A 211982-nucleotide genomic window follows, 5' to 3' on the forward strand; every position below is an offset into this window, starting at 1 on the left:
GTCCCGGGTTCTCTGGATGCAGGGAGGACTACAATGACCATCATGTTGAGTCAGCAAGCCAAAAATCAGGAGAGAATGCTGCTGGAACTGGTCTGACAGCTCAGAAAACTGACCGCAACTCAGTAATTCTGGCCATGAAAGCCTTTGTCAATACATTTCTTTTTATTCAACCTCCGAAAGTAAGACCTAGGAGGAGGGATCTGCCGCTGCCGAGGAAAGCGTGTGCGGCACGAAGGAGAAGGAGAAAAAGGCAAAATAAGTCATTCCCTGAAAATAAGACCTAGCATGTCTTTGGGTGCAAAAATTAATATTAGACACTGTCTTATTTTCGGGAAAACAGGTAGCAAGTTTCATGCCAAGAGACCTAACAATGAGGGAGAAAGAGACCCCTAAAGTTTCCTAATTGGAACAATGAAAAAGTAACGAAAATTCACGATATCATTATCCGAGGGTTGAATGAAAAGTAATGCCTCCACCTTCGTAACTCCTCAGCAGATGGCAGTCGTGGTCTGCAGCAGGTCCTGGCTTGTTCAGTAGACTCTCCTCTCCAGTTAGTTCTATTTGGTGGGAAGCCTTGGCATTGAATGGTTGTGTTGTTAAAGTGCCAAGTATGGAACCCTGCGCAGACAGTCGGTCAATGCGACTAAAGCAATGTGCAGTCATTGAATTCTTGACAGCAGAAGGTGTCACCCCAAAGGAGATTCACCAGAGAATGCAAGCTGTTTATGGTGATTATGTTGATGTGAGTCCTGTGCGTCGTTGGGCGAGTAAATGTAAAGATGTCGAGGTGGGAACATCAGACAAAGAGTTGGACGTCCTGTGACAGCAACCACCGAGTTTCACAAGCAAAAGGTTGACAGATTGATTCAGGACCATCGTTGTATCACTCAGAAATTTCAAGCATAATTGGCATTTCACAAGAACGTGTGGGTCACATTATGGCTTTGCTTGGCTATCGGAAGATCTGTGCACAATGGGTCCTGTGAGACGCTGGTTGCGGAAAAAGAGTGACGACTTCAGAAAACTTGTTCATCGTTGGCAGAAATGTATCCAATTGTCTGGTGATGATGTTGAAAAGTGAATACTGGTAGTTAAAGAGCACATTCTAAGGATCATTTTTGCATTTGACTGATTAAAATCCTCCCATCCAAACCCAAGCAACGAAGGTGGAGGCATTACTTTTCATTCAACCCTCATAGTTATGATACAAACCGCTTATGATATTTTAGAAACACTTTAGACACTATTCGTCACCACCCTTAATTTAGTAATGAGTACTGAAACATTGTTTTCATTGCTCGCACAGGCCTCGTATTTATGCATTTGGCTGCTGAGAAGGGGCCATGAAGAAAGCCTCGCTACAAAAGCCACAATCATCATCATTATCATCATCATTGAATGACATTTCCAAATGACCCGGTCATGGAGACCCAAAGTGTTCCGGGTGCGAATCCTGTGCAACGAGCTCATGCTTTGCCAGCCTCCTCCCAACGACCTGGAACCAATTCATAGGCGCTAATAAAGATGCATTTATTCGGGCAGATTGTCAGCAAGGAAGAACACATTTTAATTTGCCAGAGAATAATTTATAGCCCCAGGGAAGATGAATGGCTTCTTTTCATTATAATATGTTTTGCTGGAATTGGAGAAAGAATGCAAAGCAGATGATGCATCTATTTCGACCACCAATTACAAAATGAAAAATGGGGACGTATAATGCGAAGGAGAGCCAACGAGCAAGCGAAAGAAAGAAGAAGTGCAGGGCCAGCTTTTCAAATGACAGAATAATAATAATAATGATGATGATGATGATGATGATGATGATGATGATGATAATAATAATAATAATACATTGTTTTATTTTCCAAGGATATCAGATCTATGCATCTCCCTTCGAGGGAGATGGAGGCGGAATATAAATAAACTTCTTCTTCTTCTTCTTCTTCTTCTTCTTCTTCTTCTTCTTCTTCTTCTTCTTCCCTCCCCGCTTTTAAAGCAGTTCCTATTTATCTACTCACATTTTGCTTTTGAACCGCTAGGTAGGCAGAAGCTGGGCTAGAGGTCAGGAGCTCACCCTGACCCGGGCTTCGAACTGTCAATCTCTCGACTGGCAAGATGTATTGCAGCTGGTGGTTTAACACATCTGTCTATCTTTCTATCTGTCTATCTATCTATCTATCTATCTATCTATCTATCTATCTATCTATCTATCTATCATTAATTAATTATTGATAATAATAAGTTTATTTATATCCCGCCTCCATCTCCCCTGAAGGGGACTCAGGGCGGCTCACAGAAATATCAAATAAAAACAATAACAGTATACAATACATCAATAGACTAAAACATGCACCAATTATAAAATCTAAACATAATGAAATAAAAACACGTTTAATAAAACATAGAATTAAAACCAGCGAGGTTACAGTAATAGATAAGCTAAAGTGCGCATTTTAAGTTGTAAACAGATAAAGTGCAGCAGGTGGTTTAACACATCTGTCTGTCTATCTATCTATCTATCCATCTATCCATCCATCCATCCATCCATTGATATAAGCAACTTTCCTGAAATCCATCCATCTATCTATCCATCCTTTTTCTTTCTTTCTTTCTTCCTTCCTTCCTTCCTTCCTTCCTTCCTTCCTTCCTTCCTTCCTTTCGACTTTTTTAAGTCTTGGAATGAGCCCTTTTCCAGCTGAATTGCATCTCCAAGCCTTGCATTCCAACCCAGGCCACTTTGCCCAAGGCCTGGTATTTTGATATGATCCACATCTTTGTCCTTTGATGAGAGGAAATGCCGATTGCAAGTGAATGCAATCAGACCCATTCTTTTGCCAGAAAAGAAAGGCTTCATTGGAATTGTTTAGTGTCCCTCTATGTCGTTCTTCCTTGAAAAGCCGAAATCCATCCAAATTCTGGGCACAAAGGAAGGAGGCGACACAGTATCGCCAGGAGAGGAAATTGTGTTTCTTCGAAGGCCTTGAACTGCTTTAGGTAATAGACAGCCATCCGCTGCCATGAAGGCAAGAAAGGAGGAAATGGGCGGAACTCCTTAAAGGGAGACAAAACTAAAAGGATCCAGAATTTTTGTTTAAAGAATGAGTAAATGTGTCTTGTTTCCTGCTGCTTAGTTTGGGGAGGTCTTCCTTGCCCCTTCCCTTCCCTTCGCAGGAAAAGATGAACAGAGTCTCCGCTTTCTGGAGATGCTTTTATGAATCGGTGATAATGAGGTCGGTGCCATCGCACAATTTGCCCTGATCAGAAACCAAGGAGGAAAATTGCTGCCATTACACTAATTGAGGCTGTTGCCTGCTTTTCAGAAACTGGTTTGATTATCTATTTCCATTCCTCCCCTTCCGCCAGGACACACCTAGATGGATGGATGGGTGGACGGGCAGAAAGATAGAAAGAAAGATGGACTGCTTCTCACATGGACAATAATATGTTGCGTGTGCCATTGTTGCCAAACCACACAATCTCCATATCTGCACAACCACAAATATTTATTTATTTATTTGTTTATTTTATTTACAGTATTTATATTCCGCCCTTCTCACCCCGAAGGGGACTCGGGGCGGATTACAATGAACACATATATGGCAAACATTCAATGCCAACAGACAGACAACATTCAGTTTTAGACAGACACAGAGGCATTTTTAACATCTTTCCAGCTTCACGATTCCGGCCACAGGGGGAGCTGTTGCTTCACCGTCCATAGATGGCTGTTCTTCCTCATTCTTTTCCTCGTGAGCAGTTTTATGGTGTTGTAGATTAGTTAAATTAGCCTCCCGCATAAAGCGTACCTACATTTTCCCTACTTGACAGATGCAACTGTCTTTCGGGGCTGCTAGGTCAACAGCAAGCCGGGGCTATTTTTTTTTTTAATGGTCGGAGGCTTAACCCGACCCGGGCTTCGAACTCATGACCTTTCAGTCAGTAGTGATTTATAGTAGCTGGTTACTAGCCAGCTGCGCCACAGCCTGGTCCCACACGCATTGTGAGATCTCGTATATCTGAAACCTGCTCTTTCTCTATCCTTTCTTCCCCATTGAACCAGACTACACCACAGCAACGCGTGGCTGGATACAGATAGTTATTATTGTATGTTCGGGCAATTGGCTGCATGCGCAGTATTTGCATTGCGAGTCCCAAGGAAGGGAAGTTAATTTATTTATCGACTTGCTCAGCCTCACAAGCCAGGCTGTGGCTAGAAGTCAGTGGACAGGCCTTTCCAGCTCTGGTGCCTAAAAGAGCGATGGAAGGAGAGGCCTCGCAATGTCTTCTATGGAAGGACCAAGCCTGGAGCGATGTGTCCCTCGTCTGGAATCCCTTCTGATGGTTGAAATGAAATGCAGCCTCCCACCGGGTCTGGAAAAGGGCAAGTGGAGACGGTGCCGTGCGATGCTGGACTTCGAATAAAGCGATGACCTTGCAAATGCAGGTGGGCTCGTGGCTCTGGCGCACACGCGTGGGCGGAGGAAGGCCAAGGCCTCTCAGCTCCTCTCTCTTGCCGATTCGAGCCGTTCCCTGCCAGGCGCAAAGTGAAGCATGGCCTTCATTTCCAGCCGTGCGCGGGCATTAATATTTTACTCTCTCCCCACAATGTGAAATGGCTCGGGAGCTTCGTCGTTTCTGAGGCCGTGAGCGGCAATATTAAAGGGCACCCCCCCTCCACCCTGCAGGCTTCCTTGGGGAGCCTCTGCCGTGGAGAATTAATGCAGGTTGGCTCCCCTTGAACTGCAATGCGATCCCGTCCTGGGAACTGCAGTTTGCCAAAGAGGGCCGGCATTCCATTGCAACGAGCCACGGGAGTTTAAGTGTTGTCAAACTGCATTAATTCTGTGGTGTAGATACACTCTATATATAGATGGTGAAGGAACGGGATAGGGGAAGATGCATCTATCCATAGGTGTAGAGTGTCCTTCTCCGCAGGTGTTTTAAGCAGAGGCTGGGTGGCCCTCTGTCGGGAGGGTTTAGATGGTGTCTTCCTGCCTGGCAGAATGAGGGTGGACCGGATGGCCTCTGGGGGCCCCTTCCAACTCTATGCTTCTATATCTGAATCTCAACCATATATCTCATATCTATGGCCACCTATCTATGTCTGGATGGCCATCTGTTGGGAGGGATCAAATGGTGCCTTTTAGTTTGGCAGAAGGGGATTGGACTAGATGGCCTCTGGGGTGCCTTTACAACTCTATGCTTTTATATCTGTATCTATGGCTGGATGGCCATCCGTGGGGAGGGATCGGATGGTGCCTCTCAACCTGGTTCCAGTGTAGTAGTAGTAGTAGTAGTAGTAGTAATAATAATAAAGCCAGCATATCTATCTTGTTTGCTGTGTCATACTATGTCATTGTGTCAATAATAATAATAATAATAATAATAATAATAATAATAATAATAATAGGTTCCATTTACTCGATGACTCCAGGGCAACACCAGTATCTAGCTCTCTTTATGCAAGGGTTCCAGAGCAACAACAACCACAATAATGATTGGCTTTAAAGGATGCCATGGTTCCAATGCAGAAGTAGTAGTAATAATATAAAAATACTAAGCTCTATCTGCGCAATGCTTCCTGAGCAATATCTAACCCAATTTATGCAATTGTTCCAGTGCAACAATGGACGGGGGGGGGGGGGGGGGGGGCAGCTATGGGTCTGCCTTTGTTTTTTATTATGTGTTTCCCCCAAAGAAAGAGGCCAGGAAAGAGGAACTGCGAGGTCCAATGGAAGAGGCAGTGCTGCCACCTGGCGCCTTTCCCTTTGGCAGAAGGCCGTCCTCGGATAAATGCATTTTTGGAGGCTTCCAGGTGAGCACATCCAACCAAGGTAATAACTTCGCATCAGTGCACTACTGTTGCTGCTCACCTTTTGGTGCCATGCAGCCTGCACCAGTCGTTTGTGGCATGACCGAGAGAGCGGACACTCAATGGGTTTCTATGGCTGAGTAAGGATTCGGACCCAGGTCTCTGGAGCCATAACCCAACGCTCAAATCACATCAGAGGATGGATCTGATGTCCGTTGGGGTCTCTTTCCATTCTAGGATTCTATGGCAGAAGGAAAGAGGTTGGACTGGATGGCCTCTGGGAGACCCTTCCAACTCTAGGCCTCTATGGGTTGCGGTGAGTTTTTTGGGGCTGTCTGGCCATGTTCCGGTAGCATTCTCTATGACATATCGCCTGCATTTGTGGCTAATGTTGAAAGTGAGGCCAGTGGAATGGATATATTATACCTGTGGAATAATGTCCAGTGGCTTCTGTTTTGAGAGAATTGGCCGTCTACAGAGACGTTACCCAGGGGATATCGCCTGGATGTATTAACTGGGAGGCTTCTCTCATGTCACAAGCTAGAGCTGACAGGCGGGAGCTCACCCCATCTCACAGCTTGGAACCGGCAACCTTCAGGTCGGCAACCCAACCTTTAGCTCAGCAGTTCAGCCGGCACGCAGCAACCCAGTGTTTCCAGCCATCGACAACACATTAAGCAGACTTTCCGCCACAATTCACAGGTTCGGAAATGGGAATTGTTTGCATTCGGGAATTTCTGGCAATAAATCGCAACCTGCAAAGCCGTCACACCAAAAATATATTTATTTATTATTGCTACTCTTTTCTTCTCCCTTTTTCAAATAAACCCTCGTGACAAAAATAAAAGATCTGCGGATTCACTAAATATAGTTCACAACGAGCAAAATTACAAACGCATTTCCAAATGAGGTACGATCCCGGCAACTGATCAGATTCAAGTTTTGTTAAACACATTTCCTCGTTCTTCCCATCACGCAGCAAATCAAAAGGCCTTTCCAGCAGACGAGCAAGCATCATCCCCAGTAAAAACCAGTACAGGAAATGGTTAGGTGCAAATAGCTTCTTTTACCCCCTTTTAGCAAAAGCATAGATCATCCATCCATCTATCTATCTACCTACCTATCAATCTATTTGTTTCCGCTGACGTTTTGATCAGCTTCCCATTGCAATGTGCAATTTTCAGTATTTTTGCCTTCATTGCAAGCTTTTGATGCATTAAATAAAATTAGAAAAGGAGGTGTGTGTGTGTGTGTGTGTGTATATATATATATATATATATATATATATATATATATATATATAATTGTTTCCATTTAAATCTCACTGCGAAATATAACAAATTTTTTTGGTTCTGCGGTCATTGCAAGCTATTATAAATATAGATCTAGAGAATAAAAAAATAGAGAACAAAAATATCTCGCTCCAAATGCATCTCCGACTCAAAAAGGTATTTTGTACATCGCCGGCAGTCAATGCCTTTTGCACTAAATAGATAGATACCTTAAAAATATTATTGCGTCTTTCTTTTTAATACAAACTATTTGGTTGGCAGTTTAGGAAACACAAACCAGTCCTCACTTTACCCATTTGTTTCCCTTTGGAAAAAAAATCCATTTATGTGGAAGACCAAATAAAAGGAATAGAAACCCAAAGAGGTGAGTTGCCCGTTGTGTTCGAAGATATTTCTTTTAGGAAGACTTGAAATGTATTACTGCAAGTCCCTTCTGGTGTGAGGGATTTGGCCGTCTACAGAGACGTTGCCCAGGAGACATTGCCTGGATGTGTTCGCTGGGAGGCTTCTCTTATCTCCCTGCAAGCTAGAGCTGACAGAGGGGAGCTCGCCCCATCTTGCGGATTCGAACCGGCAACCTTCAGGTCAGCAAACCAACCTTCAGGTCAGCAGTTCAGCCGGCACAAGGGTTTAACCCATTTGCGCCACCGGGGAAGCAATGAATGCAATGACGGAAATGGTTTTAACAGTCACGCATCAACTTTTGGAAGCTGTGCAACCGAGGCAGAGGTCGCTTTCCAGTTCCATTTGCTGCCCATAAAAAGAATGCCAAATTCTTCCCAACACACACACACACATATATATAGGTGTGTATGTATATATGTATGTATGTATGTATAGACAGATACACATGCACACACATACATGGTGGCACTGAGGGCCAAGTGGGGCCTCTCTTCAATTCAGTTTTCCAATTCTTCCAATGGCTCCCACACATCTATATAGAGGTGTGTGTGTGTGTGTGTGTGTGTGTATATACATATACACAAACACATATATACACACACACACACATATATACATACATACATGTGTGTGTATGTATATATATGTATGTGTATATATATATGTATGTGTGTATATCTGTGTGTGTATACATACATACATATGTATGTACATATACATGCATGCATGCATACATACATGGTGGCATTGCATTCTTAATCATGTTGAAGTTTTATTGCTCGGTTGTTAATGTTTTATTTGACTTGTGTTGTTGTGTCTGGGCATGGCCCCATGTGAGCCGCCCCGAGTCCCTTCAGGGAGATGGGGCGGGATATAAGAATAAAATTATTATTATTATTATTATTATTATTGCAGGCCAAGTGGGGCCTCTCTTCAATTCCGTTTTCCGATTCCTCTGACGGATCCCAAAACGGGCATCTCTATTTCTCTTTGGAGCCTCTTGCGCCCTTTTCCCATCCTTCATTTGTTTTCCTTCCTTCCTTATTTTGGTTTCTCAAAGAAATGTCCGTTCGCTCCCAAACAAATACAATATCATACACAACAGAATCCCTTTGCCTGTCTGTCTTTCTGGAACTATATACAGAAACAGAGACATACATATTTTTGTTCTTAAATACGCATTTTGCAACCGAGGTGTTCTAAGAGGCGCATGCCGGTGCAACAGCGGAAGGGCCCGCAATCCAGACAGTGCTTTTTTGCGGGGCTGTTTCGTATGGGAAGTCACATGGTGGGGATGACATTTTTGGGGTGACGTTTGTTCGGGTCTATTTACAGTAGCAGCAGGAAGCAGGGGCATCATCAAGAGCATGCCGGCTGCATCACGACAGGCGTCTACACACAATCCACACAAATGCAAGATATATTAAAAGGGAAGGAGGGGTGGGAAATGGTCCAGTTCCCCCATTCCCTTTCCAGGCACACGTCCATTCATCCGATTGTCATTCAGTCAATCCCACAATGGATGCATCCACACCACAGCGTTGATGTACATTTGCTATGGGATTTGTAGCATTCTCTCCCTGAGACCTTGAGGCCACAACAAGCTACAAACCCCAGGATTCCAGCTCAAGGGGTCTCAAACTGCAACGTGGATGGTGTTGGGGATACTCGGAATGCATGCGTCTTGGCCCGCACTCCCCAGAAGCCCCAATACGTGGGAATTGCAGTTTCCAAAGTCCCGGCGTTACTCCCCAAAGGGAAACTATGCGTCCCACCCTTCCTTGCAGGAAGCACAGAGAGTTACTCCATGCAGACATCCTGCTCTTGGCACTAGGCGTCTATAGCGCTACGACTGCCATTCTGCAGAGTTTGGGGATTTGCAGTTTGAGAAGAGGGGCTTGGCATTCTCCAAGGCAACATCACCTACACTGTTGCATTCATGCTGTTTGAATTGCCCTAGAGTTGTGGGAGTTGTAGTTTGACCAGGCATGGGCCAACATCGGCCTTCCCTCCAGGTGTTTTGGACATTAACTCCCACCATTCCCAACAGCCTCAGGCCCCTTCCTTTCCCCACTCAGCCGCTTAAGCACTTACACTTAACTGCAAGCAGTGGCTTCCACATCAGTAGAGCAATGGATCCATCTTGGGCTTAAAGAAAACTACTGGAGGAGCTCTCCAAGGTGCTGAAATCTACCAGCAAACCAGGTTCAGCACCTTGGAGAGCTCCTTGAAGGCTTGATCTAAAAGCCTATAGTGCTTAAGCAGCTGACGGGAGAAAGGAAAGGGCCCGGGGCTGTTAGGAATGGTGGGAGTTGGAGTCCAAAACCCCAGGAGGGAGGGCCGAAGTTGGCCCATGACTGGCTTGCCCTTCCTACACAACACATTCATTGCACTTTGGTGCCTGTCGCTTGGACGGCCAAGGAGCCCGGAATATGCCGTTTCGAGAAGAGCGGGTGAAAGCTGCCCCTCCCAAATTGCGAACAACTGATGGGGCCTCAAAGCGATCTAACTGTGTCATGTGGACGCATGCCTTTGCCAAACAGAGATTTCCGTGGCTTTTGTGGAAAACGCCACCCTGATCTTCCCGACTCCATTCTCCAAAGAGGAGACATCGCATGGGGACATCCTGCAGCGGGAGGTGCGCCCTTTGCGCGGCATGCGGAGGAGTGGAAGGGGGTCCGGGGGTCCTGCAAAGCGGAGGGAAAGGAGAGAGACCCCCGGGGAGGGGGGAGGGGGGAGGGGGGAGGGAGGGGCTAGTGCTGGCCGGCCTCGCGGATGCGGCAGGCCACGGCCGTGATGAGGGCCGCCCCTTTGCCGCTGCCGTCTTCGGACTGGAGGAAGCTCACCTCGCACTTCGGAGCCAGCTTGCGCACCGTTTCGTGCATGACGGCCGAGAAGCTGCGGAAGGGAGGAAAGAAGGAAGGACACGGCTTCAGCAAACCACGGACCCCAAGGCGTCCCTGACCCCAAGGACAGGGAAAGGCAGCCCAGTCCCAATGGCACCATGCCTTCAAGCGGCAGGAATAATAATAATCATAATAATCATAATAATCATAATAATCATAATAACAACAACAACAACTTTATTTTTATACCCTGCCTCTATCTCCCCAAAAGGGACTCAGGGCGGCTTACATGGGTCCAAGCCCAAATAAAAACAATAGCAATATAATAATAATAATAACAATAATAATAATAACAACTTTATTTTTATACCCTGCCTCTATCTCCCCAAAGGGGACTCAGGACGGCTTACATGGGGCCAAGCCCGAATAAAAACAATAGCAATATAATAATAATAATAATAATAATAATAATAATAATAATAATAATAATAATAATTTTATTTTTATTTTATTTTATTTTCATTGCAGAAGGGGGCTGGACTGGGTGGCCCTGGGGGCCCTTCCCGTTCTATCCGCCTGATTCTGGGGCATGACTTACTGCGGGTGCAGCTTGTAGAGGGTGCCGTCCACCCCGACGGTGACCCTGAAGAAGTCCAGGCCGCGGTTCTCCCGGATCTTCTCCACCACGGCCGCCATCCCCGCTCCGCACAGCTGGGCCGCCCTCCGGGCCACCACGGCGCACACCTCCTTCACGATGATGCTGTCGTCGCAGGTGCTCTCCAGGCCCAGGTGCTGCAGGATGGAGCGCACCTGCAGCAAGGCCAGCCGGTCACTGCAGGAGGGAGGGGAAAGGTGGACGGGCAGGTGGAGGAAAGAAGAGGAGTTGTGTTTGGAGATAATAGTTCCTTTTTGGAAGACTTGATACGGATATTTGGAGCACAGGCGGGACTGCAGCACAGCTGGTAAATCTCCAGCAGTAATAAGATCTACAAACCGAAAGGCGACCAGTTTGAAGCCCGGTCGGGGTGAGCACTTGTCCGTCAAGCCCAGCTCACTGTTTACCTTTTGAGTAACCGTTCCCACCAGATACTCAGCCTGCTTACAATTCATTGAAAGTTGCTTCTGGTGTGAGAGAATTGGCTGTCTACAGAGACATTCTCCAAAGGATGCCCGGATGTGTTACCTACCTTCCTTCCTTCCTTCCTTCCTTCCTTCCTTCCTTCCTTCCTTCCTTCCTTCCTTCCTTCCTTCCTTCCTTCCTTCCTTCCTTCCTTCCTTCCTTCCTCCCTCCCTCCCCCCTCCCTCCCTCCCTCCTTCCTTCCTTCCTTCCCTCCTTCCCTCCCTCCCTCCTTCCTTCCTTCCTTCCTTCCTTCCTTCCTTCCTTCCTCCCTCCCTCCCCCCTCCCTCCCTCCCTCCCTCCCTCCCTCCCTCCCTCCTTCCTTCCTTCCTTCCCTCCTTCCCTCCCTCCCTCCTTCCTTCCTTCCTCCCTCCCTCCCTCCCTCCCTCCCTCCCTCCCTCCCTCCCTCCCTTCCTCACCTCTCGATCTGAGACAGGAACTTGGTCTCGAAGATGTCCTGGGTCTTCAGGCGCTCGGAGATCCGCCCGCGGAAGAGCAGCCCGCGCTTGGTGAAATTGATCAGGATGTTGCGGACGATCTCGCCCAAGTACTTGCCGCTGATCATTTTCTCATACCTGGGAACAAGGATGGAAGGAAGGAAGGAAGGAAGGAAGAAAGAAAGAAAGAAAGAAAGAAAGAAAGAAAGAAAGAAAGAAAGAAAGAAAGAAAGAGAGAGAGAGAACAGGATGATTTGGCAACCGAATAACATCTTGGAAACATCTTGGATGGAGTCCGTCTCCCACTCCATCAGTCTAGAAACATTTGCACTTTATCCTTGGCCCCAAGCACTTTAGAACTATATTTTGCACTTTAGTTCAAGTGGCCGCTCTATGCTATCCCTTCCACCAACCTGGTTGATTCATTATTCTATTTGATTTTAATCTGATTTTAGTTGTTAACTGAGTTTTGATGGTCTTTTGCATTGCTTTGTTTAAGGTAACTGTTTGCATTATTGTTGATTTTACTGTATTTTTATTGTAACATGTTTTAACCGTTCTACCTGTTTGTATTTTTGGGCTTTTGTCCCGTGTTAGCTGCCCTGAGTCCCAGCCGGGAGATGGAGGCGGGATAGAAAAATAAAGTTACTTACTAAGTTACTTACTTGGACATGGTTGGACTTCCTTTTGGTTAAAAAATAGTTTTTATTTAGACAAATTAAAAGACTTGGCCACAGTGGTCCACGATCTCATTACATCTAGGATAGACTACTACAATACGCTCTATATGGGGTTGCCTTTGAAGGCTGTTCGGAAGCTACAAATGGTCTCACAAGAGGCAGCCAGGTTAATAACTGGGGCAGCGACTGGGAGCACACAACTCCCATGTTGCATCAGTTCCATTGGCTGCCTTCTGCTACCAGGCACAATCCAACGTGCTGGCTTTGGCCAACAATGCCCTGAACAGCCCCGGCCCAGTTTACCTGTCTGAAAGCATCTCCCTCTATACACCACAGGGATTAAGTTGGTTTAAACAGCTGATTTTAAAGTAGATATAACTGATTTTAATGTTTGTGTATATTTATAGATGGAGTGCTTGCTATATATATGTTGCGGCAGGCTGTGGTGTAGCTGGTTAGTCGCCAGCTGCAATAAATCACTACTGAGTTCGAAGCCAGCCCGTGTCGGATTGAGATCATGACCATTTAATAACCTAGCTCGTTGTTGACCTATGCAGCTCGAAAGACAGTTGCATCTTTTGAGTAGGAAATTTAGGTACCGCTTTAGGCAGGGAGGCTAATTTAACTAATTTATGACACCGTAAAAACTTCCAGCAGTGTGCGGAAAGGAATGAGGAAGTACTACCATCAAGGACTCGGTGTCACAAGTGGAGAGTGAAGCGGCAGCTCCCCCTGTGGCCGGAAGCTGGAAAATGTTAAATGGCCTCTGTGTCTGTCTAAATGTCGTATCACAGGGTGCCTACGCCCTACACCGCTGGAGAAATTATACCGCTTAGCCAGTCTTGCGCCACTGGACATCCACTGGGGCCCCTGGGCTCACCTCTGCTTCCCCGGGTACAAAGAGTTGTCGTCAACGGCCACGTCGAACTCCGTCCGGAAGTCGTCCAGGCAGCCGTTGTCCCCGAAGGCGCCCCACTCCATGTTGATGCACATGCGCCCCTCGTCGCCCTCCACCAGCTCCACGTTCTTCATCTCCTCCATGTAGCAAGCGTTGGAACCGGTGCCTGGAAGCAGAGCGAGAGGGGATGGGGAGGGGGCCAAAGCCGGTCCCAAAGCCCACAGCCGGGCTCGCCCGGGCTCCGCTTGGCCACCTTTGCACAACGGCCCTTCTGCAGGGATAGTTCTTTAGACAAGGAGGCCAACAGCATTTATGAGACCCAAACAATTAATATCTTAATATCCTTAACTCTGGGTCCTTCAGCCCAACTCTATGCCATGATGGGACCAGGCGTCGAGGAACTCAACGGCATTTGGTTAATTACCACCCAGTGGATGTGGGGGCCTTACTGTATTTGTTTCTTCCCCCCCCCCTTCCCACACACACACACCTTTTCAATTTTTCCAACCTTCAGACTTGAAAAAAGGGATGCTGGGCCTTACCGACAATCAGCCCCACTTCGCACAGAGGGTCTTCGTAGGCGCAGGCCATCATGGTGCCCACCGTGTCGTTGACCACCGCCACCACGTCGAGGTCAAACTCCTGCAAACGAAGGAAGGAAGGAAGGAAGGAGAAAAAAAGCAAGAGACTCAGAGGCTTAAGGACAGCAAGGAAACCATCAGGAAAACCTCAGGCAAGTGTCCTCCTGGAACATGGCCAGGCACAGCAACCCAGTGATTCCGGCCGTGAAGGCCTTTGACAGGTTGCATATTTCTTAGGACGGTGCCTTCAGCTTTGCCAAGCGGTAGCAGCCACTCGCCAGACCCCAGCCGTACAATGCCATCCACTCCTTCCTTCCTTCATTCGTTGCGCATGCCACAGGCAGCACAAAGGGTCTGGGCTGTGGCGCAGGCTGGTGAGTAGCCAGCCAGCTGCAGCCAGCTGCAACAAATTACTCTGACCAAGAGGTCTTGAGTTCGAGGCCCGCTCGGAGCCTATGTTTGTCTTGTCTTTGTTCTATGTTAAAGGCATTGAATGTTTGCCTTATATGTGTAATGTGATCTGCCCTTCGGTGTGAGAAAGAAGGGCGGAATATAAATACTGTGAATAAATACCTCTCTCCTGCGCATGGCTTCCCTGAGCATCTCGGCCACGTCGTTCCCTTCGCATCCCGTTGCGCTGAAGCCTTTGGTCCATTCCACCAGGATCCCCTTCGGAAGCCCAAGAGAGGGGGGTCAGGCGGGGAAGGGGACGCGGGGGCGCGGTGCAAGCGCACATCAAGGCGCACGGAGGGAGGGAGGGAGGGAGGGAGGGAGGGAGGGTTCTGTCTTTCGTCCTTTCCCCTTTCCTTTCCTTTCTCTTGCTTTCCTTCCCTACCCTCATGTTCTTTCCCTCTTTCCTATTCCTTCCTTTCCTCATCCCTTCCCTTCTTTTTTTTCCCTCCTTCCCTTTCTTCATCCCTTCTTTCTTCTCTTCCTCATTCCTTCTTTCGCTTCCTTTCCTTCCCCTCAGGCCCTTTCCCCCTTTCCTATTCCTTCCTTCCTTCCTTCCTTCATCCCTGTCTTTTTTCTTCTTCCCTCCCTCACATAAACTCTTCTTTTTTCCCTTCCTTTCTCTCCCCTTCTTTCTCTTCTTCCCTCCCTCACATAAACTCTTCTTTTTTCCCTTCCTTTCTCTCCCCTTCTTTCTCTTCTTCCCTCTCCTCATACCCTTTCCCCTTTCCTATTACTTTCTTTCCTTCCTTCCTTCCTTCCTTCCTTCCTTCCTCCTTCCATCCATCCATCCATTTTTTCTCTCCTTCCTTTCTCTCCCCTTCTTTCTCTTCTTCCCTCTCCTCATACTCCTTCCCCTTTCCTATTCCTTCCTTCCTCCCTTCCTCCTTCCATCCATCCATCCATTTTTTCTCTCCTTCCTTTCTCTTCCCTTCTTTTCCTTCCTTCCTTCCCTCCCTCCCTTTTTCCTTCCCTTCCTTTCTCTTCCCTTTGTTCTCTTTCTTTCCTTCCCTCCTCCCATTCCCATTCCCTTCCTTCCCTTCCCTTCACCCACATGGCACCAGCCCATCCGCTTCACTGCCTTTCTTTCCTTCCTAGTGACATGGGGGGGGGGGGCGCGCAGGGGGGGGCAGGGCCACTCCACCCACCTTGTCGAGACTGGTCTGGTCGCAGGGGAAGGAGAAGGTGAAGCCCAGCGGGAGGGAGACGCCCTTCATGCCCATGTACTCCAGGAAGTCCGCGATGCATTGCACAATGTGGTCAAAGAGCTGCAAGGGGCGGGGGGGGGGGGTGTGTGAGAAATATTCCAAATAAATAAATAAATAAATAAATAGTGGTCGCCCTGTGGGGTCCGTCCGCCCCGCCCTCTGCTCCGACCGCTCACCTCCTCCCCGGTCCCTTGCATGATCTCCTGCGGAATGGCATAGATCTTGTTGTGCATCTCCACGCTCCGACGGATCCCGGTCCGGATCCTCACCAGCAGCACCCGGAAGTTGGTGCCCCCGAGGTCCAGGGCCAGGAAGTCTCCCTTTTCTGAAACCCAAGACACAGGCGCTGCCGTTACAACAGGAAGGCCATCTGTCGGGAGGGCTTCGGTGGTGCCTTCCTGCATAATGGCGGAAGGGGGTCGGACGAGACGGCCCTTGAGATCCCATGAGCCTCCTGATGTCTGTTAGGTCGACTCATAGGGTGGTGCTGTCCCTGCCTGGCAGAATAGGGTTGGTCTAGGTTTTATTATAATACAATAATTTAATATTATAATATATTGTATATGCATATAATATTAATAATTATGTTATTATGTTGCTATGTATGTATGTGTTGTTTTTATGACTGGAAACCACCCTGAGTCCCATCCGGGAGATAGGGCGGTATATAAATAAAGTTTTATTATTATTATTACATATTATTAAAGGTATAAAGTGCTTCGGGGCAGAGGACAAGGTGCAACTATTTCTTGACCGTTGGGTAGGGATAGACGTCCAATTTATTATTAGAACCGAGAACGATGCAGAAAAATATGTAACTTAATTTTGGTCATGGGGAGTAATTACTCAAAAGCGCAATGAAAGAACCAAGTTTTCAATGGCTTTTTAAAAGAAGCAAGGGGCGGGAGCCTGTATCAGAAACGAGAGCTGATGTGGTCTCTCCAATGCCATGTTCTGAATCAGCATCTCAAAGAACCAATCTAAAGTTGACCAAAAAGCAATTCGTGACCCTTTTGGCACTAATGTTGGGGAGTGGTCCCTGGGCAAAAAAAGGTCGGGGACCCCTGTCCTAGAGAGGCAGCAGACAGGTGAAACCGTGGTCCCAGGGGTCTCGGGGCGACCCAGCCCTGGCCAGACGGCCGGAGGTGCCACTCACCGGTGCCGTCCGGGGTGGAGCAGACGAAGGAGGGCAGCATCTTGACGGTGGCCTCGGGGTGGCTGTCCAGGGCCAGGCCGCGCTCCATCTCCTGCCGCATGCGCCGCTTGACCTCCATCAGCTGCTCGTGGCTCAGGCGCAGCGGGTCCAGGATCTCCTGCCGGACCTTCTGCTGTGCCGCCAGCCGGTAGGCCACCGCCGTCACCATGGCCGCCCCCTTCCCGCTCCCGTCCTCCGAGCGGATGAAGCGCACCTCGCAGTCCGGGAGCAGCCGCCGCACCACCTTCTGCAGCCGCCGGGCGAAGCTGGAACGGGCAGGAGGCGTCAGGTTGGGGAGGGGCAGGGGAGGGTAGGGGGGCCCACCCCAAGGACGACCCACAGACCTTTGAGAGGGGACCCCAAAGGCTGACCCTGGGCAAACGGTTGGAAATAGCACCCTGCTACCACCCTCCTCCTGTATATACTCGAGTATAAGCCTAGTTTTTCAGTCCTTTTTTTAAGACTGAAAAAACCCCGCTCGGCTTATACTCAGGTAAGAATCCTGGTTGGCTTATATTTGGGTCAGCTTATATTTGAGGATATATAGTACATTTATTATTTTACTCTATTATTATTGGTATTATTACATTTACCTGGTTTTTGCTAGCAAGATCCTGCAGAGTGACATTAATACAGGTGGAGCAAGGGGAAGGAGAGACCCCCTCCAAATAGAGTAAAAAGATCGCTGACAGTTGGCCAGTCATCAAAAGTGCATTGGAAAAGTCCAGAGAGGATTACAAAAAGTTTGTGGATAGGAAGAGGGCCACAAAGTGGGATTTCAAAATTGGAGAAAAAGTCTATTTGTCAACCAAGTTCCTCAAGACTACACAACCATCTAAGAAATTGGCTCCAAAATTCTTGGGACCCTTTAAAGTGATAAAGAAAATCAGCCCTGTTACTTTTAAATTGTCCTTATCCCATAATCTAAAAAAAAAAAAAATACATCCCGTCTTCCACTGTAGCTCATTAAAACCTGTGTGTGGCCAGTCTAGGTGGCGCACACCGGTCAAGGTCCCAAATCCTATCATGATAGATGGGGAGTGTCATTTCGAGGTGGCAGACATTCTAGACTCCAGAAGGCGTCATGGAGGTCTACAATATTTAGTGAAGTGGTGGCATTTCAATGACTCTGAATGGGTGAGAGCAGCGGATGTACGGGCACCAAAGTTGATTAAGCGTTTTCACGTAAATTACCCCACAAAACCTTGTTGAGGTCAATGCCGCTGGTGTTTGTGTGTGTGTGTGTGTTTTTTTTAGGGAGAAATCATGTCAGGGTCCTCTGAAATCCAGAGAATCTCATAAACTCTCTCCCTGACATTGGCAGTTTGGGCCAGCAGATGGCGGTGGAGACTAAGTGGTGCAACTTTCATTGTCATTGACAGTTTGAGACTAAGTTGTGGAACTTTCAGGAACAAAGGTGGTTTGGAGTGAGAGAATTGGCCGTCTGCAAGGACGTTGTCCAGGGGACATTGCCTGGATGTTTTGATGTTTTTACCATCCTTGTGGGAGGCTTCTCTCATGTCCCCGCATTGAGCTGGAGCTGATAGAGGGAGCTCATCCGCACTCTCCCAGGGTTGGATTCAAACCTGACAGCCTTCAGGTCAGCAACCCAACCTTCAAGTCACAGGGCTTTTATCCTCTAGGCCACCGGAGGCTCCTAAGGGTGGGGTGATGCTCTTTAAAAGCACTGGGAGTGGTGAAAGCACAGCCAATTCCAACCAAACTTATTTGTGAGTTGCCTGGTTTTTGCTAGCAAGATCCTGCAGAGTGACACCCGCCTCCCCACGTGTCCCCTTCCCAGAGCCCCTCCGCCCCACTTACTGGGGGTGCTTCTTGTAGACAGTGCCGTCCACCCCCACGGTGGTCCGCAGCCGGTCGACCCCCTTGTTCTCCTTGATGCGGCGCAGGACGGCGCAGAGGGCGGCCCCGCAGAGGTTGGCGGAGCGCGTGGAGACCACCTGGCAGATGCGCTGCGTGGCCACGCAGTCCTCGGGGGTGGGGTCCAGGCCCAGCCGGGTCAGGATCTCCCGGGCCTTGTTCAGGCCCTCCTGCTCCCTGCGGGGTCAGCAAAGGCAGGGGTCAAGCAATAGATCTGCATTGTCATATATCTGACATGGGCCACCCACGGCGAGCCCAACCCCGTCAAGAGCCACCCGAACGGCTCAGACAGAAACCACGGTGAGACACACTTCTCCTTTCAGGGAGGTAGAGTGGAATATAAATAAAGATTATGATGAAGTAAAGTGAACAGAGACCAAGTCGCAAGAACAAAACCTTTCGGAACGTTCTGTGTTTTTATCTCTATCTCCCCTCTAAAAGAGCTGATGGCCAAAGCTCGCCTCTGGATTCATCAAAATAAACAAAGATATGCTGCCATAATAACCCCACGCTCACGTGGAATGAATGAATGTACTGGTAGTGCATTATATATATTGCAGAATAATAATACAGTAAAATATACTGTATATACTCAAGTATAATTTTTCAGCCCTTTTTTTAAGACCCCTCAGCTTATACTCAGGTGAGGGTCCTGGTTGGCTTATATTTGGGTCAGCTTATACTCGAGAATATATGGTACATTTATTATTTTTCTCTATTATTGTTGCTACTATTACATTTATTTTACTCTATTTTTATTATTATTAATAATACATTTATTATTTCACTCTGATCTTATTATTATTATTGCATTTGTTATTTTACTCTATTTATTATTACATGTATTATTTTACTCTATTATTATTGAAAGGATACATAAGTACATTTACATTGAAGAAGATGAGAATAAGGATTTAATCAGAGTTGGACAGTTCTCTTAAATTTGAGCTTCATGTAAATATTCAAAAACATTTAAACTACTGATGCCTCAATTAATGTAATTATATTGGTATCTCGGCTTATACTGGAGTCAAAGTTTTCCCAGTTTTTTTGTGGTAAAATTAGGTGCCTTGGCTTATATTCGGGTCGGCTTATACTCGAGTATATACGGTAATAATATATACATAACTCTCTCAAGCAATGGCAAATAAGATTGGAAGGTGTAGGCGCGCCTTAAGTTCTCCCCTGCCATGCAAGCCAAAATAACCCCAAATGATACATTCCTTCCGAAAGGCTTCTACGTGTTGCAAACTGCCCGTGTGGACACAGACTCCTCGGGTGCAGCCGACCAATCCGTGAGCCCGCCCCCTTCGGACCCTCACTCACTTCTCAATGGCGGAGACGAATCGGGTCTCAAAGTGGCCCCTGGTCAGCAGGTCCGGGGTGAGCCTCCCGTCGAAGACCAGCTCCTCTTTGGCCATCTTGACCAGGATGATCCGCACCAGCTCCCCCATGTACATCCCACTGATCATCTTCTCAAACCTGCCGGGAAAGAGGTCCAGGTGGGGGTCACGTGGCTGGAGCCCCTTCCTTCTCTGGAGGGCTTTAAGCACAGGCGGGATGGGCATCTGTTGGGAGGGGTTAGATGGTGCCTTCCTGCCTGGCAGAAAGAAGGGGGCTGGGCTGGAGGGCCCTTGGGGATCCCTGAAAAGTATGATTTAATGATATCTGTCAATCTCATTAACATCTACCTATATATGTATCATCTATGTCTCTCTCTGTCAATCATATCTATCAGTGACTGGATGACCATCTGTCAGGAGGGGTTGAATGGTGCATTCCTGCCAGGCAGAAAGACGGTGGTCAGACTGGATGGCCCTTAGGGATCCCTGAAAAGTATGATTTAATGATATCTGTCAATTTCATTAACATCGACCTATATATCTATCATCTCTCTCTCTCTGTCAATTATATCTATCAATGGCTGGATGGCCATCTGTCAGGAGGGGTTAGATCGTGCTTTTCCTGCCTGGACTGGATGGCTCTTGAGGATCCCTGATAAGTATGATTTAATGATATCTGTCAATGTCATGAACATCTATCTATATATGTATCATCTCTGTGTCTCTCTGTCAATCCTATCTATCAGTGGCTGGATGGCCATCTGTTGGGAGGGGTTGGATGGTGCCTTCCTGCCTGGCAGAAGGAAGGGCTCTGGGCTGGAGACCCCTAATGACAAGGATTTCTCTGTGCTGGTCATGGATTGTAATAAAGTCTTGTTCAATAACTAGGATTTTATGATATCTATCCATCTCAATCATATCTATCTATCATCGCTCTCTCTCTGTCAATCATATCTATCAATGGCTGGATGGCCATCTGTCGGGAGGGATTGTGTGGTGTCCTCCTACCTGGCAGAAAGAAGAGGGTCGGGCTGGATGTCCCGTGGGGTCTCTTCCAACTTTATGACTCTGTCTACCCATCCATCCCTTTATCTATGTGATGGGCTTGACTGGATGTCCCTCATGGTCCCCTCCAACGCTAGGCTTCCAGCCCTGGTCCCCTCAAGCCCCCCGAGCCTTCAAGGGTGGAGGCCCCCCACTCACAATTGTTTTCCTGGGTTCAGGGACCCCATGTCGATCTCCCGGTCGAACTCGGTCCGGATGTCGCTGAGCGACCCATCGTCCCCGAAGGCGCCCCACTCCATGTTGATGCACATGCGCCCCTCGTCCCCTTCCACCAAGTCGATGTGGCGCATGTCCTCCATGTAGCAAGCGTTGGAACCGGTGCCTGGAAGGAGGGAAGGAGGAAGAGAACGAACGGGAAGGGAGAGAAGGAAGCATCGGCTCCCATTCGCGGCCTCCCTCTGCACTGGCCCAAAGTATTGCTTGAGAGTTCTGGTTAACTGAGAGCCTAAGACTGGGCTTGGAGGGCCCTTGGGGTCTCTTCCATCTCTGTTATTCTAGGTCTCTGTATTGCTGTGGTCGCCGTCTTCCTCCTGATACAGGGACTCAAAGGGTCTCCTTACCAACAATGAGCCCCACTTCGCAGTTGTGGTCGTCGTACCCGCAGGTCATCATCGTCCCAACCGTATCATTCACCACGGCAACAATATCGATGTCAAAGTCCTGTGAAAAGGAGCAAGACCTCTTTACCAAGGAAGGCTTGGGGGTGACACTCTCTCAGCTTCAGTGGAAGGCAAAGCCTCTTTGCGTCTCCTTGCAGAGAGATAAAGCCGAGTATAAATAAACATAATAGTAAACATAATAATAAACATGATAAACATAATAATAGTAAGGAAAGCCTTCTCTGACCAGCTCTTGCCCAGAAAACCCCATGATAGGATTGCTATAAATCAGAGGCAACCTGAAGACACACAAGAGCCTGCGATGATAATAATAATAATAATAATAATAATAATAATAATAATAATAATAATAATGAAAACCTTCTCTGACCAGCTCTTGCCCAGAAAACCCCATGATAGGATTGCTATAAATAAGAGACAACCTGAAGACACACAAGAGCCTGCGATGATAATAATAATAATAATAATAATAATAATAATAATAATAATAATAATAATGAAAACCTTCTCTGACCAGCTCTTGCCCAGAAAACCCCATGATAGGATTGCTATAAATCAGAGGCAACCTGAAGACACACAACAAGAGCCTGGGATGATGATAATAATAATAATAATAATAATAATAATAATAATAATAATAATAATAATATGTTTATTTGCATCCCGCCACCATCTCCCCGGAGGGGACTCAGGGCAGCTCACAGAAATATCAGATACAAAAACAATAACAATGTACAATACATCAATAAACAATAATATGCACCAGTTATAATAGTTAAACATTGACCAGAAAAATGAAACATACTTACTAAAAACATCGAATTAAAAACAGTGAGGTTGCAACGATAGATTAGCAAAGTGCATATTATAAGATTGCAAACTCAAAAACATAGATAAAGTGCCACAAATTCAATGGAGAAGTCGTCGCCAATGTGCAATATAGTAAAAGTAAAGCCCTGTGTGCAAAGTACCAAAAGTGGGGCCCAGTGTGCAATTGTGCCAAAAGTGGGACACATATGTGCTATTTCCCAAAAGTAGAGCCCAGATTGCAATGTCGCAAAAACGGGGCCCAATGTGCAAAGTCTCAAAAGTAGGGCCCAATGTGCAACTATGCCAAAAGTGGGGCCCAATGTGAAATGTACCAAAAGTAGGGCCCAATGTACAACTGTGCCAAATAGTGGGACCCATATGTGCAATGTACCAAAATTGGGACCTAGTGTGGTATCTCCCAAAAGTGGGACCAGTTTGCAAGGTGTCGAAAGTGGGGCCCAAAGTGCAACTGTGCCAAGAGGGGCCCAAAGTGCAATGTCCCCAAAGCGGAGTCCAGTTTGCACATCCAAACTCCAGGTTCAAGGGTTGTGCAGATTCACAAATTCAAGCCCTTTTGGGGGAGAAAGAGGAAGCGAAAGGCCTCTCGACTTACCCCGCGCTTCCGGATGGCTTTCCGCAGGAGGGAGACCACATCCCGGCCTTCCACGCCACTGGACTTGAACCCTTTGGTCCAGTTCACAAGGATGCTCTGTGGAGGAGGAGGACAGCGCTGAAGCAAAGGCTCACCTCCCAACAAACAGGGGACTATGGAGGTGCAGAAGCTGTAGTTTCACAAGGGCTTGAGCCTACAGCTCTCAAAGGTCCCATCGCCTCAAGCCAAGACAGTTCACGCGGGTGCCAAACTGCATTCATTCTATTGTGCAGATGCAACCTTCAGAAGATTGGATCCAGCACCTTGGAGAGTTCTACTAAAACTCCCTAAAAACCTCAAATGGGGTAAAATGGTGGAACTTCTATAGTGTAGATGCACTCTGGGCCCATTCCAAAGGTTGGAGAACTCCATGAAGCTCTCCAAAACCTCAAATGGTATCACGTTGCATTAATTCTATAGTGTAGATGCACCCTGGGCCCATTGAGAAGGTTGGATTCAGCACCTTGGAGAGCTCCGTGAATACTTCCACTACCAGCCATTTCCAAGACATTATTAGGTTGCCCACCATGGCACGCATCAAGGCCATAAGGCAAGATGTCCTGGTGATGAATGCATCTGGTGATTTGCAAGAGAGACTTCGTAGCATGTCTAAGCATTTCCAGCACTTGATTTGGTTGCAAAGGGTGACATGCACCAAGGACACCAGGCCTGCTTGCTTCCTTGGAGATAAATGGATGGAGCGGAGGATTTACAGTACAGCCCTGCTTGCAAATCCAGGCATTTCCAGGACTTTTATTTGCTTGCAAAAATTGGTGCCAATCAAGGCCATATGGCAAGATCTATCTGTGGCCACTGCTTTGCAGGAAGGGATTTGGGGTGGACCTACATAGAACAAGTGCGGCCCTAAGGCAAGATATCTTGGCGATGAGCACCAGCCACCGATTTGCAATACAGGCTGTTAGTTGGTTTGTATGCTTGCGTTTATGTTTTGTATTAATTTGCTTTAATAAAAAATAATAAAATTTTAAAAAGAAGAAGGACATATTATCCAAAGTTTGGAGAGCTTTGTGTGCCCTTTCCAGCCCAAGCCCAAACCCCAAAGTGAAGGAAGAGCCCACTGACCTCGTCCAGTTTGGTCTGGTAGCAAGGGAAGGAGAAGGTGAAGCCCAGCGGGAGCTTCTTCTCCTTGATCTGCAGCTGCTCCATGAAGCTGGCCAGGCACTCCGCAATGTGGTCAAAGAGCTGGAGGGAAGGAAACAGAGCGGTGGGGAGGAACACGGGGGGAAAGCCACCGCAGAAGAACGTTCCCAGGGCCCTGGGCAGCCACATGCTCCAAAACGCAGTTTTAAAGATTTTTTTAAAAGATATTTTAAAGATGTTTTTAAATTGTTAGATTTTAGCCTTTCTTGTAAGCCGCCCCGAGCCCTAGGGGAGTGGCGGCATATAAGTTTAAATAATAAATAAATAAATAAAATGCACAGAAAAAAGACGAAACACAAGACGCAACTTGAACATGGGCCTCACCTGCGCTCCGCTTCCGCGCATGAGGTCCTCCGGAATGGCATAGATCTGGTTCTCCATCTCGACCTTCTTGCTCCCGTTGTCGGCCACCTTGACCCTCAAGACCCGGAAGTTGGTTCCTCCCAGATCCAGGGACAGGAATTCCCCTTCCTCTGCAAAGACAAGAAGGTGTTATGCCACCTTTCCAACAACAAGCACATGAATGCTGTGGCGCATGAATGCTGACCGGGCTGTGGCGCAGGCTGGAAAGCAAGCCAGCTGCAACAAATCAACAAATCACTCTGACCAAGAGGTCATGAGTTCGAGGCCAGCCCGGTGCCTGCGTCTTGTCTCTGTCTCTGTTCTATGTCATGGCATTGAATGTTTGCCTTTATGTGTGCAATGTGATCCGCCCTGAGTCCCCTTTGGGGTGAGAAAGGAGGGCGGAATATAAATGCTGTAAATAAATAATAAATAAATGCAAAAGGGGGAAAGAAAGGGGCCTGAGGCTCTTAGGAACGCTGGGAGTTGAGGTCCAAAGCACCTGGAGGGAGGTAGTACATAAAAGGTAAAAGTTCAGTTCCAAAAGGTAGTTCCAAAACAAGGCTATAGAATAAATCCATGGAAACATTAGGCATGAAACAAGGTCCTTAAAACGAAGCCAAAGTCCCAGGAACGAGAATACATCCAGGCTACAAGATAATACAGGAGAGCAGACTTGGTTCTTGATTCAAGCAAGGAAATTGCTTTGATGAAGATATCCCTCTCAGCAGACTGTTTTAATAGCATAAAATGAAGGCATTTCTTTGCCCTTTGCCCTCCCTCTTATTTGCTATTCTGAGACTTTTACGCAACCCCCAAAATTCCAGACGGCTAGCCCAATCAAGAGAAGCGGCCTCCTCGCTTTCGCTTTCAAGGCCACAGGGCTCGTTAGTGTTATCAAACTGAGGCTGGGAACCGCTCTCCCTTCCTGCTTCTTGCACCTGAAAACCATCATTATTAACAACATCATTTCTTCCCATGGGAAAGCCATCTCCTACAGCAGGAACACTCTGCACCAGAATCCCATAATTCCCATCAGAGTCATCCTGAAACTCATCCTGAACCTGAATCCCATCATCCTGAAACTGCATCCCAGAGTCCTCCTCAGAGTCACACAAAGGCTGAGTCACAACAATGTGGATGCACCGGCATCAGCAACCAGCTCTATTTCTGCCCGGTTGCTAGAGCGTAGCTTTCCGACCTCGGTTCTTCTTACCTGTCCCGTCGGGGGTGGACCTCACGAAGGTGGGCAGCATCTTCACGGAGGCGGTGGGGTTGGTGTCGGCCCCCAGGCCCTTCTCCATGTCCTTCCCAAACCGGTCCGAAATCTCCTGCAGCGTCTCGTCCGAAAGACGCATGTGATAGAGATACTTGTCCACCTGCAGAGGAAAGGAGCAGAAAGGAGCCTTTTGGAGGGGCGCAGGCACGCGTGCCGCCGCTCTGGTTTCCAGGTTCATCAGAGGGCAGCCCCACACAGGAGGGGCCCAAGGGTTATCGAGCCTACCCTCTTACGATGCGGGAATTCTGGGATGAATGGAACCACAAAGGCCACCTAGTCCATCCCCTTATGATGCGGGAATTCATGGATGAATGGAACCATAAAGAACATTCAGTCCATCCTCTTACACTCAGTGCACTTTGCCCAGATCATTTTATGTTTTTATTGCTGTGTTTTTCATGTGTTTTATAATGATCGTGATTTTTAATGCCTTTTAAATTTACTTGTGTGTTTTTGTAAAAACGTAGACTGTATGCTGGTTTTATATCTGTAAGCCACCCTGAGTCCCTCTGGGGAGATGGTGGCGGGGTACAAAAATAAAATTATTATTATTATTACAATGCAGGAATTCATGTATTAATGGGGTCACAAAGGCCATCTAAACAAGCTCCTTATAATGCCGGAACTACAGTGTTAATGGGCCTCAAAGGACACTCCATTGCAATGCAAGGATGAGTGTACTAATGGGCCCTCGATGGCCACCTAGTCCATCCTCTTACAATGCAGGAATTCATGGATTAATGGAACCCCAAAGGCCACCTAGTCCATCCCTTTATGATGCAGGAATTCATGGATTGATGGAACCCCAAAAGCCATCTGGACAACCTCCTTACGATGCGGGAACTACTCTATTAATGGGCCTCAATGAACATCTAGTCCATTCCATTATGATGCCATGATGAATGTATAAACGTGGCCATAAGAGCTATGTAGTCCACCCCATGATGATGCAGGAATTCATGCATTAATGGGGCCTCAAAGGCCATCTAGGCAACCTCCTTACTATGCAGGAACAACCGTAACAACAGGGCCTCAACTGACAGATAGTCCAGTCCATTATGATGCAAGGATGAAGGATGGCCACAAAGACCACCTAGTCCATCTAATGCAGGAATGCATGTATTAATGGGTCATAAGAGCTACATAGTCCACCCCATTATGATGCAGGAATTCATGTATTAATGGCTCACAAAAGCCATCTAGTCCATCCCATTATGATGCAAGAATTGCTGTATGAATGGGGCCACGAAGGCCATCCAGTCCATCCTCTTACGAGGCAGGAATTAACATATTTATGAATGTATGGATGCCGGAGAGCAATGCATCACCAGTGGAAAGGATGAATAAACATGCAATAAAGGAATAATTAGTCAATTTTCTACTCAGGGTTGGACTAGATGGCCTTTGGGGGTCCCTTCTAAGTACAGTAGAATTCCAATTAACCAGCATCCATGGGGATTGGTACATGCTAGGCAACGGTTGTTTCTGGTTGCTTGAAAGTTACTAATAAAACAGGCCTAATTCTCTACTCCATCCTGCGCCCTAAACTCAGTATTGATATTAATATCAAAATAGTCATTAAAATCAAGTAAAGACAAATAAAGGTCACAAATCTGCTAATAATAATAATAATACAATTTATTACCAGCTCATTTTTATTTTATTTTATTTAAAATATTATCCCTTCAATTTTTTGCTCGTTGCTTGAGAGTTCCAGTTAACTGGGAGTTTTTTTGTATACCCCAGCGGCTTGAAACAGCATTAGATGGTCAGCGTAGATGCACATAATACAATTGAACTCATATAATGTTGTATTACCTGAGTTTACACCAGGCCTGGGCCAACTTCATCCCTCCCTCCAGGTGTTTTGGACTGCAACTCCCACAATTGTGGGAGTTGCAGTCCAAAACACCTGGAGGGAGGGACGAAGTTGGCCCAGGCCTGGCCTACACTTTATCAGTCACCTCGTGTTTACAATATTTATATGGTGCACCTTACCCCGTCTACTTTTACAACCTCTCCATTTTAATCTATGTTTTTATTAGCTCTTGTCATTTGTTTTTACTGGCTAGTGTTTGAATTTTTATAATTGTGCATGTCTTTTGTCTATTGTTGTGTTTTATATTGCGATTGTTTTTATTCGGGCTTGGCCCCAAGTAAGCCACCCTGAGTCCCCTTTGGGGAGACAGAGGCGGGGTATAAAAATAAAGTTATTATCATTATTATTATTATTATTATTATTATTATTATTATTATTATTATTACACTGACTGTCTAATGCGGTTCCAAACTGCCTTGAACGGTGGGCCTTGGCTCTCTGGCTGCGTTAAGAAAGCACGCGAGGGAGGCTTGGTTGTGCAATGGGCCTCTCTCCATTCCTTTGGCATGAACGTTTCCGCTGCTTCCTGACTCACATTGCATTGGCTCCAGAAACCGGAGAGATTTCCGAGAAGGGAAGCAAACAAGGCTCCTTGTGATTTCTTAGGGCTGCGACGCCTTCAAAAGCATCTGTGTGCCTTCCTTCCAGTCTTGATTTGGAAGGCCTTACAAGGAGAGAGGCTGGGCTTGGTGGCCTTTTTCTCAAAGAGGGAGAGGAGAAGAGTCCGCTCACAGAGACAAGGCTGCCCTTTGAAATCAAGGCTCGGTTCCGTATTCTTGCAAAACCAGACAGAAAGGGAGGAGTGTTTCCAGGAAGCGGCCTCATTGACCACATCCTTTTTTAGATATCAACACAGTTACAAAAGACAGGCGCAGAGGGATTTATTTATCCCTTCAAGCTCCAGTCCCTTCTCTTTGAGTTCCTGCAAGGCATGCATATTATTATTTAGTTACAGTAGAGCCTTGCTTATCCAACATTCGCTTATCCAATGTTCTGGATTATCCAACGCAGTCTGCCTCCCGCCCGGATCCACAGCCGTTTCTCTAGGCAGCAAGGACCGAACTTTTTACGGCTTTAACTTCCCACAATATTGTTACTGTAAATTCATTTTATGCAATTCTATCTTTATTTGTAGCCAATTTTTAGTAGTCAATGCTTTTGTAATCAGTGTTTTCAATACATTGCAATGTTTTGCTGCTAAATTTGTAAATACAGTAGAGTCTCGCTTATCCAAGCCTCTGGATTATCCAAGCCATTTTTGTAGTCAATGTTTTCAATATATCGTGATATTTTGGTGCTAAATTTGTAAATACGGTAATTACAACATAACATTACTGCATATTGAACTACATTTTCTATCAAATTTGTTGTATAACATCAAGTTTTGGTGCTTAATTTGTAAAATCATAACATTTAATAGGCTTTTCCTTAATCCCTCCTTATTATCCAACATTTTTGCTTATCCAACGTTCTGCTGGCCCATTAATGTTGGATGAGTGAGACTCTACTGTATTTGCAAAAATGGTTCCAAACAGGACCTGGGAAGGTCCATGTCCTCCTACTTCCAACATTGTGGTTGCATGCAACCTTAACTCTTCTGGCTTAATACTATAGAATCCTGGGAGTTGGAAGGGCCCCCCAAGGGCCATCCAGTCCAACACCACCCAAGCCCTCCCGGCAGGTGGCCATCCAGCACTGAAGCAGCAGCTTCCTTTGGGAAAAGCCCAGGAAGGCAAACCAGGGATGACAAACTGAGTCAGCTTTGCCATTGACTTTCTGGCACTCCGTGCAATACGTGAACAAGGAAACAGGCCCTGATTCAAGTCCATGTCTTTGCTTTGGGGGAAAAAGGATCTCAGTTCCTTCTTCCTGATGGAAAGCCGTAGCAATTTGGGCCTGAAACACACCCACCCTTTGGCTGCAGGTTAATCCACTTTTATGGCTCAGCAGAAAGGTCATCTCGAGGGCAGAACAGACCAGTTAGACCCTAACTGGCACACCTTGGGCTGAGATGGGACCCAGAAGTTGTAGTTCAGCAGGACCTTTAGCCTCCTCTGCCAAAGGGCACGGGTACCTCGCCAAACTACAACTCCCATCACTTCACTGCGATTAAAGTATTGCATTCATTCCATAGGGTAGATAATAATAATAATAATAATTTTATTTTTATACCCTGCCCCATCTCCCCGAAGGGACTCGGGGCGGCTTACATGGGGCCTAGCCCGATAAAACAATCAAATATCAATAACACAGCAATAAAACAATTATACCAATAAAAACATCAATATCAATAAAACAATCGTTAAAATCGACATGAAGCATACAATATTAAAACAGGAGACTAATTCATAGATGCAACCAGTTTGTCAAGCCTCTGCCCATATCATTTGGATGCGTGGGTTCATGTCCTAGAACCCAAATGTATTGATCCATATCTTAGATTTGGAATTCTTTGAATGTATGGGTTCATGTCCTAGAACCACAATTCATGGTTTCATGTCCTAGAACCACAATTCATGGGTTCATGTCCTAGAACCTGAATGTATTGATCCATACATTCTAGAGTTTGAATGTATGGGTTTATCTCCTAGAACTTGAATGTATTGATCCATATCCTAGATTTGGAATGCATGGGTTCATGTCCTAGAACCTGAATGTATTGATCCATATCTTAGATTTGGAATTCTTTGAATGTATGGGTTCATGTCCTAGAACCACAATTCATGGGTTCATGTCCTAGAACCTGAATGTATTGATCCATACATTCTAGAGTTTGAATGTATGGGTTTATCTCCTAGAACTTGAATGTATTGATCCATATCCTAGATTTGGAATGCATGGGTTCATGTCCTAGAACCCGAATGTATTGATCCATATCTTAGATTTGGAATTCTTTGAATGTATGGGTTCATGTCCTAGAACCACAATTCATGGTTTCATATCCTAGAACCTGTATGTATTGATCCATATCCTAGAGTTTCAATTCATGGGTTCATGTCCTAGATTTGGGAGCGCCAGGACATAAGCTCACTCCACTTCCCATGTGAGATTTATGTCTATTTCTAGCATCCAATGACCCTAAAGCAGTGGTTCCCAACCTGTGGTCCGTGGCCCACCAGTGGTCCCCAAGAACTAAAATATGGTTTGCGGCCTCGCCATTACTACACCGTTGCAATGACAGCGACTGGTTTAGCGAAACCATCTTATAGTGCCAAGGAACTGGGGATGTTGGGAGGGGAGAGGCTGACTACCCATGAAAGGCGCGACAACAAGCCTCCTGACTGCTGCTTCTCCTCCTCCTCCCATTCCATAGAGTGCCTGGAAGCAGGGGCACCTTGGTGTCTCCGTTTCTAGGCCTGTTCCTGGGGTTTTTTGGGGTGCAGATTCAGAACATTGCATTGGATAAACCACATCAGATCTAGATTATTAAGACTTGCCAGGATTTCCTGGTCAATATTCATTCTGAAGCCGTTTGCCAAACAGAGGCTCAAGCCCATTTGTGGCCCAATGCTCAGCCCACATTGGCTTCCCTAACTCCAGCCACATGGAAGAACAAAGGCCAGAGGGTCATCTGTTGCTAGAACCCCACACCAGACCCCCCGGTCCCTATTGTCCCAAATCGGTGAACCTGAACGTTGAACTCTGCTTGTGATGCTCTCTTTCCGGTGCCCCGAGAATACTTGAAATCCCAGTAAATGCCATCGGTGAGCAAGGCAACATTTCAGTTCCATTTAATCCTGGGCACAAAAGGCACTCTGAGCATATTGAGCTCCTTTTGCCTTTCGGGACTTGACCGATCAAGCCTCAAATGACTCAGTTTCCAGTTAAACCGGTTTCTCCTCCCCTCCTTCAATGCATCACCTGCCTTTTGATTTCACCAGATTGGGAATATATTCGATTTCTGTGCAGCAGGAAGTCATCATTCCCTTGACTTGTGCTGCATTTGCTCCGATCCAGCTCCATTTGGAACGTTGCATTCCATTTCTAGATCGGAAAACTGAGAGGGTTCAAAGGGGGGCAAGAAGCAGTGCATCCTCATAGGAGAATTAAAGCCGTTTGGAACCACTTTGCCAAGGCTCAATGTGGAGGATCTTGGGAGATGCAGTTTTGCAAAGTCTTTTGCTTTTCCTGCAAAAAAAGAGTGCTGATGCCTCACTAAACTACAACTCTTGGGATCCCGTGGCATTTAAATCGGTATCAAACCGCATTACTTCTACAGTGTAGACGCACCGCAGAGAAGAAGAAAGGCAGGGAGGATGACTGGGCAGCAAAGACCAATAAATAACATTGAATTAAATAAGAGAGAATTTCCAAAGGCTGGCTTTAGACCACAAGCACCAAATGCAATAGTACAATATGATTTGGGGTTATCGCTGAGCAGGAGCCAGCAGCATGATGCTGCATCAACAAAGGCAAATGCTATTTTTCTTTGCACTAATAGAAGCATAGATCCCAGGTTGAAAGGAAAGTCCAAGGCCCGGCCGTTATATGACCACTGCACCACAGAAGAGTCCAAGAATATAAGCAAACAGTTTATTGTAACTCACATAAAAAGCAGGAACAAGAAAGGAAGATCTATAATCCAAAATGGTTTAGCAACAGGTGATAACCAATCAATAATCTAAATGTCTCATAATGTTCCAGAGGTGACAAGGCCCAGGAAAAGCCAGCAATTACAGGTACAGCATTAAGCCCATAAGCAAAACGGTATAACTAGTAGAACTTGAGCAGGAGTACATGAACAGGAACATGGAAAACTTCTAGAAATAAAATCCAAAGCCAAGGCTTGACTTGAACCAAGAACAAGAGAACGCAGGCTTAGCTTCTCACTCGAACACAGCGTTGCCTGAACTGAACTTTCCCCCCAACTTTCCCACGTAATCTCTCAGCCCGGCGTAATCTATTTTCGGATCTGATTTGTAAACGAAGGCTTTTGTTGATCTCTGTAGCTACAGGTGGTTTCTCCTGGGAACCTTTCTTATCACTGAGTTCTTCAGCTGATTCCTTGTCTGCTGTTACTACTTCAGGCTCCTTGGACTGGCCTTGAGGCCTTGCACTTTCTGAGTCAGTTTTCTCACAGAGAGAAACATCATTTCCCAGACCTGAATTTCCCAGGCTTGAGCCCTTGTCATTTTGTGCCACAGGGAAGCCCACAATCCTCTCTAAATCATCATTTAAACCATCTGCCTCTGGTTGATCCACAACAATTCCAAACAACCATAAATACAAGTAAAATCTCAGTTAACCAGCAACCAGGGGAATTGGTGGATGTAGAATTAATAATAATAACAGTACAATAAACTCTCAGTTAACCCATGGCACTCATAGGGATTGGTAGATGCCATAATAATAATAATAATAATAATAATAATAATAATAATAATAATAATCATAATAATAATGTAGACTCTCACGCAAAGGGATTGGTAGATATAATAATAATAATAATAATAATAATAATAATAATAATAATAATAATAATAAAGTTGACCCTGATCCATAGGGATTGGTAGATATAATAATAATAATAATAATAATAATAATAATAATAATAATAATAGTAGTAGTAGTAGTAGACTCTCACCCATAGCGTTTGGTAGATGCCAGAATATTATTAATAATATTTCAGTAAACTCTTAATTAACCCATGGCAGCCATGGGAATTGGTAGATGCCTACTTCATACTAGAGCAAGCCATAAACTCTGTATTGATTGATATTCGTATTGAAATACAGTCATTAAAAGCAAAATACTTAACGGAAAAGCTTTACTATATTATAAATCCTGCTTTGTGAATAAAATTTGAGTTAAGCGACAGTTTAAAATAATTTTATTGTTATTTAAAGCATAATCCCTTCCAGGTTTTCTTGCCTGTTGCTTGAGAGTTCTGGTTAACTGAGAGCCTGATGTAAATGCAACGCAATTCCGAAACAGGCAGGTCTTTTGGGGTTGGAATAAAGAGGAGAAATGGAGAAACGGAAAGCCCGTAAAAGCGATTGTCTCTCTGGGCAAGTTCCAATGCGCTTCCTCAGGACTCTCTGCAAAATGCGCCTTGTTTCATTTGTTTTGGCTACAGATATAAACACACCCGGTTGGTGTCAGGCCTCAATTGTTTCACTTTGTTGATGTTCGCAGTTTGAAATTGTGTTTCACGCTTGCAGTTTGTTTTCAATCCCATGCTGGGTTGTGTATGCAAACTGCTGCTTGACATTGTTTTGATTTACTTCTATTGACTTTAATTGTATCCTGCGTCCAGTTGTATCTCATGATACGAATCTGTCCCGATGAGGAGCCACTTCAGGACGACGCACACGTTTTAGCGGGATGCAAAGGATATTCATCAACCTGTAAGTTTTATCGTAAATTTTAAATCTCACTCTGTCTGTTTGATTTTGTCGTTTTGCAATGGTTATTATAGAATTGTAAATTTTATAGGCTATAATTTATTATTTATTTACTTTAGATATTTCTACCCGGCCTTTCTCTGTGGTCAGACCCAAAATGGTGTGTTTATTTACAGTATTTATTTGCTTACCCTATTTATATCTCGCCTTTCTCTACCCCGAGGGGGACGCAAGGCGGCTTATATATGGCAATTATTCAACACCTTAAAAACAGATACAAAACATAAGCTTAAAAAATTTAAATTAAAAATCAATACATATTAACATTTTCAGGCCGGTGAGTTGAAACTCAGAACTCAGCAATAGAGGCTCCTGAATTGACCAGCCGGCTTCCTGTTTCAGCACAAGACATTGCAGAGCTGATCGTTGGTGAAAAAAATGGAAAAGCAGCCGGATTGGATGGAATTATCCAAGATTTTGAAATCAGATCCTGAGTGGCGGAGCACCGGCATTAACCACACCGGCATCCTATCAAATAGTTGGCGATTTGCCATTGTAGTACCAACCCACAAAAAGCGTGACCCCAATTACCAGCCAATTGGCCTTCTATCAGTGATTGGAAATTCAGCACCCAAACAAGAGTCAAAGAACATGAAAGGCACTGCAGACTAACTCAACCAGAGAAATCAGCCATAGCAGAGCACTTGATGAACCAGCCTGGACACAGGATATTATTTGAGAACACAAAAATGCTGGACCATTCCAACAACTATCATGTCAGACTACACAGAGAAGCCATTGAAATCCACAAGCATGTGGACAACTTCAACAGAAAGGAAGAAACATGAAAATGAACAAAATCTGGCTACCAGTATTAAAAAAAACTCTAAAATCAAAACAGTAGATGGCAACCAACACTCTGAGGGCAGAGGGCAGCTAATGACTGAACAAAGGATGCCCCCAGGCAAGAAACAAAACCTTTCCAATGTTAATTAGGGTGATTAACTGAAACATTAATGCTGGCTTTCCAGTGACTAAGGACTCCTGCCGCACCCTGGACTTTACACAGATATATATTCTTTCCTTTCCTTATCCATACCTCACAACCTCTGAGGACGCCTGCCATAGATGTGGGCAAAACGTCAGGAGAGAATACTTCTGGAACATGGCCACACAGCCCGAAAGACATACAACAACCCTGTGATCCCAGCCGTGAAAGCCTTCGACAACACAGTGATTGGAAAGCTTTATGTAAAATTCCTGTTAATCAAGTTGCAAACCTGGCTGGACTACAATAAAATCATCTGCCCTGAGCAAGCTGGATTCCTGCCACGATCACTCATGCCGTGCAACTATCACCCCACCCCACCCCAGTACTGACCGAAAGCATATGGCCTCTGGCCCACACATGAACCGGCCATAAAAGCCCATGGCCCTGAGGTGGGAAAAGCCGTGCTCTGGTATGTGGGAAAGGGCAAATTGTAAAGTTTCTTTGCTCGAACTGTGTTGCTGTGGATTTAGTCTTCCCTGGAAAGGGCATGCTGAGACGCACAGGAGCTGAAGACACCATACATCTTTATTGTCTGTGCTGAGGACACCATATATCTTTATTGTTCGTAATACAAGAGCCTAGCACTCCTGCCCGTCTGTATCGGGCCCTGGCTACAATATCATAAATCACCCAGGAGCCCCGTGCTTGCCCTTTCCCACATTCCACAGCCCGGCTTCTCCCACCTGAGGGCAATTGACTTTTATGGCCGGTTCATGTGTTCTCGGAGCATCCTGTCCTCCCTTTGGGCCATATGCTTTATTTCAGTCCTGGGGGGGGGGGGGGGCTGATATTTGCATGGCATGAGGGATCATGACATAATTCCATAAGGAGAAATCAACCTCGGATCACTGCTGAGTACTTTTGCATCTGGCAAACAAACGCTCCACGCATAAAGCTTCCAAGCTATTGGCTACTTTCATTGATCTAAAAGGAGCCTTTGACTCCGCAACAAGAAACCTGTTATGGGACAAGTTGGATTCTTTGAATATCAATCCCATATTTTGTTTCTATTTAGACAGTTGAATATTAAGACTGTTTGCCAATTAGATGCTCTGAGGAAGGCCAACTAACTTCTAGAATGAGAATGCTACACGTGGGGTCAAGCAGGGCTGCATACTGGCTCCTACTCCGTTCAACATATTCCTATATGATTTACACCAGGCTTTAGCATTGGCAAATGGTCATAGTCCCAAACTCCAATTGTACACATGTTCTCTTACTCTTATATCATCATCATCATCATCATCATCATCATCATCATTTAATTACTTATTAATCGCCCTCCATCCAAGATGCTCTATGCAGACGATGCTGTGTTATGGTCCTTATCTAGTGTTGGCCTTAAATGCTTAATTCATTTATTTGCCAATTACTGCAAAATAAATGGACTGTTAAATCCAAAATTCTCATTTTTGCCAAAAAGTGGAAGCCCATGCATGTCTTGGCCGATCAGCGACCACAAAACTGAACAGGTCAAATACTTTCGATACTTTGGTATTTTCTATAGATCTAACCTGCCGTGGCTCTCACAGCGACAAGCAGCCATGACTTCTGCACATACCAACATTGCAGCAATATATTGTTTCTTCTACAGGAAGGGTAACCAATATTTCCCTGCTGCTCTCAGGGTTTTTGAGGCTAGCATTGGTTCTCTGTTACTGTATGGCTCTTCCCCTTTTAGGATTTCTGCAATCAATAAATCATTGAATACACTACATTCCAAGTTTCTCCGGAAACTAATGGGACTTCCTAGACGTGCACCTTACACTGAGCTTTGTATTGAGATGGGTCAAACCACTCTTGCAACCTTGCCATGGATGATAGCTACAACATTCTTGCTGCATATACACTTTCAAGCAGACTCCGGGAACCATATTCCCTCTGTGATCAGATCATTTCATTTCATTCTCAGAAAGATCAACGCCATTGTCCTGTCCTCGGAAGCCCTCTTAATGCTTTCAAATGTGGAAGCCTGCAGGTCAGTCAAGAGCAGACTTTTGGATCTTTCATAACAATCTGACTCTCGCAGCAAAGACAACTTGTTCCCCTACTACGTCATTCATTCCATGCGAGCGTGGAGTTATTACGCGGCATATCTTGGCTTACTTTGGTCCCTCCCACCCAGAAGAGAGCTTTGGCGACTGCAAGATGCAACATGTTGCCTAATCAGCTCTTTTGGAAATATACTAGTTGTGCCTGGCCACGCGTTGCTGTGGCGAAGTATGGTGGTATGGGAAATAAAGTTTTGAGGAATTGGTGGTAGTTAAGGTAAAGGGTAAAGGTTTTCCCCTGACATTACGTCCATTATAAATGGGTAATACAGCCTTGAGTCTACACTGCCATATAATCCAGTTCAAGTCAGATAATCTGTATTTTATAGGCAGTGTGGAAGAGGCCTAAGTGAGGCCTAACTCTGCCTGTCCCCTGGGCTGAGTGGGTTGCTAGGAGACCAAGTGGGCGGAGCTTAGCTTTCTAACTGGCAGCAATTGGATGAAAACAATTATTCCTCTCCCTCTAATTAGGACTTTATTTTTCTTTTCTTTTTGTTGTATGAACGTAGAGGCATGGATGAGGGGTTGTGCTGCCAAGTTTAGTGTTTCTGGGATGTGTAGTTTTGTTGTTTTGTCCTAGGCTGAAATTTCATTACCCTTTTATATACATAGATATAAAAATGTGGAACATTCCAAAAAGGTTTGTTCTTGCAACTTGGTCTCTTTTGAAACACTTCACCGTTCTTTGTTTGTTTGCTCCAGATATGATAATATACGGACGGAATACAGGGATTCCATTTTTTCACAGAGTTCTCATTGGCAAGTGTGTTGCAAAATTTCCCTGTCTTCTGAACAACTCAATTCTTTTGTGAGACTGTTGCATCCTTGAGATTAGTAACTTTTTAAAGTATGTTTCCTTTTGTATCTGTGGCTTCCTCCTGTTGTATATATCTGTGTTGTGATTTTGTTGCTATATGCCAATAAAGGCTTTGGTAGTAGAATAACAAACAGATAAAAAAGAAATGTTTTGCAAAGCACTGAAAAGTCCCGTTGGGAAGAAAAAAAAAATCTTGGACTGAGAAGGATTTCGTTTTTGCAAAGTTTTATTCATTCCTTGCAAAAATCACATGGGAGAGGGCTCTGTGCAGAAAAATAGCGTTTTCTTGGGCAGGAATCAAAACGTTTTTCCTATTGGAAATAATATCTCAATACTGGGAAATTAATTCCTCACAGAAAATGTGGTTTTCTGGACAGGAAAATACCCTTTTCCCCTTTACGGGAAATATTATTACAGTAGAACTGTTTTATCTCTTTGTTTTTAACATGTGACGTATGTATTGATTGTATGACTGCTTTTCATGTTTGATTTTACAATGTGTAATTTGTCACTGTTTTTATTATTGCTGTGAGCCGCCCCGAGTCCCCTCGGGGAGATGGGGCGGGATATAAGAATAAATTTATTATTATTATTATTATTAGAGTCTCACTTATCCAACATCTGCCGTTCTGATACGGCAGATGGGCTAATTAATAAAACGTACTGGAGATACTAAATATAATAATAATAATAATAATAATAATACCTGTTGATCTACTCACACTTGAAAGTTTTCAAACTGCTAGGTTGGGATAAGCTGGGGCTAACAGCAGGAGCTCACCCTACTCTCTGGATTTGAAGTGCTGACCTTTTGGTCAGCAAGTTCAACTCCTTGCAATAACTATTGATCTACTCACATTTACATGTTTTTTAACTGCTAGGTTGGCAGAAGCTGGGGCTAACAGCAGGAGCTCACTCCACTCCCCGGATTCAAACCGCCAACGTTTTGATCAGCAAGTTCAACAGCTCAGCCATTTAACCCGCTATTTAAATAATAAACATATAATACTGGCATATAAAACATTATATTCTGTGCAGAAAAAAGGTTGAAATTGGGGTGTGCATTTGCCTGCAATTGCTATACTGTACATTAAAAAATCCAGGATTTCCTGCACAGAGAGAACATTTCCTTTTTTGCCCTTTTAAGCTTTTTGGGGCCATAAAAGTTCATGCTTTTCCAGCCATTTTTTATCTGCTCCTTTTTCCAACCCCAGGACAAAGCATTACGAGTCCAGGCTCTATGCTATAAAACCCCTCGCAGGCACATTCAGACAGAACCCCAGACTCAGAAGGGACCCCCAAAGGCCACCCAGTCCAACCCTCCTTTCTGCAGGGCAGGAAAAGCACCATCGAAACCCTCCCGGGTGGGTGGACTTGCCTTGAAAAAGTCTGAATCTCCACTGCTGTATCGTGCATGTGTGTGGTCAGTGCAGAGCCATACCATGCGGTTCAATGCAGTTCGGACTGCATTCCGTGGCAGCCTGGCTCCAGCCCAGGGCCAGACGCAGACCCGCATTCCTCCAGACTTTGTGTATTGTCTTTTCTGGCCAGAAATGCAAATTGGGAATGTCTTGTGTTGCTGCAAATCCCCGAGGAAGCTCTGTTTTGGTGACTAAGGCCGAATCTACATGGCTGTGTGATGCAGTCGGAGCTGCATTATAGGGTCAGGACAGGCCCATGTAAACCGGGTCAAATTGTATTATGCAGCAATGTGGAGCCAGCCTTAGTCAGACCTGCATTCCTCCGGGTCCTCATGTTATCTCTCTCTCCCCCCCCCCCCCATTCTCTCTCTATATATAGATACAGTATCAAAGATTTGGAAGGGACCCCCAAAGGCCATCCAGTCCACCCCCGTTCTTAACTAGGAATCACTTGCAAGTCAGGTGTTTGTAACTCTCGGACCTTTCTGGCCAGAAAAGAAAATTGGGATGTCTATTTTGGGGGCACAAAGCCCCATTTTGGAGGGGAAATGGCCCAGTTTCGACAATCCCTTTTGCAGCCGTCCTTCTCGCCAGGCTTCGTTTTTTAAAAAATGCCCGCGATGTCAAAGCAAAGGGAGTTCTGTCTCTGACATGGACGTCACGCTCTCTCAGCCTCAGAGGAAGGTAAGGCAGACCCTTCCCAAACATATCTGGCCAAGGAAAATCCACCTTAGGGTCACCTGAATGCCTTCCATTCACAGCTGCAATAGCAACAAAGCGCCGCTAGAGGGCGCCAGGAACCTTTTCCCCACACATTTATCTTTAGAATTTTCACCATTTTTTCACAATGATTGTGGCAGCAACAACAACTTCATTAGACTCTCGGTGAACCTGAGGCACAAACAACAATTGCTCAATACCACAATAATAAAAATGATGATGATGATAATACCTCCACTTTTCTCCCAGGGGTGGGACCCAAAGCAGCTCACAAGCTTAAAACCCAAATTTGAATATCTTTTAATGTGCTGTCGAAGGCTTTCCTGGCCAGAATCACTGCACAATTGTCACAAGCATGTGGACAATTTCAATAGAAAGGAGGAAACCATGAAAATGAACACAATCTGGCTCCCAGTATTTTTTTTTAAAAAAAATCTAAAATCAGGACAGTAAATAAAGAACAACACTCAAAAACAGAGGAATTCCAGCAGGAAACAAACAGAGCCAGCTAACACCTCCCAACAAAGGATTCCTCCAGGCCGGAAGGAGCCAGGCTTTGAAGCTGCAAGGTCATTAAATGCTAATCAAGGTGGCCAACTGCAGCATTCACACAAGAGTTCTTTCTTTCTCCCTCCCTGGACTTTATCCCACAGATATATTTGGGATAAAGTCCAGTTTCCAACAGACCTCACAACCTCTGAGGATACCTGCCATAGATGTAGGCGAAACGTCATGAGTGACTGCTTCTGGAACATGGCCAGGTAGTCTGGAAAACTCACAGCAACCCATTCTAATGCTAATAATAGATACATAGCGGCTTTGAGTCTCCTTTGGGTGAGATAAAGGTACTGGGAGTTACAGTTCATCTGCAGTCAAAGAGAACTCTCAACCCCAAAAACAATGGACCTTGACCTAACTTGGCAGACATACCCAATATGTCCAATTTTGAATACTGGAAGGGTTGGGCAGAGATTGACCTTGATTTTGGGAATTGTAGTCTACCCACAACCAGAGAAACTGTGAACCCCACTGACAATGGACCTGATCAAACCTGGCACACAGAATCCGCATGACCAACCGAACCTACTGGAGGGGTTTAAGAGGAACTGACCACTTCTGGGAGTTGTAGCTCAACTACATCCGGAGACACCGTGACCACCACCGATAACAGACCAGGACCAAACTTGGCACACAGAACCCCCCTGACCAACTGAACTTACTGGCAGGAATTGAAGGGAACTGACCCACCACGGTGGGAGCTGTAGTTCACCTTGCAGCCAGCGATCACAAAGACCCAACCGATGATGCACCAAGAGAGCTAACTTGCCCAACACGACAAACTTTAAGTACTGGTGGAATTTCTCAGTGTTAATCTGCCATGATGTGAGTTGTAGTTCACCCACAACCTTATGCATTTTGTAAAATAAGGAATGACTTTGGCACCCAAGCTAGAAATAATAATAATAATAATAATAATAATAATAATAATAATAATAATAATAACGGAAAAGCTGATAAGGAGAAGACCTGGCTCTGGCTCACGAATGGGACCCTGAAGAAGGAGACAGAAGGCCTGATCCTTGCAGCCCAGGAGCAAGACATCAGGACAAAGGTAATTAATAATAATAATAATAATAATAATAATAATAATAATAATAGAAGACCTGGCTCTGGCTCATGAATGGGACCCTGAAGAAGGAGACAGAAGGCCCGATCCTTGCAGCCCAGGAGCCAGACATCAGGACAAAGGCAATTAATAATAATAATAATAATAATAATAATAGAAGACCTGGCTCTGGCTCACGAATGGGACCCTGAAGAAGGAGACAGAAGGCCTGATCCTTGCAGCCCAGGAGCAAGACATCAGGACAAAGGTAATTAATAATAATAATAATAATAATAATAATAATAGAAGACCTGGCTCTGGCTCATGAATGGGACCCTGAAGAAGGAGACAGAAGGCCCGATCCTTGCAGCCCAGGAGCCAGACATCAGGACAAAGGCAATTAATAATAATAATAATAATAATAATAATAGAAGACCTGGCTCTGGCTCACGAATGGGACCCTGAAGAAGGAGACAGAAGGCCTGATCCTTGCAGCCCAGGAGCAAGACATCAGGACAAAGGTAATTAATAATAATAATAATAATAATAATAATAATAGAAGACCTGGCTCTGGCTCATGAATGGGACCCTGAAGAAGGAGACAGAAGGCCCGATCCTTGCAGCCCAGGAGCCAGACATCAGGACAAAGGCAATTAATAATAATAATAATAATAATAATAATAATAGAAGACCTGGCTCTGGCTCACGAATGGGACCCTGAAGAAGGAGACAGAAGGCCTGATCCTTGCAGCCCAGGAGCAAGACATCAGGACAAAGGCAAATAATAATAATAATAATAATAATAATAATAATAATAATAATAATAGAAGACCTGGCTCTGGCTCACGAATGGGACCCTGAAGAAGGAGACAGAAGGCCTGATCCTTGCAGCCCAGGAGCAAGACATCAGGACAAAGGCCATTCAGGCCAAGATCGAAAAATCAGCTGATGACCCAAAATGCAGACTGTGCAAGGAAACCGATGAAACCATGGATCATATCCTCAGCTGCTGTAAGAAAATCGCACAGACAGACTACAAACAGAGGCACAACTATGTGGCCCAAATGATTCATTGGAACTTATGCCTCAAGTCCCACCTCCCAGCAGCAAAGAACTTTTGGGATCACAAACCTGCAAAAGTATTGGAAAATGAGCACGCAAAGATACTGTGGGACTTCCGAATCCAGACTGACAAAGTTCTGGAACACAACACACCAGGCATCACAGTTTTGGAAAAGAAAAAGGTTTGGATTATTGATGTCGCCATTCCAGGTGACAGTCGCATTGACGAAAAACAACAGGAAAAACTCAGCCGCTATCAGGACCTCAAGATTGAACTTCAAAGACTCTGGCAGAAACCAGTGCAGGTGGTCCCGGTGGTGATGGGCACACTGGGTGCCGTGCCAAAAGATCTCAGCCGGCATTTGGAAACAATAGGCATTGACAAGATCACGATCTGCCAACTGCAAAAGGCTACCCGACTGGGATCTGCGCGCATCATCTGAAAATACATCACACAGTCCTAGACACTTGGGAAGTGTTCAACTTGTGATTTTGTGATATGAAATCCAGCATATCTATCTTGTTTGCTGTGTCATAATAAAATAATAATAATAGATACACGTTAAAAACAGACAACATGTACGTGTTAGAAGGAGGAGGTCAGGCAGTGTTTGGAACCATTTTTGCAAATACCTAAATAATAATAATAATAATAATAATAATAATAATAATGCCTTGAAGGAACTCAAAGAGAAGGGATTGGGGCTTGAAGGCACCTCGGGACCCCCTCCCAAAACATCCGCCCGAATGGCTCCCAGTTCGGCCCCAGGCGACCCCCTCCCTTCGGAGGCCCCCCCTTTTCCTCGAGGGCGGGGGGATGAGCAGCAGGGATCAAAGCCGCCTCTCTCCCCCCTCCCCCTCCCCTCCGGGTCTCTGGAAAGAAGGAATTAAAAGACAGAAAGAAAAAGATGAGCGGGAGAAAGTAGGGACAGAAAAGTAAGAAAGAAGGGGAGGGGGGAGGAAAGAAAGAAAGAAAGAAAGAAAGAAAGAAAGAAAGAAAGAAAGGAGAGAGAAAGAAAAGGAGGGGGAGAAACATAAAGTAGGAAACCAAAAAGAAAGAGAGAAGAAAAAAAGCAGGGAGAGGGAAGATAGAAAGAAGAAAGAGGGGAAGAAATGAGAGAGAGAAGTCACGAAAGACAGAAAGAAAAAAGAAGGGGAGAAAAAAGTAGAGAGAGAAAAGTGGGAAAGAAAGAAGAGAGACAGAGAGAAAGGGAGGAAGGAAAGAAGGAAAGAAAGGAAGGAAAGAAAGAGAGGAAGTAAACAAGGGAGGGAGGGAGGAAAGAAGGAAGGAAAGAAAGGAGAGAGAAAGAAAAGGAGGGGGAGAAACATAAAGTAGGAAACCAAAAAGAAAGAGTGAAGAAAAAAGCAGAGAGAGGGAAGTCAGAAAGAAGAAAGAGGGGAAGAAATGAGAGAGAGAGAAAGAAGTCACGAAAGACAAAAAGAAAAAAGATGGGGAGAGAAAAGTAGAGAGAGAAAAGTGGGAAAGAAAGAAGAGAGAGACAGAGAGAAAGGGAAGAAGGAAAGAAGGAGAGAAAGAAGGAAGGAAAGAAAGAGAGGAGTAAAGAAAGGAGAAAAAGAAAAGTTGGAAAGAAAGAAGAGAAAGAGAGAGAGAGAAAGGGAAGAAGGAAGAAAGGAAAGGAGAGAAAGGAAGAAGGATAGAAAGAAAGAAAGTAAAGAAGGAATGGAGGAAAGAAAGAGTAAAGAGGGCGGAAGAGAAGGGGAAGGGAGGCTCCCGTGGCTGAGGAACCCCAAAGGCCATCCAGCCGGACCCCTTCCTTTGTGCCCGGCACGACCAAAGCATCCCCGACCTCGGCATCATCATCATCCATCATACAGAGATATTGCCGGAGGCTTTTCCAGCCCAGCTTTCCTTGCTTTCCGCCACCAGGGAGGAAAAGCGCCCCCGACAGATGGCCGCTCGGCTTCTGCTTCTCGCCCTCCCGCCAGGCATTTTGGACTCCAACTCCCACCATTCCCAACAGCCTCAGGCCCCTTCCTTTTCCCCCGCTTAAGCGGCTGAGGGGGAAAAGGAAAGGGCCTGAGGCTGTTGGGAATGGTGGGAGTTGGAGTCCAAAGCCCCACCGGCCACGTGGTCCCCCCCACTCTCTCTCTCTCTCTCTTTCTCACCCGCTGGGCTTGGTCATGGCGGAGCTCGGCGAAGAGGCAGGCCAGCAAGTGCGAGGCGATCATGTTGCGGGAAGGGAGGAAGGAAGAAAGAAAGAGAAAGGAAGGGAGGAAGGAAGGAAAGAAAGGAGGAAGGAAGCGCCCGTCCCCGGCTCCCTCCTCCTCCTCCTCCTCCTTCCTTCCCTCCTTCCCATTGGTCCCCAGAGGAGGGTGTGCCCAAGGGGGCGGGGCGGGCAGGGTGCACCTCCCTGTCCCACACACACACACACACACACACACACTCCCAGCCAACCCCGCCCTCCGCCTCCGCCTCCAAAAGTTTCCCAAAACTCTTCGAGGACCAATAATGTGAAAGTTGAATTTAAAAAAAAAAGAAAACTTCCGGGATCAGAAGCAAAAAAGGAAACACACACAAAACGGTGTGATGCGGATGTGGGGGGCGGGGGGGGGGAGTTGTGAATGAAGAGGGTCCCCCCTACACACAGAGAGAGAAAGTTTAGTCCAAGGGTCAGTTCCCTTTTGGGAAACAAAGGGGCTTCTTTGCGTTGGGGAGGGAAACGGGAAAGAAAGAAATAAGGAACGAAGGAAGGAAAGAAAGAAAAAGAAAGAAAGAAAAAGAAAGAAAGGAGGGAGGGTGGAAGGAGGTAGGGAGGAAAGAAAGAAAAAGAAAAAAGGAGGGAGGGTGTGAGAAAGGAAAGAAAGAATAAGAAATAAAGAAAAAGAAAGAAAGAAAGAAAGAAAGAAAGGGAGGGTGGAAGGAGGAAGGAAAGAAAGAAAGAAAGAAAAAGAAAGGAAGGAAGGCAGGAAGGAAAGAAAGAAAAAGAAAGAAAGAAAAAGAAAGAAAGAAAAAGAAAGAAAGAAAGGGAGGGTGGAAGGAGGAAGGAAAGAAAGAAAGGAGGGAAGGTGGAAGGAGGAAGGAAAGAAAGAAATAAGGAAGGAAGGAAAGAAGGAAAAAGAAAGAAAGGAGGAAAGGAGGAAGGAAAGAAATAAGGAACGAAGGAAGGAAAGAAAGGAGAGAGGAAAGAAGGAAATAAATAAGGAAAGAAAGAAGAAAAGAAGGGAGGAAAGAAAGACGGAGGGAAGGAAGGAAAGAAAAAGAAATGAAAGAAGGGAGGGAGGAAAGGAAGGAGAAGAAGAGGGAGAGAAAGATTTCGGAAAGAAGACAAAAAAAGGGAAGAAAGCAAAGGCAGGATGAAGGAAAAGAGAGGGACAAAGAAAGCAGGGAAGGAAGGGAGGGAAGAGAAAAGAAGAGGAATGAGGCAAGCGAAGGGAAGAAAGGAAGGAAGGAAGGAAAAGGCGGAAGAGGGAGAAAGGGGAAAAGAAAGGAAGGGAAGAGGGAGGGAAGGAGGGAGGAAGGAGAACAGAAGAGGGAGAGGGAATGAGGCAAGCCAGGGAGAGAGAGAGAGAGAGAGAGAGAGAGAGAGAGAGAGAGAGAGAGAGAAAGGGCAAGCAGGGAAGGAAGAGAAGAACGGAGGAAGGAAGGGATGGAGAGGATGCGGCCGGCGTCGCACGTGGCTGGGATGAGTCGGGGCCCGGGGGGGGGCTTCATCCTCCGGGTTGAAGCGAGGACCCGAAGCCCCGCCCAGGCCCCGCCCCCTCCGCGTCAAGGCCCCCCCCCCCGCTGGAAGCGTGCGGTTTTGCACGGCGCGCCTCTGCTGCGCCCCGGAGGGAGGAGGGCCGCGTGCCTCTGAGCGCGTGCAGAGCGCCTCCCGCCTCGAGCGGTGGAGTGTGTAAATGCATAGGCATCACCCTCGCCGTCACTTGAGCAAACCGGGATTTTTCTCCTTCGGAAGGGGGGTCACCTGGTCCCCCCTGCTGCCCACGCACCCACCAAGGCTTTGCGGAGGCAAGTCTCGCTTTTATTTATTTATTTGCAGTATTTATATTCCGCCCTTCTTTCTCACCCGGAAGGGGACTCAGGGCGGATCACAATCCACACATACATGGCAAACATTCAATGCCATAACATAGAACAGAGACAGAGACAAACGCAGGCATGGGCTGGCCTCGAACTCATGACTGCTTGGTCAGAGTGATTTGTTGCAGCTGGCTGCTCACCAGCCTGTGCCACCGCCCACCCCAGCACAGGCATCGGAAGAGCTGCAAGGCCAGGAACAAGGCACGAGAGTCAAGGGAAAGACCCACCCGGAGAAAAAGAGATCTTACCAGACATCAAGGGAACCACTGACCACAGAGGGAAGCTGCCCAACCAAACGTTCCCCCAGGCAGGAAGTAGCCAGGCCTTGAAGCCATTCAATTCTAATCAAGGTCATTAATGGCAACATTCGCACTTGCCTCCAACACAACAGACCAGAGTTCTTTCTTTCTCCCTCCCTGGACATCATTCCACAGATACATAAACCCCTCTTGCTTTGTTTCCAACAGACCCCACGACTTCTGAGGATGCCTGCCACAGATGTGGGCGAAATGTCAGGAGAGACAGCCTGGAAAACTCACAGCAACCCAGACCCTAAACTGCCATGATATTGCAACGCTGGCCCAGCTTGAACTGCCATGTCTGAAATGCTGTTGCCATGCTGCGAGTTGTAGTTTTAAAAGGTCTTTTGCCCCCCTGGGAGTGGAAGGAATGCAGTCTGGCCCTGCTTGAACTGCCATGACTCAGATGCCACTGGGATTATGGGATCTGTCATTTTGCAAGGTCTTTTGCCGTCTCTGAAAAAGAGGCTGCGAGGTGGTGGTGCTGCTGCCTTGGGGGACCATGGGGGGATTTGGGGGTCTCACTCTCTCAGCCTGAGAAGCCAAGCCCCGCTTTTGAGCAAACCGTGCCAGCAAAACCGCATGATGAGTTCGTCTGAGGTTGCCACGAGTTGGGAAAATAGCAACAATGACCGTGACAATGCTCCCCAAGGGCCCTCTATGTTTCCCGCCTCGCAGGGGGAGCGCGGCCCCAGACGTCGGATCCCGTTGAATCTCGGCTGCATGTGATGCTGGGTCATCTGCTTTCTTTCTGCACAAACCTCCGGCGAAAAGGGAAACAAACACACACACCGTCCAGGCCGAGCCGAGCAAGGACCGCTGACCTTCCTTTGCCTTGCAAAGGACTCTTGCAAAACCATCAGGAAACTCAGCAGACTCTCCGTTAACTGGCACACGTGGGATCCAAAACAACAGCCAGCAGAGTGTCTGCTGTGGACTCATTTTGTTGTGTTCCAAATAATAATAATAATATAAATAAACCCAAATGATTCATTGGAACTTATGCCTCAAGTCCCACCTCCCAGCAGCAAAGAACTGGTGGGATCACAAACCTGCAAAAGTCTTGGAAAATGAGCACGCAAAGATACTGTGGGACTTCCGGATCCTGACTGAGAAAGTTCTGTAACACAACACACCAGACATCACAGTTGTGGAAAAGAAAAAGGTTTGGATCATTGATGTCGCCATCCCAGGTGACAGTCGCATTGACAAAAAACAACAGGAAAAACTCAGCCGCTCTCAGGACCTCAAGATTGAACTTCAAAGACTCTGGCAGAAACCAGTGCAGGTGGTCCCGGTGGTGATGGGCACACTGGGTGCCGTGCCAAAAGATCTCAGCCGGCATTTGGAAACAATAGACAGCGACAAAATTACGATCTGCCAGCTGCAAAAGTCCACCCGACTGGGATCTGCACGCATCATCCGAAAATACATCACACAGTCCTAGACACTTGGGAAGTGTTTGACTTGTGATTTTGTGATACGAAATCCAGCATAACTATCTTGTTTGCTGTGTCATAATAAAATAATAATAATAATTACTATTATTATTATTTCTATACCACCCTACATTCCTGAGGGGACTCAGGGTGGTTTACAACAGAAAATTGGCAAACATTAAAGGCTGGCATAACATAACAAAACAGATCAAATCACAAACAATAAACATCCGGCGTACTTATGGAATTATCAAAGCAGGTAATCCAGATTATCTTCTTTGAACTGGATTTTATGAGTTTACACTGCCATATAATCCAGTTCAAAGCAGATAATCCAGAATGTATATGGCAGTGAGCAGGGGCCTGAGGAGGGCTGCCAATGCCATATAATCCAGTTCAAAGCAGATAATCCAGAATGTATATGGCAGTGAGCAGGGGCCTGAGGAGGGCTGCCAATGCCATATAATCCAGTTCAAAGCAGATAATCCAGAATGTATATGGCAGTGAGCAGGGGCCTGAGGAGGGCTGCCAATGCCATATAATCCAGTTCAAAGCAGATAATCCAGAATGTATATGGCAGTGAGCAGGGGCCTGAGGAGGGCTGCCAATGCCATATAATCCAGTTCAAAGCAGATAATCCAGAATGTATATGGCAGTGAGCAGGGGCCTGAGGAGGGCTGCCAATGCCATATAATCCAGTTCAAAGCAGATAATCCAGAATGTATATGGCAGTGAGCAGGGGCCTGAGGAGGGCTGCCAATGCCATATAATCCAGTTCAAAGCAGATAATCCAGAATGTATATGGCAGTGAGCAGGGGCCTGAGGAGGGCTGCCAATGCCATATAATCCAGTTCAAAGCAGATAATCCAGAATGTATATGGCAGTGAGCAGGGGCCTGAGGAGGGCTGCCAATGCCATATAATCCAGTTCAAAGCAGATAATCCAGAATGTATATGGCAGTGAGCAGGGGCCTGAGGAGGGCTGCCAATGCCATATAATCCAGTTCAAAGCAGATAATCCAGAATGTATATGGCAGTGAGCAGGGGCCTGAGGAGGGCTGCCAATGCCATATAATCCAGTTCAAAGCAGATAATCCAGAATGTATATGGCAGTGAGCAGGGGCCTGAGGAGGGCTGCCAATGCCATATAATCCAGTTCAAAGCAGATAATCCAGAATGTATATGGCAGTGAGCAGGGGCCTGAGGAGGGCTGCCAATGCCATATAATCCAGTTCAAAGCAGATAATCCAGAATGTATATGGCAGTGAGCAGGGGCCTGAGGAGGGCTGCCAATGCCATATAATCCAGTTCAAAGCAGATAATCCAGAATGTATATGGCAGTGAGCAGGGGCCTGAGGAGGGCTGCCAATGCCATATAATCCAGTTCAAAGCAGATAATCCAGAATGTATATGGCAGTGAGCAGGGGCCTGAGGAGGGCTGCCAATGCACTTTCCAACAGATTCCTCTGCAGAGGGAGGAACGGGCACCGCCACCTCTGTGCATTCTTTTGAGATACATGGGCTCCCCATCCGCCTGCAAGGGATTTGAAGTCACATGCCTGCCGACAGAGTCCCCCCAAGACCCCCAAAGGCATCAGATCCTATTTGGTTTTGGAAGCTAAGCAGGGTCGGCCTTGGTTCGGATGCAGGTGGGAGATGCTGCCAATGTCTCAGAAGCAGCAGCCAAGCCTCCTCTTGAGAATTCCTTTCTAAGAAAGCCTTATGGGTTGCACTGGAGGAGAGGCAACATGTGCGGCACGCATGCCCAAATACGTAGGCCGCTGGCCAAGGTTTCCGCTTGCGCACCTGGCACAAGCGCTCTCGAAAGCCTTCCAGCCCAGCTGTGTGTAACACAACCCCAAGGGCTATTTTCTCCCAGGGCAGAGCATCCTTGGGCAAGGGCCTCTTCTTGCCAAAAATCTTCCCCACTTTGCTGGACCCACCCCTGGGTTGTGGTTGTTGCAACTCCTGTGACCTCGTCCTGCTTTTGGACTTTTTTGCGAAGGCTTTTATTTTCCCAGGAATCGGACCCATAACCTCTTTGCCCGTTACCTCTTTGGGCTCGTCTACGCCGAGGCATGAATGCTGATTGAACTGCCATGGCTGAGTGGGGTGGGATGCTGGGAGTTGTAGTTTCCAAGGTCTTCCCTATAGGGCAAACTACAACTCCCTGGGTTCCTTAACATTGAGCCGTGGCAGTAAAACAGGCTAAATGGCATTTATTCTTCAGTGTGGATGCACCAGGAGATCTTGTGAAACTACAACTCCCGGGGTCCCATAGCACTGAGCCATGGCAGGTAAAGTAGGGTAAAAACAGTATTCATTCTTCACTGTAGAACAGGCATGGCATGGGCCAACTTCGGCCCTCCTTGAAAGTGTTTTGGACTCCCACAATTCCTAACAGCCGGTAGTTGCAAAACTACAGATCCCATAATTCCAATGGAATCTGAGACATGGCAGTTCAACCAGGCCAAACTGCATCCCTTCCACTCCCAGGGACAGGTAAAAGACCTTGTAAAACTACAAATCCCAGCATGCCAACAGCATTTCAGACATAGCAGTTCAAGCAGGGATAAACTGCATTCATTCTGTAGCGTTGATGCCTCAAGAGAAGGGCAAAGACCTTGTAAAACTACAACTCCCATCATCCTGATGGCATTTCCCGTGGGGCCAAACTGTATTCCATCTCTGAATTGTGGAAGTTGAAGTCCAAAACACCAGGAGGGAGGGCCAAAGTTGGCCCATGCCTGGTGTAGATGCAACACGAGTCCTTGCGAAACTACATCTCCCGGGATCCCACAGCACTAGGCCATGGCAGCCGAAGCCCAGAGCCACCCCTGCCAGTGGTGCCGCGCCCGGCGTCATGTGCCCTTCGGAAACTGGTCCGGCCGCCTTCCTTTCTATTCTGGGCCTCCGTAAGGTGATCAGGATAAGAGGGCTGCCGCCTCCGTGGCACCAGCGCTGCCAACAGAAGGGGCCGCTTGCACACGCCGTTGTTGTGGCAAAGTAGGGTCACCGATTCTGTGCATCGAAGGCTTCCACATTGTTTCTGGCCTGCGTGGCTTTCCCTAGACAGATGTGTCGGAAGCCATGCGCCTTTGCTGTCCTACGAGAATATCAATGCCCCACATTCCAACCACTGCCCCATGCTGCTCTCCTTAGGGATTTCCTCGCGGTGATATTATCTCACCGACATCTGCGGCCAAGAGAGTGTGACTCACTCAAAGCCCGCCCAGTGGGTTTCCATGCCTGAGCAGAGATTCAGGCCTTAGTTTCCTGAAGTTCTAGAATGAACTGTAGAATGAATGCAAGTAATAATATATTATAATAATAATAACCATAAACTGGACACAGGTGGAACTGGACAATTTGGACAGAATGAAACAAGGAAACTCATGACCATTCATCATTCCCTGCACCCTCGCAGTGATGTTGACCGGCTGTATCTGCCTTGAAGATCAGGGGGAAGAGGACTCTTACAAGTAAAACAAGCAGTCAAAGAAGAGGAACATGCCCTGACAGAATACGTAAAGCAAAGTGAAGAACCTGCTTTGGTTGAAGTCAAAAATCAGAAACTGCTCAAAGCACAGCAGACAAAAAACCAGTACAAGAAAGCCGCACTACAAACTAGAGCTGACAGCTGGCACAACAAAACATGGCATGGAAAGTTCTTTGACAAAATTGAAGGAAAAGCTGACAAGGAGAAGACCTGGCTCTGGCTCACGAATGGGACCCTGAAGAAGGAGACAGAAGGCCTGATCCTTGCAGCCCAGGAGCAAGACATCAGGACAAAGGCAATTAATAATAATAATAATAATAATAATAATAATAATAATAATAATAATAGAAGACCTGGCTCTGGCTCACGAATGGGACCCTGAAGAAGGAGACAGAAGGCCTGATCCTTGCAGCCCAGGAGCAAGACATCAGGACAAAGGCCATTAATAATAATAATAATAATAATAATAATAATAATAGAAGACCTGGCTCTGGCTCACGAATGGGACCCTGAAGAAGGAGACAGAAGGCCTGATCCTTGCAGCCCAGGAGCAAGACATCAGAACAAATGCAATTAAGGCCAAGATTGAAAAATCAGCTGATGACCCAAAATGCAGACTGTGCAAGGAAACCGACGAAACCATGGATCATATCCTCAGCTGCTGTAAGGAAATTGCACAGACAGACTACAAACAGAGTAGTCAAGATTATTATTGTTTTTATCACCCATAATTTTAAGAGTAAAACAGTTTTACAAAACAGTAATGGCACTTATTAGGGCCCCTGACATTTTACAACAGCAATGCACCAAATGGCACATGGACCTATGAATCTCTCTGGTTTAGATAGAAAAATCCTACTTATGCAGCAAGGCAAGTTGGCCAACCTGGTTTATGGAGGTGGCACAAAGGTGAAATGCCTGCTGGGTTATCCCAAGTGGTCTTTGCAAGTTGTGGGCATTGTGATCCGTGGGTGCGGGGTCTGTGGATACGGAGGGCCGACTGTGCAGAGTCCCGAGTCCGGCTCAAGGTACTTGATATACTGTGCTCAACTTTGGTTGGAAATTGACCACGGAATGGCATCGGAGGACCTAGATAGATTCCTAGCGAGGATGTTTTCAATCAAAATCTGCAAAAGCCAAACCTGCAAATGGGAAGAGACGGCTGGATTTGTAAAGGCCCGAACTGCACTTTTAATGTATTGCAAGGCTAGAATAATGGGGAAATATCTGGGGAGGGGCCATGCCGCTCCCCACGGCACCTATGCCTCTCTTAGCAGCTGCGGCCAGCCTTGCAGATGACCTTGTCATGAATGAGCCCTGAGTGCTCTTCATGTGTCTTGTGGGCCACGTGAGTGAGCCTCGCTCCCTTCTCATTCCCTTTTGGACTGTTCTGTGACAAACCCTGTTTGGCAGCCCTTAAGGGAATGCGGGAGCAGCAGCTGTGGATGATGGGACGGAGGATCGTTACTGCCTTGGAAGTAAATGGGAAGCAGCATTCGCACCCAGTTTGTTGTCAAAGGCTTTCATGGCCAGAATCACCGGGTTGCTGTCGATTTTCCGGGGTGCATGGCCCTGTTCCAGCCGCATTTCTTGTCAGACGTTTGGCCTGCATCTGTAGGTAATGGCATCTTCAGAGGTTCTGTTGGAATCGAGACAAGTACAGTGTACCTATCTCCCTGTGGAACAATGTCCAGGATGGGAAGAAGAACCCTTGTCTGTTTGAAGCAAGTGTGGATGTTGCAGTTAGCAAGCTTGAGTAGCATTGAGTAGCCATGTGTGTCTTGATTATGGTGTTTATAATACAGTAAATAAGGAAAACCACTCAGAAACAGGAGAACTGCATGCAGAGAGCAAACAATTAAGTGCCAGTTAACACCTCCCAAATGAAGGCTGCCAGGCAACAGAGGCCAGGCTACCTGTATGCAGATACCCTCAGTGATTGACTTTGCAAACTTGGCTACTCAATGCTATTCAAGCATGCTAATTGCAACATTAATTAAGAGAGAGAGAGAGAGAGAGAGAGAGAGAGACTGCCAACAGAACCTCTGAAGATGCCATTAGCCACAGATGAAGATGAAACGTCAGGAGAGAATGTAGCTGGGACATGGCCAGACAGCCTGAAAAACTCACAGTAATTCAATGCAAAAGGTTTCTTGGAAGTCTCCCATCCATGTCTGAGATCCAACAACCTCTGGTGCCTTTAAGGCCCCACATAAACACGAAATGCCTTTTGCAACCTGGGCCGCTTTCCAGAGAATGTTGTGAGCATCTGTCGAAACCCACATTCGGCAAGAAGGGAAGTCCTGTGGCGTCAGGCCCTTGCGTTGCGGAAGGGCAAAGGGAGGCAGCCCAAGGGCAGCCCGGCTGGACTGCACAGCCCATCATCCCCTGCACAGGGCAGCCCCTCCCATGCAGGATATGTCATTGCCATTGGCCCTTCAGGATGCATCCGCACTGCAGGACAAATGCAGTTTGGCACCCGTTTGGCTGCTGCTATTCAAGGCTATGGAATCCTGGGAGCTGTCCTTTTGGAATTTTTAAATATTGTTTCTATTTAACCCTGTTTTAATGTTTGCATATATTTTTATTTTAAATTGTATGCTGATACTTTTATGTTAAGCTGCTTTGAGTCTCCTTCAGGAGAGGTAAAGCAGGATATTATTATTAATAACAATAATAATACAGTAAAAGGTAAAGGTAAAGGTTTCCCCAGACGTTAAGTCCAGTCGTGATCAACTCTGGGGGTTGGTGCTCATCTCCATTTCTAAGCCGAAGAGCTGGCGTTATCCATAGACACCTCCAGGTCATGTGGCTGGCATGACTGCATGGAGCGCCGTTACCTTCCTGCCAATAGGAGCGGTACGTATTAATCTACTCACATTTGCATGTTTTCGAACTGCTAGTTTGGCAGAAGCTGGGGCTAACAGTGGGCGCTCACTCCGCTCCCAGGATTTGAACATGGGACCTTTCGGTCTGCAAGTTCAGCAGCTCAGTGCTTTAACACACTGTGCCACCAGGGGCCCCATACAGTAGAGTCTCACTTATCCAAGCTAAACGGGCAGTCTGAAGGATTGTAGACCAGCCCTTTGCTTTAAAAGTTTGGGGACCCCTGCTCTAGATGATCCTTCAAGGCTTTCGCTTTTGGCACAAGAGCAAAATAAGATTGGAAAGAAGACATTTCTCTGCACAATACAACTCTTGAAAAAGGCCAGTGTGGCAAGTGTCGGTTGGACCAAAGGTGACCTTAGGACAAGGCTGTTGATGCCTGTGTCTCAAAAAAGATCCCTCTTCCCAGAAACACTGATTTCGACATCTGTGGCCCATCGCTCCCTCTGAGCTGGGAGGATCCCTCCATCTGGATCTCAGTTTCAAGGCAGCATTCGTTCCCAGGAATCCAAGGCATTGCCCTGCATTTCCTCTTCCTTCCCTTCCCTTCCCTTCCTCCCTGCCTTTCTTCCATCTCCTCCCACTTCCTTTCCTTTCTATTCTTTGCCCTTCCCTTCCTTCTTTTCCTCCGCTCCTTCCTTCCTTTCTTTCTCCTTTCCCTTCCTTTGTCTTCCTTTCCTTTCCTATCCTACCCTTCCCTATCCTTCCTTTTTTTCTTTTACTTTCCTTTCTTTCTCTTCCTCCTGTCTTTCCTTTTCCTTTCCTTTCCATAATAATAATAATAATAATAATAATAATAATAATAATAATAATAATAATAATAAAACTTTATTTATACCCCACCACCATCTCCCAGTTGGGACTCAGGGCAGCTCACAATGTTACAAAAGTAACAGCACAAATACATTAACAATATACACAGTTTAACACACAAGAAGATGATAAAACAGATGTTAAAACAAAGGTTATACAACAGTAACAATATCAAACAACCACCAATGCAAATCCGTCAACTTCAAAGGTGGGGGGGGGGGGGGACTATAGCCGCAACATAAGATAAAATCATTAGATTAAAATACCCCGATGAAAGGAACCTAATAACATTCAGAATAGAATTATAATGAGGCTGGTCATCCAATAGCTGTCTCTCCAAAGGCCAGCCCAAACATCCAGGTTTTCAATTGTTTCAATGGTTCCTTTCATAGAATCATAGAATCATATAGTTGGAAGAGAGCTCATGGGCCATCCAGTCCAACCCCCTGCAAGAAGCAGGAAAATCTCATTCAAAGCACTCCCAACAGATGGCCATCCAGCCTCTGCTTAAAAGCCTCCAAAGAAGGAGCCTCCACCACAATCCAAGGCAGAGAGTTCCACTGCTGAACAGCCCTTCTCACAGTGAGGAAGTTCTTTCACATGTTCAGGTGGAATCTCCTTCCTTTCCTGTAGTTTGAAGCCCTTGTTCCCTTGTGTCCTAGTCTGCAGGGCAGCAGAAAGGAAGCTCCCTCCCTCCTCCCTATGACTTCCCTTCACGTATTTGTACATGGCTATCATGTCTCCTCTCAGCCTTCTCTTCTGCAGGCTGAACATGCCCAGCTCTTCTCTTCCTTCCCTTCTCTTCCCTTCCTCCCCTCTGTCTTCCTTTTCCTCCCCTTCCTCTTCCTCTCCTTTCCATTCTATGCCCCTCCCTTCCTTCTTTTCCTCCTTCCTTCCCTTCCCTTGTTCCTATCTCTCGTTCTTCCAGCGTTTTCCCTCCAAAGTGGTAAAGGCACCTGAGACCCCCAGGGTGATACACAGTTCACCCAAATTCATCACCAAAGCAGATCCACTTTCATAAAAAGTAATAATACAAATCACAATGAATACATCGGCGCCCACCGAGAAACCATCCTTTTTGTGAATTTCTAAGGATTACAATCCCCGGCTGCAGGTGTTTGGAGAAGACAGTTCATCAAAGGAGGGGACCAGGGGATGGAGGCTGGTTTTTCTTTAGCGAAATAGACAGACACAGATGGAGAGATGGAGAGATAAAGATAGGAACCCACCCGCAGCAAGTCTGCCTCAAGATAATAACTTAATAATAATAATAATAATAATAATAATAATAATAATAATAATAACTTTATTTTTATACCCCGCCTCTATCTCCCCAAAGGGGACTCAGGGCGGCTTACATGGGGCCAAGCCCGAATAAAAACAATAGCAATATAATAATAATAATAATAATAATAATAATAATAATAATAATAATAATAATAATAATAATTTTTATACCCCGCCTCTATCTCCCCAAAGGGGACTCAGGGCGGCTTACATGAGGCCAAGCCCGAATAAAAACAATAGCAATTTAAAACACAACAATAGACAAGAGAAATGCACAATTATAAAAATTTAAACATTAGCCAATAAAAACAAATGACAAGAACTAATAAAAACATGGATTAAAATGGAGAGGTTGTAAAAGTAGACTGGGTAAGGTGCACCATATAAATATTGTAAACACGAGGTGACTTATAAAGCGCTGCAAATTCTTGGAAGTGCAAATTGGGATGGGAATAGACCCTGCTGGGTCTATATTAAGTTGGCAAAGGTAAAAAGTGCCCAAAGCGGCTAACAATGCCCAAGCTCACTTGAGAGGTGCGATACCTGTTTGCAATAAGAAGCAGAACATCACCTGCCGACTCAGGCGCATCACTTCTACACATTCTTGACTTTGCAAATACTTGATTCTCCCAATTCTGGGTGTCTACATGGGTCGAGGCCAATGCCTTGGGGTCGTCCCCGAAGACCCTAACCCTTACCTGTCCCAGGATGTCCCCCTCCGTCCCATCCTCCTGGTGCCCCTCGGCCATGGCTTTGGGTCTTGTGTTGCTTCCCCACCGGAGACCCAAGGAAGAAGGATTTGGTGCTCGTCTCTCTGTGCTCGGTGCTGGAGTTCCCTCTTAAAGGACCTGCGGAGGAGGAGGAGGAGGAGGAGGAGGAGGAAGGAGTGAGTGTGGAAAGAGCATCGGCGGAGGAGGGAGGCTGAGGTCACCGGGGAGAGAGAGAGAGAGAGACGGAGTGACAGGCAGGCAGGCAGGCAGGCAGCCCTCCCTCTAATCCTGGTTCTGGCTGAGCCAGAAGAGAGGGATGATGCGTATAAATAATAACGACACACCCCTTATCTCCCCATGCCGGGCGCCTTGGGGCCAAAGGGAGTTTCCCTGAGGGCTATTCTGCTTCTGCATGTACGCATCTGCCTGCCACTTATATTCGGTTCCAACTGGGCAACCCTGCTCGCAGTTGCAGAGCCACGAATGACGAGAATCAAGGCACATCTGCTTGACGCATTTGGTTCAGAGCAGGCGCATCCACACTACACATCTACGCCGCTTTAGTGCCACTTTCGCAGCCGTGGGCCTCATCCTACGCAAGCCTGGAGTTTGCATTTTCTGGGCATGTTCTGCCACAGGATTCCTGCTGCGGAATGGACTAGAGCAGGCCTAGGCCAACGTGGGCCTTCTCTCCGGGTGTTTTGTAAATAAATATGATTCTATGATTCTAAAAAGGACTATTTTTGATTTTTATTAAAGGTGAAACAAGCATAAAACGCAAAACAAACAGAATCTACCAAGAAGCTCACAAAGCATTAATGCAACGTACAGTTTTCACTCTTACCCCAGAGCGAACTCCTAGTTCGACCAAATGCATCCGTAATAATAACTATAATAATAATCATATTCTCAGCTGCTGTAAGAAAATTGCACAGACAGACTACAAACAGAGGCACAACTATGTGGCCCAAATGATTAAGTGGAACTTATGCCTCAAGTCCCACCTCCCAGCAGCAAAGAACTGTTGGGATCACAAACCTGCAAAAGTCTTGGAAAATGAGCACGCAAAGAATCCAGACTGACAAAGTTCTGGAACACAACACACCAGACATCACAGTTGTGGAAAAGAACAAGGTTTGGATCATTGATGTTGCCATCCCAGGTGACAGTCGCATTGACGAAAAACAACAGGAAAAACTCAGCCGCAGGACCTCAAGATCTCCCTAGGGAGCAAGTTCCAGAGCCGGGGGGCCACTACAGAGAAGGCCCTCTCCGTACAAAGTGCAACTGTTACTTCGCCTTTGCCTGGTCAATTCCAGTGTGTTCTCACTGTAGAATTAATGCAGTTTCGCATCGCTTTAGCTGCCGTGGCTCAATTCTATGGAATGGTACCATCACAAGGCTTTTTGCTTCGTCGGCCAAGTAGTGCTGGGGCTTTTCCAAACTATAACTCCCATGGCATTGAACCCAAGTAATTAAAGTGATGCCAAACTGTATTAAATGGGCCGGGCTGTGGCGCAGCTGGTTAGCAGCCAGTTGTAATAAATCACTACTGACCAAGAGGTCATGAGATCGAAGCCCGGGTTGGATTGAGCTCCCGACCATTAATAGCCTAGCTCACTGTTGACCTAAGCAGCTCGAAAGACAGTTGCATCTGTCAAGTAGGAAATGTAGGTACCGCTTTAAGCGGGGAGGCTAATTTAACTAATTTACAACACCATAAAAATGCCAGCCACATGCGGAAAGGAATGAGGAAGTACTGCCATCAAGGACTCGGTATCACAAGTAGATGGTGAAGTGGCACCCCACCCCCAGTGACTGGAATTGAGCATACCCTCATGAAGCCGGAAGCTGGAACATGTTAAATTGCCTCTGTGTCTGTCTATGTTGTATGTCTAATGGCATTGAACGTTTGCCATGTATATGTGCATTGCGATCCGCCCTGAGTCCCCGTCAGGGTAAGAAGGGCAGAATATAAATACCGTAAATAAATAAATCCATAAATCTACAGTGTGGATGCGCCCAGGGAGGATCCCTTTTGCAGCTTTGGCGAACAGCCATCAGTCAACCCAGTTCTTAATTAATTGGTTTCCCAAACATCACGAGTAACTGGTTGCCTGGCCGTGTTTTGCAATAAGCAATGTGTCTTTCTCTGATTACGGAACAAGGAAACGAAAGCATCGCATTGCATTAATTTCCAGGCCGGGCTCCAGTGTGGCTCCCAGAGATGTAGCCGGAGGTGTTCCGTTCAGTTCCGGTTCAGGACAATACAGGTGAAGGGAAAGGCAAATATTAGCCGTGGTGTGCTGTTGATCTTTCTGCATGGGATCAGTTGGGTCACAATGTGGTTGCCGCGGGTGCGTCTGCACTGTGGAATTAATGCAGTTTGTCACCACTATGGAACCACTCGGGCTCTATCTATGCCCTCGAAGTTGTCGTTGACTAGTTTTGCAAGCCTTCTCTGGCAATGATCAGTAACTGAACATACTGGAGAGGTTTGGGGAGAATTCACCACGACTTATAGGGGTTTGTAGGGACTGAGATGTATAGTTCATCTGCAATCTAAGAGCAGTCTGAACCACACCAACAATGGACCTTGAACTAACTTGGCAGCCAGACCCAATAGGGCCAAATCTGCATATTGGCGGTGTTTGGGAGTGATTGACCTTGGCATCAGAGAGTTATAGTTCACCCATATTCAGAGAACACTGAACCCAGCAAGTGATGGATCTGGACCACACTTGGCACACAGACACAACATGGCCAACTGTGGATACTGGCGGAGTTTGGGAGGGTTGACCCAAGGTTTTGGGAATTGTAATTCACACACATACTTATGCATTTTCTAATGGGAGCATTCATAAACAGCAAAAGCAAAGACTGAGGTTTTTCCCCCTAAAACACAGCATAACATAAGACCAAACTGATATGACCTACCATCCAAAAACAAACAAGGCCCTTTTCAAATAACCCGGGCATCGCCGGGAACCCAAATTAGTTATTACACAAAAAGGAGGGATTCCTCTTACATGAGCTGGGAGCAGAGGCAAGTAAGAAATAACATTATTATTATTATTATTATTATTATTATTATTATTATTATTATTATTATGAAATTAAAATTAAAATTAATAAAAAGTATTTGTAAAACAAAGTTTTCACAGCCCAGCAGGAGAACAGATGAACGGTGTGCTGGAAAATAGATAAAATGAATTTGTAAAATGCAGCAAGTTCTCCAAGGCCGGAAGGAGGGTCAGTGAGCGCTGTCCTCGCCTGACCTTTGCCATTGGAAAAGCCCGCAAGACCCCCAGGATGCTCCCACCCGTTCCCTGCAGCGCTGCATCTCCTGGACATGTGCAGAAATGTGTGGCACATACATACATGTGTGTGTGTGTGTGTGTGTGTGTGTGTGGATGATGGTCTTTGCGGCCACGTGTCCAGGCGCATGGCCATTCATGAATTGGGTGAACTCTAAGGCAGATAATCAGATCAGGGGATCTCATGTGACAGGAGCAGCAGCAGCAGCAGCAATGAGGAGGAGCATGCGGGGCTATGCAGCCTGTGCCGCCTGGATTGCTCTCTGTGTGTATTAAGCGCAGAATCCCAGAGTTGGAAGCCAGCCCAAAGGGCATCCAGCCCAACCTCCTTCTTTCTGCCTAGTGAGAAGGCATGGTCTGATCCCTCCTCACAGATGGCCACCCAGCCACCAAACCAAAGCATGGGCCGAAGGAATGCGCAGGCACACTGCTGATGGCAAGGGCAGGCGGGAGGGAGTGCAACGCTGGCCCAGCACGGCCCTCCTCATTCACAGAACCCAGTACGTGATGCACTGCACACAGCCAAGGAGGGCCCTCTGCGCATGCGCCGTGTGCGCACTCTCTCTCTGTGTGTCTTTGCTGCCAAGGGAAACAGGGCCGGCCGGCGTGGCGCTGGTGCGCGATTAATTCGATCAAGTCGAGATTAGGATGTGGGCTGCCAACGAGGAGCAGGCCGTCCTCAAGCGACCCTTCGCGGCCGGTGCTGGATCTGGATTAACGGGGTTTAAGCATCCATCGGGATCCAGTGCGCGCCCATCCCAAAGACACCTTGAAGCTGCCATCCTGGGCAGCATTGGCATCGGCTCAACAGATAAACAAATAAGAAACAAAAGCAGATCACCAAAATGACATAATAGAGCACCATCGTTGCAAGAGCATGCTGTCCCATATTTCAGATAGCACTATGTAACACAATTCGAAAACATTTCTGTTCCTGCTTTGAAAGTGTTTTTTCCTGTTTGATTGTGCAGTCCTGATTTTGAAAGAACAGTGTTCCCTCACTTATCGCTGTGGTTAGGTTCCAGGACCACCCGCAATAAATGAAAATCCGCAAAGTAGGGACGGTATATTTATTTTAATATTTACATATTATTTTGGCAGTTTTAAGTCTTTATCGACCCATCGTGTGTTGATAAATCGCCTCCTTCTCTTCCTGTTGCCGCTTGAGCTCCTTTTCTCTCCCTTCGGCTTCTCCTTCCTCCCTTCCTCACACTGTAAACTGTAATTTTATGATTTATAATAGTCTTTTACAGTTTATTGAAAAACCACGAAACAGCGAATCCACAAAAAGTGAACCGCGAAGTAGTGAGGGAACACTGTAGTTGTTCTAATCCAGAAACTTTGTTTTTTGCGGCCCAAACTGTGTTGAATTGGTTGAGACGTGATGATGATGTGATTCAGTGACAAACTAGAGCCAAAGGTGCTATCGCAGAATCATGTCCCTCCGCCAAAAAACAAAGTTTTGGCAGTTTTATAAACTTTCCCCACATTTTTTATGATACAACCAATCAGGAAACAACATTTACAACCTAGCAACAAAAAATCATGTTACATAGTGTAATACGTTATAATTATACAATAAAATCATATAATACAATTCTGATATAATAATATAATAATAAATAATCCATAGGGATTCCAGTGCGCATACCAAAGACATCTTGAAGACACCATCCCAGGCAGCATTGGCATTAGTTCAACAGATAAATACATGTGAATATATATATATATATATATATATATATATATATATATATATTCACATAATAAAAATGGAAATCTGTATCCAATCACAAAGACAGCCCCTGGCCTCCACAAACAAACTATATAGTTCCCAGTGCTGAAGAGCCACCGTCACTCCCTCCCAGGACATTGCAGGTTACAGTGAGCACATCCAAGGGTTCCTTTCTCTCATCATTTGCATGACCCCGCCCACTGCCTTTCCTTTAACCCTTTCCTCGCTTGCCTTACAGACAATTTTATGATCCAGAAGGTAGAAGAGGCAACAAGGGGATCGGCTACACTTGATCTCATCTTAACAAATGTGGAAGACCTGATCAATACAGTCAAAGTGGTTGGATCCTTAGGGGCAAGTGGCCATGTGCTCCTGCAGTTCACTTTACAAAGGAAGGCTGAAACTAAGACCAATCAAACACGCATTCTGAACTTTAAGAGAGCTGACTTCCAAAAAATGAAGAAAATATCTGAGTGGCATTCCATGGACGCCAAGGGAGTTAAGGATGGATGGGAGTTTTTCAAAAATGAAATACTCAAGGCGCAAATGCAAACAGTGCCAACAAAGAATAAAAATAAGACAAGTGTGAAGAAGCCAGAATGGATGTCCAAAGAACTTCTAACTGAGCTAAAGCTCAAAAGTGACATGCCCAAGAAGTGGAAAAGGGGAGAAATCACCAAAGAAGAATTCAAACGTATAGCCAACACCTGTAGGGAAAAGGTTCGCAAGGCTAAAGCGCAAAATGAGCTCAGGCTTGCCAGAGACATTAACAACAACATTTATATTGTGATTTATGTATATGTCAACGGTTGTTTTAGGGTTTTGTCCCCATGTAAGCCGCCCCGATGAAGGTGGGGTATAAGAAAAAAATATTATTATTAATTATTATTATTAAAAGGCTACATAAATCAATGGTGAGATGATACCGTAAAATGCTACAGAAACTATTATATAAGTTAGCAATTGCATACTTAAAAACCAATTAAAATTCAGTATTATTAAAGAAACACTTTGGAGATTGACAGCCACACTATGATTATGTAAAAGCATCTCCAGAACAGTCAGTTGCAATATCAGAAATTACTGGTGGGGCTGGACTAATAACAGGTGATGATGGGAGCTGTAGTTTACCCATATTCGCTTGCACTGTCTAATGCGTCCACCCCAACAATCAATACTTATGAATGTTTATTGTTACAGAAGAACGGCCCCAGGCATCACTGGGAACTTCAGCTCGTAGATCAATAAAATCAAACGGTAAAGCAACATGTTTGCAAGAGCATCCTTACTTACTCTCCGGTATTTAAGATACTTCAAGAGCATTTCGGAAGGAACGTTTCCACATCAGGAAGCCCTTTGCGGCAATGTGTGTGCTCTTCGGTATCACCCGCTTTATCATAATCCTTTTCCTAATGAATGGTTTGCTCGAGTATCTAATCTAATCAGGGAAATGATACCTAGGAGTGTGGCCTTTAATAAATGCAATAAATAGCCGTGATAAAGGAAATAATCAGCCGGAGGCTTAAGATAGCCTTTTCAGTTCTCCTTCAGAGTGAATTTCGAGGAAATCCGTACAGACTCGGGAGCGCCGCAAAATCCACTTTTGTGTTTGAAAACGAGGTGTTTTTGAATCCTGAGGGAGGCAACCCCTTGGCCGGCTTGCTGAGAAATCCACTCCGGGTTTTACTCCATGCTTGAAGGGAGGGAGTTCTCCAAGGTGCTGAGAAGCCGGACCAGGACCTCGGAGAGCGCCTTCGGAACAAAGCAAAGCCCGGAGCGGATTCCCTCGGCCAGTGTCCCTGCTGCAACCTGTTCTTAATACAAAGCTTCCAAGTGCTGACGAAGGCTTTCATGGCTGGAATTGCTGGGTTGCTGTATGGCCATGTTCCAGCAGCATTCTCTCCTGACATTTCACTTGCATCTAATGCCATCCTCAGAGGCCTGTTGGAAAGAGGCAAGTGGAGCGTATATATATACCCGTGGAATGATGTTCGGGGTAGGCGAAAGAACCCTTGTCTGTCAGGCAAGTGTGAATGTTGCAATTAGTAAGCTTGAACAGCATTGAGTAGCCCTGCAGCTGCACAGTCAGTAGTGCCAGTTAACACCTCCCAGAGAGAAGGTGCCTCCAGGCAACAGAGGCCAGGCTACCTTTATGCAGATACCCTCACTGATTGACTTTGCAGCTTCAGGGCCACTCCATGCTGATCAAGCTAGCTAATTGAAATATTCAGCCCTGCTTCAAACAGATAAGGATTCTTTCTCCCACCCTGGACATCACTACATCTATCTATCTATCTATCTATCTATCTATCTATCTATTCACATACACACACACAATGCAGGTGAAACGTCAGGAGAGAATGCTGCTGGAACATTACCACACAGCTTGAAAAACTCACAGCAACCCAAAGCTTCCAAGGCCGTATTTACACTGCAGAAGGAATGGCATTTGGGGTTTCCAAGGCTGAGTGTCATAGTCCAAGGCTCAAACCACATGTAAGTGAGTAGATATAAATATCGACATACACAGAAAGATATTGACGGGAGAACTTTTGGATTTATAGACTCATGGCCTCGGTAATCATCATGCGCTCATTCGCCAAACGGCTGATAAGAGGCTGCTGTAAACTGCCATTTATGATACAACCCAGTTGTATCTTTGGCAGCTCAAGAAGGCGGAAGCAGAAATGCTTTGCTTCTGATATATATGTGCATAGTTTCTGTTTATTCATCCCACTCTATATGCATGCACACCTGTCTCTCTATATGCATTTATGTGTGTGTGTGATTTAAATGCTTACATTGCTTAGTCGTTGCATTTTAATGTTGTTATTGATTGATTTGTTTTTCTTGATGCTGTTAGCGACTGGAGGTATGTATACCTTTGGTATTAGAGAATGAATGCAGATTTGCATCCCTTTGAACTTCCATGGCTCAATGCCATGAGATCATGGAAGCTGTAGTTTCACAGTGTCTTCAGCCTTGTTGGTCAAAGAATGCAAACTCTCACGACCCATGGAAGTTCACGTGGTGCCGGATTGCATTCATTCTACAGTGTAGATGCGCCCAGACCTTGGGAAAAAACAACTCCCAGGAGGAGTATATAGCACTGATGTATGTTTCATTTTTCTGGTCAATGTTTATTATAACTGGTGCATGTTATTGTTTATTGATGTATTGTACGATATTATTGTTTTTGTATCTGATATTTCTGTGAGTCCCCTGCGGGGGAGATGGTGGCGGGATACAAATAAACTTATTATTATTATTATTATTATTATTATTATTATTATTATTATTATTTTGTGGACCTTTGGTGATACAGAAGAGCCCAGCAGCAGCTACCGGCCCCCGGGATGCTTTTAGAAACAACATTTCCCTTTTTTCTAGTTACAGTAGAGTCTCACTTATCCAAGCTAAACAGGCCGGCAGAATGTTGGATAAGCAAATATCTTGGATAATAAGGAGGGATCAAGGAAAAGCCTATTAAACATCAAATTAGGTTATGATTATGACTTTACAAATTAAGCACCAAAACATCTCCCAGCAGGGACTTGGGGCAGTTAACATGGGACAACGGCCCGAAAACAGTAAACAAGTACAATTAAAACATATTACAATGAATAAAACACAGTAAAATCACATTATGCAAACAATACATTACATTAAGCATAAAAGCCCATTAAAACATAAAGTAGGTAAAAGTAAAATAAAATACAATGAACTACCAGGATAAAGTGCCGTAGTAAAGTTATAAAGTGCTTCGGGGCAGAGGACAAAGTGCAACTATTTCTTGACCGTTGGGTGGAGATAGAGGTCCAATTTATTATAAGAACCGGGAATGATGCAGAAAAATATGTAAGTTAATTTTGGTTATGGGGAGTAATTACTCAAAAGCGCAATGAAAGAACCAAGTTTTCAATTGCTTTCACCTCCCTGAACCCACTGACCAACCATCCACCCCCGTGGATGACTGGGTGTCCGCAGATCCCTATTTTTTCCATTTAATGTATACACATTTTGTATCCCGATGAATAAGTCACTTTTTGAAGAAGTATGCCACCGGTCACGACCTTGGTGACCTTTCGTCAGCACTTCCTGGCCTGGGAATTCCCTCAAGTGAACGGAGCCCCCCGAGCTGGGCTCTGCAGGCCAAGGGAGACTCCACCAGGCATCGGAAGAGCGGCAAGGCCGAGGACAAGGCACGAGCGGAAAGACAAGGTCCTGTTCCCGTGACTACTACAATATTTGATGCACTTTATTCTATTCTATCCGTTGGAAATATTTCTAGTTTCTGCCCCTGGTGGCACAGTGCGTTAAAGCGCTGAGCGGCTGAACTTGCAGACCGAAAGGTACCAGGTTCAAATCCCGGGAGCGGAGTGAGCGCCCGCTATTGCTCCAGCTCCAGCCAACCTAGCAGTTCGAAAACATGCCAATGTGAGTAGATCAATAGGTTCCGCTCCGGCGGGAAGGTAACGGCGCTCCATGCAGTCATGCCAGTGGCCACATGATCTTGGAGGTGTCTATGGACAACACCGGCTCTTCGGCTTAGAAATGGAGGTGAGCACCAACCCCCAGAGTTGGACACGACTGGACTTAACGTCAGGAGAAACCTTTACCTTTAAATCCCATCCCAAGTCTCCTATTAATTGCAGCACTTTAGTCATCTAATTCATTCTCTAAGTTTACAATATACACTCCTTGCACCTTGGCCCAGTTTGTTTTTATGAACTCTGCTCGGGATTTTTTAAAATACTTTGACATTATTTTTAATTTTACCATGTTAATGTGTATACAGTAACTGTATTTTATTTGCTGTGTTTTTTATCTGCTGACTATTGTAATTACTCGGGCTTATCCCCAAGGAAGGCACCACAAGTCCCTTCGGGGAGATGGAGCCGGGTTATAACAATAAAGTTGTTGTTGTTGTTGTTGTTGTTGTTGTTGTTGTTGTTATTATTATTATTATTATTATTATTATTATTATTATTATTATTATAGATCCACCCTGAGGAAAAGGGTTCTTACCAGACGTCAAGGGAACCACTGACCGCAGAGGGAAGCTGAGGAAGAAATACAACCTACAAACAATAATAATAATAATAATAATAATAATAATAAATAATAAATAATAAATAATAAATAATAAATAAATAAATAAATAAATAAAGATACTGTGGGACTTCCGAATCCAGACTGACAAAGTTCTGGAACACAATACACCAGACATCACAGTTGTGGAAAGGAAAAAGGTTTGGATCATTGATGTCGCCATCCCAGGTGACAGTCGCATTGACGAAAAACAACAGGAAAAACTCAGCCGCTCTCAGGACCTCAAGATTGAACTTCAAAGACTCTGGCAGAAACCAGTGCAGGTGGTCCCTGTGGTGATGGGCACACTGGGTGCCGTGCCAAAAGATCTCAGTCACCGGCATTTGGAAACAATAGACATGGACAAAATCACAATCTGCCAACTGCAAAAGGCCACCCTACTGGGATCTGCACGCATCATCCGAAAATACATCACACAGTCCTAGACACTTGGGAAGTGTTCGACTTGTGATTTTGTGATATGAAATCCAGCATATCTATCTTGTTTGCTGTGACATAATAAAATAATAATAATAATAATAATAATAATAATAATAATAATAATAATAATAATAATAAATTTATTTGTATCCCGCCAAAGGGGATTCAGGGTGGCTCACAGAAACTATCTCCAGACCCACCAAGGAAATACAACAAATGGATCATATAGCATAATCGTTTTCCAGGAATATACCAGGAGTATATAGCATTGAGCAAATGGAGTCAAAGTGTTGCCAAACTGCATTCATTATACGGAACAGATGCACCCTGACTTATATTCAAATTCTTCAGATCATAAATTGAAAACTCTTCCCAGGGGAAATTTCCGCCACACTTTGGCCGTAATATTTGCATGTTTGCACAACATGCCATTTTAATGGCTTGGATTGGGGAACGCATGTCTGGCAATCAGGACTTTTTATGGGGAAGGTGCCAGGCCCATTATCCCACTCTTCCCAACCTCAAGGCTCTGAAAAAGGGGTTGTAAAGCACTTTGCAATGGCCCAGCGACCGATTCTCCTGCCAAGAGAGGAGCCTCACCTCTTCCGGGAAGGGTTGCCTAACGTTGCCCAAGGTGTGCCAAGACAACAACCGGAGGAGACCATAAAGGCAACAACTGGCTTCTTCCTTTCCTTGAATGGGGCAATTTGGGGATTCTGTCTTCTTCCCTTCCCTCCCACCTCCATGCGAGACACTTGAGCAACCTTTTCTCTCGGGAAAGTGAGTCAAAGCCACTGGGAAAGTTGGCCCTTGCAACAACAAGTCCCCTTTCGAGCTGCTTCTGAAAAAGAGATTCATTCCCATTACAGTAGAGTAGACAATGTTTTCAATACATCATGATATTTTGGTACTAAATTCGTAAATACAGTAATTACTACATAGCGTTACTGCGTATTGAACTACTTTTTCTGTCAAATTTGTTGTATAACATGATGTTTTGGTGCTTAATTTGTAAAATCATGACCTAATTTGATGTTTAATAGGTTTTTCCTTAATCTCTCCTTATTATCCAACATATTCGCTTATGCAAAGTTCTGCTGGCCCGTTTATGTTGGATAAGTGAGACTCTACTGTAATAGTAATTCTGTGGACTAGATGGCCTCTGAGGGTCCCATTCAGCTCTGTGAGTCTAATAATAATAGATAATAAATCATAATATACAACAATAGTAATTCTGTAGACTAGATAGCCTTTGAAGTTCCCTTTCAACTCTATGAGTCTAATAATAGATAGATAGATAGATAGATAGATAGATAGATAGATAGATAGATAGATAGATAGATAGTAATTTAATAGTAATTCTCTGGACTAGATGGCCTCTGAAGGTCCCTTTCAACTCTAGGAGTCTAATAATAGACAGACAGACAGACAGATAGATAATATAATAGTAATTCTGTGGACTAGATGACCTCTGAAGGTCCCTTTATTTATTTACAGTATTTATAATCTGCCCTTCTTTCTCACCCCAAAGGGAACTCACGGTGGATCACAATTTACACATACATGGCAAACATTCAATGCCATATGAACATAGAGGCAGAGACATAGAGGCAATTTAACCTTCTCCAGCTTCCAGCTTCATGAGGATATGCTCGATTCCGGCCACAGGGGGAGTAGCTGCTTCATTATCCACTGTGACGCTGAGTCCTTGGATACTTCCTCATTTTTATGGTGTTGTAAATTAGTTAAATTAGCCTCCCCACATAAGTGGTGCCTACATTTCCTACTTGATAGATACAACTATCTTTCGGGTTGCTTAGGTCAACAACGAGCAGGGCTATTTTTTTTTAATGGTCGGGTGCTCACTCCGACACAGGCTGGCCTCGAATTCATGATCTATTGGTCATAGTGATTTATTGCAGCTGGCTCCTAACCAGCTGAGCCACAGCCCAGCCTTGCAACTCTGCGAGTCTAATAATAATAATAATAATAATAATAATAATAATAATAATAATAATAGATAATAATATAATAGTAATTCTGTGGACTAGATGACCTTTGGAGTCTCTTCCGACTCTAGGAGTCTATGATAATATGTCATGTTGCTGAATATATTGCACAAGATTTCCCTAGCCTAAAATGATACATTTTAACATATTGGTTTTATGGTTCCTGTCCCCTTGATCTGGCCATGTAAGTGCGATTTATTGTTATAATTGTATTATTTTACTTTGTTTAATGATGTGTATTATGTTGTTATGTAATGTTTGTGTTGCTTTTATGACTGTAAACCACCCTGAGTCCCATCCGGGAGATAGGGCAGTATATAAATAAAGTTGTTATTATTATTATTATTATTATTATTATTATTATTATTATTATTATTATTAATTGCAATCACAGGCCAAGCGTGCATCTACACTGTGGAACTAATGCCGTCTGACCGCACTTGGAGTGCCATGGCTCAGGAGTGTGGACTCATGGGAGTTCTCATTTTGCAAAGTCTTCAGGCCTCCCTGCCCAACGGGGCTGGTGCCTCCCCAAACTACAAATCCCAGGCTTTCAAAGTCATGACCAGAACTTCAGGCCCGGCCCAGAAACTCCTTAATGCAAAAGGGATAAACCGAGCGAAAGCGGTCCCGGGTCGCCCTCGAAAGGTGCTGGTGGCACAAAAGCCAAGGCCGGAGAGCTGTAGTTCGGGGGAGTTAAAGGCAAGAGGATTTCCGGTGACTTTATTCATGGAATGGGGTCAAGCCAGTCCATGGAGCGCCTTCAGCGCATCGTAAGCAGGCGCTCTCAAAGGGCGGTGTGCGTGTGTGTGTGGAATTGTGTCTCAAAAGCACAACAAAGGCCACATGAAATCATGAGTTTTATACCACATTGGCAAGGCCATCACATGACAAAAAAGAGAGCCAACAAAAAAAATTCCTTTTCTCTCTCCTTCTGTTTCCCCTCCCATCTTCCTTCCTTCCTTCCTCTTGCCTTGCAGGCTGACCTATTAATTTCCGCATACTGTTTATATATTTATCTGGGCTGGATTTTAGATCTACGAACTGTTTTAGCAATAAGGAAGGAAAGAAGGAACCGAAGAAGGAGTGAAGGGAGGGAGGGAGGGAGGGAGGGAGGGAGGGAGGGAGGGAGGGAGGGAGGGAGAAAGAAAGAAAGAAAGAAAGAAAGAAAGAAAGAAAGAAAGAAAGAAAGAAAGAAAGAAAGAGAAAGAAAGAAACTGAGAATGAAAGAAGGAAGGAAGGAAGGAAGGAAGGAAGGAAGGAAGGAAGGAAGGAAGGAAGGAAGGAAGGAAGGAAGGAAGAAGAGAAGGAAAGGAGAGAATGAGAGAAGGAAGAAAAGACGTAAGGCAGGAAGGACAGAGGGAAGGAGCAAGTGAAGAAAGGAAGGAGAGAAGGAAAAAAGGAAGGAAAGACAGATAGAAGGAGAGAGAGAAGGAAGGAGAGAGTGAAGGAAGGATGGAGAGAAGGAAGGATGAAGAGAAGGAAGGAAGGAAGGAAGGAAGGAAGGAAGGAAGGAAGGAAGGAAGGAAGGAAGGAAGGAAGGAAGGAAGGGAGAGAAGGAAAGAAAGTCATGTGTGCCAAGTTTGGTTCAGGTCCATCATCGGTGGCGGTCACAGTTTCCTTGGTTGTGGGCGAACTACAACTCCCAGAAAGGAAGGTCAGTTCCCTAACCCAGTCATCGAATTTTGGGATATCAAGTATGCGTGCCAAGTTTGGTCCAGATCCATCGGTGTTTGGATTCACAGTGCTCTCCGGATGTAGGTGAACGACACCCAGAGCGCACTATGAACCCAAACAATGGTGGATCTGGACCAAACTTGGCATGCAGACCCAATATGCTCATATTTGAATGCTGGAGGGTTTTGAGGGGAATTGGCCCGGACATTCTGGAGTTGTAGGGACTGGGATGTATAGTTGCCTTGCAGTCAGTGAGCACTCTGAACTCCACCAAAGATGGAATTGGACCACACTTGGCACATAGAGAGAGCCCCCCCATTAAAATTTGATGTTTAATAGGCTTTTTCTTAATCCCTCCTTATTATCCAACATATTTGCTTATCCAACATTCTGCCGGCCCATTTATGTTGGATAAGTGAGACTCTACTGTATATTCAAATCTATTTGATGCAAGATATGCCCTTCAAATACTACATATTTCATGAATTAGCACCTACATAATTAAAAACAAGATAAAACCAAGTAAGTACAGCACTATTAAAACTTAAGCAGGGAACACCTTGGATATAGGTAAAGGTAAAGCTTTTCCCCTGACGTTAAGTCCAGTCATGTCTGACTCTGGGGGTTGGTGCTCATCTCCATTTCTAAGCTGAAGAGCCGGCGTTGTCCGTAGACACCTCCAAAGTCATGTGGCCGGCATGACTGCATGGATATAAACAACCACGATTAGTTAAAAGCATCCCCAGCACAGTCGACTGCAATATCAGAGATTAGTCTTGCCCGGATTTTCTGGTTTCTCTTCAGATCGTATTAATCTTTCTACTATAAAGGGAAACTTATAGCGGCATCATGAAATGCCCTCTTTGTTTCAAGCTGAAAGGAGGTTGCCCAAAAGGAGAGATCATTTGCCACCCAAAGAAGAAGAAGAAAAGGGGTTGCACACCCTTCCGTGTCCTAATTCGTGCACCATTGAGACCACTTGTTCCATTGTGACACAATAATTACATGCTTCAATCCAGAAGGGGTTTTTTTGTCATCTAAACGAGTGGGAAACTCCCAGGCTCAGCCCTGGAAAGGCCAATCCCGCCGTGTTTTTGCAGGAAGGGCATCTGCGGCAATGGATCCGCTCCGGCTTGGAATCCAAACTGCGGAGGAGCTGTGCTCGGCTCCCCAAACTCAGCAGCAATGACTATGAATTAATTCCCCTTAAAATGCACGGAAAAATGAACTTCCCGGCCAGTCAATAATAAAATAGATTGTGCCAATGCCTTCCACTTATCTATCTTGTTGGTGTCCATAAACACTTGTTTGAGGCTCTCCTCTCCCTTTGAGGAAGCGGAATGGCTCTCCGTCTGTGCCCTTTGCCCGCTTCTTATCAGAACGAGAGATTGTGCTTATCACACCATTGCAGTGTTTGGTACTTGTTCCAAATGGGGCCGGACAACGTTTTCTAGAGATATGAGGTGAGCTTTGGTGATCGCAAAGGCCACAAGCTGTGTTCATTCTGCAGGGTAGACCAGCCATGGGCAAAGTTGGGCTCTCCGGGTGTTTTCAACTCCCATAATTCCTAAGAGCCTACCTTGAAGGGCAGTGTGACCCCGTCCAGCTCAGGCCGTGACCCTGTGCCCTGTTCGGCCTTGCGACTGACCAGGAGGACCCCTGTCTTGTCTCCACAGCACCTTAGGGCACAGCTAAACTTGAGCATGGATGCAGTTTGATGCCATTTTAATTCCTGTGGCTCTGGAATCCAGAGAGTTGTAGTTTGGCAAGATATCGGGTGCGGCTGCACTGCACAATGAATGCAGTTTGATACCACTTCAGCTGCCTTGGTTCAATGCTATGGAATCCCGGGAATTGCACTTTGGTGCAGCCAGCTACACTGTAGAACAGGCGCAGTTAGTTTGATACCATGTTCACGGAATATAAAGACTGATTTAAGAAGACGTTGTTATGACGGATGGATTATGACCGGGGCCAAAAGTATGGTCTGTTGGCTGAATTGGAGAGAGGGTGAATCCGGTAGATGGGAAATAATAAGCGTTTTTGGAAGATACAACGAACGTTGGAGTCAAGTGACCTCTAGTGTCCCGCGCTGGTCATGCCAAGCAAGGAGCCCTGGGTGCTACACATTCCTTTGGCCAGACCCTACAGTTTTGGGCCTCCCTCGGCCGTCTCCCACCCAAGCCCTAACCAGGGCTGACCCTGCTTAGGATAGATTTATATCCCTCATGTATCTGGCTAGCAATGCAAAAGGCCAGGACACCCTCCCCATCTTGGTTGGAAAGTGGGATGTAAAATAAAACTATGATAATAGGACACAATGCCATCTCTCTCTATTTAAACATTAAATATACTCAATACAGACTCTACAGGTTGGACTGACTGACCTTGCAGTCTCCTCCGATCATATGAAATTTTGAAATTAATGTAAACAAGTAGGGTGTATGTGTGCATATATATGTATATATGCAATAAACATGCACATTATATATATATATACACACACTATATTTATATATCTGTATCTATATATCTATCCAATTCTATGATATTTAGAAACTAATTATGACATAGCTGTGTGTGTGTATTGCATGCACTCTCTCTCTCTCTCTCTCTCTCTCTCTCTCTATATATATATATATATATATATATATATTGTACATAGTTGTGTGTGTGTGTGTATATATATATATATATATATACACAGTAGAGTCTCACTTATCCAAGCTAAACAGGCCGGCAGAAGCTTGGATAAGTGAATAACTTGGATAATAAGGAGGAATTAAGGAAAAGCCTATTAAACATCAAATTAGGTTATGATTTTACAAATAAAGAACCAAAACATCATGTTATACAACAAATTTGACAGAAAAAGTAGTTCAATACGCAGTAATGCTATGTAGTAATTACTGTATTTACGAATTTAGCACCAAAATATCACGATATATTGAAAACATTGACTACAAAAATGGCTTGGATTATCCAGAGGCATATATATATATATATATATATATACACACAGAGAGAGATGTCTATATCTATCCAGTTCTATGATATTTAAAAATGACTTAATACAGGTATGTAGGTGTCTATGCTATTATAGCCTGTGTGAATTGTTTTCCCCTTGGCTCAGCTGATGAATATATGCATGGGATATAGGTTGGATTGGACGGTCTTTGTTTGTTTCCCCCCAGCTCTATGGAAATTAAGAATTAATTAGTATCAGTGTGTGTGTGTGTATGTGTGTGTGTGTGTGTGTGTGTGTATACAGTAGAGCCTCATTTATCCAACATAAACAGGCTGGCAGAACGTTGGATAAGCGAATATGTTGGATAATAAGGAGGGATTAAGGAAGAGCCTATTAAACATCAAATTAGGTTATGATTTTACAAATTAAGCACCAAAACATTTATTTATTTATTTTATTTCCCTCATTTCTATCCCACCCTTCTCACACGAAGGGACTCAGGGCGGCTCACAGTCTGGCAAAAGTTCAATGCCAATATACAATACAAAAAGATAAAACATAAGCAATTAAAACAACTGGATAATTTCACAAAATACAATAAATATATTTAAAACAATAGAATATAAAGTACTTGCACCATTCATCCGCAAAACCTTGTACATGAACCATAATCTGGACCGAGTCGAAGCCAACAGATCAATTCACTCATCAAATGCTTATAATAATAATAATAATAATAATAATAATAATAATAATAATAAAACTTTATTTATACCCTGCCACTATCTCCCTGTGGGGACTCGGGGCGGCTCACAAGGTTACAAAAGTAACAGCACAAATACATTAACAATACACACAGTTTAAAACACAAGAAGATGATAAAACAAGTTTAAACAAAGATTTAAACAACAATAATAATATCAATAGTAATAATATCAAACAACCACCAATGCGATTCAGTCAACTTCAAAGGTGGGGGCTTGTTCACAAAGCCAAGTCTTCACTTTTTCCCTAAAACTCAGAAGGGATGGAGCCTGCCGGATATCACTGGGGAAGGAGTTCCACAGCCAAAACATCGTGTTTAACAACAAATTTGATAGAAAAAATAGTCCAATACGCAGTAATGCTACATAGTAATTACTGTATTTATGAATTTAGTACCAAAACATCACAATGTATTGAAAACATTGACTACTAAAAGGCGGATTGTGTTGGATAATCCAGAACGTTGGATAAGCGAATGTTGGATAAGTGAAACTCTATATGAAATAACAACCCCTGTGCAATACGAAAGGCAATGCTACTTACTCCCTCCCTTTGAACCGGCCCCTTTCCCCTCGGCTGGGCTGGGGCAGGGTCTGCTCCGGCCCTTTAAGGCCTGCCTCTCTGGGGCCCAGGTGTGCCTTTTCCCACCCTCAGGGCAGGCAGACGGGGCTCACCTGTTGCCCCTCTCGGCTGTTGGACCTCCTCCTCCTCCTCGCCTTGCTCCCAAAGGGCCACCCTGCTTCCATCTCCAAGCCACACAGCCACCGGTGGCCCTTGGGGAGGCTCCTTCTTTCCGCACTGCTGCTTACCTGTCCCAGGTGAGTGCCTCCTTTCTTTGCACCTGCCCTTCACCCAAGCCCAAGCTGGTCCTTTCCTCTCACTTTGCTCCTCGAGGAAACTCCGGGTCTCTTGACATATTGGCCAGGTTCACCCACCAAGAAATGTTCTGTTCCTGGTTTGAGAGTATTATTTCCCGTTTAATAGTGTGGTCCTTACTTGGAAAGGAGTTGTTCTGCTCCAGAAAGTTTGTTTTCATGGCACAAACTCACCATTATTTTGTCTTTTTTTCTCTTTTTCTCTCATTTTCCCTACTTTTTTATAATAAAAATCTTGTTCTCCCACTTTCAATGTATACTAAATTTTTCTTATTTTCAATAAATACATATTTAAAAAAGAAAAAGAAAAACTAGAGCAAAATGTACTATTGCAAGATGATGTCCCTCCCACAAAGACAAAGTTTTGGCAGTTTAATAAACTTTCCCCATGTTTTTATGATAGAACTACCGTATATACTCGAATATAAGCCGAGGCATCTAATTTTACCACAAAAAAAACTGGGCAATCATTGACTCAAGTATAAGCCGAGGGTGGGAAATTTCAGAAATATAAATAGATACCAATAAAATTACATTAATTGAGGCATCAGTAGGTTAAATGTTTTTGAATATTTACATCAAGCTCTAATTTAAAATAAGACTGTCTAACTCTGATTAAATCATTATTCTCATCTTCTTCAATGTAAATGTGCTTATGTATCCTTTTAATAATAATAGAGTAAAATAATACATGTAATAATAATAATAAATCCAGGAAAATAATACATGCAATACTAAATAGAGTAGACTAATAAATGTAATGATAATAAGATCGGAGTGAAATAATAAATGTAATAATAATAATAATAATAATAATAATAATAATAATAATAGAGTAAAATAAATGTAATAGTAGTAACAATAATAGAGGACAATAATAAATGCAATAATAATAGAGAAAAATAATAAATGTACCATATATTCTTGAGTACAAGCTGACCCAAATACAAGCCAACCAGGACCCTCACCTGAGTATAAGCCGAGGGGTTTTTTTAGTCCTAAAAAAAGGGCTGAAAAACTACGCTTATACTCGAGTATATACAGTAATTAGGAAATGACATTGATAACCCAGGAACAAAAATCAAAATGTTGCATAGCACTATTATAATTTTATATTATTATAATTTTATATTATTATTATACTACTATATCATATCATATTATTAATTATTGCATTATTATATATTGTATTATATATCATTATAATATTATGTTATATTATGTATTATTATGTTGTTGCCATTATTAGTGTAATATATTATTATGATTTTATGTTATTACTGTATTATAATATTATTATTATTATTTTGCAGTTTGATAAACCTTCCCCATGTTTTTATGGTAGAAATTTTTTTAGAAAATTACATTGATAACCCAGAAACAAAAAAAAAAATCAAAATGTTCCATAGTACTATTATAATTTTATATTATTATAATAATATATTTTTGTACTATTATATATTATATCATATCATTCATTATTGTTTTATATATTATATCATATTACATATTATTATATACTATATTATGTATTACTATGTTATTATTATTGTATAACATATTATTATGATTTTATTGTATTATAATATTATTGTTGTTGTTTTTATTATTTTGCAGTTTGATAAACTTTCCCCACATTTCTATGATAGAACCAATTAGGAAATGGCATTTAAAACCCAGGAAAAAAACAAAACATCATAGCATTACATACCCTGTTTACCCGAAAATAAGACATCCCCAGAAAATAAGACCTAGTAGAGATTTTGCTGAATTGTTAAATATAAGGCCTCCCCCGAAAGTAAGACTTAGCAAAGTTTGTGTTTGAAAGCATGCCCGCTGAACAGAACACCAGAGCATGCAAGATTGGTAAATGTACGTACCATAGAGTGTTGTACATGGAAATAATGGTAGTAACAAGAAATTCTTGATAGGATTTCAGTTTGTCTGGTTATGCTGGTTTGTGATGAAAACTACTGTACAGTATATAATAAATGCTCATTTTTGTATTAATCAATAAATGTGAATTCTTCTTCATGGAAAAGTAAGACATCCCCTGAAAATAAGACCAAGAGCATCTTTGGGAGCAAAAATTAATATAAGACACTGTCTTATTTTCAGGGAAACGGTAGTAATGAGAAACTCTTGATAGGATTAACAGTTTGTCTGGTTATGCCGGTCTGTGATGACAACTACTGTACAGGATATAATAAATGCTCATTTTTGTATTAATCAATAAATGTGAATTCTTCTTCATGGAAAAGTAAGACATCCCCTGAAAATAAGACCGAGAGCATCTTTGGCAGAAAAAAATTAATATAAGACACTGTCTTATTTTCGGGGAAACACGGTAGGTCCAGGAGTGGGACTGAATGACCTTTGGGGGTCTCTTCCAGCTCCAATTTTGGGGAAGGTATTTATCCCCAAAAAGGTGAGCAATGAGCGTTAGATTCGAGTCAATACGGTATGTTCCAATACGTTGTTTGATGGATGTCTTGTGCTCCGCCTCGAGCTGAGAGGGGAGGCAGGCGAGACGTGGTGGTGGTGGTGGTGAGTTGCGTCTTGGCCCAGCCGGCCGTGCGAGGTGGGCTCTGCTTGTGACAAGGCTTCTTCTTCTCCTTCTGTTACTCACAATGTGCACCTTGCTTTTCCACTATTGCAACCTCATTGTTTTTAATTTGATGTTTTAATTATGTGTTGTGTTTTTTCACCTACTGTGTATATTTTATTATTGGTTTTCGTTTTTGTCCTTTGATGTTTTATATTTTATCATTGCTTGTATTTTGATTTTGCTGTAAGCCGCCCCGAGTCCCCTTTGGGGAGATGGAGGCGGGATATAAATAAACTTATTCTTATTCTCATTCTCCCTGACCAGGCGGCCCTTCCTCGGATGCAGGGCGCGTGTGTGGACGCCCGGCCGGGCCCCCCGCTGCTGCCGGCCCCCCCGCCGGAGGTGCTGGGCTCGGTCCTGAGCGAGCGCTTTGGCCCGCTGCCCTTCATGGCCCCCATCACGCGCATGCGGAGGAAGCCGTCCGGCCACTACTTCCCCACCGAGAACCGGGAGCAGGTCCTGGGCCGCCGCCGGGCCGCCAACGCCAAGGAGCGGGAGCGGGTGAGGCCTGCGCACAGCACACCACGGTTCGGGCCATGTGGCCAATGTATTCCCGCTGCGTTCTCTCCTGACGTTAGGCCTGCATCTGTGGCTGAGGGCACCTTCAGAGGTTTTGCTGGCAGTGCAGCAAATAGAGTTTTCCAAGTCAGTCAATGAGTGTATCTGCGTAGAGGTAGCCTGGCTGTTATTGCCTGGAGGCACCCTCTGAGGATTAACTTTCACTTGATTGTTACCCAAGCCTCGCTTATCCAAGCCTCTGGATTATCCAAGCCATTTTTGTAGTCAATGCTTTCAATATATCGTGATATTTTGGTGTTAAATTCGTAAATACAGTAATTACTACATAGCGTTAATGTGCAATGAACTACCTTTTCTGTCAAATTTGTTGTATAACATGATGTTTTGGTGCTTAATTTGTAAAATCTTAACCTAATTTGATGTTTAATAGGCTTTTCCTTAATCCCTCCTTATTATCCAAGATATTCGCTTATCCAAGCTTCTGCCGGCCCGTTTAGCTTGGATAAGTGAGACTCTACTGTACTGGCAACCAGACTTGGTTCATTTCCATGGTTTCCTCCCGTTCTCTGCTTGTGGATTTCAGGGGCTTCTCTTTGTTGTCTGACATGAAGCACACGAAAGGCACCGCAGACTGATTCAACCAGAGAAATTGGCCATAGCAGAGCCCTTGATGAACCAACCTGGACGCAGAATATGATTGGAGAACTCAGAAATGCTAGGCATTATGTCAGGCAACACAGAGAAGCCACTGACATCCACAAGAAGCACATGGACAATTTCAACAGAAAGCAGGAAGCCACAAAAAGGAACACAATCTGGCTCCCAACATTAAAAAAAAAAATAGAACCAAGACAGTAAATAAAGAACACCACTTGGAAACAGGGGAATTCCAGACAGCAAACAATCAAGGGTCAGTTGACACCTGCTAAGCCGAGGGTGCCTCCAGGCAACAGAGGTCAGGCTGCCTCTATGCAGAGATCTTCACAGGTTGACTTTGCAGCTTCATCGGTATTCAGTGCTGTTCAAGCTTGCTGATTGCAACTTTCAGATTTACTTTAAATGGACAAGGATTCTTTCTCCCACCCTGGACACCATTTCACAGGGATGGAGATACACACACACACACACACACACACACATATATACACGGTGGGACAATCACCCGGAAAAAGCAATAAAAGAGCCCTAATGCCTTGAAAGTGAAGTTCTTATCGGAGTCAATGTTGACTCTAGATAAGGTAGGCAAACTGTGCCGGTTTGACTGGAGGAACCTCCGCAGACTTTGGCGGGAGGCAGACTCTGCAGAGCTGAATGGCACTTTTATTTATTTTTAACTCCTGAATTTAATTCATTTTCCTTTCCCCTAAGTTGGCTCCGGTTTGAGAAGAGGGCCACACTGTCAGTGTGCGCATGCAGCTCTCACTCCAGATCCATCGCTGCCAAATCCTTGAGGGATCTACGCGGTGGAATGACTGCAAGGCCCATCGCTACGGGGTCCTGGGAGGCGTCCTTTTGCTGAAGGATTGCAGCTCCCAGGATTCGATAGCCTTGAGCCACGGCGGACAAACTGCGTTCGTTCTACGGTGTAGGAGTTGTGCTTTGGCAAAGGATGCTAAATACAACAAAGTACAGTAGAGTCTCACTTACCCAACATAAACGGGCCGGCAGAATGTTGGATAAGCGAATATCTTGGATCATAAGGAAGGATTAAGGAAAAGCCTATTAAACATCAAATTACATTATAATTTTACAAATTAAGCACCAAAACATCATGTTTTACAACAAATCAAGAGAAAAAGCAGTTCAATACACAAGAATGTTATGTAGTAATTACTGTATTTACGAATTTAGCACCAATGTATTGAAAAGATTGACTACAAAAACATTGACTACTAAAAGGCCGACGGCATTGGATAATCCAGAACGTTGGATAAGCGAATGTTGGATAAGTGAGACTCTACTATAGTACTATATACAGTAGAGTCTCGCTTATCCAACATAAACGGGGCGTTGGATAAGCAAAAATGTTGCATAATAAGGAGGGATTAAGGAAAAGCCTTTTAAACATCAAATTACGTTATGATTTTACAAATTAAGCAGCAAAACATGTTATACAACAAATTTGACAGAAAACGTAGTTCAATGCGCAGTAATGTTATGTAGTAATTACTGTATTTGTGAATTTAGCACCAACATTTCACAATTTATTTAAAAATTGACTACAAAAACTTTGACTACTAAAAGGCAAACTGCATTGGATAATACAGAACCTTGGATAAGCAGAGCTGAGACTCTACTATCTACAGAGCCGGTCCAACAATGAGGCGAATTAAGTGGTTGCTTGGGGCGCAAAACATATGGGGGCGCAGTCGAGACTGCTTTTTCTGTTGATTTGTTGTAAAACATGATGTTTTGGTGCTTAATTTGTAAAATGTTAATGTAATTTGATGTTTAATAGACTTTTCCTTAATCCCTCCTTATTATCCAACATTTTTGCTTATCCAACACTTTTATTTATTAGTGATTGGTTGGGGGGGGGGGGCGGCAAACTTCTGTTTGCCTACACTTGAAAAATACCTAGGGGCGGCTCTGCTATCTATTATATGTTAAATGTAATATTATGAATAATATTACAGTATAGTGGTATAGTAATATATAATGCTACTAGCTGTGCCAGGCCACCCGTTGCTGTGGCGAAGTATGGTGGTCTGGGAAATAAACTATTGAGGAATTGGTGGTAGTTAAGGTAAAGGGTAAAGGTTTCCCCCTGACATTACGTCCATTATAAATGGGTTATATAGCTGTGTGGAAGGGCCTTGAGTCTACACTGCCATATAATCCAGTGCAAATTAGATAATCTGTGGAAGAGGCCTAAGAGAGGGCTAAGTCTGCCTGTCCCCTGGGCTGAGTTGGTTGCTAGGAGTCCAAGTGGGCAAAGATTAGTCCTCTAAGTGGCAGCAATTGGACAAAAACAATTATTCCTTTCCCTCTAATTAGGACTTTATTTTTCTTTTCTTTTTGTTGTATCAACCTAGAGGCATGGATGATGGGTTGTGTTGTCAAATTTTGAGGTTGGGGGGCCTGTAGTTTTGTTGTTTTGTTGGTCGCCGTGATGCCATCACTCATTTATATATATAGATTATTGTGCTATGCTAATAATATAATGTATTGTAGTTATGTATAACTTATAAGCCACTCTGAGTCCCCTTTGGGGTGAGAGAGGGCGGGGTCTAAATGTAGTAAGTAAATAAACAGGACAAACAAAGGCCTCTCCCTAGGATTCCATGGCATCGGGCCGTGGCCGTTGACCTGCGCTCACTCCAGATGCGCCTGTTGTACCGTCTGCTTTAACCCCCGTGGAGACACACCCAGGGAGTTGCAGCACGGGAGGCTCTCTGGTTGCTTTTCTGCAGGTCTCGGGATGCTGTGGAACGTTGCCATGGCAACTGAGGTGGAATCATAGCGCTCCAACAGTGTGGTGTGGTTCAAATCTGGGCTGGGTGGGCCCAAGGCCCGCCGAGTTTCACGAACCCCTCCTTCTCCGGCCCCGAAACAGATCCGGAATTTGAACAGCGGGTTCTCCAAGCTCAAGTCCATCGTGCCGCTCATCCCGAAGGACCGGAAGCCCAGCAAGGTGGACATGCTGAAGGCGGCCTCCGAATACATCCGCCTCTTGCGCCTCATCCTGGAGGAGAACCAGGGCGCCGAGGTAGGAGCAGAGCCCCCTTGCGGTCACCTTCACCCCTCCGGCCGGCCGGCCTGCCCGCTCGGACGCTGTGCGGTCGTTGGCCAAGGCCCCTGAGTTACAAGCATCCGACTTACAAGGGACTCCTAGTTAAGAACGGGGCCAAACTGGGTGGCCTTTGAGGATCCGTTCCAAATCTAGGATACCACACCTAGCTCATATATAGATATAGGCCAGGCATGGGCCAACTTTGGCCCTCTGTGCAGGTGTTTTGGACTGCAACTCCCACCATTCCTAACAGCCTCAGGCCCTTTCCTTTCCCCCCTCAGCCGCTTAAGCAGAAAATAATAATCTATATAAAAATGTACTGTTCAATGTGTTGTCGAAAGCTTTCATGGCTGGGATCACAGGGTTGCTGTATGTTTTTTGGGCTGTCTGGTCATGTTCTAGAAGTATTCTCTCCTGACGTTTCGCCCACATCTATGGCAGGCATCCTCAGAGGTTGTGAGTTATGGAGAAACTAAACAAAGAAGATTCATATATATCTGTGGAGAGTCCAGGGTGAGAGAAGACTCTTGTCAGTTGGAGGCCAGCGTGAATGATGTAGTTAATCGTCTTAATTAGCATTGAATAGCTTATTATAATGGCTTTTTCCTGCCTGGGGGCAATCCTTTGTTAGCTGCCCCTGTTTCCAATGTCTGGGACTTCTCTGTTTTCAGAGTGTTGCTTCTTATTTACTGTTCTGATTTTTGAGTTTTTTAATACTGGTTGATCTACTCACATTTGCATGTTTTCCAACTGGTAGCTTGGCAGAAGCTGGGGCTAACAGCTCCCTGGATTCGAGCTGCCAACTTTTTGATCAGCAAGCTCAGCGGTTTAAGCCACTGTGTCACCGGAGGCTCCTATATATTATTAGTATTAGAACTATTATATTATTATTAGTATTATGATATTATTATCTTACATCAACAGGCCATCCTGGGGGCTCTAGTTTTACAAGGTGTTTTGCATTCTCTGGTGCATCACCAAATGCCCACTCCGGGGATCCCATAGCGTGGGGTCAAGTAGGGTTAAACTGCATGCGCTCTCATTGTGGGTGTGCCTTTCCCCCGACTTGTACCCTCAACGTGCCATTTGTGTCTCTTGCCCTTCCGTTCTTTGTGACCAGGAGGCGCAGGGTCCGCACTCGTATCCGTCGCCCCGGCCCAATCCGGTGCCCGGCGCCACCCAGAACAGCCTGCCCGCGAGCGCTGCGTCCTCCGGCTGCTACGTCAAGGCGGAGAGCGGCGTGGAAGTGGTCTGGGCGAACCCCATGGTGGAGGCCACGGCTTCGTGTCCCTGGGGCCAAGCCCTCTTGCCCGCTTACGTCGGGATTGTGGAGCTGCACAAAAACGGGTAGACGCCGCTGCTGCCGCCGGTAAGCCTCCCCTTTCATGGCCTGGCTGAGGTCGCTTTGTTTTCACTTCTCCAACTATTTATGATGACGCTCTCTGTTGATGTTTGGCCATCATTGATTGATTCATGACACGTGTGCCCCACTTTTCCCCAGCCAAGGGCCTAATAATAATAATAATAATAATAATAATAATAATAATAATAATAATAAAACCAGTGCAGGTGGTCCCGGTGGTGATGGGCACACTGGGTGCCGTGCCAAAAGATCTCAGCCACCAGCATTTGGAAACAATAGACATTGACAAAATTACGATCTGCCAGTTGCAAAAGGCCACCCTGCTGGGATCTGCACGCATCATCCGAAAATACATCACACAGTCCTAGACACTTGGGAAGTGTTCGACTTGTGATTTTGTGATATGAAATCCAGCATATCTATCTAGTTTTCTGTGTCATAATAAAATAATAATAATAATAATAATAATAATAATAATAATATTCTTTTTGTACCCCGCCACCATCTCCCCAGAGGGACTCGGGGCGGCTCACAGATATAAAACAAGCATACAGTGGTATCAAATACAAAAACACACAAATAAATTTAAAAGGCATAAAATAAAATCACAATCATTGTAAGACACACGATAAAACACAGCAATAAAATCATAAAATGAGCTGGACAAAGTGCACTGAGTGAAACTTGTAAACATGACCCAAATATAAGCCAACCAGGACCCTCACCCGAGTAGAATCCGAGGGGGGCTTTTTCAATCTTTTTCAGTCTTTAAAAAAGGGCTGAAAAATTAGGCTTATACTCGAATATATACAGTATCTTTAAAAACAGAGTACAATAAACAACCATTTAAATAAAATAAAATACTAAAACACAACTAAAAACAATTAAAAGCATTTGAATCCCCGGTGTACATACCATAGCACCGGTAACCAAACTGTCTTTCAGAATCCCCCTTTCGAATTGGATGGAAGACCCTCCCTCGAGACCAAGCACTTTGAAGCTCCTTCGTGGCCTTCTCTCTTCTCCATCTGCACTTGTCTTGTTTACAGCAAAGAAATAAATAAATACATTGGCAATGCTAACTAAGTGGGCTGTGCTTACATGTGTGCGCTCCAATATTCAGTGTGAAATTCATTGCAGAAGGAAAGAAACTTGTACTTGTGTTGCTCTTGTTGAGTTTTTTTCTGCTCGCACCCCTTGTTTGCTTTCAAGCCTGGTTTAAACTAGGACATCTGTTATAGAACTCCAAGTCCAGTCGTGACCGACTCTGGGGGTTGGTGCTCATCTCCATTTCTAAGCCGAAGAGCCAGCGTTGTCCGTAGACACCTCCAAGGTCATGTGGCTGATGGCATGACTGCATGGAGTGCCATTACCTTCCCACCGGAGCGGTACCTATTGATCTACTCACATTGGCATGTTTTCGAACTGCTAGGTTGGCAGAAGCTGGAGCTAACAGCAGGTGCTCACTCCGCTCCTGGGATTTGAACCTGTGACCTTTCGGTCTGCAAGTTCAGCAGCTCCGTGCTTTAATGCACTTCGCCACCCTAGAGTTCTGTATTTTTTGTTATCCTGCACCAATATCTAACCATATTGGTATCATAACAGGTTATGAATGCTGCTGTTGCTCAGTTGCATAGTCGTCTCCGACTCTTTGTGACCCCATGGACCAGTCCAGGCCAGAGCTCCCTGTCGGCCGTCACCGCCCAGTTCCTTCAAGGTCAGGCCAGTCCCTTCAAGGATCCCGTCCATCCATCTCGCCCTTGGTCGGCCTCTCTTCCTGTTTCCTTCCATTTTCCCCAACATCGTGATCTTCTCCAAGCTTTCCTGTCTCCTCATGATGTGGCCAAAATACTTCCCTCCAGTGAGCAGCCACTGGGCCTTATTTCCTGGAGGATGGACTGGCTGGACCTTCTTGCCAAGGTCCAAGGCACCCTCAGGATGTTCCTCCAGCACCAGAGTCCAAAAGCGCCTCCCTTCCTTCCTTCGCTCAGCCTTCCTGATGGTCCAGCTCTCGCAGCCATAGGTTACTATGGGCAGCTCAGTGCTTAACACACTTTGCCACCCTAGACTTCTGTGTTTTTTGTTATTCTGCACCAATGTCTAACCTTATTGGTCTCGTAATCATAACAGGTTATGAATATATCCCTAATACCCCTCAGCCCCCCCCCCCCCCCGGCTTGGCTAAATGGCTGGTTCTGGGCCAAACATCCCTCTCCGGGTACCAGGGAGGCGGGCGCTGCTGGCTCAGCCTCCTCCTGCACTGGCGCCGTCTGCCGGAGGGGGGCGCCGGGGAGGGGAGGGGAGGGGAGGGGAGGGCGTGCCCCCCCCCCCTCTTCGGAGGGATCCGGGCCTCCTTTGCGCCTTGCTGCCTTTTGCGCTCCGAGGCGCATCGTGGGCCCAGGAGGGAGAAGCCGAAGGGGAGGGGGAGGAGGAGGAGGAGGAGGAGGAGGAGGAGGGAGGGGAGGAGGAGGGGGAGGGGGGGCGGCGTCACCCCCATCCCCGCCCTCGCCCTCCTCTCCCCCGCCCCTTCCTCTCCCAGCAACGGGGCCTTGGGAGGAGGCAGGCAGGCAGGCAGAGGATGGAGACGGAGATGCTCTCCGCACAAGGTAAGCGTCTTGGGCTCTTTTGTGTTGCCTCCCTCCCTCCATCCCTCCCTCCCTCCCTCCTGCCAGGTCTTTCTTGCGTGTTTATGGACACACGGATCCCAGACACGGGGAGCCCGCGGTGCCAAAGCCAAGGGTGGGTGGGTGGGCGAGGGGAGGGGATGCGGCCTTTCCTGGGCACAGCCTGCGGGATTGCCGCCCGCGCGCCCTCCCTTCGCCATCCCCATTTTGCAGCAGAATCTGAGGCTTTTTCTCGGGGACGGGGGGGGGGGGGGAAAGAGAGGCATTGTCTTTGCAGCATTGTTGGGGGGCTCCTGTTGTTTCCAGTGCGAGGAGGGGGAGGAGGAGGAGGAGGGGGGGGAGCATCTGGCTGGCAACCAGCATCTCCCCAGTTGCTGCCACAGAGGGTCTCCCTCCCCCCTCCCCCTCCCCCCCTCCCCCCTCCCTCCATGGCAATCACACAAACCCCAGGAGAGCTTTTCCTCTCCTTTTGGGGGCTTTGGCTGCAAAACGTGGGCCTGTCAATATTTATTTTATAGAAATGCATTTTAATTTAATATGTATCTGTGATGTTGTTTTTATCTTGTATTGCATTTTTTTAAAAAAATCTCATTGTTTTAGTGGATCTTGTGTATTGTATGCTATGTTGTTGTCCTATTCTCGTTGTAAGCCGCCCCGGGTCCCCGTGGGGAGAGGGTGACGGGGTATAAATAAAGTTATTATTATTATTATTATTTTTCGTGTCAGGAGCAACTTGAGTCGCTTCTGGTGTGAGAGAATTGGCTGTCTGCAAGGACGTTGCCCAGGGGATGCCCGGTTGTTATGATGTTTTTACCATCCTTGTGGGAGGCTTCTCTCATGTCTCCGCATGGAGATGGAGCTGAGAGAGGGAGCTCATCCGCGTTCGCCCCGGGTGGGATTCGAACCTGGCAGCCTTCAGGTCAGCAGTCCAACCATCTGGGGCCTCAATAATAATAATAATAATAATAATAATAATAATAATAATCTTACTATGTGTACTTATAGAATTTTTGCAATGTCTCTGTGTTTTGTCTGTGCTGTGACCCACCTCAAACCACAAGGAAAGGTGGGTAAGAAATATTCATAATAATATACTGTTATTAATACTATGTCAGGGCTGTGTGCAAGAAAGCCTTTGCTTTCGTGTGCTCTGGCGTTTGTCTGTTGCAGGGCACAAACAAGGAAGGGGCGGAGGAAAAGGGCATCTTTAAGGAGGGGTTTGTTTGGGTAGACGGGCACTTTTGTGGGCCGCGGCTCCCTCCACGACTCCTTTGGAGGATGTAGGCACATAGCCTTGCGATGCCCACAGGTTTCGTGCCCCATTTGGGTTTGGGGAAGGGGGCTTGGCCCTGGTTCCTCTGTGGGCACCTCTTCCTTTTGTCTCCTCCCTTTCCAGCCACAGTCCCTGCCCTTCCTCTGCCTTTTCTCCCCTCAAAAACAGCCCTTCCAAGGGGAGCCATGAGTCACGGCCCTGCTTGTCTTTGGCCGTCGTGAACAGGCAGGAAAGATCTCTAGCCGTTGCTCGGGACCCCCGTTCCTCCTTCCATTGTGGCCCCAAACCCACTGCACTGTATGTCCACCACAAGTGAATCTACGCCGAGGAGTTAATGCAGTTTGGCACCCCCTTTAACTGCCATGGCCCAAAGCCATAGGGCCCTGGGAGTTGGGGTTTTGCAAGGTTGGTCTTACGCTTTCTCTGCCGAAGAATGTTAGGGCCTTGCCAAACTCTGAATCCCAGGAGCCCTGGCAGCTAAAGCGGGGCCAAACTGTGCTTAGTCTAGAGTGTAGAGGCATCCCAGCGCTCCTTTTGGGACCCCCTCAATGCTAGTCAATGCGAGACCCACACGAGAGAGAGACTTCCTTGGCCAACCACTTGAACTAACCTCTTTTTGCCCTCTTGACCACTCATTGCCTCTTGGTTTTCCAGCTATTTCTGATTTCTGGAGGCCCCAAGGCAAGTCCCTGGTGGCCATAGGGTTTGCTTGGTCAGGTTTAATCTAAGGAGGTTGTGTTTCCTGCCATTTGGCAGGGTCGCTCTGCCATCTCACTTCTTTGGTTGCTATTAAAATGTCCTAGTTTCTCTCTCTTCTTCCTGCCTTCCTTCTTTATCCTCGGCTTACTTTGGTTGCTGCAAACTGGGTCCGAAATGCAAAGAGCGGAGAGCAAGAGGAGAGGAGAAGGGGCACCTTTTCCAATTGGAGCAATGCGTTCCAGTTTGAAATGGTGTTTGGTGCAAGAGGGTTGGACTAGATGGCCCTTGGGAACCCTTCCAACGCTATGATTACATGACAGGCTTTTGCAGTCTCTGGGTGGAACCCGCCCCTCAATTCCCGGCTGTCATTTTGAGAGGCTCAAAGAATATCGGGAGGATTGTGGCCGGTAAGGGTGAGGTTCGAGCGTACAATTGCTTGCCCACATTATTCAGGGATTTATTAAAAGCCTTGATTAATTGCCATTTGGGCCAGCAGAGCTCCTAAAGTTAGGCACCATCATATAAACCTGAAAGCACAATACTATTTTGCCATTGCTGTACATCATTACTTTTGACATCCAGTGTTTTGGGATCCTGGGAGTTGTAGTTTGGTGAGGCAAAAAACCTTGCAAAACTGCAACTCCCAACATTCCATAGCAGTGAGCAATGTTAGTTCAAGTGGCATCAAACTGCATTAATTCTACAGTCTGCTGGCATTACGAGGTATGGAAATGTTGCTGTGTGGTTGTTGTTGTTGTTGACTCTTGTCCTGCCTTTATCCCCAAATGGGGACTCTAAGCATCTTGCCTGGACAGGAGTGAATGCAGATTAAAGCGCGTGTACAAAGCCACGAGTCAAGGGGGACTGGGGGGGGGGGGGGGCTGCTGAAATTGAATTAAGATCTTGGGGAATGGCAACCTTTGATGCAAATCCATTAAGAAGACAAAAGTCAGCGAAAGAGCATGCGATTGAAAGCGCTTGCAGACAGATTTTGAAAAAAGGAACAGAATAGTTTTCTCTTGCCGATCGAAGCGGAAAGGAAGGAAGGCCGTTTCAAAATCCAGGGCCAACACACTGTAGACTGAATGCAGTTTGACGCCACTTGAGCTGTTATAGCTCCTGGGAGTTGTAGTTTCACAAGGTCTTTTGCCTTGCGTGCTAAATAGTGCTGGCGATTCTCCAAGCTGCAACTCCCATTGAGTGAAAGCAGTGTCAAACTGCATTCATTCCAGTGTAAATGCCCCCATGGGCATGCATTAAAGTGGGATCATAGCGCTATAACTGCCCGGTGCGAATGGCTCTCCTGTTGCTGGCGGTGGTTGGGACTCCTTTCCCTTTGGAAGCAGTGCGTCCTTTCTGGGATTCAGTGTGAACTTTGAAGGGACTGCCTGCTTTGGAGGCAACGCCTTGGAGAGCACTTTTCAAGTTTGGAGTAAAACCCAGAGCGGATGCTGCAGCGTGCTGCCTTGGGAGCGCCCAGTGGTGACACCCGTGCCAGTGGACGTCTGGATTTCCTGCAGGCACAGCGGGGGCTTCGTTCCTCATCTCATGCGCTGTTGAGACAAGTCCCCCCCCCCCCCCCCCCCCCCAAACACAGTCATCTCTCCTCTCTTGGCTTGTCACTTCCCACTGAATAAATCATTCCCTTTAACTTGCCATCTTCCTCAGTTGCAGAAGCGCATCTCCTCCCAGGTCTGCTCTATTCTTTGCTTGCGCAGCTCAGAAAAAGCCACATTTCTGTTGCCATGGCTATGCTTGTTCCCTTGATGCGAGGATGCAGCAAACAGGTTGCGCAAGGAGAGCCTCGCCTCTGTTCTTTTTAAAAGACGTGGTTGGTTTTAATCCCCGACTGAGCTGGAGGCGCCCACGCCTGCAAGAGACGTGACTCCGTTCCGGGTTTTAGTCCGAACTTCATCGGGTGGTTGCACCGAAGGCCTGTTTAGTATGAACATTGAAGGTGTTGATGACCTAAAGGCTCTTTCCAGGTACAGCAGAGTCTCACTTATCCAAGCTAAACAGGCCGGCAGAAGCTTGGATAAGCAAATATCTTGGATAATAAGGAGGGATTAAGGAAAACCCTATTAAACATCAATTTATTTATTATTTATTTACAGTATTTATATTCCACCCTTCTTTCTCACTCCGAAGGGGACTCAGGGCGGATTACAATGAACACATATATGGCAAACATTCAATGCCAACAGACAAACAACATACAGTAGACAGACTCAGAGGCATTTTTAACATTTTTCCAGCTTCACGATTCTGGCCACAGGGGGAGCTGTTGCTTCACCGTCCAGTAGTGGCTGTACTTCCTCATTCCTTTCCCTGTGTTTTGCTGGCAGTTTTAAATTAGTTAAATTAGCCTCCTGCATAAAGCGTCCCTAAATTTCCCTAATTGACAGATGCAACTGTCTTTCGGGGCTGCATAAGTCAACAGCAAGCCGGGGCTATTAATGGTCGGAGGCTTAACCCGACCCGGGCTTCGAACTCATGACCTCTCGGTCAGTAGTGATTTATAGCAGCTGGTTACTAGCCAGCTGCGCCACAGCCCGGCCCCACAGCCCAGTTATGATTTTACAAATTAAGCACCAAAACATCATGTTTTACAACAAATTTGACAGAAAAAGCAGTTCAATACTTAGTAATGTTATGTTGTAATTACTGTATTTACGAATTTAGCACCAAAATATCATGATATATTGAAAACATTGACTACAAAAATGGCTTGGATAATCCAGAAACTTGGATAAGTGAGACTCTACAGTATTTATGTCGCAGGTGAAAGTCAAGGCTTCACTCTCTTTGCACTGTTTGAAGCCAGAAGGTACAGGGAGGCCTTCTCATCCTTTCCAACCTGTCTTTGTTTTGCTGGCCTTCCGCAGATACCCAAGACTTCAGAAAATACGACAATTAGAGATATAGGATGGGGTGTGTGTGTGCTAGTACATGAAGTGAGTTATAGTTTCCAAATCACAACCTCCCCAAACCGCTGCAAACTGGATAGCAAGTGTCCCAGAAGCAAGCGAGATACAGCAGAGTCCTTCCTTCCTTGGGGAAAACGTGCTTCAGCCTGTCTCTCAGCAGAGTCCAACTGACCTTATCTACACACTTTTCAGTAAACTCACAGGTTCAGGTTTCATCCAAAATATCCAGAGGCTTTGATCTTCACGGTTGCAATATATACAGTCAGGATACGCAGATCCACTTTCAGGCGTGTCCTTACAAACAAGATTTCAGATAGTCACACGCAACACAGGCAGATATGCAGACAGAGTCACACAGGAGAGAGGAAGATGGAGCCTTTCGCCCTCCTTGTGTCGCTACCGGCGGATAGGTCATCACTAAGGGACACTGGCTGATGAAACCCCTTCGCAGCCACCTTCACATGCTTATGACTCAGCTATTGCATCGTGACATTCACAGCCACGCCCAGGTGTGCTCTCAATATACCACATGTCCATCAAACAGCATTTTCTCTGCGATAAGAAATGCTTTGCCTTTTGTGTTGCCGAAGGCTTTCATGGCCGGAATCCCAGGGTTGTTATGAGGCATATACCTCACAACCTCTGGAGATGCCTGCCATAGATGTGGGTGAAACTTTAGGAGAGATTGCTTCTGGAACATGACCATACAGCCCGGAAACCGCACAACAACCCTGCTTTGCCTTTTATATCTAACAATCTGGCTTGAAAATAGTCAGTGAGAAAGGCATTGAGGAGTCTTAGGAGACCACATGCCAATCATGAGCCAGGAGCGTGATGCAACAGCAAAAAAGGCCAATGCGATTCTTGGCTGCATTGATAGGAATATAGTGTCTCAACAGAAGTACAGTAGAGTCTCACTTATCCAACACTCGCTTATCCAATGTTCTGGATTATCCAACGCATTTTTGTAGTCAATGTTTTCAATATATCGTGATATTTTGGTGTTAAATTCGTAAATACAGTAATTACTACATAGCATTACTGTGTATTGAACTACTTTTTCTGTCAAATTTGTTGTATCACATGATGTTATGGTGCTTAATTTGTAAAATCGTTACCTAATTTGGTGTTTAATAGGCTTTTCCTTAATCTCTCCTTATTATCTAACATATTCACTTATCCAACGTTCTGCCGGCCTGTTTATGTTGGATAAGTGAGACTCTACTGTATAGCTTGAAAACAGTCCATGGGAAAGCGATTTAGGAGTCTTAATAAATCACAAGCAGAACATGAATCGGGAGTGTGATGCGGCAGCAAAAAAGGCCAATGTGATTCTTGGCTGCACCAAGAGGAGCCTGGTGTCCAGACCAAAGGGTGTATATTCAACACCCCATTAAAACTTCACTGTTTCTATGCCCTTAGAGCAGATTTTTTTAAAATGCCCCATGAGTGGGAGAATCATTGCATGGAAAATCTATGCTTTCTGCCCGAGGAGGGTGCGCATTGTTCTTGATTTCAGATAAACGGGTCGCTGCTGTCCTGGACGCTGGAGCTCCGCGTGAGGATCTCCCCGCAAGCAGGGCCTTCGCCTTCCTTGATGGAGGCCCGCCTGCTTGTCCCCGTTTCCCAGGACGGCTCTCGAACTCGGGGCGACAGCGGCATCCATTATCTCCCTCCCGCTCGGCCTTCCGCTCCGGGGGTCCGTGGCACCCGCCGCAAAAAGCTTTCAACTGCATTAGTAGCCCACTTGAGCGGAACGACACGGAGTTGTGCGGCGCTTTCGGGGGACGAGCAGGTCTGTTTGAGCCAATGATAAGAAGGAGAGAAGAGAGGCCCCCGATCGGATCTGCAGGTGACACCGGACCGGAGGGAGAGCCAAGACCCCGGAAGGACGAGAGATGGGTTTCACAGGGAGGCAGGCACGGATAGGCACAGAGGTAGGAGGGGTGACGCCTGGCTTGGAGACCATCCATGGGAAAGGGATCCGCATGAGCCCAGAGTGTGGTGCAGCAGCTAAAGCACCCGATGCGATTCGAGGTTGCATCAAGAGGAGTGTAGTGCCTCAACGGAGAAAAGTAATATTGGATATGGCTTGAAAACAAGTGAAAGGGATCTGGGGTCTTAGAGCAGATTAAAAGCTCAGTCCGCATGAGCCAAGAGTGGGATCCAGCAGCTGAAAAGGTTGCGCCAAGAGGAGCATCGCGCATCAAAGGAGAAAAGCAGTGTTGGATGTGGCTTCAAAAGAGTCCAAGTGAAAGGGATCTGGAGGGATCTTAGGAGACTAAAAGCACAGCATGAGCCAAGAGTGTGATGCGGCAGCTAAAAAGGCCAATGCAATTCAAGGTTACATGAAGAGGAGTATAGCGTGTAGAAGGAAAAAAGTTATATTGGATATGGCTTGAAAAGAGTGCAAGCAAAAGGGATCTGGGGGTCTTAGGTAAAGGTAAAGGTTTCCTCTGACGTTAAGTCCAGTCATATCCGACTCTGGGGGTTGTTGCTCATCTCCATTTCTAAGCCAAAGAGCCGGTGTTGTCCGTAGACACCTTCAAGGTCATGTGGCTATAAGACTGGGGGTCTTATAGCAGATCAAAAGCTCAGCATGAGCCAAGAGTGTGATGCTGCAGCTAAACAGGCCAATGCAATTCTAGGCTTCGTCCACAGGAGTCCCGTGTCTGGATGGGGGAAAGTAATATAGCCATGGCTTGGCGATAGTAATATATAGGACTGGACGTGAGTCAAGAAGGTGATGCAGCAGCTCAAAAGGCCAATGCAATCCTAGGCTTCATCCATAGGAGCCTGGTGTCCAGATTGAGGGAAGTCCATCGCTCTCTCTTCTGCTTTGGTCAGACCTCTTCACCAAGAATACGAGAATCCCCTTGAGTCCAGTTCTGGGCAAAGCCATTCCAGGAGGATGTTTACAGGCTGAGAGGAGCGCCACCGGAAGCGCCAAAGGCCTGGAAACGGAATCCATGTGAAGAGCCGCTTAGGGAGCTGTGGGGCAGCCATATTTGTGGGCTTTCTATACCGTAGCCTTGCCACTGGCCGCTATGGGAGACGGTGCAGAGTTTTGGCCCTATGGATCCCTCCCTCTTATTTTCTGGCCTGAGCAATTGCCAGATGGAGCCTCGGCCTTCCCTTGCAAGGTGGGTGACTCATCGGCACCGGGAACGAATGCCAGGGAGTCAGTGCGTCTCCCAAAAGAGGGTTTGGCCTTCCCAGAACTCCATGGCCAGTCTCCTCGCCTGCCTGCCTGCCTCGCCTCTTTTCCTGGCACCGAAATAATAAATACTCCCTGCAGTGACAGACCTGCCGCCCTGTTTTCTCTTAATCTTCGGGGCCCGTTCGTTCGCTCTGCAGGAATCAGCTGTGACGGCTCCGTGGAGGAAGACAGACAGACGTCGCTTTCGACCCATTTCTGCAACGGGAGGATTGAAACCCAGGTGGTGTTGGTGTCGCCGGATGAGGCGGTGTCGGCATTTGACAAACGCATGGCGGAGAGGTCCCTGCAGAGGCTCAAACCCTTTCCGCTCTCGACTCCCCGTCCATGAGATGTATGTTGACGACCTGTCCGTCTCTTGAGCCCCTTGAACTCCAGCAATGATGGAATTGAACCAAACTTGGCACACAGAACTTCCATGGCCAACAGGAAATACTGGAAGAGTTTGGTGGGCACTGACCTTGAGTTTTGGACTTGTAGTTCACCTACATCCAAAGAGCACTGTGGACTCAAACAATGATGGAGATGGACCAAACTTGGCACGGATACTCAATCAAGTTCACCTACAATCAAAAAGCCCCTTGAACCCCCCTAACCATAGAATTGGGCCAAACTTCCCACACAGAACCTGCATGACAAATACTGGTCTTTGGCGACCCCTCTGAACCCCCCTCACGACCCCCCCCCCCCCAAGGGGTCCCGACCCCCAGGTTGAGAAACACTGCTCTACACGGTGGAACAGATAGAGTTTCTAATTGTCATGGCTCAATGCTATGAGATCCTTGGAGTTGTAGTTTTACAAAGTCTTCAGTGGAAACAGGACTTCAGAATGAATGTGGTTTGACACTACTTGCTGTTGCTCAGTGCTGTGGAACCCTGGGAGTCTCGCTTTCTTTGCTAAAGAAGACAAACTACAACTCCCAGCCTTTATCCCCAGATGGGGACTCTAAGCATCTTGCCTGGACAGGAGTGAATCTGCATTAACTTTGTGGCGTAGATGCACCCAAGATGCCTCAAGGACAGATGGTGATGGATGCCTTTCCAAAAACGTCACGTTCCTGTCCAAAACGGCATTGACTTTCGTGACATTTTCACACAACTTCCTTGTGGCTTCTGTCCTTAAATGAGAATTATACTTATGCTGCGGGGGATCAAATAGATGTGTGCAAAACGGAGGTGTGGAAGCCGCCCTGAGCTGCGTGGAAGGAAGGCGAAGGGACTGATCAATCTTGCCAGTGTTTCTCAAGTGGAGCGTGGCTGGCTCCCGCTCCCTGGCCTGCCGTGACTCAGCCAAGATGCCACCATGGAAAGGCCACACGGCTGCGGATCTGACAGTTTAACCTTCTCCCCGAATGTCTTGAAAGAGAGCCTGGCATTTTGGGCCCCCGTCCATCCGCACGCCCTTCCGCCCAGGGAGGCAGGGAATCAATCTTGCAAAGAGAGGGAATCTGCATGGAAGTAGCCTGGCCTTGGTTCCCTTTGAATTGCTTGCTGCCTGGAGACATAACAACAACAACAACAACAACAACCTGTCAGCTGCAAAAGGCCACCCAACTCGGATTTGCACACATTATTTGCCAATACCTCACATAGCCCTAGACACTTGGGAAGTGTCCAATGTGTGATCCAATACAACAGTCAGCAGTGATCTTGTCTGCTGTGTACTCACCTTGTTGGTTTTTTTTTTGTTCTTAAAAAAAAAATCTATATTTGCAAATCCATTACAACTTGTACCTTCGGTTTGCTTCTGACACGAGAAATAAATAAAAATCTTATTGTGTAATCAAATATTATTATTATTGACACAAAGACACAGTATGACACAGCAAACGAGATCTATATGCTGAAGTCAGACACCTCCCAAGCGTTTAGGACTGTGTGATGTATTTTGGATGATGCGCTCAGATCCCACACTTGATTCAACAATGTGTGTTTCAACACTGGCAGCCACATTTTGTTCATTGTCATGGTTTCCTCCTTTGTTTACATTGTTCACCTGCTTCTTGTGGATGTCAGTGGCTTCTTTGTGTTAGTCTGACTTGGTGGCTGTGAGGGTGGCCCAGAGATTCTGTGTTCTCAAATAATATTCCGTGCCCAGGTTGGTTTCTCATGGGTTCTGCTATTGCTATTGCAACACTTGGGAATTAATCTTGCTAATGGCACCCTTTACACTTCTTTAACTGCAGTGTAGACGCACCTTTGGTGGTCTGGAGCTTCCGACCTTTCCCCTAAAAGGGCCAGAGAGTGTCGTTCCTTCCACACTTCTTTTCTCTTTTCATTAAGTCTCCCTTCTTTTCTAACTTATGGCAAAACCTGGACTGCTTTCCTTTCTGTGCAACTGCAACATCCAAGCTAAAATCATGACAAAGCGCAACCACAATTGGGATATTTTTGGCCTGTGCAAAAGTCTGCCTCTTTTTCAAGCTGGCAGAACCCGAATTGCACCGTCATGGTGCATGCACACAGGCAGGTTTGCACATTTGTGCATTCAGATGTGCATTTGAATGCACATCTTTTACCATTCATAGAATCATAGAATAGTAGAGTTGGAAGAGACCTCATGGGCCATCCAGTCCAACCCCTGCCAAGAAGCAGGAAATCGCATTCAGAGCACCCCCGACAGATGGCCATCCAGCCTCTGCTTAAAAGCCTCCAAGGAAGGAGCCTCCACCACAGTCCGGGGGAGAGAGTTCCACTGTCGAACAGCCCTTCTCACTGTGAGGAAGTTCTTCCTAATGTTCAGGTGGAATCTCCTTTCCTGTAGTTTGAAGCCCTTGTTCCCTTGTGTCCTAGTCTGCAGGGCCGCAGAAAACAAGCTCCCTCCCTCCTCCCTATGACTTCCCCTCACGTATTTATACATGGCTATCATGTCTCCTCTCAGCCTTCTCTTCTGCAGGCTAAACATGCCCAGCTCTTTAAGCCGCTCCTCATAGGGCTTGTTCTCCAGACCTTTGATCATTTTAGTCGCCCTCCTCTGGACGCTTTCCAGCTTGTCAACATCTCCCTTCAACTGCGGTGCCCAGAATTGGACACAGTGTGATTCCAGGTGTGGTCTGACCAAGGCAGAATAGAATAGAGGGGAGCAGGACTTCCCTGGATCTAGACGCTATTCCCCTATTGATGCAGGACAGAATCCCGTTGGCTTTTTTAGCTGCCGCATCACATTGTTGGCTCATGTTTAACTTGTTGTCCACGAGGACTCCAAGGTCTTTTTCGCACACACTGCTGTCAATTTAGTGCCATAGATATGCAGCAGATGCGCTAACTCCATATTATATACGGGATTTAAGCAACACGACTCAGATGAGGGACATACCCCCCCCCAGTATCCGTCCATCCCACGCTCTCAGTGTCTTTCAATGCGCTTATTCAGAAATAGGTTTCAAAACCCTGGAGCGAACCCACAGGCGCCGCCACTGCCTTATGGCTGACTTGGCTCCTACGTGAGCCCGGATCCCCTCCTTGTCTCTTCTGTTCTTGTCTCCTTCCCTTGACTTCAGATGGCAGGCCTTTTGGGAGGCCTTACTGTCTGCGGGGCGCAAGGTGGGCCGCTCTCAGTATCAGTTCTCCTATAAGAGTCCTTCCAACGTTTTCCAAAGGACAGGAAGCCATGTTCCAGAAGCATTCTCTCCTGACATTTCGCCCACATCTATGGCAGGAGTGTTCAGAGGCTGTGAGGAGAAGAGCTGCTCAGCAGTTAAACTCACTTCCTTGGACTCCAATGGAGGCTCCTTCCTTGGAGACGTTTAAGCAGGCTGGATGGCCATCTGTCAGGAGGGCTTTGGTTGTGCTATTCCTGCATGGAAGAAGGGGTTGGACTTTATGGCCCGTGAGGTCTCTTCCAACTATGGTTCTTTGATCTGCCTGCCTACGTGTCTGTCTGTCTACTTACCTTAGGGAGCTGCGCTGCCAAAAGAGATCAGGCCATCCGCTACATTAGCCAATTTCCATAAGGAACTGAAGACCTGGTGGTGTCGGCAGGTTTTTGAGTAATTACATTGGAATACCGCCGATTTCTGGGCCTGAATATATTGCACAAGATAGATCTTGCCTAAAATGATACATTTTAATATATTGGGTTTATGGTTCCCGTCCCCTTGATCAGGTTGTATAAGTGTTATTTTATTGTTATATATAATTGTATTGTTTTACTTTGCTTAATAATGTGTTATTATGTTTCTATGTAATGTATGTGTTGGTTTTATGATTGGAAACTGCCCTGAGTCCCATCCGAGAGATAGGGCGGTATATAAATAAGTTGTTGTTGTTGTTGTTGTTGGACTAGATTGCCCTTAGGGTTCCTTCCAACTCTGGGATTCTCAGATTCAAATGGCCACGTCGGCTGGTATATTCTGGAAAGAAATGGCTTTAAAAAAGGGAATTTGGATTCGCCTGTGAAGCGATACTTGCAGACAGTTAAAGCAGCTGGCAAAGTTCCAAAGTCTGGAGGCCGCGCAAGCGACACAACATCGGAGCCGTGGCCCTGCCGCACCCTTGGCTTCCTTGGGTTTTCATGGCTTTGTCTGCCAGTGGTGCTTCTCGGTGCGTGTGTGCGCCCTTTGATTTGCCCACGCCCCTCTCCACCTCCTTGGCTTGTACTTCAGGGTTATCACTTATTTATTGCCCTTTTAAAAGGGAGCATTATGCGCCGCCGCTTTCCCAAACTGCTGGGGAGATGCATTATTCAGCTGTTTTCTCCCTTCCACCGCGCTTGACGAAGCAGATGATTTCGGTGCACGCTTCCTTCCATATTGGCCTTTTCCTTGCGATGGGGAAACATCGCTGGGACGCAAGAGCATTTGTGTCGGTCTTTTGAGCAGTTAGGAAATGCACCCCTCATGCTTGCATTTGCAGAAGCGCAGGTCTTAAAATGCAGGTGGAAGAAATGTGCAGAACTCTGGGGGGGGGGGGAGTATGACACACTTTAGTCAATGGGGGAGATGCCATAAATGAGGTAGGCCCACATATGAGGGGTAGCGCATGAATGTGTGCAATACACAGAGGAAGCGCAAAGGCCACGATCTTGTGATTGTCTTATGGAAGGTTTTGTCTTGATACAGACCATCTGCACCCAAGTCAAAGTAGTAATGCACATGGATGCGCATTACATATGTGTGCATGCACATGGATGTTCAGTTGCATGATTAATAATAATAATAATAATAATAATAATAATAATAATAATAATGCCATCAGAACAAATGCAATTAAGGCCAAGATCGAAAAATCAACTGATGACCCAAAATGCAGACTGTGCAAGGAAACCGACAAAACCATTGATCATATCCTGTAAGAAAATCGCACAGACAGACTACAAACAGAGGCACAACTATGTGGCCCAAATGATTCATTGGAACTTATGCCTCAAGTCCCACCTCCCAGCAGCAAAGAACTGGTGGGATCACAAACCTGCAAAAGTATTGGAAAATGAGCACGCAAAGATACTGTGGGACTTCCGAATCCAGACTGACAAAGTCCTGGAGCACAACACACCAGACATCACAGTTGTGGAAAAGAAAAAGGTTTGGATCATTGATGTCGCCATCCCAGGTGACAGTCGCATTGACGAAAAACAACAGGAAAAACTCAGCCGCTATCAGGACCTCAAGATTGAACTGCAAAGACTCTGGCAGAAACCAGTGCAGGTGGTCCCGGTGGTGATGGGCACACTGGGTGCCGTGCCAAAAGATCTCAGCCGGCATTTGGAAACAATAGGCATTGACAAAATTACGATCTGCCAGCTGCAAAAGGCCACCCTGCTGGGATCTGCACGTATCATCCGAAAATACATCCCACAGTCCTAGACACTTGGGAAGTGTTAGACTTGTGATTTTGTGATACGAAATCCAGCATGTCTATCTTGTTTGCTGTGTCAGACTATGTCATTATGTCAACAACAACAACAACAATAATAATAATAATAATAATAATAATAATAATAATAATAATAATAATAATAATCTCAGTTAACCAGCACCCATGGGTGATAGTTACCATAGATACCATGATAATGATAATAATGATAATAATAATAATAATAATAATAACAACAGCAACAACATCAAAAACAGATTTTCAGTTAACCCACGGGATGTTAGATGTAATAATAATAATAATAATAATAATAATAGATTTTCAGTTAACCTGTGGCACCCATGGCGATAGGTAGATGTTGGATGATGATGATGATGTAGACTCTCAGTTTACCGGCACTCATGTGCAACATTTGAAGAGAGAGCGGCATGATGTTTGCAGGTCCAGAGATGCCATTTGGGGCTTTTGTCCCTCCCCTCCCTGCAATGTGAATGGATCGGTCCTTCTGAAGGATCAAGGTAACCAAGCTGCTTAATGGGATTCTCTCTCTCTCTCTCTCTCTCTCTTCTTCAAAAGATGTCAGAGAAAGAGGCTTTGGGGCTTTGGAGAGACCCTCCAGAGGTTTTGCCCCATAAATAATAATGATGCGCCTGCAGAGCTGGGGGGCTTGCAAACACACAGAAGGATGGGGAGGGGCTGCCATTGTTTCCTCTACCAGCCATGTATCCCGACAAAGGACAGGCCAAAGCCTCCAATTAATTGACATGGAAGAAAGATCCTTGAGGCCTTTGTCCTGATGTCTTGCTCCTGGGCTGCAAGGATCAGGCCTTGTGTCTCCTTCTTCAGGGTCCCATTCGTGAACCACAGCCAGGTCTTCTCCTTATCAGCTTTTCCTTCAATTTTGTCAAGGAACTTTCCATGCAATGTTTTGTTGTGTCAGCTGTCAGCTCTAGTTTGTAGTGCAGTTTTCTTGTACTGATTCTTTGTCTGCTGTGCTTTGAGGAGTTTCTGATTTTTTACTTCAATCAAAGCAGGTTCTTCACTTTGCTTTACATATTATTATTATTATTATTATTATTATTTGCCATGGGTTACTTGAGAATCTATTATTATACTTCTGTTACTATCATCATTATCATTATCATCATCATCATCCCCCCAACATCTACCAATCCCCAATGCATTCACAACTGAGAGTCTCTTTGATATATATATATATATATATATATATATAGAGAGAGAGAGAGAGAGAGAGAGAGAGAGATAATTCAAAAGCAGTGATTTACAAAGGAAGGCCCAGGCAGAAGATGGTGGGATTGGGCCCAAAGGTGCAAAGCCGGCTTGTGCGAAGGGAGAAAGGCAGAGCGAGAGAGCCGGAGAGCGAGCGAGGCACCTGCCGCCTGCAACCGCGGCCTCCTTTCTCTTGATGCAAATGGGCAGAGGGGCCCCAGGGTCCTCTTGGCAAAGCGCCAGCAAAACCCGACAACTGTCAGGCGGGGCATCTTTTCGAAACCAGGTCAAACTAGACGCACACATGCGTGCACACCCCTCCGCCAAAGCCCATCGCGTCCCTATTGCAATAGGATTATGCGGCCAGGCCACATTACGGGCTTCTCTGAAATGCATCTCAGTGAAAGGAGCACAGACACACCCCGTGCCCACCCCATCCTACTGCATCCCATTTGCAATGGGATTATATTAAATGCATCTCTGTGAAAAGAGCCTTTCTGCAAGTGAGAGAGGGCGGTTTTATTCCCATCCTCAGCTGCTGCAAGAAGATCACACAGACTGACTCCAAGCAGAGGCAGAACACCGTGGCTCAGAGATTCATTGTAACTTGTGCCACAAACACCAACCGCCTGCGACAAAGAACTGGTGGGATCACAAGCCGGAAAAAGTGACAGAGAATGAACATGACAAGCTACTCTGGGACTTCCGAATTCAGACAGACAGGGTTTTGGAGCACAAGACTCCTGACCTCACGATCATTGTGTTAAAAAATAAAGTATGGGTTGTCGATGTTGCAAACCCAGGGGACAGCAGGATTGAGGAGAAACAACTGGAAAAGCTGACACGATATGAGGATTTAAAGATTGAATTGCAAAGACTGGCACAAGCCAGTCAAGGTGGTCCCAGTGGTGATGGGTGCAGGGCCTAAAGATCTTGGCCTGCACTTGAACACAATTGGTGCTGACACAATCCCCACCTGCCAGCTGCAGAAGAAAGGCCACCTGACTGGGATCTGTACGCATTATGCGCCGATACATCACACAGTCCTAGGCACTTGGGAAGTGTCCGACGTGATCCAGTACAACAGCCAGCAGAGTGTCTGCTGTGGACTCATCTTGTTGTGTTTCTAATAACAACAACAACAACAACAACAACAACAACAACAATAATAATAGACCTGGCTATGGCTCATGAATGGGACCCTGAAGAAGGAGATAGAAGGCCTGATCCTTGATGTTGCCATCCCAGGTGACAGTCGCATTGACGAAAAACAACAGGAAAAACTCAGCCGCTATCAGGACCTCAAGACTGAACTTCAAAGACTCTGGCAGAAACCAGTGCAGGTGGTCCCGGTGGTGATGGGCACACTGGGTGCCGTGCCAAAAGATCTCAGCCGGCATTTGGAAACAATAGACATTGACAAAATCATGATCTGCCAACTGCAAAAGGCCACCCTGCTGGGATCTGCACGCATCATCCGAAAATACATCACACAGTCCTAGACACTTGGGAAGTGTTCGACTTGTGATTTTGTGATATGAAATCCAGCATATCTATCTTGTTTGCTGTGTCATACAATACAATAATAATAATAATAATAATAATAATAATAATAATAATAATAATAATATTCCATCTCCCCAAGGGGACTCGGAGCGGCTCACGTGGGGACAAGCCCAACAACACAAGTGAAAACACAGAACAATCAATTAAAGGCATTATATCACAAAGCACAATGCATGGATCAGAAGTGTGAAGGCGCCGCTCTTGCCCTGTGCTCCCTCCCTTCTCCAGATGGAAGGCAGAAGAGCCTGCGACCCTTTAAGGGCTCGGGCTGTGGCGCAGGCTGGAGAGCAGCTGCAATGAATCACTCTGACCAGGAGGTCATGAGTTCGAGGCCCGCTCGGAGCCTATGTTTGTTAGTCTTTGTTCTATGTTAAAGGGCATTGAATGTTTGCCTATATGTGTAATGTGATCTGCCCTGAGTCCCCTTCGGGGTGAGAAAGAAGGGCGGGATATCAATGCTGTACATAAATAAATAATAAATTTAAGGGGACGGCCGGGAGGGTGGCGGGAGGCTGCAGGCATCTATCCCACTTTGCTTCATAACCCACAAAGCCTCCCCCTGTCCCCACAGCGCAGATTGGGAAGAATGTGCACACGCAGCACAGCATCAGCGCTGCCCCAGAGAGACGCACCAAGCGAGGCCTCTGCCGGCACAATTCCTCCCGGCCTCACATGCAGTTTTTCGAGAAGTCCCTTGACTCTGAGGAGGGATCTCAGGATGTTAACTGGGGCCCCTTACAGAGAGAGGTCAACCCTCCTGTTCAAGGAGCTCCACTGGCTGCCATTTATTTTCCGAGCCCAATTCAAGGTGCAGGTGCATACCTACAAAGCCCTGAATGGTTTGGGACCATCCTACCTCTGTGACCGCATCTCCGTCTACGAACCCACGCGTTCACTTCGGTCATCTGGAGAAGCCCTGCTCGTGATCCTGCCTGCGTCGCAAGCGCGGTTGGTGGGGACACGAGACAGGGCCTTCTCCGTGGTGGCCCCCCGACTCTGGAACACCCTCCCCAAGGATCTCAGACAGGCCCCTACATTGGCAGTCTTCAGAAAGAACTTGAAGACCTGGCTGTTCCAATGTGCCTTCCCAGATTAATAGGAAATCTCCAATACCAAGTCCTATAAGCACTTTATTAGAACTTAGATTGCATATCGCACCCTGCACTTGCCCTATAAGCCTTATATTTCACCTGTCACATCAGCACTTTTAATCTTGTACCCATTACTCTGGCCCGGCCCAGTTTTATTGTGTTTTAGCGTATTGTTTACTGCTTGTTGTTTATACTGTTTTAATTGTTTTTAATTTGCCTTTTGTTTTGTATTGTTATATTGTGTGTTGAGGCCTTGGCCTTTGTAAGCCGCATCGAGTCCTTCGGGAGATGCTAGCGGGGTACAAATAAAGTTTAATAATAATAATAATCTCTCTTTGGAAAACCAGACATGTGTTGTATTTTAACTGTGTGTGTGTTTGTTTCTTCGTGGGGGAAAGATGTTTGTGCCAGTGCCAAAGTGCCGTCCATGCTCCAGGTGGGTCCATGGTGGGGAACTCGCTTGTGCAGCCATGGGCAAACTTGGGCCCTCCTTTCAGTCGTTTTGGATTGCAACTCCCACCGTTCCTAACGGCCTCAGGCCTGTTTAGTATGAACATTGAAGGTGTTGATGACCCCAAAGGCTCTTTCCAGGTACAGCAGAGTCTCACTTATCCAAGCTAAACAGGCCGGCAGAAGCTTGGATAAGCAAATATCTTGGATAATAAGGAGGGATTAAGGAAAACCCTATTAAACATCAATTTATTTATTATTTATTTATTTACAGTATTTATATTCCGCCCTTCTTTCTCACCCCGAAGGGGACTCAGGGCGGATTACAATGAACACATATATGGCAAACATTCAATGCCAATAGACAAACAACATTCAGTTTTTAGACAGACACAGAGGCATTTTTTTTTTAAACATCTTCCAGCTTCACGATTTCCGGCCACAGGGGGAGCTGTTGCTTCACCGTCCATTGGTGGCTGTACTTCCTCCTCTTTTCCTCGTGAGCAGTTTTATGGTGTTGTAGATTAGTTAAATTAGCCTCCCGCATAAAGCGTCCCTAAATTTCCCTAATTGACAGATTCAACTGTCTTTCGGGGCTGCTAGGTCAACAACAAGCCGGGGCTATTTTTTTTTTTTAATGGTCGGAGGCTTAACCCGACCCGGGCTTCAAACTCATGACCTCTCGGTCAGTAGTGATTTATAGCAGCTGGTTACTAGCTAGCTGCGCCACAGCCCGGCCCCATTTCCACCTTTGGGTGACTGTTTCCATCTCATGGCAATTGCTTCTGACTTGTGGCAAATGTCTTCCAACTTATGGCTTAATGGAGAAGGGGAAAAAATGTTGGGAATGGCTCCTTCTTACCTGTGCAGGTGGGATGCCTGCCTGGCCCTTGGCCTGATCCCCGAACGAGCCACGTTCTGAAGTGAAAGAACTGCATGACGAATGAATGTGAATGGATGCCTTGCCTGCCAGGCAGGGAGGGAGGCTTTTGGGGCCGAATCCCACTCAGATTTCTTATTTTTAGGTTGCAGATAATCTGTGGGTAACCAGGCAACAGGGGAACGAAGCTGCCGCGTTTTGTGGGTGGGCGGGCGGGCGGCAAGTGGAGTCACGCTTTCCTGGAGAAAAGGGGGGAGAGACTCATAGAGCGGTGGCCTCAAACCCAACCCGACCCAGCCGCACGATAAGGAAGGGTGGGAATACCGATGCCACGGTGTCCCCCTGCAGATGTGGGACGTGGAGTTGGGGTGAGCTCTGAAAACGGGCCCACAAGCCATCACTTTGTGCCAAAGAAACCACCAAGCACTCTACTGCTTTCATTGAGAGAGGCAAAGATGGCACTACGTAACATGACTTGTGTTCCTGGATTATCAATGCCATTTCCTAATTGGTCCTATCATAAAATCATGGGGAAAGTTTATTAAATTGCAAACACTTTGTCTTTGCAGGAGGGACATCATCCTGCTATAGCACATATTATTATTATTATTATTATTATTATTATTATTATTATTATTATTATTGTATTATATAATTATAATTATAATATATTACACTATGTAACACAGTTTTCATTCCTGGGTTACCAATGCCATTTCCTAATTGATCCTATCATAAAAACATGGGAAACAATGTATTAAACTGCAAAAAAACTTTGTTTTTGTGGAAGGGACATCCTGCAGCACAAGATAGATTTGCCAAGGAACTTCCCATGCAATGCTTTGTTGTGCCAGCTGTCAGCTCTAGTTTGTAGTGCGGTTTTCTTGTACTGATTCTTTGTCTGTTGTGCTTTGAGGAGTTTCTGATTTTTGACTTCAGTCAAAGCAGGTTCTTCACTTTGCTTGACATATTCTGCCAGGGCATGTTCTTCTTCTTTGACTGCTTGTTTGACTTGTAAGAGTCCTCTGCCCCCTGATCTTCTAGGCAGATATAGCCGGTCAACATCACTGCGAGGGTGCAGGGAATGATGAATGGTCATGAGTTTTCTTGTTTTTCTATCCAAAATGTCCAGTTCCGCCTGTGTCCAATTTATAATGCCAGCAGTATATCTTATTATTATTATTATTATTATTATTATTATTATTATTATTATTATTATTATTATTAGGTATACAACAAGGTGAGTACACAGCAAACAAGATCACTCTGCTGGCTGTTGTATGGGATCACACGTTGGACACTTCCCAAGTGTCTAATACTATGTGATGTATCGGCGAATAATGCGTGCAGATCAGAGTAAGGTGGCCTTTTGCAGCTGACAGCTGGTCATTTTGTCATTGCTGATTGTATTTAAGTGCAGGCCAAGGTCTTTAGGCCCTGCACCCACCCAGTGTACCCATCCCCACTGGGACCCCCTTGACTGGCTTGTGCCAGAGTCTTTGCAGTTCGATCTTTAAATCTGCGCATTGTGTCAGTTTTTCTAGTTGCTTTTAGTTGATTCTGCTGTCGCCTGAATAACAATAATAATAATAGTTATTATTCTATCTCCTCACAGATCCATAGAAGAAGAGGAGGAGGACGGCGCCTGCCCGGCGGAAGGATGAGCGAGGAAACCATCCCGGAGGAGGCCTCCCTCTCTTTGCCCCCCCAGAACCAGAACTGCGACCGCTTCTCCGACGACGACCCCGAGTTCCTCCGTCTCCGCAATACAGCCGCTGGCCTCCGCCAGGACTTCAACCTGATGGAGCAGAAGAAGCGGGTCACCATGATCCTGCAAAGCCCCGTGAGTCGGCCCCACCCGCCCAGCACTAGGGTTCAGGGACCTGCTGTTCGGAGAAGGCCAAAGGCCTTGCCAAGCTGCAGCTCCCAGGACTCCACAGGGCTCAGCCGTGGCCGTGGAAGCAGTCGTGAACCGCCCTCCTTGCACAGTGTAGATCAGGCATGGGCAAACTTCGGCCTTCCCTCCAGGTGCTTTGGATTTCAATTCCCACGTTCCCAATTGTAGGCTCATGTTCATCTTGGAGTCCTCGTGGACAACAAGTTAAACATGAGCCTACAATGTGATGCGGCAGCTAAAAAAGCCAATGGGATTCTGGCCTCATCAATAGGGGAATAGTGTCTAGAACCAGGGAAGTCCTGCTCCCCCTTATTCTATTCTGCCTTGGTCAGACCACACCTGGAATCACACTGTGTCCAATTTTGGGCACCGCAGTTGAAGGGAGATGTTGACAAGCTGGAAAGCGTCCAGAGGAGGGCGACTAAAATGATCAAAGGTCTGGAGAACAAGCCCTATGAGGAGCGGCTTAAAGAGCTGGGCATGTTTAGCCTGCAGAAGAGAAGGCTGAGAGGAGACATGATGAGGGCCATGTATAAATACGTGAGGGGAAGTCATAGGGAGGAGGGAGGGAGCTTGTTTTCTGCGGCCCTGCAGACTAGGACACAAGGGAACAAGGGCTTCAAACTACAGGAAAGGAGATTCCACCTGAACATCAGGAAGAACTTCCTCACAGTGAGAAGGGCTGTTCGGCAGTGGAACTCCCTGGAGGCTTTGAAGCAGAGGCTGGATGGCCATCTGTCGGGGGTGCTTTGAATGAGATTTCCTGCTTCTTGGCAGAATGGGGTTGGACTGGATGGCCCGTGAGGTCTCTTCCAACTCTGCTGGTCTGTGATTCTTTGGAGGGCTGGAGTTTGCCTGGTCCGGATGCCTCCAGAGGCACAGGGACCGTTGCCCAAGGGTCTTCTGCAGTGTGTTCTCAGGCACCAAAGGCCAGAACCTTGGAGAGCTCCTTCAAAGCCTGGGTTGGATTTAATGTGTTGTCAAAGGCTTTCATGGCCGGGATCACAGGGTTGTTGTATGTTTTCCGGGCTGTATGGCCATGTTCTGGAAGTATTCTCTCCTGATGTTTCACCCACATCTATGGCAGGCATCCTCAGAGGTATATTGGAGATATATAGTTTTCCAAAATACCTCACAACCTCTGAGGATGCCTGCCATAGATGTGGGTGAAACGTCAGGAGAGAATACTTCTGGAACATGGCCATACAGCCCGGAAAACGTACAACAACCCTGAGTTGGATTCACTTTCCCCCTCAAATGGGAATTAACCATAGCATCTATTTCTTAACCTACTAGATATTTCCTTTTTTCTTTCTTTCCTTCCTTTTTTCTTCCCTTCTTTCTTTCCTTCCTTCCATCCACCCATCTTTACTCTAAGCAACAGAAAGACTGTGGTGTCCGAACTAGAGATGGGAAGGCCTGGGGGAAAAAATGAAACATTGGGAAAAAGTTTTATTTCCTGTTTCTTACCCAAAGTCATTTTTTTCCTGAATTTTTTATTTGATTGAATAGAAGCAAAAAGTTCCATTTTTTTCATTATGATCTTCATAGTTTGAGTACCATGTCATAGATATATTACAGTAGAGTCTCATTTATCCAACATAAACGGGCCAGCAGAATGTTGGATAAGCGAATATGTTGGATAATAAGGAGGGATTAAGGAAAAGCCTATTAAACATTAAATTAGGTTATGATTTTACAAAGGAAGCACCAAAATATCATGTTATACAACAAATTTGACAGAAAAAGTAGTTCAATATGCAGCAATGCTATGTAGTAATTACTGTATTTACAAATTTAGCACCAAAATATCACGATGTATTGAAAACATTGAGTACAAAAACATTGACTACTAAATGGCAGACTGCGTTGGATAATCCAGAACGTTGGATAAGCGAATGTTGGATAAGTGAGACTCTACTGTATTTATCATTGGAAAAGAACGTGTTCTACACATTTTTCATTTTTTTCTGGAGAAAATGGCTTTGGGAAAAAAATCAGGAAAAAACTTGTTTTCCTGTCATTTTTTTCCAGGACTTCCCATCTCTTGTCCTAACAGAACAATTCCCAGGTTCTCAACAAAAGAGGCCCAAGGCGTGCGACTAAGGGTGTGGAAGGACGGGTGCTTTGTAGGAATACATCTGTAATGTGATTGGGGATGGCATTTAATTTTTTTGTATGATGCACAAGGACAACAAAGTTATTCTATTCTGTTATTCTATTATGTCTACATTGTAGAATTAACACATTTTGGCTCCACTTGGAAAGCCCTGACTCGACGCTAGGGAAGCCCGCGAGCTGCGGTTTTACGAGGTCTGGGGCTTTCCCTGCCAAAGAGAGCCAACAACGACTTCTGGGAGCCCACGGCCTCGAGCCATGGCCGTAACTCAAGTGGTGCCCCAGCGCATGAGTCCCATGTCTAGCCAAGGAAAGCTGGGCTTGGGCCGCTCAGGACGCCTGCGTTGTGTTTCCAGTCTTTCAGGGAGGAGCTGGAGAGCCTCATCCAGGAGCAGACGAAGAAAGGCAACAACTCCAACATCTGGGCCCTGCGGCAGATTGCGGACTTCATGGCCAGCACCTCCCCCTCCGTCTTCCCCACGTCGCCCTTGAGTGAGTCCTCGTCTCTTCTCGTGCGGACGCCTTTGCGCTCCCAATGGGATGGCTTTGGGGCTGCATCAGCCCTAATGGTGCAGAGGATGCCGTTGTGATAAACTAGAGCTGCCATGGCTCAATGCTGTGGGATCCCGGGAGTTGCATTTTTATATTAAGTATTTTCTGGTATATTTCTTGGATTTCTCTCCAATAGCTCTTTGCTTTTCTGCATGTCCACCACATGTCGGCTGGGTTGTGACACAGCTGGCTAGTAGCCAGATGCAATAAATTACTACTGACCGAGAGGTCATGGGATCGAAGCCCAGGTCGGTTTGAGCTCCTGACCATTAATAGCCTAGCTCACTGCCCACCTAAGCAGCTTGGAAAAACAGTTGCATCTGTTGAGTAGAAAATTCTAGGTACCACTGTATGCAGGGAGGCTAATTTAACTAATTTACAACACCATAAAGACTTCCAGCAGCGTGCAGAAAGGAATGAGGAAGTACTCCATCAAGTGGATGGAGAAGCGGCAGCCCCCCCTGTGGCCGGAATCGGGCATACCCTCATGAAGCCAGAAGCTGGAAATGTTAAATAGCCTCTGGGTCTCTGTCTGTGTGTGTCGTATGTCCAATGGCATTGAATGTTTGCCATGTATCTGTGCATTGTGATCTGCCCTGAGTCCCCTTTGGGGCGAGAAAGAAGGGCGGAATATAAATACTGTAAATCAATCAATCAATAAATGTGGTAGAAAGTGCTCTCTTCAATTTCACACTTCTAGCATTTGTTTGGCATATTTTTTATAAAATTTTCCACAAAATTTTCTTTGTGAAGTTATATCCCATTGGTACATCATTTTGTTCCAATTTTCTTTTAAATCATACGCATAGGTGTATTTCAACTTGGATTCCAAATATGCTCCCATTCTTCCAGCTTTATTGGGCGACCCATATTGGAAGCCCATTCAACCCGACATTCCTTTACTTGTTCAGTTTCTGAAACAGAAACAGAAACTCCCTTCTTTCTTTAACTTCTCTCTCTCTCTTTTTAATTTTTTTTATTTTATTTTAGGACATACACATACACAACATTTACAGTTCCCACCACCACCACCACCACGAGGATTATTTTCTCTTACATATTAACCCTGTTTGAGACAATCCTTCTAGATTTACATACTGTGTATAACATTTGTATCCTATTTCTTATGGCCTGATCTCTAGACTTATTCATAATATAATTCTTGACCCGGTTCTGTTTTTCTTCAACTTCTTGCAGTCTATTTTCATTACCTTTTGAATCATTTAATTTTACTTTCATAATTTCAAATTCCATTTGGTCCACCATATACTGATGCCATTTATTTACTGTCCGCTTTGATTTGTCTTCCCATCCCAATACTAACACTGCTTCTGTGACCTCATTCATTGCTTCCTTTATTTCCCTGTAACTTCCCATTCCTTCTCTTTGTACTAAGACCGCCATTTCTTTCGTTATAATCCAGTCAGTTCCTAATATTTGGTTTGACACATTTTGGATAGTCTGCCAGAAGTATTGCACTACCTGTTTGCATTATGTGCGTAAACCGGCCTTTCTGTTGACATCCATGCCAGCACTTATAATAATATTATATTATTTTTATAATAATATTTATTTATTTATTTATTTTATTTACAGCATTTATATTCCGCCCTTCTTTCTCACCCCGAAGGGGACTCAGGGCGGATCACATTACACATATAGGCAAACATTCAATGCCTTTTAACATAGAACAAAGACAGACAAACATAGGCTCCGAGTGGCCTCGAACTCATGACCTCCTGGTCAGAGTGATTCATTGCAGTGATTCATTGCAGCTGCTCTCCAGCCTGCGCCACAGCCCGAGCTTGCTGTCTTGCCTTGCAATCATGGCATGCCTTGCGTCCACTGGAAACACTGGCAAAGGAGGCCAGGTGGGGTAGCTTTTGCTTTTAATGCTTCTTTTCACTCATAGCGGCTTGCTTTCTTGCCTTGCAATGAATGAATATGCTAATTGACAGGGTGTACCATTACATGCCATTTATGTAATATTTTCCTCCTCGTTTCTCTTACTTTTGTATTGCTTGTCGCTCCTATTGTCTCTACCACTTTTCTCATATCTCGTTCTGTAATTTGTAACTCTGTTTCCCACAAACTGTTCAAGTCCCGTATTGTACCCCCGCCGGCCTCTACTTCCTTGAACTTCTCTAACTTCCTCAGACCTCGTCCTGCCAGAATCCACACTTGTCAAATCTTCTCCTCCTCCAGACCTCTCCACGGTGACGCCCGTCAACGACCTGCACGCCGCGGACTCTGTGGCCCTGGCCAAAGGGGAGCGGCTCATGCGCTGCAAGCTGGCCAGCGTCTACCGGCTGCTGGACCTTTACGGCTGGGCCCAGTTCAGCAGCACCGCCGTCACGGTGAGCCGAACCCGTCTTAGGAAAAGATTTTCTAAATCTGTTTGTTAGTACGCTAGTGTCACATATACTGAATCAACCCAAAAATTATTATATCTCTACTATATATCTTTATCCTTCTACTACCCAGTTTCTCTTCTGTGCGGGGTTTGACCACGTTAACCACCTTAACCACATATTTAACATATATGTGTATCAGTTTATCAAATGTAATATTTACTCTGGTATAATAATACAGAACAATATAATCTCTAAAATCAGGACAGTAAATAAAGTGCAGCACTCTGAAAATAGGGAAATTCCAGACAGGAAACAATCAGGGCCAGCTAACACCTCCCAACAAAGGATTCCCCCAGGCAGGAAGTATCCAGGCTTTGAAGCTGCAAGGCCATTAAATGCTAATCAAGGTGACTAATTGCAGCATTCATACTTGCCGCACCAAGACTATTAATTGCCATTCAACCTGGGCAACAAAGGATTCCACCAGGAAGCTGCAAGACTATTCAGTGCAATTTAAGCTGGCCAAACAAGGATTCCCCTACAAAGGAAGTAGCCAGGCTTCAAAGCGGCTCTTTGATTGAGGGTGCTACTCCAGCTCGCCAAATGAGGATTCCCCTAGGTATAACACAGCCAGGCATTGAAGCTGAAAGGCTATTCAGTGCAATCCAACCAGACCAGGAAATGATTAACCTTGGTAGAAGGTGGCCAGGCTTTGAAGCAGCGATACCACTCTGTACTACTGAAGCTGACCAACCCAAGATTCCCCTAGGTAGCAAGCAGCCAGGCTTTGAAGCAGTGAGGCTATTCATTGCAATTCTAGCAGCCCAAAAAACCATTCCCCTAGAACACAAGTACCCAGCCTCCCAAGCAGCAAGCCTATTCTGTTGCATTCCAGCTCACCAAACAAGGATTCCCATAAGAAGAAAATGGCCAGGCTTTGAGGCTGCAAGGCTATTCACTTCTATTCCACTTGGCCAACAAAGGATTCCCATAAGCCACAGCAACGTGTGGCCGGTCACAGCTAGTATGATATAATATAATATAATATATTGTATATTCATATAATATTATAATATTATAATGTAATACAATATAATACTACTAATATTACAGTATCATGTAATATCATGTAATATTACTAATAATATTGCAGTATAGTGTTCTAGTACAATATAGTAATATACAATGCTAATATTTTTCTATGCTAATAATATATTGTATGTACATGTCATATTGATCATAATATTGTGATACAATATACTAATAATAATACAATATAATAATATAAAAATTATATATATTACATGTAATATTACTAATAATATTGCAGTATAGTGGTCTAGTACAATATCTATATACAGTAGAGTCTCGCTTATCCAACGTAAACGGGCCAGCAGAATGTTGGATAAGCGAATATGTTGGATAATAAGGAGATATTAAGTAAAAGCCTATTAAACATCAACTTAGGTTATGATTTTACAAATTAAGCATCAAAACATTATGTTATACAACAAATTTGGCAGAAAAAGTAGTTCAATACACAGCAATGCTATGTAGTAATTACTGTATTTATGAATTTAGCACCAAAATATCACAATGTATTGAAAACATTGACTACAAAAATGCGTTGGATAATCCAGAACGTTGGATAAGTGAGACTCTACTGTATATAAAAGGGTAATGAAATTTCAGCCTAGGACAAAACAACAAAACTACACATCCCAGAAACACTAAACTTGGCAGCACAACCCCTCCTCCATGCCTCTACATTCATACAACAAAAGGAAAAGAAAAATAAAGTCCCAATGAGAGGGAAAGGAATAATTGTTTTTATCCAATTGCTGCCAGTTAGAAGGCTAAGCTCCATCAGGGGAAAACCTTTACCCTTTACCTTAACTACCACCAATACCTCAATACTTTATTTCCCATACCACCATACTTTGCCACAGCAACGCGTGGCCGGGCACAGCTAGTAGTGATATACAATGCTAATATTGTGCTATGCTAATAATATAATACATTGTTTGTACATATAACTTGTAAGCTGCTCTGAGTCCCCTTCAGGGCGAGAAAGGCGGGATAAATAAATAAATAACATGTGCATGTATCAATGTTTTTAGTCACCAAATTTAAGATGACGTCCTGCTTGTTGCCCTTCTCCACTCCCTCGGGTCCCTGACCTGCGAGGAGCCTTCTGCTCCTTCCTCCGGCCAAGGCCGTGCCAGGACCCCCAACGGAGACTCCACCCACAGGAACCCTATGCGGACTTGATGACGTGGCACCCAAACATTTCATGTCGTGCCTAGTTCTGGTCTGCATGCCTCGTGGGGGGGGGGGGAATGCTCCTGGGACACATGGGACGAAAGCATTGTTCACCTTTTCTTTCTCCGCTTCCTTCCTTCTCTCCTAGTTGCGCGTTAGCAAAGAGCAGGACCATTTCCTGACCTGTCCTGTGGGCCTGTCGTGCCACGAAGTGACCGCTTCCAGCTTGGTGAGTGCTCACATCCCCTCTGGCTTCCTTTTCCTCCTTTTTCAAAACCCAGAACATGCAATGTATCCTTTCCTAAGGCGTCACCAATGGCAATGATGACAATAACAACCAAGTCCCAACTCATTAAGATGATCGCAAGAGGGTCAGCAGAACCAACGGGGACACATACACTCCCCGTGCCCCGTTCTCTGCCTTGGCCATCCACCCAAGTGTCAAATGCTGTCCCTGCCCTACAACCAGGCCTTGAAAGCAGAATAGATCTAGACCATCTGTTTCATCCAGAAACCCTTAGACATTGAAGGCTGGCATACCCTCCAATACCTTTCCTCCAAATTTGGTTGGGGTGGATCATCTCACGTATCTCCTCCATGAAACATCCTTGGTTGAACCAAAGCCTCACTTGTTAACGTTAAGTTCCTTTGGACCAGCCGTTCAGGAAGCAAGTGGGACCTTTTTGCAATGACCACCAGTTTCTTCATAGTGTTGAGTTTCTCTCTTGAGCTGATGGATACTGAGATCTTCAGGGCAGGTTCTCAGCTTCAGGTGGGGTTTCTTGTTGTGCACGCTTGTCCTTCTCACCAGCGGACACTTGAGTCTCACCATCTCCACTTGTCTGAACCTTCTTCGGGGGCCTTGTCCCTCTTCCCTTCCTTCCGTGGACTCGTCAGTAGTTTTCTGAGTCTGCGTCCAAGGCTCCAAGGGAAGGGACTGGCCTGCGGACTCTGCCCAGGTCACCCTGTGACCTCGTCCCCCTCGTCCACCTGGGCTTCCTCGTGTCCAACGTCCACCTGCTTCTTGTCCTGCAGATCAAGGTGAACATCCTGGGGGAAGTGGTGGAGCAAGGCAGCACCAGCTTCCCGGTGGACACGCGCGGCTTCGGCCTCCATGCCGCCATCTACGCCGCCAGACCAGACGTCCGGTGCATCGTCCACCTCCACACTCCAGCCACCGCGGCAGTGAGTACGGCCGGGCGCCAGCAGAGCAAGAGCATCAGAGGGCCCAATGCATAGGATGGGAGGAGGAGGAGGAGGAGGAGGAGGAGGAGGAGGAGGAGTCCAAGCGGGAGGCGGAAGGGTTGAGGCCGGATGCTGAGATGTGAATGTTTCCATATTGAGAATCATGGGGTCATAGAGTTGGAAGGGACCCCAAGGGCCACCTAGTCCAAACCCATCCTTTCTGCAATGCAGGGAAAGCACTATCAAAGTACCCCCAACAGACGGCCAGCCTCTGCCTTATTATTATTATTATTATTATTATTATTATTATTATTATTATTATTGACACAACGACATTGTATGACACAGCAAACAAGAATTTCTGGGCTGTCTTCAAAGGCAGCCCCACGTAGAGAGCGTTGCAGTAATCCAGTCTGGATGTAACCATGGCGTGGACCACCGTGGCCAGGTCAGACTTCTTGAGGTATGGTCGCAGCTGGCGCACAAGCTTTAATTGCGCAAAGGCCTTCCCGGCCACCGCCGGCATCTGGGCTTCAAGTGTCAGCGTAGCGTCCCAGACTGCAATGGGCCTGTGCCCTCGGGCAGTGCGACCCCGTCGACCACCCTGATTGGTCCCACGACTGACCAGGAGGGCCTCTGTCTTCTCTGGATTAAGCTTCAACTTGTTAGCCCTCGTCCAGTTCGACACAGCTGCCAGGCACTGGTTCAGGGTCTGGGCGGCTTCCTTGGAGTTCGATGGAAAAGAGGAGTAGAGTTGGGCATCATCTGCGTAGAGATGGCACCAAACTCCAAAACCCCGGATGACCTCACCCAGCCGTTTCATGTAGATATTAAAAAGCATGGGGGCAGAATAGAACCTTGCGGGACCCCACAGGTCAAAGGCCAGGGGTCCGAGCAGCGTGTCTCCCCCAGCTTCACCATCCGGGTGCGATCCCTCAGGAAGGAGCGGAGCCACTGCTATTTATTTCTTTATTTCTTTATTTACAGTATTTCTATTCCGCCCTTCTTTCTCACCCCGAAGGGGACTCAGGGCGGATCACATTATATACATATAGGGCAAACATTCAATGCCCACATACACTTAGAACCGAGACAGAGAGACGCAGAGGCAATTTAACCTTCTCCTGAGGGGATGTTTGATTCTGGCCACAGGGGGGAGCAGCTGCTTCATAATACACTGTGACGGCACTTCCTCATTCCAACGTCGTAAATTAGTTAAATTTGCCTCCCCACTTTATAAGTGGTACCTTATTTCCTACTTGATAGATGCAACTATCTTTCGGGATGCTAGGTCAGCAACGAACAGGGGCTATTTTTTATTTTTAATTGACGGGTGATCACACTGCCACGGGCTGGCCTCGAACTCATGACCTCATGGTCAGAGTGATTTATTGCAGCAGGCTGCTCACCAGCCTGCACCACAGTCCGGCCCCCAATGCAATGCCCCCAAGACCCATTCCTGAGAGTTGCCCCAGAAGGAGACCATGGTCGATAGTATCGAGCGCCGCTGAGATGTCCAAGAGAACCAGTCGGCATGCACTCCCCTGTCCAGCTCTCTGCGGAGGTCATCCACCAAGGCGACCAAAGCCGTCACAGTCCCGTAACCAGGCCTGAAACCAGACTGCAGCCAATCTAGATAATCGGTCTCATCCAAGAATTCCTGGAGCTGGGAGGCAACCACCCTCTCCAGGATCTTGCCCAAAAATGGGAGGTTGGAGATTGGTCGATAGTTGTCCAATAATGAAGAATCCAATGTTGCCTTCTTCAATATAGGCCTAACAATTGCTTTTTTAAGGCAAGGTGGAATATGCCCTTGTTGAAGAGAGGCATCAATGACTCTCATAATCGAAGTTCAATAAGACAAGATGGGCAAGGATCTGGGGCACAGGTGGCCACCCCCACCGCTCCAAGAACCTTGTCAATGTCCTCAGGCTGGACAAGTCGAAACCAATCAACCCAGTAAACCCAAGGAGGCTTGACCTCCTTCAGCTGCCATGGCTCAATGCTGTGCAACACTGGGATCTGTAGTTTGGTGAGACGGCAGCGCTGTTGGGCAGAGAAGGCAAAAGAGCTTGCGAAATGGCAGCTCCCATTTCCCATCGCGTGGAGCCATGGCAGCCCAGGTGCAATACGCTCAAGGCGTAGACGCCGCCCTCGTCCACCACAGATTCCGGGCAGAGGGACGGGCCAAGGCGCTGACCGACCGACCGACCGACCGACCGACGGACCGACCTCTGCTGCTCCCTTTCCAGGTGTCGGCCATGAAGCAGGGCCTCCTGCTGATTTCCCACGATGCCCTGCTGGCCGGAGAGATGGTCTCCTTTGACTTCAACGGCGAGATGGAGGACGAAGCAGACCGCGTGGAGCTGCAGAAGTGCCTCGGACCCACCTGCAAGGTCAGCACGGGGTGCAGCTGCACAGAGTAGCCTTAGGTGCCATTGTGCTGTTGCGCAAGGAAATGGCATGCCTTCCCCAACACACGTCACAAAGCAACACAACCTTCACCTCCTTCATCTTGCCATTTTAAGGTTTCAATAGGATGGATTCTTCAGCCTTGCCAAGCCCCAAGAGGCCCTTGGCCAGGCCCCAGTTCCATTCAGTCCACTCATCACAAAACGGCATTGGCTCTGCCGGCTGCTCTTTGGGCACGGAGGCCGCTGAGGCTTCGCTCTCCACGCTGGGCGGGGGGGGGGGGGGGGGCAGAGTTTGGGGCAGCCAATGGCCAATGGGAGGCCAATGGGAGCATTTCCTTCTTCCGACGGCTGTTTCTCGCTGGCAGGTCCTAGTGCTGCGGAACCACGGCATCGTGGCCCTTGGAGACACGGTGGAGGAGGCCTTCTACAAGATCTTCCACCTGCAGGCTGCCTGCGAAGTCCAGGTGAGGCACCAGAGAAGGAGGGAGGGGAGGGGGAGGGGGAGGAGAGCAGCAAGCGGGTCTGTTTTGCACCCAGGAAACACATAATAGTGGCATAAATTATGGATTTATGGGTATGATATATATGGAGCAAGGAGCTCCGGTGGCAAAGTGTGTTAAAGCGCTGAGCTGCTGAACTTGCCGACCAAAAGATCCCAGGTTCAAATCCCGGGAGCGGAGTGAGCACCCGCTGTTAGCTCCAGCTTCTGCCAACCTAGCAGTTTGAAAACATGCCAATGTGAGTAGATCAATAGGTACCGCTCCAGCGGGAAGGTAACGGTGCTCCATGCAGTCATACCAGTGGCTACATGACCTTGGAGGTGTCTACGGACAACGCCGGTTCTTCGGCTTAGAAATGGAGGTGAGCACCAACCTCCAAAGTTGGTCACGACTGGACTTGACGTCAGGGGAAAACCTTTACCTATATACATAAATCCCACTCGCCTAGTTTCCAACAGACCTCACAACCTCTAAGGATGCCTGCCATAGATGTGGGTGAAACGTCAGGAGAGAATGCTTCTGGAACATGGCCATACAGGGTTTTGAACATTGAGGTGCATATTACATTAGATGGTGCGTCAGACTTGAGTCAATACATGCAATAATAATAAGTGCCGGAGGAGGGTGATGATGATGATGATGATGATCCCAGGCTCCCTCCCGCTAGATCTCGGCCTTGTCCAGCGCCAGCGGGGCGGAGAGCCTCATCGTCCTGGAGCGGGAGAAGCACCGTCCGCACGAGGCAGGCTCCGTCCAGTGGGCAGGAAGCACCTTCGGCCCCATGCGGAAGAGCCGCCTCGGGGAGCACGAGTTCGAGGCCCTGATGCGCATGCTGGACAACCTCGTAAGTGGCCCTTCTGCTGCAAAGGGCAGAACAGGGCGCCCGCCGGGACCCCAGTGCTTGCCAGCAGCTGTGCAGCTGAGAATCATAGCATCCCAGAGCTGGTGGGGACCCCGAGGGCCATCCAGCCCAGCCCCGCTCTTCCACGCAGGGAGATGCATCGGTGAATAATGTGTGCAGATCCGAGTAGAGGAGCCTTTTGCAGCTGACAGGTGGTCGTTTGGTCAGCGCCGCTTGTGTTTACGTGCAGGGCCAGGTCTTTAGACACTGCACCCAGTGTGCCCATCACCACTGGGACCCCCTTGACTGGCTTGACAGCTTGATCTTTAAATCCTCATATTATGTCAGCTTTTCCAGTTGCTTCTCGTCGATTCTGCTGTCACTTGGGATTGCAACACTTGGTATTATTATTATGATCATTGTGATATGGCAGTGAAAAAAGCCAACGGGATTCTGGCCTGCATCAATAGGGGAATAGCGTCTAGATCCAGGGAAGTCATGCTCCCCTCTATTCTATTCTGCCTTGGTCAGACCACACCTGGAATCACACTGCGTCCAATTTTGGGCACCGCAGTTGAAGGGAGATGTTGACAAGCTGGAAAGCGTCCAGAGGACGGCAACTAAAATGATCAAAGGTCTGGAGAACAAGCCCTATGAGGAGAGGCTTAAAGAACTGGGCATGTTTAGCCTGCAGAAGAGAAGGCTGAGAGGAGACATGATGAGGGCCATGTACAAATACGTGAAGGGAAGTCATAGGGAGGAGGGAGCAAGCCTGTTTTCTGCTGCCCTGCAGACTAGGACACAGAACAAGGGTTTCAAACTACAGGAAAGAAAGGAGATTCCAGCTGAACATCAGGAAGAACTTCCTCACTGTGAGAAGGGCTGTTCAGCAGTGGAACTCTCTGCCCCGGACTGTGGTGGAGGCTCCTTCTTTGGAGTCTTTTAAGCAGAGGCAGAATGGCCATCTGTTGGGGGTGCTTTGAATGAGATTTTCCTCCTTCTTGGCAGGGGGTTGGACTGGATTGGTCTCTTCCAACTCTACGATTCTATGATTATTGTTATTATTATTGAGGCTGCATGGCCATCTGTCGGGGTGCTTTGGTGGTGTTTTCCCTGCATGAAGGGAGAAGGGGTTGGACTAGATGGCCTTTGGGGTCCCTTCCGGCTCTGGGATCCTCAGGGGTGGTGGGGTGCGGGGGGGGGGGGGCTGTGGTGGCCCTGACCGCAGGCTCCGTGTCCCGCCAGGGCTTCCGGACGGGCTACGCCTACCGGCACCCGTTTGTCCAGGAGAAGGCCCGGCACCGGAGCGAGGTGGAGATCCCGGCCACGGTGACGGCCTTCCTCTTCGAGGAGGAGGAGGCGGCGGCGGCCCCGCTCTCGGCCCTGCGGCAACACGCCCAGAAGCAGCAGAAGGAGAAGACCCGCTGGCTCAACACCCCCAACACCTACCTGCGGGTCAACGTGGCCGAGGAGAGCAGCCAGCGCACCAAGACCACCGTGAGTGGGCCGCCCACTCTCCTTGCAGGCACTGCCAATCTCATGCTCACCCTTTTGGGGCCACATGGCCTCGTAAAGGTCAGGGCGAGCATGAGATCTGCATCGTGAGGTGGTCTCAGTGCTGAGCCAGAGCAAAGGCTCTTTGAGGGACCTCACCTCTCATTTTATTTATTTATTTATTTAGCTTATTTACTGTATATACATTTTATTTATTTATTTATTTAGCTTATTTACTGTATATACATTTTATTTATTTATTTATTTAGCTTATTTACTGTATATACATTTTATTTATTTATTATTTATTTAGCTTATTTACTGTATATACATTTCATTTATTTATTTAGCTTATTTACTGTATATACATTTCATTTATTTATTTAGCTTATTTCCTGTAACGCTCAGGGTGAGCATGAGATCTGCATCGTGCGGTGGTCTCAGTGGTGAGCCAGAGCAAAGGCGCTCCTCTTTGAGGGACCTCACCTCTCATTTTATTTATTTATTTATTTAGCTTATTTACTGTATATACATTTTATTTATTTATTTATTTAGCTTATTTACTGTATATACATTTTATTTATTTATTTATTTAGCTTATTTACTGTATATACATTTTATTTATTTATTTATTATTTATTTAGCTTATTTACTGTATATACATTTCATTTATTTATTTAGCTTATTTACTGTATATACATTTCATTTATTTATTTAGCTTATTTCCTGTAACGCTCAGGGTGAGCATGAGATCTGCATCGTGCGGTGGTCTCAGTGGTGAGCCAGAGCAAAGGCGCTCCTCTTTGAGGGACCTCACCTCTCATTTTATTTATTTATTTATTTAGCTTATTTACTGTATATACATTTTATTTATTTATTTAGCTTATTTCCTGTAACGCTCAGGGTGAGCATGAGATCTGCATCGTGCAGTGGTCTCAGTGCTGAGCCAGAGCAAAGGCGCTCCTCTTTGAGGGACCTCACCTCTCATTTTATTTATTTATTTATTTAGCTTATTTACTGTATATACATTTTATTTATTTATTTATTTAGCTTATTTCCTGTAAAGCTCAGGGTGAGCATGAGATCTGCATCGTGCGGTGGTCTCAGTGCTCAGCCAAAGCAAAGGCGCTCCTCTTTGAGGGGCCTCACCTCTCATTTATTTTATTTATTTACTTATTTATTTTATTTATATCCCGCCTCCATCTCCCCCAAAGGGGACTCGGGGCAGCTCACAGAAACATCAAATAAAAACAACAACAATATACAATACATCAATAACAAAAACATGTACCAATTATAAAATCTGAGCAGTAACATATGATATAAAAACACGCGTAATAAGACAGAGAATTAAAACCAGCGAGGTTGCAGTAATAGATAAGCTAAAGTGTGCATTATAAGTTGTACATTCAAGATGACAAATAAAGTGCAGTAAATTCATTTGGAGTCAGTTTGGGATGGGAGAAGCCCTGAGCCAGTGTCAAGTTGACCAGGAGAGGTGCGACCAGTGCAGAAAGGTCAAGGAACAAATTATTATGGGGATAAACAGTTTTTCATGGCTCAATGCAATGTCCTTTCCGTTGCTGGAAGCCTTGGTGTTGTGAAGAAGGCCTCCTAAGCAGGCCGCAAGTGTGATGCGCACCTTCTGGGGCCAAAGAGGCGCCTTGTGCTTCTGCGCATGATGCTCGCCAGCGAATACTTCCCAAATCAGGGCGCCATGCTTTCTCCTTTTCAGAACCTGGGCTTCCTCTTCCTCAAAAGGCACGTCTGCGCCCCAGGCTTGACATTTGCTTTATGTTGCAAGCCATTTCCAGGGCAAAGGTTTATGTGAAAAGGTGGAAGATAAGACAGGACGAGACTCGATAATAATCCGATGCTCTTTTCCAGTGGATGAAAGCGGACGAAGTGGAGAAGTCCAGCAGCGGGACGCCCATCCGGATTGAGAACCCAAACCAATTTGTGCCTCTCCACACGGACCCACAGGAAGTCCTGGAAATGAGGAACAAGGTGTGGCCTTGCCCCCTTGCCCCTCAGTGCGGCCGGGAAGGCTCTCGGGAGTGTTTGCGCTGGAATCCCGGCACTGAGGCTTCCCCTCCTTGGCTTTCGCTTTGCAGATCCGAGAGCAGAACCGGCAGGAGGTGAAGTCTGCCGGGCCCCAGTCCCAGCTGCTGGCCAGCGTCATTGCCGAGAAGAGCCGGAGCCCGGTACTTGCAGTCCCTCCCTCTTGTCCCTCCCTCCCTCCCTTCCTTCCTTCCCTTTCTAGCCCTCCCTCCCTCCCTCCCTTCTTCCCTTTCTAGCCCTCCCTCCCTCCCTCCCTTCTTCCCTTTCTAGCCCTCCCTCCCTCCCTCCCTTCTTCCCTTCCCTTCCCTTCCTGTCTTCACTTCCTTTGCTCTCTATGTCTTTCCCTCCCTCCCTTTCCTTTCCCTTTCTCTCCCTCCCTTCTTTCCTTCCCATTTCCTTCCCCTTCCCCTCCTTCTTTCCTTCCCATTTCCTTCCCCTTCCCCTCCTTCTTCCTTCCTTTCCTTTCCTGTCTGTTCTTTTTCTTCCTCCCATCCTTTATTCCCTCCCTTCCCTTTCTTTCCCTTTCCCTTTCTTTCCCTTTCCCTTCCTTTGCAAGCTTTCTATTCCTTTCCCTCCCTTTTTTCCTTCCTATTTCCTTCCCCTCCTTCTTCCCTTCCCTTTCCTTTCCTTTCTGTGCCTTTTCTTCATCCTTTATTCCCTTCCTTCCCTTTCTTTCCCTCCCTTTCTTCCATCCCATTTCCTTCCCCTCTTTCCCCTTCCCCTCCTTCTTCCCTTTCCTTCCCTTTCCTTCCCTTTCCTTTCCTTTCTGTGCCTTTTCTTCCTTCCATCCTTTATTCCCTTCCTTCCCTTTCTTTCCCTCCCTTTCTTCCATCCCATTTCCTTCCCCTCTTTCCCCTTCCCCTCCTTCTTCCCTTTCCTTCCCTTTCCTTCCCTTTCCTTTCCTTTCTGTGCCTTTTCTTCATCCTTTATTCCCTTCCTTCCCTTTCTTTCCCTCCCTTTCTTCCATCCCATTTCCTTCCCCTCTTTCCCCTTCCCCTCCTTCTTCCCTTTCCTTCCCTTTCCTTTCCTTTCTGTGCCTTTTCTTCCTTCCATCCTTTATTCCCTTCCTTCCCTTTCTTTCCCTCCCTTTCTTCCATCCCATTTCCTTCTCCTCTTTCCCCTCCTTCTCCTCCCTCCCTCCCTTCCTTCCTTCCTCCCTTCCTTCCTCCCTTCCTTCCTTCCTTCCTTCCTTCCCACGGCCACTCAATGCCTGCCCTGTTCTTCCGCTGCAGTCGATGGACGGCCTCTTGTCTGACGGGGAGGCGAGAGGCGAGTTGCAGGCGGAGGCGCCCCTCGAACCTGAGCCCCCGAACCCCTTCAGCCAGCTCACCGACCAGGAACTGGAGGAATACAAGAAGGAAGTGGAGAGGAAGAAGCTGGGCATCGACGGTAAGCAAGCATCCTTGCAGGCGGCCGGGTTAGAATCATGGAATCGTAGAGTTGGAAGAGACCTCATGGGCCATCCAGTCCAACCCCATTCTGCCAAGAAGCAGGAAATCTCATTCAAAGCACCCCCGACAGATGGCCATCCAGCCTCTGCTTCAAAGCCTCCAAAGAAGGAGCCTCCACCACAGTCCGGGGCAGAGAGTTCCACTGCCGAACAGCCCTTCTCACAGTGAGGAAGTTCTTCCTGATGTTCAGGTGGAATCTCCTTTCTTTCCTGTAGTTTCAAGCCATTGTTCTGTGTCCTTGCAGGGCAGCAGAAAACAATCCTGCTCCCTCCTCCCTGTGACTTCCCCTCACGTATTTGTACATGGCTATCATGTCTCCTCTCAGCCTTCTCTTCTGCAGGCTAAACATGCCCAGCTCTTTAAGCCGCTCCTCATAGGGCTTGTTCTCCAGACCCTTGATCATTTTAGTTGCCCTCCTTTGGACGTTTTTTGTGACTTTTGGCCAATCCTCTCTCTCACCCGTGGAGGTCCTTTTGCATCCTGACTCTTAGCTCTTCCTCCCAATTGGGTCCCATCTGCAAACCTGATCGGCATGCCCCCTAAACCTTCATCCAAGTAATTAATAGAGATGTTGAACAGAACTGAAAGCTCCTTCCTTGGAAACTTTCAAACCGAGTCTGGATGGTCACCTGTCAGGGGTGCTTTGATTTTATTTATTTATTTATTTATTTATTTATTTACAGTATTTATATTCCGCCCTTCTTTCTCACCCCGAAGGGGACTCAGGGCAGATTACAATGAACACATATATGACAAACATTCAATGCCAACAGACAAACAACATTCAGTTTTAGACAGACACAGAGGCATTTTTTAACATCTTTCCAGGTTCACGATTCCGGCCACAGGGGGAGCTGTTGCTTCACCGTCCATTGGTGGCTGTTCTTCCTCTTCTTTTCTTCGTGAGCAGTTTTATGGTGTTGTAGATTAGTTAAATTAGCCTCCCGCATAAAGCGTCCCTAAATTTTCCCTACTTGACAGATGCAACTGTCTTTCGGTCAACAGCAAGCCGGGGCTATTTTTTTTTAATGGTCGGAGGCTTAATCCAACCCAGGCTTCGAACTCATGACCTCTCGGTCAGTAGTGATTTATAGCAGCTGGTTACTAGCCAGCTGCGCCACAGCCCGGCCCCTTTGATGGTGCTTTTCCTGCGTGGCAGGGGGTTGGACTAGATGGCCCACTTAGTCCCGTCCAATTCTATGACTATGATTCCGTAAGCAGCAGCCCTAGAGATGTGTGCCTTCCGGGCTTTCTTCCCCCCCCCCCCCCCCGCCCCCCAGGCCTAATGTCCCCCCCCCCGCTTCCCTCCCTCCCTCCAGGCGAGAAGGACGCCGGCCTCAAGGAAGACCCCACGTCCAGCCCCTCCAAGGCCAGGGCCCCCCCCGCGCCCCCCTCCAAGCCTCCGGAAGGTAAGGCCCGGCCTCTGCGCAAAGCCTCCTGAAGTCACGCAAGAGAGGACACCTGCCACGCGAGGCTTCCTCAGGGCCGCCCACGGAACATGAATAGAGTGGGATCTGTGGGGGAAGGACCGAGTCGGGCCCAAGAGAGAGCAGGGTGAGGGTCTCACGGCCACAAGACTGCCGGGGGGACAATGCAGATGTGGCTTCAAAAGCAAAAAGATGGATCAGTCCGTGGATTCACGTCGCGAGAGAAGGAGGTCCCCGGTGCCTATCGGGAGAGAGGCAGACAGATAGAGTTTGCTGTGGTTGGAGCACCGGGTGACGTCTCTGGGGCCCTGGGTTCAAATCCCTCCTCGGCCACAGAGGGAAGCGCCAGGCGAGTCACACTGTCTCAGCCTGAGGCAAAGGCAAAACGCCAGATTCCTTCAGAGAAGGTTTGCCTTCGTAAGAAGCCGAGAGAGTGGCTAGACGGCATCTACGCTGCAGGATGAATGCAGTTTGACACCCCCGGAACTGGCCTGGCTCAATGCTGTGGAATCCTGGGAGCTGCCGTTTGCAGTCTTTAGCAGAGAAGGCAAAATACCTTGGAAAACTACAACTCCCACGATGGTATAGCAGTGAACCGTGGCAGTCCAAGTGGTGCCAAACTGCATTCGTTCTACCGTGTAGCTGCACATCCCTGTACGATGCTGAGGAATGCTAGGAGTTGGAGGTCTGGAGCCTTCTCTGCCCAAAGAACTGGTGCTTTACCCCACTTTATCTCTCCCAGAGGAGACTCAAAGCAACAATTTAAAATATATGATTATGATCATGATTATTATTATTATTATTGTTATTATTATTTATACCCCGCTTTATCTCTCCTAATGGAGACTCAAAGCAGCTATGTATCGATTATTATTATTATTATTGTTAGTAGTAGTAGTAGTATTACTGTATTATTATTATTATTATTTTATTGTATGACACAGTAAACAAGATAGACATGCTGGATTTCGTATCACAACATCACAAGTTGAACACTTCCCAAGTGTCTAGGACTGTGTGATTTATTATTATTATTATTATTATTATTATTATTATTATTATTATTATTATTATTATTATTATTATTAGAAACACAACAAGTTGAGTCCACAGCAGACACTCTTCTGGCTGTTGTACTGGATCACATGTCAGACCCTTCCCAAGTGTCTAGGGCTGTGTGATGTATTATTATTATTATTATTATTATTATTATTATTATTATTATTATTTTATTGTATGACACAGCAAACAAGATAGATATGCTGGAGTTCGTTTCACAAAACCACAAGTTGAACACTTCCCAAGTGTCTAGGACTGTGTGATGTATTTTCAGATGATGCATGCAGATCCCAGTCGGGTGGCCTTTTGCAGCTGACAGATCATGATTTTGTCAATGTTTATTGTTTCCAAATGCCGGCTGAGATCTTTTGGCGCGGCACCCAGTGTGCCGTTCACCACCGGGACCACCTGCACTGGTTTATGCCAGAGCCTATTATTATTATTATTATTATTATTATTATTATTATTATTATTATTATTATATTTATTCATACCCCGCTTTATCTCTCCCAGAGTAGACTCAAAGTGGCTTGACTTAAAAGCATGAGCATACGACTTAGAATATCCCAGAATCAGTTAAACTGCATTATCACCTAGTAGTCCTTGTCACAATTCAGAGACACTCATAGGAGAGGAGTGAAATCATCCCTATGCCATGCCCTGATTGATAAGAGAAGAGACTTCTGTTGCTCCCAGGCATGCGATGTCAGGATTGAGGGACGTTGATTATCTCTACGTACTTCATACAGTATAATAATAATATAATATAATAATAATAATAATAATAATAATTTTATTTTTATACCCCACCCCATCTCCCCGAGGGGACTCGGGGCGGCTTACATGGGGCCAGGGCCAGGCAACAAACAATATAAAACTCAACAATAAAACAATAAAATCACATAAACCAATAAAAAACAATATATACTTTGGTAAAATCCTGGGTTGGCTCCTAAAAGGGGAAGTGGGCCATAAAAGTGCGAATAGTGTCAGATGCAAGTTAGGAGAGAGTTAGATACCAGGGACTATTATCCCATTAAAGTGCTAGAGAAGGGGTTCACCTAGACCAGGGCTCCCCAAACTTTTAAAGCAGAGGGTCGGTCCACAATCCTTCAGACTGTTGAGGGGCCGAATTATCATTTGGGGGGAAAAAACCAAACAAATTCCTATGCACACTGCACATATCTTATTTGTAGTGCAAAACAACAACAACAACAATGAAAAAACAATACAATATTTAAAAATGAAAATAATTTTAGCCAACATAAACCTATCAGGATTTCAATAGGAAGTGTGGGCCTGCTTCTGGCCAATGAGATAGTCAGGTTAGTTAGGACTGTTGTTGTTGTTGTTGTTGTGTGTCTTCAAGTCATTTCAGACTTTGGGCGAACCTAAGTCCAAAATTATTTATTTAAGTCCAAAATCATTTACTACATTTATTTACTACATTTATATCCCACCCTTCTCACCCCGAAGGGAACTCAGAGCAGCTGTATGTACATACAATATATTATATTATTAGCATAGCACAATATTAGCATTATACTATATTGAACTATACCACTATACTGTAATATTATATGTAACTAGCTGTGCCCGGCCACGCGTTGCTGTGGCGAAGTATGGTGGTATGGGAAATAAAGTATTGAGGAACTGGTGGTAGTTAAGGCAAAGGGTCAAGGTTTTCCCCTGACCATTATAAATGGGTTATATAGCTGTGTGGAAGGGCCTTGAGTCTACACTTTCATATAATCCAGTTCAAATCTGATAATCTGTATTTTATAGGCAGTGTGGAAGAGGCCTAAGTGAGGCCTAACTCTCCTGTCCCCTGAGCTGAGTGGGTTGCTAGGAGACCAAGTGGGCCGAGCTTAGCCTTCTAACTGGCAGCAATTGGATAAAAACAATGATTCCTCTCCCTCTAATTAGGAAATTATTTTTCTTTTCTTTTGTATGAACATAGAGGCATGGATGAGGGGTTGTGCTGCCAAGTTTTGTGTTTCTGGGATGTGTAGTTTTGTTGTTTTGTCCTAGGCCGAAATTTTATTACCCTTTTATATATATAGATATATAACATAAAATTAATATTATTATATGATATTATTGTTAGTATTGTATTGTATAAAATGATAATATTATTATCAATATTATATGTATATACAATATATTATATTATTCAAACTGATATAAAAAATTATATTATAAATGAGGGCGGGGGCCAAGTAAATTACCTTGGAGGGCTCATCCGGCCCCCGGGCCTTAGTTTGGGGACCCCTGACTTAGAGACTATGTACGGCTAAGGAGTAAAAATACTATAAAAATAAAATATTCAACAAGGCGATCCCAAACTAAGGAAATTGGTCGCCAAAAGCCTGTTGGAAGAGCCAAGTCTTCAGTATTTATTCATGTATTTATTTATTCAGTATGTAGAGATTATAAATCAGATCAGTTAGTCATGGATTAGGAACCAACTCTATGATTCTATGAATATCCAGCACTAGTTTATGCAACTCCAGGGAGCCTCACCTGCCAGCCCTAGAAGCCAAGTCCTCGGGTCCAACCCCATTCTTCCTGAAAGGAAGACACAGCCCAAGCCCTCCTGGCAGATGACCACTTAGCCTTTGGTCTCCTTGGACTCCCCCCCCCCCCAAGTGATGCCCCCAAAGCAACTTCTACACACTTTGCATCAAGATGGGGAGCTTGGGGAAGTGGTTTTGTGGGAGATGGGATATGTAGTCCACCAAGTACGGACAGACGGATGCCCCTTTCTCTCTCTCTCTCTCTCTCTCTCTCTCATTGTGTGTGTTTGTGTTGTCGTCCATGCCTCCTCCTTCCCCGCGGCCTCCTTGTGCTCCATTGTGTTTGCCGTCTTTGTCTCCACAACGTCTCCCTTTCTCTTTCCATGTGTGGCTCTCATCCAAGGAGTTCCCCCTGATTCTGAATACTTGTCCATGTAGTAAGTATAAAGGGGCCTCAAACCCACAACGTGCCAATAGTAGAATTAAGCGTACGCTCCCATTGAAATGGCTCCAGACATGAAAATACTTAAATGCGGGATTGGGAATCGGCTGCCGGAGAGTCGTCGTGCTTGCGGCAGCCTCGGAGCTCACGAGAAAAGCCCTTAGTCAAACTACAAATCCCAGGATTCCGTAGGATGGGTTTCATTCCCATTTCATTTTGCCGCCATGGACCAATTCTGATTACCATGGTTCTTTTAAAATGAAGTCACAGAGTCTTTAAGCAACCAAGAGTTTTAGGTACTAGTTAATAACTGTTAGTTGGTATTTGATAGAGATTGCTGCAATGACTTTGATAAAGCACGCCAATATATCTTGATATGTTTTAATACTTGGCCTTTATCTGCAGTCCTTATATCATCTGCTGTTTTGTTCCCTTGCAGTTTGTACCTATTTAGCAGAGATTAGTGCTTTGAAAGAGCTCTGAAGTAAAAACAGCTCAAAGAGTGTTCCTTGAGTCAGCAGCCTTGAGTAGTAGAGGGCTCTCTGCTTCCTAGTATGTACTCCAGGGTAGCAGCCAGCAAACAAAAGGAGGCCAGATAAGAAAAAAAAGTAAAAAGTAAAAAAATTATAAAAAATCTTTGGAAACCTGGAGCACTGCAAGCCTTCCAGCCAGCCGGGAAGAAAGCAGTTTGAGGCAAGCAGAGATTCAGCAATGTGATCCTCTTCTTGCCTTCCCTCCTTCAAGGGAGGCTTAGGCTTAGGTGTTTTCCAAACAAACAGTTGCCAATAAAATCTTTAAAACTGCATTAGCTTCATATGAACAGTCTTTAGTAAAAGCAAGGAGTTCAAGGGCAACAGTCTTCAATTAAAATTGAGAATTTAAGATAATATAAAAGCAATAAGATAACAGCTTCAGAACTTGCCCTTGAGCTCGGCTGACGCTGCTCCTCCCGTTGCTCCACCGGAAGTCCCATGGAGTGAGTTTTCCGGGTTGTAGAAGATGGACCAATTCTGTGGATTTCTGGGCTGGTGGTGATGGTGCCGATCCCGCTTCTGTCTCTTGGTTGAGATGCAGTACGGCTCACACCAGTCCAAAACCCACAACATGCAAATATTAGAATCAGTACAATCCAATTAAAATGGCTCCAGACATTAAAATACTTTAAAACTACAGGGAGGGGATTTGTAGGTTGTTGAGGGGCTTGGGATTGGCTGCCGGAGAGTTCTCTTGCTTGTAGCAGCCAAAGAGCGCATGAGAGCAGCCCCTCGTCAAACTATAAATCCCAGGATTCTGTAGGGTGGGTTTCATACCTGTTTTCCCGCCATGGATTCCAATCCTGTGGAATTCTGGGATGTTGGTGGTGGTGGTGATCCCGCTTGGGATGCAACGCGGCTTGCAGCCATCTAAAACCTACAATGTGCAAGTATTAGAATTAAGCGTCAATACTTCAAAACTGCAGGGAGGGGATTTGTAGATTGCTGAAGGATTGGGGATCGGCTGCTGGAGTCGTCCTGCTTGCAGCAGCCTCAGGGCTCGCGAGAGAAGCCCTTCATCAAACTATAAAGCCAACCTGAGTCCCTTTGGGGAGATAGGGCAGAAAATAAATAAAGCTGTTGTTGTTGTTGTTGTTGTTGTTATTATTATTATTATTAATCAAACTATAAATCCCAGCAGGGAGGGGATTTGTAATTTGCTGAGGGACTGGGGACCAGCTTGCAGCAGCCCCAGAGCCCCCTCCTCAAACTACAGATCCCGAAGGAGAGACCTAGGCCCACAACGATGACGATGATGATGTACAGTAGAGTCTCACTTATCCAACATTCGCTTATCCAACGTTCTGGATTATCCAATGCATTTTTGTAGTCAATGTTTTCAATACATCGTGATATTTTGGTGCTAAATTCGTAAATACAGTAATTACTACGTAGCATTAATGTTTAATGAACTACTTTTTCTGTCAAATTTGTTGTATAAGATGATGTTTTGGTGCTTCATTTGTAAAATCATAACCTAATTTGATGTTTAGTAGGCTTCTCCTTAATCTCTCCTTATTATTTATTTATTTATTTTTAATTTATTTACAGTATATATATTCTGCCCTTCTCATCCCGGAGGGGACTTAGGGCAGATCACATTACACACATATAGGCAAACATTCAATGCATTAACATAGAACAAAGACAGAGACAAACGCAGGCTCCGAGCTGCCCTTGAACTCATGACCTCTTGGTCAGAGTGATGTGTTGTCACCAGCCAACATATTATTATCCAACATATTTGCTTAGCCAATGTTCTGCCGGCCCGTTTATGTTGGATAGGTGAGACTCTACTGCAATTGGGGAATGGGCCGGGCAGATGTCCGAAGGGCCCGTCCGCTCACTGCTGCCTCTGTTTTCTTTTGGAAGGCGAGGAGGAGGAGGCCGGCCGGAGGGTCGACCCGGTGGTCAACGGCAAGGAGGAGGATGCGACGGCAGAGGATCTCCTGAGCAAAGAGCTGAGCCAGATGACCACCAACGCCGACACCACTGCCGCCACCGACCAGGAAGCGCCCAAGGACAAGGCCGTGTCCCCCGACGGCTCGCCCTCCAAGTCCCCCTCCAAGAAGAAGAAGAAGTTCCGGGCCCCGTCCTTCCTGAAGAAGAGCAAGAAGAAAGAGAAGGCCGAGTCCTGAGCCACGGCCGCCTCGTCCGCCACTGCCGCCCCCGAGTCTCGCCTCCTCCGCCTCCGCCTCCGTTTGGCCCTCCGTCACCGCCTTCCCCCTTCCGCCACTCTCGGGGAAGTTCGGTGGAGGAGAGTCGAGGGGCCGGGGTGGCTCTGGCGGGCTTTGGGGACGTGGCCGCAGCGGGAGAACTCGGCCCAGCCTTCCTCCTTCTCCTTCCGGCCACCCAAGGATTCGAGGCGGGGGCGGGGTGGGGGGGGCGGGGCGGGGAGAAGGACCTCCGCCGTTGATTCCCCGGCCTCTTTGGGCGCACCTTCCTCCCTCTGTCCGTTTCCGTGGACATTGGAAATAATGGGGGCAACGGCCTCCGTGGCCTCTGGATGCCCTGGAGTGGCACCCGGGACCCTTCCTCTCTCTTTGGACGCTTCTCCAAAAGAATGCCTTCGGTGGGAATTGCTCCAAACTCTTTGCCATGTTTGCTGCAGGGCAGCTCTATGGGATTTCCTTGGGCGCGAATCTGGCATCGGGGCCAAAAGGGGGGAATTGTGGGGTATTCTGTCCAGGTTGCTCTGTCCAGGTCCCTTCCTTCCCTCCCTTCTTTCTTTCCTCCTTCCTTCCCTCCCTCTTTGTTTCTTTCTTTCTTTCTTTCTTTCTTTCTTTCTTTCTTTCTTTCTTTCTTTCTTTCTTTCTTTCTTTCAGCTTAAGCAGGAGAACTTCCCAAAGAGTCGTGCCACATTTTCCTTGGACTTTTCCACCTTGTGTTCCAAGACCACTCAGGCCAACCAAAGCCTCTCTGTCAGGTTTACAACCTGGAGCAAAATTGGGTGCTATCCCCATCGCTTAGGCCGAGCCAGCTATTGATTTATTTTTAAAATGGGAAACCTGATCCAATTTTGGTGCTGTCCCACTCGGCCCTTGGACCCATCATGGGCTTTGCAGAGAGTGGCCCTTGGATTCATTGCTCTGTAAAGCCAGGCGGATCCATGCAGACTCAATCGTGCCCAAGCCATGTTTGCGTGGCTGCCGAGTGCACTAGATTACAGCACAGACGTTGCTTTTGGGCAATACAGGCAGAGATTGAGGTTTCTGTCCAAGGTGCTGAATGCTATTCTCACTCTAGATTCACCTTGGAAAGTCTATGACAAAAGTCATAGCCTAGAAGCAGTTTGACGCTGCGTTAACTGCCATGGAATCCTGGGATTTGTTGTTTGTTGCGGCACCAGAGACACAGGTGGGCAAACATCCCACAAACTACAAATCCCAGAATGCATAGCGTCAAACCATGGCAGTTAATGTGGCTGTAATAAATCGCGATATATCATGGATTCCTGGGCATGAGAATGATTGGCCTCCACCTTGACTTTGACCAGGGATGATGGGACTCATAGCATGGAAGATTTGGCAAGGATAGGATGGCAATCCCATAGGTATCCCCTTCCTTGCGCATCTCCCTTTGTTGGCGGACTGCCTTGCGAAGGAACGGCAGAGGAGCCTCTTTGGTGCCGCGATGGCAAGGCCGGCGGGCGCATGCCATGGCACGCAAGGGAAGCGCATGCGGGGAACAGGCAAGGCGTTAAACGTCACCCTTCGCTCCCGTCACATAAGTGCTCCTTGGTAAGTCTGGAACCGCGTTCGAATCACACGCACTGCCAGCCCTCGGCGGCGCCTCATCGTCACCATCGTAACGAGAGGCTTGTGAGGCCGCGTCTTGCCTTCGACTGCCCTGCTGCGGGATCGTGTCGTGCTTGAAAAGTGTTTCCATAAGTGGCTGTGTAACTTTGGCTGCAACTGTACATTGCTTCAAAAGAGCCAGTGTTTGGGTGGAGAATGTGCTTCGTGTGCAGGAATGCTCCTCGTATTTCATTGGCCGAAAGCGCAGAAAAGGCCGAGATGGATTGGCTGCGTCTACACTGGGGAATGGTGCAGGTTGACACCGCGTTGGCTGCCAAGACTTAGGCCCCTTCTCCATTGCCATATAATCCAGATGTTCAAATCAAATAACCCACATTATTTACTTTGAACTGGATTACATGAGTTTACACTGCTATATAATCCAGCTCAAAGTGGATAATCTAGATCTTATATGGCAGTGTAGAAGGGGCCTTAGTGCTATGGAATCCAGGGAGTTGTAGTTTGGCGAGCCGCAGCATTCTTTGGCAGAGAAGGCAATTTTTTTATTTATTATTTATTTATTTACAGCATTTATATTCCGCCCTTCTTTCTCACCCCGAAGGGGACTCAGGGCGGATCACATTACACATATAGGCAAACATTCAATGCCTTTTAACATAGAACAAAGACAAACAAACATAGGCTCCGAGCGGGCCTCGAACTCATGACCTCCTGGTCAGAGTGATTCATTGCAGTGATTCATTGCAGCTGCTCTCCAGCCTGCGCCATAGCCCGAGCCCCGAGAAAGTATAAATGCCATGGCTCAAGGCTGTGGAATTCCGGGACTTGTAGTTTTACAAGGTCTTTAGCCTTCTCTGTCAAACTGCAAGTCCCAGGGATCCATAGCTTTGGGCTGTGAAAGATAAATGGTGCCAAATTGCATTTGTTCTGTATAGACTGATTCGCCTTGTATATGTCATTGTGTAGACACGAGATCCCAGCACACCACCATTGCAGCACTTTGATGCCGCTTCAACTGCCATGGCAACCTCCACTGAAATGGGATTTCCAGTTTATGTTGGGGCAAAAAGATGGTTTTAGGCAGTCGTACGACAAGAGAAAAGGCCAGCTAAAAGTCCCAGCGGCACAAGGCACCTTCCCATTAAATAGGTGGTCAGTTGCCCATCCAGACATACAGGAGCCACCCCACTGTAGAATTAATGCCATTCGATGCCCTTTTAACTGTCATGGCCCAGTGCTGTGGAATCCCAGGAGTTGTAGTATCGTGAGGCACCGCCAGTGAAGGATAAAAATCTTGGAAAGCTACAACTTCCCATGACTCCATAGCACCGAGGCATGGCAATTAAATTGGCATCAAACTGCATTCCTTCCACAATGTTGGCGCGTGTCTTCTACCTCAAAGGTACCGACAGATAGGCAATATGGTTTGGAACTGGAGACCAGAATCCCCTTCTCAGCCATGGACGCCCACTGGAAAGTCACATGCTCTCAGCCGCGGGGAGGCCCTCCTCTGACCAAATCTTGCCAAGAAAACTCTGTGTCTTAGTGCCACACGTCATAAATGACATGGCACAAACACCACTACCGTAGAAACAATCGTGAGCGGGGAGGATGCCCGTCACCTTTGGGAACGGCCAAAGCAGATGGCATTTCTGCATTTCTTATGGTGCTTCCACAAACCTGTGGCTTCATATCTGCCCCCCGTCTGCACACATTCCTACCCATTGTTTTTAGGAGCAAGTATGTTTCTTGGCCAGGGATGTATGCGTCCACACTGAGAATGAATGCGGTCTGGCATCACCTTATAGAATCATGGGAGTTGTAGCTTTACACGATCCTTAGCCTTTTCTGCCAAATCGACACCTGCCTGGATCTCGCAGCGCTGAGCCAGGGCAGTCGAAAGTGGCGTCAAAGCTGCGTTAATTGTGCAGTGTAGATGCAGCCTTGGACAGACTACTCAATGGAGGAATAGCCGTCTTTTCCTTCTTCAGTCTGATTTGTTGCATTTCCTGGAGAATCACTTGAGTTAGTGGGGAATGGAGACACTTCACCTCACGCTGCAACTTCATGGCATGAAGGGCATAATTATTCATTTAGAAGCAGACATCTGCTTGCCGGAGCCTTGTTCTCGTAAAACAGTCAACTGTGTGATCTGGTCCGATGCAAAACTATTTATCACCTGCCGATCGTTGCCTTGAGCCCTGGCAGTTAAAGTGGTGTTGAACAGCATCTATGCTGCAGTGCAGATCCACCCTCCGGTGTGCAAGACTCCCCTTTAGTGCAGGGGTCCCAAAGGCCTCCTCTTTGCTTCCCAAAATCAGGAGCTGCCCCAAAACGCAGGATAGAATCGCATTGCAAGGCTGAAAGCCCAGCATCTGTGCCCGACAATCGCTGCTTCCAAGTGCTGTTGGATGTCACACCGACACAGGACACACTCCCCCTTTTGTGTGTTTGGATAGATGTTGTGACGTCGACCTTTGAGGGTCTTGTGTAAATAATACTTACCTTCCTGCAATGTGCATTGCGGCCCCCAAAGACCCGTTTTTCTTTCTTTCTGTGATTTGCCCCCTTTTCGACAAACGAGCGCTCTCTTCCCTGGGCGCATCTACACTGCAGAAGGAATGCAGTTCGACTTTGCTTGGGCCCCCGTTGCTCAACGCGATGGCATGCTGGGAGCTGCCACTTGGCCCTCCTTGGCACCAGGCCTTGCAAACTACAGCTCTCGGGGAGCACCAAGGAAAAGACCCTGCGAAACCACAACTCCCCTGAAGCCCATCACTTTGAGCCAGGGCAGTTTATGTGGTGTCAAACTACATTCATTCCACAGTGTAGACTTCTGGCTGGTGTCCCTTTGAACTTTTATATCACTTCTTTTCTGTGTTTTTCCCACTCTCTGTTTCGGAATTTGTTGCAGTGTTTGAGCGATGTGCCGGCAGGCAAACCCTGTGCGCTTTGCCATGTGCTCCTGCTGCTGTTGCTGCTGCATGTGCCCATTGAAAGGCAGTCTGTATGCAATGCCGCCGCCGCTCTTTCTCCTCTGCCTTCCTCTCCCTCCCTTTTTCTCCCTCCTCTTCCTCTGGACCGAATGGCATCTAAACGGCTCGGCTCCTTTCGAGGCGCTTTCTTTGGCCGGGTGCAAAGGTCTCCCCTGCTGCCGCTGCCGCTTCGTGTCCAGATCCAAGACTCCTTTTCGATGAAAAGCTTTTTGTCTCCTTTGAGTGCTCTAAAAATAAAGACAAAACAAAACACAAAAAAGCAGATGCAAATAAACTTTCACCAGAACACTAAACCTGTGTTTGGATACACTCTCTTTTTTATGTTTATTAATTTTAATTCATTCAAATAACATACATTGCAAGTGTTTGTTGCATACAGTGCAATACTTTCATCTATTAGTCTTTCATAATCATTTCTCAGACAATATATTTTCAATAAGGGGTCACAGTCTTCTATTTGAATAGTACATATAAAAATATTCAAAGTTCCAAATTAATATCCGTTTCCTCCTTGCCTTCAGTCTATTAGCTTCCTCTATGTACATTTTTAAATTAATTTTATATTGAGATATTGGCTCATTGGTTGCCATTCATTAACAAAGTTCTCTAATGGTTCTCCTCTTAAGTGTACAGTTATTTTGTCCATTATTAGCAACTCTAATATATTGTTCCAGTTCTGCTACACTCTCTTTAATACAGAATGCCATAAATTCTTCATCCAGGTTTGCTTGGATATGTAAGGGCTTCTTTTTGTGCTGACATGCACAGGGTCAGCTTGGAGGTTTCCTGAAAAATGAGCTGCGCCATACAATTCTTAAACAAGCACAAAAGTATAGGCATGCAGCAGATGATGAGGACCAGAATCAGCTCTAGAAAACAAAACATCACCAACAAGTCTTTTACCCACTGGATGAATTATAACTACCATGTAAATAAAAATAATCAGTACATGCAGTATAGTAAGACTGAAAAGCAGATGAATAGATTAAATCCCTATCTGCCTTCAAAGCCCTGTCAATAAACCATTCATCCTGTGGAAGCCAGATATTCAGCGTTAGATTCTCTCTAAGCCTGGGAGCATAGGTAGGATTTCAATTTGCACTGTTGTCTGTGGTTTGCTTTTCTCCATGCTTGCATGTCGTGGACTCCACTTTGTGGCCCCATTTCTTAAGACTGAGCCTCCCCCGATGAGTGCGGTGACGGGGCAGGGTCATATGAGGAGAGGCAATTGGTCAGGTAGTCTGGACCCGAACCGTTTAGGCCTCTACAGGTAACAGCCAACACTTTACATTTCGTCTGGTAGTAAATTGGGAGTCAGTGCAGCTGCCGCAGCATGGGAGTAGGTTGCTGTGAGTGTTCTGGGCTGTATGGCCATGTTCCAGAAACAGCCCTGGAAACTCACAGCAACCTAGCGATTCCGGCCAGGAAAGCCTTCGACAACAGCGTGGGACTGGTTCTCGCCCTGTGGGGCCCTCCAGTCAGTAACCTGGCAGCTGATCTCTGCACCAGCAACGGCTTCTGCGCACTCTTCAAAGGCAGCCCCAGGCAGAGTGCATTGCAGCAGTCCAGGCATGGGCTGCTGTGGCCAGATCTGGCGTCTCAAGGTACGGGTGCAGCTGGCGCACAAGCCTGAACTGTGCAGAGGCCCTCCTGGCACTGCCCACACCTGGGCCACACCTGAGCCCTGGGTCTTCTGGGGAGCGGGACCCCTTCCGGCCAGCACGGGCTGCAGGCCCACGCCCTGGCCTGGCTTAGGATGGGCTAGGGGCACCTCTGCCTCGTCAGGATTTAATCTCAATCTGTTGTCGAAGGCTTTCATGGCCGGAATCACTGGGTTGCAGTGAGTGTTCTGGGCTGCATGGCCATGTTCCAGTAGCATTCTCTCCTGACGTTTCACCCACATCTATGGTAGGCATCCTCAGAGGTTGTGAGGGCTATTGGGAACTAGGCTGCTGCTGCTGCTGCTGCTCAATCGCATAGTCGTTTCCGACTCTTCATGACCTCATGGACCAGTCCAGGCGAAAGCTCCCTATTGGCCGTCACCGCCCCAGTTCCTTCAAGGTCAGGCCAGTCACCTCAAGGATACCGTCCATCCATCTTGCCCTTGGTCAGCCTCTCTTCCTTTTTCCTTCCGTTTTCCCCAGCATCATGATCTTCTCCAGGCTTTCCTGTCTCCTCATGATGTGGCCAAAATACTTCAGCTTTGCCTCTCATCTCCTTCCCTCCAGTGAGCAGCCACTGGGCATTATTTCCTGGAGGATGGACTGGGTGGATCTTCTCGCCAAGGTCCAAGGCACGCTCAGGGTTTTCCTCCAGCACCAGAGGTCAAAACATCTCTCTTCCTTCGCTCAGCCTTCCTTCTGGTCCAGCTCTCACATCCATAGGTCACTATGTGGACCTTCGTTGCCCGTGTGATGTCTCTGCTCTTCACTATTTTGTCAAGGTTGGCCATTGCTCTCCTCCCAAGGAGTAAACGTCTTCTGATTTCCTGGCTGCAGTCTCCTTCTGCAGTGATCTTTGCGCCTAGAAATACAAAGTCTGTCCCTGCCTCCAGGCTTTCTTCCTCTATTTGCCAGTCATCAATCAGTCTGGTTGCCATGATCTTGGTTTTCTTGACGTTTAACTGCAGCCCGGCTTTGGCCCTTTCTTCTTTTACCTGGTGATAAGGCTCCTCAGCTCTTCCTCACTTTTGGCCATCAGAGGAAACTAGGAAACTAGGCAAAGAGGGGTTTATATGTATCCCTGTGGAATAATGTCCAGGGTGGGGGAAAGGAAGAACTCTTTCAACAACCTCTGAGGATGCCTGCCATAGATGTAGGCGAAACGTCAGGAGAGAATAATAATAATAATAATAATAATAATAATAATAATAATAATAATAAAACTTTATTTATACCCTGCTTCCATCTGCCCACGGGGACTCGGGGCAGCTCATGTGGGGCAAGGCCCGACTAGCACAATTTACAAAAACAGCAGCATAAATACATTGAACAATATACAATAAAATAAAATAAAACACAGTAAGACAATAAAACAAGAGTTAATACAGCAGTAATAATATCAATCAACTACCAAGTACAATTCAGTCGACTTCATTGCTGGGGGGGACTGCAGCAGCAATATAAAAATAACATCATCAGTTAAAATCCCAGAATAAAAGGGACCTAATAAAATTCAGGCTAGAGTTATAATGCCAACTGAGGTTGAATACTTCTGGAACATGGCCAGACAGCCCGAAAAACATACAACCACCCTGCCAGTGTTATTGTTGCCATGGGCCACCTTGAATAGCACTGGAAAGCCTTGCAGATTCAAAGCCTGGCTGCTTCCTGCCTGGGGGGAATCCTTTGTTGAGAACCCCGTAGGAGCCAACCCCAGGCGGAGCCGGAGAAGTGCGGACCGGAAGTGCGGAACCGCGGGAGCGTCGAGGGGGGGGGTGTTTCTAGCCGGAGAGGGAAAGAGGGCGGACCGCCGCGTCGCCGGAAGTTCCCGCCTGAGCGCCGTGAGGAGAGCGGAGGCGATGGGACGGAGCCGGTCCCGCTCCCCGCCCCGGAGGGGTGAGTGCCGGGAAGGAGCCCGCGCCCGCCCTGGCCATAGCAAGAGGCGTAGTAATAATAGTTCTGCACCCGTTCTGGTGTTTTCGTCCCACCCAAAGGGGACAAAGAAGGGGGGGGGGCTTCCTCCGGGCCTCTCTGGGGGATGGAGGCCTCAGCATGGGCGCAGGACTAGGCGTTGTTCTTATTATTATAATTCTCATTATAATTCTGTTCTGAATTTTACTAGGTCCCTCTTATCTGGGTATCTTAATCTAATGATTCTATCTTTATATTGATGCTGGAGCCCCCAGATGGCGTAGTGGACTAAGTGACTTGAAGGTTGGGTTGCTGACCTGAAAGCTGCCAGGTTCGAATCCCACCTGGGGAGAGTGTGGATGAGCTCCCTCTATCAGCTCCAGCTCCATGCGGGGACATGAGAGAAGCCTCCCACAAGGATGGTAAAACATCAAAACATCCGGGCGTCCCCTGGGCAACGTCCTTGCAGACGGCCAATTCTCTCACTCCAGAAGCAACTCCGGTTGCTCCTGACACGAAAAAATAAATAAATAAATAAATATTGATGCTGCACCCCCCCCCCCCACCTATGAAGTTTGACTGAATTGTATTGGTGGTTGTTTGATATTATTACTGTTGTATTAACTTTTGTTTTATTACCTTATTGTCTTTTAACCTGTGTATATTGTGCTAGTGTATTTGTGTTGTTACTTTTGTAACAATGTGAGCCGCCCTGAGTCCCTGTGGGGAGATGGCAGCGGGGTATAAATACAGTTTTATTATTTTACTGTATGACACAGCAAACAAGATAGATATGCTGGATTTCGTATCACAAAATCACAAGTCGAACACTTGGACTTCCCCGGATCTAGGCACTAGACTCCTCTTGAAGCAGGCCAAAATCCCATTGGCCTTTTTAGCCGCTACATCACAACATTGGCTCACGTTCCCCTTCCTTCCCACAAGGACTCCCAAGATCTTTTTCACACGTCCTGCTGTTGAGCCAGGCATTGTCCCCCATTCTGTCTTTTTGCATTTCTTTTTTCTGCCTTTCTCTTGCATTTGTCCCTGTTGAATTTCATTGTGTTAGTTTTGGCCAATCATTTCCCTCATCTGTTAAGATTGTTTTGAATTCTGCTCCTGTCTTCTGGAGTATTGGCTTCTGGAGTTCTTTAAGAGAGGAAAACAGGATAATAAATACTAAAAATTATTATTATTATTATTATTATTATTATTAATCTATTCCTAAACTCAATCCCACCCAAGAATGCACAAAGAGGAAAGTGTAATAATAATAATAAGAATTATGCATCCATTCCTGCATCCCCATCTTGCCCAAAGATGCACATAGAGGAAAACATGCTGCTGATGCTAATTCTGCATCCATTACTGTGTCTCCATCTCACCCAAAGATGCAGAAAGAGGAGAGCATGATGATGATAATTCTGCATCTGTTTTTGTTTTTTCATCCCACTTTAAGATGTACAAGAGGTGCGTTTTCCAGGAGCAAAAGCTGTTTTGAGTCTCTTTTAATGCCGCGCAGTCTTCATAATATTGCTCTGCATCCATTCGTATATCCCCATCCCACCCAAGGATTCACAAAGAGGAAAGCATAATAATAATAATAATAATAATAATAATTGTATTTCTTACCTGCCTCTCCTCATGGCGTGAAGTGGGTTACACAATTGTTTTATGTATTTATTTAATCATCTAAAACAGTGATTCCCAAAGTGGGTGCTACCACCCCTTGGTGGGCGCTGCAGCGATTCAGGGGGGGCGGTGATGGCCACAGGTGCATTTGGGAGCAACGAATAACTGTATTACCTTTCTATTCTGAGTTCAAAAAATAGTTTCATAATTTCAAACTTCAATGTTTCTAATTTACACCTTTCTTTACTATATTTTACAAAAAAAGTAGAAACATTAATACATACGGTATATCTTTCTGTTTAATTTAAAAAAAATAATTTTCAGGGGGCGCTGAGTAATATTTTTTCTGGAAAGGGGGCGGTGGGCCAAATGGGTTTGGGAACCACTGATCTAAAACATTCTATCAAATATTTATGTATTTATTTATTTAAGATATTTTTATCCCGCCTTTTACTGCAAGCAGACTCAAGGCAGCTTACAACAAAATAAAATATACAATACTTTTAAAAATACACATTTTAAAATGTATTTCTATAAAATACATATACTGTATTGAAATAGAACAAAGAATAAACACAACACACAAGTTCTGGACCCAAAGCATGGAGGGTTTTACAAGTCAAAACCAACACTTTGTAGACACATCACACACAGAGTAGGGGGAGAAGGCCATCTTGGAGGGAACCTGGGCCCAAACCATGCACTGTGACCCCACTGTAGCTGCTGTGGCCCAATGCTCTGGGGACCTGCCAGTTGTAGTTTGGCAGAGAAGGCAAATGCCTTCCAAAACTACCAGTCAGTCTATAGCATCCAGCCATGGCAGTTACAGCAGTGCCGTCCATCTGGACCTCAGCCTTATAATGCTTTTAGGTCACAACCAGCAGTGTTATGAAGTGCATAATGGCCATTCCATCCATCCCTGTTCTTCCTTTGTGTCCAGAGCGCCGTCGGTCCAGGTCTGCTTCCCGGGAGAGGAGGCGTCGGGAGCGGTCTCGGTCCCGAGAGAGAGACCGGAGGAGGAGCCGGTCCCGCTCCCCCCACAGGAGGCGGTCCAGGTGAGCCTGTGGTTCTTGCTTCACCTGTTCTGTGAGCAGGAATCGTGTAGGCAGCGTGAGTGAGGACGGGCCGTGGCTCTTGCCTTTTGCAGTGTTTGGGGGGGAAGGCTGACTGAATGCGAGACTTAGAATCCTAGAGTTGGAAGGGACCCCCTAGGGCCATCCAGTCCCACCCTCTTCTTTCTGCCAGACAAGAAGACACCCTACAGTTCCTCTCGACGCATGGCCATCCACTCATAGGTATGTTAGATAGATAGATATTATTGTGACATATATATCTCAAAGAATCACATATATTACTGAGAGCTATATGTATCATAGAAGAGATCCCCAGGCATAGATATGATTGATTGATTGATTGATTGATTGATTGACAGAGAGAGAGAGAGAGAGGGAGGATGGATAGATATTGAGATAGATTTATTGTGTATCATAGAATCCTAGAGTTGAAAGGGACTCCCAGTGCCACCCAGTCCAACTTGCTTCTTTCTGCCAGGCAGAAAGACTCCATCCAGCTGTAGATATGATTGACAGAAAGAGAGATGATAGATTGATAGATATTATTGAGATAGATATATCATATAATCATAGTTAGAAGGGATGCCCAGCCACAGATATGATTGACAGACACAGAGAGATGATAGATATTTAGATATATATCATAGAATCATAAAGTTTTGACTTGGCCCTATATAGCCCATATCCTCACACTTCTTGTAATTGATGAGCTAGCAAACATACTTCATAATTCCATTGGTTATTGAAAGTGAAGCCTGCACTGTTCTAACGTTCTAGATCACCACGGCGACATAGATCCAGCTCTTCCTCTCCGGTCCGACCCAAAGAAAGGCGAGACGATGAAAAGAAAGAGGGCAAAGAGGCCAAAGGGAAAGAGCGCCAGATCACAGGTAACGCAACAGAGGCTTACAGAGTCACAGCTAAATGCAGATAACTCTTAAGCCATCCTCCAGCTGCTCCAGAAAGACAGAACATTGCCCAAGATACTGATTTCCTTTTTTATTGCAACTGTAGTGAGGTTCCCCTGGTTCGTTTTTGCTGTCTCTCACTGTCTCCCTGCCATTTATTGGATTCTTTTCCAGAGGAAGATCTCGAGGGCAAGACCGAGGAAGAAATTGAGATGATGAAAATAATGGGATTTTCCACATTTGACACCACAAAAGTGAGTCACTTCTTTTGCTGATCTCAAGTCAGTGGGAGGATGAAGATCAGCTTTCTCTGATTGGCTTGCGGGGGGGGGGGGTTGTTTTAGTTTGTGGGTTTTTCACATGGTTTTCTAAAAGAGTGCTTTCATTGGTTGTGTCTCACTTCGGGAGGCTGAGAATAAATGTTGGTGGGTGAGAATAATCGGCCAGCAGCATCTATTCTTAGTGCAAGAATAGGCAGAACATGCACAGGTATGTTCACCTCTTTCCCTATTTTTCATAATGAAGAGCAAGCTCTTTGTTTAAAGACTACCTTGGAATAAGGCTTTGCCAAGAAAACGCTAAAATAAGTTGACCAGCATTGCAACAACACATGTATAGAGCTAGTGTGGTGGGTTGGCTTGAATTCAAATCCCCATTTTTTTCTATGTAATACTAACCTACTATCTAATAGATTAAGCTAAACCTTTAGATTATTTAGGCAATAATTAGAATTTGCTAAAAGACTTAAAAGAAATAATCTAATAAGAACAATTAAGATGAACTTTTCATGAAGAAGAGCCAGAGGAGAAGACAAGAAGAACATGGAATAATGAAAAAAATATAAGAAGATACAACAATTACGTTTAAAATTAGATGACATTATTACTCTCCTCTTTGTTATAGAATTTGTAATCCATCACTTTAAGTGATGTGTATAAAGATAATAGAGATGAAGAATCAGGTGTAACAATTACAATTTGTATAATCTTTCCCTCTGTCCCTCAACCTTCTTCCTCAGTGACATACTAGATATTGATCAACAGTTAACTTACTAACAATAACACCACTATTCCTACTCTTCCTTTTTACCCAACTGTTCTATTTTCCCCCTTCGTGTGAAAAAACATTTGGAAATGTTCTATATAAATATTATGCCAAAAAATAATTTAGAGTCCGCTCATAGCAACAACAGCAGCCAATACATTTGAAGAAGATTCTTGGTGTAGCTTTCAGCGTTGGCCACTAAGACTCTGTTATCATATGCCACATTTTATTAATAATAATAGTAATAATTGTATTTCTTACCCACATCTCCTTGTGGCTTGAGGCGGGTCACAGCCCAGTCAAAACATACAAACAGTGCAAAAATTCTATAGACACACATCTTAAAATGTAGTTCTATAAAAGATGCCTATTAAAACATATTTCTATAAAAGACATATTAAATACACAGAACAGAGATTAAAACATTGGTTGGCCTCATCCAGAGCAGAGCTGGGGTTAGACTGGGCTTAAGGGAAGGTTTTGGGGCAAACATTTAGGGTCGCTTCTCCCTGAATTAGAATCAGCATGAAGGCACGTAACAGCAGCAGCATCGGCTCTTTCTTCTATGGATAGAACTCATAAATAATCAACGTCCCAGACGTTTTCTTTCTGAAACCTCCTGTTGCCTGGAAAGTGACTGCTGACTTCTTGTTTTCCAGGGCAAGAAAGTGGAAGGCTCTGTGAATGCCTACGCTATCAATGTCTCGCAGAAGAGGAAGTACAGGTTGGTGTTGCTTCCCTTTGGACAAATCGGACCTGAGCAAGCTGCCTTCAGATCCCCCTTTTAAAAACAATAACAAAGCCTCTTTCTCTCCTCCTTGTTTCCCGAGTGGCTCTCTATAAATATTCTACTTAACTTGCTCTTAGCATCAGCCTTGGATTCTCAGGCTCTTTATTGTGAGTGCTGCCAAAGGGCAGATTGTTATAAAGATCCAAACGTCAATACTGGGGTGCATTGAAAATGCTCAAGGTCAGTTCCATGTGCCTCCTAACTGTTCAGGATTTATTGCATAATTTAAATTACTCCGATGCAATCATCAATTCTTGGTTCGGGGTGTTGTAGCTATACGTTGCTATTCTTGTATTTGGCCAGCGGGGCTGGGGGGACAGGATGGACTTTTCCCAGATGAATTACCCTTCCCTCCATGCTGTCATTTTATTTTTTAGGGGAACCCATTGTCCTTTCAGCCATTTTATTGGTGCCTTAAGTTAGTCTTCTTCTCAGGCTAGTACAAACTCTCTGTGCATGCCCAGGGACCCTTTGGGCCTGGGCCTTATTGATGGGTGAGAGGCAGGCCTAGCTGTTGTCCTAAACGAAAAGTTGTCTCATGGCTACAAAACTAAGTTGATGCTGTGACCTGTTTCAAGTCAATTGGAAGAGTAAAAAGAGGGCTTCCTAGGGATTAGGAATGGGTCTTTGGGTTGGATAATTGATGTGTTAGTACCCTCTAATTAGAATAGAAAAGGCAGCAGATTACGGGAGCTGTCTTCATAAACCTGTCAGCAGCTTATGATACTGTAAATCATCACATTCTCCTGAGAAAAACGTATAATATCACAGAGGACAACCACCTCACCCGCTTCATAGGAAATCTACTACAAAACAGGAGTATTTTGTTGAATTCCAGGGTCAGAAAAGCAGATGAGAAGCTTTATGATATAATAGACATTTGTAAAGATGTGATTTACTAACAAGAACTCCTCTCTCCATCCTCTTTTGTGTTTTATTTTTGTGTGGAAAAAAATAAAATGCTCAATAAGAAATTATGAAAAAAGGAAAGGGTCTCTGGGTGTAATTAGTGTCTCGTTTTGTCTTTCTCTCATTGCAGGCAATACATGAACCGAAAGGGTGGCTTCAACCGGCCGCTGGATTTCATTGCCTGAGATCTGCAGCCGGCTAAGAGGACCAGCCTCCCCTGGTCTTCCTTCACAAAGCGGGGCTCGTGCTTCCGGAGAGAGACATTGTCCTGCGGAGGGAGCCGGTAGTGTGTTCTGTTTTTCTTGTTTGCGCCGAACTTCCCTTTTGTGTTGATGTTTTTATATAGCGTTGCTTAAATTAAAGAATGAAAGCTTGGTAGTGTCTCCCTGGGTCCAGCGGAAGTTGATGAACAGTTGTCTAAAAAGTCAGGATGCCAGATCATATTCATTTCCTGAACCATGTTGATGGATACAGAAATGCTTTGTGGGGGTTCCCCCTCCACCTTTAATCCACCCATTTTCCCTTCACTCTCCTTGGAGGACTGTTGACGTGGTTTGTTTATCATTATTACTATTTCTTCCATGTAAGTAAGTAAGTGAAGATCTTCCATGTGCTGTATATCCCTGCCTCCCTCCCAAAGGGGCCATCTTGCTTCCTTCTCCTGTCCCTGTCTTCCTTCTGTCCCAAATCAATGTGGGAATGCATCTGTACAACGCTAGATTGTCCTCCTCTTTATTGGTTTGCATGACATCCTGGTAATCGGTTGTTTCCGGAATCTCTGTGGGACAAATTGACATTTGCTTTTATGCATTTGATGAGTATAACTTTGCAGGATTTGGGGTATGTCCCTTCCTCCCCCCAAAAATGTCATAGCTTTCATTGAGAGCCATTGTTGTAGTGTAACAGAACCATAGTGAATAAAGGTGCTGGTTATGAGTATGACTCTGCTGGGTCCGGCCAAGGCCTCTCTATTTCATGGGTGAGAATCGTGCAGACCTACTGCCGTTGTTGGATCCCGAGTCCCCTCGCCATTGGAGGCCATGGGGAGGAATGCTGGGAGCTATAGTTTGGTTGCATCTAGGGAGCCCCAGGGTTCACAACTGCAGGTGGGCCCAGGATCTTGTTTCCGGCTGCCGCCAGCCAGATGTGCCTTTGGAAGGCTGACAAGGCCATTCACTGATGGTGGGAATTAGAAGGATTTGTCACTGCGATAGAATTAAAATTGATCGGAGAACTGATACTGCGAAAGAAAGCTTTGCTGTTGTGCAAAGCAAGCAATTGGTTTAGTGCAGTCCTGGGCAACCTTTGGCCCTCCAGGTGCTTTGGACTTCCACTATTCCTAACAGCCTGTATATATAAGCTTTGGATGGCATAGGGAAGGGTTAACACCGCTGTGTTGTTTCCTTAGCTCTCTGTGTCCCTCTTCAGGAGATTTTCCCCTCCTTTTCTGTCCCTATGAGGAGGGGATTTTGGGAAATGTGCTCAATGTGGAAACATGGACTGAAGACAAAGCTTCAGTGGAGATCCCTTTCCCCCAGATAACACTATGTAACAAAAATTGAAAAATATTCCGTTCCTGGTTTGAAAGTGTTGTTTCCTATTTAATTGTGCGGTCCTTACTCCAGAAACTTGTGGTTGCCACAAACTTACGTTGAATTGACTGAGATGAGATATTCATTGAGAAACTAGAGCAAATGTGCTGCAGCAGGATGAGGTCCCTCCTGCATGTTTTATGATAGAACCAATTATAAAATGACATTTATAATCCAGGAACAAAAGTTGTGTCACATAGTGTAATAACTTCCAGGAGTAGCTTTCCCTTCCTTCCAAGGGGAAGATTCCTCTCACTTCCTGCTGGCTTGTTTGTAAGTCGGATGTTTGTAACTCGGGGATGGCCTCTGTGTGTGTGTGTACACAGTAGGGAAAAAAGTATTTAGTCAGATACCAATTTTACAAGTTCTCCCACTTAAAAAGATGAGAGAGGCCTGTAATTGACATCATAGGTAGACCTCAACTATGAGAAACAACATGAGAAAACACATCCAAAAAATGTGTTGTCAAAGACTTTCATGGCCGTGGTCCCAGGGTTGTTGTATGTTTTCCGGGCTGTATGGCCATGTTCCAGAAGTAGTCTCTCCTGACATTTCGCCCCCGTCTATGGCAGGCATCCTCAGAGGTTGTGAGGTATGGAGAAACCTCTGAGGATGCCTACCATAGATGTGGGTGAAACGTCAGGAGAGAATACTTCTTGAACATGGCCATACAGCCCGGAAAACATACAACCACATCCAGAATGTACAATCACATTGTCTGATTTTTCACATATTTATTTGGTCACCTATAAACAAGATTTCTGGGTCTCACAGACCTGTAACTTCTTGTAGAGGCTCCTCTGTCCTCCACTCATTATCTGTAGTAATGACACCTATTTGAACTTGTTCTCAGTATAAAAGACACCTGTCCACAGCCTCAAGGAGTCACGCTCCAAACTCCACGATGGTGAAGACCAAAGAGCTGTCGAAGGACATCAGAAACCAAATGGTAGCCCTGCACCAGACTAGGAAGACTGAATCTGCAATAGGAAAGCAACTTGGTGTGAAGAAATCCAACTGTGGGAGCAATAATTAGAAAATGGAAGAGATACAAGACCACTGAGAAGCTCCCTCGATCTGGGGCTCCAAAAAAGATCTCACCCCGTGGGGTCAAAATGATCACAAGAACAGTGAGCAAAAATCCTAGAACCACATGGACTTAGTGAATGACCTGCAGAGAGTGGCTTAGTGAATGACCTGCAGAGAGAGAGCTGGGACCAACGTCACAAAGGCTACTACCAGTAACACACTATGCCTCCGGGGACTCAGATCCTGCCGTGCCAGGCATGGCCCCCTGCTTAAGCCAGGACATGTTCGGAGCCGGCCAAAGTTTGCTAGAGAGCATTTGGATGAGCCAGAAGAGTATTGGGAGAATGTCATATGGTCAGATGAAACCAAAGTAGAACTGCTTGGCAGAAACACAAAGAGTGCAGAGTTGCACCCAAAGAACACCATCCTTACTGTGAAGCATGGCGTGGGGTGGCAACATCATGCTTTGGGGCTGTTTATCTGCAAAAGGACCAGGGCGACTGATCCGTAGACATGAAAGAATGAATGGGGCCATGTATCGTGAGATTGAGTGCAAACTTCCTTCCATCAGCAAGGGCACTGAAGATGAAACATGGCTGGGTCTTTCAGCATGACAGTGATCCCAAGCACACCTGTGCCAGGGCCACGAAGGAAGGAGTGGCTTCTTCGTAAGAAACATTTCAAGGTCCTGGAGTGGCCGAGCCAGTCTTCAGATCTCGACCCTATAGAAAACCTTTGGAGGGAGTTGAAAGTCCGTCCTGCCCAGCGACAGCCCCAAAACATCACTGCTCTTGAGGGGATAGATCTGCATGGAGGAAGGAATGGGCCAAAAGACCAGCAGGACTGTGTGCCAACCTTGTGGGGACTTACCGAAAACATTTGACCTCTGTCATGGCCAATAAAGGATATATAGCAAAGTATTGAGATGAACTTCTGTTATGGACCAAATACTTTTTTTCTACCATAATTTGCAAATAAATTTGTGAAAAATCAGATAATGTGATTTTGTGGATGTGTTTTCTCATGTTGTCTCTCATAGTTGAGGTCTACCTAGTATGTCAATCACAGGCCTTTCATCTTTTTAAGTGGGAGAACTTGTACAATTGGTATCTGACTAAATACTTTACCCCCCCCCCCCCCCACTGTATATATAATTATAATATATGATTCCTCTCATTTCCTGTGGTCCCATTCTTCACTAGCGAGTTGTTTGTAAGTTGGATGTTTTTAACTTGAGGATGGCTTCTCTCTATATAAAATAATAATATAATACTAATGATATATAAGATTGTTTTCACTTCCTGTGGTCTCAGCCCCATTTTTAACTAGCGAGTCATTTGTAAGTCGGATGTTTGTAACTCGTGGATGGCCTGTGTGTATATAAAATAAGATTATAATAGAATACTAACAATATAATACAATACTAATAATATATAAGATTCCTCTCCTTTCCTGTTGTCCCAGCCCTGTTCTTCACTAGTGAGTCATTTGCAAGTTAGATGTTTGTAACTCAGGGATGACCTGTGTGTGTGTGTGTATTCATATATATATATATATAACTAATAATTAATAAAATACTAATACTAATAATATATAAAATTCCCCTCCCTTCCTGTTGTCTCAGCCCTGCCCTTCACTAGCGAGTTGTTTGCAAGTCGGATGTGTGTAACTCAGTGATGGCCTGTATTGTGTCCTTCCGCTTCCAGTTTGTGGGAGGCTTGATACAGATTAAACTTGCCAGTTCAATTTCCTGTGACCTAGAATAGCAATGGGATTTATGCCTCCCACTCACCAGGAGGGGGAGAAAGAGAGAGAATCCTGAAACCAATCTGGAGCCAAGCGGTGGAACCGCCAAAGAGCACAAAACCCTGTGAAAGGAGATCAGGGTGTTCCTGTTTCCTGCCGTTTCGTTGTTGGGAAATGGTTTGAGGTCTTTTAAAAAGAGAGGTGTGGTAACTATACCTTGTCACTACAGGGTGGGCCCAAACTCACCAAGGGCCTTCAGTATGTAATCACTGTTTATCTTTTAATATACAAAGCCACAAAATCCCTGAGTTGGAAGAGACCAGGCCATCCAGCCCAAACTTGCCTCCTTACTATGCAGTTCCTTTTTAATTGCCAAAATGGCCTAATAAACGAGAGGCCAACCAGATTGATTGATAACTGGCAAATAAAGGGAGAAAATGTGGGGGCAGAGACAGACTTTGTATTTCTAGGCACAGAGGAACGAGAGACCCAATGGCCAATATCTGGATGCTGGATAATGGGGGAAGGGAGGGAGTCTCAGGTAAACATCTATTTCTGTTTCATTGACTATTCTAAAGCCTTTAACTGTGTGGATCATAATAAATTGTGGCAAGTTCTTGGTGGGATGGGAAGACCAAGTCCCCTCGTCTGTCTCTGACCAAGTGGCAACAGTCAGAAAAGACCACGGAACAGGAGACGGGTTCCAGATTGGGAAAGGAGTACGGACATCAGGGCTGTGTCCTCTCACCCTCCCTATTCAATTTGTACGCAGAACACATCATGCGACATACGTGTGGGGCTTGAGGAATCCAAGGCTGGAGTTAAAATTTCTGGAAGAAACATTAACCTCAGATATGCAGATGATACCACTCTGTTGAAAGCTGAAAGCGAGGAAGAGCCTTCTCACTAAAGGGAAAAAAGAAGAAAGGGCAAAAGCTAGGTTGCAGTTGCAGTCAAGAAAACCAAGATTATGGAAACCAGACTAATTGATAATTGGCAAATAGAGGGACAAAAAGTGGAGGCAGGGACAGACTTTGTTTTTCTAGGTGCGAAGATGCCTGCAGCCAGGAATTCAGAAGACGTTTTCTTCTTGGGAGGAGAGCCATGACCAACCTTGATGACAAAATAGCAAAGAGTAGAGACATCACACTGGCAACGAAGGTCCGCGTAAAGCAATGGTACTACCCGTAGTAACCTATGGATGCGAGAGTGAGCGGCACCATAAGGAAGGCTGAGCGAAGGAAGGGAGACACTTTTGAACTGTTCTGTTGGAGGGAAATCCTGAGCGTGCCTTGGACCGCAAGAAGATCCAACTAGTCCATCCTTCAGGAAAGAAAGCCCGGCTGCTCACTGGAAGGGATGGAGATGAGAGGCAAGGATGAAGGACTTTGGCCACATCACGAGAGGGCAGGGAAGCTTGGAGAAGGCAATGATGCTGGGAAAAGGGAAGGGAAAAGGAAGAGGGGCCGACCAAGGGCAAGGTGGGTGGGTGGGATCCTTGAAGGGAGCTGGGGGTGGCCAGGCTCCCTTCAAGCTCTGGCCTGGGATGGTCCAGGAGGACACCAAGAGCCAGAAGCGACTGAATGAATAAACAACAGCAACCAAGTGTGCAGGTGGCCCACCACCCCAACCCACCCGCCTGCCTGCCTGCCTTCATTCATTCGTTGCAGCCAGTCCGTGTGTGTCTCTTCATGCTGGCGGAAAGGAAGCCTTTGGGGTGCCAGAATCCCAGAAGAGAGAGGCCCCAGAGGGCACTTAGCCCAACATTTCTTTCTGCCATTTTTCAGGAAGGGCACAAGTTGGAAGATCGCCGAAAGGGTTGTTGTATGTTTTCCGGTCTGTCTGGCCATGTTCCAGAAGTATTCGCTCCTGACCTTTCACCCACATCTATGGCAGGCATCCTCAGAGGTTGTGAGGTATGGAGAAACTAAGCAAGGAAGGTTGGAAAGAACTCTTGTCAGTTGGAGGCCAGCGTGAATGTTGCAGTCAATCACCCTAGTTTGCGTTGAATCGCTTCCTCTACTGGCTCCTTTTGCCTGGAGGCATCCTTCGTTAGCTGCCCCTAGTTCCCATGTCTGGAACTCCAAAGTTTTCAGGGTGTTGCTTCTTATTTACGTATTTATACGCCGAAAGGTCACGCACTCAGTCCAAGCCTTTTCTGCCAGGAAGGACACCGCTCGATCCCTCCGACGGAGGCCCATCCAGCCCCGTTTATAGAATCGCAGCATTGGAAGGGACCCCAAAGGACACCCGGGCCGACCCTCGGCAGGTTTGGTCGGGGCCTTGGCCGTTGTGTTTTGCGCAACCAGGAGTCGGTCCTCAGGCCTTCCCCTTCCTTGGCCAACTCGGGCTTCCGTCGTCTTGCCCAGTCCTAGTTCCATTTCACGTCCGCCCCTGGCAGCCGAGCGCTGATTGGCCCGCCTCACTGGCAAGAACACGTGGACAGCGGGCGAGGCGGAAAACAACGGCAACAATAAGAAGTGGGCGTGGCTTGTGCCGCCCTCAACCAATCAGAAAACACCAGGACAAGAAAGGCTTCAGTCGGGCCAATCAGCGCCTGCCTTTGAAAACTCCCGACCAATCGTTGTCCGGAATTAATAGGAAGGGCGGGGGGACGCGTGTCCAATCAGGCGCTGGGACGTGGGCGGGGCTATAAAATGCCTGAAACGTCGAGAGACAAACAACAGGGGCCCGACGGAGGAAGGCGGCCAATGGGAATCGAGTTCCGTGAGCAGGGGGCGGCGCGACTCGTAGTTGCGTGTTTCCTCCAATCAGCGAGGGCGAGGGGGCACTTAGTGGGCGGAGCTAATCCCATCCCGGCCAATCCCGGAAAGGAGGTGGGGCCAGAGGGTTGGGCTGCGGCCGGGGGCAGGCTTGGTTGCGTGGAGCCTGTCAGGCTGAAGGGAAGTAAACACTCTCCGAGGAAGGAAGGAAGGAAGATGGCGACGGCCGCCCAGGTGCGCGAGAACATCCGGATGCTGCTGGAGGCGGCGGAGTTCCTGGAGCGGAGGGAGAGGGGTAGGTAGGCAGGCAGGCCTCGCCTGTGGTGGTGGTGGTGGTGGTCTCTCTCCAAAGAGGCCAGGCCTGGGCCCTCTTCGGCCCTCCCTCCATCCCGGGTGTTGTGGTCCAAAACCCCGAGAGAGAGAGGGGGGGGAGGGCGGGCCGGCCGGCCGGGCGAAGAGGGCCCAGGCCCGCTTCCCTAGAAATCCCAGCGTGGGGAGGGACCCCCAGAGGCCATCTAGTCCAACCCCCAGGCAGGAAAGGCACCGCCCGATCCCTCCCGACAAGTGGCCACCCAGCAAGAGGTATGGTGGAGCGAGAGAGATTGCATAGATATTAGATATATCATCATCCTAGAGTGGGAAGAAAAGCCCAGGCCAACGCCCAGGCAGGAGGACACCGCCAAAGCCCTCCCAACAGATGGCCAACCAGCCTCTGCTTCCTAATAATAACAATAACAACAACAACAATAATAGCAGAATCCCAGAAGTGGAAGGGATCCTAAAGGCCCCCCAGGCCAACCCCCTTTATGCTGCCAAGCCGGAATAATAATAATAATAATAATAATAATAATAATAATAATAATAATGGTAATAAGATTTATTTGCAGACCACCCTGTCTTCTCCCCGAAGGGACTCAGGGTGGTTTCCAACATGAAAGGCAAACATTCAATTGCCGGAAGAAAACTTTACAGACAGTACATCAAAATAGACACATTCAACCACTAAAAGCATCCTAAAATGCCAAAAACACACTAAAAGTAAAATTAATATATTAAAAACTCATTTCCTTGTAGCTCCATCAGTAAAAGGTTTAACAAACTAATGGCCAGGATTACAAGACGAAGGTGGCCAAATATAAAAGGACTGGAGTTACTATATCATCATCATCATCATCATCATCCTAGAGTTGTAAGGGACCCCAAAGGCCACCGAGTCCACCCCCCCTTTCCCTGTCCCCGCCTCTTCCCTCCCTCAATATCCCCTCAAGCTGGAGGCCAAACACATCAATTAATTGATGTGTGTGTGGGGTGTGTGTGTGTGTGAATTCATTCCTGCTCCTTTCCTTCTGTGTTTTGTGGCCCGTGGGGTTCAGCCCTTTGCAGCTCCTTCCCTGAAATACAGGGGTGCCTCCTAGGAGAATTCACTCCGCCCTGCGCAGCTCCCCACATCAGAAAGAACCTGGCGCTCGCTTTGAGGCCATTTGCTTTGACGTTTTGGAGGAGTTCCTTTTCTTGCCTTCCTTCTTTCCTCCCACCACTGCGTCCCAGGCGTTGTTGTGAGGCATCTTTTGTGTGTATGTGTGTGCGTGCTTGGGGGGGAAGTCCATTGTAAGGAGGAGCAGGGGGGCTGCTCCACTGCTCGCAGCCATCCCCCCCTCCTCCTCCTCTTCTACCATTTGCAAAGAGCAAGCCATGTTGGCCTACGGGTTCAGTATCAAAGAAACAAGGGGCCGGGAAGGAGCTTTGCATTGCCTTTAAGCCCAGTGGGTTCGTGTGGCTTCAGCACAGAGTTTTTCACGGATTCCAGAGCTGCTCCGTGGTGCTGAAATAAACCCCTTTTCAGGGCGCCCCAAAGACATGATTTCTCTCCTCTTCCGCTCCCCTTCTGTGTAGGTTTCCTTTCTTTGTGGCAAAAGAGGAGGAGGAGGAGGAGGAGGCAGAAAGAAAGAGGCCTGTCTTTCCTGATGTGGTTTTCCCTCCCTCCCTCCCTCCCCTTCTTCCTCCTTCTCACCCAGTCGCCTTGGCATCATCAGCCAGGGAGTAAAAGGCAGAGAGGGTGCACGGCATGACTTCCGCTCCCCCCTTTTCCTTATTGTTAACCTGGCCCTTATCTATGGGTTTTTATCACACACACCCAGATGCAACACATTTCCACATTTCCGGTTGCCATGCCCAGTTAGGGCAGACCCATTGAATTGACATTATTTTTATTATTTATTTTCATGTCAGGAGCAACTTGAGAAATTGCAAGTCGCTTCTGGTGTGAGAGAATTGGCTTTCTGCAAGGACGTTGCCCAGGGGACGCCCGGATGTTTTGATGTTTTTACCATCCTTGTGGGAGGCTTCTCTCATGTCCCCGCATGGAGCTGGAGCTGATAGAGGGAGCCCATCCACGCTCTCCCCGGGTTGGATTTGAACCTGGCAGCTTTCAGACCAGCAACCCAACCTTCAAGTCACAAGGCTTTGACCCATTATGCCACTGGGGGCTCCTATTATTATTGTTGTTATTATTATTATTATTATTATTGTTATTATTATTATTATTATTATTATTACAGTCATGGACCAGGAGTGTAAAACTGAGTGTAAAACATTAAAAACTGAGTATTGTTTTAAAAAGTGTTAACATAAAAGCAGAAAGTCCATGTTATGGCGTCAATATACTTCATATAGGGCACTTATAAAATCTGTGGGTATGAATAATAAAATGAGTAAGTTAAAACTTGATCTGCTAACATCATCCACAAAATGCTTATTTTTATAACTGCCGCACAAAACTTAGCCACTCTATAACTCAGTGGTTCCAACCTTTAAAAGACCGAGGATCACTGAGACAAAAATTGGATACATCATGAACCATCAAGATCAATCAACCCCTCTCCCCACCACCCGGACAAAAATAAATTTAAAAAGTCTTTACATAACTAGAAAGTCTTAATCATATTAACATTCACATATACATTTTTTATTTTGTGATATAAAGACAAAATACCATAATGAGACTTAATGAAAAAAATTAATGTGATTTTTGAGTTTGCATTTCTTTTATTAGGTAGGGAATCCTTGGATCGATACTATTGCTCAATGTCCTGCGCCTGCCGTGGCCTTGAGTAATAGTAGACTGGATCTTGCTAGAAGTAGACTCCCAGACTGGCTTTTAAAGCCCGAATATTAGGCTCCTGTTCTTGGGCTTCAAAATCCAGTCTGGCAGAATGGGCTCCCGAGAGCTCTTCCACTGGCTGAGCCAAAGGGAGAAAGCTCACCCATGTGCTTCTTCCTTTTCCCTTGTTTTCTCATGAGGAGCCAGTGATGGAGCTTCCCTCGGCCCCCGCCTTCCTTGAACTGCAGGCTTTGACTGCCTCCTCTTCCTTGCAGTCCATCCTGCAAACAGGGCTTCCTTCCCTGATGTTTTATTGTTGGGATATTTGTTTTATTGTTTTGCTGTTTTTGTTATATTGTTGTGTTGGGCAAGGCCCCATGTAAGCCGCCCCGAGTCTCTTTGGGGAGATGGGGCGGGGTATAAGAATAAAGTTATTATATTATTATTATTATTATTATTATTATTATTATTATTATTGCCTCAAAAACAGGTAAGGAATGAAGGATTCAATGTCACCTTTCCTGCTCCCTCCCTTTGCTCAGTATTAGACCCTTCTTTACCTGCACTTGAGGAGACTACTGCCAGAGCCTTGTAACCCAGCCCCCTGTCACTTTGGCCTGCAAATGGGACTCTGGCAGCAGCTGTTTCAAGCCCAGGCAAGGAAGGAAAGATCCAACACTTCCATTCTTGCCCCCTCCCTTTGCCCGATGTCAGGTCTTTCCTTGCAAGCCCAGATGGCAGGGGGCTAGGTTGCAAGGAGGAGACTGCAAATGGGTTCTGGTAGTAGCAGCCTCCTCAAGAGCAGGGCAGGAAGGAAACAAATTGGGGCAAAAGGGAGGGGCTTGCATCTATACCTGCTCTTGTGGCACGGAAGGAAGCCCCGTTCATAGACTGGATTGCAAGGAGGAGAAGGCAGTTGAAGCCCTCAGGAAGTGAAGGCAGGGGGCCAGGGATAGCTCCATCAGGAAGCAGTGGGAGCATGTGGGCGTTCTCGTCTCCCTTTAGCTGGGCCAAGGGAGAGGAACATGCTAAGCCCGATTGCTAACAAGAGCCAGGGCTCTGGGATGAAGGAGAAGGGGGTGTGCTTGGTGGGGATTATATATTTGGGGCTACTTCCTCAACATCCATACTGCGCCTCTATAACAGTGGATCTCCCAAGATGTTTTGGCCTCCAACTCCCAGAAATCCTAACAGCTGATAAACTGGCTGGGATTTCTGGGAGTTGTAGACCAAAACACCTGGGGACCAACAGGTTGGGAACCACTGCTCTATAAGATGTTTTAGATAATCCTGGTTTCTGCCAGGGACATGTTGTACAATGGGAGTAATAAAAGCAGATTGAATATCTCTATAGTGACAGTCATAGGACATGCCTAGCAGTTTCCACTCTCTCTGAACACGCTTATGGTAAGGGATGCCTGCAAACCTACCCTGCAGTAATGCTGATGGCAACACATTGAATCTGAACATGGTGAAGGATCACATACATTTGGAAATGTCTATCTTGGAAAAAGTAACTTGCTGGAGTGAACATTATCATGTTGTTTTTAATTTCTGTTACCTATTCACTTCATCCAGATGAGCAGACACATTGAATCAGCAAGGTTTGCATAAATACTGTCCATTTAGTGGCTTTTGTTGGGACAGGCGGTTAGATTTCGGCCACACTCCTGCTTTCCTTCTTCCACGGGACACGTAGATGTGCGTGCTGTTTGTTTTGGCTGGCTTGGACATGGTTCGTTCTCAACGCCTCTAAATAGTGAGGAGATCGGAGTGTGGAGAAATACTGCTACTAGTCCAGAGCTGCGAATACTCTCAGAAATGAAATGTGTTTCCCCCTCTTTCTTGCTTATAGCCTGGTTTTGAAGGAATTCTTCACATTTAACTAAAAAGGGTCTTCTGCATCTTTCTCATCACAGATCTATAGGTTGAAACAAAACAAAAATGTGTTTGTGGTCATAGCCACACAATTTCCCTTTTAAAACACCATTTTATTGTGTCAGAAGCTTCTTGGAAGTCGCTTCTGGTGTGAGAGAATTGGCTGTCTACAGAAACGTTGCCCAGGGGACGCCAGATGTGTTACTGGGAGGCTTCTCTCATGTCCCCGCAAGCTAGAGCTGATAGACGGAAGCTCACTCCATCTCGCGGATTCAAACCAGCAACCTTCAGATCAGCAACCCAACCTTTTAGGTCAGCAGTTCACAAGGGTTTAACCCGCTGTGCCACCATGTTTTGCAACATCAGTCATTTCTTTCCTATGATTAAACCAGCTAGGAATGAGGTGTTCTTGACCTAGCATGCTCTTACTTTAGTATGTTGTAAGTGTTTAATGCACTTCTTCTACACTGTTTTGGTAATCTTAAGAATTGCATGTGAGGTTGTTAAAACAAACACAGTGGCCTTTCAGAATATATCTAGTGAGTTTAAAGCAATTGGATGTTTTTGATAAAGGGACTAGGTTTTACAGTAGAATGGGATCCTCTGAGGGGCTTCTTTATACGTTCCTGACATGTCTTTTCTGTTGAGAATACTAGAACAGATGTTGCTCTTTCTCCCCCAGAAGCTGAGCATGGCTATGCATCCATGTTACCATATAGCGCCAATGATAGAGATGCCTTCAAGAGAAGAAACAAGTCCAAGAAAAACAGCAGTAATAGCAGGTAATTCTTCCTTTTTAAAAAGAAATGGTTCTTTTCCCTGGATTGCCCTGCTTCTGCAAAAAAATAATAATGTATGTACACAAGTAAAAATGTCAGCCATACACAGCCCAGGCACTTACAGGACAAATATAATAGCAATGTAATGAGCACATTGGACACACAGAAGTCACATCATTCTTTGTCATAATTAAAGGAATAGTTGAGCTATTGAGTCACGTTAAGTTGGCAAAAACCCCAAATCCACTTGGTACAGAAGTTGCGCAATAGTTTCACTTTTGTTTCTTTTCAGTCATTTTAATCCAGTGTGAAGATGCAGTTGGAGGCATTTCTTTGTGGCACTTTCTGCATTGCCTCCCAGACCACAATCATCCCCAAGGCAATGAAGCAACATAAACACATTATTACTTAAAAAATCAAGTTCAAAGTATTTCCGAGAAGTCTTACCCAAGTCTCTGCAGTAGGCATTCTCTGGCTATCTGGGGACAAACTGCATTCCAGCCGCCTTTATGTCATGAGGATCAGGAAGTGCCCAGTGACACGTATGTCCTTACCTCACCCTGCTATTTTGCCAGGTCTTGAGAGGATACATGATGTCCTCCACTCTGGGGAATGGCATGGAAGGGCCGTTGGGATGGGGTTTCAGTGTTAACCCCTCCTCTTCTGCATCTCCCATCATCTTCCCATCTGCACTCTACATGGGGTTGCCCTTGAAGACGGCCCGGAAATTACAATTAGTCCAACGTTCGGCAGCCAAGTTGCTAACGGGAGCGAATTACAGGGAGCGGTCAACTCCCCTGCTTAAGGAGCTCCACTGGCTGCCTTTCATTTTCTGGTCCCAATTCAAGGTGCAGGTGCTTACCTATAAAGCCCTAAACGGTTCGGGACCCACCTACCCTCGTGACCGTGTTTCCCCCTATGAACCTGCACGATCTCTTTGTTCATCAGGGGAGGCCCTTTTTTCGCTCCCGCCTCCATCGCAGGCTCAGTTGGCGGGGAAGAGGGAGCGGGCCTTCTCAGTAGTGGCCCCCCCGGATCTGGAACTCCTTCCTTAGGGAGATCAGGCAGGCTCCCACCCTTCCATCTTTTAAAAAGCAGTTAAAAACTTGGTTTTTTCAGTGCGCATTTGAATAACTCAGCCCCCATGTCCTAAATTAAATCAATATATTTCTCACGCACTGTTCCTGCTTTATAATTAACCGGATGCCCATCCCCTGTAAACGATTAAAAAAATTATCTATCTTGTCGTCTGTCCCGCAGCACTTTATAACAATATTACTGTACTTTAGTTCAGATGTCCCCTCCATACTATACCCCTCCATTAACCTGGTGGTTCATTCCAGTTTACTATGTCTGTACTCATTTTATGCTTTTAAATGAGTTTTATGTTCATTGTTATGTATTGTTTTATAGTGTCAATTTTATTGTGGTTTTATTTACTGTAATGTGTTTTAACTGTTGTATTGGAGCCTCCGGTGGCCTAGGGGATAAAAGCCTTGTGACTTGAAGGTTGGGTTGCTGACCTAAAAGCTGCCAGGTTCGAATCCCACCCGGGGAGAGCGCGGATGAGCTCCCTCTATCAGCTCCAGCTCCATGCGGGGACATGAGAGAAGCCTCCCACAAGGATGGTAAAAACATCAAAAACATCCGGGCATCCCCTGGGCAAAGTCCTTGCAGACGGCCAATTCTCTCACTCCAGAAGCAACTCATGTTGCTCCTGACACGAACAAAAAAAAACCTGTTGTATTTGTTTTGTTAGCCGCCCCGAGTCCCTGTCGGGAGATGGTGTCAGGGTATAAGAATAAAGTTACTTACTTACTTACTTACTTACTTCTCTGGTAGCCCATATTATTTTTCAAACCAAGAGTTGGTGTTCTTCCAAGGAAAGATACAGTTCAGAAAGCACAAAATTGTATTTAGACATGGAAACATTGCAAAAATAGTCCAGTCACGTGTTTCATAGATTCTTCCTCTAAGGAGAGGTTCTGTGTTAATTCCATGGTACAGCCTGGAGGATTAACTCCCACCATAGATGCTTCTTTGCTCAGGTTTGGAGTGAGCATCATGTTCTGCTAAGCTATTGTGTTCAAACCTGGTGCCCTCCAGGTGCTTCCATGTAACGCCTAACCACTGGATGTGCTGTCTTGGCTAATAGGAATTGTAATTCAAAACACATGGAAGGTACTAGATGTGGGAAGGATAATATCCACTGCTTCTTGAGTCCATGTTCTGTGAAACTATTAGATTCAGAAAAGTAGCAGTTCTTGTTCTACCCCTGAAGGATAATTTATTTTCTAAAGATTGGGGTGTTGCATGGATTCCAGGCTATATGGCTGTGTTCTAGCAGCGTTTTATCCAAATGTTGTGGCTGCATTGGCCACACAGACCAGAACTACACAGCAACAGTCCAGTAATTCTGGCCTTGAAAGCCTTCAGCCACACATTCAAAAGCTTAATTTGCCTCAATTTATGGAGAGATTGGTCTAAAGAACAGTTAACGACTGTATTGATAGCACACTGCAACTGATTGTGCTATCCCTTGGTTTTAAGGCTTCACGTTGTTGGGTTTGCATAGATGATAATGAAGCTTACCAAGCTGGTTCCTTGAAGTCTTCAATAATAGTAATAATAATACTAATAATAATAATAATTTTATTTTTATACCCCGCCCTATCTCCCCAAAGGGACTGGGGTGGCTTACATGGGGCCAAGCCCAGACATCGGACAATATAAAAATATAGCAATAAAACAAGTCAATCAACAATAAAACAAATCATAAAACAAATGAGGTCACATACAATAAATATACTGATAAAATCCTGCTTTGGCTCCAAAAAGAACTGGGCCAAAAGTGCAAGTAGTGTCAGTACCATCAGGGAGAGGTAGATACCAGAGCTATTGTTCCCATTAAAGTGCTTTGAACATGACTGGTTAAGTGGAAATCTCATATCTGTAATCTTTATTGTTTGGATACACTATGGCTGCCACCTGCTTTTCCATACTCTAATCAGCCTCTGTGTCTTTCCATCCCTTTCTCTAGATCAACACACAACGAAATGGAGAAGAACAGGTGAGTACTCCCAAAATCAGTGTACATTTTAATCCCATTGAACTGAAGCAACAACTTCATCTTAAAGAGGATTTACTTTAGAGAGACAGATTTTTCTGGATAGAGTTAAGCACTGCCTAATGTGCGCTGCCACTGGGCATTCACTAAATCACAGTCTAAGGCAGGCCTGGGCCAACTTCAGCCCTCCCTCCAGGTGTTTTGTACTTCAACTCCCACAATTCCTAACAGCCTGTTAGGAATTGTGGGGCTTGAAATCCAAAACACCTGGAGGGAGGGCCGAAGTTAGCCCAGGCCTGACCTATGGTCTTTATTTCCCAGTAAGGGCTTGATCTCAGAAATAGCCAATGGTTTGACTACTGCCATGCCCCTTGTGTGCCATTCTCTAACAGTCACAAGAATGTTGGAAGGCTTGATCTATAGCAGGCTGAATTTATTCATGACTTGACATGTACTCTGGCAGAATGAGAGCAGATTGATTACTTTATGTACAATTTGAGCAGTTATTGCTCCCTATTGGACTGATGATGATGATGATGATGTTTATTTATACCCAGCTTTTTCTCTCCACAAGGAGACTCACAGAAAGAGTACCTGTGCTACTACTTAAGCTATCTATCTTGACATACATTAGTCACTTTTCAGACATGGTATGGGTACATGGCATCTGTCTGCTATGCTGGGTGAGCATGTTGGAAGCCCTGTGTGGTGGGTATTTCTCATAGACTGCAATGGCTTCAAACACTTGTGTTTCTGTGGACTAGAAGGTGAGGTTGATGCCTGTGCACATGGGGAGATGGATGGCTCTTGGCATGGCCTCTATGGCGTTTTGAGAGGCTTGTTAAATGTTTAGGGATTGGTTACACATTCTTTGTAGAAATTGCAGCCCGATTTGAAAACGGAGGGGAAAAAGAAGCACAGACCTAAAGAATACGAGACATCTCCCACTCTGGCAGGCGATTGGAGATTTGTCATGGTGGTGCAGTGAGTGTGACCTCCAGAGTTCGGGCAGCATGCATTCGTGTGTCAGTTGCTGAGGAACATGAGTGGGAGCATGCTTCTGTGCACTCCTTGTCAAAATCCCGAGGGCATCTGGTGCTGCGCTGGGGAACATAATGCTAGGCCAGATAGGCCTTTTGTCTGTGGGTTCTGTTCATGTTCTCCATGGAGGTATCATTTTGAGGAGTTGTGTGTTTTCCATGTTCTGGAAGCATTTTCTCCTGACGTTTCGCCTGTATCTGTGACTGGAATCTTCAGAGGATCTGATGGGAGTCAAGCAAGTGAAGTATATAATATACCTGTGGAATAATGTCCAGGGTGGGAGAAAGAATTGTTGTCTGTTAAACTAGTGTAAAAGGTGCAGCTAGCAAACTGGATTTGCAAGTGTTTGAGTGAGATCCACTATTAGCATGTGAGGAACTGAGAAGGTTACATAATCAATAGTGAGGGTATCTGCCTAGAAGTAGCCAGTTATTTGTCTCTAATTTTTTTAATACATAGACAAAGACATAGATGACTTAAGGCACCTCACTATCCAGGTTTAATGTATGCTCTCACCCTTTAGCTGTCAGGGAATATTTGTAGTTAATATTAGTTGTGTTGGCAACATTTGATTATGCAAGAAGGATCTAGCAATATCTTCTGATTGGCAAATGCAGCCTTTTGATCGCTGTTGACATGAGCTGGATTTCCACTCACCCCAGAAGAGAAAGCCTCCAGGAAAGGTCCCCTGTGCTTATATTCCACTTGGCTGCCCCCCTCCGTATTCACATCCAGCCAAGACTTCTTCCAGCCTCACAAACGTAAATATCGGCATTTGTCCCACTGACCCTTTGGAACAAGATGTTTCACCAATCCTCTGTTTGCCCACATGGTTTGTTTTGTATCGATTTCTTATCATTGCTCCCTTATTGAAAGAAACAGGCTGTATCCATGGAGACTGGTACATACAAACAGCCTAAAGATTGTGGCAATGTCCATGCCGCTTACAACTAGGAACCAGGCCAAAGGAGGCGCAGGGAGCCAGTGTGGTGTGTGGTTTGGGTGCTGAACTAGGTCTCTGCTCAGCCACGGAAATTCACTGGGCGGCTTGTGCTCAAAGCCCCCTGAACAAATCTTGCTAGGAAAGCCCTGCAAGAAGAGGTTCATCTCAGGGTCACCATCTGGCAGAAGCAATTGGAAGACACAACAGCTAAAGAGGGCGCAGCATTAGCTTGTCTGACCATGTTGGCGAAAAGGGCTTTCTTTAGACCAGGCATGGGCCAACTTCGGCCCTCCCTCCCGGTGTTTTGGACTCCAGCTCCCACAAAAACTCCTAAGAGCCAAAACGCCTGGAGGAGGGCCGAAGTTGACCAGGCCTGCTCTGAACTGAGAAATAAACAAAGTGCGCCCTTGAATGCAAGGCCTGGAGCTCAACTTAATGGAAAACTGACCTCGCTTTTTTGATGTCATGGATCACACTGCTGTTAGCATTTAAAGGTTACTCATGACTTGGAAAAGTGTCATCTGTGTCTCCTCTAATGCTTGCTCATCTCTTTCGTGCTTGACGTGTGGTTCTCAGAACTGAACTGAGGAAATATGTCAATGTTTGGAAATGAGGAAGCTATTGCAGAAATGTACGTGTGACCTCAGTGGACTATGGAGTTTTCTGATATCTTCCGTAATCTCTTAATCTCAGCAATTCAGACTATACTTCAAAGGTTCCTGCCATGTGCTTTTGCCGCTTATGTTAACCGAGCTCTACTTTTGGAGCTCCTCAGATATTGCCATGCCTGCTTCCTGCTGTGTCCTGTCCTGCCCTCTGGCCTCCAGGCTTAAGAGAGGAACATCTAGCGTGGCCTTTCATGCCCACAAGCCTCAGTCCCTGGGCTCCTTTCTGTAGAAATTATAGCCCAACCTCGTAGAGCAGGGTGGGTAGAAGGTAGATTGGGATCTACAGGTAGATCTCTGCATGAATTGATTGATGCAAAAAGATAACTGGCGTTAGTTTGTGTAAAACTGCCATTTCCTCCGGTCTCTTCTTAGGCAGAAGGAGGGCTCGGATGAAGGGGAAGGTCGAGGGAAAGTGGGCGAAAAGGGCACTGCGGATCCTATAGAGAGCAGAGTGGAAGAGCTCCGCCATCTCCCACGCAGCCTTTGTTTGAGTGGGGAGGCTTCAGGAGCGTGGCATCTGGTTGAAAGGCATTGGCAGAGGTCACCGCCGGCTAACAGGCTTAATGGGGAAGAAGAGCTGCCCACGTTTTAAAGGACAGGCTCCTGCAGCTTCTGGGTGGCCCTCAATCGTGTCATCCTCAGAAATAGTAAATTCTTGGCTGTTGTGGTTGCTGAAGCGGCTTGTTGGTGAGCACCTAGCATAGGAATAATATATCAGGCCACTGTTTCCAGCTGCCCTAAAACCTTACTAGGAAACATCAGAATTTAGAGTCCAAAACTTACTCATCTTGAGTCTCATGCGTGATCAAATCTAATTTTTAACCCTCTGAAGCCCAAAAAAGAATTTGCTGGCAAATGTAATTCGCAGTAGCAAAAAGTGCACTCTTTGTAATTTGGCCAAAAATGGTGCGCATTATATTGACTGCCTGCTTAGGATTCTTTCTTTAAAAACAAAACTGTTAGGACACCAAAGCTTCCAGGAATGGAAAGGAAAACCTTGGGGTGCATTTATGCGGTAGAATGAATCCACTTTAATTGCCTTGGTTCAATGCTATGGAGTCATGGGGGGTGTAGTTTTCTCTCACCAAACTACAAATCCCAGGATCTCATAGCATTGGCCCACGGCAATTTAATGAGGGATGACTCTCCTCAAATGGCAGGAGCTCCAGGTGCCGCTCCTGAAGCAGCTTCCCTTTAGCTTTGGCTCAGCACTAAGATTACCGTATTACGCGAATCTAACACGCACCCTAATTTGGGAAGGCAGTTAAGCCAAACAGGAGCAGTCTTTTCCATGTGAGCAGGACTGGTTCTGGCCAGGGTTTGGGCATGAGCCTGTGCCCCTGAGTTGACTCACCGCAAGTGCCCTTCCCTCTTGCTTCTGAGCTTCATGGTCCTTCATGTTGTTGTGTAGAAGCACTCGTGACATTGGTGTCAAAATAACTGATCTCACAGCCTAAAAAGGGCCTGTCCCTCTTGGTCCGCAGGCGTGCCCATCTGCGGCTGTGCCTGGAGAAGCTGAAAGGACTGGTGCCCCTGGGACCGGAGTCCAGCCGGCACACCACGCTGAGTTTACTCACAAAAGCGAAATTGCACATAAAGGTGAGTGAGTGAGGGCCGACGCCTCCTGGACGGAGCACTGTGCTTGTGCTACCTTTTTCCGCTGAAAAACACATTTCATTTTTTTTCTTCATACATGCAATAGGCATATAATGACAGTTATGCTGTCTCATCACACTAGAGCATGAATCCACTTTCAGTCTGGTTTCTGCCTCCTGCAGAATCCTGGGGTTTGTAGTTCGGTGGGCTCAGGACCTGTCTGGCTGAGCTGTTTAAAGGCCCCTCCCTAAAGTGGATTTAAAGTGAATCGAAGCTCTAGTGTGATGAGGTCCATACTCTTCCACATGCCTGACTTGACAAGCGGGAGGGGAAATCGTGAGAATATCACAGCTTGATTGTATTTTAACTTTATATCCACACAGTACTATTTAATTGTGTTTGCTGTTTTTGCTTTGATTTAAACTGTGATTGGATTATGTGGTTGTCAACCACCTTGAGTTCTCACGGGGAGGGCGGGGGGCGAATATAAATAAAGTTAACAGATAAAGTTTAGTACATATTTCAGTTAATTGACTTTCCCCCATAGATGAGAAAGTACTATTTTGGTTCTGTAATAATCATTCCTTGTGGCAAATAATCATGATAAGAGAGCCAAAGATGATTTCTTCCTATTTGTGAGTAAGGTACACATGCTTTATGTGAAAGCCTTCAGATTGTTCAGGAAATGGCACTAGATCAGGCCTGGGCCAACTTCGGCCTCCCTCCAGGTGTTTTGGACTTCAGCTCCCACCATTCCAAACAGCCTACCTGCGGAAAGGCCGAAGTTGACCCATGCCTGCAGTAGATGCTTTCCAAGTCTGAATGAATATGCTGAAGCTAGAACTGAATCTTCCAATGAAGATGCTGAAGCTAGAACTGAGCCTGCGGCTGGAGCTCCTCTGGTGCCGCAGAGCAGAGCTCATTCTCAGGTCCCAGCCAGACTGTGCCTGTTTCCTTCCCACAGAAACTTGAAGACTGCGACAGGAGGGCCATCCACCAAATAGACCAGTTGCAGCGAGAGCAGCGGCACCTGCGGAGGCAGCTGGAGAAGCTGGGCATCGAGCGCATCCGGACGGACAGCACAGGGTCCGCCGTGTCCTCTGAGCGGTCGGATTCCGACAGAGGTGAGCCGCGGGGCTCTGCTTTTGGGTACAAAGTCAACAACGGTGTTGAGGGAGGCTGGTGCTTGAGTTCCCGACCGACACGGTAGGAGGGAGGGGGCCTTTTTGGTGGTTGTGCCTCCGCCCAGGCTGTGGAGTCCCAAAGAGAGAGGGACTGACTGACTGACCGACCAGGAGGGCCCCCTCCCCCCTCCCTCGCTCCCTCCCTCCCTCCCTGCTGGGATTGCTTTGCAGGCAGCTGAAGACCTTTCCCTGCCACGCATGGGCCTTTGGGGGAGGATGAGGGCCACACTGCTGCCGCCACCGGGGAGGCTTTGAATAGAATAGCTTTAATGCCATTGTGCTATTGCACAACAAAAATCCATGCCTTCTCCCGCACACACCACTAAACAACACGCCCATCCCTCCTCAACCCACCACCACCGCACAGCCCACCATGCCACATCAGTGCGAAACCGTGGAGTTCAACGTAGCCTCTAGGACAAAAGCTATCCTTCAGTCTGTTTGTCCTTGTCTTTGGCACCCTGTACTGCCTGCCAGGTGGCAATAATCCAGAAAAAGAATATGCTAGGTGAGATGGATCTCCAAGAATGTTGTGAGCTTTCTTAAGGCTGTGGGACCTATACAGACCTCCCAAGGAGGGGAGAAAGGGGGCAGCCAGTGCTTCTCTGTGCAGAAGTGGTGACCCTTGGAACCCCTCCCTATCTGCCTCTGGGCAGTTACCAAGCCATGCCCAGGTGCTATTGGTTAGGACACTCTCTAGAGCACAGCAGCAGTTGGTGGTTCCTTAGGAGGCTCATACAGCGCAGTCTCTGCTGAGCTCTCTTCACCAACAGCGACACCCAGGAGCCTGAAACTGGCCACCTGCTCCACGTGGTCTCCGTTAGGACCAAGGGCTGGAGTTCTGGTCTGTTCTTCCTATAATCCATTGTGGGTGCAGTTCTGGGGGCACTGGGAGATGTAAACACAATTTTAATTGTATTTATTATGTTTTAAATGTGTTTTAGCCTAAATCCACACAGGACTATTGAATTTTTCAAAGCTTTTGAGTTGTGACCAGATTGAGCCCCCACGGGAAAAAAAGGGGGGGGGTAAAAATAAATAGCATCAAATAGAAGACATGACTGACCCACATCCCCTCCTCCTTTTCCGTCGGCAGAAGAAGACGTGGACGTAGACGTGGAGAGCACCGACGATCTGGCCGGGGAGCTGGACTGGAGCAGCAGCAGCAGCAGCCCCAGCGACTCGGACGAGAGGGGCAGCCTCCAGAGCCTCTGCAGCGACGAAGGCTATTCCAGCGCCGGCCTGCAGAGAATAAAGCCCCCGGACACTCTCACGGCCTGCCTGGGCCTATAAGGAGCCCCCCCCCCGCATTGCCCCCTTCCTTCCTTCCTTCCTTCCTTCCTTCCTTCCTTCCTTCCTTCCTTCCTTCCATCCGTCGCTGTTTCCTTGTCAGATCTTTCTAGGTAGTATGTTGGACCGCCCCACGATTCTCTCTCTCACACGCAAACTCCTCGTTCACCCGAACCCGCTTTGGCCTGAGTCTGGAACTGGTGCAGAGGGTTGTGGGTCTCAAAGCTACTCTCTGGAGCCGCCGCGCCCCCCAGGGCATCCACTAGCTCCCCTTTCCCGTCCGTCTGCCCACCCATCCATCTCGGTGAGACTGAACATTCCAACCAAATTTCTTAGTCCCAAGAATCTTGTTGCAGCAATAGCGATAGGCCACCCCTTTGCCTTGGCTGCTGTGGCCTGTGCTTCTCGACTGGCCTTTGGAAAGCGTGTGGTGGCCCTAGCCAGACTGCCCGATGCCTCAGGCGGGGTCTCTGTGGGAAGGCAGCGGGTGCTCCCCTGCGCTCCCTGTAAGCCGCCCTGAAGCCTCTTCAGGCGCCCCTCCTGCCCCCCCCCCTCCCCGTGAGCCCCACAGGTGGGCAGTGGGCAGAAGTGGGGCGGGAATGGCACCCAGCTGGAGGGTCTTGTCGGAGGTGGCTTCTCCCTCCCCTCCCCTCCATCGGATGCCTTCCCTCAAACACACCTTGATATTTAAAAGACCAAATAATGCTCTTCCCGCTCAATCCTCTCTCAACGTCTCTCTGCATCGACCACTGCATTTCCCTTTAGCTTGTTTCTGGCCGCTTTTCTAGGCGCTGCCGCATCCTGCTTCTTGTCTCTGGGACAAATCTTTCTACCTCAGAGAGATGAACAAAGCTGTTCTCCACCCACTGAGCACAAAAGAATTATGCCTCCTTTGTATCCTTGGTCCGAGTCTACAATCTGTTTACTTTTTTAAAAATCAGCAATAACGGAGTGACGGAAGCCTAGCTGTGCTAGCTCTGAGTCAGTGGCAGAGAAGGCTGCATTGAAAGCAGCAGCTCTGCCAAGGGGCCTTGTGCCCCCCCCCCCCCGGGCACTTCCTTCCCTGTTTAAATGGCCTGAGAGCCCTGCTCAAGGAAGGGGCTCGCAGGTGGGATTTGGGGTTCCCCGGCCCTTAAAGCATTATTTCTTTTCTGCCCCTTTCACAGTCCCGTCTGTGTTGCCTTGCAGCAATAGCATCCTTCACTTTGGCTAGATGGAGCACACACCAATGTACATCACAATGCGGTCTAGAAATAGCAGTTATTCGTGTGTGTGTGTATGTTTTGTGTATATATATACACATACATACATACATACATACATACACACACACACATACATATACGTAAGGTCTGTTTTCTTATGGTTTTGTTTTTCCGTAGCTGCCTAGAGAATGTTCTGCATCACAGTCCATAGCTTTCCCTAGTTTTGCTGTGGATCTAAATGCAGTGCCACTTACCCAGGTTCCAGTGATTTTGAGGGCTGCCCCTCCAACGTGGAGCCCACTTTCTCCCACCCGGCACTTTGAGGACCCCAAATGCCGGCTGGCCGGTCAGTTGGTCAGTTTCGCACCTCTGAAAGGGCTACATAGTTTTCTTAGCTTTGGACTGTGCCTCCTGCTACTTTGCAGGTGACCCTGAGCTGCCCAGGTCTGCTCGGACCTCCTCAAAAGTCCCAAACAAGCCTAAGAATTACATTTGAAATTCCTTCGAGCTATTACGGGATACGTTTTTTGAGATCGGAAGTGGAGCTAGTGGATTGCTAAAAATCTCCAAAGCAATTTCTTTTGGAGCGTGCTATCTTTTTAAAAATAATAATAATAATAATAATAATTAACCCAGCTGGATTTTTTCAGAGGTCCAGCAGACTTGCACTGAACTCCTGCTTCTCGGAAGCCTCCTTTCTGTGCTTGGAAGCGGGCTTTGCGTCCAAGCGGAAAACCCTTCAGAGAGCAAACTCCCAATTGGCAAACTTTGAAGGGGTCGAGTAGCTGCACTTTGAGGCACTTGGTCCCGACCTGTTTCCTCCCTGAAACTCTTTGAGTTGCTTCTCTCTTTGTACAAAACCGTCTCACAAATTCAACTCCATGTTGCCACCTTGACATTTTGAAATTTTGGTGGGATAAATCTGAATGGCGAGATTTGTGTTGTTGGCTTAGAAGTACCAAGTCTTAAGGATTCAACCTAATGTGTGTGCGGTTGTTTTTATACTATGAATTGTTGTGCCTTTTATGAGTTAATTTCATTTGGGCGCAACCCGCTTTGGATTTCGCAGGGTCCCTTCTGTTCTCCCTCCCTCCCTCCCTTCCTTCCTTCCCAGATACTAAAGGAAGGCATTTCCGCAGAGTTTGGGCAGGAGAGATTCCTAGCGGGTTGTTCCCAATCCTTTCCCTTTTAAGTTTTTGAACAATGCTGTGGGATTGGGTTTGATTTGTGAACCTGCTGTTGATCTTTGCACTGTCTGGACGCGGTCCTTTCGGAGTTGTGGTGGTTCAGGAAAACGTTGAATTTGGCAAACGACCCTAAAGAGGGAGGGATGCATTTCGGAACCACCTGGACCAGCGATTCCCACACTTTGGTCCTTTGGCCGGTTGGACTTCAGCTCCCAGAAGCCAACAGGCGTGTTCTGGATTTGGCAGTCGCTGAATTGACCGAGGGAAACAAAGGATTGTGTGGCTGCGGCTCCAGACCGCACCAACCTGCCCCGTCTCGTGCTTTATTCCACGATCTGGAACCCCAAACGCGACCCCATGATCAGGAACCGGGTCCCCCGGCAAACATGGGAACCGGGCCGTAGAGGCACGAACCTTCTGATCCGGCCAGCCTTTTCTCTCGAATTCACTGATCCACCAGCATTATTCTTAATAAGCTGCAGGAAACTTTAAAAGATTTTTGTAGATTGTTGGAAGGGAGCTGCGGGTTGTTTCTTGTGCCTGTATTTATAAGCTGGACATGTGTGTGTGTGTGTGTGCGTATGCGTGTGCATTTCCTGTGTACACAAGTCATGGCGCGCTTTGTTGGGTGGAAATCCCAAACCCGCTCGGATGGACGGTGGGCGAGAGGCAGGCCGACGAGCCTTGACTTTGCCCTCCGGAGTTGAGCGCGCCCCGTTCCCTTTTGATAAAAGCCAAGCTTTCGAGGCACTGGTTTTGTCGCATCTTGTGGACCTTTTTAATTTTCCCAGGGTTGGTGCAAATACCTCGTCCTTCTTTTATTTCCCCCAGATTCAGTTTCAAAAGCACTTAATGCGAGGCGCTGCCAAGGCTTCCAGGGCCTGCCTGCCTGCCTCCCTCCCTCCCTCCCTTCTTTTCTCCTTTCCTTCCTCTCTCTCTTCTTTTCTCCCTTCCTTTTCTTCCTCCCTTACTTCCTCTTTTCTTTTATCCCTCCCTCCCTCCCTCCGCTGCCAACTGCCATTTTAGCACTTTGTCCTCCAAAGGGCCGCCCTGGCTTCCTTGCTCCCTGCTTTCAATCTGTTGTGTTTTCCACTGAAATCTCTGCAAAAACAAACAGCCAGAAGGAATTCTGGAAAGCCCTGCGTCCTCTGGACGGACAGACGGACGGACGGATGGGGGAATGGGGTTTTTTGTAAGCGTTTGCTGCCTCAGTGGGACTAAGCGGAGGGGCCTGGTGTACAGTCTAGCAATATTTGGGACTCGGAGTCTCTTGTTCGCCCCCCTCCCTTCCTTTGGTAACCAATTTCAGGTTTTGACACTTAACTGTACTGGTATGAATCCTGCTTTTTAAAAATATATATCGATATATCTAGTTGTGCATTTTCTCCCGATGAATTGTGCTGCTTCCTCTTCCTCCTCTTCTTCTTCCTGTGTTTGATCTGAGGAATCGCTTTGCTTTTTGTTTGATGCCAGTCGGCGGCTGTTGGTTTTGGAGGGCAAAACTGTCCCACAGGAAGGGCCAGGCAAGCGAAAATCTCTTCCTGTTTGTGTTGAATGAATATTGTCTGGTTGAACAATATTTCTGAAAGCAAGTGCTTCCCTGGCTGCCGCCTCCTTCGTCTCCGCTTGGCTCTGCTTCAACGTTCCTTTCAAAAAAGTGTCCAAAGATTTGACCCATTTAGTGAACAAGCTTGGCCTTTTCTTCTTTATCATTTTCTTTTTGCTTATCTATTATTATTATTATTATTATTATTATTATTATTATTATTATTTTGTAGTTGACCAAGGAACCTTGATGATAACAGGTGCTCTGAGCAACTCTCGCTGTTTCCGAACTTTTTCCAAGCTTCCTTTTTTGGAGTCTTCCGAATTGAAATGCAGCTGAAACAGTAGCATCCAATGGGGAGAAACAAGGAACATTTTAATTTCCAGGCATTCAGTTCCAAATGTAAACACCACATCATTTTAAGAAAGGAAAGGAAGAATTCCTGTGTCAAGACCTACAATGGTGCTTTTTATTACAGTTAGCACATGCATTTTTAGAAACTACATGTTTTAGATGATCTTGCTGTGTATATGTATACTTCTGTATTGTTCAACGGTTAGAAAAATAAATTATTTCATTATTAAAAAGGGCTTTTGGGTTACCATTCTGTTCCAAAGACATCTCTGCCCATTGAAAGGCATTGGACGTATATTATTTATAAGTTAAACTCAGAAAGAACCTGTGATCCCATTTGCTTGCCATGCCACAGAAAGGGATGCATCTGTGACTTTATTTGTTTATTAATTTTTATTTTATTTTTTATGACTTCTTTTGATCTAGACATTGTGATTACACTATGTAAGAAAATTTGGGAAATGTTCTGTTCCTGGTTTGAAAGTTTTATTTCATGTTTAATTGTGTGGTCCTTGCTTTGCATGTACAGTAGAGTCTCGCTTATCCAACCTTCACTAATCCAATGCTCGGTATTATCCAATGCAGTCTGGCTTTTAGTAAATGTTTTTGTAGTCAATGTTTTCAATACATTGTGATGTTTCGGTGCTAAATACATAAATACAGTAGTTACTACATAACGTTACCGTTATTGAACCTTTTCTGTCAATGTGTTGTAAAACATGATGATTGGTGCTTAATTGTAAAATCATAACATTATTTGACGTTTAATAGACTTTTCCTTAATCCCTCCTTATTATCCAACATTTTCACTTATCCAACGTTCCGCCGTCCCGTTTATGTTGGATACGTGAGACTCTACTGTAGTTGTTCTACTCCAGAAATGTCGTCGTTTTTGTGGCTGCCACAAACGAGGTTGATATTCATGTAAAAACCTCCTCCTCCTCCTGCCTCCGCGTGTTGCAAGGACCGGCTGCTCTTGCCCCTTGAAGTTTCCCAGCCCAGGAGCCCAGGACTTCTGCCTTCTTCTCTCCCGACTGCTGCCTTTGCTCAGGAGACTTTGGAGGGACTTCCTCCAAGCCAGAACCTTTTGTGAGTTTTCTGCAGCTCCAGAGATTTGGACCTAAACCAGAGCCAAAAACAAATTCCGCTTCAATATAAGGAAAAAGAGGGTTGTGGAAGAGATTGCCCCAGAGGGGCACGGGCCATGCCGGGTCAACGCGAGCCCTCTGCAGCTCCCACAATTCCTCACCACCTACTTGTCCCCCCTCCCCCATTTTTCCAGGCCTCCCCATCTCTACTCACCCCTCAAGGCTCCCAAACTGCGCTTGCAGCTCCCTTGAGCTAACTTATGTGGCTGTGGCTCACCAGGCTTGGCCGGAGCAGGTGCCACTTGCTTTGGAGAGGCCTCCATCCACCCCTCTGTCCTTCATCCCTTTGTTTGGACCCTTCTTTTGCCCCAAAGCTGGGACTTAAGGCCACAATAAAAAGAGTTAGAGGTGAGAAAACACAGGCAACTAAAAACAGGCCCCAAGACGTCGGAATTATAACAGAATCAAACCCCTTTGGAAATACGGGCTGCGCTTTGCGAAAAAGCAAAGAAGAAAAGGACCACAGTGTCAGGAAAAGGCGAGATATTTGGAATGAGTGAATTACTTCTTCAGGGAGACCTTCAGGGAGACCTTCTTCAGGTAGACCTTCTTCAGGTAGACCTTCTTCAGGGAGACTTTCAGGGAGACCTTCTTCAGGTAGACCTTCGGGTAGACCTTCTTCAGGTAGACCTTCAGGTAGACCTTCGGGTAGACCTTCTTCAGGGAGACCTCCTTCAGGTAGACCTTCGGGTAGACCTTCTTCAGGTAGACCTTCTTCAGGTAGACCTTCGGGTAGACCTTCTTCAGGGAGACCTTCTTCAGGTAGACCTTCGGGTAGACCTTCTTCAGGGAGACCTTCTTCAGGGAGACCTTCTTCAGGTAGACCTTCGGGTAGACCTTCTTCAGGGAGACCTTCAGGGAGACCTTCAGGTAGACCTTCAGGTAGACCTTCTTCAGGCAGACCTTCTTCGGGGAGACCTTCTTCAGGGAGACCTTCTTCAGGGAGACCTTCTTCAGGTAGACCTTCTCGTAGACCTTCAGGTAGACCTTCATCAGGTAGACCTTCGGGTAGACCTTCTTCAGGGAGACCTTCTTCAGGTAGACCTTCTTCAGGTAGACCTTCGGGTAGACCTTCTTCAGGTAGACCTTCTTCAGGGAGACCTTCTTCAGGGAGACCTTCAGGGAGACCTTCAGGGAGACCTTCTTCAGGTAGACCTTCGGGTAGACCTTCTTCAGGGAGACCTTCTTCAGCGAGACCTTCTTCAGGGAGACCTTCTCGTAGACCTTCCCTGCCGCTAGGTATACCTTGAAATTTTGTCACAATCAGCCCACGGACCAGGGGACTACTCCTCCCAAGTTTCGGATTTTTTGGATCACCGGCTGAGTTTTTGCAAATTTTTTAATTTATTTTTCTAAAAGTATTTTTATGAGAAAACTACAACGCCCATCCCCTTGAAATTTTGTCATGATCAGCCCACGGACCAGGGGACTACTCCTCCCAAGTTTCGGATTTTTTGGATCACCGGCTGAGTTTTTGCAAATTTTTTAATTTATTTTTTGAAAAGTATTTTTACGAGAAAACTACAAAGCCTATCTCCTTGGAATTTTGTCACGATCAGCCCACGGACCAGGGGACTACTCCGCCCAAGTTTCGGAGAGATTCGAACACCGGCTGATTTTTTGCGAATTTTTTAATGTGAATTTTAGAGTGAATGGGGAAGAAGCCGCTGTGTGTGTTTGTCTCCATCCAGTGGTGAAATCTGCGCATTACGGACGGAGAGAAAGTGAATGGGGAATAAGCCGCTGTGTGTGTTTGTCTCCATCCAGTGGTGAAAGGCGCGCATTGCAGGCGGAGAGAAAGTGAATGGGAAGAAGCCGCTGTGTGTGTTTGTCTCCATCCAGTGGTGAAATCTGCGCATTACGGACGGAGAGAAAGTGAATGGGGAAGAAGCCGCTGTGTGTGTTTGTCTCCATCCAGTGGTGAAAGGCGCGCATTGCGGACGGAGAGAAAGTCAATGGGAATAAGCCGCTGTGTGTGTTTGTCTCCATCCAGTGGTGAAAGGCGCGCATTGCAGGCGGAGAGAAATTGAATGGGAAGAAGCCGCTGTGTGTGTTTGTCTCCATCCAGTGGTGAAAGGCGCGCATTGCAGGCGGACTGGAAAATTCTCCGCATTGCCGTCAATGGAGAGGGAGGAGGAGGATGAGGAGGAGGATGAGGAGGAGGAAGGCCTCTCCATGGAATATTCTTCAAATACCCTAAATACTCGGATATAAGCCGACCCGAATATAAACCGAGCCATCTAATTTTACCACAAAAAAACTGGGAAATCATTGACTCCAGTATAAGCCGAGGGTGGGAAATTTCAGAAATTAAAAAAGATACCAATAAAATTACATTACCGTATGTACTCGAGTATAAGCCGACCCGAATATAAGCCGAGGCATCTAATTTTACCACAAAAAAACCCTGGAAAATCATGGACTCCAGTATAAGCTGAGGGTGGGAAATTTCAGAAATAAAAATAGATACCAATAAAATTACATTACTGTATATACAACGAGTATAAGCCGACCAGAATAAAAGCCGAGGCATCTAATTTTTCCACAAAAAAACTGGGAAATCATTGACTCCAGTATAAGCCGAAGGTGGGAAATTTCAGAAATAAAAATAGATACCAATAAAATTACATTGTGGGCGAAATGTCAGGAGATAATGCTTCTGGAAACCAATTATTATTTCTTACATTGTACTATATTAATCATATACCACAATGTCTATAATACACCCCTAGTATGTTATATTATTAGTATTATGTAACATACTCGTGCTAAATCATAAGTTGCGTAAGAGATGTGGGCGAAACGTCAGGAGAGAATGCTTCTGGAAAACCAATTATTATTTCTTAGATTGTACTGTATTAATCATATACCACAATGTCTATAATACTCCCCTAGTATGTTATATTATTAGTATTATGTAACATACTCGTGCTAAATCATAAGTTGCGAAAGAGGTGTGGGCGAAACGTCAGGAGAGAATGCTTCTGGGAAACCAATCATTATTTCTTAGATTGTACTATATTAATCATATACCACAATGTCTATCATACTCCCCTAGTATGTTATATTATTAGTATTATGTAACATACTCGTGCTAAATCATAAGTTGCGTAAGAGATGTGGGCGAAACGTCAGGAGAGAATGCTTCTGGGAAACCAATCATTATTTCTTAGATTGTACTCTATTAATCATATACCACAATGTCTATCATACTCCCCTAGTATGTTATATTATTAGTATTATGTAACATACTCGTGCTAAATGATAAGTTGAGTAAGAGACGTGGCTGAAACGTCAGGAGAGAATGCTTGTGGGAAACCAATTTTTATTTCTTAGATTGTACTCTATTAATCATATACCACAATGTCTATCATACTCCCCTAGTATGTTATATTATTAGTATTATGTAACATACTCGTGCTAAATCATGAGTTGCGTAAGAGATGTAGGTGAAACGTCAGGAGAGAATGCTTCTGGGAAACCAATTATTATTTCTTAGATTGTACTATATTAATCATATACCACAATGTCTATCATACTCCCCTAGTATGTTATATTATTAGTATTATGTAACATACTCGTGCTAAATCATAAGTTGCGTAAGAGATGTGGGCGAAACGTCAGGAGAGAATGCTTCTGGGAAACCAATTATTATTTCTTAGATTGTACTCTATTAATCATATACCACAATGTCTATCATACTCCCCTAGTATGTTATATTATTAGTATTATGTAACATACTCGTGCTAAATCATAAGTTGCGTAAGAGATGTGGGCGAAACGTCAGGAGAGAATGCTTATGGGAAACCAATTATTATTTCTTAGATTGTACTCTATTAATCATATACCACAATGTCTATCATACTCCCCTAGTATGTTATATTATTAGTATTATGTAACATACTGGTGCTAAATGATAAGTTGAGTAAGAGTTGTGGGCGAAACGTCAGGAGAGAATACTTCTGGAAACCAATTATTATTTCTTACATTGTGCTATGTTAATCATATACCACAATATCTATAATACACCACTAGCATGTTATATTATTCGTATTTTGTCACATACCAGTGCTAAATGTTAAGTTGCATAAGAAATGTGGGCGAAACGTCAGGAGAGAATGCTTCTGGAAAACCAATTATTATTTCTTTCCCGCCCAATTTGACCTGTCTCAGCCTGTGACGTGCGGGAGAATCGTCCAATCGGGCGGCGCCACATGGCGAAGAGGTGGGACCAAGGCCAAAAAGGCGGCCGGATTGGGAGGCTAACATATATTTTAAATCACAACGGAGTGCGCATGCGTCAAGCAGCGCCCTGTTTTCGCGCCCAAATTGGCGAGCAGGAGAATCGTCCAATCGGACGGCGACACATGGCAAAGGGGTGGGACGAAGGCTAAAAAAAAACGGCCGTTTTGGAGGCGGGGCTTCTTCTTGGCTGTAAATTGTAAAATTTGCCTCAGACAATCTCGGGACGCCGAGAGAGAAGGCAGCTTGGCCTGGGAGCCATTCTGAAGACCTGTGTAGGAAGAAAGAAAGAAAGAAAGAAAGAAAGAAAGAAAGAAAGAAAGAAAGAAAGAAAGAAAGAAAGAAAGAAAGGGCAGCCGCGGCTAGAAGGCCTGAAGAGACAGGCTCCGTTTCTGAAGCAGGTGAATAAGGGCCCCTTTTTACAGGCTCACCTGGTTCATTTGACTTCCTTTGAAATTAATCTGGAGTTTAAAGAGACGCCTTTCCTTTTGGGAATCACTTTTACCTCAGGAAAGGCTTCTCTTCCAATTCCACTTCATTTTATGTTGCTTTCCTTGTTAATTTGGGGATTCTTTACCTCAGGAATCTCCTCAAAATTGAAATACAAAGAGGAAAATGCCTATTTTCTATATTAGTCTTATCTTAATTTTATCAAAAATGGCCTCAAATACCACAAGATAAGGGTGCATAAAGGCTTTGTGAAACAAAGAAAGAAAACGATTTTATTTATTAATATTTCATTATTTTTTGCCTCAAATCGTCTCGTCACAAAGCCTTGAAATAGAAAATACAGTAGAGTCTCATTTATCCAAGCTAAAGCTTGGATAAGCGAATATCTTGGATAATAAGGAGGGATTAAGGAAAAGCCTATTAAATATCAAATTAGGTTATGATTTTACCAATTAAGCACCAAAACATCATGCTTTACAACAAATTTGACAGAAAAAGTAGTTCAATATGCAGTAATGTTATGTTGTAATTACTGTATTTACGAATTTAGCACCAAAATATCACGATATATTGAAAACAAAAATGGGTTGGATAATCCAGAAACTTGGATAAGCGAGACTACTGTACAGTTAAATATTCAGGGGGAAAAATGTTCACTGAAATATTTACAAAATCATTAAAATATTAATATTAAAATTAAAAAATATTTGCAGAAATATTTGCCAAAAATAAGCAAAGTATTTGGGGAAAAATATTCACAAAAATATTTATAAAAAATATTCACAAATACATTCAGAAAAAAACAATCATGAAAACATTCACAAACATTGAAATAAAATATTCACCCAAAAAATCATACAAATATTTGTGGAAATATTTGCCAAAAATAAGGAAAATATTTGGAAAAAATATTTTCAAATACAGTAGAGTCTCACTTATCCAACACTCTTATCCAACGTTCTGGATTATCCTACGCATTTTTGTAGTCAATGTTTTCAATGCATTGTGATATTTTGGTGCTAAATTCTTAAATACAGTAATTACTACATAGTATTACTGCCTATTGAACTACTTTTTCTGTCAAATTTGTTGTATAACATGTTTTGGTGCTTAATTTGTAAAATCATAACCTAATTTAATGTTTAATAGGCTTTTCCTTAATCTCTCCTTATTATTCCCTCAGAAATGGCAAAGCCTTGTGAAACGGACGGAAGAAATAAAGGCAAAATTTCTGAAAATTTCCACAGCTTTTTCTGAAGGGACCAGGTGAATATTGTTCTTTTTTATTTATTATAATCTGATTTATTTCTTATCCAGATCATTTCTTTTCACTTCTATTTTATGTATTAATATTATATTTTATTATATCAAACCAAAAATAATAATAATTACAAGGTCTTTTCCAGAGAAGAAGAAAAAGGCTAAAATTTTGGGTTGTGAGTTTTCCGGGCTGTATGGCTATGCCCCAGAAGCATTCTCTCCTGACGTTTCGCCCACATCTATGGCAGGAAACCATAGATTGCTGGAAACTATAAGGGAGTGGTGAAGCTTTTATATATTCCACTGGCCTCGTTTCCAACAGACCTCACAACCTCTGAGGATGCCTGCCAGAGATGTGGGCGAAACGTCAGGAGAGAATGCTTCCGGAAACCCATTATTATTTCTTACATTGTACTATATTAATATATAATATATATTATATCAAAAAAAAATTACAAGGTCTTTTCCAGAGAAGAAAAAAAGGCTTAATTTTTGGGTTGTTGTGAGTTTTCCTGGCTGTTCCAGAAGCATTCTCTCCTGACGTTTCGCCCATATCTATGGCTGGAAACTAAGGGAGTGGTGAGGCTTTTATATGTCTGCGAAATGTCCAGGGTGGGAGAAAGAACCCTTGTCTGTTGCAGGCAAATGTGAATGCTGTTATTGGCCACCTTGATTAGCATTGAATGGCCTGCAGTTTCAAGGCCTGGCTGCTTCCTGCCTGGGGGAATCCTGTGTTTGGAGGTGTTTGCTGGCCCTGCTTTTTGAGGTGGCAGCCCAGAAACTCACAACAACCCATGAAAGCCTTTGACAACACATGGCAACATTTTTGAAAATTCAGACAGCTTTCTAGAGGAAAGGAGTAGAATAATAATTGCATTTTTTTTACCAATCTGATTTATTTCCAGCCTTAAGACCCATAACATGCTATGCTGAAAATTTTATATATATATATATATGTGTGTGTGTGTGTGTATTTGTATATAATGGACAATGTAATTTATAATAATATGATTTAATGTATATACATATAATATTGATAATAATATTGTAATGTAATAAAATATAATAACACAATATAATGATATTGATTATATATTATATATAATTTTATATGTACATAGAAAGTATTAGCATTCACAATAATAGCATTATATATAACTATATTGTACTACACCATACTGTAATGTTATTAGAAATATTACAGGTAATACATAACATAATTAATATTATATTGTATTATATTGTATGTATATTCAATATATTATATTGAATATAATATTATATTAATAATAATATATTAATAATAATATTATATTAATAATATAATATATTAATAATAATATAATATTATCATATAATATTATAATAATAATATAATATATTGTATGTATATTCAATATATTATTATATATCATTGTCTATTATATTGTATATTATATACGATATACTATATATACATAATACATATTATATTATTAGCATAGCATGTTACAGGTTCAGGAGACAAGATGGGAACTGCCTTCCTGGCCTTGCAAAATAGATAGAAGACAATGCCTGGTTTTTTTTCTGAATGTTCTCTTCCCACTCACTCTTCTCCCAGCGCTGAATTCAAGTCAACGTGAAGAAAGAAACAAAAGGTCGAGAGACAGAGGACAGAAGATGCTTGAAGACACCCTTGCAAGGACACCGCCTGCCTCCCAAAAAAGGTCGTTTTCAGGTTAATTGGTGTAAGGGTAGGCATTTAATGTCTATCTTTGCATTAAAAAAAGGGTTACCTTTGCACACGGTTCCCCTCGCGTGTGGCATCGAAGAAGTCCCACTCGGGAACGGACGGGTCCTCCCTTTGTTCTAGGCAGATGATGGGTCTTCCTATACGGGCCGTAGGGGTCACAGCTTGGGGGTCAGCGGGGGGGCCCCGCCCTGGCATCGCGGGGGGCAGCACACGTTACGGGCATTTTAAGATGTCCTTGCAACTTAGAAATAAAAATATCAATACCTTAACTCACTTACTAACATCCTACTAACACCATTCTAAATAGGGTACCCTGGCCTTTTAAATAGGACTGTGTTCTGCCTGATGGCAAGAACCAAGCTGGGAAGGGAGGGGGCCTCCTGGCCCCCCATAAAAGGGCCCCCATGGAAGGACATTGCAAAAGGCCCCTAAGGTGTCCTGAGAGCAGCCTCTTGGTCCTCAGTGTTCCCCACGGGGCCAGGGCTGGGCCCCTCGCTCTCCCCCAACCCATGGACCCTGCCGCTTGTATATCATCCGCCCAGGGCCAACGGATGCCCCCTCCCTCCCCGGGCGGAGCTTCGAGGCCACACTCAAGGGGAGACCAGAGCCGTGTGCCTCATGCCAACGCCTAGCACGTGGCGAACCTTTTTTTTAACTGCAAACATAGGCATCATGATTGTGATTTTTGTTAATTCCTTTTAAATTTAATTGTTTGTATTCAATAGCATGGTAGGCTGGTTTTATATCAGTGAGCCGCCCCGAGTCCCTCTGGGGAGATGGTGGCAGGGTACAAAAATAAAATTATTATTATTATTATTGATTCGAGGCACCTGGAAAAAGAAATACCAGGAAGCAGATAAAATTATTATTATTATTATTATTACTGATTCGAGGCACCTGGAAAAAGAAATACCAGGAAGCAGATATTATTATTATTATTATTATTATTATTTATTGATTCCAGGAAAAAGAAATACCAGGAAGCAGATAAAATTATTATTATTGTTATTGTTGTTATTATGTAGGACCCCCTTTTATTTATGTAAGGCCACACACCCAGGGGACCACTATTCCTAATTAAAGCCTGGTTAAAGGGGATCCTCTATTCTTAAAGTTAGGCATATAGAGATCTCCTATCCAGAAACTAACGCGGCCTGCCCTATAGAGATCTGTTAAACCAAGGCGGCCTGCCCTATAGAGATCTCCTATTTCACGTAATACCAGGCAATATGGAGATCCCTGGTTTTTTTAACCGTTAAATCCCTTACGTGGGGATATCCCTGGTTTTTTTTAACTGTTAAATCCCTTACGTGGGGATATCCCTGGTTTTTTTTAACCGTTAAATCCCTTACGTGGGGAAATCCCTGGTTATTTTAACCATTAAATCCCTTACGTGGGGAGATCCCTGGTTATTTTAACCTTTAAGTCCCTAACGTGGGGAAATCCCTGGTTTTTTTAATCTTTAAGGCCAGATGTGGGGATTTCCTTGCTTCTTTTAACCCGTAAGGCCAGCCATGGGGAGATATCTTAGGCTATTTTCACGAAAAGTCAGGTATAGACGCACTGTTTTCTCTCCCGTTCCATGTGCCTGGATTCCCGGAGGGCTCCTGCCGGACACAGTCTCCCATCGGCCGAGAGGGATCCTTCTTGTCTGGGAAGGATCTGCAACACAGGTAAAAAGAAGATTCCGGGAAGGAGATTCTACAGCGGAGCCCTTAAGCCAGGTGAGACACTCCTTCCAGCCTCCACGGCTGCCTTGCACACACACACACACACACACATGACACACACGACACACATACACGTGTACAGCTGGGGTCCACGGGGACTCTTCCCCAATAGATCGGGGACTCCCACTCCGGCGATTGGCCATTGTAAATGCCTTGAAGCAGTTTGGGGCTTCCGGCCAAGCGCTTGCAAAGAGAATCCATTCAAGGTTGGACCCCCTTTTAAAGGGCCTGGCACGTGGTATTTATTCCTGGCACGTGGAAAACTCCATTTGTAATGCAAACCCTCGTTAAAGGAGGTTTGCAATTAATTTAAAACCAGGCTTCTGAGGGACCCGCTGCGTTTAAAGCCAAACCTAGCAGGTGGGAACCCCTTTGGTTAACGTAAGGCGAGGGACCCTCCATATTTAATAAGATGCCTGGCAGAATCTTAACCTAAATGCAGGCCTATGGGCTACAGCCTATTCTGCATAGCCAGGCATGGGGGGACCCCAGATTATTAACTTGAGGCCTGGGAAAAGGAGATTTTTGTATTTATTTATTACAATATTTATATCCCGCCCTCTCTCCCCTTAAAAGGGGACTCAGAGCGGCTTACGTTATATTTACATATTTATTACAATATTTATATCCGGCCCTCTCTCCCCTTAAAAGGGGACTCAGAGCGGCTTACAAGTGATATTTACATATTTATTTATTACAATATTTATATCCCGCCCCCTTTCTCCTTAAAAGGAAACACAGAGTGGCTTACAAGTTATATTTACATATTTATTTATTACAATATTTATATCCCGCCCTTCTCACCCAACAGGGGACTCAGCGCGGCTCAACAATAAGACGCATATATAAAAACCACACAGTGCAATATAAATCATCACTAACTTACATCAGTATTCATAAAACACATTATAAAATACAGATAGGTGTGTTCAGTTCAAATCCATTCAAGGTATACGTGGACCCCCTTTTAATGCCAACCTTTCCACGTGGAAAACTATTTGTAAGGCAAACCCTCGTTAAAGGAGGTTTGCAATTAATTTAAAACCAGGCTTCTGAGGGACCCGCTGCGTTTAAAGCCAAACCTAGCAGGTGGGAACCCCTTTGGTTAACGTAAGGCGAGGGACCCTCCATATTTAATAAGATGCCTGGCAGAATCTTAACCTAAATGCAGGCCTATGGGCTACAGCCTATTCTGCATAGCCAGGCATGGGGGGACCCCAGATTATTAACTTGAGGCCTGGGAAAAGGAGATTTTTGTATTTATTTATTACAATATTTATATCCCGCCCTCTCTCCCCTTAAAAGGGGACTCAGAGCAGCTTACGTTATATTTACATATTTATTTATTACAATATTTATATCCCGACCTCTCCCCTTAAAAGGGGACTCAGAGCGGCTTACAAGTTATATTTACATATTTATTTATTACAATATTTATATCCCGCCCTCTCTCCCCTTAAAAGGGGACTCAGAGCGGCTTACAAGTGATATTTACATATTTATTTATTACAATATTTATATCCCGCCCTCTCTCCCCTTAAAAGGGAGGGGACTCAGCGGCTTACAAGTGATATTTACATATTTATTTATTACAATATTTATATCCCGCCCTTCTCACCCAACAGGGGACTCAGCGCGGCTTAACAATAAGACGCATATATAAAAAACCATACAGTGCAATATAAATCATCATTAACTTAAATCAGTATTCATAAAACACATTATAAAATACAGATAGGTGTGTTCAGTTCAAATCCATTCAAGGTATACGTGGACCCCCTTTTAATGCCAACCTTTCCACGTGGAAATCTCCATTTGTAAGGCAAACCCTCGTTAAAGGAGGTTTGCAATTTTAAAACCAGGCAGCTGAGGGACCCGCTGCGTTTAAAGCCAAACTTAGCAGGTGGGAACCCCTTTGGTTAACGCAAGGTGAGGGACCCTCTATTTTTAATAGGATGCCTGGGAGAATCTTAACCTAAATGCAGGCCTATGGGGCTACAGCCTATTCTGCATAGCCAGGCATGGGGGGACCCCATATGATGAATTTGAAGCCTGGTAAAAGGAGATTTTTGTATTTATTAACTTATTACATTTATATCCCGCCCTCTCTCCCCTTAAAAGGGGACTCAGAGCGGCTTACGAGTTATATTTACATATTTATTTATTTATTACAATATTTATATCCCGCCCTCTCTCCCCTTAAAGGGGACACAGAGCGGCTTACAAGTTATATTTACATATTTATTTATTTATTACAATATTTATATCCCGCCCTCTCTCCCCTTAAAGGGGACTCAGGGCAGCTTAACAATAAAACGCATATATAAAAACCATACAGTGCAATATAAATCATCATTAACTTACATCAGTATTCATAAAACACATCATAAAATACAGATAGGTGTATTACATACACTGTATCATTAGCATCGCACAATATTAGCATTATATATTACTACATTGCATTATACCACTATACAGAAACATTATTAGCACTATTACATTTAATATATAATATGTAATTCATATTATTATATTGTATCATTGTTAGTATTGCATTATTTATTTATTTGCTAGATGTATATGCTGCCCTTCTCAACCCCAAGGTGAACGGCTTACAAATTAAATTTACATACAATATTATATTATTACCATAGTACAATACTGGCAGTAAATTACTATATTGTACCATATGAATATATGGTAATATTATTAGTATTACATGCAAAATGTAATACATAATTAATATTATATTTAATTATTAGTATATCGTTTTACAATATAATATGAACATTATATGTATATGCAATATGTTATAATTATATATTAAAATTTATATATATATACATATATATGTATGTATGTATATATGTATGTGTATATATATATATATATACACACACACACACATATATATACACACAGTAGAGTCATCCAACATAAATGGGCCAGCGAATATTTATTTATTTATTTACAGCATTTTACCGGGCTGGCCTCGAACTCATGACCTCCTGGTCAGAGTGATTTGTTGATATTCATTATTCATTTATAGCATTTATATTCCGCCCTTCCTTCTCACCCCGAAGGGGACTCAGGGCGGATCACATGACACATATAGGCAAACATTCAATGCCTTTTAACATAGAACAAAGACAAACAGGCTCCGAGCGGGCCTCGAACCGTGACCTCCTGGTCAGAGTGATTCATTGTAGTTAATTGCAGCTGGCTTGCTTTCCAGCCTGCGCTGTTGGATAATAAGGAGGCATTATGGAAAAGCCTATTAAACATCAAATTAATTGATGATTTTACAAATTGAGCACCAAAACATCATTTGACAGAAAAAGTAGTTCAATATGCAGTAATGCTATGTAGTAATTACTGTATTTACGGATTTAGCACCAAAATATCACGACGCATTGAAAACATGGACTACAAAAATGCGTTGAATTATCCAGAATGTTGGATAAGAGAGTGTTGGATGAGACTACTGTATATACAATATAAATTAGTATAGCATGTTATTGGGGGAGGAGCATCTTGGTTATTAGATGTTTTTATTAGTTATTGATACTAGTATAGATATGACATTGAGTATATATTATCCTAGCACAATGTTAATATTAGTTATTCATATTAGTCTCAATATGACATTAATAGAGTACATTATTATCCTAGCACAATGTTATTAGATGTTAATATTAGTTATTGATATTAGTCTCCATATGACATTAATAGAGTATATTATTATTCTAGCACAATGTTATTACATAGGACCATGTTGTTGCTAGGGGGAGGGCCCCCCCACTGATTGTATTATTAGTATTATGTTGTTGCTAGGGGGAGGGCCCCCCAACTGAGATCCCCTGTCATTAATGTGTCAGACCAGGCATTTCACTCCTACCTTTGCATCAGAAAGCAGGCTCCCTGTGCGCTAGGCCTTCCTTTGAGGAACACATTCACAGCTCCGCTTGAGTGTGGCACTGAGGCCCCACTCAGGGACGGGCGGGTCCTCCCTTTGCCCTGGGCAGATCGTGGGGGGTGGGCGGATCTCCATAGACGGGCAGGGGGTCGCGGCTGGCGGGACAGCGGGATATAAAAATATAAATATATATATAAAAACCCTTGCATCCAAGGAAACAACTCTGGGGACCCGAGCGGCTGCTCCCAGCTCACGTCACGGGCATTTTAAACATCTCGTAGCAGCTCAGATTAATACCTGAACTAACCTTAACCTGCTAACCCTACTAACCCATTTCTAACTAGAGCAGGAATTTTAAATAGGGCTGTTTTTGCCTGTTGGCAAGAACCAAGCTGGGAGGGGGCCTCCGGGCCTCGGGTGGGAAGAACCCTAACCCTGTCCCTGCCCTGCGCTGGGAGCGCCCCCCCTCGGGACCCCAGTGTTTGGTCCCCGCTCTCCCCCAATCCGACGGCCTAGAAAGCCCCTCCGCCATCCGCCCAGGGCCAACGGACGCCCCTCCCTCCCTCCCTCCCCGGCAGCCGCGTTCCTCATGCAACAGGGAGCCTGGTTCTGGATGCAAACGTGGGACCCCCTTAGGACCCCCTTTTCTCTGTGCAGGGACCCCCGCTCCCCATAAATAAATGCCTGGTGGAAGGGGATCCTAGTAGAAAAAGCCACAGTTCCCAAGAGCCCCCAAAAGCGAGATGCTCCCTTGGTTCAGCCCTTCTGACACTTGTTTTCTCCCTTGTTCTATGTCTCCGGAATCGCCGAGGGAGGGGCTCCTCCTGGACAAGAGCCAAGGACGGACAGATGGACGGACGGACGGAAGGAGATCCCAGAGAGCAGGACGCCTTGCCGTTCTGGCTGCTGAGCTCGACCCCTTTCCAACAATGTCAGCGTTCCAGAATAAAACTCTTCCCAAAAAAAGGTGTTTTCTGGTTATTATTCAAACGTTTAATTTTTGACAGCCTTAAACATCTAGATTACAATACAGTTTGTGCTGCTGCCTTTTATAAACCTTGTTTTCTACAAATAAAGTCAAGAGAAAACACTATAAGTTTTGCACTGTGCTCAGACTCATTGTTCTGATATTCTGTTATATGGTTTTATTATTTATATCGTTTTTAATGTATGACTTTATTACATGTGACATGGGAGCGGGGTATAAAAATAAAGTATTATTAATAAACACCACAATGTTCTTGCACCCCAAGTACATCTGGCCATTGCCAAAGAGTATTTAACTCTGCCTACATGGCACTAAGTGTATTTATATGTTGATTGTTTCTATTGATTTTATGTAATGTTTGCTTTATTTGCATTGAATTTTTGTCTGGATGTATCTTGTATGCCGCTCATCTCCATAAATGAGCGGGATAGAATGAGGTTAATAATTTTACGAATGTTTTAATGTAACTTGAATTTTAAATTGAGTTGAAATGTGACTGTAATTGTTTATAAGTGTTATCTATTTGTAAGCCACCCTGAGTCTCCTCTTATTGGGTGAGAAGGTCTGGGAAGAAATACTGTCATAAATAAATAAAATATTCTGTGTCCAGGTTGCTTCATGGGTTGACTTCTCTGGCAGGATTAATCTGCAGGGCCTTTCCTGTGGGAAAGTTTACACAGGGACTAACAAGCATGGAGCAGGGAAGGCACTGCAGACACCTGCGCATGCGCGGCCTGCTCCCTAGTAGAAACTTGGCCCCGCCTACTACAGCCATCCTTTTCCCTTCTGCGGAATTTGGCCCCGCCCACTACAGGCATTCCCTTCACTTCTGCGTCTGTGCGGCCTCCGTCACAGAGCGGCAAGATGGTTGCCCGGCCCGGTAAGTCGTTCGGGGCGGCCGATTCCACGGCGACCCGGCTCCGTCGAGGCCTCGTCGCCAAGACCCGGGAGGAGGAAGGGAGCCGGGAGCGTGGCCTTCCAAACAACGTTCGCAGGCCAAGGCGCGGAAGGAATCCCAGGCAGGAAAACCCACTTCGGCCTTCGCTCCTGGTGTTTTGGACTCTTCCCCAACCCGAAGGCAGGCTGCTAGGCATTGTGGGAGTTGGAGTCCCAAACATACTATACTCATGCTATATACACATATAATGATAATCCGATGCAATACAATTTAATAATTACATTAAATTACATTAATAGTGCAATGTCGTATAGTACAATATAATTGCTTATATTGTGCTGTACTAATATAATGTACATACATAATATTGATAATATTCTGATGTAATACAATTTAATAGTAATATACTATTATAATTGTATATATTACATGTAATGTTACTAATATTGTAATATAGTCCTATAGTACAATATAATATTCAATGCTTATATTGTGCTGTACTGATATTATAATATATTGTATATACATATAATGATAATATTTTGATGTTACAATGTAATAATAATACGCTTATAATTGTATATATTGCATGTAATGTTACTAATAATATTGCAATATAGTCATATAGTACAATATAATAATATATAATGCTTATATTGTGCTGTACTAATATTATAATATACATATAATATTGATAATATTCCCATGTATTACAATATAATAATAATACACTATTATAATGATATATATTACATGTAATGTTACTAATAATGCAATATAGTCATATAGTACAATATAATATATAATGCTTGTATTGTGCTGTACTAATAATATAATATATTGTATGTACAGTAGAGTCTCACTTATCCAACATAAACGGGCCGGCAGAACGTTGGATAATCGAATATGTTGGAAAGATTAAGGAAAAGCCTATTAAACATCAAAATAGGTTATGATTTTACAAATTAAGCACCAAGACATGTTATAGGTAGGAAGGCACCATCTGATCCCTCCTGAGAGATGGCCATTCATCCTCACTGTTATAATTAGTTCTATGGAGAAGTAAAGCTTTAGAGGCATAGAATCTTACATTTGGAAGGGATCCTGGAGGCCATCTAGTCCAACCCCAGTCTGCCATCAAAGCCCTCCCGACAGGTGAACATCCAGCCTGTCATAGAATTTTAGAGTTTGAAGGGGCCCCGAAGCCCATCGAGTCCAACCCCAGTCTGCCTGACTGGAAGGATACTATTAAAGCCCTCCTGACAGAAGGCCATCCAAAAAGCACTCTCTCCTGCCGTTTCGCCCACATTACTGACAGGCATCCTCAGAGGTCGTGAGGTCTGTTGGAAACCAGGCAAGAGGGGTTTATTATCTATCTGTGGGATGATGTCCAGGGTGGGAGGAAGAAAGAACTCGTGCATGTTGGAGGCAAGCGTGAAGCATTCTCTCCTCATGTTTCGCCCACAACCATGGAAGACCGCCTCGGAGGTCCAATATTATTACGGTAGAGTCTCACTTATCAAACATAAATGGCTGGCAGAATGTTGGATAAGCGAATATGTTGGATAATAAGGAGGGATTGAGGAAAAGCCTATTAAACATCAAATTACATTATGATTTTACAAATTAAGCACCAAATCACGTTATACAACAAATTTGACAGAAAAATTACTTCAATATGCAGTAATACTATGTAGTAATGACTGTATTTACGAATTTAGCACCAAAACATTGAAAAAATTGACTACAGAAGCATTGACTACTAAAAGGTCGAGTGCGTTGGATAATCCAGAATGTTGGATAAGCAAATGTTGGATAAGTGAGACTACTGTATTCTGCGCCCAGGCTGGTACATCCAATGCTCCGCTATGTTCCTTTTCTGCATTACAGGGGCGCTCTTTACTTTTCATACCTCTATGTTGCTTTTCTGCATTGCAGGGGCGCTCTTTACTTTTCATACCTCTAGGTTGCTTTTCTGCCTTGCAGGGGCGCTCTTTACTTTTCATACTTCTATGTTCCACTCCTGCATTGCAGGGGTGCTCTTTCCTTTTCATACCTCTAGGTTCCATTTCTGCATTGCGGGGGTCTCTTTACTTTTCATACTTCTATGTTCACTTTCTGCATTGCAGGAGCGCTCTTTACTTTTCATACCTCTATGTTCCATTTCCGCATTGCGGGGGCGCTCTTTACTTTTCATACCTCTATGTTCCATTTCCGCATTGCGGGGGCGCTCTTTACTTTTCATACCTCTATGTTCCATTTCCGCATTGCGGGGGCGCTCTTTACTTTTCATACCTCTATGTTCCATTTCCGCATTGCGGGGGCGCTCTTTGCTTTTCATACCTCTATGTTTTCTTTCTGCATTGCAGGAGCGCTCTTTACTTTTCATACTTCTATGTTCCATTTCCGCATTGCGAGGGTCTCTTTACTTTTCATACCTCTATGTTCACTTTCCGCATTGCAGGGGCGCTCTTTACTTTTCATACCTCTATGTTCTATTTCTGCATTGCAGGGGCGCTCTTTGCTTTTCATACCTCTATGTTTACTTTCTGCATTGCAGGAGCGCTCTTTCCTTTTCATACCTCTATGTACCATTTTCGCATTGCGGGGGTGCTCTTTGCTTTTCATACCTCTATGTTCCATTTCCGCATTGCAGGGGCACTCTTTGCTTTTCATACGTCTATGTTTACTTTCTGCATTGCAGGAGCACTCTTTGCTTTTCATACTTCTATGGTCCATTTCCGCATTGCGAGGGTCTCTTTACTTTTCATACCTCTATGTTCACTTTCCGCATTGCGGGGGTCTCTTTACTTTTCATACCTCTATGTTCCATTTCTGCATTGCGGGGGCGCTCTTCACTTTTCATACCTCTATGTTCTATTTCCGCATTGCAGGAGCGCTCTTTAATTTTCATACTTCTATGTTCCATTTCCACATTGCGAGGGTCTCTTTACTTTTCATACCTCTATGTTCACTTTCCGCATTGCAGGGGCGCTCTTTACTTTTCATACCTCTATGTTCTATTTTTGCATTGCAGGGGCGCTCTTTGCTTTTCATACCTCTATGTTTACTTTCAGCATTGCAGGAGCGCTCTTTACTTTTCATACTTCTATGTTCCATTTCCGCATTGCGAGGGTCTCTTTACTTTTCATACCTCTATGTTCAATTTCCGCATTGCGGGGGTCTCTTTACTTTTCATACCTCTATGTTCACTTTCCGCATTGCGGGGGCGCTCTTTACTTTTCGTACCTCTATGTTCCTCCTATCCCTCCCTTTCCCGCCTCCGCCTCCGCTCTCTTCTCCCATTGGTTGTAGTTTGGGAGGTCCCGCCCCTTTCCCCTTCCTTCGCTCCCTCATTGGTCGAAGCGCGTCCTGGCAGATATGTAGTGCGGGGGCGTTTCCCATCGTAGCCGCAATAATACAAAATAAATAATTATATAATATCAGAGATATATAGTATTCGAGCTTATTAATAATCGTTACGTATGATTATGTTGTTTGAATATTAGGTCCATGGATGTGTCAGGGTTGGCGACGGAAGGGACGGGTTGTGTGATGGACCTGCCGGGACTTGGGGGCTGGGCAAGGGGCGTGGCCTGGCGCGTGAGAGCCGGGGAAGGGAACAGCCAAGATGGCGGCCGGGGTGAGTGAGGCGAGCGAAGCGCCGCTGAGGAGAACGTCAGGAAAAGGCCTTTAGATTATATTATAAATTATTGTGTTATTATTTCATATTATATTATTATCATACATATTATGTTACACCACGTTTATAATATATTATTTATTATTTCATATTATTATTATAGACATGATTTTGCATTATTATGTTATTTTATATTATTATCATTTTACATTATTATTATATTATATTATTTTGTTCTTATCTCATATTCTATTTCTTTCATATTTTATTATATTATTTTGCATCGTTATTATATTATTCTGTTATTTCATATTATTATAATACACAGTATTTTGCATTATTATGTTATTATTTCATTTTATTATACATATGATTTTGCATTAATATGTTGTTATTTTATATTATATTGTTTTTATTTTTATTATTTTGCATCCTGATATTATTGGTTTTTATATTATTATCATTTTACATTATTATTATGTTATATTATTTTGTTCTTATTTGATATTATATTTATTTCATTTTATTATATTATTATTATTTTGCATCATTATTATATTATTCTGTTATTTCATGTTATTATAATACACAGTATTTTGCATTATTGTTATTTTATATTATTATTATATTACTATTATTTTGCATCCTTATATTATTTCGATCTTATATTAATTTATATTATTATTATTGTTTTTGATCATTATTATATTATTTTTTCTTATTTCATATTATATTATATTATTATATTGCATCATTATTATATTATTCTGTTATTTCATATTATAATACACAGTATTTTGTATTATGTTGTTATTTTATTATTATTTTGCATCATTATTATATTATTTTGTTATTAGGTATTTCATATTATATTATATTATTATTTTACATCATTATTATAATATATTATTTATTATTTCATATTATTATTACACACATGATTTTGCATAATATTTGAAAGGCTTTTTCTGCCTACCTTTCTTCTAGCATATTATATTCTATTATATTTTCCTACCTCCCTTTCTTCCACATTATTATTATTATTATTATTATTATTATTATTATTAAGGGCCTTTTCCGCCTGTCTTCCACCATATTATAATTATTATTAATCGTCTTTTCCGCCAGCTTGTCTTCGACCATATTATATTATTGCTATTACTAATGGCTTTTTCTGCCTTTTTTCCACCATATTATTACTGGGTGATGATGATTATTATTATTCCACCATATTGTACTATTATTATCATTATTATTATTAATGGCCTTTTCCACTTGCCTTTCTTGCACCATATTATTATATTAACAACATTTTTATTATTAATGGCCTTTTCCGCCTGCCTTTTTTCCACATTATATTATTATTGTTGGCTTTTTCCGACTGCCTTTCTTCCACCATTTCGGATGAACGGATCTGAGCATATATATTTTTTAAAATGTATATACTGCAATTTTATATTGTATGTAATTGTTTTTAACTGATTTTATGTATTGTGGATTGTTTTTGTACAGGCACCTAATTGTGCCGGTGTTGTAAGCCCCCCTGAGTCCCTTCGGATGAGAAGGGCGGGATATAAATATTGGGAATAAATAAATATTATTGTTATTATTATTCTATTAAATCCCTTTTTTCTTGCCTCCTTGGGCAGCAGTGGCCCATGTACATGCTGGACTACAGCGGCCTCAATGTTCCGCTTCCGGGAGCCATGAATTATTCGGACCTCAGTTTCTGAACCAGAACCTCCGAACAAAAGAAAACAAAAGAAATAATGAACGGTGTGTAATTTTCGTTTGTACAAAGTGTATATTATTCCAATATGTATTGATGCCTTTCAGTTTTTCCAATGATTTTTACACTATATTCCTGCTGCCAGGGCCTTTTTAAATAAAAAAAGAATAAGAAGGGTTGCCTTGCTCTGAAAAATCAAACCGTTTCCTGTTTTTTTTTTCTCTTTAAACGAACAAATACCGTTTTGTAATAAACAAAAATACAAAACAAGAGCCGGGCGAGCGAGCAAGGCTCAGTCGTAAATGCTCTTTTTAAATTGAATTATTATTATTAATAATAAAAGTGCTTTACAGTGATTATTTTTTTTTTCGTGTGCGCGCAACCCAACAAAAGGCCCAACCCAGAACCCCGACCCCTTCCTTGGGTTCCGATCTGCTTTTGACGGTTGTAGGCAAACGGCGCCGGGGGGGGAAAAGGCTCATTTATGTCACTGGATTAGTCCGAATTAGTTGCACAAAGAGAACGCTTTTCGGACCACAACGCCCAGCATCCACAACTAAGGGTGTGTGACCCAAAAGACGGAAACTTTTTCCAAGTTCCAAAGAGGCCACAAGTGAATTTTCCCTCGTTTCTTCCGGCCAAAAATGGTCCCAAAAAGAAGAGCTGGAGACGGAGATAAGGAAAGTCAGCTTGGCCAGAAATAACAACGTTCCAGTTTTCTATCCAAAACCCCGACTCTCTGAAATGTATTGGTTGGGCAAATCCCACTTTTGTGTCTTTCTTCCCCTCCTCGTTTGTTTCTACTGCACAGGCCCAGGGTTTCACATCACATATAAAGTTACGGAAATATATGTATACATATATACATACATATAAATTGGCACTCTGGTTTCAGCTCTTTCGTATGTGTGCACACAGGTCCAGAGAGAACGTTTCAGGGCGTATCATTAGGAATGTCTTCCGGGAAGAACGCATGATTCAAAAGTACTGGTTATTATGATAGGAAGTAAATAATAATAATAGACGCATTTGCGACGCTGCGGTGGATCCTTAAACTTCATCGCCAACACCATCTGAACACGGTAGACACACACACACACACACACACACACACACACACACACACATATATATATATATATATATATATATATATCGCTCTCTTGGCTTTACAATTGTCACACAACTCTGCTCACACTCAGTTGGTTCGCTTCCTTTCGCGATCGAAACATTGAATATTGATATTGTGATATCTACGGCATGGCGAGACCTTTCACTCTGACAATAGATATGGGTGAAACGTCAGGAGAGAATGCTTCTGGAACATGGCCATACAGCTTGGAAAACGCACAACAACCAATGATTCCGGCCATGGAAGCCTTCGACAACACACTGGGAGATGTAGTTCTCTAGGCCTGTCGCCTCCTCTGCCAAACGACATGCTATAGGACCCTGGGAGGTCTAGTTTTACAAGGGCCCGAACTAGAGAGTGCTGCTGCCATGCTGAACTGGTATTCCCAGTGGCCCTCAATGAAAACAGGCATGGTTTTGGGTCAGGAAGTTTCTCTTTGCTTGTAAAACTACTCTTGAAAACATGCCAATGTGAGTAGATCAATAGATACTGCTCCTGTGGGACGGTAACAGTGCTCCATGCAGTCATGCCAGTGGCTACATGACCTTGGAGGTGTCTACGGACAATGCTGGCTCTTCAGCTAAGAAATGGAGATGAGCACCAACCCCCAGAATCGGACACGACTGGAATTAACGTCAGGGGAAAACCTTTACCTTTAACCTAAATTGTATTTACATGTAATATTGATAATTATATTATAACGCAATACAATATAATACTAATAGTAATATAATAATAATAATTATATATTACATGTTTATTACTAAGAATAATACAGTATGATGGCATAGTGCTATATAGTAATATAGGAATGTGTTGTAGAAGTTCCATAGTGCATCACCCCCTATGAGAGAGCCATGGGACCACGGCAAACTGCAGATCCCGGAGGCCACAGCACCGGGCCACGGCAATGGGAAGGGGTGCCAAACCATCCCTACATTGCCCCGTCGTAGTGGGGTGAGTCAGTGGCATGATTGAGATGCCCTTGCAAAACTATAACTCCCAGTATTGCAGCCTTGAGCAATGGAGAAGCCTCTGTGCTGACACAATAATATTGATATTATTGCTCAAGGCTGCACTTCCCGATTGGGCCACGTGATGGCAGCAAAAGACTGCAGATGACAATCTCAAGGCAATATTGGGGAAAATATAACACTGAGGCTGCACTTCCCTAACTGACCATTTGATGGCAGCAGAGGGCCAATAATCACAATCCCAAGGCAAGTGCAATATTCCTCTGTCCACAGGAGGGCGACAAACGGAAAAGCCATAGGGTTTAATTGGAATATCATTGATCTTTCTTTGATCCAGGGCACTCTTAATTAATATGAATACTACTAATAATAATCTTGGGAGGTAGAGGTTTGCAAGGCCTTTCATCCCCTCTGCCCAAGAGCCCTGCCAAACTACATCTCCCTCCATCCCATACAAACTCTGCAACAGCTCAATGCCATTGGAGCCTAGGAGATATAAACCCCCCTTGCTTAGTTTTCCAATAAGAATAAAATAATAAGATTGAAATAATAATAAAACTTTATTTCTAGACTGCCCTCTCTCCCCAGAGGATGCCTGCCATAGATGTGGGCGAAACGTCAGAAGAGAATGCTTCTGGAACTTGGCCAGACAGCCCGGAAAATGCACTACAACCCAGTGATTCTGGCCATGAAAGCCTTCAACAACACACTGGGAGATATAGTTCTCTTGTCCTTTCGCTTCCTCTGCCAAACGACATGCTATAGGACCATGGAAGGTCTAGTTTTACAAGGGTTCAAACCAGAGGTGCTGCTGCCATGCCAAACTGCAACTCCCAGGAGCCCACAACGTAGACAGTCATGGCTTTGGGTCAGGAAGTTGTTCTTTGCGGTCTAGGACCCATAGATTCCAATTCGACTCCTTCCAGTGATGAGGCTCCAGCATTCGTGGGTAGAAGAGGCGATAGGCAAAACTTCAACTCCTGGGATATTATTGTTGTTGTTGTTGTTGCTGCTGCTAGTAGCCGTAGTAACACTTGTTGCCTATGCCATCAGTTGGGGGGCCCTCCCCCCATCACCATCTGATGCTCTGGGGCCAATATACAACATAATATAGAATAATATATATATTGTCTATACATATAGTATTGATATTTATATTAGAATGTAATACAATGTAATACTAATAGTAATGTAATAATATTAATTATATATTACATGTGATATTACTAATAATAATACAGTATGATGTCTTAGTGCAATGTAGTAATATATAACGCTAATGTTGTTCTATGCTAATATAGAATATATTGTACGTACATATAATTTGTAAGCCACTCTGAAAGCAGGAAGCCAATATGAAAGGGAAAAAACCAAAAAATTATGGGTTCGATGCAGTAAATAAAACTCAAGGCTGCACTTCTCGAATATGCCACGTGATGGCAGCAAAGGATTGCAGATGAGAATCTCAAGGCAATTTTGGGGGGAAATATAACACTGAGGCTGCAATTCCCTAACTGACCATTTGATGGCAGCAGAGGGCTAAGAATCAGAATCTGAAGTCAAGTGCAATATTCTTCTGTCCACAGGAGGGCGACAAACGGAAAGGCCATAAGGGTTTAATGGGGATCTCATTGATATTACTTTGAGCCATGGCTATCTTAAATAATACTAATATTACTAATAATAATCTAGGGAGTTAGAGGTTTGCAAGGCCTTTCGCCCCCTCTGCCCAAGAGTAATGGTGCCTTGCCAAACTACAACTCCCACCATCCCATACAACCTCTGCAACAGCTCAATGCTATGGGAACCTCAGTGATATAGTTCGCTAGGCCTTTCGCCTCCTCTGCCAAACTACCTGCTATAGGACCCAGGGAGGTCAAGTTTTACAAGGGCCCAAACCAGATAGTTCTGGTGCCATGCCAAACTGCAGCTCCCAGGAGCCCTCAATGTAGACAGGCATGGCTTTGGGTCAGGAAGTTTCTCTTTGCTTGTAAAACTACTCTTGAAAACATGCCAATGTGAGTAGATCAATAGGTATCGCTCTGGCGGGAAGGTAACGGTGCTCCATGCAGTCATGTCTGTGGCCACATGCCCTTGGAGGTGTCTATGGACAATACTGGCTCTTTGGCTGAGAAATGGAGATGAGCACCAAACCTCATAGTCGGTCACGAAAACCTTTACCTTTAACCTATATTGTATATACATATAATATTGATAATTATATTATAAAGTAATACAATATAATACAATATATTAATATATATTATAAATAATAATGCAGTGTGATGTTATAGTACAATATACTAATATATAATGCTAATGGTGTGCTTTGCTAATAATAAAATATATTGGACGTACATCTAATTTTAAGCCATTTTGAAAGCAGGAAGGCAGAATGAAAGGAAAATAGAAGGAAAAAGCCCCAAAAGTTATGGTTTCTAGGCAGCAAAGAAAAACTCAAATATTTATAAAAAGGAGAGTTAAAGTGCGATAACTGCTCACTATCCCAGGCCTGCGAGTCTACAGGAATTCCAGACAGGAAACAATAAGGGCCAGCTAACGCGTTCACAACAAAGGATTCCCCCAGGCAGCAATGCAGCCAGTCTTTGATGCTGCAAGGCCATTCAATGCTGATCAAGGCGGCCAATGGCAACATTCACACTGGCCTCCAAGACAAGAGTTCTTTCTCTCGCCCTGGACATTATTCCAGAGATAGATAAACCTCCCTTACTTAGTTTTACAACCTATGAGGATGCCTGCCATAAATGTGGGCAAAACGTCAGGAGAGAATGCTTTGGGAACATGGCCATAGTATTCTGCGGTTGCAAAGTTGCAGAGGTTGCATGGGATGGTGGGAGTTGTAGTTTGGCAAGGCACCAGCACTCTTGGGTAGAGGAGGGGAAAGGCCTTGCAAACCTCTCACTCCCAAGATTATTATTATTAATATTAGTATTATTTTAATCTGTTATAGCTCAAAGAAATATCAATTAATATTACATTAAGTCCTAATGGCTTTTCCGTTTGTCGCCCTCCTGTGGACAGAAGAATATTGCACTTGCCTTGAAACTGATTCTTTGCTCTCTGCTGCCATCAAATGGTCAGGTAGGGAAGTGCAGCACAAAGGCGCCTTCAACGCTCGAGGCTGCACTTCCCTCTCTGACCATTTGATGGCAGCAAAGAGCTGCGAATCAGAATCCCAAGGCAAGTGCAATATTCTTCTGTCCACAGGAGGGCGACAAAGAGAAAAGACATAAGGAATCCCATTGATATATCATTGAGCCATTTGGAAAATATAATTACATGACAATAGTAATAATAATAATAATAATAATAATAATAATAATAATAATAACAACAATAATATCCTGGGAGTTCGGGTTTTGCAAGGTCTTTTGCCTCCTCTGCCCAAGAGTGCCGGAGCCTTGTCAAACTACAGCTCCCATCATCCCAAAAAAAACTGCAACAGCTCAATGCCATTGGAGCCTAGGAGATATAAACCCCCCTTGCTTAGTTTTCCAATAAGAATAACATAAGAATGATAAAATAATAATAAAACTTTATTTCTAGACCGCCCTCTCTCGCCAGAGGATGCCTGCCATAGGTATGGGTGAAAAGTCAGGAGAGAATGCTTCTGGAACATGTAATAATTATTTTGCCTGTCGCTTTGGGTCAGCAAGTTGTTCTTTGCGGTCTAGGACCCACAGATTCCAATTCGACTACTTCCAATGATGAGGTTCCAGCATTCGTGGGTAGAAGAGGCGACAGGCAAAACGATAACTCCCGGGATATGATTATTGTTGTTGTTGTTGCTGTTAGTTGTAGTAATAATACCTGTCACCAATGCCATCAATTTTGTCACGATCAGCCCACGGGCCAGGGGACTACTCCTCCCAAGTTTCGGATTTTTTTGATCACCCGCCGAGTTTCTGCGAATTTTTTAATTTATTATTTGAAAAGTATTTTTTACGAGAAGGATGCAAAATAATAATAATATTATAATAATATAAAATAACATAATAATGCAAAATACTGTGAATTATAATAATATGATAATTTTATATCATAATTATATATTATGATAATTATAATTATATATTTATATATCATTATTATATATATAATTATATAATTATTATATTATATTATATTATATTATCAGAATAATATAATAACGATGCAAAATAATAATAATATAAGAAAATATGAAATAAATATAACATGAAATAAGAACAAAATAATATAATATAATAATAATGCAAAACGATAATAATATAAAAACCAACTAATATAAGGATGCAAAATTATAAAAATAATATAATATGAAATAACAACATAATAATGCAAAATCATGTCTATTATAATAATATGAAATAATAAAGAAATAATATATTATAAACGTGATGCAACATAATATGTACGATAATAATATAATATGAAATAATAACACAATAATAATAATATAATCTAAAGGCCTTTTCCTTACGTTCTCCTCAGCGGCGCTTCGCCCGCCTCACCCCGGCCGCCATCTTGGCTGTTCCCTTCCCCGGCTCTCACGCGCCAGGCCGCGCCCCTTGCCCCGCCCCCAAGTCCCGGCAGGTCCATCACACAACCCGTCCCTTCCGTCGCCAATCCTGACACATCCATACACCTAATATTCAAACAACATAATAATACGTAACGATTATTAATAAGCTCGAATACTATATATCTCTGATATTATATAATTATTTATTTTGTATTATTGCGGCTACGATGGGAAACGCCCCCGCACTACATATCTGCCAGGACGCGCTTCGACCAATGAGGGAGCGAAGGAAGGGGAAAGGGGCGGGACCTCCCAAACTACAACCAATGGGAGAAGAGAGCGGAGGCGGAGGCGGGAAAGGGAGGGATAGGAGGAACATAGAGGTACGAAAAGTAAAGAGCGCCCCCGCAATGCGGAAAGTGAACATAGAGGTATGAAAAGCAAAGAGCGCCCCCGCAATGCGGAAAAGGAACATAGAGGTATGAAAAGCAAAGAGCGCCCCTGCAATGCGGAAAGTGAACATAGAGGTATGAAAAGTAAAGAGACCCCGGCAATGCGGAAATGGAACATAGAAGTATGAAAAGTAAAGAGCGCTCCTGCAATGCAGAAAGTAAACATAGACGTATGAAAATCAAAGAGTGCCCCCGCAATGCAGAAATGGAACACAGAGGTATGAAAAGGGAAGAGCGCTCCTGCAATGCAGAAATGGAACATAGAGGTATGAAAAGCAAAGAGCACCCTGCAATGCGGAAATGGAACATAGAGGAATGAAAAGCAAAGAGCGCCCCTGCAATGCAGAAATGGAACCTAGAGGTATGAAAAGCAAAGAGCGCCCCTGCACTGCGGAAAGTGAACATAGAGGTATGATAAGTAAAGAGACCCCCGCAATGCGGAAATGGAACATAGAAGTATGAAAATTAAAGAGCGCTCCTGCAATGCAGAAAGGAAACATAGACATATGAAAAGTAAAGAGTGCCCCCGCAATGCAGAAATGGAACACAGAGGTATGAAAAGGAAAGAGCACCCCCGCAATGCAGAAATGGAACATAGAGGTATGAAAAGTAAAGAGACCCTCGCAATGCGGAAATGGAACATAGAGGTATGAAAATTAAAGAGCGCTCCTGCAATGCAGAAAGGAAACATAGACGTATGAAAAGTAAAGAGTGCCCCCGCAATGCAGAAATGGAACATAGAGGTATGAAAAGCAAAGAGCGCCCCTGCAATGCGGAAAGTGAACATAGAGGTATGAAAAGTAAAGAGACCCTCGCAATGCGGAAATTGAACATAGAAGTATGAAAAGCAAAGAGCGCCTCTGCAATGCAGAAAGGAAACATAGACATATGAAAAGTAAAGAGCGCCCCCGCAATGCAGAAATGGAACACAGAGGTATGAAAAGGAAAGAGCACCCCCGCAATGCAGAAATGAAACATAGAGGTATGAAAAGTAAAGAGACCCTCGCAATGCGGAAATGGAACATAGAGGTATGTAAAGAAAGAGCGCCCCTGCAATGCAGAAATGGAACGTAGAGGTATGAAAAGCAAAGAGCGCCCCTGCAATGCAGAAAGGTTAGGGGTTAGGGGTTAGGGGTTAGGGGTTAGGGGTTAGGGGTTAGGGGTTAGGGGTTAGGGGTTAGGGTTAGGGGTTAGGGGTGAGGGTGAGGGTGAGGGTGAGGGTTAGGGTGAGGGTGAGGGTTAGGGGTTAGGGGTTAGGGGTTAGGGGTTTAGGGGTTTAGGGGTTTAGGGGTTTAGGGGTTTAGGGGGTTAGGGTTAGGGTTAGGGGTTAGGGGTTAGGGGTTAGGGGTTAGGGGTTAGGGGTTAGGGGTTAGGGGTTAGGGGTTAGGGGTTAGGGGTTAGGGGTTAGGGGTTAGGGGTTAGGGGTTAGGGGTTAGGGGTTAGGGGTTAGGGGTTAGGGGTTAGGGGTTAGGGGTTAGGGGTTAGGGGTTAGGGGTTAGGGGTTAGGGGTTAGGGGTTAGGGGTTAGGGGTTAGGGGTTAGGGGTTAGGGGTTAGGGGTTAGGGGTTAGGGGTTAGGGGTTAGGGGTTAGGGGTTAGGGGTTAGGGGTTAGGGGTTAGGGGTTAGGGGTTAGGGGTTAGGGGTTAGGGGTTAGGGGTTAGGGGTTAGGGGTTAGGGGTTAGGGGTTAGGGGTTAGGGGTTAGGGGTTAGGGGTTAGGGGTTAGGGGTTAGGGTTAGGGTTAGGGTTAGGGTTAGGGTTAGGGTTAGGGTTAGGGTTAGGGTTAGGGTTAGGGTTAGGGTTAGGGTTAGGGTTAGGGTTAGGGTTAGGGTTAGGGTTAGGGTTAGGGTTAGGGTTAGGGTTAGGGTTAGGGTTAGGGTTAGGGTTAGGGTTAGGGTTAGGGTTAGGGTTAGGGTTAGGGTTAGGTATAAGTAATTTTTTTTTTTTTTTTTTAGGTATAAGTAATTTTTATTATAAGAAATACGTACTACAAAGACATTTGCTAACAATTACAATTAAGAACAATCAAAAAAGAAATACTAAACTTTACAATGCTTGCAACAATTAAAAAAATTTTCTTTTACAGTTACATGACCGAGTTTTGTCTTTCTTTACATTTTTCTTATTCGGTTTCAATTACAAATAAAATTACAAATACATATATACATCTCAGTGATTATATATTTTTGTATTTATTATGGCTAACTATATGTTCCAACTGCAAACACGTTAGGTGATCCCCGGCGTGGTCTCTGCCAGCCAAGGCCAGAACTTCTTCCATTTTCTTGAAGGCATCCTCCCTTGTTCCGTTTTACTCACAGCTCCCATTTCTTCTGCTACCCAATTTACACTAAATGCAACATTTACTGGCTTTTGAGTTGTTATTTTCTTGCTTCTCAGGAAAACCAGAACCAAAAGAACATAAAAGTTGATCAAACTTGTCATTGACCAAAGAACATTCTGCAGGATCACAACGACCTGCAGCCCCATTGCCAACAGTGGAAGGATCCCATTCTGCCTAGCAGCCATCCCCAGGCCCCTCACGTTCCATGTAGTAATTGTCAGGGAAACCATGACTGAGTCGAATTAAAGGACTCAAAACCTGCTCTGTCGATACTATTGGAAATACTATTGAGAAAACTATTGAGAAAACTAAATCTATCCTTTACTGCAATATTACGTAAAAAAATTCCAAATTGCAAACAAAGTTTCTGATTTTCCCTCCCAAACAAGTTTAACATTAAGATTTTGACTTTGTTTATGTTTAACATTGGCTTTCTAGTTCTGACCGAGTCTTCTCTACCCCCTCCGGAGAAACCGAAGGTGTAGCCTCACAGATTTGGGGTAGGGATAAGGATGGGAGGGATGGGGAAGGAGGGAATGGGGAAGGAGGGGATGGGGAAATGTGGTTCCTGGGGATGGGAGAAGGGGGAGAGTGGGCCTGGGCGATGGAGGGAGGGTGGGGAAGGGGGAGGGAGCAAGGCAGGGCATCAGGGGGACCAGGGTAGGGAGGGGGAGGGAAAGGAGGGAAAGGTCTGTCTTCCCTTGCCTCTTTCCCAGTCTCCTGAGTAAAACCTTCCGTTCCTGAGAACAACAAGGGCGAAACTCCACTCGGTGTTCCTTCAATTACAGTGCTTACTTGCATTGGTTCAGATGAAACCAGAGAAGTCTCCACCCTCTGTTCCGCTGTTGTTACTTCCTCTACCTCCCCTTTCTCTTTCTTTCTCTCCTTCTCCTGCTTTTTTGCTTTATTTTTCTTCTTCTTCCTCTGTTCCTTTGCCAAAAGACCCTCAACATCTGCTCCCCTCTCCATCACCACAGCAGCCTCCAACATTTCCTCATTTGTCACTTCCTCCATTGGAAATCTGTCTTCTCCCCCACCAGCTTCCTCCCTTTCTGCCAATACTTGGAATCTATTTATCTGCTCATTAGGGCCCCTTTCCTGCCTCTCCTCCTGGCCCTTCTCTTGCCTCCGGACCCCCTTCCCTTGCACCACGCTCCATTCGAGGTCCCCGGCCTCACTCTGGACACTTTCCATCGTAGGCTCTGAACCTTCCGCTCCCTGTTTTTCTCTGGATGGCAAGTCCTCCCTCCTCGTCCTCAAGGCCTCCCTCAACACTCTGGTGTGCTCTCTGGCCTGGGCTCGTTCTTTCCCCATTTTGGCGACATGTTGGGCCTTCTCAAAGACCCCCTCGTCCTGCTGGTTATAATATGCCTGCGGGCACCAGAAATAAGTATGACCTAAGTCACCACAGAAATTACACCTGATGCTACTGTGACAGGTTGCCGTGTGGTGGCCCCTTATCCCACACCGTGAGCACAAGGATGAGGTGCAAAGGCGCCTCTGATGGTCATAAGAACCACACTGGAAACAGGCCTGCGGTTGACCAGCATACCTAGTGATCCCTCTATCTGCCCCTAAAAAGAAATATTTGGGGAGCTTCCCATGCCTGTATTCGGGATCCTCGTTCTTAAATGAGACCACACACCTATATTCCCCAGTCCAATAGCCCTGCTCATCCTCCTTCTTTTCTGGCCCTGACAAAATGACAGCGTATTTAGAAACCCATCTAGCCACATCTTGGGCGGGGATCGTGGTAGTTCTAAAGCTTATAGTCAAGACTTTAGTGTCTCCCCTAAATAACGGGATCATCTCATATTCTGCCAAAAGATCCGGCATCACACTTTTAACTGTTTTGCAGTTCATCCAGAAGTCCCTATAGACCTTTTCGGAAGCGAGACAAACATCTATTTCTTTAGACCCCGGGAGCTGAATGATTGCTAATACATCCTCCTTGTTGGCCTCCAAAACCTCCTTCAGCAGTTTCTTCGATAAATAACTCCTCGACCCTCTCTCTGGATCCGACCCCAGATATCTGAAGCGTACCACATAACGCAATCTGGGGTTCCTCACCTCGGAAGCTTGGCCAAAGAAAAGGTCGAGATATTCCTCTTCTTCGGTCAAATTCCGAAAACCATAGGGCCGTGGGCCAGGGTTCCCACCGGCCTTCCCCGCCACATTAGCATAGGTCTTCCCTCCCTGTTTCTGCTGTTGTGGTTTCGAAGAACCTGGAGTTGCCTTCCCGTAAAACTTCCCCCCTCGACTCTGGTCCCTTTCCCTTTCTTCTGAATGTCCATCCAGACCAGACTTTTTACTCACATTGATCTCACCCACTCCTCCATCGACCTCCGAGGCATGTCTAGTCCCATTGTCCATAGTCTCAGGCTCCTGGAGGAACCTCCTCCCTCTCGGTGCCAGTTCCGTTAATGCTTCCTCAGCGATAGTTGGGATGGAAACTAAGTCCTTCATAGGGGGAAAACCCCCAAGGTCCACAACATCCTCCAAAGCATTCCCCCCAGCCACACTGTCTGGAAGCATCGGACCAAATCCCTCCTCCCCAACACGTAAACCCTTTCCCGTTTTCTCAGCCACTGCCCCCAGTTCAGAGTCCACCTGATCTGCCCAGTCCCGTTCTCTTCTGGGCTTCTTCGTGGCCCTTTTGGGAGTCCCGGCATCAAGGTCTGAACCACTGATATCACTAAGAGTCCCTCCTCTTTGCCTCACTTTCTCCTGGATCTTTCTCCCCTGATCCTTGGGTCTGGCTCCCAAGGAAAGAGGAGTTGAGGTCAGAGATCCCGAACGGTTGTCCTCCACCCGGTTCTGTTCTCTTTCTCCACTCTGGATGCCTTTCTGGGATCCGCATCTTTCTTCTCCCCTCGGATCGAAGCCCAGCTGCTTGGAAATCTTCTGCCGTTGTTGTAGATCCGCCACAACGGTCAGGAGCCACTCCATCAAAGCTTCTCTGGATACCATCTTGCTCGTGTTGTCCACTTGGGCCCAGACCAGAGGAGTCTGATTCTCGAGAGAACATTGCCATATCCGGTGAATCTCTTGAAAAGTTTTAATCAACTGGGCCTCCGAAAGCCAGTCGGGTAAAACGATGACAGAAGTCTTGGGCTTCCTGGCCAGGAGCAGGTGTTGGATAATCTCCAAGGACAAGGTTCGGGCATGAGCCACTTGTTTTTGGGATTGGGAAACTCTCAGACCCGAGAGGACAGCCTTTAAGACAGGAAAGCTCTTCTCCAGGATCCCCCAAAGTCGATCCCTGTTGTACTTCTTGAAATTCGGCAGGCGGTCCTGAGATGTCGGCAAGGCCAGGTGGGCCACAGCAAAGCCCCACAGCTTTAAAGTGTCATGCCTATGAAAATCTTTGGGCAAAATGATGTTGGTCACTTTACCCCAGTTGGTGTGCAGGCACTCTGTCCAGGCAGCCATAATCTGCCTCTCTCGGGAAAGGGTCTTGATCTGGGATGTCTCAGAAAGCACGGCTTCTGAATCGGCCACTTCCTCCTCCGCCATGCTTTGGAAATCGGTGTCATATTGTCGTTTTAAAAATTCTTTAGTCACCAGCTTTTCTGGGTCTTCTTGGCCACCCTCTTTCTCTTTTCGCTCTTCCTCACTGCTGCTTTCTGTAGAGCTCTGCAGGGAAGAGACACCAGACAGCTCCACGCCGCTCTTTCTAGGTAACTGAAAAGAAAGCCCTTCCATTTTCTCCTCCTCATCTTCTTCTTCAATTTCGGATGCTGAGGTGGAATTAAAGGGATCTGGATGCCCTCTAGAAGCCCCTTTCTGTGTGTCAGTTGGATCTTGCCTTTCTATCTCCCGGGACGTTTCCTTTCTTTTAGACAAGGAGATAGAGGACCTTTCTTCTTCCGAGTCTTGCCTTGTCTTTAAAGGGGAGCGGTCACGATCCTCACTCAATGTCTCAACCTGTAAAGGAATTCCTATTTGGGACTTGGACTCCTTTCGCTGCCTAAGTTTTCTTGCCAAGTCTTCTTTATGTCTTTTAAATTGATTCAGGAGGACAGATTCCCTTTCAATATATCCCTTTATGTCTTTTATGAGTTCTGTATTGAAAGAAGAAATACATTTTCTCTTTTCCCAAAAGGAATTATAGTCTTCCAAGGATCGTTGTTGGGCTGCTTTCAAAAGAAGGTTTATGCCTTCCTGTTTTAACTCTTGAATAAATTCTTTAAGCTGGTCAATGCCCAATTCCACTATGCTCCTGCTTTTTCTTAAACTTGAATCTTTTTGTAAAAAGTCTCTGAAGCCTGTTGGTTCAGTCTCACGATTAGATAAATCAAAGTCCTCAGGGATTAACTGTAAGCATTCCTGTAGTTTACTTATATCCAAATTATATGTTTTATTTTCCATGTCCTCATAAAAGAAAGTTTGCAGAAATTGCTCTGCCTGGGCTTGAGTTTTCCTCTTCTCCTCCTCCTGCCCCCCTGTTTCCATGGTTACTGGGTGAGTCAGCAAAAGGGATTCTACTTTCGTTTTTGCTGCTTTTGTTTGCTTAATGGCTTTTGCAGCCCCCTTCTCTCTGCTTTTAGAGAAAATTACTGGTGCTTTAAACATTACAAAAGTCTCTCCTTTATCAGAGTCAACATGTAAAGCCTTTTGCATTGAATCTACAGCCATTCCTTCTGTTTCTGTCCCAATATGGAGTGTTTGGGGCGTGGCCTCTACTCCTGCTGCTTGGCTCCATGAGGGAAAAGTTTGTCTTTCAAGCATTTGCAAATATTCTCCTTTTCCCAGCTGGCTATTGCTGCTAAAATTAACATTTAAATCTTTATCCATAACATTTGGCTCATGTTTATCTTGAGTTTGCAGCAAGTTTGAATTGTCTTTTGAAAATCTTTCCTTTCCTATTGTAGTCTGGGGTGTTTTCCCCCCCACTCCAGGCTTCCTTCCTTCTTCTAAAATTTCAAACTCCTTTCTTAAAACTTTATCTACTACTTTAGCACTTTGAGAAGTTACTCTTGGTGTCTCTTCTATTCTAAAACTGTTTTGTTTTACAATTGCAGGTTTCAAAGTACTCACAGGCTGTTTGCAGGCTGTTGCTGGTGCTATTGGAGTCTGAGCCTCCATTTTGTCCATAATGGCTGCAGGCTGGGAAGGGGGCTGAGTTTGAAAGCCCACAAACTCCCCAAAATCATCCTTTTGGGGGTCCATCCTTGTATCTCCTGATGCCAGGAAGGTTCCCATGCCCCCTCCAATCATTGGAGAGGCAGCATC

At 45.2% G+C, this 211982-nt stretch overlaps 6 protein-coding genes and 3 long non-coding RNA genes across 12 annotated transcripts; 7 read left to right on the forward strand and 2 right to left on the reverse strand.

The window, feature by feature from the left end:
• Positions 1–6578: 6578 nt before the first annotated feature.
• On the reverse strand, positions 6579–58283 carry LOC100564618 (hexokinase-2). Of its 3 annotated transcripts, none has more exons than XM_062960968.1 (18): positions 57985–58283; positions 26009–26171; positions 24775–24923; positions 24373–24492; positions 23251–23346; positions 21768–21867; positions 21346–21529; positions 20126–20281; positions 18743–18976; positions 16883–17187; positions 15903–16051; positions 15667–15786; positions 14642–14737; positions 14030–14129; positions 13470–13653; positions 11892–12047; positions 10954–11187; positions 6579–10407 (listed from the first exon to the last, which is right to left on the reverse strand). In XM_062960968.1, exons 1-18 carry the CDS (start codon positions 58033–58035, stop codon positions 10263–10265), a joined length of 2742 nt encoding a protein of 913 aa, XP_062817038.1. In that variant the 5' UTR covers positions 58036–58283; the 3' UTR covers positions 6579–10262. The 3 variants fall into 3 exon arrangements, with proteins under 3 accessions (XP_062817038.1, XP_062817037.1, XP_062817039.1); XM_062960967.1 differs by lacking the exon at positions 57985–58283 and adding an exon at positions 45150–45330; XM_062960969.1 differs by lacking the exons at positions 14030–14129; positions 14642–14737; positions 15667–15786; ... (4 more) ...; positions 21346–21529; positions 57985–58283 and adding an exon at positions 45150–45329.
• A 1885-nt stretch (positions 58284–60168) lies between these two features.
• On the forward strand, positions 60169–64314 carry LOC134293437 (uncharacterized). The gene is made up of 2 exons (XR_010000402.1): positions 60169–60269; positions 63287–64314. It is a non-coding gene; the product is annotated as an uncharacterized LOC134293437 (long non-coding RNA).
• Positions 64315–76732: 12418 nt separating this feature from the next.
• Positions 76733–86179, forward strand: figla (folliculogenesis specific bHLH transcription factor). Its single transcript, XM_062960975.1, has 5 exons — positions 76733–76817; positions 79747–79983; positions 83558–83710; positions 84855–85103; positions 86043–86179. Exons 2-4 carry the CDS (start codon positions 79762–79764, stop codon positions 85083–85085), a joined length of 606 nt encoding a protein of 201 aa, XP_062817045.1. The 5' UTR covers positions 76733–76817; positions 79747–79761; the 3' UTR covers positions 85086–85103; positions 86043–86179.
• A 1365-nt stretch (positions 86180–87544) lies between these two features.
• add2 (adducin 2) lies at positions 87545–139021 on the forward strand. Of its 2 annotated transcripts, XM_003228517.4 has the most exons (15): positions 87545–87703; positions 108484–108711; positions 111240–111375; positions 113641–113792; positions 116200–116280; positions 117087–117236; positions 119489–119632; positions 120016–120114; positions 120818–120994; positions 122237–122488; positions 124373–124492; positions 124600–124689; positions 125779–125935; positions 127317–127406; positions 133847–139021. In XM_003228517.4, exons 2-15 carry the CDS (start codon positions 108529–108531, stop codon positions 134110–134112), a joined length of 2097 nt encoding a protein of 698 aa, XP_003228565.1. In that variant the 5' UTR covers positions 87545–87703; positions 108484–108528; the 3' UTR covers positions 134113–139021. The 2 variants fall into 2 exon arrangements, with proteins under 2 accessions (XP_003228565.1, XP_008120435.1); XM_008122228.3 differs by lacking the exon at positions 127317–127406 and having other exon boundaries at positions 87570–87703.
• A 3107-nt stretch (positions 139022–142128) lies between these two features.
• snrnp27 (small nuclear ribonucleoprotein U4/U6.U5 subunit 27) lies at positions 142129–149598 on the forward strand. Its single transcript, XM_003228515.3, has 6 exons — positions 142129–142285; positions 144873–144987; positions 145783–145895; positions 146088–146167; positions 147617–147681; positions 148787–149598. The coding sequence occupies exons 1-6, from the start codon at positions 142249–142251 to the stop codon at positions 148839–148841; spliced, it is 465 nt and encodes a 154-aa protein (XP_003228563.1). The 5' UTR covers positions 142129–142248; the 3' UTR covers positions 148842–149598.
• A 6067-nt stretch (positions 149599–155665) lies between these two features.
• On the forward strand, positions 155666–175820 carry mxd1 (MAX dimerization protein 1). Its single transcript, XM_008122227.3, has 6 exons — positions 155666–156041; positions 161407–161506; positions 164544–164573; positions 168707–168821; positions 169783–169942; positions 171099–175820. Exons 1-6 carry the CDS (start codon positions 155681–155683, stop codon positions 171293–171295), a joined length of 963 nt encoding a protein of 320 aa, XP_008120434.3. The 5' UTR covers positions 155666–155680; the 3' UTR covers positions 171296–175820.
• A 5205-nt stretch (positions 175821–181025) lies between these two features.
• On the forward strand, positions 181026–191662 carry LOC134293441 (uncharacterized). Its single transcript, XR_010000404.1, has 3 exons — positions 181026–181375; positions 182608–182690; positions 184285–191662. It is a non-coding gene; the product is annotated as an uncharacterized LOC134293441 (long non-coding RNA).
• An 844-nt stretch (positions 191663–192506) lies between these two features.
• Positions 192507–197523, forward strand: LOC134293438 (uncharacterized). Its single transcript, XM_062960974.1, has 2 exons — positions 192507–195594; positions 197244–197523. The coding sequence occupies exon 1, from the start codon at positions 194059–194061 to the stop codon at positions 195382–195384; it is 1326 nt and encodes a 441-aa protein (XP_062817044.1). The 5' UTR covers positions 192507–194058; the 3' UTR covers positions 195385–195594; positions 197244–197523.
• Positions 197524–202968: 5445 nt separating this feature from the next.
• Positions 202969–205576, reverse strand: LOC134293440 (uncharacterized). The gene is made up of 2 exons (XR_010000403.1): positions 203913–205576; positions 202969–203355 (listed from the first exon to the last, which is right to left on the reverse strand). It is a non-coding gene; the product is annotated as an uncharacterized LOC134293440 (long non-coding RNA).
• Between the last annotated feature and the right edge of the window lie 6406 nt (positions 205577–211982).

This window comes from Anolis carolinensis, unplaced genomic scaffold (assembly GCF_035594765.1).
Source record: "Anolis carolinensis isolate JA03-04 unplaced genomic scaffold, rAnoCar3.1.pri scaffold_8, whole genome shotgun sequence".
NCBI lineage: Eukaryota > Metazoa > Chordata > Lepidosauria > Squamata > Dactyloidae > Anolis > Anolis carolinensis.

Excerpts from the sequence above, each read along its gene's own strand:
- add2 (XM_003228517.4), top strand. The coding sequence starts at position 108,529 with ATGAGCGAGGAAACCATCCCGGAGGAGGCCTCCCTCTCTTTGCCCCCC. Across the intron at positions 117,237-119,488 it reads ACACTCCAGCCACCGCGGCA|GTGTCGGCCATGAAGCAGGG; the intron begins GTGAGTACGGCC and ends CTCCCTTTCCAG. Across the intron at positions 120,115-120,817 it reads AGGCTGCCTGCGAAGTCCAG|ATCTCGGCCTTGTCCAGCGC; the intron begins GTGAGGCACCAG and ends CCCTCCCGCTAG.
- LOC100564618 (XM_062960967.1), bottom strand. The coding sequence starts at position 45,212 with ATGATCGCCTCGCACTTGCTGGCCTGCCTCTTCGCCGAGCTCCGCCAT. Across the intron at positions 26,172-45,149 it reads GCCATGACCAAGCCCAGCGG|GTGGACAAGTATCTCTATCA; the intron begins GTGAGAAAGAGA and ends TTTCCTCTGCAG. Across the intron at positions 13,654-14,029 it reads CGAAGTGGGGCTGATTGTCG|GCACCGGTTCCAACGCTTGC; the intron begins GTAAGGCCCAGC and ends CTCTGCTTCCAG.
- mxd1 (XM_008122227.3), top strand. The coding sequence starts at position 155,681 with ATGCCTGAAACGTCGAGAGACAAACAACAGGGGCCCGACGGAGGAAGG. Across the intron at positions 156,042-161,406 it reads CCTGGAGCGGAGGGAGAGGG|AAGCTGAGCATGGCTATGCA; the intron begins GTAGGTAGGCAG and ends TTTCTCCCCCAG. Across the intron at positions 168,822-169,782 it reads AAGCGAAATTGCACATAAAG|AAACTTGAAGACTGCGACAG; the intron begins GTGAGTGAGTGA and ends TCCTTCCCACAG.
- LOC134293438 (XM_062960974.1), top strand. The coding sequence starts at position 194,059 with ATGTTCACTTTCTGCATTGCAGGAGCGCTCTTTACTTTTCATACCTCT.
- figla (XM_062960975.1), top strand. The coding sequence starts at position 79,762 with ATGCAGGGCGCGTGTGTGGACGCCCGGCCGGGCCCCCCGCTGCTGCCG. Across the intron at positions 79,984-83,557 it reads ACGCCAAGGAGCGGGAGCGG|ATCCGGAATTTGAACAGCGG; the intron begins GTGAGGCCTGCG and ends GCCCCGAAACAG. Across the intron at positions 83,711-84,854 it reads AGGAGAACCAGGGCGCCGAG|GAGGCGCAGGGTCCGCACTC; the intron begins GTAGGAGCAGAG and ends CTTTGTGACCAG.
- snrnp27 (XM_003228515.3), top strand. The coding sequence starts at position 142,249 with ATGGGACGGAGCCGGTCCCGCTCCCCGCCCCGGAGGG. Across the intron at positions 144,988-145,782 it reads CCCCACAGGAGGCGGTCCAG|ATCACCACGGCGACATAGAT; the intron begins GTGAGCCTGTGG and ends CTAACGTTCTAG. Across the intron at positions 146,168-147,616 it reads CCACATTTGACACCACAAAA|GGCAAGAAAGTGGAAGGCTC; the intron begins GTGAGTCACTTC and ends CTTGTTTTCCAG.